At 36.6% G+C, this 226024-nt stretch overlaps 1 protein-coding gene and 1 non-coding gene across 2 annotated transcripts; one reads left to right on the top strand and one right to left on the bottom strand.

Moving 5' to 3' along the window:
• Positions 1-16822: 16822 nt before the first annotated feature.
• Positions 16823-225778, bottom strand: XPR1 (xenotropic and polytropic retrovirus receptor 1). The gene is made up of 15 exons (XM_004424971.2): positions 225557-225778; positions 202538-202589; positions 108437-108538; positions 97944-98167; positions 94477-94626; positions 94124-94207; positions 88522-88603; positions 80782-80972; positions 80383-80562; positions 73787-73958; positions 72439-72633; positions 30783-30949; positions 26605-26744; positions 20617-20838; positions 16823-17464 (listed from the first exon to the last, which is right to left on the bottom strand). The coding sequence occupies exons 1-15, from the start codon at positions 225623-225625 to the stop codon at positions 17404-17406; spliced, it is 2091 nt and encodes a 696-aa protein (XP_004425028.2). The 5' UTR covers positions 225626-225778; the 3' UTR covers positions 16823-17403.
• On the top strand, positions 32373-32479 carry LOC147917761 (U6 spliceosomal RNA). Its single transcript, XR_015549317.1, has one exon. It is a non-coding gene; the product is annotated as a U6 spliceosomal RNA (small nuclear RNA).
• Positions 225779-226024: the final 246 nt, after the last annotated feature.

The raw sequence follows: 226024 nt of genomic DNA, 5'->3' as shown, positions 1-226024 counted from the left end.
GTAATGAAAGGATCAGCTGGTAATGAAAAGATAAGGAGCTACTGACTCAAGCGGTTGGGTCCAAAACCACTTTAAAAGTGCTGTGGTGGAGAGTAAAGGGGTGGATGGGATCCGGGGGAGGTTAGGGTGTTCCAAGGGAAGATGCTGCCCCAAGGAGCCCCTGGGGGACATCTGGGGTTGTGTGCAGAAGCATGTGTCTAATGTGTAAAGCTGCTGTGACACAGTGGCCCTTGTCAGAGCACACTGCGGAAGGGTCTCAGTGGGCTGAGACACAGTGTAGAGCGCAGCCTTGACTGAGCTAAGGAGAGCAGAGCCCTCCGAGTCCCCAGGAGGCCAGTGGGCTCAGGGATCAGGCCAAAGTGGATTGTATACAACTTCTTAGAAAGCCTTCTGGGAATACCTGTTCTGAGGGTTTTCAAGCACTTGAAAGGTCTGATTTTTATATGTGCAAAGTCCTGCCCTATGGGGCCTCACGTCACCCCTTCATAAACTGCCACATCTGGAAAGGTTCTTTGTATTGTTCATGGCTGTTTACTTTTCCCTCCAACATTCCTTTCACCCAGAATTGCCTCTCTAATCTCCTACTCCCTTGCCCCACCTTGGGCCTGTGCCCCAACTTCCGGCTCCATTTGGGCAGCAGCATTGGGAACTGGGCCCTGCAGGCTTGTCTCTGCCCTCTAGGAGAGCAGTGGTGAAAACCACAGTTGGTAGATCCCTATACGTCACCAAAAAAAGTGGTTAGCTTTTTCTAATTCTTCAGTATGGAGCATCGAACACAAGAACATCTTTCTCTTGCTAATAATATCTTTTGCTAAGAGTTAGGCCAGCTCTACGAAGATTTAGAGGAAACAAGGTGGAAACGAGGTGGATTCCACCTGCCCCAGGACCTACACCAGGCTGCTGGCTTTAGCTAACTGGCTAAAGCTGAACAGGAATGTTCTCTAGGGTATTGAGAACAAAGCATTTCAGTGTGTGTGTGTGTGTTTAAATTATATCAAATGACCTAATAAATAAATGCCTAATTTAGGGTGAAGGAGTTAGCCATTAATTAAAGTGTAAGGGAAAACATGAAAGACTTTGAAATGGATCAAAAAGATTATTGGGTGTACTGTCTAGAGCATCCTTCCAGATTATCTGAGCTATTTTTACACTTCTATAAGTTGTAGAAAAACTAATAGTAATGCAAATGATTTTTGCATAGAAATGCCAATTGTAGGGGCTGGCCCCGTGGTGTAGTGGTTAAGTTCAGCATGCTCTGCTTTGGTGGCCCAGGTTCGCGGGTTTGGATCTCAGATGCAGACCTACACCACTCATCAGTCATGCTGTGGCAGCAACCCACATACAAAATAGAGGAAGATTGGCAGAGACGCTAGCTCAGAGCTAATATTCCTCAACAACAACAACAACAAAAAAAAGCCAATTGTATTTGGTGGAATTGCCCCATGAATATTGACCAGATTTGCTGATTTTGCATTTGCTTGTAAATTTTTCTCAGCATTCTGGATGTCTACATATTGGTCTGCGTTTTGGATTCTCTTTTGAACAGGTTGTAACATTTTGCTGGTTCTCTCATTAATTAGTGACTTAAATAAAATCTCTGACACGTTCATTTTATAGCTATAGGAGAGGCATGATTATGCCCTCTTTTAAAAATTATCTTTTGATGCATCCACAGAGAAAGGACCATGTGAGGACACAGCGAGAGGGCAGCCATCTGCAAGCCAAGGAGAGAGGCCTCAGGAGAAACCAAATCTGCTGACACCTTGATCTTGAACTACCAGCCTCCAGAACAATGAGAAACCAATTTCTGTTGTTTAAGCCACCCAGTGTGTGGTAGTTTGTTATTGTCGCCCTAGCTGACTAGACAATATACCCAATGTGTTTATCCATTCACCTGGTGATGGACATTTGATTGTTTTCAGTTGTTGGCAATTATGAATAAAGCTGCTATTAACATTCACATGCAAAAAATTATCTTTTAACTAATTTATTCATCTTATATTTCTTAGTGTACACCAGGCATTATAGTTGACACTGAGGATAGAAAAATAGTATCCTTGCCCTTGAGAACAGTCTAGAATGGAGGGTAAGATTTGGGGCAGAGGGTAGAGATTGACAAGTGACCAGAATTAATAAAGATAAGGAGTACTCCAGTGGGGGTACGGCAGAATATAAGAATGGTGGCATGTTAGTCTTCTTGAAGGAGTGAAGAAGTAGTGCTTGCTGGCACTGCCTAGACAGGTGAAGGGCAGGAGGGGAGAATTGTCTGGAGAATCAGCCTGATATACACGGAGGCAGAAAGACATGCCTTCTTGGAGGTTCCATTCTGAGGACGGATAGAGATGAGGGTGAGCTAGCAGACGGAGGTCAGGGCCTCCTGTCATACAGTATATAGGACAGATTGTAGGTGACATTTAAAATTATATAAGAGAGTAAAATTTTTGGCTTCTCATATCTCCTGGCACACCTGGGGAAACAAATACCCTGGTCTGAGAAGTGACTGATGATTTTGAGTCACTGATGAAATAACATGGTTGGATGTGTGTTTAAAAAACAAACAAACAAAACAAAGTTCTGGATTGCAGAAGGAAGATGGATTAGAAGCAAAGGGACTAGCGCCACAGGGTGGGTTCTCCAGCAGAAGGCAGTGAGAGGGAATTTGGGGTGTACAATGTTATTAGAGATCTAACCTGTGAAACTAAGGGGGAGAAGCAGGATGCGGTGGAGGGAGAAGTTGAACTGCAGTGAAGGGCTGACAAAACCTTGGCCAACTCAGCATGGAATATTGCCCCTCAGAGTTGTCATGTGTTGGGACAAGATGGTTGGGCCTTTATATGCTTGGTATAAAGTACAGTCACTCGATGTGGATTTGTCTAGTGACTGGATGTGGATTGCCCCAGCAAGGCCATGGTTTTTGGTGAGGTAGCTCTCCGCTGCTGCGGCAGACCCTGAAAGAGGTATCAGCTGGAGACGCTGCTCACAGCAGCCCCCACACCTGCGAAGAAGTCCTTCCTTGGAGAGAGAGCTGGGCAGTGCACTTCTGTGTCCACCATAGTCCACCCTGTATACCATTCGGCTCATTTTTCCACACATGTTCAGACAGCAGTTCCTCCAGGATTCTGGTGAGCCACTCTTCCGGAGGGGAAGCTCTGAAGAGGGAGGTTAGTAGGGTGAGCCAGCCCCCACTGGTGCAGTCAGTCTCTGGGCCACAATAGATACTCATCCATTCTAGATGCCTCTCATCATCAGTTACCAGCTTTCCTGGCTTCAGAGGCTAGTTTGATGGTGTGACCCAGACCTCATCCCCAAGGGGCCTGAGCTCTGGTGACCACATCCGTCTTGGGCTGAAGTTTCTGCATCTCTCCACTTACAGTCACAATTGGGCAAGGGAGTACTAAGGGTGCCCAAGACAACTGTGTTAAAAGATAATTTTCTTTTCAGAAAAAATACAAAATCATGACTCTCAAACAGATATAAAGATGAATGAGATATGTGAAAAGTTCAAGAAAGTCAAAAAAGCACAGATATATATGGCGAAAAGGAATGTTGGGATGAATTGCAAGCAGAGACAAAATTTTTTTCCCACAGTGAGAAGGAAGTCAATTATAATCACTACCAGAAAAGACAGAATTTACATATCACAACCTACAACTTACAAAGAGTTGCAAAATAGCTTGAAGTCAGGACTAGAATCTATAATCCGGAAGAGTATGCTATAAATGATGCATAGCATCCATTGAAACACAAACATATTTTCTACACCTGGGTGCCAAATATCTTCCTCCCTGCCCCCATGGTGTAACAGCAGCCCTTTCTCTTCGTGATGATCAGGGTCAATTACTCCGCCAAAAATGTGACTCCTTGTCTTGCCTGCTGGTGCCTGGACATAGGAAGCCCAAAGTGTCCTAGCTCAGAATTCAATGAGACCAGGACTTCCAATCCTGCAGAGCTCAGAGTTATGGGACAGAAAGCAGAAAGTGGATTAATGAGTGTGATGGTAAGCGGGGCTACTCCTGCTTCCACTTTTTTGTACTCAGACCCTTGTGGCCTTCCTTTTGGGGCATAGTACCACATACAGATTTTTGATTCAGTGTGTGTACTGAATCCTGGAGGATGACACCCACATGCACAGAGCAGTGCCTCTGATACGGCACTGTAGCTAGGTATTCAGTATCCCATTCCAGTGCTCTTTCAGGCGGGCAGCTTCTAGGTGTTGAATTACATGCTACAATAAAGTGAATCCCATGGTCATGAACTTACTTTCACACCTCCCATGCTGTAAAGTTGGTCCTCTGATCTGAGGTGATATTATATGGAATCTCATGCTAGTGGATCAAACTCTATAAGCCTTCAGATGGTGGTGCTAGTTGAGACTCTGTGGTCAGGAAAGGCAAACCCATAACCTGAATATGTGTCTATTCCTCTGAGAACAAAGAACAAACTTCTAGACCTTCCAGGATGGAAAGGGCCTAATGTAGTCGACTTACTACCAAATGGTTGGTTTTTCGCTTGACGAAGACCAACAAATATGGTGCCATATTAGAGACTCGGTGTTGGTCTCTGTTGCAAGCAGATGACTTTGGTGGCAGCAGTAACCAAATTACCTTTGGCTAAGTGAGAGTCCATGCTATTGGCCCATGAACAGCCTCCATCTGTGCCCCCACAGCCCCTTTGTTCATGCCTCCATTGTGCCAATGCTAGAGCAGCCAATGACAGAGACTGGCTGAGGTCAGTGGGCTGAGTCATCTGTCTACTTGGTTGTTTAGCTCTTCAGCAGTGGTGGATACTCTCTGGGGACGTTAACAGGTGATACAAAGATTTTCCCACTTCAAGCCCACTTCCATAAGTCCATCTACATGCCTCTACCCTAGACTCCTTATCCTTGATCTCCCTGTTTTTCCTGGCCAGCTGGCCAGGCCATTTGCCATTAAATAGTCTAGCCTTGGGTCATTTCTCTTTTCTACACCAAGTGGATGACCAAGTGCACTACTCAAAGCTCTGACCACTGGGAGGATTTTCCCTCACTATTGTCTTTCAAGGCTACTCCTATGTGAGGCTGCAGTGCAGCTGCCGTCCAATTTCAGCTTGCACCCACATATGGAACGGATCCATCTACGAAACAAGCTCAGGCTTTTTCCTCCTCTTTCAGTTGGTCTTATAGGATTCCCCATACAGCCATAGGTGTGCCCTGAGGGAGGAGCTCTGGGGCAATTTGGGTAATTTACAGGGGGGCTGGGTTACCTGCTTAAGTAGCCTGCTTGTGCCCTCTGATCTGGCTTGTGCTCAGTCCTGGAGATCCACTTCCACCTTATGGATTGTTGCTGGGCTAGTCTGACTCATTGGGTCTGATAGGATCCAGCATTTGATGGGGAGTTCTAGCCACAAGGTTACTTGGTGACCTATGGTTAGACATTCTTTCTCTACCAGGGCCCATTAGCAGGTTAGGATTTGTTTTTCAAAGGCATATTATTCTTCTCCACAGATGGCCTGGTCTTGCTCCAAAGCTCGGGGGGCTTGCATTGTGATTCTCTCACTGGAACTTGCCTCAAACTCCACATGGTATCTTTCCCCACTACTGATACCTCCAACCCCATAGGGTCTGTCAGACCATGTGGCCCAAGCAAAAGAATCTTACATTGCAGCCTGGGCTGGCTGCAGAGCCCTTTTCTGCTCTGGGACTCACTCAGAGTTGGCAGCCTTTCATGTTATCTGATACATGAGTCAGAGCAGTACGTCTAGGTGTAGAACATATTGACTCAAGAACTTGAAGAGGCTTACCAGGCACTATGTTTCCTTCATGGTAGAAGGTACAAGATGCAATAATTTGTCTTCAACTTTGGAGAAAGTGTCCTGGTTACTGGACCTGATTACTGGACTCCTGAAAATGTTACAGGATGCAGGCTCCTGAATTTTCTCAGGATTTAGCTCCAATCCTCTGGAACACATGTCTTACAAAGGTCTCCAGCATGCTAGCCACCTCTTGCTCATCTGACTCAATGAATATAATGTCATTGATGTAATGGATTAATGTGATGTTCTGTGGATGTCCAGCTATCTTTGGACTTAACATGGTCTTGGAGCAAAACTGTTTAAATGTATATTGTCACTTCCATGGAAATGTGAATTGTTTCTGATCCTCTGTTTTGACTGGAAGAGAAAAGAATGGCTTCACCAAATCAATGGCTATATACCATATACTTGAGGTGGTATTGACTGGTCTCATGAAGACATCACATCTGGCACTGTGCCTGCAACCGGGGCTATACTTGATTGAGCTTGTGATGGTCTACAGTGACCCTTCCTAAACCACCCAGTTTCTTCAGGGGCCAGATTGGTCAAACAAAAAATGAGGATGGAGAGGAGGAGTATGAGAATAGATGGGGTGATAATCTCTATTTCCCTCTCTCTCCACTATATGACTTTATATTCATTTATTTATGCCTGGGGGGAGGGTTAATTTGAGAGACATCCACTTGGCCTTTTCCAGTATGATAGCACTTATTTTGCAGAGCAAAGATGCAATGCGGGGGTTGGGTGACCTGCCAACTACGTCATCCCAGTTGAATATTTGAGGACTGGGTAACTGACCACTGGGTGGGTCCATGTATGCTGTGCATCTCTGTAAATTGGACATCAGTCAGGACTACATTATCTGGCCCCCACCGGACCCACTCTAACATGGGGGCCATGATGATTCAAGTCTTTGGGCATCAATGACAACTCGGGCCCTATGTCCAACAGTCCTCAAAATGTCTGGGTATTCCCTTTTCCCTAGTACATAGTTACCTGAGTAAATAGCCATAGGTCCCTTTGAGGACGATCTAGGGGAGTCATTAGTTTCTATTTGTCATGATATTGCAGTATCTTTACTCCTGCGGACCCAGCCACCTCTTCTGTCAATTGTTCTGGGTCTGAAAATTGGCTCAGGTTCAGAAATTGGGCAAGGGATTGTGACTTTTTTATTGGAGCAAGTGCCCTCAGCCTCCTGGTTGTCCATCTTTGATTTCTTCTGCTAGTATAAACCCAGTAATACAAGTTGGGTGACTGCCCATCTATTTCATCTCTAGGGACACTGTTCTAGTAACCCTTCTCAAAACTCTCTACGGTTCTGACCTTCTTGGCTGCTACTCTGACCTTGCCAGTCATTACAGTAATCGCGACCTCCTGGCTTTGGATGGTTTTGTGCTGCCACCTGGCCTCTATTGTTCAGATTCCTATCATCCCCACTGCTATCAGCCAACACAGTTCTGTAATGGTGTCTTCATAGAAGAGTCACCTCTGAACTTTTAGTCATGCTGGTGTACCTCTCTGACCAGTGCATTCCTCATGATCTTTGTCCATAATATGTCCTCTTCGCCTTCCAGCCATAGGGTACTCAGCATGCCTACTTCCCTGAACCTTTTAGCCCATTCCTCCACTGTTTGCTATGGCGATTCTGGAATTTTAACTTTGCTTAACATAGGCCATCACTTTCTCCATGTTTTTAGAAGCCAAGCTAGTAGCAAATTTGCACCAACTCCTGGAATCCTTGCTAGGGGGGTAAATTCTGTATCTTGGGAAACACTTCCAAGTCAAAAATTCTTCTCTATTCAACTTTATGTTCTGGCCTCCTTCTTCAAGCACCCTCATGATCTCCTCCAGCTCCTATCCTAAGATATGCTAACTGTATCTTATGGCTCCTTTAGCGTATAGTCTCTATCCTCCCTTAGCAGGCCCAGCATGTCCCCAGCTGACTCATGGAGGATCTTGAGGTGTGCACATGTTGTTTTGTACAAGAGAGGCCTCTTTAATGTCTCCCATCATGGGATGGGGATGGGGAGTGCTAGTGAGGATCATGGGGAGGTATATCTATAGGCTCAGACTATTCCAAGAGATGTGGGGAGTCAAAACCTTTAGGGAGGATCCAACCAGATGTTGCATCTGATGTGTCAGGTTTTCCCAATCAGGGCCCTGACCTTGCATAACAGACCTGCCTTGGTTGGGTGTTTAACTGTCCTTAAAGTTCTGCTACGCTATTAAGTCCTGGGTTTAGTCCTCGCTTTCTCTTCCTTTCCACTGTAGGAGATGAGAGCTTCTTTGTATGCAAACAAAGGGACCTTGTGGTTCCACTTCTGGCTTTCAATTGCCTGGTACTTGTCCTCAGCTGTTCATTACCCTTCTGTAGGCATCAACGGCACTTAGAAATAGCCATCCAATCTCATTCCCCTATAGCTACCGTCTCCTCCCTACATCTCAAACGGCTGATGCATTCCAAGGGCATGCCTTCCTCCAGTATACCATCCTAATTCACTACCGATGCAACTTTTAACAATTGAAGGAAGGAGAGGGAAGGAAGGTCGCTGGCTCAAGGGAGACGACTCCTGTGAGAAGCAGCTGGTTAGAGAGCTATATTTCTTGATAATGTTTAGTTACAAAAAAAAAAAAAATCCCAAGAGCTGTCTTCCCTGGAGGGGCAGAGGACTAATTCCCAGAAAGCAGCCATCAGTGGGAGCCAGCTTACTGAGGAACCTCTGGTTGTGTGTGTGTGTTTTGTGGGAGGCAGGAGGGTGTTCTTTGATGTTCTTTAAAATGGTTATATTCTGATCTGACCAGGTACAGCTTTTCAAAGAAGCAGTAATTCACAAGCTATTTCCTAGTTTTGGCTGCCAAGCAGGAAAATAAATTTTTTTTGTTTCTTTCTTTTTTCATTAAGGGAGAGAGAATGTGGGCTACAGAGCCAGTCAGATCTGAGTCCCATTCCCATGTACAGTAATTACTGCAGTGTTCAGAGCCAGCCACTGCACACTTTGGTTTTCTTCTCCAAAAGTTGTGCTAACACTATATGATATACACTGACGTGAGATGTGTCTACAGTGGGCAATGAGGGTCAGCCATGACTACTCTGCTCTTGAGGGACTTGGTATGTTCTCTGTGGGATAGAATAAAAAGTCCACAGGATGAAGAATCTGCTAATTATCGGTGAGGGAGCATGAGAATCAAGTTTTCACATAGCCTGATTTCACATAGGATCAAAGTGAGGAGACTGACCAGTTTGCCAGTGAGCAAGCATTCGTAAAAGGCACAGCTTCTGTAGCAGTGGATCAAAAACCCAGTTACCTCCTAAATTTCCTCAGCAGCTCACCTACTGATAGGCTCTAGAAGTTACCTTTCAGTTTAACAAATACATAGTAAGCCCCTACTATCTACTAGGCATTGAAAACATTTTAGTAAATATGATTTTGTGGGACCTCCTGGTGACAATAAAGCACACTTGGAAAAAGAATCTCCCTTCCCCTGAATGGTATCACCACTAGAGTTCCAGACTGGTCAAGAGTGGGGCACCGCCACAGAAGGAAACCAGGGTATGTACTCATGGACACTCACAATGGCTGGCAGCAGGGCACACGTGCTACTCAGCAAGTCTTTTAACTAGAGCTGCCAGGGAGGGGCTAAGAGTTTTCTAAAGAATAGATGGAAGTGCAGGAAAAAATGCCTAAATCCAATAGTTGATGGGAATAATCTTTGGCAAACTGTTTCTAAACTATCTTTGATATTTTTTATTTTATTGGCTCACCTAGTCAGGAGGCAGTGTTTGAGAAACCACAAATAAGCAAATTTCTGTTTAGTTCAACCACGTGACATATAGTAATTTTGAAATTTAGTAAAGTGCCAAACGATTTGGGAGTTAATATTATTAATATATCTCTTCTCGGTTCTCTTCTGTTACCTGCCTATTTCTCTTGAGTTACATGATTTTCTCCTTACCATAGAAACTTACCATTATGAAGTGAGTAGCATAGTAAATCTACTGCCCAAAATCATACATTGACTTTGGTTATTCTACTCACATATGTAGAAAAGAAGCCATAGGGCTGCCTTAGTTGGACAAGGTAGAATGTTCTAGAACTTGTCCTCATTCTCATCCATCTATGCAGTCAATATAAGGTTTATTAAAATTAGGGGAAAAACTTCATTTTATAAAGGTAAACATTGGTTGAACTTTGATGCTAACGTGCTACTTAATGATACCACTTAAATTTGTTTCCTGGGTGGGAAGCACACCCAGCCGTTAAAAATAAAAGTACATTCATTCAGATAAGACATTACTAAGTAAGTGAATCATAAGATGGATTAAAAGGACAGGTTTTTGGCAACAGAAAATTTTGAAGAAACAAATCTTGACAGATCGTATATTTTTATTTTTAAAAGGATGAATTAAAAAAACAGAATAACAGGCTTTGATGTCTGCCTGGGAAGGGGTGAAGAGGAATCGCTGATTTGAGATAGAAAATTCAGCTCACCCTGGGGTGCTGATATCTAGTAAAAGGACAGTCTGGCTTTGGCAGTGGTTTCAAATAAGTAGTTTAGAAATAATTTTATCATCTTTCCCTTCTTATCTCCATAAAACTAAAACGATAATGAAACCAACTCAACTAAGTATTAAAGGAATGCCTAGCACATCATAGGAGCTCAATAAACACATACTAAATCAATTTTTTAAAAATTCAAGAACTCAATTCTAAGTGAAAAGGTGGGAAACTAGAAAAAGAAGTGAATCAGAAAGTATAAAATTGATCATTATTATTCTCATAAACTTAGAAAAAAGATCTAATCAAAATCGTCCATAGAAAGATACAGGTTACCAAACAAAGTCCAAGGATTCTGGATATGTCTAAGATGGATAAAAGAGAGTAGCCTCCTCAAATCATCAGGGAATGTAGACCCACCTGCTCTAGGTCTGTCTCTTCATCTACCAATTGAGATGTTATATGTTTGAAAAATATAAAATACTATAGGCATACAAATGTTGAGTGTGTATTACTATTATCAGATTATATCAGGTATTGAGCAGCTAGTGATTCATATATATTCACAGTTTATCTTGACTTTAACCTGGAAACTCATATTATCATATTCTGGGTTAGCCTACACAGAAATATAGCAAGAATAGAGCTTCTGGGGTATTAAAATAAAATGAAAAAGCTTTTATGCTTTAGTCAACAGAATATTTTTCTCTTTGCATTTTGAGTATATTCATGTTAGAGTCAGTTAATTTTATAATTTTTCCTAGACAGTTATAAGGAGTAATAACTAATCCAGGAATTCTATAGAAAGTTGTTTTCCACACAGGGCATGGATATGTAGTGATAACAGGTGTCCAGTTCTCCAAAATACAACTGAACATATCATTTCACCTAACATTTGAGATTCTATGTGTGAGCAAAAAAAAGAAAAAATGATCTGTTGCATCAATCCCATTGCTTTAGAGGCACACTTCATGTATTACCTAAAGAAAAAAGGCCATTTAAGATAATTTTTTAATTTAGTAAAAGAGTTAAAAAAATTTTCACCCTTGAAATCTGTTTGCCCTAAACCCTTACACAAGTTAGTCCTAAGAGGAATCATGTTCAGGAATCCAAGAAACCCAGTGAGAAAAATACACAATCACACAAGCCATTCGCCAGTGACAAAGGAGTCAGCAAACTTGGAAAACAGAGAGAGCTTGTAATAATGAAAAAAGGACAGAGTTTTGTAACCAATCACTTATTTTCTTTTGAAAACACATAACCACATTAACTTTTTGCTTTATACAACCATCTAGAAACTATAAAACAGTAGCACATTGTGCATTTAACCTACTTATCAAGAAGGGAACTCCACACTTCATAAGAACTCTACCCATATAAGAAGGAAAAAGGAGACAGCTAATAGCATAGTCACAGATACAACATGAGTCCTAGCAAGCATCAATTCTTTGACGTCACCTTTTCCATTTACCAGAGTGGAGAGAGTAAGAAAGAAAGCAAGGGAGAAAAAAGAGGGAAAGAAGCACCCACAGAGGACTAATCACATTCCATAGTTACTTTTGACAACTATAGCTCAGGGTTTCATAGAACAGCATCATTTGACCAACACAATGTGGTAGGGGGTGAAGGAAACATGAGTGGAGGGAGAGGGTTTGAAAAGACAGATACATTTTACACCCTATTCCCCTCCTAAATACTCTTCATTGATACAAGCTTCTGTGCTAATCCGGGTAATACCAAGAAATTAATCACAATGCGATAAAGCTTAAGAGTTCTGCTCTTTTTGCACATGTGAGTGGTTCACAATTTTACTTTACAGTTCAAATGAATAACAATGTCATGACCAATTACTCTTTCAGGATTCCCCACAACCTTTCTCCCTGTTCCCACCATGCTGGTGTTGCTATAGCACAATTACGGAAGTGTGGGTAGGGACTTCAGAGATAATGATAAAGGGACAATGAGATGGAACCCTTGTTCTTTCTTAGAAGTCCACATCTTTCTGGTAGTAAGTCTTCCCTCTGATTTGTGGTTGTACAGAGGAAAGGGGATAGAAGAACTCAGGTAATACGGTAGAAGTTTAGTCAAGTAACTGGTTTGAAGGTATACAAGATGAGACTGTGTACTTAGCAGACACAATGAATCCAAGGCAAACAGTTGGTTATTTGATTGTCCTCCTTAGGTTGATGGCACCATAGAAAAAATTGAAGGTGGGTTTGATTTAATAATAACATTAATCAAAGGTCTGCTACAAGGAAACATACTTTAGATGAAAATTAGTATAATGATTCTCTTCATTTCAGAGAAACTCATACTGTCCCTCTCACTTCCTCTTCCACCATAAGTAAGCAAATACATTCTGGAAGGTTGTCTTTAAACGGCAACTCAATATCAGACTCTTGCCAGTTCATATAAGAAAGGCATTATGAGCCATACCAATCAGCAGGTTCCTCTCCACCAGGCAAACTTCTCATATTGATTAAATTAAGCACTTCCAAATCTAATGAGATGCTTTTACTTTTTCATATTTGGTGAGTAGAGTGTGGTTTAATGCTGGCTAAACCACTGGTTTGTAGCATTGACCAGCACAAATTTCTTACGCTCTAAAATAACTATCCCACATTACCGTGGTGCTCTGGCACTGTATAGATTGAAAATACAATGCAGAAAGTTAGCCTTTAAAATTTACTATCAAGACTAATACCCGAAATGCAGAAGTGTATGTGTGGTTAAGTAATTTATACAATCTCACTTTAACTCTCCTTGCTTCAGCTAATCATCACAAGCAAGAAATAAAATTTAGATGCACCATAAAAAGAAAATGAACTAAGCTGACAAATTTGATTTATTCTTTACTTTTTCCCAAAGTTCTACTAGGACTTTTATTATCTTAACCTAGTGACTACAGATTTTATCTGTAATGATATTGGCTTTTTAAATTAGACTTGAGAAACGTATGGTGATTTTGTAGTTGAGCAAGCCATAGATACAACATTATTTTTTAAATTTGAGAAGCTATCTTAATTTAAAGTATTTAAATATGTTATATAGCAAGAAGTACTTATTTTTTGAGAGTTAGGTAAATTTTACACAAACTATTAAAGAAAAATAATAATCTGAAATTTGTTTACCAAATAAAGTGCAATCACTTCAGAGAATCCTAAGTTTTTGAATAAAATAATGCCATGGATAGGGTTATTTTCTAAATTATTTTCCTTAGACTAAGAAATTTTTCTAGTCATTGCTTAGAAAATTGCATTTGGGCATAAAGAATTATTTCCTGAGTAAGGCAAAGTAATAGAGAAAAACAATAGGAAAATAAAGGCAGGTCTCTACCGGCAACGTAATCCACTGAAAGGAGAGACAGCTGGGCATCACCTCCATGCCATCAAGCTCACATACTTTCCTGACTGCCCTGACTTCTGCTGCCAAGGTCCAACATCCTCTTGCTCTTCTCTGCTATCTCCACAATTATTTTATTTCTCTTCAACTAAATGTCTGTTAATCTGTTAATTACTGTATGCCTCAGTAATAGGTTACTTTTTTCTATTCTTAACTTGCTTTAGTTCACCTGTTAAGAAAGAATGAACTGCTTTCTTTAGTTATCATGAACGTACTTGGGTCAAACCATGGTGGAAGGATATCATATATCAACAAGTTACTTCTAGTAAAATCTCAGTTAAAATCTTAGAACTCTCATGTTGAGAATATCAGGAAGTCATGGATCCTAGGGGCTGGGCTCCATTTTCCTTCTTTAAGGGTCTATACAGGTTACTGCTAAAGTGATTGGTGTTCTCTCACATGGTTGCTTCTGAATCTGAAGTTAAGCAGCTTTCTTAAGGAGAAAAATGGTAGATGCTGGAAAAGAAAGTTGCACACGGGTTTTCAACTTCTTCCCAATCCTAAAAATAATCATTATATCCTAATTAATGATGACAATCTTCGATCATTTTATTTTCTCTCTGTATGGTATGAAATGATCAATTATTCCATTTTAATGGTAGAGGCAGTCTTAAATACAGGCACATATTTGTGCACAGAAAATAAGCCACTTTTGTCTGCTAATTTTTCTACACACATCAATACTTTCCATACTATCTATCATAAAATGAAAAGTAAACTTTGTTTGTTTATATTTCCTTTTCATTCCTTTGGGGAGTATTTTAACTGATATCATAAATTGAATGATTCTCAAATAAAATAAAACTAGAATTTCTAAACCTAAAATCAGATGAAGTTTTACCTTTTTGCTAAATTGTCGTTCCTTTAAAATGACTCTGTGATATTCATTTCCTAAGAGTTCTATTGAGAGTTTCAGTGTACAGGAGTCTCCAATAAAAGCTTAGGTAGGGCATAGCATTCACAACTGCTGGGGCATATAAAATTTAGGAGAGAAAAATGCACACTGCCTTTTTTGGAGGAAAAAATTTAAATGTATACTCTGTCTCCCAAACTACTTACTCTTGATGAGAAAAAGCCCTCTTCTCTCTTTACAGCCTTAGGAGAAAGATAAAGCTGTGTGTTTCAATACGTATTTGAATATCTGTAAAGGTAAGCTGAAAGTTACATAAGCCTTACTCTTGAATGGACTACGCTAATAGGACAAACACAACAGAAAAGGAATACATTCTAACATTGTATTATCTATGAAACAATAATACTGATTACGGCCTAGAATCATAACAGTTGAAGAAACACTAAATTGGCCATAGGATATACTGAAGCAAAAACACTGGGGAGTTTAAATACTAGGAGCCAACTGTAAGATTTTATGTCATTATATAAATTTACTAACGGACAATGAAGTTGACAATTCAAACTGCTCTGGATACACACTGTACCACCAATTTTATTTGTACAAGAAATGACTGGTCCACTGGACTTATTGATATAACTCAGTAATAATTACTGCTATTTCTTAACAGACCAGTGATATTTCCCCCATAGTTTTAAAGTACAAAAACAGAATAGTTAAAAAAAAAAAAATCCCAAGTATAAATAATGCAACCTTTAATCTATTAAGGGTCACTAACTTGTTACCACTGATTATTATAAATGATTTAATTTATTTTAACTTAAAAAAAAGTAATTAAACTTTTTCTCTTCAGTTTTGGGCCAAAGAACACGCCTGGCAAAGCATAAAAAAGCAATAAAGCCACAAAGTTGTATGACTTTTCAGGGGAAAAAAAAAATCTCAGTTCAGAAAGGGAACAAATTTTGGAAGCTTGTCAAAATAAAGATGGAAGAAATTCCTTTAAAGAGAAACTATCAGTTAACTGATAGAATTTTGGTAGTAACAGTAACTTTAATATAATCTACTGGAATTATGACAGAGATGAGTAAAGACTTGTCATGCACAGAAGAGCTGATGACAAAAGGGGTATATTAAGGGGGCAGTAACCACATGTTTCTAAGACTAAGTCAGTGATGACAGCCGCCCTTCCACTCATTTGTTCCTCTAAAATTAAGCTGAAAACAACATAAGTAATTTACTTTCATGAAATCCACTAATGTTGACTTTGGAATCTTCATCTGGATTTGGGGGGGAAGGGAGGATTAAAACACACTTTACTTTTTACTAGTATTTATATTAATTTTGTTAGACAGTGAAATGCTAAATTTAATGCCAACCATATTCAAGGAAGTAAAATCCCTTACGGTTTTTGGGCTTATTTGGATGACTTAGGAACATAGGAAAGAAATTATACAAAGAAGTAAAAATGGGCATTGTGTACAGACCGTGATAGTCTGAAATGTCTAAGAAATATATTTTTTGTGTATGACCAAGTTTAGACCCAAAAAATCTTAAAAGCAGGTTTTCTATCATAGGATGGCATGAAATCCAATGTTCATCCTTTAAAACTGCTGGGAGAAATGGCTGCCAAGGTCTGTTTTATCAATGTAATGTGGAAGAGGAAGGATAATTTGTTCTATGCTCTCAAAAATATAGTTTCCCCAAGACAGACTTTTAATTTGATCAAATTCTGGCTAAAGTAAGTGAGCCCAGAAGAAAAACTATCCAATGGGGGTGTAGAGAGTCTCTGAAATAGCTTTGTCTTCTAATTTAGAGTAAGTAAAGGTTATTACTTCAATTACCCTACATGCTGAAGTTTAACAAGGCAAAACTTCAGTTGTTATGGTTGGAATATGGGCAAATGTATTCCATATCTGTTCTTTAAAACAAAATGCATCAGACCTCTTCAATAAATTTCCACCGGCTATATGGAAGTGTGTGGATGCTTTGTTAGGAAAGACATGCTCAGGATTTTAAAGCAGCAGCAACTTAAAAAGTCAGTAATAAAACTTTGGCTTAAAATTAAAAAGAAAGAAAAGAAAAAGTCAAACTGGTGCAAGTTGTCTCATGAAAGAGGTATTGTGGACTAAACCCTCATAAATGCTGTCCAATATTAGTTTCCCCTGTCTCCTTTCACTGTTATCACCTTCATTGCACAGGAGTTATATCATTCTTTTATGGTTAAGTTTCATAAATAATGAGAAAACTATATGTAACAAATACATCATATACCCCACCCACCCAGCAACCCTCCCCAAAATAAGAAAAGTTACATCAAATTAAAAAGTAGCTTCGTGAATGAAGGTACTGCTCTAAGGTGCACTTTCCCTGCAAGTGCAGCCAGTGCTTTTGCGCTGGGTATGAAGGAAAGGAAAAAATTCTCCACATAAACTGACAAAAAATTTAAAAACCAGTGTCCGGTTTCAACCAGTCAAAACCGGGCCAAGCGGAAGCCAAAGTATCTCGGTACTGTCCCATCAGAGGGTCCTTGCAATACCTGTTCTTCATCCTGATAGGTATCTGTGTCCTTGTGATTGTAAACAATCCCTAAGATACTATGTTTTTGTTCCTTAAAATGTCCTCTGATTGGCAAAACGAAGTAAATATTTGTTTTAAAAATAGAAAACGAAAATTAAACCAGAAGAAAAGAAAAGAAACACAGTGAGCTTGTTTGGAGTCCATAGGATCCGATCTGGAAGAGCTCGGAAAATGTGTTATGTGTCTTCTCCTGTTTTCGGTTGGAAAGGTACTAGAGGTTGCGTTGGTCGAGGAAAGAATTGTAGAGTAGAAAAACCAGGGATGTTAATCTAGATGTCAGAGGATTCAAGTGTTAGCTTCATCATCCGTGTCTTCTATCAATACCTTAGTGTCACGAGCCTTGGATCTAGCGGTAATAAGGGGAAAAAAGCACTTAGTCCATTACTAAAATAGAAACACATCCACAGTATTAGCTACATTTCCAATCTTACCACCATTAAAAATACATCCTAAACAGGCACTATATACTGCACCAGATGGACTATTCTTGGAGTTTCATATTGAATTTCAGGTATTATGGGAAAAACACTAAGAAACTAGATTGCAACCAGAGGAAGGTAACAAGAACAATGGCAGGTCATGTGCAACAGAGAGAGAGGTACTCTGGAATAAGAAGATCTGAGTTTGAGTACTGACTTTGATTTTATGACATATCTCTTTAACCTCTTTGAGTGCCAATTTTCATCTCCGTAAAGCAGGAATACTAATACCTATTTCACATAATACTACTTTCACCTCATGGAGGTAGTAGTGTGAATATCAAGTGAGAAAATGGATGTAAAAAGCATAGTAAAGCAGTAAAAATAAGGAATTAGGATAAGGATGATAGAAATAACGCTATTAGAGGTACATATGAAAAACCAGGAGAGTTAGCAGAAAACAAGACCTGAGAGGCTTGACAGTTGTCTTCAAAACAGTTGACAAATATGATGTAGAAGCAAAAATTAATTTAGAGAGCTCAACCAGGATCAACTGGTTGAAGTTACAGTGAAGCATATTTCAGCCCAACATAAGCTACCTACCATGATAACTACCCAACAATAAAATCAGGTGGCTTATATAGTTATAAACTTCATTATCACTGATGATTGTCAATCAGCATAAGATGACCATCTATTCAGCATGCTATAGAAGAGATTCCTGCACTGGATGAAAAATAGGATTAGATACTGTTAAAAGATATTGCAACTCATGAGCCTCAAAAGGTGAAAGCAGTACTTGGTTAAGTAGGTATTATTATTCCTATATGACAGAGGTGGAAATTCACATTCAAAAAGATTAAGGATGTGCTAAACGGTGCATGAGTCACGAAGTCAGTACTCAAATTCATATCTTCTTCTTTTAGATTCCCCGCTCTCTCCATTGCATACAACTTTCTCCATTGTTCTAAATGTCTTCCTCTGGTTGCAATCTAGTATCCCAGTGTTTTTCCACTGAACATCTGAAATTGAACATAATAATCTATTGCCAAAGAGCTTCTTTGTTTCTGAAGCAGAAATAGTGTATGTTTAGATTGCCCTCTGCTGGTAACTCACAAGGATTAGACTTTCAAATTTAGGAGCTCAATGAGACAACCACCTACAGCATTGTCTTCCAGCCTTTTGTGGCACTTACCTTGCTGACCCCACCAGCCCGGCACCCCCTACTCCTGCTTCTTCAAACGCTGCTTCCTTGCTACAGTCATGTGCCACATAACTACACCTTGGTCAACGATGGACCACATATACGACGGTGGTCCCCTAAGATTAGTACCATACAGCCTAGGTGTGTAGTAGGCTACATACCATCTGGGTTTGTGTTAGTTTACCCTGTGATGTTCGCACAGTGATGAAATAGCCTAATGACAGCTTCTCAGAACATATCCCTGTTGTTAAGCGACGTATGACTGTAACAGTATCATGCTTTGTTTTGATGTTCTTCCTACTGACCTCATCTCTCTGACCATTTCTTTCCCGCCCCTCTTGTTTATTCTTTTTTCTCTGGCCTGTGTTTGTTCCCTTAGACTCAGTTCCTTGCTCTCTGCTTTTCTTTTCTCTACCTTCTCCTCTTCAGAGCACTTCCAAATTCTCTCTAAAGCTTGGGCTATTTCCACTCTGCTCCCTTGTATCTATGGGTTACCATTACCACCTCCTATTTTTTTACTTCCTTTAAAACATCTCCTTACATTCTGTTTAGTAATACTGTAAGCATCCTAATCCAAGGCCTCAATGTCCCATACTTAAGAATACTGCAATGGCCTTCTGGCCTTCAGTTTTTCATTTCCCAATATATCTTGCACAGTGTCATTAAAACTTACGAAAATATGGGGCTGGACTGGTGGCACAAGTGGTTAAGTGTGTGCGCTCTGCTGCGGCGGCCGGGGGTTTGCCGGTTTGGATCCCAGGCATGCACCGACGCACTGCTTGTCAAACCATGCTGTGATGGTGTTCCATATAAAGTAGAGGAAGATGGGCATGGATGTTAGCCCAGGGCTAGTCTTCCTCAGCAAAAAAAAAAAAAAAAAAAAAGAGGAGGATTGGCAGATGTTAGCTCAGGGCCGATCTTCCTCACACACAAAAAAAACTTATGAAAATACTGCTTTCATAACGTCCTTATATGAAAAAATTCTCTGTGACTCCTTCCTGCCTACAAGAGCAAGCTTGCACTTTTCAGCCTTTTACAATCATATTTCATCTATTCAGCTAAATTTTCTTACTATAATTCTAGTCATATTGTTTTTCTTTCTGCCTCTCATTTCCATCTTTATGTCTTTACTGTGCTCTAAGCCTATTCAAACACTCCCTTATCCTTTAGAAAACTGCTCATGCTTGATTTAAAGCCTCCTCCTCCATTCCAAGCCACTGTGATGTCTACTGTCTCTAAACTTCAAATGCAGCCACAATATATCCTACTTTCATTGTTACTTTTAGGAACATAGAAAGTCAATGACTGATAAAAATACTGTTGTAGGTATTTAGTAAGAAAATAGAAATAATACCTTATATTTATTGAGCTCTTTCTGCGAGGAAACTGGTCTAAATAAATCCCATGTCGACACAAATTTAATCCACTTAATCACCCTATGAGCAGGGACCATATTTTCCCAATTTATAGATGAGGGATGATATAGAGAAATTAATAATTAGGCCAAGGTTACATAGATGGCAAACGGCAGAGCCAGGATTCCTAAAGTTTACAACTTGAAAATTATTTTTATATAAAACATACTGAAGAATCAAGCAAATTATTCTCCAACAAATTTTCCCCAGTGTACTTCTAATGCCAAATTAGTGGGCATTAATTAATTAATGCATTAATGACATTTTACTCAATGTGCTCATTAAGATATTCTATAGGTTGGATCAAATAAAACTGCTGTTATTGCTGTCTTCTGTAGGTGAAAAATGGTTGAATGCCAGCAATTTCATTTAGTTCAACCTGATAGCTTCTTAGCTTAAATGTTATTTAGTGCTAAAACCTGAAGGAAATTAGTCTCACTGAAGTGGAAGTCATACATACTGAGAAGCAAGGCGAGGCCGGCGCAAGGATATGCTCTGGCTATACTTCCATGGCCGGTTCTTCTGGCGGTTTCGTACCCCGTCATCCTGGTCCATCATCTGCTCTAGGAGTGTCTGATCATCTGCATTCAGAGGGGCCACAGAGATGTCCCGCACAGCACGGAATTCACCACAGTTATTCAGATGTTCATTCTCCAGGCGGAAGAAGTTCCACACAAATCGCCTTAGCAAAATGGGGTAGAGTAGGCAAATTACTTATAAAATTTGAACATATTTTGTAAACCTCTCAGTGTATCAAGTTTCCACTCACAGAAACAAAAACAAGGAATTAAGGGCTAGAATATTAAAATAAAATAGAAAAAGATGGCATGGTGAGGGGGAAAGGGAACAAAAATGGAGTAGGCAAAGGGAAGAGACTCATGGAATGCAGTTTCGGAGTACTCACTCTTTTACTTTATTGAATATATATTTATTGAGCGCCTACAATATGACAGGGAAAGGCACTGAATGAGACAGGCAAAGCCTCTGCCCTTATGGGGTGTAATTTCTAGTGGCAGAGAAAGATAATAAGCAAGTAAACAATCAGCTAATGGTAAGTTCTCTGAAGAAAATAAAGCAGGGCAAGGGAATAGAGCATGCTTCTCTGAAGAGACGGCATCTAGCAGAAACCTGAATGATACAAGGAAGTGAGTCATGTAAAATTCTGAAGAGAAGTGTCCTAGGCAGAGGAAATAGCAAGCATAAAAGGCCCTGAGTTGGAAAGGCTTTTGGTGTGTTGACACAACAGCAAGGAGGTCAGTGAGGCTAGAGTGGACCAGGGAGGTTAATATGGCAGGAGATGAAGATGGGGAGGCCTGACCCACAGAGGGCCTCATAAGCCACAGTAAAGAGTTCAGATTTTAACTGTGATGGAAAAGGTTCTGGGCAGGAGAATGATGTGATTTGTTTTAAAAAGATCATTCTATCTGCTGCACTGTGAACAGATCAAAGGGGGACAAGAACAGCTGAAGGAAGACCAATTAGAAGCTATTGCAAGTAGTCCAGGAAAGAGATGATGGAGATTACGATTAAGGTAGTAGTAAGAGAGGTGATGAGAAGCAGACAGACTAGGGATTTATTTATTAAGATGGAGCTGACAGGAATTACTGACATGGAATGTAAGTGGTCTCAGGTTTTTGGTTTCAGTGAATGGTGACACCATTTACTAGAGATTTGGGCTGTTCTATTAGGCTAGAGCCATTAGGTATCCAAGGGGAAAATTCAGTAGCTAGATGGACATGAGTCTGAAGTTCAAGGGAGAGTCTAGGGCTGGAGACAGTATAAGGACAGTATTTCAAGTCATAGGTTTAGGATTAATAAAAGTGGAGAAGAGAAGAGGGCAGAGGATTAACCCCTGGAGCTCTCCAACATTTATAATTTGGGAAAAAGAAGAAGAACCAGTAAAGGAATTGAGAAGGACTAACTAGTGAGACAGAAGAGTATAGTTTCTGAGAAATCAAGTGAAGAAAGTGCTTTGCTGAGAGGTACGGTAAGATAAGAACACAGAACCGACCACTGGATTTAGCAACATAGAAAGGCAGTATGATCTAAGAGCATAGATTCTGGGACACTGTCTAGATTCAAATCATGGCTCCACCACTTACTAGGTGTAATCACCTCGGATGAGTTACTTAACGTTTGCTTCAGTGTCATCAGTAAAATGGGACAGTAACAGTACCTATCTTATAAGATTGTTGTGAGGATTCAATAAGTTAATACATGTAAAGGGCTTAGAACAGTACCAGGTACACAGTAGGCAATACATAAATATTTGCTGCTGTTGTTATGATTATTAATAAAAGTGATTTAGTTTGAGTATTGGGAAAAAAGACTTGAGCTGAATTAAAGGAAGAAGGGGGGAGGAGTGAGAAAGTGGAGACAGCAAGTACAGATGTCTCTTGAAGAGTTTTGCTGTAAAGGAGAGCAGAAAAATGGGCAATAGTTGGAGCAGGAAAGTAGATTCAAAGGAGGCTTTTCGTTTTTGTTTTAAATGGATGATAGAATATCTGACTCTATTACTAAGGAAATAATTTTTTTAAAAATAAGCAAGAATAAAAAAGAAATTGAGCTTTTTTTTAATAGAAAAAATTTTTCTGAAAAATTTATAAAGCAGCATACACAAAAGAGAAAGAAGTGGGTGGGGGAGGTCCTGCTAGTGATGGAGAGTTGACAAATGGTTTGGAGAGAGCACTGACAGCAAGTACACTGTTTCTAGACCCAAGCTTTATCTTTCAGGTTTATCTTTATGTTTCCAGGTTCTATTTGATTTTTATCAGGCCATCTTGATAAATGTGCCTATGCTGACTCAGAGGAATGCTATCCACCTTTCCAAAAATATTTCATCTTCCTTCGTGAAAGATATTTTCACTGGGTAAAGAGTTCTAGGTAGGCAGTTATTTTCTTTCAGCACACTGAAGATATCATTGTAATGACTTCTGACTTTCATTGTTGCTGTTGACAAGAAAGCTGTCAATCTAACTGCCACTTCTTTGAAGATAATCTGCATTTTAATTCAAGATTAGATACGTCAAGTGTGCAAATCATAAGTGTGCAGCTTAATTATCATAAAGTGATCATATGTGTAATTACCACTCATAAATGAGAAATATTACCATCTGCCCAAAGCTGCCTTTATGGCTCCCTCCTATGTTATCTTCTACAGAGTTTACTGATTTACCTTTCATACTAGCTCTGCAATCCACCTGGAATTGATTTTGCATCAAGTACGCAATAGGAGTCGAGATTCATTTTTCTTCCCATTTTCTCCACTGTTATTTAGCTACCTTCTTCATACATCAGGTAGCGTCAATATACGTGTGGACATGTTTCTGGACTCCCTATTCTGTTTCAGTGGACTATTTCTCTATTCTTTCACCACCACCAGACATTGTCTTAATTATTGTAGCTATATAACAAGTCTTGATATTTGAGAGTGTAAGTCCTTTAACTTTGTTCTTTTCAGCATCGTCTTGGCTATTCTTGATCCTTACAGTTTCCATATAAATTATAGAACTGCCTTGTCAATTTTCACATACATACATCTTTCATTAAATTTATTCCTACGTATTTGATATACTGATGCTATTCAAAATGGTATGGTTTTTTAAAATGTCATTTTCTAGTTGTTTGTGACCTTTTTTTAAACAATAATTTATATTTATATTGACCTTGTATTCAGGGACACCGCTATATTCATTCTAATAGCTTATTTATAAATTTTTTGAATTATTTGCATACGCAGTCATGTCATTGGTGAATATTACAGTTTTATTTTTTCTTTTCCATTCCTTACACTCTTTTCCCCCTCCTTACACTAGCTATACTTACAGTATGACGTTAAATAGAAGTGGTGACAGCAGGCATACTTAACTTCTTTCCTGATCTCAAGGGAGAGCTTACACTGTTTTATCATTAAATATGATCTTATGTTTTGGTACATAATCTCTATTTTTTTCATGAACAGTTACTGACTTTTCACAATGGCATTTTCTACATATATTGAGGGTTTTTTCTTCCTTTATTCTATTAATGTGGTGAATTATACATATTGATTTTTAAATGTTAAATGATTTTTGAATATTAAATCTTACATTCCTAGAATGAATCTAATTTGGTTGTGATGTATTTATTATCCTTTTGAAATATTGCTGGATTCATTAGCTAATCTTTTGTTCACGATTTTTGCATCTGTATACACAAGACAAATTAGTCTTTCTTGGAATGTCCTTATAGGTTTAGATATCCAAGTCATGCTGACTGCACATAATGAACTGGGAAATGTTCCTTTTATTGCCTCTTTTCCCTGGAAGTCTTCTGTGTAAAACTTATAATATTTCCACCTTAGATATTTGGAAGAATTCCCTGGGCCTACAGTTTTCTTTGTGGGGAAGATTGTAATATGGATTTAATTTCTTTAATAGATATAAGCCTATGAGATTTTCTATATGTTCTTTAATAGTTTCAGTAAACTGTGCTCGTCCAGGAATTTGTCCATTTCATCTGAATTTTTAAATTTATTGGTCTAAAATTGCTCGAAATATCCTTACTCTTTTATAAAAAAATCTTTAGAATTTTTGATATTTGTAATTTGTGCCTTCTTTCCTTTTTTGCTTGATCAGTCCTGTTTAGACATCTTATCTATTTTATCAGTCTCTTTAAAGAACTAACTTCGGCTTTATTTTCTCTGCTGTATGTTTGTTTTCTATTCCATTAATTTCTGTTCTTTATATTTTCTTCCTTCTACTTTCTTTTTTTTAAGTGTTTATAAATAGTTCTTAATTACAGAACCATTTCTATATTCTTAATAAATTAGAAGTCTCCGAAAAAATTTGTTTTTTGTTGGTTTTTTTTGGTGAGGAAGATTGGCAACAGATGTTAGCTCAGGGCCAATCTTCCTCTCTTTGCTTGAGGAAGACTATTGCTGAGCTAACATCTGTGCCAATCCTTCTCTATTTTGTACATGAAATGTTGCCACACCATGGCTTGATGAGCGGTGTGTAGGTCCGTGCCAAGGATCTGAATCTGTGAACCCCAGGCCGCTGAAGCAGAGTGCGCAAACTTAACACTATACCACCGGGCCAGCCCTCTTTTGGGTTTGATTTGCTGTTTTTAAATTTTTCTAATTTCTTGAGCTGTATACTTTTCTAATGTATACATTTAGGGTTATACACTCCCCTCTAAGCATGGCTTTAGCTGCCTTTTTATATTTTCTTTTGTCACATTTTCAATTTCATTCTGCTCAAAATATTTTAAAATTTCCATTGCAATTTCTACTTTGACCCATGGGTTATTTAGACATGTACTGCTTAATTTCTAAATATTTGGGAATTTTCAGTTATCTTTTTGTGATTTTTAACCTTCTGAAATTTGTTGAGACTTCCTTTATGGCCCAGTATATGGTTAATTTTGCTAAATGTTCTACATGTATTTAAAAGAATATGTATTTAGTAGTTACTGTATGCAGTGCTCTACACGTGTCAATTAGGCCAAGTTCGTTAATTGACTACTTGTTTATTATTGAGAAAAGTATGTTAAAATCTTACTCTAAAATTGTAAATTCATCTACTACTTTTTACCAATGTCAACTTTCGCTTTACATATTTCAAGCTATGTTATTAGATACATACAAATCTGAATTGGTTATCACAACTGAATCTCAAAGTCTCTAGGTACAGCAAATTTCTTTAGTGCAAAATTGGCTTTAGTGCTCTGCTTATCTTGGGGTATCCGCTTTCACTTAGATTTTGGGCTATCTTGTCAGATCATGATGTTTTAAGGAAAACTTAAAAAACATTTATCTGCCATTTTTATTGTCTCCAGTGAGAAGGCTGGGCTGAATAATCCAGACTACCAAATTGCAAAAAATGACTCTCAAAAGATTTTAATTTTAATTTCTATTCTAAGACTTTTTACCTCCTAATTTTCACTAGTGACTCTTCCAATGGAGCCCAATTCTAAAAAAGCTTATAATAAGACATCATCAGGGGCTGGCCCCGCGGCTTAGCGGTTAAGGGCGTGCGCTCTGCTACTGGCTGGCGGCCCGGGTTCGGATCCCGGGCACGCACCAACGCACCGCGTGTCCGGCCATGCTGAGGCAGCATCCCACATACAGCAACTAGAAGGATGTGCAACTATGACATACAACTATCTACTGGGGCTTCAGGGAGAAGAAGAGAGAAAAAAGGAGGAGGATTGGCATGGATGTTAGCTCAGGGCTGATCTTCCTCACACACACACACACACAAAAGACATCATGAGTTGTTAAACTTTTTGAGAATTAATGTCTTAATCCTTCAAGTAGGATTTTCTAACTCTGAGGCTGATGAGAAGTTTGAGAAAAGTTGGAAAATCTAAGCTTTTCAAGTATAAGTTTTAAAACATTCTAATTTATAAATATCAGACATCTTTAGGTAAAAAGAATCTTTGATAAACTTTTTGGTAGTTTGCTTACCGGAAAACCTCAAGGGGAGCAAAGACAGTACAGATGATGTCCCCAGAATGAGCCAATGAAGTCATGGAGGTAATTGAGATTTGGATAGTCCAAGCAAAGCGTAGTATCACATCCTCTATAATGGCACAGTAGTAATAGGCCTGTGGAATAATAAGGAAATTGAGTACACTTATCATCATGTTTCTCACAAATAAGCACACTTATCACAGCAACAAAGACTCATACATGTCCCACCAACAAGCACAGGTTAAAGAGGAAAAAGAGTTTTATTTTCATTTTATTTTATATTTTAGAAAGATTTCACCAATTTCATTTTTTTCCTTAAATGATACAATATTTAAAATGAAGTTTTACTAAATCTCAGTAATCATTTAACAAATATATTTCATTCTCATATTGTATATCAGGCTCTCTTCTACCCCAGAAATACAAGCCAGATGAGATCCTTGATCTGACTGAGATTACATTCTAATATGTACGTGATATGCTAATGACTCAATAGCTAATATTAGAAAAGATTAGCATATTTATTAACTGTTATTTGCATTTTTATTCTCAAATTGCCTTAACCTGCATTTGAAGGAAGTTTTGCCTTGCTTTTTGATGTCAGTAAATGAAATTAAACTTGGATTTCACAAACATGGTTGAATTTAAGGAATGTTCCATTTTTACATGGGAAAGATGGCACTCAATGAATTCTTCCAGGTACTAGTACTCAGTATTTAGGAGTCCAGTTTCAGCTACCCAAAAGTCTTAAGTACATAAACTGCCAATAGACCAGAACCGTAATTCATGGATTTGCTTATTACTAATCTCTGAATAATTAGCTCTTTAAGTATGCGTACTTAAAGGTTGCGACATCTTATGGGAACTAGAACCGCTACATATTAAGCCAGAGCAGTTATTTTACTTTAAACAAAGGAATACTAGTCATATCATAATGAAGGCCATTAACAAAAAAACAGCAGTCCCTTTGCCACCTTCTCTTTCTATTCTCTAGAGACAACCATTTTCAAGACTTGTAGCTATTCCTCCTAGTATCTATCCTTCATATTTCTAAACAATGTGTGTATACTGCTATATCTTCATTAATCAGTTTTAGACATTATCATTGACTGATTATGATAGATTTTATGAAGATTTTAACACATTAACATACCTCCCCGTTCCCTCCCCCATCCATCCAATATAGTGATAATGCAATTTTTGGATAAATCCACATTGAGTGAACTCATTATCAGGCCTCAGCAAAGAAATGCAATTTCATGTGTCTTTAAGAGTCAGTCTTGGGGCCGGCCCCGTGGCTTAGCAGTTAAGTGCACGTGCTCCGTTACTGGTGGCCTGGGTTCGGATCCCAGGTGCGCACCGACGCACTGCTTCTCTGGCCATGCTGAGGCCGTGTCCCACATACAGCAACTAGAAGGATGTGCAACTATGACGTACAACTATCTACTGGGGCTTTGGGGGGGTGGGGGGAGGAGGAGGATTGGCAATAGATGTTAGCTCAGAGCCGGTCTTCCTCAGCAAAAAGGGGAGGATTAGCATGGATGTTAGCTCAGGGCTGATCTTCCTTACAAAAAAAAAAAAAGAGTCAGTCTTAAGTTGATCCAGGATGACTACATGGGAGCTGATGTTACCAAAAATATGAAAGTCTTTTGGGAGGAATACACTTAACTTGAGGTCAAGAGACAGATAAAAGTTAAATTTTAATATGGAGATAACAAAAATACTTCCTGGACCGAGGTGTGGTGCTCAATGTTATGCATTATTAATCCATACTAACTGATTTTCAGTTTCATATAGCTGTGTTCTTAATTTTTAAGTGAAGCTCCACTGGACTCCACAAATAATTTCTTTCCTTTTCATGTGGAATGAATTTTATTCCAATACTTGCCTTTTTAAAATTGAAAGGAATGTGGTGATCCAGCAGAACATTTTTCTTATAAATTTGCAAATTGTAGGAAAGCATATACTTTATTTTCTAGGGTCATGAAAATATATAATAATAAAGAAACTGATTGAAATATTCTATTCACTAATCTCAGGGCCGGCCCTGTGGCTTGGTGGTTAAGTGCGCGCGCTGCGATGCTGGTGGCCCGGGTTCGGATCCCGGGTGCGCATCGAGGCACCACTTCTCCGTTCATCCTGGGGCCGAGTCCCACATACAGCAACTAGAAGGATGTGCAGCTACGACACACAACTATCCGCTGGGGCTTTGGGGGGAAAAAATAAAATAAATAAAATCTTTAAAAAAAAAAAAAAAAAAAAAAAAACTAATCTCATTACATAGAAACCAATAAGTTAGAACTATCAGAAAGGAGAAATGGATTAACATTTATATAAAGATACAGACAGTGCATCTAAGCAATCAGCATAACAAGAAATAAATGTATTATATCTCTCAGTAAGGCAAGAATGGTATAAAGAGCAATAAGGCACATACATTTGGTGAGCACAAAAGGACCATCTTTACCTGAGTTCATGTCTGCTCTCTGAATTGTGCTCACCATTACTGATTTTCTTTTCAAACAAGATTTATAAAGATATGTCTAGTGTCTTGGTCATACAACCAAAATTTGCACATTGGGATTATGTTACAGCTTATGTAAAAAAAAGATCACTGTCAGGGCTGGCCCGGTGGCGCAAGCAGTTAAGTGCGCGCGCTCTGCTGCGGTGGCCCGGGGTTCGCCAGTTCTGATCCCGGGCGCACACTGATGCACTGCTTGGCAAGCCATGCTGTGGTGGCGTCGCATATAAAGTGGAGAAAGATGGGCACGGATGTTAGCCCAGGGCCAGTCTTCCTCAGCAAAAAAAGAGGATTGGCAGATGTTAGCACAGGGCTGATCTCCTCACCAAAAACAAACAAACAAAAAAAACAAACAAAAAAAGATCACTGTCAATGATACCCCCTTTTCTGCTTTCATTTGCTTATCTGGTCACTCTACATATCATTCTTGATATCCACTCTCCTATAATTTATCTTCCATTCTCACACTTGCAAACAGCCTGCCATACTCACCACTTGAATATTACATAATCATACATTTTTCAAAGTACAATTTTGAGGTACTCGTGACATTTTGACATAGTATAAAATATTAGTGACCCAATCTATACTCCTCTCCCTATCATAGAATTTTAGAACTTGGAAAGGATCAAGAGGTAATCTAGCATAACCCCCTACCTTATAGAAGAGAATATATGAATATACTGAAGTCTGGTTGCCCAAGTTACAAAGCTAGTTAGTGAGGGAACTGGGATTATAATTCACTTATCAGGAGTTTCAGTTCATTGTTTAATTTCTTTCAGTATCTGAGTAAAGATACTCCTGATCTTCTGACTTTTAAATTCAGCCTCTCTCGTCCTTTTATTCATATATAGATAAATCCTAAAATAATTCCTAAGGAATTATCCACATATTTTCAGCTTGAATTGGCACTTCAAACAAAAACTGGTTGAAATAAATGAAAGGAGAAGTATTTCTGATGCACCCAAGCAGAGTTAGGTGCTCCCTTTTCTTTGTGCTTTCATAGCACTGCTCAGTCAAGTGCTTATTCATTCATTCCACAAACATCAAATCTACTATATGCCAGGCACTATGCTGGGCTGTGAGGGATATGGATACCGAACCACATAATTAAAATACAATGTGATAATTGCTATAATGGAAGTTTGGGATTAGGACAAATGGCTAAATATGCTTGAAGAAATAAAGAAAGGCTTCTGAGAGAAAGGAACACTTAAACTGACTTTTAAAAAGAAGCAACAGGAGTTTGCAAGGCAGACAAAAGGGAGAGAGGGCACCTGAGATGAAGAGAATTGCATATTGAAAAATAAATCATAAATTATAATAAGTTATTTATTCCTCTATTCTAATCTTTAACACGTCGTATTGTAATCTGTTTACTTATCTGTTTAGAATATAGTTCATGGTCTCTCTGAGAACCAGAATTTTACTTTGTTTCCATTTTCTGTAGTGCCTAGCATATAATAAACACATGACACACTTTTGCTGACTGAATGAATTAATATTTTTTGGTAATTAGTTATTTTTTCTAATTATAATATTAGGTTGGGATTGGGTATGTGTATTGTAATAGGATTTACCTGTAATAGGATTTACTCAAGGTACACTTGAGTTTTTTTTTCTTTAACAAACACAAACACTTTGTACATACTTTTTGGGGGTATACAATCTCTTCCCGGAGGAAGGTGTTTTCTCCAGCATTCTTATCAAAGAGACCCCAGTCCATCTTCAGATCCCAGATGAGAGTATAGCAGGAGCTGATGATGCAGAAGACAATCCACAGGTAAAAGAACACCATGGTGTCTGAGTGATTCCATTCTGAAGAAAGAAAAGGGAAAGGGAAAAGAGAAAATTACTAGATTTAAGTAAAATGCTTCATTAAATAAAACTAATTAAAAAACAGATTCTTTATACACCTCCATAAAAAAAGATTTTAAACAAATCTCCCTAGTAGGATTATTGTCTAACAAAGTTTAAATAATAAATCTGATTCTCCTTCCAAAGTAATCATTAAACATTGAATACATAAAATCGGTACAAATGTGCATTTGGAGTCTTGGAGGCTCTATGCTGAACAAATAAAAATCCAAATAATTGCAATGGAAGTTTTGAATATTACAAAATGATGTCATTTTAAATTTTGCCATCAGGTGGCAGCTTAGGGTCAAAGATGAAAAAAAATGTATGAAACACCACTAACAAGGAATGTGCTGCATTCGTTTCAAGAAATTCTTGGATTGTTTTTACTTTAGAACATTTCCTGCATACACTAAGATCTTGTCAATACTTATTGTGAAGGCAACCAGATAATTTGAATTCTAGATAAAACACCAGAGAGCAACAGACAGAGGAGGAATTATTTTTAAGGATATATATAAAAGCAAATTTCTCTCAAATCACAAACCAAAGCATGATATTTTTGCTTCTTTTAGAGGTTGTTTATTGATACAAAGGCCTAATCCGACTTTATGCTGGGAATAATTTAAAGTAACTTTTAGCTTTATGTTGAGAACACTATAACGTGCACTAAATCAGAATAATAAAAAAATTTGCAAATGTAGTTACACAATTTAGTCTTTTTCACTCTTAAGTGCTTCATATATTCTCTAATGAAATTCTTTTTTGGTAAGTTTGAAAGTCATCAAGATGTTATTTGTGTTCTCTAGGTACAGAATATAGGTTTATAACTACTAATACGGTCCTGAATCATCAGGAAAAAATGGTACAAAACATCTAATTCAAAAAACGTTTGACTTTTGGTTAGTTTCCCAAAGGCACAGAGAGTAAAGAATGTATCATGTATTATCCATAATCCTTCCTATTAAAATAAACACGTGTTTATTAAGCATTTTTAGGTATTAAAGTGTTAAGTACCGTATGAGTCAAAGGCACCCTTTAGAAATGTATAATCTAGTAAGTGAAACAGCCATTTGTTCTTGATAAATTCGAGCTCAAAATAAAGTATAAACAAACTACTACAAGAACACCAAGGAGAATGGGAATGTTTCCAACAGTAGGAAATAAGAGGAAGTAGCATTTGAGTTATTTCTAGAAGGATAAATAAATAGCTTTGCAAAATCAGGCAGATGAGGCAAGGCCATTCAAGGCTGAAGGAAGATAATGAAAAGGTATGGGAGTGGGAAAGTGCAAGGTGTGTTTGAGAAGCTACAAGTAATCTAAATCTAGTGTGGGTGAAATATAGATGATGTAAAGATTTATGATGATTTAAAATGAGGCTTTTGTGCTCGCTTCGGCAGCACATATACTAAAATTGGAACGATTCAGAGAAGATTAGCATGGCCCCTGCGCAAGGATGACACGCAAATTCGTGAAGCGTTCCATATTTTTTAGTATTTTGGTGGTGAACGTGATGTAATCTATGCAGAAATAGAAGTATAATGATGTACACCTGAAATTTTTACAATGTTATAAACCAATGTTACTGCAATAAACAAAAAATTTAAAAAAATAAAATAAAATAAAATAAAATGAGGCTTTTGATGATTTGAAAAAGACATTTTGAGTCTAGCTGTGGAATGCCTTCTTGGGTCTTAGGATCAGATCTGTATTTTAGGAAAATAACTGGTCTGGTTGGCAGGTTGCTTGCATCAGAATTACTTAGTAGGTTAAAAAAATACAGATATATCAGAGTTACAGTGTTGTATCAGTGTCACTTCGAACAAGCTCATGAGAGCTGATAAATGTTCAGAAACTTTATAAGCTGGTTGTAAACACAGTCATTATTAAAAATTAAATTACATAAATTTACAATTAGTTATATTAAAAACAAAGGTAACAAAATCTCAAAATTCATGACTTCTCAATTATTTTACTAAATTTTGCCATTATCTCTTCTTTCAGGTTATTTATGTTTATCGTATCTGTATGATGGAAATACTATATAATGTTGTGCTACTGTACATCTTTTCCCAATACTCAATGTTATTATTTTAGTAGCCTGAACTTGGCTGGGTGGAAGTATTTACACCACGGAAATCAGCAAACACTGCAAATCAGTGCCTCCTAACCGCACCCCCCCGAGCTTGTTTATTAAACACACCAGCACACCACTGTCCAGCCTCTTCTCTTGGAAAGTCAGTGGCAGGGAAGAGAAACTAATATTTTTTAAATGGTCCAAAAGTGATTCTACTGAACAATCAAGCTTGGATATAAACACATTTTCAAGTTTAAACTATTTCCACAAAAACTTTTCTTCATCAAAAGCAAACTGAGTTGAATATTTATACTAAAACATTGTGCCATTTGAGTTACCAATTTAAAAGGTCTAACAAAATACGTATTATCTAGGTTTAGTTGGATGTGTTCTGATGTATCTGTTTATTTCATTCTATAGACAGATACAGGGTCTAGCTGAGTAATACTGTTCATTGTGCCAGGTGCTTTACATATATTTTCTCATTTAGTTTTTGCAACAATAAACAATCATTTTGTTTGCTAGTGAGAGTAACCAAATGAGAATAGAGTAATATTACATTTAGCAGGAGGCTACAAAATAAACTCAAGTGACTATAGGAAATATCAAGTCTTACTAGTGAAAGCTGATTTTCTTTCCTAATTATTGAAGAAATCACGGAATTCAAATTATTATATAAAAGAAGGCTGTGGGGGGAAAAGTAAAAAAAAAAAAAAAAAAAGGAGCTATAAGCCAATTTTCTTTTATTTTTTCTAGATTTTAAATACAAGTGCTATCCTTAGAACATAAATCTTAAAATGGTACAACGGGTCAAGTGCCTTCCTCCTTTCTAAGCCCTTAGTATGTCTATGAAATTTCTATGAAGCAAGCATACATGAGGACTGACTGACTTTTAAAAAACCAAATATCCAAATATTTTAACAGAATATTTTGGAATAAGAAATGTTTTATTGGGGGTCGGCCCAGTGGCGTAGTGGTTAAGTTCATGCGCTCCACTTCTGCGGCCCGGGGTTCAGAGGTTCGGATCCCAGGCACAGACCTACGCACTGCTCATCAAGCCACGCTGTGGCGGCAATCCCACATACAAAATAGAGGAAGATGGGCACAGATGTTCGCTCAGGGCCAATCTTCCTCACGAAAAAAAGAAAAAAAAAAGAAAAGTTTTATCTTATGGACTTCTTCAAACAATGATTAGTGTACATCTGGTCTACATATGCTACATTTTGGTCTCTTTTTAATTATTACCCTTATTTGATCCTTCCCATTCCCAAATGAGGAGTGATTCTCCCTGAACTCATCTGCTTTCATCAGTATTCAGGGGAAGTACTGGAAAGATATCATCACTTTAGGCAAGCAATTACATCTAATTCTCTCTTGGCTAACTGGTAGCCCACTTTAGTGATGTTCGGAATTACAGAAAATCAAGTCATTGCTATTCTACCCTAAGAGTCTATCTATTACACACCTGCCACATTAGACGCATAATTCATACTGGACATATTTATGGTAATGATATCTACTGAATCTAAAACAAATAAAAATAAGCTTCTTAGAGTTTTGTACCCATAGCCATTGTCAGAAGGATAAAGAAAAATAACATGTCAGGAAAAGTGCTAAGAGAGAAATGAGAAAAAGTACACATGGAAATCATTCTAAATCATATTCCAGGGAGGATATTTTAAAAATGAAAAAAGTGGCACCATGTGAAGAGAAAGTGAATGGTCTTCTTTTCAACTAAATATTTCTGCTCTGGTAATAGTTCACTAGCGTTTAACCTGAAATTAAATAAGAAAACAAATAAAATAGACTGGACATCTTTTCAAAGCCTAAACCTATATCAGTAAGCTGAGTTATGAATGAGTTTGGCATCTAGCAAATCCTAGTTCTATTCCTACAACCCAAAAAAATCAAACCACTGAATTATGAGCTTAATATGGCTCTGTGAAAAATTAATGGATATGGACACTTCCCTGATCTTTAATGTGCTTTAGTTAATATGTGAGGTCACATATATTACACCTCCTCAGGTGATTATCATATTTATCCTCAGGGCAGCCAAGACAGACATAATTATTCCCATTTTACAGTTAAGGAAGCTGAAGTTCAGAGAGACAGTAAGTGCAAAGATAACTGGATTTGAAGTTAGAAGATCTGTGTTTGAATCTAGACTCTGACTCTTTCCAACTTTGTTTTTTTTTTTATTTTTTATTTTTTAAAGATTTTATTTATTCATTTTTTTCCCCCCAAAGCCCCAGTAGATAGTTGTATGTCATAGGTTCACATCCTTCTAGTTGCTGTACGTGGGACTCGGCCTCGCGTTGGACGGAGAAGTGGTGCCTCGGGGCGCGCCCGGGATCCGAACCCGGGCCGCCAGCATCAGAGCGCGCGCACTTAACCGCTAAGCCACGGAGCCGGCCCACCAACTTTGTGATTAGAGAAAATTCACAACTTTAAAATGATGGAGACGAAAATGGAAATAATTAGGCCTATGGATAAATGAGGAAATTAGAAATAGGAATGTATCCCAAGAACTATTTGTACTAGACAGTGATGTTTCTCTAAGTCCATCTCACCTCAAAAAGGAAAAAACAGTTCTGCAAAACTATGAAGTAACATTAAAAACATTTCTAAGCTATGTATAAAATAGAATTTTAAAACTATACACATATTATTATTTCATACTCTAAAGAAAACTATGTTTATATAAAAGACAGACGTGGCTATCCCTGATGAAGGAAGTATAATTATTAGGGGACTCACTTTTAATTGTATGTATTTCTGTGTTACTTGAATTTCACTTATACAGTGATATATACATATCTAAGTTTTACTTGTATAATTAAAAATAAAAGAAAAAGACAAGAAAAAAGATACAAAAATTCGCAATGAAATATTAGCAAACCAAATTCAACAATACATTAAAAGGATACACCATGATCAAGTGGGATTTATTGCAGGGATGCAAAGATTGCTCTACATCCACAAATCAAGCATGATACACCACATTAACAAAATGAAGGATAAAAATCATATGATGATCTCAATAGATGCAGAAAAAGCATTTGACCAAATCCAACATCCATTAATGACAAAAACTCTCAACCAAGTGGGTATGGAGGGAACATACCTCAACATAATAAAGGCCATATATGATAAGCCCACAGCTGACATCATATTCAACAGTGAAAAGCTGAAAGCTTTTCCACTAAGATCAGGAACAAGACAAGAATATCCACTCTTACCACTTTTATTCAACAGAGTATTGGAAGTCCTAGCCAGAGCAATTAGGCAAGAAAAAGAAATAAAAGGCATCCAAATTGGAAAAGAAGAAGTAAAATTGTCAGTATTTGCAGATGACATACTATAAATAGAAAATCCTAAAGACTCCACTAAAAAACTATTACAACTAATAAATGGATTTAGCAGAGTTGCAGCATACAAAATCAATATACAGAAATCTGTTGCATTTCTATATGCTAATAATGAACTATCAAAAAGAGAAATTAAGAAAACAATCTCATTTACAATTACATCAAAAAGAATAAAATACCTAAGAATATATTTAACCAAGGAGGTGAAAGACCTGTACACTGAAAACTACAAGACACTGATGAAAGAAACTGAAAAACACACAAATAAATGGAAAGATATCCCATGTTCACGGGAAGATGTCCCATGCCCAGATTTAATATTGTTAAAATGTCCCTACTACCCAAAACAATCTACAGATTCAATGCAGTCCCTATTAAAATTCCAGTGGCATTTTTCACAGAGTTAGAACAATTATAAAATTTGTACAGACCCACAAAAGACTCCAAATAGCCAAAGCAATCTTGAGAAAAAAGAACAAAGCTGGAGACATCATGCTCCCTGATTTAAAACTATATTACAAAGCTTTGGTATTGGCATAAAAACAGACACATAGATCAATGGAACAGAATAGAGAGCCCAGAAATAAACCCATGCATATATGGTCAATTAATTTACAATAAAGGAGCCAAGAATATACAATGGAGAAAGGATAGTCTCTTCAATAAACAGTGGTGGGAAAACTGGACAGCAACATGCAAAAGAATGAAACTGGAACACTATCTTACACCATATACAAAAATTAACTCAAAATGGATTAAACACTTGAACATAAGACCTGAACCGATAAAATTTCTAGAAGAAAACACAGGTGGTAAGCCTCCTTGAAATTGGTCTTGGAGATGAATTTTTGGATTTGACACCAAAAACCAAGGCAACAAAAGCAAAATAAACAAATGGGATTACACCAAACTAAAAAGCTTCTGTACAGCAAAGGAAACCATCAACAAAATGAAAAGGCAACCTACTGAATGGGAGAAAATATCTGTAAATCATATATCTGATAAAGGGTTAATATCCAAAATACATAAAGAAATCATACAACTCAATTGCAAAAAAACAGTCCAATTAAAAATGGGCAGAGGATCTGAGTAGATATTTTTCCAAAGAAGACATACAGATGGCCAACAGACACATGAAAAGATTCTCAACATCACTAACCATCAGGAAAATGCAAAATAAAACCACAATGAGATATCACCTCACACCTGTTAGAATGGCTATTATCAAAAAGACAAGAAATAACCAGTGTTGGTGAGGATGTGGAGAAAAGGAAACCTTGTGTACTGTTGGTGAGAATGTAAACTGGTGCAGCCACTACAGAAAACAATATGGAGGTTCCTGAAAATATTTAAAAAAAGAACTACTATATGATCCAGCAATTCCTCTTCTGCGTATTTATTTGAAGATAATGAAAACACTAACTCAAAAAGATATATGTACCCCCATGTTCACTGCAGCATTATTTACAATAGCCAAGATATGGAAACAACCTAAGCGCCCAGTGATGGACGAATGGATAAAGGAAATGTGATATATACGTGTGTGTGTGTGTGTATGTATATATATATATATATATATATATATATATATATATATATATATATATATATATATTTCCCAATGGAATATTATTCAGCCATAAAAAAGAATGAAATCTTACCATCTGCGATAACATGGATGGACCTTGAGGGCATTATGTTAAGTGAAATAAATCAGAGAGAGAAAGACAAATACCGTATGATCTCACTTACATGTGGAAACTAAAACAAAACAAAACAAAACCAAGCTCATAGATTCAGAGAACAGATTGGTGGTTGCCAGAGGCAGAGGGTGGGGGAGTAGGCAAAATGAGTGAAGGGATTCAAAAGGTACGAACTTCCTGTTATAAAATAAATACATCATGGAGATGTAACATACAACATGGAGACTATAGTTAATAATAATGTATTGCATATTTGAAAGTTGCTAAGAGAGTAAATCTTAAAAGTCCTCATCACAAGAAAAAAAATTCTCTAACCATGGATGGTGACGGATGGTAACTAGACTTACTGTGGTGATCATTTCACAACATATACAAATATCAAATCATTATGTTGTACACCTGAATTTAATATAATGTTGTATGTCAATAATATCTCAATTAAAAAAGACAAAGAAAAAGACAGGAAGAAAATGGGCTAAGGAAAATAGTTGCTATTAGGGTGGTGATTTTATAAATGATTTAAACAAGCTTTTAATATTGCTATATTGTTTTTATAATTATAAAGAGAACAGATCAGTGGTTACCAGAGGGGAAGGGAGTTGGGGCGTGGCCAAAAGGGGTAAAGGGGCACATATATACGGTGACAGATAAAAATTAGACTATTGGTAATAAGCATGATGCAGTCTATACAGAAACTGATAAATAATAATGTACACCTGAAATTTCACAACGTTATAAACCATTATGACCTCGGTAAAATAATAATAATAATAAAAAGAAAAATAGTAAACAGGAATTCATTTATTCATTCAACAAACGTTTACTGAGTGTCTACTATAAGCTGCATTATTTATTATATAGTTATAATACTTAAGATTAACTCCAAAGAAAAATCTGCTTACTTCTATATTCAACAGACACATGTTGAACGTCTGTTAGGTAACCAGCTATATTTTAGAGAATGGGGATGTAGTGAAGAACTATTAGGGGCTAAGTGTAAAAGAAGAGAGATATAAAGTAAACAAAAACAAAATGTGTAAGTGCAATTGTAGACCTGTGCATAGAGGAGGAATCAATAAGCCAGGCTTTCAGAAGGGGGAAGAGCCAGGAAAGGCTTTGTGGAGGAGGTGCTACTTGAACTGAGTCTTGAAAGGACTTGGTTATGAGTTAAACAGGTTTATGAGGCAGAAAGAGCCATGTCAAATAGAGTAGACACCATTCATTCATTCATTCAATGAGTACCTACTATATGCCAGATACTATTCTAGGTACCAGGCACACAGTAGTGAATCTTATTCATTAATGGGCAAATTTCCTGCTGCAATGAAGCTTCCTACTTAGTAAGGGTAGATAATAATCAGATATACAAATAAACAAGAGGATTTCAGACAGTGAAAAGCACCATAAAGAAAACAGAACAGGGTGACATGACTGAGACTGGCAGAATTCCTCTAGATAGTATTCAGGCAGAGAAGGTTTCCAAGTTGAGACCTCAGTAATGAGAAGGAGCCACCCACATGGAAAGCTGAAGGAAGAGTTACATAAGTAATATTACATTCTCTAGTAACCACATTTAAAAAGAAACAGGTAAAATTAATATTAATAATATATTTTACTTTATCTAAAATGATACTTTAATATATAATCAATATAAAATTATTAATGAGATCTTTTACACTCTTTTTTTCATACTATGTCCTCAAAATCCAGTTTGTATTTTACACTCATAGGACATTTCAATTTAGACTAGGCACATTTCAAGTGCTCAACAGCTACATATAGCCAGTAGCCACATTACTGAATAGTGCAATGCTAGATATAACAGGGGAGATGAGTTTGAGGGGTGAAGACTGAAAGCACTGTACTAATGAGAAGGCTGCTGTAGTAGCCCAGTGAGAAATGATAAGGACTAGAATGGAGAAGAAGTACATGTATAGACAGGTCAGGCAAACACTGAGAAATATTTAGGAACTAAAATTGGCAGGAATTAGTGAACTGTGAAGGTAAGATAAAGAGTAGTCACTGATGACTCCTAGTTTTTAACCTGGGTGACTGGGTGGTTTAGCGCCATGAACTGAGATAGTAAACATGGGGCCTGAAGCAAACTTACGGAAAAAAACTTAGTTTAGTTTTGAATATGTTGACTTTGAGGTACCTATGAGACATCAAGATGGAAAATGCCCAGGAAACAACTGGAAATAAAAATAAGAAGCTTGAGATACAGATTTGAAAGTCATATATACGTAGACAACGGTTGAAACCATTTTGAAACCATCAAAATAACACAAGCCTCTTCTCTGAAAAGGGCAAGGATACAATCAGAAATAGAAGTTTTCCATCTACACTGCATTTGACTAAACTTGGTTGAGTTTATGCTCCCTGTATTTCTTTACACCGAAGATCCAAAGAGAGGAGAGCTCTTTCAAATGTTATAGAGCTTCTCCTTATCCATATCAAAATATAAATCCTAATCCTATATTTGTATACATTTCAAGGTTTGTAAAGATGTTTAAATATTATATAGAGTTATTGTGGCTATAGGAATAGAGACAGTGAGGATAGGCAGACTACTGTTTTGAGATGTAGGAATGAGAAAAGGAAAGAGACCAGATCAGATGGCTTAATGAGACAAGGGAAGTCTTCAGGGTGAGAGACTCTTAAGCATGTGTATAGGCTGAAAGGAAGGAGCCAGTAATGATGAAGAGATTGAATATTTAGGAAAGAAAAGGGATGACTGCCAGAGCAAGATCCCGAAAGACAAAGGAGAAAATGAGGTCAGAGTACATTAGGAGGGAAAACTTGTTACTCAAGACTGAGAAAAATATGGTGAGAAGGGGTTTGGATTAAGTAAGTATGTAGGTAGAAGGTAGCTGAAGGAAAATGATTCCTGATAGGTTCACTTTTCTCAAGGTAGCAGGAGACAAAGTTGTCTGTAAAAGTAAAAAAGTAAAGCAGAAAAGACTGAGTTAGAGGCTTGAGAAAAGCAATGAAGAATTATCATAAAAACCCCCTTTCAAGTTAACATTTCTGACATGAATAAAAATTTAATAATAAAAGTTAGCAAAGGACAAAATAAGACATGTAAGTTTAGAAAGAAGGTAATCTCTCCTTTCTATGATAGTCTTTTCATAAAACATTTTGTTTGTGCTTATATTCTGTCTTTTACAATGTATATACACGTACTTCTTTTCTCTTTCCTATAAGACTGTATCCTATCTAGCATTTTAAAAAGAATTTAACTTTACACTAGAGTGAATTGTATATATATTTGTCTTTTCCATTAAATTGTAATGTCTCTTAGGGAGAGACCTCATGTCTGCATTTTTCCAGGGCCTATGAACTACACCGCATGTAGTAGGAACTCAATTAATTTAACCTGCCAAATTGAATTTGGGGGAGGCAACATGGTTTCTAGGCAGCCTACACATGCAATGTGTCCCTGAAAACTTGTATAAAGCTGAATATGAAAAATTCAAGTAACAGATGTACATGTTATATGAGGATTTTATTTCCTGAGAGCTAAAAGTAAAGACAATAAAACCCCTTATGATACCTTCCTTGCCTTTTAGAGATAATCTTTAATGACATTATTCCCAACATCTTCCAGACATTCTTTGCGTTTACCCTTTACAACAGAACGCAGCTAATCTCTTCAAATCCAATGAGTGTTGCATTGATGCTTTAAAATTGTTGCTTTCTACATGCCGAATGATTTCCATCTTTGTTTTAATTGTATTCAACTTGAGACATTTCTTTTTAATAATGATGTGTACTATGTTTTATAATTCTCACCCATTTTAATAAAAATGCACAAAATACAATAAAATATTCAAATAATCACACAAATGCACTAGTATTGGTGACAAAGAAGGTGATGATGCCAAGGCTGTTAGTTGGCAGCTACTGCTACCATATAAAAGCAGCAAATGTTCTGAATCCAAAGGATAATAAAGGGTGTGTGTGTGTGTGTGTCTGCATATATCTCCAAAGTTTCATACCATAATACCCAAAATGTCCAGGTTTCAATCGAAAACCACTAGTCATACCAAGAACCAGGAAGATCTCAAACTAAATGCAAAAAAGACAATCAATGGATGCCAAAACTCAGATGACAGAGATGTTGGTATTATTTGACAAAGAATTTAAAGCAGTCATGATACAATTGCTTTAATGATGAATTATGAAACGCTCAAACCAATGAAAAAACAGAAAGCCTCAGCAAAGATACCAGAAAGTCTCAGAAAAGAAATAGAAGACATAAAGAAAAACCAAATGGAAATATTAGAATTGGAAAATACAATAACCCAAATAAAAAGCTCAGCAAATTGTGTTAGCAGAATAGACGAGACAGAGGAAGGAATCAGCAAACTGAAGACAGAACAATAGAAATTATCCAACCTGAACAACAGAGAGAAAGTAGACTGAAAAAAAAAATGAAGTGAGAGATTCAGGGACCTACGTGACCATAAGAAATGACCTAACATTTGGGTCATCAGAGCCCAGAAGGAGAGAAAAGGGGGAAGCTGAAAAAGTACTTGAAGAAAAAATGGCTGATAACTCCCCAAATTTGGTAAGAGACACAAACTGACAGATTCAAGAAATTGAGCAAACCTAAATAGAATAAATAAAGAAATAAATAGAATGACCTTAAATAGACCTTAAATAGAATAAATAAAGAAATCCATGTCAAAACACATTATTAGTAAGCTTCTGAAAACTGAAGACAAAGAAAAAAAATCTTGAAAGCAGGCAAGAAAAATCTGATACCTTAACCATCAGGGTTAAAACAATTTAAATGACAGCAGAGGGCCGGCCCAGTGGCGCAAGCGGTTAAGTGCTCGTGCTCCGCTCTGGCGGCCCAGGGTTTGCTGGTTCGGATCCCGGGCGTGCACCGACGCACTGTTTGTCAAGCCATGCTGTGGCAGCATCCCATATAAAGTAGAGGAAGATGGGCATGGATGTTAGCCCAGGGCCAGTCTTCTTCAGCAAAAAATGAGGAAGATTGGCAGATGTTAGCACAGGGCTGATCTTCCTCACAAAATAAATAAATAAATAAATAAATAAATGACAGCAGATTTCTCATCAGAAATTTTCTAGAAGCCAGAAGGAAGCAGCACAAAACTTATCAGGTGCTGAAAAAAAGAACTATAAACCCAGAATCTTTTTTTTTTTTTTTTTAAACCCAGAATCTTATACTCCATCAAAATATCTTTCAGGAAATGAAGGGGAAATCAAGCTATTCTCAGATAATTGAAAAGTAAGAGAATTTGTCAGCAAATCTACCCTAAAAGAATTGTTGAATTCTCTAAACAGAAAGAAAATAATAAAAGAAGAAACCTTAAAACTTCAAGAAAGAAGAAAGAATCCAGTAAGCAAAAATATGGGTAAACACAATAGGCTTTCCTTTTCCTTTTGAGTTTTCCAAATTAAGCTTGATAGCTGAAGCAAAAATTATAACACTGTCTGATGTGGTTCTAAATGTATGTCGAGGAAATATTTAAGACTTACATTACAATTATAATTGGGGGAGGGTAAAGAGATGTAAAGGGAAGTAAGGTTTCTATAAGTCACTCTGGTAAAATGACGACACTAGGATACTGGGATAAGTTATGTATATATAATGTAATACTTAGAACAATCACTAAAGAAGCTACACAGAGTTACACTAAAAAATGCTATAGACAAATCAAAATGGAACTTTAAAAATGTTCAAGTAAAAACAGAGAAATAAAAAGCAGAGAGAGCAGAAAACCAAAAAAAAAAGGCACACAAATTCTAACATATCAATAATTACATTACCTGTCAATGGTCTAAATATACCAATTAAAAAAGACTGGTAGAATGGATTAAAAACTATGACCCAACTATATCGTGTCTACAAGAAACTCATTTCAAATATAATTTATTAGTAGGTTGAAAGTAAAAGGATGAAAAAATATCATGTAAACATTAATCAAAAGAAAGCAGGGTGAATTCATTACTATCAAATAAAGCAGATTTCAGAGAAAAGAAAATTATTGGAGACAGAGGCATTATATAATGATAAAAGAGTCAATCTACCAAGAAGATGTCGCAATTCTAATTGTGTGTACATCAAACAACAGAGTAGCAGAATATGTGAAAGAAAAACTGATAAAATTGAAAGGAGAAATAGACAAATTCACAATTATAGTTGGAGATTTCAACTCTCCTCCTCAACAACTGATAGACCCAATAGATAGAAAATAAGCAAGGATAGAGAACTCAGCAACATCATCAACCAACAGGATCTAATAAACACTCCATCCAATAAAAGCACATTCTTTTCAAGTGCCCACTGAACATATACCAAGATGGGCCACAGAAAAATCTCCAAACACTTGGAAACTAAAAAACATATGACTAAATAATTCATGCATCAAAAAGAAAGTCTCAAGGGAAATTTAAAAATACATTAAACTAAATACAAACGAACATACAACATATCAAAATTTGTGGGACACGGCCAAAGCTGTGCTGAGAGGGAAATGCCTAGCATTAAACATATATTATACACACAATCACATATATTAGAAAAGAGAAAAAGTCTCAAATCTATAATCTAAACTCCCCCCTTAAGAATCTAGAGAAAGGAAAGCAAAATAAATCCAAAGCAAGCAGAAGGAAGGAAATAATAAAGATAAGAACAAAAATCAATAAAATTGAAAAGAAAAATCAATGAAACAAACAGCTGATTCTTTGAAAAGATTAATAAAATCAACAAACTTCTACTATGACTGACAAAGAAAAGAGAGAAGACACAGACTACCAATATTAGGAATGAAAGAGGGGAAGGGGATATCACTACCAACTCTGATGTCTAGGAATACTATAGAAAACTCTACACCCATAAATTTAGACAAGATAGATGAAATGGACCAAATTCCTCAAAAAACAGAGACTATCACAATTCACCAATTTGAAATAGATAACTTGAATAATCCTATAACTATTAAGGAAATTGCAACTGTAATTCGAAAACACCCCCAAAATAAATTTCCAGGCCCAGATGGTTTCACTGGAGACTTCTACCAAACTTTTAAAGAAGAACTCTTCCACAAATTAGAAGAGAGAAAACTTCCCACCTCATTTTATAAAATTAGTTTTACACCTTAAAGTTCTTAACAAAATAATAGCAAATAGAATTCAGCAACCATATAAAAAGAATTATATACCATGACCAAGTGGGGTTTATTCCAGAGATGCAAGGCTGGTTCATTATTCAAAAATCAATAATGTAATTTACCATATTAATGAGCTAAAGTTTAGAAGAAAAATCACAGGATCATATCAAATGATCCAGAAAAAGCATTTGAAAAAAATTTAACACCCAATCATGACAAAATAAATACTCAGAGAAACAGGAATAGAGGGGAACTTCCTTAACCTGATAAAGTGTCAAAAAAACCCTACAGCATTAGCTGAGGAAGTTTTATTTATTATATTTAGTGGTGGAAAACTGAATGCTTTTCCCCTAAGACTGGAAACAAGGCAAAGATATCTGCTCTCACCACTCTTACTCAACATTGTACTGGAAGCTCAAGCCAGAGCAATAAACTACAAATAAAAGGAAGTAAAGGCACAGAGATTGGAAAGGAAGAAACAAAACTGTCCCTATCTGTAGATGACATAATTGTCTATGTAGATAATCCCAAGGAATATACAAAAAAAATCCTCTTAGAATGAATGAATTCAGCATGGTCACAAGATATAAGATAAACATACAAAAATCAATTGTATTTCTACATACTAGCAACGAACACATGGACACCAAAATTTAAAAATACAATACCATCATTTATGATCACTGAAAAAAATATGTAACAGACTTGTACATTGAAAAATACAAAATGCTAATGAAAGAACTCAAAGAAGATCAAAATAAATGTAAAGAGATAACATGTTCATAGACTGGAAGACACAACATAGTAAAGACATCAGTTCTCCCCCAAATTGATATACAGGTTTAACACAATTCTTTTTTTTTTTTTTTGTGAGGAAGATCGGCCCTGAGCTAACATCTGCCAATCCTCCTCTTTTTTTGCTGAGGAACACTGGCCCTGGGCTAACATCCGTGCCCATCTTCCTCCGCTTTATATGGGACACCGCCACAGCATGGCTTGCCAAGTGGTGCGTCGGTGCGCGCCCGGGATCCAAACCGGTGAACCCCGGGCTGCCACAGCAGAGCGCGTGCACTTAACCACTTGCGCCACTGGGCCGGCCCTAACACAATTCTTATCAAAATTGCAGCAAGACTTTTTGTAGATATAGACAAGATTATTCTAAAATTTATAAAGAAAGGCAAAGGAACTAGAATAGCTAAAACAATTCTGAAAAAGAATAATAAAGTAGGAGGAATCAATCTACTCAGTGTTAAGACTTATTATATAGCTATACTAACCAAGATTGTGTGTACTGGCAGAGGGACAGATTCATAAATCAATGCAACAGAATAGAGAGCCCAGAAATAGACCAGAGCAATAAGCTCAACTGGTTTTTATGGAAGCACAAAAGCAATTTAAGAGAGGAAAGACAGCCCTTTAGACAAAAGATGCTGGAGCAATTGGACATCCATTGGCAAAAAAATGAACCTCAACCTGTCTCATGCCTTATACAAAAATTAACTCAAAATAGATCACAAATTTAAATGTGAGACATAAAACTCGTAGAAAAAAGACATAGAAAACCTTCAGGCTCTAGGGCTAGACAAAGAGTTCTTAGACTTGAAACCAAAAGCACGATCCATAAAAGGAAAAATTGGTAAGGTAGGCTTTACCAAAATTAAAAACTTTTGCTTTGCGAAAGGCCATGTTAAGAGGAGGAAAAGACAAGCTGCAGACTGGGGGGAAATATTTGCAAATATTATCTAATAACTTGTATCCAAAAATATACAAAGAACTCTTAAAACAACAATAATAAAACAAACAACCCAATTAGAAAATGGGCAAGAGGTCTGAACAGACACCCTACCAAAGAAGATATGCAGACAGCAAATAAGCATTTGAAAAGATGTTCAACATCACAAGTCATTAGGGAACTGCAAATTAAAACAGCAATGAGATACCACTACACAACTATTAGAGTGGCTAAAATTCAAAAAACTGACAATATCAAATGCTAACAAGCATGCAGAGCAACAACAACTTTCATTTATTGTTGATAGAAATGCAATAGGGTACAGCCACTTTAGAAGACAGTTTGGCAGTTTCTTATAAAGCTAAACATAGTCTTACCATATGATCCAGCAATCGTACTCCTAGGTTGAGTTGGGTTGAAAAGTTATGACCACACAAAAACCCGCACACAGATGTTTATAGCAGCTTTATTCATAATCGTCAAAAATTGGAAGTAACTAAGATGTGCTTCAGCAGGTGAATAGATGAATAAACTGGTACATCCATACAATGGAATATTACTCAGCTATAAAAAGAAATACACGTTCAACCCATGAAAAGACATTGGAAAAACCTTAAATGCCAATTGTTAAGTGAAAAAAGTCAGTCTGAAAAGACTACATAATGTATGGTTCCAACTATATGACATTTTGGAAAAGGCATACCTATAGAGAGAGTAAAAAGATCAGTGGTTTCTCAGGGAGAGGAAGGAGAAGGATGAATAGGTGAAGCACAGGGGATTTTTAGGGTATTCTGTATGAAATCGAAATGGTGGATACAGGTCATTATGCATTTGTCACAACCTACAGAACTGTACAACACAAAGAGTGAATCTTAATGTAAACTGTGGACTATAGTTAATAATAATCTATCAATATTGGTTCATTAATTGTAACAAATGGACCACACAAATGCAAGATGTTAATAATAGGGGAAACCATGTGAGAGTGGTGTGGGCTGGGGGTGAGGTGGGTATATGGAATTCTATGTACTATCTGCTCAATTATTCTGTAAATCTAAAACTGCATTAACAAATCAAGTCCAGGGGCCGGCCCCAGGGCTTAGTGGTTAAGTGCGGGAGCTCCGCTACTGATGGCCCGGGTTCGGATCCCGGGCGCACACCAACGTACCGCTTCTCTGGCCATGCTGAGGCGTCGTCCCACATACAGCAACTAGAAGGATGTGCAACTATGACATGCAACTGTGTGCTGGGGCTTTGGGGAGAAAAAGGGAAAAAAAACAAAGGGGGAGGATTGGCAGTAGATGTTAGCTCAGGGCTGGTCTTCCTCAGCAAAAAGAGGAGGATTGGCATGGATGTTAGCTCAGGGCTGACATTCCTCACACACACACACACACAAAAATCAAGTTCACTAATCATTCAAAAAAAAGACAAGCTGAAGACTGGGAGAAAATATTTGTAAATATTATCCAACAAAGGGCTAGTATCTAAAATATATAAAGAACTCTAAAAACTCAACAATAAAAAAAACAAACAAGCCAATTAGAAAATGGGCATAAGACACCAATAGACATTTCACTGAAGAGAATATACAGATGGCAAATAAGCATATGAAACGATGTTCAAAAAATTAAGATCACAATGAGATATTACTACACACCTATCTGAAGGGCTAAAATAAAAAAGAGTGACATCATCAAAAGCTGGTGAGGATGTGGAGAAATTGGATCACTCATACATTGCTAATGAGAATGTAACATGGTACAGTTACTCCGAAAATAGTTTGGCAGTTTTTTAAAAAAAACTAAACATGTAGCCAACATACTACCCAGCAATTGCATTCTTGAGCACTTGACCCAGAGAAATGACAATCTATATTCACCAAAAACCTGCACATAAATTTTTATAGCAGCTATAGTCATAAGGGTCTGAAACTGGAAACAACACAAATGTCATTCAGTGGCTTAATGGTTAAACTATGGTACATCCATATTGTGGAATATTACTCAGCAATAAAAATGAACAAACTATTGATTTATGCAACAACCTGGATGAATCCCCAGAGAATTATACTGAGAGAAAAAAATGTAGATCTCAAAGGGTTACAGAACTGTATGATCCCACTTATATAACACTCCTGAAATGGCAAAATTATAAAATGGAGAACGTATTAGTGGCCGCCAGGGGTTAGGGAGAAAGTGGGGGCAGGAGGAAGAGAGTGTGGTATATAAAAAGGTAACAAGAGATTATGGAAATGTTCTGTATCTTAACTGTATCAGTGTCAATAATCCTGGTTGTGATACTGTACTATACTTCTGTAATTTACCACTGGAGAAACTGTGTGAAGGGTATATGGAGTTTATCTGTATTATTTCTAACAACTGCACGTGAATCTACAATTATCTCAGAACAAAAAGGTTAATTAAAAAAACACTTGGCTCTTCCTCAAAACCCTCATTGAATTAACCACTCCCTCTTTCAAACCATCTCAGTATGCTACACAATACTGCTAATACAGTATTATTACATTTTTCATATTCTCTTGTAATGTTATTCTCCCTTACTAAACTGTGAGCTCCAAGAGGATGTCTTACAGACAAGGTATGTCGTGTTCATCTATGTATGCCTAGCATCTAGCAGTCTCTGATGTACTGTGAGTGTTTTGTAAATGTTAGTTGAATGAAATAGATGTGATGTAATCAAGAAGGTAATTCAATAATTAAATTGTAGTTATGTTCAATTTACTACTATTCATATAGATCCTCATTTACTGGCTCCTCAATAGCAAAATGATCTCTTCAGTGATTATTAAAGATTGATTTCTCTCATTCCCCACTCCTTTAGTAATATAACTAAATAACAATAATTCTGGAGTGGACAAAATTATGTTTGTGCCTTCTCCCCTGCAAAAGATACAATTTCATTTATTTAACTAAACAGAATGCTATCAACCACAATCACTTTACAAAGAAATATAAAAATCCTATAAATTGTTGACAATGTCTCAAGTGCTTACTTTATGAAATTGTAAGAAAGCTTCAGGTACTACACACATGGTTAGGAACTTTTTACTTAATTGAACTGACAAAAATTAAGTCATAAACACAAGTTAAAATTATAACCATTTAGGGGCTGGCCCAGTGGCATAGCAGTTAAGTATGTGTGCTCCGCTGCAGCAGCCTGGGGTTTGCAGGCTCGGATCCTGGGCCCGCACTGACGCACCGCTTGTCAAGCCATGCTGTGGTGGCGTCTCATAAAAAGTAGAGGAAGATGGGCACTGATGTCAGCCCAGGGCCAAGCTTCCTTGGCAAAATAGGAGGATTGGGATTGGATGTTAGCTCAGGGCTGATCTTCCTCACACACACACACACAAAAAATTATAACCATTTAAAAATGGAAATAAGATTGGAGTACATATTTAAGCAGCCATAATAGCAGGATACAGTAATTAGAGCTGAATAAAAAGCAAATATAGATCACAAAAAGTCATCTAGACGTATAAGAAACACTAACGATATTCCACATTTTGGTTAATTAACAGATCTAAAAAGAAGGGAGTCAGAGTATATATAATAGGTGGCATGCATAGAGAGAAAGAGAAGGAATGCCAAAATCTCTTCCACCATTTCCCACACAACCTGCCAATATTCTAGACTAGTATAACATATCAGATCTAAAAAAGCCATCTGAAACAATTCTTAATTTCAGAGTGAAACAGACCAAGACTGTGATGCCTTTTTATAGAAATCTTCATTTGATACTTTTTCTTTCAAATTGAATATTTTCAGAAGTAGAGTAAAATATGTATTATCCCAAACTTTACCAAAAGGATCAAAGCCAGTACTTCTGAAACATCTATTCAAATATTTCATCTAGGGACCATCTCCTCAATTGCAGTATCAGTCTTCTTTGAGATTTCATTAAAAACAAAAAGTTTAAATAGTCTCTAATGGTTTTAAGGAGATGGAGGAAAATCTAAAAGCCGATGGAGGAAATATAAATCTTTTTGTCAGTAAGGAACCCGTGGTTCCTCTCGATTTTTTTTTTGTGTTGAGACGTCTATTAGAGTAACATTTCTGGTCTGTCTCTGCGCTGTTCTCTCATTTCTCCCTAAAGAATTTTACACATATTTGCTTCTTATGAAGTGGGTACTACTGTAATCAGGTAACATGTGCAAGGTGCATATGATTCAAAGCTCATGCTCTCATCCAGTATGTTCTTTTGCCTCTCTACCATTCATTGCTTGACTGTCTAATAAGATCTCACAAATAGTACAGTAGGAGGAAGCAGTATTCAAACCCAGTTTTACTTGTCTCCCTATTGCTCAACGCTACATCCATTTACAACCTCTATTCTTTACATTCTACTAGTATTTACTAAAGTGTGGTCAATCACCTTTAGCAGAAGCACCATGACTGGCATGTTAAAAATGCAAATTTTTGGATCATCACTCTAATCCTATTGAATCAGATTGAAGGTGGGTGCAAGATTATGCATTTTTAAGTAAGCATCCAAGAGGATTCATATACATACCAAAGTTTGAGGATCACAGCATTACATAAGGCTGTCTTGTTGAAAACACCTCTTTAGAGTGTAAAAAGGAATGGATTCAGAGACTCAGAATTCTGTTTTTGCTACTTATTGCCATGTGACCTGGGGCAAGCAATTTAACTTTCCTGATTAAAAAAAAAAAAGAGGGAGAGAGAGAGAATAACATCTGTTCTACGTTGATATCAGGTTTAAAATAAAATGTGTGCCAAGGTGCTACATGTTGGGAAATAGCTCTATTAGAATAACAGAATATAAAGACCTGAAGGGGCCTTAGAAAGGAAGTCTAGGCCAATTCTTTAAAAAAATTTTTTTTTTTGGTGAGGAAGATCGGCCCTGAGCTAACATCTGCCAATCCTCCTCTTTTTGCAGAGGAAGACTGGCCCTGGGCTAACATCCATGCCCATCTTCCTCCACTTTATATGGGACACCACCACAGCACGGCTTGCCAAGTGTGCACGTCGGGGATCCGAACCAGCGAACCCCCGGCCGCCACAGCGGAGCATGTGCACTTAATCGCTTGTGTCACCAGGCCAGCCCCCCTTTTCAATTTTTTTTAATGAAAAATAACTTTCTTTCCCTGTTTATGAAAGAATTGCATCACTACAGAATAATTCATAAAAAGGCCAATAAAGTCAGAGTACTGGAAAACCATATTATCTATAAATGTTATTTTATTTTTATTCATCCTTTAAAAATTTTTAATAGTCTTACTTTCATTTTCTTGTATAACAGTAATGGTTAGAAGAATGTTAAATAGTGATGACTGTAGACATCCTCATGTTAGTCATTTGAATGTCTCTAATATTTCACCTCTAGTCATGATTCTACCCACTGGTCTAAGATATAGATCGATAGACGTGTGTATACAGTCGTCCCTCGGTATTCAAGGGGGATTGGTTCCAGGACTCCCACCCCCAACCCCACACCTGGCCACCTCGGATACCAAAATCCACAGTTGCTCAAGTCCCTTATATGAAATGGCATACTATTTGCATATAACCTATGCTTTAAATATACTTTACCATATACTTTAAATCATTTCTAGATTACTTATAATACCTAATACAATGTAAATGCTATGTAAATAGTTGTTATACTGTATTGTTTAGGGAATAATGACAAGAAAAAAAAGTCTTTACATGTTCAGTACAGAGGCAACCATCGTAGGCCTTTTGATCCAGTGCTGGTTGAATCAATGGATACGAAACTGCGGATACAGAGGACTGACTGCAGACACAGTATTTGCTATATTTAAGAAGCATTCTTACATTCTTTTTTTTTTTTTTTAATTAATGTCTCCTTGGCATCTATTGAGATGTTACATGGATTTTCTCCTTCAGTTTGGTGATACAGTAAAACATTCCTAAAGTATCTTAGTCATGGTAAATTATTCTTTCAATATACTGCTGGGTTCTAGCTTCTAATATTTTATTACAAATTTTTGTAGGTATATTCATAAGTAAGATTGGGCTATAGTTTTATTGAATGCTATCTTTTTTAGAATTATGCTGGTTTTATAGAGAAAAATAAGATGCTTTCTTCAAGGTTTGAAACAGTGTGAATAGCATAAACTGTCTGTTCCTTGAAGGTCTGAAAGGTTTCACAAGGCTTCACTTGCGAAAACATTTTGGCCTGACACTTTAAGGACAACTTTCCCTATTCTTTCGATAGTTGTTAGTCTATAATTTAGATTTTCTATGTCTTCTGGCATTTACTTTATTAACTTACAACTTGCCCAAAATAGTCCATTTTTATTCAGACATTTACTCATAATTATTTTTCATTCCTCCACAGCTATAGTTAAACCCCTTTCCTAATATTTTACATGTCAGTTTTTTTCACACTTTTATCACAAATCATGGAAGGATATCAACTACCACCAGTTATCGTGTGCTTATACAATTTAATCCTCACAACAAACTTATGAGGTAGGAATTTTTATCTCAATTTTACTAATCTTTAACTCAAACTTTTCTCAGGGTGACATAATTAGTTAAGTGGCTAAGTTAACCTAGTCTTAGTCTGCCTAGCTCCAAAGTCCATGTTTCTCTCTCTCTCAACATGCAATAGTGAGTGCCTTTCACTAAGATGATGCTTTTAAAATTCTTACTGGTAGAACACTTGATTAAATTGAGCAGAGATGGATCTGGCTCTCTAGAGGAAGACATCTCACTTTGTGCAAGAGAAGGTTTAATGATTTTTTAAATTGATTTAAAACATCAAAATTTTTCCAGTTCTTGAGGAAGGAAATAAACTTAGTCATGTGTTCATAAGTGAGAAGGAAGAGGAAGATTATACAACAGATTCTAGACTTTCAACTCATCTTTCTTCAGTGATTCAGTCTTTTCTACACCAGCTATAAAATGTTGTGTAGGGGCTGGCCCTGTGGCGAAGAGGTTAAGTGCGTGCACTCCGCTGCTGGCGGCCTGGGTTTGGATCCCGGGCACGCACCGACGCACTGCTTGTCAGGCCATGCTGTGGCAGTGCTGGAGGAAGATGGGCACGGATGTTAGCTCAGGGCCAGTCTTCCTCAGCAAAAAGAGGAGGATTGGAATGGATATTAGCTCAGGGCTGATTTAGCTCACAAAAAAAACAAAAATAAAAACAAACAAACAAATAAATAAAATAATATGTCTAATATGCTTCAAAAAAAATCTGCATGTTACTTCAAAATTATATTTTAAAATGCAGAGATTGAAGTTCAAGGACATTACTGAAGTTTTAGACGTTTTAAACCATCCAGTTCTTAACTATGTCCTTGCAATGTAGATCATCTGACCTTTTTTTGTTTGTTCCTTTCCACGTGATAAATGCTGAGCAGAATGCTAACATCCTTAGGCAAGGTCTTACTTTAAAAATGTATAGGAGCCTCTATGGAAAACGGTATGGAGATTCCTCAAAGAATTAAAAATAGAGATGCCCTATGATCCAGCTATCCCACTACTGGGAATCTATCAAACGAACCTGAAATCAACAACAAAGAGGCTTATGCACCCCTAGGTTCATTGCAGCATTATTCACTATAGCCAAGAAGTGGAAGCAACCTAAGTGTCCCTCGACTGACGACTGGATCAAGAAGATGTGGTATATATATACAATGGAATACTACTCAGCCATAGAAAAAGATAAAATCGTCCCATTTGCAACAACATGGATGGGCCTGGAGGGTATTATGTTAAGTGAAGTAAGCCATAAAGAGAAAGACAAACACTGTATGATCTCACTCATATGTGGAACATAAACCAACACATGGACAGAAAAAACTGTATTGTGGTTACCAGGGGCAATGGGCGTGAGGGGTGGGCACAAGGGGTGAAGGGAGACATATATATGGTGATAGACAAACAAAAATGTGCAACCCAAAATTTCACAATGTTATAAACTATTAAAACATCAATAAAAAAAATGTATAGGAAGTTGTTGCTGATAGAAGCTTTTGACGAGGCCAGAAAATAGAATTGACAACAGACAAACTATATATACAGGACTAATTACGTCAAACAGGGCACTTTATTAACCTTGCTGTTTTCTGTTTGAATTACTGTTGACTCATAAAAGAAGAACTGTGTACATGTAATTATTACTATATGTGAAAGTGATCTAAAAAAATAAAATAAATAAATAAAATGTTGTGTAGGCTTCAATATTCCACTTTGGTAGATGTTCATTTACTTTGAGAAAACTTCCTGGTAAGGATAAAATAGTTGCAAGCAGTACAATCCTGCCTTTAAAAGAAATATGCTCTAGGGTATTATTTAGAAGCACTAAAAAGTATTTACAGAGAGCCCTGAGAATCCCACATGAAAGAAAACAAAGAAGTGCAACACATCAATGTGATATTTAAACAGTAGGGAGATACTTTACTTTCCCTTCTATTAAGCAGCAGCACTTATTTTTTTTAATATGTGAAGAAAATACTGCTTTCAATATAGGAAAATTTCTTTACTCTAATAATTTCCAGGAAAACAATGTCTTATACCTCATTCAAAGTACCAACGAAACTAAGTATTAGCTTGCTCAGTGGATTTTCTTCTCATATTTTGTTCATTACATTCTGAGAAGCACGCTGGCAACATTCCTTGTTTATTAACAAAATATATTAAGAAAATAGTCAGCCAGTTTAACAAATACCTAATTATCTCTGGTATTTCTTGAGAAGAGAATTTTAAGACCCTAAAAAAGAATACAATTCTAAGCAAATTAATCATGTCAAACCATTCTCCCATCACTTGAAACACTAATATGCTAGTTTTTGTTTCCCTCTAATTCAAGAATGACTTTCAATATTCTGGCAGAGAGAAATTATTTACACATTTGGGCTCACTCTACATTGTTCCTACTAAAAAAGTGTGTGACTGTTAACGTGAAATAGTCAGTTCCTGGCAACGTCTTTGGTTTTCACGAATGTAGCCATAAGGACCAAAGAATCAGACAGCGGGCCTATCCCCTTACAAGTACAGTTTGAATTATTCTCCCGCAAAGTACCTTTCTGCTTTCTCAAACATAAATTTATTTGGCACTTGTACGGATAGCATGCTGCCCTATCTGATCTTTCTCTCTTTGTTTACCATGAGTTTAACATTTTACCTTCGGGATGAGCTCAAATCAAAGCATTCCATAAACTTAGAAGGCAGCATGGTAGAGTAAAAATAATCACAAGACCTGGGGGTGAATTCCAGCTTTGTCACCTATTTGCTACTTGATTTTGGAGCTACATGGTCTCTATTTCTAGCTTCTTCCTCTTCATAGCTGTTATGACTTTGGCAAGTAACTTAACCTCTCTGTTTTCAATTTCCTCACCCGTAAAATGACAATCAAGTGCTTACCTCTGACAGAGACTCTCTCCTTGAGCCTAGTCAGGCTCCTTTAAGCCCTCTAGACCTCAACCTTGGCGTCTGTCCTTGTCAAGCCTGCATCACTCAGTTATAGCAAGAATCTTGCTAAGTCAGTTTAGAGAGAACCCCCAACCCTTGGTATCTGACCACTCTCTATATCTCATCAAGTTCCTCATCCTCCACCTTTGGTATCTCATCATCCTGGTCTGCCTCCAGCAAGAATCCTGTCAAGCTGGTTTAGCCAGAAACCTCCCTTACCACTGATGTCTCTTTTTAGTAATTTTTTTATACACTGACCCTCACCCTGCTCCTTAACTATAAATCCCCTCTTGTCCATTCTGTATTCAGAACTGAGCCCAGTTTTATACTGAGATCTCTTTTCCCCTACTGCAATATTTCCTGAATAAAATTTGCTTTTGCCACTTTAACTATTGTCCAGCTCTGATTCTAACACCTCGAGGTGCTGTGAGGATTAACTGAGTTAATACATGTTAAATGCTTAAAATAGTGTTTGGCCCAGAAAAGTAGTCAATAAACATTAGCTATTAATAATATCATGATTGTTTATCTACTACTATTTATAGGAGCTTTGCATTACTTTTGATAAGCCACTGTATAATATTTCATGTATCAGTCACTATAATTATTCTATTGCTGGACATTTATTAGATTATTTCAGTTTTTTATTATATAATGCTGTGAAAACACATTCATTTTTACTCACTTCTCTAATTGCTTCCTTAGGGAAAAGTTACGGAAAGGGAGTTATTAGGTCAAAAGGTATGAATGATTTTAAGACTCTTGACAGAATTACCAAATTGCTTACCAATTTATACTCTATCATCAGAATGAGTGCTCATCTCTCCACATCCTTGCCAGCAATGAGCATCATCATCTTTTATTAAATATTATTTTAATTGGCATTTCTTTTGCTATTAGTGAAGGATAACATTTTTCATGTTTATCATGTTTATTAGCCATGTTTATTTATTCTGAAAAATTATCTGCTTATATCCTTTTACAATTAAAGAAAATCAGTTAAAATTGATTCTACTTTAGAAAATGACGGGGCCGGCCCAGTGGCATAGCGGTTAAGTGCGCGCGCTCTGCTGCGGGCAGCCGGGGTTCAGATCTCAGGTGCGCACCGACGCACCACTTGTCAGGCCATGCTATGGCGGCGTCCGACATAAAGTGGAGGAAGATTGGCACGGATGTTAGCTCAGGGTAGCCTTCCTCAGCAAAAAGAGGAAGATTGGCATGGAGGTTAGCTCAGGGCTGCTATTCTTCACACACACAAAAAAAAAAAGAAAGAAATTTTCTAAATTCATTTATTTAGATGAATAAAATTCATTTATTTAGATTATATATTTTCTATTGAATGTTTATATGCTATTATAAAGGATAAATTTTATGAGGGGGGAAGCTTAGAACTATTCTATTAAAAGAATTACATATTATTTAAGAAATATATATATTATTAAAAGAATAGAAGTTCTATAGAATTCTATGGAACTCTATTGCATTATCTATCGCAGTAGATTAGATTACAGTTCAAAAATATTCACTCCCTTCCCCTCAACCCTTCTTCCATGATTCTTACCCCATTGATGTTGGGTTTAATGATTTTGTTTGGCTTCAAGATGGGTAGATTTCCTTTGGGCCTGGTCATCTGACTTGCTTCAGCCAGTGGGAAGTTAGCAGATATGAAGCAAGCAGAGACTTAAAATGTGTTTGTGCAACAGGAATTGTTTCTGCGAAACAATTCGCAGAATTGTACCATGTGAAGAATTTTCCTTGGGTAATTGCTGCCTCTTCAGCTGGGGCCCCAGAATGAACACACATGTAACAGACCCAAACCCAACCTACAAGGAAGAGCCAAAAGCCCAGAGGGAACAGCAGCCTGAAGCAGTGCTATACAGCTGAGCCCAGCCTAGTTCCACCAATTCCCAGCTGACCCATAGATACACAAGCGAGAATAAATTACTGCTGTTTCAAGCTACTGAGTTTTAGGAGCGGTTTGTTACGTAGCAATAGCTGGATCAGTAGACTTCTTGTGTTATCCTATAAAACTCTGAAGGGCAGAGATCAAAAAGTTACCTGATACTTATGTTTCCTAAAGTAACACAGATAGACCTAGCTGGAACTCAAGGCTGCTCATCTTTTCTCTTTTCTTTTTGCTGAAAATACCTAGACACAATAACTCTCCTTGACTTTATACTTTTCACCAGTAGTATTCTCACATAAAATTATATATAATATAAAATAATAAATTAAAATGAAATTAAAAATTCTATTTTCAAGCAATTGTCTTTAAATTCCTTTCCTTTTTTTTTTTTATAATTTTTATTTATTTATTTTTACCCCCAAGGCCCCAGTAGATAGTTGTATGTCATAGCTGCACATCCTTCTAGTTGCTGTATGTGGGACACGGCCTCAGCATGGCCAGAGAAGCGGTGCATCAGTGCGTGCCCAGGATCCGAACCCAGGCCACCAGCAGCGGAGCACGTGCACTTAACTGCTAAGCCACGGGGCCAGCCCTAAATTCCTTTCCAATTAGACAAATTGTTCCATAAGTTGAATTCATAAATAATTTTCAACTTTTTCTTTCAAACATCACAGATCCTCTCCCAACTTCTAAGCAATAAAAAAGTACAGACTATTTTTAAACTTTAAATTTTTGTGCATGAGTGTTTCAAAAGCAACACAATTTATATAGAAATGCTAATAAACCATATCAGTTATAAGAGCAATTAAGAAAACAAAGGTGACTAGAGAAAAGACAACAAAAATGTTATCAGGGTATGAGCATATGGCTTATCTTGTAAAGCTTTCTTTTTTTAATGCAACAAAGAAGATACAAAGGAGAGTTAACTTATTCAAAGCTATAATTAATATTTTTAAAGCAATTTAAGGTGAAATATAAATGGGACTATTAGCGTAATATTTATAAAACCATTTAAAATTAGCACAATGCCAAGTACATAAAAGCTGCTCAGAAAATATTTGTTAAAGTCAAGTTAATAATTAGAAGCAAACAATATCTTAGACATTTGATTCTATAGCATCAACAGGATTTAAGCCAATATTGATAAATGATGAGTTCTAAAATAATCTATTTCTTGTCTGCATTATTAGTTAGGCTATAGAAATTAAAGCAGAATATATCAAATTTCAAAAGGGTTAAAGATTTGAACTACTTTCAATAGCAAGCCATAAATGAAAGCATTTATCCAAATGAGTTGTTTTAAAAAATCGTGTGTATGTCAAAAAAAAAAAAAGTTAATGGAACAAAAATTTCCCTAGGAAACTAAAAAAAAAAAACAACTAAGCATTTCTATTATAGTATAACAAGCCTAAAATTTGGAAATTCTGGCATAGGAGCCTGTTCTTCAGGGTAGAAACAGGGTAACAAACTGGCCATACCCCAGAGAGAAAGCACTTCAGGACTATGTGTGCTCACTCAAAACAATGAAATGACTATTTAAGCACTGAAGGCACTGAACTACTGCTGAGGAATCCTCATTAGGGGGCACAGCGCCCCTTAGAGAATGTTAAATAAGAAGGGATCTGGGCACTGGAAAACAACCAAGCAAATAAACATAAATGAACTCAGCTTTTAAGTGAGTAGAGAATATCTCTTTTTTTCCAAGTATTTTTAAAAGTCTAGTAGCAAATGCTTGTTGGCAAATGCTAACAAAAATGTCTAAAGTAAAATATGAAGTATTTTTAAAAGCAGTCTTTTTCTTCTATATATTCAGAGAATAGCAAAGAGCTAACTCCATAAGAATTTATTAATATTTTAGAATGTTAGAAACTGTAAATGAAGAACAGAAAATCTAAGGAAGTGCTCTCTCGCCATCAACGGGTTAGAAATAACAACACAATGGCTTTTTCTATTATTGCACCTCCCACAGACTTTTCCGTGCCAAAGCCAAGAAACCTCAAGGACACACAAAAACCATTTAAAATACCTTTCTGTCTCCTCCAGTGCCAATTCCAACAAAAAACTTGTAGGAGTTGGCTTCAAATTTAGCCTTGTAATGAAATGTGAATTCTTAAAATACAGAGATTGGCTGCTAGCAAAATTCCTTTGTTTCTAAAATCAACGATGGAAAATAAAATACACTGAAATGTTTAAAATGTGTTTCTTACTACAAGTGAGGGCTGGCTGCAACATTATTGTACTTAGTCTCCCTAAAATGAGTTGCCTAAACCACCTCCCTCGCCTTTAAAAAATGATTCTAGGTACAGTATTAACTCGTGCACCTCTCCATTTTTACAAATCATGCAGCATAACATAAGACATAACCTTTGGAACAATCTGGAAAATGCCCCCAATAATGCTGTTACTGTGGTAACTCTTGTAGGCTATTTCTCTGAAAAGACTCAGATCTCTTGAGTTTGAACAAGGCTACCTCACTATGTTCTATGCTTTCCCCCCTCATAAAATTTATCCTTTATAATAGCATATAAACATTCAATAGAAAAAGATCTACTCTATTAACCACATAGAATCTATTCTTTTGGCTCAATGATTATTGCTAAAGTCTATGTTTTCTGAGTTTTCTCTTAGATATTGCCCAAGAAAACAACAGAAATCAAATTCTACTTTTCATCATCATTCAATGTCCAATTTTCTGTCAGACTCCTCTGAGTTTTCTTTCCAATTTTTTCCCTCTGTTTTAGGCTTTCTGGTAAAAAATTCTAGTGATATAAATATTTAATATGTAGCAACTACAAAAAGTATTTTTTTTAACTTCAGGGATATGATTAAGATATATAATCAACTGTCCCTCTAAAAAATGCTTGTTTTTATAAAAATTTGACTGTGGGCAAAGTTCAGTGAGTTCAGTGAGTAAACAGCTGTGTTACTTGAACAAAAAGCCAAACACATCCCTAATTGATACTTGCCCCATACAACCCACCACCCAAGGTAATTATAAGAGTTTCTCTTAAAAAGACTTTCCCATAAAGGAAGACACACATATACCAGCTCTAGACAGCAAAGAGAACTATCTTTCATTTAATGATAAATTCCATTTGTGTAGCAAGTTAGTGTTTATAAGGCGATTTCACATGCACTACCTTATTTAATCCTTACAACAAATCTGTGAAGTAAACAGAATAGATACTATCATCTCCCCGTTCAAGGTGTGGTTTTGTCTGGGCGGGGAGAAAAGCCCTAGGCTGAAGATGAACAGAATTGAGAAAGAGTAACCCTCCCAACACTCACAAATTACATGGCCTTGGGCAAAACACATAATGGGATAACTGGAATCCTCCATAACTTAATACAGACAATAGGATATAGCCTAAATATCACCTCTGGGAAGTCTTCTCTACACTTCCCATCCTGAGGTCTAGAGGCTGGATTAGGGACTTGTGGTGTAGGCTGTTCCGGTACCCTGCTTATCTCTTTACCCTCTATTTTAATGTCTTTTTTTAAATTGTAGTAAAAAATACATAACATAAAATTTACCATCTTAACCATTTCCAAGTGTTTGGTTCGGAAGTTTTAAGTATATTCACATTGTTGTATAAGCAACTAATACCTTTTTACTTGTCTATTTCCTCTACCAGATTATAAATTCTTCAGGGCAAGAATTCTGTTTTGTTTGTTGCTCTATTTTTAGTATCTAGTACAGCCTGATACACAGAATATTCTCAATAATACTTACCGAACACATGCTTGCTCTGTCTGTCTATGTACTCACCTACTCATCTAACTCAGAATTAGGACTAAGAAGTGAAGTATTTACACAGGGGTATATATAAATATATAAATATATTAATTTCAGCCAATATTTTTCTGTTTTGGCTAACTAGCTTTCCAATTAGGGTAGGGTATGTGGCAAATATTCTCTATAAATTGGATGAGTGTAATCTGCAATTTCAAGATATTTTAAAAAATATACTTCAAGATAAAAGCATGTCATCAAAAAATACTGCACTGGCAGATGCTTATTTAAATCAACAATATTTTTATTTTTCTAATCGTTTCTTGAGTATGTTGGGCTAAACAAGCAGCCTCTAAAATTTAGTATCATATAATTGGTCCTACTCGAGCTTTTAGGTAGACTGTCCAGAAACAGAGAAAGTGAATGACTCTAGTTTCTAGTTAACAAATCCTTTTTCATTTAGTTTATGTTCAGTTCTTTTCTTTATTCAGTTTATTGTTGACTCTGCTTTCAACAAAGAAAACTTGATAAATCACTAAAAATAATTATTGATGACAGACTACTATGCAATTTTTTGGGCATATAAACTCAGAATTTGTCCAAAAAATTGATTGACATTGCAACAACAAAACTTTCATTCTCATGTATTTAGCTATGCTGCTAACTTATTAGTAATAAGTAATGTAAATTGATCTCGAGAGAGGAGTCAAGATGGCGCCATAGGCGGGCTCTGAACTCACCTCCTCCAACGGACACAGCAGACTTACAACTACTCTTGGAACAATTACCCCCCAGAGAGAACCAAAAAGCAGATGAGGAATCCCTGCAACAAACGACACTCTTGACTGAGGTGGAAAGAGGCAGAAATTCGCTTCTGGAGAGAGAAAATGCCACCCTCACAAGGTGCAGCACTTCACGGCCGTCCGGGAGCAATCCAAAGGTACGCTGCCTGGAGGAATGGGGACCTGAGCTAGGGAGTGCTGCCGCTATAAGAATTTTTTGGACCCAGCACAACAGAGATGAGTGTCATATCTGGCTTTGCTGGCTACTAACAACAATGGGGAATGCCCCCAGAAAAGCTGGGACAAAAGGAAATTAAAGCTGGTTCTTAAAGGGCCCACACACAAATTTACCAGTTTCGGAAAGCAACCTAAAATCAGCAGAAAGAAAGGTGCACAGCCCTTTGGTGAAAAGAGACTCACTTGGCAGGCTCTGGGTGCATCTCGGCGAGAGGTGAGACCTCTCCAAGGACTGAGACATTGGCGGCGGCCATTGTTGTGACCTGGTGCGGGCATGCTGACATAGACGCTGGCATACGCCATTGGAGTTCTCCCCCTGGCCTGCTCGCCCAGGGTCTGCCCCACCCATTAGAGCAACGATTTAATCCAGCTCAGCCAAGGCAAGCAGCCCACCCTAGGGACTGGCCCCACCCAATAAGCGCTCAGGCATCTTGTGGGTCTGCATAGGCTAGGCACCTGGATTCTCTGCAGCCTGGCGAGTGGGTCCACCTCCATGGGGCAGGGAGTGCACAAGGAGCAGGTGGAACGTGTGGGGCATTGGTGGAGTGTGGGGGCCCTCTGCTGTGGGGCAAGTGGGTCTGCTTCAGGGGGTCGGGCCACGTGCACGGGGCAGGACTGTGCTGACGGTGTGTGTGGCCCTGTGAGTGCTGGGGCTTGTCAGCTGCAGCAGATTTGTGCTTCTCAAACAGCTACATAGAGGATCGGCCCCACCTTCCAAAGCCTGAAACAATTGGCAGCTCCCATGCTGGGGGCCAGCCCCACTCAGCTGCAATCCTCAGAGAGCTGACAAGAGCCTTACAGGCAGAGGCCTATAGCAACTGTAATCCCCTGATCCTAACCACCAGCCACACAGGGAGCCTACGCACTTAACAGAAAAAATGCAACAGTAATGTGCTATTAAACCTTGCAGCCAACTGTGCTGGGGCTCTCTGCACCCAACAAAGAGACTGAAGGGTTCACAACAACCACACGCACCTGAGCATTACAACCAGCCGGCCAGGGGGACAGCTCAGCCTCCCTAGGCACGAACTGCAAGAGCAACCCTGCCACAACAGACGGACACATGTAGCCCACACAGGGGTCACTCCTGGAACATCTGGAACTGGTAATGAGAGGGAAGCACACTGCTGGACCTCAGAAGGCATCATTTACATAAGGTCACCTCTCCAAGATCAGGAGACACAGCTGACTTACCTAATACATAGATACAAGCAAAGAGAAAGAGGTAAAATGAGGAGGCAAAGGAATAGGTTCCAAATAAGGGAACAGGACAAAACCCCAGAAAAAGAACTAAATGAAACAGGAATGAGCAATCTACCTGACAAAGAGTCATATGTATGCTCAGTGATCTTGGGAGAAGCATGGATGAACTCAGTGAGAACATCAACAAAGAAAAGGAAGATATAAAAAAGAACCAATCAGAAATGAAGAATACAATACTGGAAATGAAAAATTCACTAGAGGGACTGAAAAGCAGAGTAGAGGATACAGAAGAATGGATCAGCAAGCTGGATCAAAGACTAGAGGAAATCACCTAAACTGAACAGATAAAAGAAAAAAGAATTAAAAAGAGTGAGGACAGTCTAAGGGACCTCTGGGACAACATCAAGCACACTAACATCCATGTTATAGGTGTCCCAGAAGGAGAAGAGAGAGACAAAGGGACAGAGAATCTATTTGAAGAAATAATAACTGAAAACTTCCCTAGCCTAAGGAACGAAACAGACACCCAGGTACAGGAAGCAGAGAGAGTACCAAAAGTTATAAACCCAAAGAGGCCCACACCAAGACACATCATACTTAAAATGTCCAGAATTAAAGACAGAGAGAGAATCCTAAAAGCAACAAGAGAAAGGCAACAAGTTACATGTAAAGGAAATCCCATAAGGCTATCAGCTGACTTCTCAGCAGAAACCTTACAGGCTAGAAGAGAGTGACACAATACATTTAAAGTGCTAAAAGGAAAAAACCTCCAGCCATGAATACTCTACCCGGCAAAGTTATCATTCAGAATGGAAGGAGAGATAAAGAGTTTCCTAGACATTGTCTATCATCAAGAAACCATTCCTACAAGAAAGGCTACAGGGACTTATTTAAGGGCGAAAGAGAAGACTACAAATAGGAAAAAATTATCTATTTCCATGATAAGATGGTAATGGATACAAATGCACAAAAAAGAGGTTCGATATCATATCAAAAACATAAAATGCAGGAGGAGGGGAGTAAAAGAGTAGAGCTTTTAGAAAAAGGTCAAACTAAAGAGACCATCAACTTAATATAGATTGCTACATATATAGGTTATTATATATGAAACTCATGGTAATCACAAACCAAAAACCTATAATAAATACACAAAAAACTGAGCGAAAGGAACCCAAACATAATACCAAAGAAAGCCATCAAACCACAAGGGAAGAGAGCAAGAGAAGAAGAAAGGAACAGAGAAGAACTACTAAAACACCCAGAAAAAAAGTAAAAAAATGGCAGTAAGTACACACTTATCAATAGCTACTTTAAATGTCAATGGACTAAACGCTCCAATCAAAAGGCATAGGGTGGCTGACTGGATAAAAAAACAAGACCCTGGGGCCGGCCCGGTGCTGCAAATGGCTGGGTGAGTGCGCTCTGCTGCGGTGGCCCGGGGTTCGCCGGTTCGGATCCTGGGCGTGCACCAATGCACTGCTTGGCAAGCCATGCTGTGGGGGCGTCCCATATAAAGTGAAGGAAGATGGGCATGGATGTTAGCCCAGGGCCAGTCTTCCTCAGCAAAAAGAGGAGGATTGGCAGATGTTAGCACAGAGCTGATCTCCTCACAAAAAAAAAAAACAAGACCCATATATATGCTGCATACAGGAGACACACTACAGACCCAAAGATACTCACAAACTAAAAGTGAAGGGATGGAAAAAGATACTCCATGCAAATGGCAATGAAAAGAAAGCTGGGGTAGCAATACTTATATCAGACAAAATAGACTTTAAAACAAAAACTGTTAACAAGAGACAAAGAAGGGCACTAGATAATGATCAAGGGAACAATCCAACAAGAGGATATAACACTTGTAAATATCTATGCACCCAACATAGAAGCACCTAAATATATAAAGCAATTATTAACAGACATAAAAGGAGAAACAGTAACACAATAATAGCAGGGGACTTGAACACTCCACTTATACCAATGGATAGATCATCCAAACAGAAGATCAATAAGAAAACATTGGCCTTGGGCCGGCCCCATGGCTTAGCGGTTAAGTGCGCCTGCTCCGCTGCTGGTGGCCCTGGTTCGGATCCCAGGCGCGCACCGACACAGCGCTTCTCCGGCCATGCTGAGGCCGTGTCCCACATACAGCAACTAGAAGGATGTGCAGCTATGACATACAACTATCTACTGGGGCTTTGGCGGAGGGGGGAAGAAAAGAAAACATTGGCCTTAAATGAGACACTAGAACAGATGGACTTAGTAGATACAAATAGAACATTGCATCCAAAAACCAAAGAATACACATTCTCTTCAAATGCACATGGAACACCCTCCAGGATTGATCACATATTAGGCCACAAAACAAGTCTCCATAAATTTAAGAAGACTGAAATAACACCAAGCATTCTTTCTGACCACAACAGTATGAAACTAGAAATCAATTATAGGAAGAAAATCAGAAAAGCCATAAATATGCGGCGATTAGACAAAATGCTACTGAACAACGACTGGGTCAATGAAGAAACCAAAGGAGAAATCGAAAAATACCTGGAGACAAATGAAAATGAAAACACAAAATGCCAGAATTTATGGGATACAGCAAAAGTGCTTCTAAGAGGGAAGTTTACAGCAATACATGCTTACCTTAACAAACAAGAAAAATCTCAGACAATCTAACAGTGAACTTAAAGTAACTGGAAAAAGAAGAACAAAGCCCAAAATCAGCAGAAGGAGGGAAATAATAAAAATCAGAGCAGAAATAAATGAAATAGAGACTAAAAAAAACAACAGAAAAAAATCAACGAAACCAAGAGGTAGTTCTTTGAAAAGATAGACCAAATTGACAAACCTTTAGCTAGACTCACCAAGAAAAAAGGAGAGAAGGCTCAAATAAAGTCAGAAATGAAAGAGGAGAAATTACAACGGACACTTCAGAAATAGAAAAGTTATAAGAAAATACTACAAAAAGCTATATGCCAACAAATTGGATAATATAGAAGAAATGGATAAATTCTTAGAATCATACAACCTTCCAAAACTGAATCAAGAAGAAATAGAGAATTTGAACAGACCAATCACCAGTAAGGAGATTGAAACAGTAATCAAAAATCTCCCAAAAAATAAAAGTCCAGGACCAGATGGCTTCCCTGGTGAATTCTACCAAACATTCAAAGAAGACTTAATACTTATCCTTCTAAAACTCTTACAAAAAATTGGAGAGGAAGGGAAGCTTCCTAACTCATTCTACAAAACCAACATTACCCTGATACTGAAACCAGACAAGGACAACAAAAAAAAGAAAATTACAGGTCAATATCACTGATGAACATCAATGCAAAAATCCTCAACAAAATACCAGCAAATCGAATACAAAAATACATTAAAAAGATCATACAACAGGGGTCAGCCTCGTGGCGTAGTGGTTAAGTACACATGCTCCGCTGCTGGTGGCCCGGGTTTGGATCCCGGGCGTGCAAACAGTGGACCACTTGTCAGGCCATGCTGTGGTGGCGTCCCACATAAAGTGGAGGAAGATCGGCCGGATGTTAGCTCAGGGCCAGTCTTCCTCAGCAAAAAGAGGAGGATTGGCATGGATGTTAGCTCACGGCTGATTTCCTCACAAAAAAAAAAAAAAAAGATCATACACCACGATCAAGTGGGATTTATTCCAGGGACAGAGGGCTGGTTCAACATCCACAAATCAATCAATGTGATACACCACATTAACAAAATGAAGAATAAAAATCACATGATCATCTCAATAGATACAGAGAAAGCATTTGACAAGATACAACAGCCATATATGATAAAAACTCTGAATAAAATGGGTATAGAAGGAAAGTACTTCAACATAATAAATGCCATATATGACAAACCCACAGCTAATATTCTCAATGGTGAAAAATTGAAAGCTATCCCTCTAAGAACAGCAACCAGACAAGGATACCCACTTTCACCATTCCTATTTAACACAGTATTGGAAGTCCTAGCCAGAGCAATCAGGCAAGAAAAAGAAATAAAAGGGATCCAAATTGGAAAGGAAGAAGTGAAACTGTCAGTACTTGCAGATGACATGATTTTATATATACAAAACCCTAAAGAATCCACCAAAAAACTTTTAGAAATAATAAATCAATTCAGTAAAGTTTCAGGATACAAAATCAACATACAAAATCATACTGTGTATGTAATATGCAATTGCAATAAAAAGAATAAAATACCCAGGAATAAACTTAACCAAAGAGGTGAAAGACCTGCACAGTGAAAACTATAAACCACTGTTGAAAGAAATTGAAGAAGACACAAAGAAATGGAAAGACATTTCATGCTCTTGGATTGGAAGAATTAACATAGTTAAAATGTCCATACTTCCTAAAGTAATCTACAGATTCAATGCAATCCCTATCAAAGTTCCAATAATATTTTTCACAGAAATAGAACAAAGAATCCTAAAATTTATATGGAACAACAAAAGACCCCGAATAGCCAAAGGAATCCTGAGAAGAAAGAACAAAGCTGGAGGTATCACACTCCCTGATTTCAAAATACACTACAAAGCTATAGCAACCAAAACAGCATGGTACTGGCACAAAAACACACACACAGATCAATGGAACAGAATTGAGAACCCAGAAATAAACCCACACATCCATAGACAGCTAATTTTCGACATACAACGGAGAAAGGAAGGTCTCTTCAATAAATGGTGCTGGGAAAACCAGACAGCCACATGCAAAAAAATGGAAGTAGACCATTATCTTACACCATACACAAAAATTAACTCAAAATGGATTAAAGACTTGAATGTAAGACCTGAAACCATGAAACTTCTAGAGGAAAACATAGGCAGCACGCTCTTCAATATCAGTCTTACTAACATATTTTCAAGCACCGTGTCTGACTCGGCAAGGGAAACAACAGAAAAAATAAACCAATGAGACTACATCAAACCAAAAAGCTTCTGCACAGCAAAGGAAACCATCAACAAAACGGAAAGACAACTTAACAATTGGGAGAAGATATTTGCAAACCATATATCTGATAAGGGGTTAATCTCCAAAATATATAAAGAACTCATACATCTCAACAAAAAAAAAACTAACAACCCAATTAAAAAACGGGCAAAAGACCTGAACAGACATTTCTCCAAAGAAGATATACAGATGGCCAACAGACACATGAAAAGATATTCAAAATCATTAACTATCAGGGAAATGCAAATCAAAACTACAATGACATATCACCTCATGCCCGTCAGAATGGCTATAATTAACAAGACAGGAAAAAACAATTGCTGGAGAGAATGTAGAGAGAAGGAACTCTCATACAATTCTGGTGGGAGTGCTAACCAGTGCAGCCACTATGGAAAACAGTATGGAGATTCCTCAAAAAATTAAGACTAGAACTACCATACGATCCAGCTATTCCACTGCTGGGTGTTTATCCAAAGAACATGAAAACATGCATGTGTAAAGATACACGCACCTTTGTGTTCATTGCAGCATTATTCACAACAGCCAAGACTTGGAAGCAACCTAAGTGCCCATCAAGGGAGGAATGGATAAAGAAGATGTGGTATATATACACAATGGAATACTACTCAGCCATAAGAAATGATGAAATCCAGCCATTTGTGACAACACAGATGAACATTGAGGGTATTATGCTAAGCGAAATAAGTCAGAGGGAGGTCACATATGGTATGATCTCACTCATAAGTAGATGATAAAAACAATAACAAACACATAGAGACAGAGATTGGATTGGTGGTTACCAGAGGGGAAAGGGGGTGGCAGGAGGGTGAAAGGGATGATTAGGCATATGTGTGTGGTGATAAAGTGTAATTCGTCTTTGGGTGGTGAACATGACATAATCTATGCAGAAATAGAAGTATAATGATATATACCTGAAATTTATATAATGTTATAAACCAATGTTACCGCAATAAAAAATATATATATAAATTGATCTCATTAAGAATTGTTTATGTGTAATAATTATTAAAATCTGTAATACTTTTGTAATGTTATTTTGATCAACTATAGATGATAATCAGGGTAATGATAATTACAACACAGAACGTGAAAAATTAATCTCTTAGCACCTTCTAGTAGCAGAAAATTAATAATTTAATTTCAATTTACATATATGGGTATCAGACAAGTTATTAAAACATAAAAATACATAACATTAAAATAAAGTTCAATGAGAAAGAGATGTAAAATTTCTGACTATTGTAGAACTGCTTCATTTTAAAAAAATAAATCATGGTGAGTATCATGCTTTTATATTTAGATTACCTGGATACATTTAGTAGAAACATTCAGCAGTTTTATTTTAAAAAGTGAACGTTTAAAATACACAGGACGGGCCGGCCCCGTGGCTTAGCGGTTAAGTGCTCGCGCTCCGCTGCTGGCGGCCCGGGTTCGGATCCCGGGCGCGCACCGACACACTGCTTCTCCGGCCATGCTGGGGCCAAGTCCCACGTACAGCAACTACAAGGATGTGAAACTATGATGTACAACTATCTACTGGGGCTTTGGGGGCGGAATAAAAAAAATACACAGGAAACTACATTATTTGTAATTATTTGAATTTAAGATGAAAAATTTCAGATGTAAACTTATAAATGTCTGAGAAGTAATATAGTTTAAATAATAGTTTAAAATAGTAAAATAAAAATGACAAAATAATTATTTTTTATATAATAAAAAATCATATGATAAAATAATATAGCTAAAAAAATTTTTTGAAGAGGTACATGAGCAAAAAAAAACCTCTGATGACTATCCAAACCACTGCTTCTAGCTTTAGGTTTCTAGAATTGGAGTGTTTGCAGATTGGATGAATTCAGATTTTCAGCTTCTTACTGAATGCTATCAGTACAGTTAAAGACATGTTATGTTCTAAAATATTGAACCAAAAAACAGTACTCATTTTTACACAGGATGAGGAAAAGCAAAGGGTTCTTGAGCCATAGGGTACCACGTATGAAATCAGTTGCCCAATTTATAAATTCTCTAGTAACAACCTTCTGAATCACGATGCATGCCAGGATTGAATAACCGCATTCCTCAGCAAGAGTTAAAATTATGGGAACTTTGAGGATCTGTTTCCTTCACTGCGGTACTTAGTTAAATTATATTATGTAACAAGAGTGCCTACACAGCGGTAAAATTATTGGCTGCATTATTAATATTACTGCAATCTCAGAATCTACTGCAAAAAGTGGAAGTATGTTATAAAGTGTTCTGCTGAACCAAATGCAAGACTTACAAAAAAAAAACACTGCCCTAATCTTTCAAGACCTTCAGACACACTTTAGACAAGTAGTAGTTCTAGAACATTAGCTACGGCTCCTAAAATACAGCATCTCAATTAAAAAAAAAAAAAATCACTGAAAAAAAATTTACCGAGGTATTTAAAAATAATTGTAATAATTTCAATTAGTAACATTTCTTTACCAGCACAGATGAGAGAGTTCAGTCTCTAAGATGTGGGCTGATATTGATTTAAACAGACAAAGAAGGAACGCATTTCAGTAAAAGGAAGCGAGATCCTTGATTGACAGTTCTTGGAAAAAGGTTAAAAATTCAAAAGGAGTGACTGCGTGTGGCTCAGCACCTAAAAGCTTTTTTCTCCTCCCAACAGAAGAGCAGTCTCAAGTAATAACTGGTTGCCATGGAGATAAGAAACTAGAGAGAGATCAGAGAACTCAATTTGCAGTTAAATGGGTTGGAAACAATCCTCACTACTTGGTGAAGGAAAGCGATTAAAAATATACATGATTGCCAGAGGGAATTTTTTTCACCTAGCATTTCCCAACCTCATTAGTGAACAAGAAGTCTAAAAAAAACAAATGAAAACCCAAGGTGTCCACAGATCGAGCCCATTAAATATAAGTCAGGATTTCAAACATTATTACAAATCCTTCCTATTCTTGATTCTTTTTAATGGTACTTGTTAGTAAATATTGGAATGAGATGAAAATTGTGTTCCAGAACAAATCAGTATAACTGACGGGCTAGAACTTCAGTGGAAAAAATGAGCAGGACAAATGGAAAAGTAACCAGAATAAGAAACAGATTCAAGTAGTGAAAATCTGGGTTTTGAAAAGTCTCTTCACAGTCAATCACAGAATACCTTTATGAGTGCTGTAAAGGGCTGCAAACGTCACCGTGAAGAAAGTTGTGGAGTATTTGCCAGCATTAACTAAATGAGGAAAGGCCCTTTTTGTGTCTCGGTATCGGCGCAGGCACTGGATGAAGCGAAGCCAAGCAGGAATGCACTGAATAATGGCCCGCACACCATATGAATATTTGTGGCAAATTTCTGGTTCTGTGAATATTTCAAAGAAGAAAAAATTACAATTTAAAAAAATAACTTGTTCACATCATTTAGTCATATATGGCAACCACTAGCAAGTCCACAAAAGCAAGGAGCCTGGGTTTCAGAATCACTTTCTTCTTTGCAACTATTATATTCTCAAACTTTTTAGTGGTAGATAAGCCAAGGAGAGAAGGTAAAATATAGAGGGGGGATCCAGTGGGAAAATTCACCCTCTCAGATTTCTGCCTCTGTCCTAGAATCACTTTCTTTGAAGAGTGGTAAAACTATAAGAAAACTAGAAGATGAGTAAACTAATCAAAGGGGAAAAAAAACTGGTTAGCTCTGTAACTTGAAACATCTGGAAAACCTACAAATACCACCAGTGACTCCAGCCAATTTGATGAACTCCAAACCACCATAACATACCCACTATAGGTTGTTCATGTTCTTGTGCTCCTTTTTTTTGTTTTTTAAGAGTGCAGTTTTTATTTTTAGATGGGAGAATGGAGTTGGTAAATCAATTTTTCTGCAAATTCTGGGAATGTATTATAGTCGGATCAACCTACAATAGAGTTGTGATCTGCTGGCAATCAATGAAAATGTGTTGCCACTGCCTTCATTAACTTTTGTTAGTCAGATGTCACATAATTTGTCTAAATTTGGTCTTTGTCATTAAGGCATAATTCCTTAATAACTTGAACTCCTGGCATAAACTAAGAGTGGGAAAAACCGTCAGAGGAAAAATAAGGTCCCCAATAAGAATTAAAAAACAATCTATAATGATTTTCTCAAAGCACTTGATCTAACTCTAAATAATCAGTGTTTTTGATCACCATAAAGCAGTACTGTGATGGCAATTGTTGGCACCAAAGCATGTGTGGTACAACTACCAATGTACTAGAACATTTTTTTAGTTTTAGAATTCTTTAAGTATAAGTTGTAAATCTCTTGGCAAATGGATGGCTAAAATCATAACACACAATTTAAGAGCCAAATTATATCAGATAAAGAGATTGCTAAATAAGTGCCAAGTACATTTAATTAATTTTATATTATTATTGGATGAGTTTTCACCATGATCTTAAATTTCTCAGTTATCATTCCCAATATTTCTTGGTTTACATTGGCAGTTTAGTAGCATGGATGCACATTCATACCCTACCTTTTGGATCATTTGGCAACAGGCCCCCACTTTCATCCCATTTGAGCTCAAAACTGTAGAAGCAGATCATATATTCCAGGTCCATCAGTATCACTGACAGGCTGTTCAGCTGATCGGCCAGCCAGAAATCAGCAAAGCCTACCTTATGGAAGGGGGCTGTAAATACTCGAAACTGGGAGAAAGAAAAAAACCAGAAAACATAGAAACAAGAAAATTCATATTAAATTTCTCTAATTCATGTCTGACCATGCAGCATGATTACTTTAGCTGATAAAATGAAAATCAGTGAACCACTCACAAACAGAGGAACCTGGCAACAGGGGCTAGGTTGAGAATTAGAAGTGAAGGGAATGAGCTGAATGGATAACTAAGAAAGAAAATAAAGGGAGGAAAAGGGCAGGAATAGCTACAGTTAGAAAACAGAAAGCAGAGCGGTGGGAAGAGTTGCAGTCAAAAAGCAGAGAGAGTGGCAGAAGCACTGACAGGACGTCTAGCATTAGGCTCTACCGTAAATTTTGCTAGAGACCCACGTGCCGTGATAATTTCCGAAACATTCTCTCACCTTAGCTGGGATAATAGCTTAGCTAATTGAATTCAAAGCTCTTCTTGCCTACAATGGGTAGGAAGGGAAGGATGGTACATCGTTTGAGGCATGCCTTATTCTCTAACCAAAGTCATTTTCATTTCACTAATGTGATGATTGTATTTTTCTTGAAATTATGCCACAAAAATCAGCCCACATCCCGCTGTTATGAAAACAATGATAAATGAATTCAGGCTAAATGTACTGAGCACTAATCCATGTTGTGTATTTTTCTCATAACACATTTCTCATAATCCATTAACTACAATTCTATGAGCTGGATACTATTCACATCCCCATTTCACAGAAGACCTACAACAAACTCATTCTGACCTATCTGTGGAAGCCTGTTCACCACTACAAAGGGAAATCCTGGCATTGCAGAGAGAGGAAGGATTAGATACTAATGCAAATCACCAGAAATAGACTCAAATTGCACAGAATGCCTCGAGAGGCCTTAAGTGAAGTAAAGATGGGATGAAGGCAGCTTTAACCCTCTTCCTGTCGGACCCTTTCTATCTTACACAGGCAAAAATGGACTCCTAAAACAAAGAATTCTGACTAAGCAGCAGTTTTGAGAAAATGAGTGTAAGTGTGTAGCTCTCCTGCCATCTAGCTATATTCATTTAGTAGACATATTCAGCCTGGGAGTCTATGGCTCTATCCCCTCAGGCTTGGCTCATTCTTTCTATTCTTTCTCTAAATATTCCCTTTTATTATTTCGGGAGCTAAACAGTTATATTACAAATCAATCCTGGGTGTCAACTATCTATGACAGATATTGCCTTGGAGCTTTGGAAGTCAGACCAGTGGTCTATTGGACACAATAGAGGCCTTGAGACATTATTTTCTGCAGCCAACATATTTTGAGTCCATGGCTTGGTCTCTTGATCACTCTTACTCTTTCAGTAAGTTGTGCAATAAGCCAGAGACACAAGCTATACCGTTTGCAACCATAAGCTCCAGATGCAGCTTTGCAGGGGAAGGGGTAAGAGGTTGAGATGTTAGCCATCTATGTACAAAGAGGTTTTGGTGCCAGTTTATACAGCACTTTAAGAAACTCTAAGGTGCAGAATAGACTTAAAGGATTCAAATAGATAGGAACAAGAGGATAACTGAGGCTAAAACACCAAAGGATCAGAAGTCTAACTCAATCTCTGGTCCTGGACTTTTGTGAAACTGGTAGTCTACGGCAAATTTCTTCTTTCTAACTGATGTGAAACAGACTACTGTTATTCTCACAATCTGCAAAAACCAGCCTCAAAACTTGGCTAATACGGAAAACCTCCATAAGAGCAGAAGAGGAGGAGAATGCATTAAATAAGAAACAAAGACATAGAGGGATAGGACTGGAAAAGGAAGGGAATGGGATAAAAACAAAAACTGGGAGGAAGGGAAAATATACAGAAGAGAGAAGTTGAAAAAAGGAAGAAAACAGGGAGTAGTAAATGTTGGTATAATACAACTAATGAAGGAAAGAATATAATTATAGTCATTCATGCATTTAACAAAGACTTATTAAGTATTTACTACATGTCTAGCATTGTGGAGGTACAGAGACAAATAAGACAGTCTCTACACTCAAAACCCTCAAACACCTACAGTTTGGTTGGGCAAATAAATACCTAAAGAAATAATGATAGCACCATATAGTAAGTTCTATTACAGATATACATACAAAATACCCTGGGAATATAAAGAAGAGAGCAAGCAGCTTGGTCAGAGGTATGGTGAGGGGGGGAGAAAATAAACAGATCATACTTAACTCCCTGGCATTTACACATAGTCAAATTCATCTCAGATTTATCTGAATTCACCTGTTCGTGTGAGAATTCTCCTTCTTCCCTTCTTATTCTGGCTAAGGCCTGTCATCTTTTACCTTTTTTGATTTTTATTAAAATGGTAACAATTCACTGAGTAATAGTATTCAGATAGCTAGAGACAACTACGGCTATCTGATGTTTTAACTACGTCCATAAAAAAGTCACTAATAAATTATTACAAAGAATATATGCTAACATCATCTTCTAAGTTAATACAGATAAATAGTTAAGGAGACAAAGTTTTAATTTCTACTTTTGAGAGGCTTGTAAATAATTAGATTCTTTCCAAATATGATTTTTATATTCCATTAGTTTGATCCACTAGATCAAAATTAAACATCTTAGATAAAGTGACTAACAGGTCTAACTATTAAATGTTAGTGTTTAGGAGTACAAATTACAGAGCCAGACTGCCTGGGCTCATATCCCATCTCCATTATTTACTGGCTATGTGACCTTATTTAACTTCTCTGAACTCAGGTTTCTTCATTTATAAAATGTAGATTAATAGCAGCTCCAACCTCATGGGTTATTAAAAGGATTAAATAAATTAATACATATAAAATGTCCAGAACAGTGCATCATGAAATGAGAACATCTCTCTATTCTTATAGTAGAGATATGTGTAAAAATTTTACTATACAATTAAAGAAAATATTGGAAAAACTGATTTGCAAATTACATAGCAAAGAATTCTAATTTAAAAACTTCAGGGGCTGGCCTGATGGTGTAGTGGTTAAGTTCATACACTGTTTCAGCGGCCTGGGGTTTGCGGGTTTGGATCCTGGGGGCAGACCTACACACTGCTCATCAAGCCATGCTGTGGCAGCGTCCCACATACAAAATAGAGGAAGACTGGGCCTGCCCCGTGGCTTAGCGGTTAAGTGCGCGCGCTCCGCTGCTGGCAGCCCAGGTTCGATCCCGGGCGCGCACCGACGCACCGCTTCTCCGGCCATGCTGAGGCCAAGTCCCACATACAACAACTAGAAGGATGTGCAGCTATGACATACAACTATCTACTGGGGCGTTGGGGGAAAAAAATAAATAAATAAAATTATACAAAATAGAGGAAGACTGGCACAGATGTTAGCTCAGGGACACTCTGCCTCAAGCAAAAAGAGGAAAATTGGTGACGGACGTTAGCTCAGGGCCAATCTTCCTCACCAAAAAAAACAACAACTTTATGTAACCTTCTATAAGAATAAGTTGATATTTTTGTTTAGAAAATTTGAGGCACTGGGCCGGCCCTGTGGCTTGGTGGTTAAGTGTGCGCGCTGCGATGCTGGTGGCCCGGGTTCGGATCCCGGGTGCGCATTGAGGCACCACTTCTCCGTTCATCCTGAGGCCGAGTCCCACATACAGCAACTAGAAGGATGTGCAGCTACGACATACAACTACCCACTGGGGCTTTGGGGGGAAAAAATAAAATAAATAAAATCTTTAAAAAAAAAAAAAGAAAATTTGAGGCACTGTTTCTGCTTCCTAATTGGATTTCTCATTAGGGCAAATATGGATCTGGGGAGAAGATGTATAACCTAATGAATGTAAATACACTATACTAATTTGACATATAACATTCATATCAAAATAAACCAATTTCTTATAAAAATTTTTTTAGCTTTTTTTGGGAGGAGGAGAATAGCATGTACCAATTCCACAGATTCAAATTTAAATATGGATATAAATGGCACCCAGTGCCTACCACTACAGCCAAGTACCATATGTTCTTTTCCCACTAAAAATTAAAATAAAGAAAGAAAAAAGGAAATGTAGTTTTACTTTAGGATGAGGTTTTAAAAAAAGCTACATCAGAGAATCACAACTAGGGTGGAAACATTCTTGTTAATTCACTAAAAACAAGTCTAAGGGTAAGTTTTCTCAGTAAGTTTTAAATTAAAATAAGTCAATAGGTCAATTACTATTAAAATGATCTATAGGGCCAGCCCCGTGGCTTAGCGGTTAAGTGCGTGCGCTCCGCTGCTGGCGGCCTGGATTCAGATTCCAGGCACGCACCAACGCACCGCTTCTCCGGCCATGCTGAGGCCGTGTCCCACATACAGCAACTAGAAGGCTGTGCAACTATGACATATAACTATCTACTGGGGCTTTGGGGGAAAAATAAATAAATAAATAAATAATAAAAAATAAAATAAAGTAAAATGATCTATAAATAACATTGTTCCTGTTTGCAATTACTAGTACAAACATAACACACCACAATGCTTCTTTCTGTATTTCACTGCTTCTGATAGTACATTTTATTATTCTTTATTATATCATTATTACCAACCTATTCCATCGACAAGTCCTCATTTATTAATACACAGCAGATGCACAGATAAACATCTACTCGGTGGGAAACGTTTTGCTAATAAGAATAACTGGTCATGCATGAATCATAGTTTACTATTTAAACAAAGAAGGATGCACTGGGGAAATGTTCACTTAGCACACAATGTACACAACTGTATTATCCTCTTATTGCAATGATGCAATCATATTAACACTTGAGTTTTCTGGGACTTTCAAACCTCATTTCAAAAGAACTTCATAGAGATTTCACAATAATTGAGGCAGGAAACAATAAATCTTTATAATCTTAAAGGTATTTCCTTGTAATCAGAAGAATACTACATTTTTAAAGCAAATAACACAGTTTAAAAACTCCACAAAATCCAGTAATAAAACGACAATCTCAAAATAAGAAAGGTAATCCAATATTGCTGTACAAACTGGAAATCATTTATTTTCAGTATAAATCTCAAGGGAGAAAAAAAGGCTCAAACTTTTCTTCTGTCTTAAAAAAAAAATCCTCTAAAAAGCATGTGTTCTAGAAGATGACAAAACATATTAAAGGTGATGGTATGCTTAGACTTATCAAAATACTGTTGTACATCTGAATTCCACACTCAAAATTCAAACCCAAAGTTAGGCCCAGAGGTGCTGCACTTAAAGGAAATGATTTGCTCTTTTATTTATTTATATTTAATGAAATTGGAGGAAAAGAGGAAGATTCTCAATGTGATAAAAATCCTAGTGGAAGAAATAAGAAATACAAATAAATAACAATCAACCTTGGAAAAAAAATAAATCAAGGAGATTTGGGTCATTTTCTTTTCCTGATTGCTATAAATACTTACCTATATTGGAATATAGATTGGTTTTTACTTGTTGAGTGCTTACTATATATTTTTTAATAGGAAAGCCATATTTTGTGTTTTCAGATTTAAAAAATTTAGTTAATGCTATACATAGGGAGTGTACCGTTAAGAACCAAAAAAATCTGCTAACCCTAAGGGGCATACAAAAGGAAGAAAGAAATAAAAACTACAGTTTTCAAGGTGGTATACTTTATAAGGTGATAAAAAAGTAAGGAAAATATGGGAATTTCGAAAGTTTGTGTAGAGATTGGTCAATTTAATTACTAATTTTCACTCTACTGTTCTTCATAATCTAAGAAATAACTATATTAAAGCATTCCCAACTGATTTTCAAAATAGAGCTAGTTTAATTTAGGGGTAAGTAGAAGTCCCTTCTCAGAGCTATCTTCACCCTATCACAAAAAATACAGCTACCATTTTCACAAGAAATTCTATATCCTAATGCTGAAACTGCATGATTTTGAGATCATTAAGAAATAGGTAAAGTGGAAGAAGAAATGGAATTTATTATAAACAAGAATCAAAGTCAGTTTCTTAAATTAAACTTGGTGATCTGGCAAGGTATTCCTACTACTTTTAGAGAACAGATCTTTCATAAAATAAAAATGCTTGGTTGACTACTTATATCAATTTAACAGGAAAATAACAGTTTTACCACTTTTAAAAAAAAGAAACATAAAGTTATATCTTATCACAGCTGATTAAATAATCTGTATAACGAAGCAATTAAATTCATCATGAACTGATTATTATTAATTTGCAAAATCATTTCAATATCTGGACACTTCATACTCCATTTTAGGAGGAAAAAAATGCATGAGTGCTTTTCCCAGGACCATTGTACTATGCAATGTCAGGGGAACCAGTCACACCATATTCTTTGCCCCTGGAGCTGGGACACCACTCACATAGACTACAATGTAAACTATGCCCTCTGAAGTTGTATAATAGAGCAGCCTTGGTTTCATCCTAAAGGAAGCCAATTACCAATATACACTCTAAAATCAGTACCCAAGTTTCTGGACTTACCAGCAGTTTAAGCAGCCAAAACCGGGATTTATAATAGAAAGTTTTGGTGGGGTTGATAAGAAAGAAAGCCATAAATCCATAAAGGACAAGTGGATACACATATGTGGGGACGACACTAATTGGAGCAAAGAAGCATGCCAGAAGGCTCAGGCACCACAATATCCCGAGGAATCCAGCAATCTGATAAAGGATGGGAAAGACAAAAAGAGAGAAAATTGTTATTTTTATCTTTACCATTACTCAGAAATATCTTTAATTTTTTAAACAAAGCTAAGAAAAATGTTTAGTTTTTAAGTCAATAATCCTCTTCAAGTAGAAGATGGATTTCAGTACTCATTAAAGCAGCTATATAGCTAATGCAAACTATATTCATGGGACTTTATGTCTTGCTTTGATTACCTCAAAGAGATGTTGATGAGACAAATTGCTTCTCGGATTAAGTTCAAAGATGAGCACATGGTTTACTCCAGCCTGTCTCCAACCATATGTGTTGATGCCCAGTAGAAAAAGGAATTCAATCAGAAGAAAGCCACCCCGATAGATTCTTATCAAGGGCCATATACTTCTATCTGTTTCAAGTTTAAATATAGCTGAAAGAATATTAATTAATTGGTTAGAAAATTCATAATGTCTCTTTTCATTGTCTTTTCTCTTAATTCTTAATGATATAGTCCTGGCATAGGAATTTTTCATAAATAAAATCTAAACCTAGATTATCTCAAGAGCCTGATAAACTTGCCTGCAGGTTCTTTCCCTTATTCATTTCACTCTGCAGATTTCCACCAGAATAATTTTCCTAAAATTTGACTTTTAGCATGTTGATCCATTACTCCATTAGTTTTTTAGATTACAGAGAATCATAGTGAAATAGTTTGAACCAATCATAAAATCAGTTATATCAGCTGGGGATTTCTGGTATGACACAACTTCTTTGGCTTTGTTTTGTCCATCATTAAACTGCACAAAGTAATACCTACCTCACAGAGTTGCTGTGAAAATTAAAAGAAATAGTACCCATGAAAGCAATGTGAAAACTGAAATGTCATACAAATGACAACAGGTGATATTTACAGAATGCTTACTGTGTGCTAAGGATTGTTCTCAATATTTTTATACATAATAATTTATCTAATCCTCACAATGGCTCTGTGAATTAAAAACTATTATCTCCATTTGACTGATGAGGAAACTAGAGCACAGAGAGATTAATTAATTTGCTCAGGATTACCAAGCTAGAATAGAGCAGAGCCGGGATTTTAACCTAGATGGTTTTCTCCAAAGCCCACATTCTTAACCACTACATTCTATTGCCCATATGCCCAAACAAATGTTCAGTATCATTATTATTCTATAGCTCTCCAATAATTATAATGTTCAAACATCCCAGCCTCACAATTCAAGTTCTTCACAATCTGATCTCCAAGTCACTTTTCCCAAACTTATCTCACACTGCCCCTAAACATAAATTCTTATCTTCTGATGAATTTTATTATCCTTTTAACAAGTTCGCCGTTTACATTTGCTTATGTTGTTCCCTGTACATAAAATGGCCTTGCTCTTTCCCTCCACCAATTCAAATTCTACTTATATTTAAGAGTCAGATCCTTATCTATTCATATATTTATTGAATTAATGTTTCATTTTGAGCCTACTATGTGCCAAACATTTCAATTTGGATAACGATTTCTCAATTTTCCAAATAACTACAAAATTTATTCTTAAATAATAAATAAAAATTTATTATTTATTATTTGAAATTTAATTATATACTACCTTATAGACTGACTTAATTTAAATAACCATTTATTATTTTTATCTCTGTAGTCTCTATAGTACATAGTTCATTCAATAACTTAAAAATAACAGAGTAGAGAAGCCTTTGGTTTGGAGTCAAATACTATAAACCAGATTTCAAATCTTAGCTATAAAAGGGCAAATTATTTAATTTTTCTAAGTCTCAGTTTCCTTATTGGTCAATGGGGATAATATCTATTCTTATAAGTTTGTTAAAAAGATTAAATGCAAACAACACATATTAAATGCCTAAAACAATGTTTGGCCCTTTATGAGTATTCAGTATATATCACCTTCTTTGTTCATTAATTTGAAAAATATTTATTACATGCCTATTACATGTGACACCATTCTGAGAGCTGGTGATTCAGTAATGAACAGACGAAACACCTGTCTTCAGGAAACTGAAGGATTGATTTTCAACAAGAGGGCCAAGACCATTCAGTGGAAAAGAATATTCTCTTCTACAAATGGTTTTGGGACAACTAGATATCCACATGCAAAAGGATGAAGTTGAACTCCTACCACACACCATACAAAAATTTAGTTCAAAATGGATCAATAACCTAAATATAAGAGCTAAAATTATAAAACTCTTAGAAACAAACATAAGGGAAAATCTTCATAACCTTGGATTTGGCAATGGATTCTTAGATATGACACCAAATCATGAGTAACAAAAGAAAAAAATAGATATACTGGACTTTGCCAAAATTAAAAACGTTTGTGCATCAAAGGACATTATCAAGAAAGTGAAAAGAAAATCTATAGAATGGGAGAAAATATTTGCAAATCATGTATCTTATAAGAGTCTACTATCCAGAATATATAAAGAACTATGTAGCTTAACAATAATACAGCTCAATTAAAAAATGGGCAAAGGACTTGGATAGACATTTTTCCCAAGAAAATATAGAAACAGCCAACAAGCACATGAAAAGACGCTCAATATCATTAGTCATGAGGGAAATGCAAATCAAAACCATAACAAGATACCACTTCATACTCACTAGGATGGCTATAATTTGAAAAAAAAGTAAAATCACACATGTAGGCGAGGATGTGGAGAAAATGGAACCCTCATAAATTGCTAGTGGGAATGGAAAATGGTGTAGCCTCTGTGGAAAACAACTGGTGGTACCTCAGAAAGTTAAACACAGAATTACCACATAACCGAGCAACTCCACTCCTAGGTATATATCCAAAAGAACTGAAAACAGGTACAAATCCATGTATACATATGTTCATAGCAGCGCAATTCACATTAGCCAAACAGCAGAAACAACCCAGTATAGTATATGTTTAGGTTGGGTAGATACTGCCAAATGGTTCTCCAAAGTGTTGTACCCATTTTCACTCATTCATTTTAAAATCTTCATAGTATTCCATGGTATAGGGGTAATATTATTTATTTACTTAGTTCCCAAATGATGGACATTTGAGTGGTTTCTAGGATTTTGCTATTGTAAACAAAACGGTCATGAATACCCTCCTTTCATATGAATCTTTGCACCCATTTACAACTATGTTGGTAGGATAAATTTCTAGAAATAAAATTGCTTAATCAAAGTGACTGTATTTAAAAATTTTTCCTATATTGCCCATTATTCTCTAAAGAGATCGCAATGATCAACTCTTACTATTAGTGTATGAGTGCCTGCTATTTCACACCCTTATACACACTTTGTGAAATATGGCATATTGTATCAAATTAAGTAAAGCTTACTAGGAATCTATGAGAGAACAAGGTTTTTGTTTTGTTTTGTTTTGTTTTGTGAGGAAGATCAGCTCTGAGCTAACATCCATGCCAATCGTCCTCTTTTTGCTGAGGAAGACTGGCCCTGGGCTAACATTTGTGCCCATCTTCCTCTACTTTATATGGGACGCCTCCACAGCATGGCCTGACAAGCGGTGCATCGGTGCGCGCCCGGGATCCGAAGCCGGGTGGCCAGCAGCGGAGCGCGTGCACTTAACCACTACGTCAAGGGCGCCGGCCCCAAGAGAACAAGTTTTAAAAAATCTAAACAGGCAACTTTTCATCTTCATGAATCTAAATATCTGGAATATGTGATTTTTAGATAAATTATTAAACACTAGGTCACGCTCCCTTGAGAAACTACAGCAATTATGCACATTATGTTTTGATGTGAATGCTTCAAAAAAAGAATCATGCTTGTACATGCATCACTACCACCATGTTTCTCTCTCAACTCTCAACACTGTTATCTTTTAAGCACCCTCTGGGAGATAAATAAGGATAGAGAGCTGGCTTTAACTATATTTACCCTTTCTCCCTTATACAAACACAAAGATCAAACAAAGAAGGGTTCTGAGGTGAAAGAATATAATGCATAACACTAAATGCATAAACCACACACATAAAACAAATCAGACTGTCTCAAAAAAAACAGTCTATATTTACAAAAGAAAAAACTTCAACTTGTCCTCGCTTTTTTGTTGTTGTTAGCTCAGGAAGATCAGCCCTGAGCTAACATCTGCCAATCCTCCTCTTTTTTTTTTTTGCTGAGGAAGACTGGCTCTGGGCTAACATCCATGCCCATCTTCCACTACTTTATATGAGATGGCGCCACACCACGGCTTGACAAGCGGTGCATCAGTGCGCACCCAGGATCTGAACTGGCAAACCCCGGGCTGCCACAGCAGAGAGCATGCACTTAACCACTTGCGCCACTGGGCCGGCCCTTGTCCTCATATTTAAAAAAACTTCTTTTCAATTCATTCACATAAAAAGAATGAAGAAATTTTCTTTTTCTTATGTCTTATTTAATGATGATGATGATGATACCACCATGCTCATCTTGGAAATGAAAGAAAAAATTTCACACAAACAACTACAGTTTTTCCTACAGAAAGAAACAACTCCCATCACACATACCATATACTTTATATTGGTGTAGTGCTTCACAACTATAAACATGTTTTACTTACATTTCTTAGATGATCTCTATGAACTGATCTCATGCTACCTTTTCACTCTTATCATCTAACACTCTCCTTCACCCTGGGTGAATTTATCACTTCTCTCCTTCATAATCCACTCCCCTCCCCTCCTCCTATGCCCCACCTCCTAACTATTCAACTAAATCTCTGCTCAACTGTTTCCTTTTCTTGGAATGCCTTTCATTCCATCAATGTCCAGCATAAATGTCATTTCTTCCATAAAGTCTTCCCTGATGCTCTCATTTAAAAGTAATCACTTGTTCCTTTGCTTAGAACATTTAACACTTTCCATCTTGTATTACTATTGTCTTAATCTCCCTGGCATAATAAGCTTCATAAGGAAAGGGATTCTCTTATCTATCTTATGACTCATGAGTATCAAGCATAACTGTGAGATGCTAAAATTTACTTGTTGAATGAAGGAATTCTAAAACAACTTTGTAAATTTAAGGTATTAAGCTCATTTAACAAATGAGAAAATTGTTTCAGAAAAGTTAAATGATGTCCTTAAAGCCAAAACAATTAACAAACAGTGGAGCTGGGACTGAAACCCAAGCAAGGCTCTTTGAATCCAAGTCAGTGTTGCTTCCACAATAGCTAGCTTGACAATCTAGGGCTAGGTTTTTTATGGTAGTATCTCCATGTATTCTATATAAATAGACTCCATTCACCTGAACAAATAGAATTAGACTAAAATATGATCATAAATTATACCAATATTAAATCATGAGCTTACAGTAGACCATAATTATCAAAGTTAATTTTTAGGAATTGGTGGGAAGGAGAACTCTAAAAATACAAATGAAAACACACTGTAATAGGTAAAGTTCATATGCTCTCTAAAAGCCATTACAACTTGGGTTATAATTTCATAACATATAATGGAGAATCTTAAGAATGTTTATGAGGAATAATGAGTTCAGTAAAGTATTTCTTGAACATCTGCTATATGTCTGGCGCTGTGTTAGGAACCTGAAATACAAAAAACGAAAAAGAGTACATAGTCCCTGCAATCGAGAATAAGCGTGACAGTGATACAAACCTTCCTTGTTCAGGCACTATTATGATTACTAAAAGTCCAAAACAGAATATAATGGATATTTATACAATAACATCTATTTCTAACTCATGTATTCTTTGCAGACTTTACAATCCTGTATTAATGATTCATAGTTATCATTAACAAGACTCTGGAGGTATACCAGGATTTTTGCCCTTAAATTAAAAGTCCTCTACTGCAAGAACCTTCGAGATTTGTGTCTGTCTTTTTGCTGTTTGTGTGTTTGTTTTTTCTATATATCATTTAATTTCATCTCTTTCCTTCTCTTCTATCCATTCAAACTTCCAACATATTTTGAACCCCTACTATGTCCCAGGCAGTATTCTAGGTGATGGAGACACAATGATGAACAAGAGAGCCAAAACCCAAGCGTCAAGAAGCTTAGGGGCCGGCCCCGTGGCTTAGCGGTTAAGTGCGTGCGCTCCACTACTGGCAGCCTGGGTTCGGATCCTGGGCGCACACTGACGCACCGCTTCTCTGGCCATGCTGAGGCCGCGTCCCACATACAGCAACTAGAAGGATGTGCAGCTGTGACATACAACATCTACTGGGGTTTTGGGGAAAATAAATAAATAAATAAAATTATAAAAAAAGAAACTTACATTCCAGTGGGAAAACAGGTAACAAGAAACGTAAATATGTAATATTATGTCATATAATTACAAGTGCTCTGAAGAAAACTAATGTAGGCTAAAGGGATAGAACAGGTTACGTTAGGGTAAGGGGATCAGGTAAGGCCTTACTGAGGAGGTGGCATTTGAATAGAGACTACATGAAGTGAGCGAGTAGGCCAGGTAGACATCTTGCGGAAGAGCCTTTTAGGCAAATGCAAGAGCTCATAGCTGGGAATGAGCCTGGTATGTTCAAGGAATAGTAACAACACAAGTGTGGATGGAAACAGAGTAAAACCAAGTGAAACTGAGTGTGGGGAGGATGCTAGGCTATAAAGTCAGAAAGGCTCAGAAGGGCAAGATCCTGGAGGGTCTCATAGGCCATGGTAAGAAGTTTGAATTTTACTGTAAGAGAAGTCATTTTTTTTAACTTCTGATTTTGATTTTGAAGAGAGTGACATGATCTAACTTACATTAAAAAAAAAAGACATTGGCGGCCGTCAGGAGGCAAGAGTGGCTGCAAGGAGACAAGTTCAGAAGGCTGTTGCAGTGTACTAAGCAAGAAATGGTTGCTTAGACAAGGATAACACTGGTGGAGGTGGTCAGATTCAGAATATATTTTGAAGACAGAGCAGCAGGATTTGCTGATGGATTGAAGATGAAGTATGAGGGAAGAGAGATGCTAAAGGTTTTTGGTCTGAGAAACTGAAAGGCTATGCCATATGGCAGAGAAAGCATATACGGGGGTGAAAAAAAATACGTCCATGTGAGTTTGAGAAGCCTATTAGATGTCCAAGTAGCCAATTAGACATCACTCAGAGGAGATAGCATATATACTTGGGGGTCATTAGTATATAGATGGTATTTATATAGGCTTGAATAAGACTGCCTGAGTGAGAAATGACTGCAAACATTCTCTACAGAGATTTGAGGATTGAGCCCAGTGGTACTCCCCAACATTTAGATGTCACAAAGAAAACAACAGCTAGCAAAAGAGACTGGGAAAGAAATGCCAGCGAAGTTTAATAGGAAAACCAGCAGAGTGTGGTTTCCTAGCAAAACCAAGTGAAGTAAGAATTTCAAGAAGAAGAGATCAACAATGTCAAATGCTGCTCAGGGGTATGTCAAATTCTGTTGGGAGGTTTAGTAAGATTATGCCTCCCTTGCTGTTACATTATTTCTTGACATTGGGAGTGCACTTGCTTCTAGCAATTCCTCCTACCTCTTTCTAATTTATAACTGCTATAGAATAGGAAATTATATAACCAAGCTTCTTAAAATTATATGCAAAGTAATTGTAAATAGGTTCTGGAAAGAATGTGAGTCTCCAAAAAGCAAAGTGAATGAGCTTTAGTATATAAATTTTGTAATATCTTATTTACTCTCATTTGTAACCAAAGGAGCTGAGGTTCTTGATAACTGAACTTTGAAAAAGTCTGAAGAAGTTGTACATAAAAACTGGAAAATGATGGAGAGTAAGAAGTCATAAACTAGCAATATTTTAAAGGATAACTATACCCAAAGGGAAAAACAAACCAAAACAAATGACCAAATCCCCCTCCCCCAATATACCATTTATAAGAACAAAAAACTTAGCCCTGACAGATCTCTTTCAGAGCTTTGGTACTTGCAAGCTTGATTTCTTACAGAGGAACACAATATGACATAGGCATATTAGTAAGAATAATTTAATTCAAAATTGAAACTACTTACCGGCAAGCACAAGGGTAACATTAAGTACAATGAATATTCCACAAAATAGGCCAACTCTAAAAGTAGTCCATGCTGGTGCAGGCTGTAGACAGAAAAACAGCATTTTGGGTATAGGGCAAAATACTGAATACATTCAGTATATGCTGCAATAAATTAGTAGTATGAGCCTCAAAGTTCTACCATGAAAACAAAAATATTTTATGATCTGAATTTTTATAAATCTGAACCAGAGAACATCCTTCATCATCCTATAACGAGTTGCCAGTTATTCGAATTATTTTACAGAAATCTGAGTCACTAAATAAACAAGATTATAATCTTAGGCATCAAATTATATATACACTGGGATTTTCTTATAGGAGAGATTTAACATGCAATTTCATTTTTACAATGTATACATCTTTAAATTTTGTAAGTCAGTATTACTCAGAGTTCACATATTTGGTATTATGAATAATAATTAGAGACAATGTAAAAATAAGAACAACTTATTTTCTGATAGTTCTTACACTATTATACTGGGGTAATTTAAAGTGAATTTTTTTTTTTTTTTTTTGGTGAGGAAGACTGGCCCTGAGCTAACATCCATGCCAATCTTCCTCCACTTTATGTGGGACGCTGCCACAGCATGGCCTGACAAGTGGTGCCTCAGTGCAATCCCGGGATCCGATCCCGGGATCCGAACCCGGGCCGCCAGCAGCAGAGTGCACGCATTTAACCGCTACGCCACGGGGCCAGCCCTAAAGTGAATTTTTAAAGATATACTAGAGAGTCTCAAGAGACTGGCATATCAGAATCTTCAGGGTGTGTAGCTTCAAAAAATATTTTTCTCTATTACAATGTAATTTTATATTTAGAAAATGATTTTAAAAATCTACTGTTTTCTAAAATAAATAAAAGAAAGTGTCTGATATTTTAAATGTAAAGGGATGAGAAACAGAGAGAGAGATAATCTTATGGATTTAAATATTTGCTATAGGGCCGGCCCCGTGGCTTAGCAGTTAAGTGCGCGTGCTCCGCTGCTGGCGGCCCGGGTTCGGATCCTGGGCGTGCACCGACGCACCGCTTCTCCGGCCATGCTGAGGCCACGTCCCACATACAGCAACTAGAAGGATGTGCAACTATGACATACAACTATCTACTGAGGCTTTGGGGGAAACGAAATAAATAAATAAAATTATAAATATTTGCTATAAATGTTATCAAAAACTTTTGTCGTTGTTAGAGGTGACATTACACTTAAGAAACTTTAAATGTTTTCTAAAAATCTTCAAACGAAAAAAAGCATTGCGACCCCCTCTGACTTATTTATCAGTAATAGATATCTGTATTGTTAGTTTAGGACTGAAAGCATCCAGAAGGAAGATGGTCATTTTCTTTTTCAAAAAGAATTTTCTTGGGCCGGCCCCGTGGCTTAGTGGTTAAGTGTGTGCACTCAGCTGCTGGCGGCCCGGGTTTGGATCCCAGGCGCGCACTGACGCGCCGGTTCTCCGACCATGCTGACACCGCGTCCCAAATACAGCAACTAGAAGGATGTGCAACTATGACATACAACTATCTACTGGGGCTTTGGGGGAAAAATAAATAAAGTTAAAAAAAAAAAAAAAAAAAGAATTTTCTTAGTTTTAAAAATTATGCGATTTTTGGGCTGGCCCACTGGCATAGTAGTTAAGTTTGGCACGCACCGCTCCGGTGGCCAGGGGATCATGGGTTCAGATCCCGGGTGCAGACTTACACACCACTCATCAAGCCATGCTGTGATGGGGTCCCACATACAAAATAGAGGAAGACTGGCAACAGATGTTAGCTCACGGACAATCTTCCTCATCAAAAAAAATAATACAATAAAAATTACGCAATTTATCATATGTACAAAAGAATACATATATTGATCTGGACTGTTTGGAATTGAGTAGTAAAGTATACCAAACCTATCACCCATCTTCAGAAACAGAACACTTTCACTATTGTTGAAGTTCCTATCCCTTCCAGATCCCAAAACCTTCCCTCCTCGCTAGAGATAACCATTTCCATGTTTTCTTTAGCTTTGCCACTTCTACATGCATTCCTAAACACCTTAATTTTTTAAAATTAATTTTATTTTTAACAGCTTTATTGAAATATAATTGACATACAATAAACTGCACATTTAAAGTATACAATTTGTGCCTTTTCTCTCTGGATGCTTAAAAAATTTTTGTCTTTATCTTCTATTTTCAAGCAGTTTGACTATGATATGCCTAGTTTTTTTTTTTTTCTTTTTTGCTGAGGAAGATTCACCCTGAGCTAACATCTGTGCCAATCTTCCTCTATTTTGTATGTGGGACCCTGCTACAGCATGGCTGACAAGTGGTGTAGGTCTGCGCCTGGGATCTGAACCAGTAAACCTGGGCTGCTGAAGCGGAGCGTGCCAAACTTAACCACTACACAGGGCCAGCTCTTGTCTATGTTTTTTTTTTTTAACTGCTTTATTGACTAATTGACATACAATAAACTGCACATATTTAAAGTGTAAAATTTGATAAGTTTTGATATATGTAAACACCTGTAAAACTATTACCATAATCAAGACAATGAACCTAACTACCACCTCAAGAGTTTTCTCATGCCCTTCTGTAATCCTTTTCCTCTTACCACACCCTACCCCAACCCCAGGCAATCACTGATCTGCTTTCTGTCACTATATACTAGCTTGCATTTTTCAGAGTCTTAGGTAAACAAAATCATACAGTACATACTCTTTCTCGGTCTGGCTTCTTTCTCTCAAGTATAATTATTTTAGATGCATTTATGTTGTTCCAGATATCAATATTTATTCCTTTTTGTTGCTGAGTAGTATTCCATTGTATAGATATACCATAAATTGTTTATCTATTCACCAGTTGATAGACATTTGGGTTGCTTCCAGTTTTAGGCTATTATGAATAAAGCTCCTATGAACATTTGTGTACAAATCTTTACAAGAACATATGCTTACATCTGTCTTAGGGTAAATATCTAGGAGTACAATGGCTGGATCATATGGTACGTGAATGTTTAACTTTGAGAGAAACTGCCAAACTGTTTTCCAAAGTGGTTATATCATCCCACCAGCAGCATATGAGATGTAAGAGTTCTTGTTCCTCCAATATTCAATGTCAATCTTTTTCATTTTAGTTGTTCTAATAGCTGTGTGTTATTTCATTGTGATTTTAATTTGCATTTCCCTACTGACTAATGATATTGAGCATCTATTCACATGCTTATTTGCCACCCATACATCTTTGATTAAGTGTCTGTTCAGATCTTTTGCCCATTTTTAAGTTGAGTTGTTTGTTTTCTTATTATTGAGTATTGGAGTTCTTTATATACTCTGGATACAAGTCTTTTATCAGATATATTTTGTAAATATTTTCTCCTAGTCTGTTGCTTTTCTTTTCATTCTCTTAACATTGTCTTTTGAAAAGCAGAAGTTTTTAATTTTGATGAAGGGTTTTTGGTGTCATTTCTTTCTTCTTTTTTTTTTTTTTTGTGAGGAAGATCAGCCCTGAGCTAACATCCATGCCAGTCATCCTCTTTTTGCTGAGGAAGACTGGGCCTGGGCTAACATCTGTGCCCATCTTCCTCCACTTTATACGGGACGCCGCCACAGCATGGCCTGACAAACGGTGCATCGGTGCATGCCCAGGATCCGAACCCAGGCCGCCAGCAACAGAGCGTGTGCACTTAACTGCTAAGCCACAGGGCCAGCCCCCTTTGGTGTCATTTCTAAGAAATCTTTGTGTAACCCAAAGTCACCGTGACTTCCTCCTATATTTTCTTCAAAAATCTGTAGTTTTAGGTTTTCATTTAGGTGTGTGGTACACTTAGAATTAATTTTTGTATACGGTGTGAAGTATGGATGGAGGTTCTTCTTTTTTTTTTTTGCATATGGAAGCCATTTGCTCCAGCACCATTTGTTGAAAAGACTATCCTTTCTCCACGAAAATGCCTTTACATCTTTATTGAAAATTAGTTGTCCATATATTTGTTGGTCTGTTTTTGGACTCTCTCTTCTATTCCATTAACCTATTTGCCTATCCTGACACAAATACCACACTATCTTGATTACTGATAGCTTTAATAATAAGTTTGATACCAGGTGCGTTAATCTTTCAACTTAGTTATTTCAAAGTTGTTTTGGCTCTTCTTGGTTGCTTGTATTTCCACATAAATTTTAAAATTTGCTTACCAATTACAAAAAAAAAATCCTGTTGAGATTTTGAGTTGGACTGTGTTATACCTATAGATCAATTTAGAAAGAAATGATATCTTAAAAATATTGGGTTTTATGGGGGCCGGCCCTGTGGCATAGTGGTTAAGTGCGCGTGCTCTGCTGCTGGCAGCCTAGGTTCGGATCCCGGCCACGCACTGACGCACCGCTTGTCAGGCCATGCTGTGGCGGCGTCCCATATAAAGTGGAGGAAGATGGGCACGGATGTTAGCCCAGGGCCAGTCTTCCTCAGCAAAAAGAGGAGGATTGGCTGATCTTCCTCACACATACACACAAAATTGGGTTTTCTAACTCATGAACATGGTATATCTCTCATATATCTTCTTTAATTTCTCTCAGCAGTGTTTTGTAGTTTTCAGTGTAAAGGTCTTGCACATCTTTTGTTCAGATATATCCCTAAATATTTCATATTTTGATTATACATAGCATTATTTATTAAAATTCTGATTCCCAATTGTTCTTGATGGTATACAGAAATATAATTGATTTTTGTATATCGATCTTGTATTCTGCAACCTTGCTAAACTCACGTATTGGTTCTAGTGGCAATTCTATAGATTCATGTGATTTTCTACACAGACCATCATGTCATCAGCAAAAAAACCCTCACCAGTTTTATTTCTTTCTTTCTAATCTGAACGCCTTTTATTTTTTTTTCTTACCTTACTACACTGGCTATAATTTCCAGCATAATGTTGCATAGAAGCAAAAAGAGTGAATATCCTTTTATGTCCCTAGTGCGGGAGAAAGCATTCAGTGTTTCACCATTAAGTATGGTATTAGTTGTAGATTTTTAATAAATGCCTTTTATTAGGTGAAGAAGCTGTGACTGTTATTGATTTCCATTCCATTGTGGTCAGAGAACATAACTTTCTATGATTTAAATCCTTTGTTTGAGACTTGTTTTATGATATCACTTAAATGTTTTTTGGTATAACTGCTGCGTAGATATCATTTGACAAATGCTTTTTTTGGTGTAACTACTATGTTTTGGATGAAATTATGTAGTAGTCTAGCACATTTGATCCACCCTCATATCATCAAATAAATATCTCATCTTAATCATTTGGTGAGACCAGGAACTTAGCATGTCAATAAGAATAAACGAGAAGGAGCACAGGATAAGAAGAGAAAAGTAGAAAGATATTACAACTCATCAGGAAGTGAGATTATGAAATTAGATCATCTAATTTTTTAAAACAACGATAACAATAGTAATTACTTATAAATTTTGGCTGAAACATTTTTTTTCAAATTAATGAAACTAGTATATTTTATCAGCTAAATAGATTGTGTTGATTATTAAATAGGCAAAACCAACCAACCAAACAACTGGAAGCAAATACTAACCTGAGCAGCTCCCAAAGGAGGGACACGTAAACGCTTCATAGCCTTTTGTCTGTCACCATCTTCAAGTTCGTTGGTCACTACAGCCTACAAAGACAACATTATTAAATTTTGACACAGGTTATACTAAACTTTAATGCATAAATAATTCTGAACCATTTAAATATATGTTATTCCGATAACCTCTTGGTGACCATATACTAATAAGGCAAAAGAAAAAAAAATCTTGGTAAAAATATATGTATTCAAAGCTAGCAACTAATTACAAAAGGAAAATAGAAATGAAGAATTATTTCACTAAAAATAAGACATGAATGTCATTAAAAATATGTGGTTTACAAGTGAGATTACTGTACCTCAGTTTCAGAGATGAGCTGGTTGATTTTTTTGCACGTGTAAAATGGGGCCACTTCTACCTGAGCCACTCGCCAATCTGCTCCACGAGATGTTTCCAGGATCTTGTCATGCTTTTTAAGGATTTTTCGAAACCCTGTAAAATTCAGATTCTACAGAGAGAAATGAAAAACACTACTATAAATTCCACCACCATAAAAGAAAATGAAAAATAATAAGCACTATGCATTGACAGAGGTGACTGGATGAAGATTGAGTACCAAGGAAAACAGCAATGCTTTCATAAAACCATTTACTACTAAAAGAATAAGACTCTTCTTTCTTATTTCATTCATTCATTTCAAGGTAGTATGTATCAGTAATACAAAGAACCCTGAACTATGAACCCTATTATTTTGATCTCAAGTAAATTAACGGAAGTCCTAAACTGAAAACATTTTTATTTCTGTTTTCCTATATACAATTGTTCTCAAAACGTTTATTTATATCTTTTTGCTTCTCTGATCAAAAGACTATTTTCAGAAAATATTTTGGATTTATCATGCACTGAATAAATTTATTAGTTCTTTGCTTTCTGAAGGACTGGCATAGCTATATGTTTCCCTCCTACTGTGCAAGCATGTAGGCATCAGCATGGAAAATGGAAGATCGTCCAGTTCTCTTAACTTTCATTTTGCTTCCATCCATTCTCAGTTTGGGGATGGGAGTGCAAAGAAGAGGCAGTAGAAAAGAAGTGATCATACTTACAAGGTTTTGCTGATAATGGGTAGGAGCTCGAATTTTTCCTCTATTCCTACAATATCAAAATACTACACTTTTCTACATTCTCAAATTCGGTTGTTCTTTGATAACATGCAAAAAAAGCAGGAAACTGGATTTGCAAGGTTCTTTATAATTTTATTTATTTATTTTTCCCCCCCAAAGCCCCAGTAGATAGTTGTATGTCATAGTTGCACATCCTTCTAGCTGTTGTATGTGGGACACAGCCTCAGCATGGCCAGAGAAGCGGTGCGTTGGTGCACGCCCGGGATCCGAACCCGGGCCGCCAGCAGCGGAGCGTGCGCACTTAACTACTAAGCCATGGGGCCGGCCCTGCAAGGTTCTTTAAACCAGAGCTCTCCCAGATTTGCTGATCACATATTCCCATCAATAAAAAAATTGACAGGGGCTGGGGGGTGGCGGGTGGGCACAAGAGGTGGAGGGTTACACTTATATGGTGACTGATAAACAATAATGTACAACAAAAATTTCACAATTAAAAAAAAAATTGAGCACTACTCCAAATTAGGCTTTGCTTGCTTGCTGGTTTGTTTATAATTTTTTTCTCATACTTGAATGGATCATCTTAAACTCTCCTTGGGTTGCATATACCATAACTTGGAGACTTCTTTCAATCAATTTCCTTTCTCCTCATTCTCAAAGTAAATATATTCTTACAGAATAGACAGGCTTAAAGAATAGAGGATAGATCAGAACTTTTATAATTAACAATTATTTTTGTTTTCCCAAGGAGCTTTCTATAATGACCCAAGACAAAAGCTTCTAGGAAAGTTAATAAACTTTAACAAGGGTTATTTCTGTGTAACAGGCAAGCACAATTAATGAGAAGTGTTAATGTTTTATAGCATTATAAAAAAGAAGAAATACACTTTTGCTCTTTTAAAAAATAAATTTTAGGGGCCTGCCTGGTGGAGCAGTCGTTAAGTGCACACGCTCCGCTTCGGCGGCCCGGGGTTCACAGGTTCGGATCCTGGGCACGCACCGACGCACCACTTGATAAGCCATGCTGTGGCAGTGTCCCATATAAAGTAGAGGAAGTTGGGCACGGATGTTAGCCCAGCGCCAATCTTCCTCAAGAAAAAAAAGGGGAGGATTGGCATCAGATGTTAGCTCAGGGCTAGTCCTCCTCACAAAAAAATAAATAAATAAATTATAAAGCTATGGATAAATTTCAAAGGAAAGGAATTTCCCAACATACATAATTACTTTTCTATTCTTTTTTTTTTTTTTTTAATTACTTTTCTATTCTTCTAAAATTATTTTCCACCTAGGCTCTTCTTTGAATGATAAAATATTAAATCACCAAAGAAGAAGGTAAATTTATGAAAGGGAGAGATGGAAATAAGTTCATGCATTAACAATTGAGATTACTACAGATATGAGACTATAATTACCTTTTATTTTAAAATTCCAATATTGGGGCCAGCCCCATGGCTTAGTGGCTAAGTGCGTGCGCTACGCTACTGGCGGCCTGGGCTCGGATCCCGGGCACGCACCAACACACTGCTTGTCAGGCCATGCTGAGGCGGCATCCCACATACAGCAACTAGAAGGATGTGCAACTATAACATACAACTATCTACTGGGGCTTTGGGGAAAAAAAGGAGGAGGATTGGCAACAGATGTTAGCTCAGGGCTGGTCTTCCTCAGCAAAAAGAGGAGGATTGGCATGGATGTTAGCTCAGGGCTGATCTTCCTCACAAAAAAAATAAAAAAATAAATTAAAAAATACAACAGACTTAAAAAAAAAATTCCAATATTTACCCATGGTAATACTATTGTTGTATAACCTATAGTTTTTATATAGTATATGATCCTGTGATGATCCTAATCACTGATTATAAGTAATAATCACAAGAGTAAATTGGGAAAAAATAGTGCATTATGTCTCTCTAAAATCAGGGAGATGCTTCTGCCTTAAATAAACATTTAAATGTTTATTATTGAACAAATAATCTGTTTTTCAATAAATTCTTTATAGATTTAACTATGTAAAGGACTATAAAGAATTATAAATAAATAAATGCCCTGTATTTCCACAATTTAACATATACAGTAGTTGAATTTTTCAGATTGGGTTTTAAAAATATTGAGTAATATATTTTCTACACACATTTGCTGTGATCTAATTTCTTTTGCAAATTTTTTTTTAATACAGTTATATTGCAGCCTCTGGATAATAAAATTGGAAGGATTCTTAGTGGCAAGTTGAAAAGTCAGTATCTTTTGTATTATTAGTGCTAGTTGAAGGAAAGTTAACTGTCCAAGTGCTTTTGCGGAAATTTTTCTATATAGGTTAGGAGGAATATAAAAGCTGTTACATAGCCAACAGTAGTTGGGTAGACATATATTACTCCTTATTTCTACTCACCACTACCAGAGATGCCTCTAAAAATAGGAAGCAAACTATCAGTCCTTGAGTCAAGGGCTACTCCTGAATATTGTAAAAAAAACTTTTAGAAAACTAATCTTCAAAAACAGAAGTCCTGTTAACACTATTTTACCAACTCTGATTCTTGATTTTTAGCCAATAAGAACATGTGAAATTCCAATAAGAACCTAAAGAATAATGACATACTAAGGATTTCCCTTTTTCGATTGGCCCAATAGTACAGCTCAAGCTAATTCCATTTACCATGATTTCTCAAATACGTAAAGGTTCATTCTCCAGGGTTAAGAATCTAAGTACCTGATAGTTCTGCAGCAGGATAAGACTGAGGTAGAACTCGCTGAAGGCCAGTTTAAGGTCTTTAATATTCCTATGTTGGACACGTTCCTCATGGGACAAGTGGAAGACTGGTTTTCTGCGTTGGCGAAGAGTAGTAACACCAGAGCTTTCTTTCTGTGCATCCAGTGATGACTGAAGCTCATTCTGAAGTGTAGCAAACCTACGCTGAGCCTCTGCGAGCTTTTCTACAAGAAATAGAACAGAATTATCAAATCATCAAGATAAAAAAGCTGGTAAAAGTTCTCACTGATTTCTGAATTTTTACCAATTATCCTAGTTTGTTTCCACAAAATTTCTAGGAAAAAATGTTACATGTAATATTTAGAACTGGATAGGAAAAAATGTTTTGGTGTAACACCCTCCTTTCATTCTACCCTACCCTTCCCTCCCTGCAAAACCTCAAGTGTACACTTTCTTTTTACAGATGATGACATAGAATTTAAAAAGCTACTAAGAGTGACAATGAAAATGGTACAGAGGCAGTTCTCAAAAGGTTAAACACAGTTACCTTATGATCCAGCAATTCCACTCATAGGTATATAAGCAAGAGAACTCAAACATATGTTCACACAAAATCTTGTACACATACACAAATTTATATTCTTAATAGTCAAAAAGTAGAAACCACCAAAATATCCATTAACTGATGAATGGATAAAAAAATGTGGTATATATGTACAATGGAATAAACCATAAAAAAGAATAAAGTACTGATTCATGCTACAACACAGATGAATCTTGAAGACCTCATGGTAAGTGAAATAAGCCAGACACAAAATGCCACATATTGTATAATTCCATTTATATGAAATGTCCAGAACAGGCAAACCCACAGAGACAGAAAGTAGATTAGTGGTGGCCAGGGTCTAGGGGGAGGGAGGAATGGGGAATGACTGACTGCTAATGGGTATGGAGTCTTTTGGAGTGATGAAAACATCCTGGAATTAGATAGTGGTGATGGTTGTACAACCATGTGAATATATTAAAAACCACTGAATTGTACATTTTAAAAGGGTGAATTTTATATGTGAATATCTCAATTTTTCAAAAAAGCTATTAATAAACTTTTACAGTTAGTGCAGAAACAGGATTAGAATTTGGGCTCTAGATTTCTAATCAGCTGCATTTCTCACTACATCTCATTACTTCTCCAAGACATGTGTTACAAGAAGAGACTAAGACTGGCAAATTATACATAAGAAAAAAAAATGTGGTATATCTGGCTGGATATATATATATCCATATATATAAATATCCATATATATATAAATATATATCCATACATATATCCATATATGGATATCCAATATATATATAAATATATCCAAAATATATATATGGATATGTATGTGTTGTACATACATCTAAAAATAATGCTCTGGTACTTTTCTTCCAAAGTCACAATTTAGTACATTGAAACCAGGCAAATTTGGTTCAAATCCTTACCTCACCATTAACTAGCTGTATGGTTTTAGTCAAGTTTGTTTTCGAAACTCTTCTAAGCCTTTCCTAGATGAAATAGAGACAGTACCAATATGAAATAGAGACACCACTTCATAAAGTGGTTGTAAAGATTAAATGAAATGAAGCATAGAACATCTAACATTGTTAGCGCTCAAATAATAATAATAATAATTATACAATAATAACAAAGTATCGTTTACAGTTAATTCTTTCTCAAAGTTTTCCCCTTCTTTGCTTTGTATACTGCTATATTATCTTGTCTTCCCCTAACCTTCAGTCTTTTTGTCTTTGCAGGCACTGCTTCTTCATGTTTCACTGCTCTTTCTTTTAGAGAAATTACGTCTAGAGGATGCTTCCAAGATTCATCTCTATCCTCAATTATTTACATGACTTTTCTTATCTTTGATAATCTACTTATTTTTTCTTGTATGTCCTGTGACTCCAAATTGTATTCAAAACCAAAACCATGATTCCATTCCTCTTTCCAAATAAATTTCATCCATCAATATCACTACCAACTACACCCCCTGAGGAGGCCCAGGAAATACTCCTTTTACTGAGGTGTAGAGAAATATATTAGTGAGGAGAGCACTTGCATTCTCAAAAAGCTCTGTGGTTGCTCTCCACTGTAGGCCAAGGATGACCATAGGAGATGTGTTCATTGACATAGGCTCCCTGATTTCAATGGAGATGACAGGATCCTGGAATAGAAGGGCCAGGTGGCAACACTTCACCATCAAAGACAAGGTGGGTACATTTACCATAAAAGGCAACAGGCAAATCAGTAATCAGAAGGTTTTAGCCCACAGAGATTTTGGCTGTGGTTAATCGATCATGGTTATCCTCAGGAATGAAACAGATAGACAACCTATTAGAATATTGCTTAATCAATATAACAGAAAAAACCTCCAAGTCTGGTAACCAAATACTTGATTTTAGTCACCACAATAGAGTCATGACCTCTCCCCTCGTTTCCAGACCTAAGCTAGCTCACAGACCCAAAGACTCTTGAGTGAATGGGATGCCAGGCTCCCTTTTGGATGGTTCCTGCAGCACTGCCGAAAGTATATACTGTAAATCTTCCTCCAAGCCTTCCTCAGAGGGGCTAGTGGCCATTTACTAGAGTGACTGTCCACTGGGGAAAAGGAAATATCCAGACTTTTCAAGGATTTCTACATACTGCCTTTTGTATTAGTTTTCTATTGCTGTATAACAAACTGCCACAAAATTAGCGGCCTAAACAAAACCCATTATTTAGCTCACAGTTTTGTAGGTCAGAAGTCCAAGCATGGGGGCTGGCCCCATGGCTTAGCGGTTAAGTGCATGCACTCCGCTACTGGTGGCCCGGGTTCGGATCCCGGGTGCACACCGACGCACTGCTTGCCCAGCCATGCTGAGACAGCGTCCCACATACAGCAACTAGAAGGATGTGTAACTATGACATACAACTATCTACTGGGGCTTTGGGGAGGAAAAAAAGGAAAAAAAAAAGAAGTCCAAGCATGATGTAACTAACTCCTGTCAGAGTCCATAAGGCTAAACTCAAGGTGTCAGCTGGGGTACTTTCACATCTGGAGCTTGGGTTTCTCTTTCAAGCTCACTTGGTTGTAGCAGAATTCACTTCTTTGCAGCTGTAGGACTGAAGTCTCCATTTCCTTGTTGGCTGTCACTTGGGATCTGCTTTTAGCTTCTAGAGAACACCTTTACTCCTCTCCATCTTTAAAGTCAGCAACAAAGAAACTTGCATGTCAAATCCCTCTCATGCTTTGAATTTTTCTCCTCAGGAATAGCTCAGTCCCTTTTAAGGGCTCACCTTAAGTAGGTCAGGTTCACGTGTGATAATCTCTCTTCCTTAAAGCCAACTGATTTGGGATCCACAAAATCCCCTCAAACTAGCACCTAGGTTAGTGTTTGATTGAATAATTGAGAGAAGTTATGTGTACATCATGGGGAAGGGGTCTTAGAGGCCACCTTAGAATTATGCCTACCATATCTCTGAACTAATGCAAATTTCTGGAGACTCCAAATGCCATTTGGTCCAGTAGTCAAGTGGAAATTTACAGTATTCAAGTGATAGATGGAATATTAGCTCAGTTTTAACTCAAAGTGGACCCAGTTGGTCCGCAGACTTACATTATGATTACTTTCCTAGTTCTAGAATATATAATTGGAAAAGAAATACCAGGCCATTCGTAGACTCTCCACATTGATTCTGACCCAGGGGTAAGGGCCATTATGGTAGGAAGAGCTAGTGGAAGTTCCTGGAACTTCTATCAATATAGTACCCCAGAAGCAAAAACACATCCCTAGGAGAACTTCAGAGGTTAGTGCCACCACCAGAGACTTGAAAGACACAGGGATGATGATATCTATCACATCCTCATTTAATTCATCTGCTAGCCTGTGCACAAGTTGGATGGATCTTGAAGAATGTGCGATTACTGTAAAATTAATCAGGTGGTCACTTTGATAGCAGCTGCTATTCTAGATGTGGTATCATCACTTCAGCAAATCAACCCAGCCTCTAGCACCTGGTATGCAGTTATGCACCTAATAATACAGCTACTCAACTGGCAGCAAAGACCAGCAATGAGCCCCAGATATTCCCCATTGGCAGTGGTCAGCCACCTATGAGCAGGCTGAGTGCACTGGATGCTGTCTATCACGCAGAGGGCAGAGATTTGTCCTCCCTAGAATAAAAGCATTCTTGATATGGCTGTGCCCTCCTTGCTCATAATGCTTCTGCTGGCGCTACTATCAACCGGAATGCCTTATAGACCTCAGTATTTATTCAAAACACAAAGTAAGTTTATAAGAATGTTGACCCATCGTAGATGATTCAGGTTAGTTAATCTTGTTTATTACATGCAACTCTTGTACTGCTTTCACCTGGAATTCTTTTTTCTCATTGAGGTATAATTTTTTTTTAAAGATTTTATTTATTTATTTATTTTTCCCCCCAAAGCCCCAGTAGATAGTTGTATGTCATAGCTGCACATCCTTCTAGTTGCAGTATGTGGGACGCAGCCTCAGCATGGCCAGAGAAGTGGTACGTCGTGCGCGCCCAGGATCTGAACCTGGGCCGCCAGCAGCGGAGCGCGCGCACTTAACCGCTAAGCCATGGGGCCAGCCCTCATTGAGGTATAATTGACATAACATTATATTAGTTTCAGGTGTACAACAAAAGGATTCAATATTTGTATATAAGGCAAAATGACCACCACAGTAAGTCCAGTTAACATCTATCACCATACACAGTCACAAATTTTTTTTTTCTTGTGCTGAGAACTTTCAAGATCCTGGAATTCTTATTACCTGAAATTGTTACACCTCTAATACTGAAGTGTGAAATCTCCATATTCTTCCATTTTTCTCTCTAATCTCAACTCATTTCTTATTCTCTTACAACTCCAGCCTCAGCAGACTATTTGTTATTCTCCTCACTCCCAGACATGTCATGTACTTTAATGCCACTATGCATTTGGATAGGTTTTTCCCTTGCCCTGGCACACTACACTCCAACTCCCTCCACCTCTATCCCCAAACACACTCCTCCAAGAGCATTTGGCAAATGCCCATGCATTTTCAAAGACCTAATATAAATCTTACTTCTTCTAGGAGCTTTTCCTCAACCCCTATCTTTTCCTCCAAGTCAAGTGAATGCTTCTTCATGTCAGTTTCCACAGTACTTTGCAAAACTCTAAAATACCAAGTATTAGATTGTACATAAACCTAAAAAATTAGATAATTGGTAAATAAACACATTAGATGTACTCTGATACTTTCTATTCTACTATATTTTATTCATATTTTTAGAAAATGCCTGTGATGACCCCAAGTATTTTAATTTCCTGACCCATTTATTGGGTCACAACCTACAGTTCAAAAGACTATTAATTTAGATGATAGTCTGTTTTTTTGTGAAAATGCCATCCTGAAATTGTTACCCCAGGACCATGGGCATTCCCCAATTCAGTCTTAGAAAGAAAGAAAAGACAGAAGGGAGGGAGGAGGAAAGAAAAAAGAAAAGAGAAAGAGAATGAAGTTGGTTTCACGTGGATTGTTTTTAATAGAAACCTTTCAATCACTTTTTTTTTTAACAAAATGAAGAAAGCAAAATTTATTGTTGCTAGTACATAAATAATTGTAATTTTAATTTTCATCAGATGTGTTAACAAGAAAGCAAGACAGATTGGTTGCTTTAATTCACTTCCTCCATACCCCTCATCCTTAACAGCTTTTAAGTAACTGATTCTGTTGTAATGAACTCAAGAGAATCATGATGTAGGAAGAAATGCTAAGACAACAGGAATTTAAAACAGTATTACAGACTATAATCACCTTAATTAAATAAATATATATTTAATCCACATTTTAACACACACATAAGCAAAGAGCAAAACCAGCCATTAAGTCATAGTTTAGATATATACGTACTAAATACATATAATCATTTGTAAGACGAACATTTTGCATTTCAGTGAAAGATTCTTATGTTTCACTATACACATTCAGTGGTATAACAATATATAGTGCATCAAATTCAATAAGAATAAAGAAAAATAATAAACATATAGCAAGACACTATAATAGCAATAGTTCTGAGTAATTATTATCCAATTGGTCTTGCATTTATACGAAGCCTGAAAGTATTTTACAACCAAGAAATAAATCTGTTTTTATTGCCATAATTTTCCTACTTATTTATAACATCACTGCAACTAACTTCCTTCCTTCCCTCCTTCTTTCCTTCCTTCCCTCTCTCCCTCCCTTCCTTCCTTCCATTTCCTGCCTGGTAAAGAAAGGAAAAGCACATAACATTGTTGTGATCTAATAAAGTAACTGAAGCCAAAAAATTAGGACAGGTCAGAAAGAACTGAAATTATTTAGAAACAAAGGAAAACACACTTAGCTATTTAAAACATTCCAAACACTAAAAAGGGCTTGCCTGTTTTAATTGTGAAATATTAAAAGCAACAGATATATTCTAAGGTGTTTTTTTTTAATGTAGGCACATAAAAACACTGCTTAAAAGCTAAGTATTTTGAATGGAGAGAGAAAGCAGACTGCTTCAAGAAATGAGAAAGATATAACATGAAGTGACTAGTATTACCATTGGAAGAGGATATTACTGGTCACCACAAAAAAGGTACCTAACACGACAGCCTTCAGGATTGATACCATTTTTAGTGCTAGAGGAGACCAGGGAGACGTCCAGGTAGATGATTAGCAATGCTATCGCCAAAAAGGACCTCTCCTTTAAAAAATTTCCCTCTCCTCCCATGGTCTTCAAATATTAAAAGATTTTGTCTATAAATCTAAATAAATGCCCATATCTTATTAAACAAAAATATGTAATAAAAAATAGAGAGCAATAAAGTAACTTACATCAGGTTTTCTAAAATACTGAAAATAGCTTCTGACTCCTCACGTGTGGAACCCTAAAGGTTGAGAATCAATTTGCTCATTTTACAAGCAAGTACGTGGAGGCCTAGGAAGGTTAAATGGTAAACTTATTCTAAAAAAACAATAAGGTCCAAAAATTCAAAACGTTAATTGGTAGGTAATACAATTGGTATGAAAATAAATATGCACATTTTGGTAGTATTCATTCTATGGTTTATTTGTTTGGTTTTTACAGCATTTTGTTTTAGTTATTGAAAGGTTTCAGTTAAGACTATATCACACTTTAAAAATCACCATTTTTAGCTATTAAATAGTTTGTGAGATGTAAGCGCGTGCAGGTGGGTTTATAAACCAAACTCTTGTATTATTTATTTACAGTTTTTCATGTACCCTAGTGTCTGAATATTGCAGTCTACAAGACAATCTGCCATGAAGAAGGCAGCTAAATAAGGAGAACAATGATACCGTTTAGGACAATTGCCAAATTCTATTTCTGTCAATCATGTCTTCGTATTACCCATCACTGACCTGACAAAAAGTCAGTCTGGGGACTATCAATTTGTACCTACTCTGTGATGACATCAAGAGACGCACCCTAATGTCCCTGCCAATACACAGAGAAAAAGAAAGTCATTAAATCATAACCCCCCCACACATTTTTTTTTGGGTGTGTGAGGAAGACCAGCCCTGAGCTAACATCCAATGCCAATCCTCCTCTTTTTTGCTGAGGAAGACTGGCCCTGGGCTAACATCCGTGCCCATCTTCCTCTACTTTATATGGGACAGACGCCATACCATGGCTTAACAAGCGGTGCATTGGTGTGCGTCGGGGTCCGAACCAGCAAATCCCGGGCCACCGAAGCGGAGCTTGCGCACTTAACCGCTTGCGCTACCAGGCCAGCCCCCGCCCCCACAACATTTTTAATACTAAAAAGGCTAACATTACTTTTGAAAAGTAACCCAAGTCTAAGATACCACTTTTCAAACTGAGGGTCGTAATTCAATATGGGATCATGAAAGCAATTTAGTAGATCATAAATCAGTATTTAAAAAATTAAATAGAGGGGCCAGCCCCATGGCCTAGTGGTTAAGTGCACACACTCTGCTGCTGGCGGCCCAGGTCCGGATCCCGGCCGCACCGATACACCGCTTGTTAGGCCATGCTGTGGCAGCGCCCACATAAAATGGAGGAAGATTGGCACAGATGTTAGCTCAGGGCCAGTCTTCCTCACCAAAAAGAGGAGGATTAGTGTGGATGTTAGCTCAGGGCTGATCCTCCTCACAAAAAATAAATAAATAAAAAATAAATAAGAAATTAAATAGAAATAATTAAGTATAGAAAATAGACTATATTACAAGTAGTAAGGATAAGTATTGTTTCGTGAAAAAAATTTAATTATTTAAATATATTGCATATACATTTATAAATGCAAACAAACATATAAAACATACATATCTGTATGTGTAATGGGTCATAATTTGTATGTAGTTTTTACTGTAACTCAAAATATAAAAAGTATGTATCTATTGTTAAGAGTAGCTATTTTTCTTGTAAACCAAGAGGTGTTATCCATTCTTTATGATCTAAATTATCCATTTAGAGTTGGGCTTGGACAAAACCCTTCCAAAAAAAATCATAGTAAAAGAAAAATGCTAATAAACTTGATCTTATATATTTTTCATTTACAGCCTTAGATCATATGTAACAGCCTTTTCACAGTTTAAACACTCTTTCCACTGAAAATGCCTTACTCTTTTAGTCTCCTCTTCCTCCTTCTGCATGGCTGTCTTCTTCTTCTCTGTCTATACTGCTAGTTCCTCTTTATCCTCCTACATCCTAATTGTGGAAATCATCTTTCTCCTTGAACATTGCAACTCCTTGTGTACATTTTTTCCTTGCTGAAAATCTATCCATTTGTATGGTTTCAAATAATATTGCTATTTTGTCTCTGCCTTCCAAGTGCTTGTAACATAGTGAAAAGGACATGCATATATGCCATGCCCTTTCAGGGCTCTGTATTTTTGCATAAACTGTTCCTTCTGCCTAGGAAAAAGTTCAGCCATAAACGAAAAATGAGGAGGAAGATATAAAGTAAAGATATTTGCTTCTTTTTGTTTATTTATTTTTTGTTTGAAAGGAGTGACTTGCTAAGGAGACTAAACCAGTAAAAAGGGAAGTTAAAGATGCATTTATTCAATAATTCTTAGAGGAAATAATTATTGGAGCAAGGTCTTGAGGAGCTGAAATTCAGTGAGTAGTTGTAGAGATTTGCAATAGACTGAAGAGGGATATCTTTTCTACAAAGATGGGAGGAAAATAAGTAAGGGTAAGAATGCCTGTAGGTATTTTCGGGGGAGGGATGGCATATATCTCCATAAGTATTATACACCAACAGGAGTCAAAGGCCTTGATTTTTATTTGTAAAGTAGGAGGTGTAATGAGCATGATGGGAAGATGGTGAGGTCAGAGAATTCAAGAGAATGATGTAGGGTTTAGAAAAGCACTCTGGAGCATGGAAAGGGGCAATGATGAGAACCCATAGGCAGCTTTGAGGACATAATTAAGAATGCAACGATAGTAGTTCAAATTCATTCTGCTATATGATTTTTTTTTCCCAGCTGTCCTAAGCAGCCTGAGGATAGGCATGAAGAAGGTAAAAGGCTGAACTGGTCCACAACTGGAGTTTCACTAGGCAGAAGCAATACAAGGAAATGAGGGTAAAGGGATTAAAAAGCAAGGGACAACGGGAGTTAAAATGATGAATGGAGAAGCAAGTAATTCCAGGAGAGCCCTAATCAACTGGAACAGAATGAGAGAATCAAGGAACTTGAGCTCTGTGAGACGGAAAAACAGATGTTTAACAGAGTAGGAGCGTAAACATATATAAAACACAAAATTTAGGGGGCCGGGCTGGTGGCATAGTGGCTAAGTTCGTGTGCTCTGCTTCGGCGCCCGGGGATTGCAGGTTCTGATCCCAGGCACAGACCTACGCACTGCTCGTCAAGCCAAGGTGTGGCGCCATCCAACATACAGAGTGGAGGATGGGCACAGATGTTGGCTAAGTGCCAATCTTCCTCAGCGGGAAAAAAAAAAATTTTAAAGGGTCAGACATAAATAAATAGGCATCGTAATATTTTCTTCTCAATTTCAACAGCATCTTGTAGATAACACTCTGGAGACTGTGCTCTAGAGAGAGAGATAGGAGTGTTCCATGCAATGGAAAGGCATAAAACCGACATAATTAATAAGCTGGAACTGTCTAATACAGCTCTGAGAGAAATATCAAATCAAGTTTCTGACTCTTTAAAGCTTTGCACTGGGCTACAGTGAAGCTCTATCAAGGTACTGCTTCACACTGAGGTCCTGCAAGGGAATCTAGGCAATGATAACATAAGGCTTGAATATCAAGATACCAGATGCATTCCTACCTCAGCTAAGAAAATACCGTTTAAGTGCAGTATAGCAAGGGAAACAAGCCCCAATTTTAAAATGATGATTAGAAGTTTAAACAGTGACACGGAAGAGTTTCTCCTACCTTAGCAGCAGAAACTGTCTCTTGTGTGTTGTACCAAAAAGTACTCACCTGAATAAAATGTGTTGATTTTGGCAAGTTCTTTTTCACAGGTTTGGAAAAATTTTTCTTCAAACTTGGCAAAATATCTCTTTACTGTGTCCTCATCTGTAACTGAAAGCAAAGAAAACAATAAATTTAACGTCCAAAGGCCAATTAGGAAAACTAGAAAAATAAAATTTAAAGATACTACTCTTAGTCTTCAAAATGACAAGAATATACGTATTTCTCTGAAAAAATGAATGGTGAGTCATATTAAGAAAAAGACTAATCAAAGGCCTCTTCACAGGAACATAATCATTTTGTAATTGAATGAGACTCTCTAAATCTCTACTATAATAAATCTATGGTGATGGAGAAAATAAGTGTTGTAAGACTTCAGAAAAGGAAGACACTACTGTAGACAGAGGTGATCAAGGAAGATTCAAGGTGTTGGGAGTTGAGGTGAGTAGGATACAGCAAGAGAGTAGATTAAATATTTCAGGGAGAAAAAAATGCAACATAAAATAAAGACATGAATATGTAATATGTTTCTGGAAAAATGAGTTGATTGTTCTAACTATATTAAATTGCTATCTATTCATTTTTACTTTAGCTGCATCAGACACAGACAAAAAGATACAGACTGATGATTATAAATTAGATATTCCAAACCTTCAATTGCTGGGTAGGAACATAAATGAGTTGAGCAAGTGGGTGATTGTGCAAGTGTAGTGATAAATGACAACTGACCCCTTCAGGGTAAGGAGTGGTATGGATTCTGGCAAACTGGAGAGCACATGCCCATCTAGTTTAGTTGCTGCCATGTGGTGATATGGAGCCCAGGTTGTCAGATCTTCCAATTTTTCAGAAGAAGCCATAAATCTAGATATTTTAAAAACACTATGTGAGCCAATCAATACATGTCTCTGCAGGTTAGTCCACTTTGTGAGTTCTGTCATGTAGCATACCGATTTACTGAATCCTATAAGTACAGATATATGTAGCTTCAGGAAGCCCCAAGCCTAAAAGGGTATGTAAAAGGGTATGTTTCTTGCCCAAGTGAGATATGACTAGATTCTAGGTGCTAATCATAATAGAGAACTATCCTATTTCTGGATCTCTGGAGCACTCTAAGCTTGAAATGTCTAGAAAAAGTATAGGTTCTTTTATGTCCCCTATAAGCTCCAAATCTTAGTGCAATCCCAGAAACCCTTAAATAATTCACCTGTCCAAGAATAAGTGAAATGGTATTTCCCTGAGTAATATGCAACACACACACACACACATACATTCATTCATAGTACCAAAAATATTTTAAAGAAAAACAAAAGCTTAAAATGAAGTTTTAAAAAGCATGTCAAATCTATTAAACAACACATATGTAAAAAAATTAGCACTACACAAACTCTTAACTTTTATTTATATATATCCACTTCCCTATCTCTTATGCTTTAGAACAGATAATGCAGGATTCTATTGATTTTGTAGTAAACAAGGGATGGCCACTTTAAGTCCCTCATGTAAGCTCAGCAATTTAGGTACAATAAAGGCTACAGCTGCCACAGGCCACTGAGAATTATTTTTTCACAGTGTAAAGCAGGTCAAAGCTTTTATTTAAGTTGACCTTGAGTTAAAGATGCCTCGTGGTAACAGATGCTGCTCTTATAATACCATCTAGCTATAGATGATTTAAAATAAGAGTAACATGTTATTCTACTAATTACCTACTTTTTAAATTTTTTTATTTTATTCTCTATTGTATTGTTAGGAGAGAAAACACAAAAGCAAAAAAGGGGTTTGGTCATATTTACTTTGCTTCTCCATTAACAGACAATTTTCATTAACATAAAGTGATGGAAAAAAACAAAGCTGTTCAGCAAAGTGATTTAAACATAGATTCTGTTTTAAAAATAATTTTAACATATATGAATACTTATATAGAGGTTCCATATTCAGCAACATGAACTATTTAAAATATTACTAAGCACACAGAAACAAAAAAGATCTAAGCCTCTCAGAAACTAAAACATATGTAATAAATTTTATGTATTAAAGCATGAACATTCTACCCATGAATCAATCTTGTATGAATTCTTCATTTTCTCGATTTAGAGAATGTTTTATCTAAAATACCAGCAATCTGTTATCTAGTTTTCTAGTTCACATGTAACTCAGCCACAAATCAGAAGAGGGTAGAGTAAGGTTATAGCAACACCAGGAAGTAACAGCAAACAGAGAGAAAAGAAGAAAAAAATTATAGATAAAAATAGCTGAGCCAGCCCAATGGCTTAGTGGTTAACTTCGCGCACTCTGCTTTGGCGGCCGGGGGTTCACAGGTGCAGATCTCAGGCAAGGACCTAGACATCGCTCATCAAGTCATCCTGTGGCGCCATCCCATATACAAAATAGAGGAAGATGGGCACAGATGTTAGCTCAGGGCTAATCTTCCTCAGTAAAAAGAGGAAGATTGGTAACAGATGTTAGCTCAGGGTCACTCTTCCTCACCAAAAAAAAAAAAAAAAAAAAAAAGTAAGAGTAGCTGTGTGAAATAAATGAAGGAAAATGTTCTTGTCATCTCAAATTTCAAAAGACATAGTAATCTACTGTAATCAGAAGTACCCTATTGGTAAAGGAATTAAAAAAAACACAACAAAAAGAACAGAATAGAAAGTTTAGAAATAGATCTACATATAGAGACTTAGATAAGATAAAGAGGGCTTCAAATCAGTGAGAAAGAATGGACTATATAACAAATAGGATTGAGTCAATTGGCCATCCATTTAAATAAGCTCCAAATGGTGTTAAAGAAACAATATTATAAAACATTACAAAAAAATTTAAGTAACTCTACCTGGGGACGGGCTTCCTAAACACTACACAAAACAGAGGCCATAAAGGAAATAACTGACAATCTCGCAAAATGAAAAATCTGCATTTCACAAGATACAATAAGCAAAGTTAAAAGACAAACAACAGACATGGAAAACATATCTGCAACATTTAAAATAAAAGACTCACATGCAAAATACGTTTTAAAAAATTCTAACAAATCAATATTAAAGATAGTCCATAAGAAAAATGGGCAAATTAGAGCAATTCATGGAAAAATACAAATGGCCAATGAACAAATGAAAGGATGCTCAACATCCCAGATATCAGATAAATGCTACTTTAAAATAACGGAATATAACTTTTCAACCATCAGATTGGAAGCAATTTTAAAATACTGATGTTATTTTGGGGATGGTGAAGGTAACTAAACACTCTCACTCCCTGCTGGTGGGAATATAAATTTTCCTTTTAGGAAGACAATCAGACAGTAGCTATCAAAATTTTCAGTGTATTCAATCCCACATGTAGGAAATATACTGTAAAGGAATCTCTGCATAAATGGATATATCTGCAAGGATGTGCATGCACCATTATTTTTAATAATGACAAAGAAAACAAAGTGCTGTCCAACAAAAGGAGAATAGTTAAATAAATTACTATAATATCATATAACACTATGCAGCCATTTAAAAAATGATATACATACATCCTGATATATATGAAAATCCCAAGACATATTGCTGAGGAAAAAGTTTAAATAACAGAATATGTACAGCATGATCTCATTTATGAAAAAATGTGTGCATAAATTAATATTCATATGTACATTCATAGAAAGAAGATTGGAACAATGCATGTTGAACTGTTAACTGTGGTTATCTCCTTTGAAAGAGGAGTAGGTATGAGAGGGATTCTCGCATTTTACTATCTACACTTATTGTATTGTTTGAATCCATTACCACGAAATGTATTCATGAAGGATAAATAAATTATATTGTATAAATAAAGGGTATTATTAACTGGAAGAAAGAAACATGTCACATCCAAATCTTTAAATTATACATAGTAAAACCTAACAAGCGTAGCTATTTGAAAAGAGTATCTATATCAGAATTTAGAGGTACACAGAATGATTAAGCCTTTCAACTTCAGTTATGAGTTGGTAGAATGCTGATTTACAAAACATCAATTTCTATTATAAGATGCTTCCTATAACCTATCTGATGAAACAGTAACTCTAAATTGGAGAAACAGAGAATTTCCGTGTTCAGAAATCAACTAGCCCAATTCCCTTGATTTATAGGTAAGGAAATACAGGTGTAGAGAGCCTAAATAACATGAGGGTTTTTTTACCCAGTAACAATGTAAGTTTTATAGAGACTCAACTGTATTTTCTTATTATAAAATAAAGAATATCAAAGTGACTATTATGTATTACACGGGTGTTATGGACTGAATTGTGCCCCCGCCCCCATCAAATTTATGTCTTGAATCTCTAAGCCCCAATGTGACTGTATTTGGAAATAGGGCCTTTGAGGAGGTAATGAAGGTTAAACGAGGTCATAAAGGTGAGGCCTTATTCCAATAAGACTGGTGTCCTTATTAGAAGAAGATGACCAAAATGACACCTCATGCCTATCAGAATGGCCACCATCAAAGAGACAAGAGATAACAAATGCTGGTGTGGATGCAGAAAAAAGGGAACACTGTGCACTGTTGGTGGGAATGTACTGTAAATTGGTGTAGCCACTATGGAAAACAGTATGGAGGTTACTCAAAAAATTAAAAATAAAACTACAAAATGATCCAGCAATTCCAATTCTGGGAATATATCCAAAGCAAATGAAAACACTAACTTGAAAAGATACCTGCACCCCCATGTTCACAGCAGCATTATTTACAATAGCCAAGACACGGAAACAACCTAAGTGTCCATTGATAAATGAATGGATACAGAAGTTGTGGCATATATACAATGGAATATTATTCAGCCATAAAAAATGAGGAAATCCTACTATTTATGACAACATGGATGGACTCTGAAGGTATTAAGTGAAATAAGTCAGACAGAGAAAGAAAATTACTGTGTTATGGGAGCTCAAAATTGGCCACTCAAATATATCTCTTTACTTTGATTATTTTCTCTGAAAGAAACTTTAATCTTCCCCCAAATTTAGGCCTAAAAGTGACAGACTGGGAGGGCTCTTGCTAAGCCCATTCTTTTCAAAATTCTGTTTACCAAAACATTTACATTTATAAGGGAAATCTCCATTTGTAAAGGTATCTCTCTGTACTGGGAAACTCTCTGAAAACTCTTTTCAGTATGGAAGGAGAGGACTTAAATCTACGTACTCTTGTTTACTGTGCTTTTCCGTAATCTCGCATAATTGACTTCCCCACCCCCAACATCCTCCTTTGTCTTTAGCTGAAGATAGTATTTAAGATGAGAACCTCTGCCATTTAGTTGAGAAACTCAGTTTCCCTGGTTTCTCCCATGTATACATGTTATTAAACTTTGATTTTCTCCTGCTAACCTGTCTTTTAATTATTTGGCCAGCCATAAGAACCTTAAGGGAAACGCAGATGGGGATTCTCCCTCTTCCCCAACAGTATGATCTCACTTATATGTGGAATCTAAAAAACAAAAAACAAACTCATAGAAAAGATCAGATTTGTGATTACCAGAGGCAGGGGGTGGGGGAAGGGGGAATTTAAGGAAGGTGATCAAAAGGTACAAACTTCCAGTTATAAGATAAATAAGTACTAGGGATCTAACGTACAACATGATGACTATAATTAACACTGCTGTATGATATATAGAAAAGTTGTTAAAAGAGTAGATCCTAAGAGTTCTCATCACAAGGAGAAATTCTTTTCTTTTTATTGTACCTATATGAAATGATGGATGTTAACTAAACCAACTAAACCTACTGTGGCAATCAGTTCATAATATATATAAATTAAATCATCATACTTTACACCTTAAACTTATACAGTGATGTATGCCAATTATTTCTCAATAGAAATGGAAAAAAAATATTTAAAAAAAGAAGAAGAAGAGGAGGAAGATACATCAGAAACACACCTCTCTTTCCCTCTCCCCCTCTCTCCTCCCGCACATACACACTCAGGAAAGGCCATGTTAGAAATAGCAAGAAGGCCCTCTGCAAGCCAGAAAGAGGGGCCTCACTAGAAAAGCCAGCACCTTGATTTTGCATTTAATGCTTCCAGAACTGTAAGAACATAAATTTTTATTGTTTAAGCCACCTAGTCTGCGGTATTGTTAGGGCAGCCCTAGCAAAATAATACAATGGACTTAAATTGTCATGAATTCAATAATTAGTCACAAATGACTAAGCCTAGTTCAAAGAAAGCTAGCATAAATAAGTGCAAATCTTAGCAAGATACATCAACAATTATAAGATCAGCATCAACAGAAAAGAAGGAAGACAAAGGGGTGAAAAAAATCCAGAATTGGTGAAGAATGACCCAGAGAACAGTGCTGGAGAGAACCCTTTGCTCTGAGTTAAATGAATATTAGTCAGTCATACTAAAGAGAGACAGACAGACAGAATGACGGAGAGATTTGTCATTTCTATTATGGTCTTATCTTTTATTTCACACTGGTTGATGACAGACAATTTCTTTTTCACCCACCCCCGCAAATTACTAAGTTACTAGCAAATGACTCTAAGATTACTAATCAAGGTAAAATATTCCTACTGCATAGCAACCACCAACAATTGCTTTTTACAGTAATTTTCAGGAATATTTTTATTTGATACCAAAAGTGTCATCTTACTTTCACAAGCAATCTCTCAAAACCCAACTCTTTAAAACCACTATTAACTCTTTCAAATATCTTTTATGTTCCATTCAAATGTTTATTACTACTTTCAATTTTCCTAATTTCCAGATCCGTGAGATATTGAAGGTAGACATTATATCATTGTTATCCTTATAGATCCTATGCTCAACATAATGTCTGATACACAGTATGTGCTCCATATATTATTTTTTTGAATTTTAAATGTTGAAACAATGTTAATAATTTTTATAAAAATTATGATACTTTAATAACATTTTCTTAAAAACTCCAACAAAAGGATATTCACTCACAAAAGAATGAAATTGCAACCCTACCTCACACCATATACAAAAATTGTCTAAATGGATCAAAGATTTAAATGTAAAAGCTAAAACTATAAAATTCTCAAAAGAAAACAAGCATAAATCACGATCTTAGATGAGGCAATGGTTTCTTAGATATGATACCAAAAGCATAAGTGATTTAAGAAAAACCTGATGAACTGGACTTCATCAAAATTAAAAACTTTTGTGTTTAAAAGGGCACTATTAAGAAAAAGACAACCATATAATGGGAGAAAATATCTGCAGACTATATATCAGATAAGGGTCTAGTATCTAGAATATATAACTTCTTAGAACTCAACAATAAAAAAGACAAATAACCCAACTAAAAAATGGGCAAAGAATCTTAATAGACACTTCTCCAAAAAAGAAACACAAATGGCCAATAAGCACATGAAAACATTTCAATATTATCAATCATTAGGGAAATGTAAATCAAAACCACAATGCCACTTCATACCCAGTAGGATAGCTATAATAAAAAAAAAGACAATAACAAGTGTCGGCAAGGATGAGAAACTGGAACTCTCATATACTGCTGGTGAGAACGTAAAATGGTGCAGGTACTCTGGAAAACTGTTTGGCAGTTCCTCAAAAAATTAAATAAAGAGTTACCATATGATCCAGCAATTCTACTTCTAGGTATATACCCAAGATAAGTGAAAACATATGTTTATACAAAAACTTATACACGAATGTCCATAGCAGCGTTATTAATAATAGCCCCAAAGTGGAAATAATCCAAGTGTCTATCAACTGATAAATGGACAAAACATATGAGAAGTATTATTACATGCTAAAGCATGAATGAACCTTGAAAACATTATGCAAAGAAGCCAGACACTAAAGACCACATATTGTATAATTCCCTTTATATAAAATATCCGGAACAGGCAAATCCATAGAGACAGAAAGTAGGTTAGTGATTGGCAGGGGCTGAGGGAAGGGGGAATGGGGAGTGACGAAAATGTTCTGGTATTAGATAATGGTGATTGTGGTACAACCTTGCAAATGTATTAGGAACCACTGAACTATACACTTTAAAAGGGTGAATTTTATGGTATCTGAATTATATCTCAATAAAAATATATATTTTAACACCAAGTTTAACCTTATAACAGAAACACTGATAAATTTTTTTTAAAGATTTTATTTATTTTTCCCCCCCCAAAGCCCCAGTAGATAGTTGTATGTCATAGCTGCACATCCTTCTAGTTGCTGTATGTGGGACGCGGCCTCAGCATGGCCGGAGAAGCGGTGCGTCGGTGTGCCCCCGGGATCCGAACCCGGTGTGCGCCCAGGATCCGAACCCGGGCCACCAGCAGGGGAGCACGCGCACTTAACCGCTAAGCCACGGGGCTGGCCCTGAAACACTGATAAATTAAAGCCTATTCATTTATTTATTCAACAAATAATTATTGTGACTATCAGATGTTAGGCTCTGTGCTAAATGCTGGGGATACAATGATGAATAAGATAAATGTGGCTTCTGCCCTCACAGAATTTGCATTCTAGTGATTGAGGCAGAAAGAAACCAACAGAAATAAACAAACAAAGAATTACAAACTGAAAGGTGTTGTGAAGGCAATCAACAGGGTACTGAGATAGAGGGTAGGTACTGGAATGATGACTATCCTTTTTGGCAGGGTAAGAGATGGTCAGAAAAGATCTCTCCTTAGGAGATGACATTTAATCTGAAACCTGAACCTAAAGGATAAGAAACAGCAAGTGCAAAATAATTCCCCACAGAGAGAACAGCAAATTAGGAAAGAAACTGGGGTGCCTGCGGATCTGAAAGCTGGTCACAATGAGACTGACAGCACGTAGTGATAGGAGTTAAGGTTAGGTAGGTAGGCAAATGCCTTTACAAATGGAAAGGCCCAGTTAAGGAGTTGGGATTTTATTCTAAGTACAACGGAAAGTACTGAAGAGTTTCAAGGAGGAGTCTAAAAAGTAGGGGGGAAAAGGTAGAACTAGAACCCTGCCCTGGTGGGCTAGTGGTTAAGTTCAGCACACTCTGCTTCTGTGGCCCGGGTTCAGTTCTTAGGCACAGACCTACACCACTCAGCAGCTATGCTGTGGCAGCAACACACAAACAAAATAACAGAAGACTGGAAAGGGGTGTTAGCTCAGGGTGAATCTTCCTCAGCAAAAAAAAAAAGTAGAATTAGTTTAGTTTTACTAAATGATAATTTAAAATAGCATTTCCTAGGACATTAGGTATGTGAATGAAGAAGAAGGAGAAGAATTCCAAGAAATTCAAATAAGTTTGGGAAATATGAGTATAAACAGAGTTAAACTGGTTTCTTTAAGGTAATAGTTCTCAATTAGGGCCAATTTTGCCTCCCAGGGGGCATATGACAATATCTGGAGGCATCTTTGGTTGTCACAACTGGGAAGGTATTACTGGAGTCTAATGGACAGAGGGCAGGGATGCTGCTAAACATCTTACAATGCCCAGGACATCCTCCTCTCTCTCTCCTCCACCTCAACAAAGAATTATCCAGTCTAAAATCTCAACAGTCCCAAGGTTGAAACTCTGCTTTAAGTCAAAAGCAGCTTTAATATGCTAATATACATTGCTATTATGAGAAGGAGATATAGTATTACTGTGTTTCCCAAAGTCATTTATAAGAATACAATCCTTCTTGGGGATAGAAGGGGAAATAGCAGGGGGAAGATGGAGAAGAGGGTAGTGAGTATTTATTAAAATTTCCAGGAACATTATTCTGTGGAACACTATTTTGAGAGGCACTAACTTTAATATCACCATCACGTGTTTCCATTTTTGCTATATTCCATATGCAATAGTTTCTATGACTTCTTAGTTTCTCAAAAAGTACTCATAAATCAGAGAGCTGATGAATAAAAATTAACATGTGACTAGGTTCCATCAAATAGAGGAAGACTATTTAGCACTATTAGTTTCATGCTTTTAGGAAAAAAAGGTGTTTTGGGTTTTTTTTTAACGTGTGATTTACAAATTAGGAATAAATAACTTGAAATTCTATTTCTTCCCAAATGCTACTTCATCAACAGATGGGCGAATTATATAAAGCATATGGCAAAGAAGATTTTAAACACAAAAAATGTTACTGTAAAATCACTGGTGTAGTAGAAATAGATCTAATCGGGAGTCATTCATTCAACAAATATTAAGTCCCTCCTATGCACCAGGCAGTGAGGCAGGTGCTAGGGATACAATGATAAAATACACATAAACTCTGCCCTCAGAGATCACACTCTACCTGAGGCAACAGATTTTAATCAAATAATTACACAAATATACAAACTGTAATATGGGTTTTGAAGAAAAAAGCAAAGATGAGAAAAAACAGCAATGGGACCTATCCAGTCTGCAAGGACTAGGGGGAGGGGAGGTGTGGGAGTCTTCATCAAAGTGTCACTTGAGATGAAATCTGAAGGATAAGTAGGCATTTGATAGAGCAGTAAAAGCGCTCCAAGCAGCAAGAATAGCATATAACAAGATGCTGTAGAAAGAAAGGAGCATGGTACATTTGAGAAACTGAAGAGGCCTGTGTGACTGAAATCCAGGGAGCAAGGGGGACAGTGGTGGCAGTTAAGACTACACAGGCAAGCAGAGGCCTGACCAGTTAGGGCCTTGGCAGAACAAAGGACTAGCTTTTTTTTCTATGATCAACGAGACATCGCTAAAGGATTTGCAGCAGAGGAATAATTGTGATCAGACATGCTTTGTAAATGAGGGGATGTGGGGAGACCAATCAGATGTAGTATAGTAGATATCAAGTGAGTGATCATGATAGCCTGAACTTGAGTGAAGGTATTGGAGACAGCGAAAGAAGGAAAGAAATCCAAGAGAGATTCTGGAGGCAAAATCAATAGATTTTAGTGACAGACCGGATATGGTTCTGTTGCCAACTACCTGTATCAGTTTGAGGAAGTGACTCTTGGGCTCTGTGTTTTCTCTTTGACAAATGAAGGCATTTCAACAGGAAATCTCTAAGTCTTCCTTTAGCTCCAAATTTCATATCCCATAATTAAAACTACTAATTTCTGCAAAATGATTCTGCATCCAACTAGGCCTAAGTGGTCCTAAATAAGATTTTCTGATCTATCTTGAGGTTTCATCATATGAGGTTTAACTAAATGTGCTTTTAAAATAGTCCTGGGAGAACAACAACAAAAAATTATTTTAATTCACAATAGAGACATGTAACTGAGACGAAGTTAATCTCACTGGAGCTAGCTCTGATACAACTGAAACTATTTATCACCCCAATGAATATTTACCTAATGTCTGCTAGGAAAAAATACCAATAAATGAAGTAGCAATAAATAATTCCAACAAGGGCAAAATTCAATAGGAAAACAAGAGGTATACACCAGTGTTTTCAAATGCTTTTGCTCTTGTAATCTCTGCAAGAATTTTGAAAAAGTAGCTTGCATATTTTTAAGTTATGACAAAAGATTTTGAATACATTTAAATAGTTATTATCAACGTAACTTCTGGTGCACTGTAATTATTTGCATTTTAAAACAAAACAACATTATTTTAACTGTAACTAGTGGAATTTAAATGTCATAGCAATATGATAACCACCATCATTCATTATCAAATACATAAATAAATTCTTCATTAATAGTCGGAAATTTCACAACATTTTGGTTTCTTCTTGAACTTGTATTTCCATGCTACATTACATTACATAATTTATTCTAATATACTTTTAGGTTTAAAAGTCATTTATTGATCATTCTATCATACTTCCTAGCCATTAAATGTATATAAACTAAAATTTAAATACAAAAACTTTCCTAACCATAAAGATCTGAATATTAAAATTGAGCTATCATTACAATTATTAGAACATACTACATCAATACAATATAAATATGCAATAAACTGTGATAAATAGTAAACATAAAAAGTAAAATATTATTGAGAATTTGAAAATAAATCTCATATTTAAATGGGTAGAGCTTTTTCTCCCAATTAGTTCATAATATCCATTGATAAATATTACATTACTGCTAGAATGATAAATATTACATTATTTGCTAGCATGATGAATGCTACATTATTTGCTAGAATATTATGAATATTGTAGAATGAGACAATTAAGAAGCATTGCTATCCCTATTTTTCATCTTATAGATATAAGTGCTAAGAAACCTTGTTCACATAAATAAGTAGATCAGAATGAAAGTTTGTTGTAGCAACGTCAATTCTTTGAACTCCTTCCAAGTGTTTTCCAAAAATTGCATAGTGATCTATTATTAAAAATTAGTTTTAATAAGACATAAGCTGACAATTAAGTCTTCCTTCAATTTCACTGAAAACAAACAACTGAAAACAATTTGACTTCAAAAGGATTTGTTACCCCATTAATCACTCCCTTTCTCAACATCTACACCAAGTATTTAATACTTCAGGCTGTTCCTTTGCTGGGGAGCCAGAGAGGCAATGTAGCATAACAAAATTCAGAATTAGTAAGAGAGAATGTTTTCTTTCATAAAATCAGGGGAAGGCCATTTGAAAGGAGACCACTTGACTGCTGGCGATTACTCAGGCAAATCAATTTCAGGAATTAGTATATATGAAAGATCTAGAAATGGATTGAAAGGACAATAAAAAAGGACTTTTTCCCAGTACTGTTCTTCATTTAACCAACATGACAAAATACTAATCTGTATACAGATAATATTTTCCAGAGAATTATCTATTCTTTACTGAAGGACTTCCATTCGTTAATTCTGTTAGTCTAATTATTTCATATAACTGGAAAGCGTATGCCATTATTTAAAGCCACTGTGCTAATCAAATCTATCTAGTTAGATCCACCTTTAGCTGAATTATTACTAATCATAGTTTTTTTCACTTCTGCAAAGCAACAGGTTATATATATTATTAACACTAGAGTTACTATAAACAAAGCAAATGCAAAATATCTGATGATTATCCAAGATGAATAATATTAGTTTAAATGAATTTTCAGTCTTTTTATGCAAAGATGAGTACAAGAATGAACCATAAGAATTACACCCACTCTGGTTACTTATTCCAGGAATAAAGCTTTCAAAGAACTAGTTACGTAACCATCTCATTTCTCTCTGAAGTGGTAGGCACGTAGCTCAAGACAGAATGCATTTATGATGAACATAACATCAATATTTCAGCCAAATATAAAAAGCTAAGAAACACAAGTTTCTAACAAAAAAGTACTGAAAAATCAAGGTATGTTTTACTCTGTACTAACTCTTTAAGACCCATAAACTACACCTTTGTTGAAAAATTTCCCCAATATTTCCAAATTTTATTCTGATTTCATAGCAACATACCGACTTAAAAAAAATTAAGTTCTTAGCTCAAATTCCCTCAAAGCCAGGGTTTTGTATGATTCTCTCCTCCTCTGTAATCTGGGACCATTCAGTATTCTTCAAATTAGACCAGAAAAGCAGACACTTATTTGTCTGATAAAGAGACTCTTCCAATGACTGGTAGAAAATTAACAAAATACATCCCAGAATCATACTGAGAAAGATAAGAGAACAAAGGAAAAGTATATAAAACAATGAAATTGAGGAAACAAAGAACTGACTACTAAAATACAATTTTTAAAAAAGCTTAGTGATTTTATATATTTAAACAGAAGATTTGGACAAGTGGTGAAGTTTCTATTTCCTTGAGGAAAAAAGAACATATCCAATTCAATTTAAAAAATATTAACTGGGCCAGCCCCACTGGCCTAGTGGTTAAGTTCAGCATGCTCCGCTTTGGTGAGCCAGATTCAGTTCCTGGTCATGGACCTACACCACTTGTCCATCAGTGGCCATGCTATGACAGCAGCTCACATACAAAATAGAGGAAGACTGGCAACAGATGTTAGCTCAGGGCGAATCTTCCTCAGCAAAAAGAAAAAACACATATATGTTAACTAATTTCTGATCCAAAAAATAGGTTTTGGCTCTTAATTACATATAGACTAATTTACCATCTAGGCAACTAAAGCATATTTTATAGCTGAACCTCTCTTAAAACAAAACATTGATTGGCGGTTCCAGTCCAAGACGGCGACACAGGAGGTCCCTGAATTCACCTCCTCCAACATACACACTGAATCTACAGCTACTCATGGATCAATTCCCTCTGAAAGAAATCCAGAAAGTAGCTGAGTGACTCCTACACATCAGGTGAATAAAATGCCCACATCACCCATATCAAAACAGGTGGGAGAGGCTGAGACATACTCTTGCCATAAATCCCATGCCTGGCAAACTGCCAGACAGTCAGGAAGGAAGTTTCAACTCCCAATTCTCAGCTTCTCCCAGAGGAGAGCAGGGATTGGACCCCACCACTAAGGGAGAAATAGACAGCAATACAATAATAGCAGGGGACTTCAATAACCCAGTTTCAACAACGCACAGATCATCCAGACAGAATTATCAATAAGGACACAGTGAACGTAAACTACAAGTTAGAATAGATGGACCTAACAGAGATTTACAGAACATTCCATCCAACAGCAGCAGAATACACATTCTTCTCAAGCACACATGGAATATTCTCCAGGATAGATCACATGTTAGGCCACAAAACAAGTCTTAAACTTAAGAAGGCTGAAATCATTGAGTATCTTTTGCAACCACGATGGTATGAAACTAGAAACTCTGTATCTTGACCTCTATAGTTATCCTGAACTATATTCAGTTCCCTGAACCAGCCATACTTTTCTTATCTCTGGACCTTAACACAAGCTGTTGCCTGAATATTTTCTCCTTAAGCACCCCAAAACCATCTCTTTCCCCAGCCCCAAAATTCACACTCATATTATCTCTCCTGTTCTGACACTTACCCTCTTAAATAACCCTTCTCAGAGACATTACTAACCGAACAACCCTGAGCATACTTAACACAGTAAATTATCAACTGTAAATAGTCTATATCTCTTGGGACAAGGAGTATCTGGTAAATTTCAGGCACAGAATAGGAGAAAAGGTACTAGGGAACTGTGCCCTGGGGAGCTAGAAAAGGGGGAAAGCTACAAGGAACCTTGTGTGTTGGAGTGGAATCAGATATATCAATGTGAACTCATAATTGTTAATATATACGTAGACACATACAGAAATATACATTGTGTATGTGCAAGGGTTAATACACACACACACACACACACACACACACACATTTCCTAGCTCTATCTGCTGTCAGAGTGCAGGGGCAATGATATTCTAATAACAATGAGGACACCTGGCACTCAAATCTTGATTTCTAAATACCATTCTCCAATAAAAGAAGTCAGGGCTCTTAGGAAAAGAGGTTGATTCCAGGAATGGACCAGGGAAAATACCAGATGAGCCTGGAATATCTTGTGATATCTGAAAATAAGAAATTCTCACAAAAGGATAGAGGCATGTCAAAATGACACAGAAGCCAGCCCGAAGAAGCTCCAAATGGCTAAAGCAATAAAATAAATGATAGTGTTGTATTATAATCCCAAACAAATATCCACAGGTCCATATTGATATAAATAAATAACTGAATAAGTAAAAAATTGTGGGGGAAAGGACAGTTCTCCCTTGTGGAGGGAATTCTCACTAACAAACTTAGAAGGAATGAGAGAAATACAACATCTCCATTAGGCAAACACCACAGTATTAAACTGTTGCAGGTAAGATCCACACATAGGTGCTAAAATCAGCAGGCAAAAGTTTGAGGAACAAGAAGATATTTACCAATACAAAGGGAAAAATAGTAACTACAGTGCAGAAACTGGGCGGACACCACTTGAAGCAAGTAATCAAGGTTAACAGCACCAATAAAATAAGACATAGCAACACCATGTTCCCCCTGAAATGATGCACTATGAAGGACACATCACTTCTGTGGTATTCTTGACAAAACGCATAACCTGAATCTATTAATGAAAAAACATCAGACAAAAATAAACTTAGAGATATTGTACAAAATAACTTATCAAGATATAGTATTTATCAAAGTCACGACTAAGGTTGTCACAGATTGAAGGAGGCTAAACCAACAAACAACTCAGTACAATGTGGAATCCTGAATTGGATCCTCGTACAGAAAAGAACAAAAGGAGAAAATCTGGTAAAATTCTAATAAGGTCTGTAGTTTAGTCAATAGTATTGTACCAATATGTTAATTTCCTGGTTTTGATAATTGACCTATGGTTAAGTAAACAGTCAACATTAGGGAAAACTAGGTGAAAAGTATACACGAAACCTCTATACTATTCTTGCAAATTTTCTATAAGTTCAAAATTATTTCAAAATACAGATCAATTCGAAATGTCTATGATTTGAAGGCAAACAAATTAAAAAATAAAAAACAATTCAAACCTAGTCAAGACAATGATTTAATTGTAATACCATTCCCCATGCTACTTAATTTATAATACAGTCTAATAACAAGTCTTAATTATCAATGTTATATATTCAACAGCAAATATTTTTTAAATGTGTACTATGTCCCAGGCACTGTGCTACTGACTATGAATATAGTGATCAAGAAGGCTAACACAGTCCCTGCCCTTTGAGAGAAAACAGATACTCAACAAGTAATTAGAAGAGCAACACATGTAATAAAAAGGACAGCACAGGACGCTAGGCGCAGCATGACAACAAGTACTAATAAGCCAGTGTAAAGTGGTCAAGCAAGTCCTCCTGAGGAAATGACACTTCAGTTGAGCTATTAAGAAGAAACTGAGGGACGTGGGGCAGAAAGAGGTAACGGTATGCGAGAAATGAGAGCATGGCTGACTGAGAAAAATATCCAATACTGCTGAACCATACCAAGTGAAAGAGAAAGTAATCTAAAATGAGGCTGAAGAGAGAGGCAGGAGGCACATGAAGGGGTTATGTAAGACTTGTAAAAGATAGTAAGCATGGAAGTAATATGGTCTGATGCACGTTTAACATGGTATTTTGAGTTGAGGGTGAAGAGACCGAGACTTTCATTTCTGAAAACAAAGCAAATTAGACACACTGAAGAACCTTCACAGTACAGAACACCTAAAAATGCTGAAAGAAATAAGACATCTGATTAGTAAGAGATATCTTCAAAGGCCAAAAACCTAAGAGAAAACAAATCCAAGAAGAAACAGAGCACTGAAGTGAAAGGCTACCGCAAGGACACCTGCAGAGATGTGCTGGCTAATGAAGTAATAAACTATCCAAATTAAACAGTATTTACATATAAACATAGTAATAAGCTCAAAACCAAAATAATTATTTAAAAGAAAGAATACTGAATTATAAAAACAAACAAATACAGATGTCCTTCATCAGATAATTTGACGGACATGCTCTAAAAGTAAGTCTATGGGCCCTACTGCTGGGAGCACCAAAGTTGACCGGGTTTTTTCATTCCAGTTGATCTAGCTACTATTCTTTCAATTCTATGTGCTGCCATAACATCCTTCAATAAATCCTCATTTTACTTAACCGTGCAACTTTGATCACTTGCAATGAAAGAACTTGTTACTGAACCAGGTTCATTTTGCCCACTGCCCAGAAAGCCAAACACCAAGACGACGAGATTGCAGCAGAGAGATGGTTTAATCACAAGGCAGCCAAGTGAGGAAACAGGAGAAGGAGTCACAAATCCGCTTCCCCGAAAATAGGGACTCAGGGATATTTATGGGGTAGGGGCAAGGTGGTCTGAAATGATTGGAGGTGAGGAGAGGTGAGGTAATTGATGATCCATGCAAGCATAGTCAGGCTTCGGCAAAGACACCCCTAAAACTGGCATTGTTACCCAGAAGTTCACAGATAAACTATAAGGAATTCCTTCTGAAACTAGATGTAAAATGTCAGAGATCCCAAAAGACATCTTTATTTTTCTTAAAAAACTTCACTGATTCATTCATTTATCTTAAAGAAAGTTAAGACCTACTGCTTCAGAATGCTAAAATCTCTAAAGTAAAGAGAAGGGGATACAATAGCACTTCCTCCCTGTTCCAGGACGCCTGGAACAAATTAGTTCAAGCAGACTGCAGTTGACTGACCTTATTGAATGTCAGCCAGTGAAAAGCATTGTTTTTTTCCTAAACTTGAAATCTTTAGTCATAGAATTTTTATTCACAGAAAGGGAAGTAAAGTTCTTTTCTTTGGGCAAAATTCTGATAATCATTATGAACAACCACAGCTTAGAGCCTTAAGGACTTGAGAAATGAGCTCTAGTTACTAAAGGAAGGAGTCTGAAATGTCTAATAGGGGGAATATAGTCACTGGAATAAGAAGCCTTTAAGTACTGTAGCAAAGTTTATGTACTCCTCAGGCTCACATTTAATATTTTCTATTTAGCTTTGTTAAAGGGTAGTATGCATAAATCCTGCCAAGTGAAATATCTGACGATTATTTCATTGTACAAAATCCTCTTCATCTTTTGTCCTTTTCAGAGTCACAAAGAATTGCATAAATGTAATCTTAGTCATGTCTCCAATCCAAACTCAGGTGGCATCCCCCAAAAGAAGGTTGTAATAGAATTATGGGGCTTGGGGGCTTCATACAGAAGTATCAGTTCTGGCCATTTATATTTGACACATAAAGTCCAGAAACAGACCTATAAATCTTCTATGAATGAAGTATATCTTCCTAGAAAGCTATGAACAGGAAATAATATACAGTCTCTAGTGTTTACACAGCACTCAAACTAAATAAAACCCCATAGTAAACCTTAGTTGTAGGCCAAACCTCTACTCAGTAAGTTTAAACGGAAATTAAAATTTAAAAAAAGTTTCTTGTGATAAGAGTCATAAATCTTCGTTATAAAAAAAATCATCAGTACTCCTACCACTCATGACAATCTCAGCCACCATTTTTCCAGTGAGCATACATGTATGTGTATGTGCTATATAGAACTGGGATCATTATCTGTATGTGTGTAGTTTATATCCTTTTAGGTAATATTATGTTAGGAGTACTTTCCCATGTTAGTATATAGCCTTTAACATCATGATTTTAAAGGCTTCATAATGTTCTCTCATGTGGATGTTCTAGAGTTTATTTCATTTTCATATTACTGGAATTTACATTATTTTTTCAAATTTTTGCTACTTTAAATCACGCTAGAATAAACAATTTTACCCTTGTATTTTTTGTTCATAAATCTGATTAAGATAAAGTCAAAGAGGATGAGAATATTTAGAAAATAGTTTTAAAAGAGAGACTCTCTTATTTTTTTGTGAGGAAGATTAGCTCTGGGCTAACATCTGTTGCCAATCCTCCTCTTTTTGCTGAGGAAGACCAGCCCTGGGCTAACATCCGTGCCCATCTTCCTCTACTTATAATATACGGGACGCCGCCACAGCACGGCTCCACGAGTGGTGCGTTGGTGCCCGCCTGAGATCCAAATCTGCGAACCCTCGGGCTGCCGAAGCAGAGCGTGCACACTTAACGACTGCGCCACCAGGCCGGCTCCCTCAAATAAATATACAGTGGTCCCCTCTTATCCACTGGGGATATGTTCCAAGACCCCTAGTGGATGCCTAAAACCACATACAGTACCAAACCCCATATATACTATGTTTTTTCCTATACACACACACTTATGGTAAAGTTTAATTTATAAATTAAGCACAGTAAGAGATTAACAATAATAACTAATAATAAAACAGAATTATAACAACATACTGTAATAAAAGTTACCGTAGATCTTAGCAATGTTAGCATACAATTTTTTTTCTTTCCTTATTAAGTCAAGAACTTCCACCTCTTCACTTAAAGGAAGCACTTTAAGGCTTCTCTTCTCACTCAGGGCATATCCGAATTGCCAGCATCACTACTCTTGAGCTTTGGGGCCATTATTAAGGAAAATAAGGATGCAATACCTTGACAGTGGACAAGATGGCTACTAAGTGAATAAAGGGTGGGTAGTGTCTACAGTGGATACTCTGGACAAAGGGATGATTCATGTCCCAGGTGGGATGGAACAAAACAGTGTGAGATTTCATCACGGTACTCAGAATGGCACACTATTTAAAATTTATAAATTGTTTATTTCTGGAATTTTCCATTTAGTATTTTCAGACTGTGGTTGACCACGGTAACTGAAATCACAGAAAGCAAAACCACGGATAAGAGGGAACTACTGTATACAATGAGAAGTCACAGGCAACTTTTACCTAGTTAATATTCTATAGGAATCCTGCAAAAAAGAGAAATGCACTAAGAATGATCAGTTAACATTTTTTTAATTCCTACATTATCAAAATGACTGAATAGAGCCATCTTTTAATAGTCTACTCTCTTCCGAAAACTACAATTAATTCCCGTTTCCATTTTAATAAACAAAATTTCAATTATTTTCTAACTAGTCATGCCTATGATATCTAAATTCAATTTCCTATTAAAATTCTTTTGTTTTGAAGGGAGTAGGTGAGAGTTTTTTCTTATTATTAAAGCTCTTCTAGTTATACTGCTTTTAAACTGTCAGCCATTCAATTTTTTAAATGCTGTATTTCAAAGTTTATTAGAAAGATATAAAAACTTTTTTCTTATTAAAAAACAACAAAGAGAAATTATCTGTTTGGAACTCAATGAGTAAGATTTCCCTCTCCCCTCTTAAATCCAAATATTCATTTGTATGCTCTAACAAGAATCTGGTCAAATGAGGATTGGAAAGAGAGAGAAAAGAAAGGAAAAGAGAAAGTTCTTTAGAATTTGCTTTTTTTTTCTTTTGAGTCGAGTATTTCTATGTTCAGCATTAAAAATTATATATAGCATCATGACTCTTTGGCCTCCATATATAGGGAACAAATTTATTTGTTAACAAATAAAACCTATATTAAACAGGGTTATGGAAAAAACTTTTCATAAATAGCCAATAAATTTGTAGGTCATTGCTCATTGCTTCATTTCTTTACCAAAATAAGAAATAAAAGGCATAAGATATAAACATGTTAATTTAGGGATACAAAACGAAACTTACTTAATGATGATTATTTCCCCCCCTAAAATCACTTCTTCCCTCCAGAATAAATGTGTTCTTAGTTTTAAGCCACCAGCAATGTAAAGCACAATTTATTTTCAAATTACAATTTCACCAAAAAGTTTTTTTAAAAAAAATGCTAGAAAGACTTCACAACAACTCACTTCTGAGTGTAATAACGATTTCTTTAAAATGTATTTTTTGAAATTATATTCCATATCCTTTAAGTTTACATCTCAAACCTGGGCCAGAAGCACGAAAGTTTATCTCCTACTTAGAACTATATTTAACAATTAAACATACCCCAAAAAAGTCTACTGCATGTTTATTATGCACCAGCTTCAGTGTTCCTTTACTTAATGATAGCATAATACACTGTGTGTGTCAGAAAACTAAAGTGATTTACACCAAAACTATCCTGATTCTTGCTAATTTTAATTGCAATCCTTCCCACTAGTACCAAACTGTACAGAAAACATCTGTTATGTACCTATATAGCATTTTCTAGAAATTAAGATAATTTTTGCCTTATTGTGATGCTGGCCCCCAATATCTGTTCCCCTACATTGAACCCAGCATATATGAGGTTAAAAACCAAAAGCACTTGGGGGCCAGCCCCCTGGCTTAGCAGTTAGGTGCGCTGCTCTGGGTTCGGATCCCAGGCACGCACCAGCTCACCGCTTGTCCGGCCATGCTGAGGTGGCGTCCCACATACAGAAACTAGAAGGATGTACAACTATGACATACAACTATCTAGTGGGGCTTTGGGGAGAAAAAGGGAAAAAAGAAAAAAAAAACAAAAGCACTCATTCCCTCTCCTTTTCCCTGCTTCTCTAAGTTACATTCAGATGTAGATATTGGTTGTTTTATCCTTTGTGCCCCTGAATTCCACAAGGCAAATGGAGGTAATAAATTGTTAGAAGCCCAGGTGGCTTCACACTGAGTTCTTGCTAATTACCGGTTCTTGAGGTTTGTTACAGGGAGACTGATATCTATTATCAAGAAGCTGAAGCTCCCCAACTCCTGATTCCTGGTGCCGAATCCACCATCCACCAGGGAGACGGTTAAAGGACATCCACCTGTGATTCCCTTATCTCACCCTCCTCCTCTGTGCCAGCAGCCTCACAAGGCCAAACACAGGCTGGTGGGACAGCGCTGACCAGCAAGGCCACAGGCTCCCTACAAACAGCTACATTCCTCACAACCTTTAAAACCCCAACTCCTAATGCCTCGGGAGGACTGTGGGTCTTGGAGTACAAGCCAACTGCAGCCTCATTTTGCTGGCAAAATTAAACCATTTTTCTTTTCCTCAATCCCTGGTCATCGTGTTCACTGATTCGGCTACAGTGACAGGGTTCCAGATTTTTCCGGCTACAACTGATCTCATAGCATTAGGGTATGTCTATAGTACCAACAAATGCAATCTTCCTAGATATTAAATAAGATAACAAACATTAAATTATAACCTACTAAATTGAGACACATAAGGGCATGATGAAAAGGACAGTGGACCAGGAGACAGGAAATTTAAGTTCTACTCTCAATTCAATTAGTGATAAAGCTATATAACCACAGTGAGTTAAGCTCTCTATATCTCAGGGGTCTTTTGTTTTTTCTTTTTCTTCTACTCTCTTTTATTTTTTATTTTTTTGTGTCTGTGTGTTAGGAAGATCAGCCCTGAGCTAACACCCATGCCAATCCTCCTCTTTTTGCTGAGGAAGACTGGCCCTGGGCTAACATCTGTGCCCATCTTCCTCCACTTTATATGGGACGCCGCCACAGCACGGCCTGACAAGCGGTACATCGGTGCACGCCCGGATCCAACACAGTGAACCCTGGGCCGCTGTGCACTTAACCACTATGCCATGTGGCCAGCCCCCTTCTACTCTCTTTTAGATTTCAAGAGTTTATTATCTCCTTGAAGACCATAAGTTAACAACATAAAGAAAACAAGAATGATGAAATGGTAAAACCCACGATACTATCAATACATTAAAAGTTCAGAAAATGGGGCATATATTTGAAAGTAGTTATCAGATGGAACTTGATCTGGATTTTTGAAGGCTGGAAGGATCTAGAAGTGAGAGACAATAGAAGAGATATAAATAGGGGAAACAGTCCGCATAAGGACCTGGAACTGAATACTGAAATCAGCACAGATACGTAAAAAGATTAGATTGGCTGAAGCTGGTGCAAATGTAAGGATCATTTAGAATTTAATGGACTTGTGGCTGCATAAAATGGCTCTGGAGCCAGACTGCCTAGGTTCAAATCCTAGCTCTGCCATTTACTAGCTGAGTGCTTGTAGAAGGCCTAATTCTTTTCACTATTCCTAGATAGCAGCAATATAGGAGTAGTGGGAGAGACAAAGGACTGTTTCAATGCAATGGATCTATTTATCTATTATCCTGAGTATGGTATGGATTCCAGTCATACGCATACAATCTCTCCCTAGACTGTACATTCTTTGGCTGGTTAAAACCTACCCATCCTTGAAAGCTCTTTCTCTACAAAGCATTTGGATACCACTGAAATAATTTTAGAGTTCAAAATACCTGAGATATTACCAGATATGAAACTCATTTTAGAGATGAAGATGCTAAAAACCTAGAAGAAATAGGAACATGGCCAATGACACGTTAATGCCATCTGATTCTCATTACAGCACTTAATATAAAGCACTCAGTCACTCACAAAGAAGTAGCTATTGAAACCGGCAAACAGTTAGCCATTGATAATTAAGCAGCTAGTAATTATGGGGGAATGGAATTTGCCACCTCAAAATATATCTCTGCCTGAATGACATTTTGACCCTACCCCCACTAACTAACCAAAGCAGTTTGGGTTGGGAGGGCTGCCCCCAGAACAGTCCATTACCGTAGACATCTCCGGTATCTGGGTGGGTCCTGCTAAGACCATTCTTAGTTCTGGTTACCCTTTATAAGAGACATTTACATTTGTAAAGAAAATCTCCATCTGTAAAGGTATCTTCTTCCCTGTACCAGGAAGATGGCCTTACCTAGAAACTTATCAGAACGGAAGGTGAGGACTTAAATCCGCATGATAAACTTACCCATTGTTAGCTGTGCTGTTTAAGCAATATGCTGTCTGAATCCCACTAGGTTCCTATAGGTAACATCCCCCTGGAGCCAGGGTCACCATGGTAATGGGTGTTTGAGGTATTTTTTTCAGGAACTGAACCCCTTGTCCACTTCAGGCCAGATTGAGACCACCAACCCATCAACTGGGCCCAGGCAGACAAGTGTCTGTGATAAGCGATCTTTCGACTGCAAGACCTTGGAACTCCACCTTCTAGGCATGCTAATACCGCCACTCTGTGAACACGCATCCTAGGAAGAGGCACGAACCCTGACTACGCTTGCACAGATCATTAATCACCTCATTTCTCCTCATCTCCAATCATTTCAGACCACCTTGCCCCCTACTCCATACATCCCTGAGTCCCTATTTTCGGGGAAGCGGATTTGAGATTCATTCTCCCGTTTGCATACGTGGCTGCCTTGTGATTAAACCCTCTCTCTGCTGCAATCTCGTCATCTTGGTGTTTGGCTTTCTGGGTGGCGGGCAAAAATGGACCTGGTGAGGTAACGCTATCAACAACAACAAAAAAGTATTTATGCTAAACAACCCTTTTTGCAACTTATAATAGTCATAGCCTAGATCAGTGGTCTCCAAAGTGGAGCAATTGAAATTGTCCAAGTAAATCACTTGGGGTGGACAAAAACATATTAGGATAATTTTTTGTATATTTTATTCAAAAAATAAGTTCAGCTTAACTAATATGTAAAATGCAGATAGATATTTACTGCCCTTATTTGGTCCATGTCTAATCGTCATGTCTATCTTCAATACATAAGGTATCCTAAGGGAAAAGTGGGAATTCTACAACACAGAGGATTTGACAAAAACACCCTGGCTAATTCATTCACGTCCATACTGAGGTTAGTAGATGCCTTAGTAAGTGGATTTGTGGACTGTATTATAAAATGTCAAACTAACTCTCACAAAATGGGTAACAGATTAAAAATATTCCTGCTAACATTTCAATCAAATAAAGTGAGTTACCATCTGGGAAAGAAAAAATAAGTTAGATCTCCCCCTCACACTTTACACCAATAGAAATTCTAAATGGATCAAAGAGCAACCATAAAAAGTGAAACTACAGAAGTTCTAGAAGAAAATAACCAAGAAGTTTTAATTGTCTCATAGAAATCATAAGACAAAAGTTTTCTAAATTCAACTACCTAAAAATAAAATCATTTTCTGAATGGCAAATAAAAAAAAAAAAATCACAACTCAAAAACTAAACCACAATCTAGGCAAAAAGAATATGCAACTCATACAACAAAGACCTAATTTCCTTAACTTAATATATGAAGAGCTTCTCTGAAAATCTATTTTAAAAAATCAATAATCCAATAGAAAAAAATTAGGTAGTGAATATAAAAAAGCAATTCAGAGAAAAAGAAATGTACATGGCTATTAAACATGCAAAGAGGGCCAGCCCCGTGGCTTAGTGGTTAAGTGCGCACACTCCGCTACCGGTGGCCCGGGTTCGATCCTGGGCGTGCACCGAAGCACCACTTCTCCGGCCATGCTGAGGCCACGTCCCACATACAGCAACTGGAAGGATGTGCAACTATGACATACAACTATCTACTGGGGCTTTGGGGAAAAAAAGGAGGAGGACTGGCAGTGGATGTTAGCTCAGAGCCATTCTTCCTCAGCAAAAAGAGGAGGATTAGCATGGATGTTAGCTCAGGGCTGATCTTCCTCACACACACACACAAAAAATGTGAAGATTATTCAGTTTCATTCACAATAAGAGAATGCAAATGAAAACACAATGATCCAGTTTTTATATATCTATTGAGCAAAGATAAAGTCTGACAGTATAATGTGTTAAGGAAGGAGTGAGGGAAAGAAGCACTCATACATTCCTGATAAGAGCATAAACAACTTATATGGATGGGAATTTAGCAATTTTCATTTCTAGCAAATTATCCTACAGGCATAGCTGCACAGGTATAAAACAACGTATGTAAAATAGTCAATACAGCATTGTTTACTAACAAAACATTGAAAACAGCCTAAATGTCGATTATAGTAAGACTAAACAAATAACAGGAAATTTTTACAATGAAATACTATACAGCATTTTTCAAAAGGGAGTTGTTTGTGTACTTATAGAAGAATCTCCAAAATATCATGAGTAGAAAAAATGAGGTGCAACATATTGTGTAAAACAAAAGAAAGAACTGTATAGAGAATATCTCAAAAAATACATAAGAAACTTGTAACAGTGCCTACTTTGTGGAGAACCGGGTAGCTAGGGAAAGGGATGGGAGGAAGACTTACTTTAAACTGCACACACTTTTGTATATTTTGCGTTTTTGTACCATCTACACATATTACCTATTGAAAAAATTAATTTAAATTACCAAAAAAAAAGTACTGCAGAAAAATAAAACAAAACCATGGATAGACTATCTTAATGTAAGCAACAAGCAAACAACATGAAGAGTGGAGCCAACACTTCTACTCCTAATACAAGGTCATAATCAGTCACATTATGAAGCTAAATTAGTAATTATCTAATCCAGACCTGACAAAGTTGACTAACGAAATTAAAAAATATCAAGAAAGCTATCTGAAATATGGGTTTACAGCCATTATCATCAACGACAAATTTTGTCCTAAGTATATAATGTGATATACATTTTCTAGCTAATTGAAGTATGAAGTTCTCAAGATTAACAGGGCATTTAACAACTATGTATCTAAAACACGCAGATAAACCTTTATCAATTTGTTAGCAATGCCTTCAAGTCACACGATATTCAAAGTACTTGACAAAACTGTAGAAAGCATAATGAAAAATATTTGGAAGCTACTTCTGCAGTTTCTTAAGAGTTACGAAGAATCACATACCACTGAAGAAACTGATTCCTCCTTCCATAGAAAGAAAAATGCTAAAATGATGCACAGAAAACATACGGAAATAAAAACACACTTATTTTTCAGTATATACTAGTGGAAAACACATAAAAAACATTGCTGAGGGCTTGAAGAAATAAAAAGAATAAATTATACAATGTTTGCTATTTTGTTGGATAAAAAATAGATTTTCTCATATGTCTCAGCTTATGAAATTGCCATATTTTATTTTAATAGTGAACTATAAGAAAAATTTTTTGGTAATATACTAAGGAAAGATGTATTAGAGAAGACAGTTTCTTAACAGTAAACAAACTTCCTTAATAAAAGCAATGTTTCATGAGAAAACATTTACATGTAGCTGAAGCAGGTTCTTTGACAGGAATTAAAATAAAACGAATTATAGGATTAAAGTGAGCAGAAGAGAAAGAAAAGAATTTCTGAAAATATTCCGTTGTATCATTATTAAGCAAGCTACTGCAATGAAGAAACTGAAGTCAGAGTGCCCAAGGTGCTACACAAACTCATCAAGGTCATTAGTTATTTTAATAAAGCAATACCTTTAAAATGTAGTGGGAGGGGCCGGCCTGGTGGCCGAAGCGGTTAAGTGTGTGCGCTCCGCTCTCGCGGCCCGGGGTTCGCCAATTCGGATCCTGGCGCGCAGTGACACACCACTTGTCAAGCCATGCTGTGGCCGCGTCCCATATAAAGTGGAGGAAGATGGGCATGGATGTTAGCCCAGGGACAGTCTTCCTCAGCAAAAAGAGGAGGATTGGCAGACGTTAGCTCAGGGCCGATCTTCCTCACAAAAAAATAAATAAAAATAAAAAATAAAATGTAGTGGGAAACAAAATGTAATGAAATCTTCATAGTAGTTTGTAATAAGATACAGTAACAGTAAAAGTCTTTTGTTGAACACAAAAATGTACTGGTCATCTCATGTCAAAGTACTTTTAAAAAGCTGTCACAAGCTTCAAACCAGAAAAAAAAAAAAATTCCATATTTGCTGAACGTTTTTGTACTAAGTGGCTGTCAGTAGTGTGCTATGTAGCAGATATTAAAATTAAAAAACATTTAATCTGTCCTTTCAAAGTAAAGGTGACATTGTAATAATAAGTAACAAAGTATGTGCTTTTCAAAAGTGATTTTCACTAATGGAGACAGCTTTTTGGAAAAGAGTATTTGGAAATTGGGTTTTTTTATTGTTGTTGCTGGAAAACACACAAACCCTCCTGTCTGCACACTAAAAATTTGGAAACGATTTTAGACTTACAAAAAGAATCACCCAAATGAAGAATGTGAATGGTCTTGAATTTATCTGGAAAAACTGAAGATGGAACTGATCCTATTGGTTTGTAACAGCAACTAGTGGATATCAAAGAAGTTGAAAATTTACTTGGCAATCGTAAAGAAAATTCTTTGAATTAATTAGTGGATGGGGTTTAAAGATTTTATTTATTCAGTGTTTTCCCCCCAAAGCCCCAGTAGACAGTTGTATGTCATAGATTCACATCCTTCTAGTTGCTGTACGTGGGACCCGGCCTCGCGTTGGACGGAGAAGTGGTGCCTCGGGGCGCTCCCGGGATCCGAACCCGGGTCGCCAGCATCAGAGCGCGCGCACTTAACCGCTAAGCCACAGAGCCGGCCCGTGGATGGGGTTTAAAAATAAATAATTTGAATTCACCGCAAATTTTTTCCATGTGGATCTACTCTTCTTTGTGAGATATCTTTTTCAAATATCACCGACACGAAAACAAAATTTGTTTCAAAACAAACAACTTATGAGACAAACTTTCAATATCTGTGTTAAAAACTAAGCATATTCCAAATGAAATTAAGAAATCAATTCCATTTACAAAAGCATTCAAAATAACAAAATATTTAGGAATAAATTTAACAGAAGTGTAAAACTTTTACTCTGAAAACTAAAAAACACTGTTAAAATAAATTAAAAATGATCTAATTAATTTCAAAGACATCCCATGTTCATGAATCAGAAGACTTAATACTGTTAGTATGGAAATATTTCCCATATTAACCTATGAATTCAGTACAATCCCCATCATAATCCCAGCCACTTTCTTTGCCAAAATGGACAAGCTGATCCTAAAATTCCTATGGAAACACAAGGAACCCAGAATAGCCAAAATAATCTTGAAAAAGAAAAGCAAAGCTGGAGAACTCACGCTTCTTGATTTCAAAACTTACTAAAAAGCTACAATACTCAAGACACTGTAGTACTGACATAAGAATACACATACACGCCACAAGCCATAAGACAAGGAAAAAAAAAAGAATACACATATAGATGCAATGGAATAGAACTGCGAGTTCAAAAATAAACCCTCACATTTATGGTTAGCTGATTTTCAGCAAAGGTGCCAAGACAATTCAATGGAGGAAAGAATAGACTTTTCAACAAATAATGATGAGATAACTGATTATCCATGCACAAAAGAATGGTGAAGGAGCCATTCTTTATGTTATACACAAAATTTAACCTAAAATGGATCAAAAATCTTCCTTTTTTTCCAGTATTCCATTTACATAACTAAGTGTCATAGAGGACAGTACACTGCTCTTAGAAAAAAACATAGGAAAATCTTTGTCACTATGGATTAGAACCCTCTTAAATATGACACCAAAAGCACAAACAATGAAAGAAAAAAAACAGATAAATTAGACTTTGGCAAAATTAAAACTTTTGTGATTCAAAGGACATCATCAAAAAAATGGAAGACAACCACAGAATGGGAGAAAATACTTGCAAGTTATATAACTGATAAGGGATTTGTATTTAGAATATATAAAGAACTCTAACAGCTCAATAATAAAAAGACAACCCAATTTAAAAATGGGCAAAGAATCTACACAGACTCCACCCCAAAGAAGATTTGTAATGACTAATAAGCACATGAAAAGATGCTCAGCATCATTAGCCAGAAGTGAAATGCAAATCAAAACCACAATGACATACTACTTCACATCCCTAGGATGGCTATAATCAAAAAATTGGAAAATAACAAGTGGTGAGGATATGAGAAATTGGAACCCTCATACACTGCTGATAGGAATGTAAAATGGTAAGGCCACTTAAATATAGTTACCATATGAACTAGAAATTCCACATCTAAGTATATACACAAGAGAACTGCAAACAAAAGGGCACACAAAAACTTGTATGAGAATGTTCATAGCAGCATTATTCATAATGCCCAAAAGGTGGAAGCAACCCAAATGTCCATCAATTGACAAATAGCTGAACAAAATGTGGCATATCCATATCATAGAACATTATTTGGTAATTAAAAGGAATGAAATACCGATACATGCTACAACATGGATGAACTATGAAAACATTTTGCTAAGTGAAAGAAGCCACAAAAGACCACATATGGTATGACTTCATTTAAGTAATCTTCCTCCACAACCAGCTTATCCAGACTTTCTCAAAATTCTTCAGCTGGCTTCACATCAGCACTCACAGACTCATCACTCACTTTCACATTTATGTAATGAACAATGATTCTTGAATTGTTTAAACCACTATGCTACGACCTTAGGATGGCTATGACGTCACTAGGCAACAGGAATTTTCCAGCTCCATTATAATCTTAGGAGATCACTATTGTATATGCGGTGCATCGCTGACTGAAATGTTATTCAGTGCATGACTGTAGTGTGACATATCAAAAAATATCTATGTGGTCTTTGCTCCTGGTTCCTGGCAGGAGCTTCTAAAACTCTGGGAATTTCCTGAGTAATAGGAATGTTTTTTGTTATTCAAAATAAGCCCCTTTAAACCATACCTGAGTTTATGCTAATGTGAGGTGACTGATGGTAGGCCCCCAGCTAGCTTCAAGATGAGGACTGGTCAGCAGAAAGAACACACTTGTGATTAGAGGGTTGGACCTTTAAGCTCCACTCTCTGACTTTCAGTAAGGGGAGAGGGGCTAGAGGCCAAGTTCAATCACCAATGGCCAATGATTTAATCAATTATACCTGTTACCGCACAAAGGGCACGATCTGCTTGCCGCAAGACAAAAGCCAATCATCAAGAGGCAAGACAGTGGAAAAGAAAGGGCAGTTTATTACAGCTTGCTAGCAAGGAGGAAGATGGCCAACTAATGTCTCAAAGAACCATCTTACACAACAAAGACTATAGGCTAGTTATATAGAGGGCTAGTCTCAGAGTGGGAGAGGCATCTGGTCCCAGGGTGCGGGTATCCATCTGATTACTGGGTGGAGGCATGTGGTTTCAGAGTGGGGGCATCCATCTGGTCTTAGTTCCTGGCAGTCTTTTGTTTTACTTGATCTGCATCAGAGACTGGAGTACCGCTCTCTACTCTGATCTTTCAGTTGTCATTGATGATGGCTATAGCTATCAGCATAGACTCTCTGCCCAGGGGTCATCACATTCCTAAGGAACTCAAAAGAACAAAGTTATCAACTTATAGCAGCTGGGAGGGGCCACAAAGTCCAGAGTTAGTCAGAGGTCATCCAAAGTTACAATATGGTCTCTTCTCCACAACATGGCTTCTCCCATGTCAACCCTGTATTGAGCCGGCATCATATCTATATAATGGAACCTCCATAAAAACTCCTAAACAACTGGGTTCAGAGGGCTTCTAGGTTGGTGAATATATCAATATTCACACCTGTAGAGGACATGGAAACTTTGCCCCAACCACCCCAGCCCTCAATACCTTCCCCTATGTATATCTTCCATTTGGCTGTTCCTGAATTGCATCCTTTACGATAAACCAGTAACAGTTAAGTAGAGCACTTTCCTGAGTTCTGTGAGTCATTCTAGCAAATTATCAAACCTGAGGAGGGCGGGGGTTGTGGAAACCCCTGAAATTGCAGTTGGCCAAGGAGAGGTACAGGTACCTGGGGACTCCACTTGCAGCTGGCATCTCAACTAGTCCTGTGGGACTGACCCTTAAACTTGTGTGATCTGTTGCTTATTCCAGGTAGACAGTGTCACAATTGAAGTGAATTGCTGGACAGTCAGTTGGAGTCAGAGAATTGGTTGTTGGTGTGGAAAAATAACACATCAGAAAAAAATATACAAGTAGAAGAAATCTTCTATTTCCCTGAACCATCTGTAACTAAGTTGCAAAATGATGACATCATCTTCAAATAATTTAAGGTATATTTCTACAAACAATGCCATTTCCTGTATACAATGTAACCAACAAAATCAAGAAATTAATATAGAAACATACCACCATTTAATCCTCAGACCCCATTCAAGTTTCTCCAAAAGTTCCAATAGTATGCTGACAAGAAATTCTCACATATTGAGGTATATGTGGGTAACTATTCCGGTTCAAAACTGATTTGGCTTGAATAAAAAAGCCTGACTTATGGCCTATCAACCATACATCGTACATCTGCTTAACCATTAAAGTAAATAATACACTCTCTTCAGATAAGAATACATACTTTCCCTCCTACACCCTATTGGTAACGCCCAGATTAGTCCCTTTCCTGACATCACAGTTACATTGACCTGCTAATTTGCAACTGGATACCTCTTTTAAACTTTGATGAAAACGTATCCTGGGTGTGTTTAATGTATGTTCTTTGTTCTAAAAAGATATAAGACTGTACTGAAAACCATGCTTCTCTGGAACGCTTTCTAAGGCCTTCCCGGGTTATAATCCTCACTCTGGCTCAAGTAAACTCACCTCATTTCTCTTATCTATAGAATGGTTATTGGTTATTTTGTGTCAACAATGCTTTATAGTAAAAGGATCCAGTTCAGAATTACATGTTACATTTGGCTGTCCCATCTCTTTAAATTCCTTTGATCTGAAACAGTTCTTCAATCTTTCCTGAACTTTAAGACCTTTATATTTTAGAAGATTAAAGGCAGTTATTTTATAAAATGTATCTCAATTTGGGTTTGCCTGATAATTCCTCATGATTAGATTCAGGTTATGTACGCATCTTTGGCTGGAATTTCACAGAAGTGATGCTGTGTTCTTATTGCATTTGATCTGATGACACATGACTTAGATTTGTCCAATTACTGGTAATGCTAACTTTGATTACTTGATTAAGGTGGTGCCTTAAGTGGTAGGCTTCTCCACTGTAAATTAATTCTTTTTCCCCTTTGTATTAATAAACATTTTGTGAAGCAGGTACTTTGAGACCATATTAACATCCTATTCCTAATCAAAATTTAAATGTATTCATTTATTTCATTTTTCCCCTTTGTAATTAAGAAGTATTTTGTGGAGAGGTAGTATGAGACCATGAAAATACCCTATTCCTCATCAGAATTAAATGTACTTATTTTTAAATTTATATCAGTATGGACTTATGGTATGGATCTCTAGCTGTTACTATCATTATTCACTTTGATGCCGAAAATGTCCTAGATTTGGCTAGTGGAAGCCTCTTCAAATAGGCTTCTCTGTCCCTTTTGACATGTCCTGACATGTCCCCATCATTCTTCAAGCACTTCCTTACTTTCTGGCACAACAAGATATTCCAGGTTCATCCAATATGCTCCCTCTCCCAGGCCCAGAATCAGCCACTTCTCCAAGGAATTCCGGTTTGTTTTAGTGAAGAAAGGCTCATCAGTTCTACAGAGTGACATACATGTTCCCCCAAATCACTGCACTACACAAAGTCATTCAATAAAAGCCATGAAGCTTACAGGTAAAATGGAGTTAGGAGCACAAAATACAAAATCAGGGCACGTTAAAAAAAAAAAAGAAGAACCTAATAAAATAAAACAGCATCACAGTTTTATATATGTTAAATAGCTAAGAAGTATATAAATGCCATAATAAACATAGCACTTTACCTTGAAAAAGATCTGAAGTTTGCTCATGGAAGTGGTTGTCTGAAGGGTTGTAGTTTGTGAATTATTCTGAGGTGGTGAAGAGGAGGAGGGCTAGCCATATAAAATCAGGGAAAGTTTATACCAGATGTGGATGGGTGTGGTGCATAACAAAAGCGGTAAAGTGAGGTAGCTGGTAAATGAGGTATGCACATGTGTGCATTTTGTGTATTTCTAAACAGCTTGGTTCAGATGGATGTAGTATTCTGAGTTCACCTAGTGTTCCTCAAGGGCTAAATAATACATAACTAACTGCAAAATTCAACAAATATAGTGTTCCACCTATTCTCGAATATATTAATTGCACTGGAACAAATTCATGTTTTCAAAACAAGCTTTAGAGCAGAACTAATTATATTTAGAAACTAACATCTGGACGCGCAGTGTGCTCATTGTTATTGGAGTGTTGATTCACAAGCCCTCTCAGAAGACAAAGCTAAGGTATATACGTATACACACCCACACACCATGTCTATCTATGTATGTTGAAAACCATGAGTTCATCATAATATCTCCAATGCCAACCCAACACCATAGGGTTCATTCTAGTTTTATCCTTCTCCATATCTGTAATTACCTTCCCTAAAAGTTAGGAATCTGGCTCCTATTACCTTCAACATATTTACTTATTTGGTCAATCCTCTATGTGTAATCAATATCCCATGGCTGCAGCAATCCACTCCCATGCAGGCTGGGAGGTGCCCTCATCATCTTATTCAGGCTCCAATACAATGCACTAGGCTTTTGGAGTAAAATGGGGTGGGGGGGGTGGGTGTTGGGAGGAAGAGAAAACCAGAGACTTTTTAAAGAAAAGGAAACCTGAAAAATTTTGAGGGAGGAGAAGAGCCCATTCTTACAAAGTTATTTTAAAATACAAGGAAGGAGAAGAGTACAGGACAAACTTGGGTTTCATATAATTAAATATTTTTCTGCAATATAAATTAGTTTTATCCTTTATAAAACTTTATATTGTGGAAAATTTCAAACATATAGAAATAAACTATATGTTTCTATATAGGACAGGACAGTAAAAGGAGCTCCCATATACCTATCAAATAGCAGAAATACAACAAATAGATTGGACACAGGCAAAGAAACTACTAGTCAAAAAAATGATATTAACTTTTCCACAAGGGGCCATTTACATAGTATAAGACATACCAGGGCCCTGCTCTTATGGAACTCATATTCTATAGGAAGGATAAACAAGTAATTAAATAAATTAACATACTTCCAGATTGCTATAATGGCCAAGAAGAAAATGAAACTGGGTGATATTTCAGGTGTAACAAGCACAGGGAGAGTGACTTTAGAATGGGTGCTCAGAGAACACCTCTCTGAAGAGGTGGCATTTGAGTTGAGATCTGAATGACAAGAAGGAGTTAGCCTTGCAAAGATGTGAGTACAAAGGAAACAGAATTATACAAAGGCTCTAAAGAAAGCCTGACGTGTTTGAGGACAGACAGGTTTCAGTGGTGGGAAATAGTACTGTAAGAGAACTATAGGAACAATAGTTGTGAAAGCTGAGGAAATAAAAGTGCAATTTAAAATACTCATTTGTCAACCACATATATGAACATATGTTTAGCACTGTGCTAGGACTATACTAAAAGTAGGAGGCATTTCTTTCTCTCAGCCAAAATACAATATGTTGATTATATACACATATATCAAATTGATAACTGTGGAAATTAACCAAAGAAACCTTAACTAAATTGGAGTCGGTAAGGCCTGTAGGGGGAGCCCTCACGTCCTATCATATGTGATGGATTACTCCAAACAGGAAGAGATGTATGCTTGCATCTCCAAAAGGAAGTCAACTACTTTACTACTGAAGGAAGATTTCTCTCTCCACCCTCTAACAGCCCAGCCAATTAGAAACACTGCAGCTCAGAGAATGAGAAGCCCGTTTGGCCCTGAACTGTTACTTTCCCCCAATCGACTTTCCTTTAGAACAGCCCCTCCCCCCTTTTCTCTATAAAAGCAAGCTCCCTTCTTTTTTCATATTTGCTTATGATTCGCCATAATATGTACACCCCTAATAGCAATTCTTTTGCAATAAACTCATTTTGAGGGTGACAGGTGAATTTACCTTTTAAGTTGACGTAACAATACAAGATGATATATAACTAAGTGATGAAATGAATACTGTATTACTACAAAAAAAATTAGTCTTCCTCAGCTTCTTTATGAGTAATGCAACTCAAGTGACAGCTCAAACATTTTCAACACTGCCTTTTTAATTTTATTTATTTATTTATTTTTTCCCCCAAAGCCTCAGTAGATACTTGTATGTCATAGCTGCACATCCTTCTAGTTGCCGTGTGTGGCCGGACAAGCGGTGCGTCGGTGCGCGCCCGGGATCCGAACCCGGGTCGCCAGCAGCGGAGCACGCACACTTAACCACTAAGCCACGGGACCGGCCCAACACTGCCTTTTTAAAGATGACTACCTTAACAAGTACTTTCTAATTGTTCTACTTTTTTTCAGAAGAGCTTCAACTATGATTTGTTGAGGGTCTACAATTATGCTAGGCCCTGTGCTAGGGCCTGCACACAACAATCTTGAATTGTTAGAACTCCAATTACCATTTTGTACAGAGCAAAGTTAGGCTCAAAGTGATCTGGAAAAGTCAACTAAGTGGCAGTCAGGATTCAAATTCAGATTCTGCTGCTAACGCCATGTTCTTTCTACATAATGGACAACTAAACTATCTTCTGATTTTGTGTGTGTGTGTGTGTGTGTGTGTGAGGAAGATTAGCTCTGAGCTAACGTCCATTGCCAAGCCTCCTCTTTTTGCTGAGGAAGATTGACCCTGGGCTAACATCCATGCCCATCTTCCTTTACTTCATTTGTTGGATGCCTGCCACAGTGTGGCTTGATGAGTGGTGCATGGGTCCACGCCCGGGATCCAAATCTGGAAACTCTGGGCCACCGAAGTGGGGCACACGTACTTAACCACTACGCCACTGGGCCAGCCCCCTGCTTTTGTTTTTTAAATCCTTTGAAGCAACTTTTAGACACCCGATACTTCTTTACTACCTGGTACTTCTATCAACTTCTAAGGCTTAATGTTTCAATACCAAATCGGAGAATTATTTTTTAGTCCTATGATTCACTGTGTCTATCTAAGATCATTATCAGTAACCTCACCTCTATATTTTTGAGTACTCTTTCAAAGTACATTGAAGGCCGGCCCGGGGGCTTAGCTGTTAAGTGCGCGCGCTCCGCTGCTGGCAGCCCAGGTTTGGATCCCGGGCGCGCACCGACGTACCGCTTCTCCGGCCATGCTGAGGCCGCGTCCCACATACAGCAACTAGAAGGATGTGCAACTATGAGATACAACTATCTAATGGGGCTTTGGGGGAAAAAATAAATAAATAAATAAATAAAATTATTAAAAGTACATTGATACTGCCTCTGATGATCTAGTGAAAAGCTAGAAGATGTGTGATTTGGGGATTGCTGTATTTCTAAAAAAGATAAAAATGTTCAATTTTACTGCACAATCAAGACATTTCAGAGGCACCGTTTATGGATGAGCATTCTTCCTCTGGGATCTGTTAAATCAAAATAAGTTTATTCTCAGTTAAAATTATAGTCAATCAAGCCTTTTCACCACAATTAAGTTGTTTAACCAAGGTGCACAGTTGAACAATGGGGAAATTCCTAAAAATCTCCAAAGAAACATGATAGGAACAGTTACACATAGAAGATGAAAATCAGCCAAGTTTCATATGCCAAAAATCAAGCTTATATGACTTTTGGTAATAAGGTGCTATTGCTAAAGCTTTGAGAAAAGATAAAGAATAGGGAGATACTAATATTGTCTAATGTTTTATGGTAAACTTTCATATCCAAATAATTTTAGCATCTACAATGAAATTATACCAAAGAGAACCAACAAATTTAGCCATATAATTACACAAAAAGAAAAGAATAATCCTTTTTAAAATGTAGTCATCTAAGCTAACCACTATGCTTTATTTTGTCACATTTCTTCTGTTCTTATTTATAACCAAAGTTCCTTTTCCATCCCATTGCATCTTCTGCCAGCCATGATTAGCATTCAAGTCTGCAAGTAAATGTTAACTAACGCCATAAACATTCAACTTTCACTTGAAGCTTCAATCTTATTTTCACTCATACTCATACTATCTCCTTCCTCTCTTCCATTACTAAGTGTCATAGATGATGTTATCATTACATTGCTTTCTATATTTATAAGAGTCTAAGCTCATATCCCCAGACTTATGGGCGACACATTTATTCCCCTTAGACATTAACTCTTCCTTTCTCCTTCCTCTTTGATGGAAACAATTTTCAATAGTCTATGTGAAGGATGAGCTCACTACCCCTTACACACTTAAAATTATAGACATGCTGGTGAGATTTATTTCAATGATTATTGCCATCTGCACTTTCTATTTTACAGGAAAGAGGGTCTGCCACCACAAATTGAACTATTGGTTCATTTAAATTATTCTACCTCTGAAAGTGACCTATATTTAATTTTCCAGGAAATGTATAAAACAGTAATGCTGTGACAATTATAGAACTATAGAAAGAAATTTTTAAAATAAAATCAGCAGGTTTGCCTTCCCTTTTATTGCTATTTTACTTATAAAACTAATGTTAAATGCTTACAAAGTAAATCTGCTAATATAAAATATCTATCTTAAATTTTTAAACAGTAACAGGTAAAAAGTACCTTAAAAAGAGATAGCTTAAGTTTGCAGTAAATTTTAGAAACCTCCATTTTCTAATAAATTCATTCCAAGTATTATTTATTAGGTACTGATTTGAAAGGCACGTTTTGAGTGATTGGTTTTATTAAAAGCTATATCGAAATGTTCTTCTATTTACTAACAGCAAGAAAATTTGGTCATCATAATCTCAATTTAAGGAAGTTACTAATGATCAGACAAAAGATACATAAATGAATAAGAAATGCCTTGTAGCTTGTAGGTTAACAATAACAAAAAATATAGGGCCTATGGATCAGAAACGAAAAACATCAAAACTGTTTTTATTCATAGACAATATAATGTGTATGTACCATAGCCTCAGAAAACTTCAAAAGCACCACTATAACTAATAAGTGAACTTAACTAGGTTTCAGATTATAAGGACAACATACAAAATTCAACAGTATTTCTATATATTAGCAACAAATGATTAGAAAATGAAATTTAAAAACATTACCATCTATGATAACATCAAAAATGTGAAATACTTAGGGATAAATTTAGCACAATATGTGCAAGATCTGTACATAAAAATGTAGAAAACTAAAACTACATGGAAAACTAAAAACAATGCAAAGACAAAGAAGACCTAAATAAGTGGAGAAATATATCATGTTCATGGATTACAATATTCAACATGTTAATATGTCAGTTCTCACCAAAATGATCTATAGATTCAATGCAATCCCAATCAAAATTCCAGCTGGCTTTTTCAAAAAGCTTGACAAGTAGATTTTAAAATTTATCTGGAAATACAAAAAAACCTAGAATAGCCAAACAATTTTGAAAATAAAAAACAAGATGGGAGATTTATACTGTTCAATTTCAAGACTTACTATGAAGCTATAGTAATGAAAACAAGTGTGACACTGGCATAAGGATAAACTATGGAATACAATAGAGAGCCCAGAAATAGACCCACGTACCTAATCTATGGTCAATTGGTTTTCTACAAAGACGCCAACATAATTCAAACCTTCCTGTATATATTTTCAAACATACGTGAGGAGGAAACATTATTGCTCCATGTTATTCTTTTGGAAGTAATAGGATTAAAACGTGTAAAGGCTTTCTTCTCCCTGATTAGTAACATATTAAATCCACACAGAAAGATATCTCAATGTTTCATCTTCTCTATGTTCAGCAATTAGTTCCTCTCCTTTGGGAGCTGAAAAGTAATCAGCTACGCACTACAGAAATACAGCTGCTTTTCCTTTATTTAAACTAGATTAAGGTAGGGGAAGTGCAAAGACTGACAATATGACTCCTACGATACAGTCTGAATGTGTAAGAAAAAAAAACCCTGTCAAACAGGAGCTTTAGAAAATGTTTTACTCCAGATTAAAAATGTAAAGAAAAATCATCATAATGATGGAAAATGTAATGTTGTCAGAGAATCCATAATGAATCTTTGGAATGACTGAAAAAGAAAATCAGCCTGTGACTGTACCCAATGTTGAAATGCTTTTCATAAAATCATTTTCTTATTAACACTGGAAGACGAACAAAGGAAAAAAAAAGAATGAAAAGTTTAAAAATTAAAACCAAAATTTAAATTACTCCCATTTCTTAGGGAAACATTTTCGAGAAAATGTTGATAAGTGCTATGATTTGTAGTTGTTTTTCAATATTCAATAAATATTATATTCTTTAAGTTTCTAATGTCCCTCTCTGAAATATAATGAAGCATTGGTAATTTTAGATCTGAAAGCTCCCAGCATATGGAATTTAAAAGACCACCATACTCCCATATACCTTCATTTGTCCTTTTAACTAAAGTATGTTCTTAATACTGGTGAAAGTGATAATACTAGAGGATATAATAGCCTTGAAGTTAAAGCCAGTGTTAAGATTTTCTTTCACCAACTCTGATTACACTAAGTATGGCAGATATTTTGATTCTGTTTGAAAAGGCCAAAGGGTAGAAAAGGAAAGGGGAAAGCGGTATTGAATGAATGCCTGCCCTGTGCTAGACACAGCAATGTGCTGATAAACGTTTAACAACCAGCCCTCAGTGTGTGTGTGTGTGTGTGTGTGTGTGTGTGTGTGTGTATGAAATGCATACGTGTGGCTTATAAATTTTACTGATATAAAAGATGTATAGGACACAACTAAAAAATTATAATAAAATATACAATATTCTTTATTGTAAATTTCATAGAGCCAATTGATTCTCACAGAATGCTCTTGCTGATTTTGCCAAAGTCATGAGAAGCCAACCTAGGGTTGCAACTGATGAATGAGTATAGTTAGAACCTTAACATTGTTTGATATTTTCACTTACATTAAAGAATAAGAGAAAGTGAAACAACAAAAATGTTATGTCATAACCTCACTTGTTAATCAATGACATGATCAACTTCCTTGCTGAATTAGATAATAGTTTAGAACATTTCCTCAATTTTTTGTGCTGCTCACAATAACAGGGCATGGACCTACACACTGCTTATCAAGCCATACTGTGGCAGGCATCCCACATATAAGCAGAAGAAGATGGGTACACATGTTAGCCCAGGGCCAACCTTCCTCAGCAAAAAGACGAGGATTGGCAACAGATGTTAGCTCAGGGCTTAACTTCCTCACCAAAAAAGAAAAAAAAGGAACATAAATTAAGTGTAAATAAACAAAAAAAAGTCAAGCAATCAAATAACAGTATCAATTTATATTATCACTATTGCAAGAGATCACTTCCCAGCAAAGACAGAAATGAAAGAGGAAGAAAATAGTTTGTCAAATCATTTGTTTTACAAAATGCTATATTAGGTAATATATAACCTGAATTTTCTCCAGCCTTGCCAACCTGTAGGTGTATTAGTGATAATTCCAATGTTTACCGCTTGTTGCCCTTACTTGCATAATGCTTCATAACTCCTTTTGGTCTCTACTCCCCACTCCAACCCCAATCCCAGTTATTTATGGGAGGCCACAGATGTCTCACGGGTGTTCTTACGTTCTTCACATCCTGTCCCTATTTTGATGATGTCTGATGCTTTTTTTTTTTTTTTTTTGGTGAAGACATCAGCTCTGTGCTAACATCTGCCAATCCTCCTCTTTTTTTGCTGAGGAAGACTGGCCCTGGGCTAACATCCGTGCCCATCTTCCTCCACTTTATATGAGACACCACCACAGCATAGCTTGACAAGCAGTGCGTCAGTGCACGCCCGGGATCCGAACCGGCGACCCCAGGCCGCCTCAGCAGAGCACGCGCACTTAACCGCTTCCACCACTGGGCCAGCCCCTGATGTCTGATTCTTATATAGTCACTTAAGGGAAGGGGCCAGCCCGGTGGCACAGCGGTTAAGTGCACGCACTCCGCTTCAGCAGTTCTCCCATGTATATGTGTTATAAAATTTTGTTTGATTTTCTCCTGTTATTCTGTATCATGTCAATTTAATTCTTAGACCAGCCAGAAGAACCCAGAAGGGTAAAGGAAAATTTCTTCCTCCTCTACGACTGGCTGCCGTATGCCTTGAGAGGTAATGATCTCCCTATTCCTGGAGGTATGAACAGAAGGCTGTATGACCATCTCAATAATAATGTAAAAGGGATTCATGCAAAGGATGGGAGCTGAAACTAGAGGACCTTCAAAATCCTCTGAAATATCTTATTATAATAATGTGAATTACAAAATTTCAAATAATTAGAATCCAATGGAACATATAAGAAAACTATTCTGAACATAATTTATTCTTTACTATCTTATTTACAAGTCAATTTTAAAAACTGTAGTGCCTCAGAGTTATTAAGAGTTAAGATAATTAATATAATTAATTATCATTGTATTGTAGATGAAGAAAGTCATTAACAGGGAGTTCAAGTTAAGAGAACGTCAGCTACCAGCTCTCACCATCTGATCAACCGATAAAACATTTAATGACCATACACAAATCAAATACTTCAAGTTCTGGTGTGACACTATTAGTTACTAATGTACTTAAAAGATGCTTGAAATAAAAATTCTGAACAATACTTAATTTAAAAATTAAATAATCAAGCTCAATCTCGTCCTCCCAACTGAATTAACAGATGTTGCCTGTTTTTGTTTGGAATACATGCCATTTCACGGAATTAATTATTTAGCTAATATTTTCTTTCTTATGAAATCTGGTGTTAATTGGAAACCAATTTTTCTTAAGTCTAAGCAAGTTAAATGTCTAGAAAGAGCCATAATGTAATACCCAAATCTGCTTAAAACCATTTAAAAAGATACTATTTGATCAGACAGTTTTCAAATAGACTTGGACTATTAAATAAAGAACAGACAGATTCTGTCTGACAATATGTATTTCTGAATTTAAGTGTGTTTCTGTACTTCAACAGGCATTAATCAATGAAGCCATAATAAAAACATATTAAAGATCAATTCTCCCTTATAAGTAGTCAAGGGAACTAAATTGTATCTCTGTCTTTCCTTACTGGCTCATTACAGACAAGGATCTCAAGATCCTTAACTAATTACATCTGCAAAAACTCTTATTTCCAAACAAGGTCACATTCTGAGGTAAATCTTCTTGTGTTCCAACTTCCCCTATCCTACAGAGAGGCAGTGCTGATTAAATAAAACTTTAACTTTTGCCATAGTCACCAATGACATCCTTGTTGCTGCTAAGGCAACAGATCCTTTTCAGTCCTTATCTTCTGAGACCCCTCTGCTGCATTTCACAATACCGACCATTATTAGTTCTTGACACTATCACTCCATCTTGGTTTCCAAGGTACCAATCTTCACAGTTGGTTCTTCCTACTAAAGACTACCACCTATATGAGGAAGACACCAAAATCTTTATCTCTAGCCCACATCACTACTTACAGACTTCCAGACTTATACACTATACTGAACATCTGCCATAGGCTATCCCACGAACACCTTAAACTCAACACGTCCAAAATTGAATTTAGCAACTTGGGTAGTGTAACGGTTAGGAGCAAAGGCCCTGGAATCAAGACTACCTGGGTTGAAATCCTGGCCCTGCCTCTTGCTTATTAAATGTCTGAGCCTGGAAAAGATACTCCAATCTTTCTTTGACTGTCTCTCTTATCTGTAAAATAGAAATAATAATTATAACTACTCTACACCTATACGTTATAGTTTATAATAGTGAATAAAAATCAAGGTCTTCAACAGTCAACTCTTGTTTCACCATGGAGGTTCATTCTACGTTGAGATGTGAGTTTTATGGCAATGGGTTTGTGAAACCAAAAAACTACAATGTTTCTTAGAATCAAAGATGTGTTTTCCACACCACCACATTTTAACCACATTTCTGTTATCAATGATGGGTACATCTTATAATTTTTTTTCTGAAAAGCTGATATTAAATTGATGATAACTGAGGAAATATTAAAGTTGATATTGCCTCTCAACATAATGACTATTTCACTGACTAAGAATGGCATCTTTATTTGGGGTTTAGCATATCAAGTGGTGTTTATTCTAGCTAAGTACTGTTTATTTCTCTAGTCATCATTGTGCTTTAACTAGGAGCAGCATGTGTGAGAGAAATCATATTTATTTAAGTTCCTTAAAGTGAATCTGTGGTTTAATTATTAATTTCTTACTCAAGATTTTGCCAATCTCAGCCCCTAGCACCCACAAACCCTTACTTTTACCCTTCAAGGTGGGCCGTATTACAACTTTTGCGAGTCTCAGGCACTTCTGCCTTGGTAAGCCACTATCTCCATTTTTAAAAATATTGAAAATTATATTTTACAACTGCATTAGTATAAAAATGATTATAATCCAGGCCGGATTCATTGTTATATATTCATTATTCTTACACTCATTTTTCTTCTGATTTTAAAATTGAAACATTTTTTGTGGGCTCCTAAGAGAACTGTGGGCCCCAGGCACTGTGCTTACAGTGCCTAATGGATAAGTTAGCCCTCCTTCAAGGCCCTGCTTAAATGTCACCTCTTCTAGATATTCTCTGATCTCCTCCCAAACTTGCCTCAAGGCAGAATGTCACCTTCTGACTCTCATAGCACTTGGTTCTCTTTTCTCTTACAATATTTACGTCATTGAATTAGACACTTAAGAATCTTCTCCTGTTTAAGGATCATGGCTTATTCATTTTTTTTGATCACCTGCCCTCACTCACCTCCAGGCTTTGGCATATGATTCTGGTTTTTTACTACACTAAGTGTGAACATATTCAGGAGAGAACCCACTCTTCTCTCCATTTTTCTTTGTAGAAGGAAGGGTAAAATAGGAACTATAAGAACAGAAAAGACTGATGAGCACTAACGGTCACACAATATTCAGCTACAGAGGTTTTTAACCATGTGATACAAGATCACGAAATAGCCAAATGTCTCAAGAGGCAAGCTAACTACTTCTAGTATATGAAGTATCGGCATGATCCTACAATAAGTTGTTAATTCAGTATAATGAAGAACAGAGAAAACTGAGGATGGCTTTGGATGACCAGGGCTTAATGGATACAGAACAAAGAGGAGGTTCCAGAAGGAGGCGAAGACAGGTAAGGGGAAGAAAAAAGGAAGAGACTATTTTACTATCAATATCTTTCTGAATGGGACTATATTATATCATCCAGTCTCTAAGCAGATGGGAGTAGGTTCTCAACATGCAGGGGCTCTCAGAAAGGAATAAAATGAAAGTAGTTCCTGCCTACTGCAACGAAGACGTAAAAGCAGTTCCTTATGTGGACTCTTGCTAGAGAAGACAGCTATCATATATAGGTTGACTGAAAGAATTTCATTTGGTGCCTTCTGTGGCAAAATGGCCCTAGCATAACAACTGGAGTATCAACTCTAAATTTACTTAAATAATTAACATAACAATGGTTTTAGAGCTGAAAAATATGTACACATGCTAAACTTCAGGAGTTTTTTAAGTTGTAAAGTTTTTATTATGCAGTATTGCCAACAGTTACTGTATGACTTTACTGCAATTTTGGAATTATATAATATGGAAAGCTTCAATAATTTACGAATGCTTTAGGTTCCTACAGGGTCTTCCTCCCTAAAAAACTCCTGTCAAATAGTACGCAGAAACTGGGAAAGGGGGCGAGATGTTTATAATTTGTATGCTCTCTAAAAAGATACAAAAACAGTCTTTAAAATTTTTCAGTGACAAAGCTATATGATTTACTAGTAACTCTATCACTCCAAAACTGTGAAAAATTCCTAATATACAGAGGACAACCGCTGTGTTAAAATATAAAATTAAAGAGAATATTTTTCATTCACCCAACATAACTATTTTGTTCTTTTAAATACAAAGAGTGATGATAAAATGAATGTATTCACATTAAAGGTCTTGGGGGACATTTGATAATTCCACTGATCTGTGTAAACACACCACCTGTCCAAAATACACTAGTCTATAAATAATCATAGCTCTTCCCATCCCAAAAATGGAAACATCATTTCAGGAGGAAAGCAAAGCAAGAGAGAGAACTGTGTCAAGTTGAAAAACAGTCTGAACTCTATTTTAGGATCAATGTTCTTCTGATGGTCAAGCACTTAGCTTTCTCAGGCAGGATTTTTCAAAACAACAGTCAAATCCCAGGTTAATAACCATAAATTAACTTATAAGTTAAAAAAAATAAAATTACATTTTTGTTCAACTAAGTTACATTATACATCAGATCATTTTACACCATCAGCCAATTTCTCAACTAATTTCTATAGCTTCATTTAGTCCTTTCCTAAAATGAGAGTTCTAAATAAAATTAAAACATATAACTGAAAGTATAAATTAATTTACAGTAACATTTTAAATGCTTCTTGTTTAAGGTTTAACTCTCTCCTCTAAACATTTCCGTTTAAATGCTCATTATATATAACAAAAATCTAAGCCCTAATACCGTGTCTTAGAAATACTGTGTCTTTTATCTGTATTACGACAATGACTTTCAAACTATGATCCACATAACCAATAGCAAAAAGATGGTTCCAATCCCTGCTCAAACCCAAGACAGGCACAAGTTCTTTCCTCACCTCTCTCAAAGACCTACTTTTGATACTATCCCAAGTGACATTCCAGACCAATTACTAACAACTACCGAAATCTACCCTCAGTCTGCCAAACTCAACACTCTCAGCCTTGTTGGCTAAATGTCAACAAATGGTACCAAAAAGAAAAAACAGGAAGATAAATTTATCTAAAATATTGAAATCATACAATCCAGATTTCTCCAGTGTCAGTATAGAACAGAGGAATTTCCTTCTAAATTCTGATGATATCTACCTGTTAACCACATGGTCTGATTTTACTCTCTGATCAATTCTACCTTTTAAACATTCTGATATGGATAGTATAATGGATTAAGGTACTCTATAAGGGCACAACTCTTGAAAAGAATAACATATATAAAATTTTATTTACTGGCTGCTACAAGTAAGGACAATACCATTCTAAGTCTGTGGTTTTTAAACCTTAGCATGCATCAGAATCCCGTGAGGAGCTTCTTAAATAAAACACAGAAGGCCAGGCCCCATCCCCTAAGATTCGGTAAGCCGGAGGTGAAGTCCAAGAATTCACATTTCTAACAAGTACCTAGGTGATACTGATACTACTGGTCCAGGGACCACACTTTGAAAATGACTGATCTAATAATGGTAAATTACAGTATGCATTTTCATGTGTCCTACACATGAAATCATACCTTAGATTGCTCTAATTCATCAATTTATAAATGTTACTTTTGCCAACAGCTTTCAAATTTCTTTTATTGGATGACAGATAATTACCGTGGCCTATTTCCTCAAGTCTTTTACATTATACCTTTACCAAAAAAGAAAAGCTTCCAAAAAAGCTAAGGGGCTGTCACATCACCTACTGCTTTAAGACAATGGAACTTGAAAGTCTTCAGAAATTCTATCCTATGTCACTATATAATTATATTTGCCATTCCTCATTAATCAGGTTTATTTTCTAAGACACTATGCTTTGGTTTGGTTTAGATAACTAAGTTTGTTTTCCTTTTAATATTTCTTGAAAGACAATCTAATAAACTTTATTACCATATAAAAAAGCAGCTCCTCTCTTATCCCCTAGCACTCTCTCCTCTCCTTTCTTCTGTCAGAACCACTTATCTTTTCATAAACCATACTTTGGCTCTATCGATCTCTAAGAAATAAAATGTTAAAAAGATGCTAAAACACATCAATATTTATTAAAAATCAAATTCAAACATTTCAATCCATTAGATAGAATTCTAACATATCTCTCCAACCTTATCTTTCACAATCTTACATAATCCCTGTTCTTGCAAGTCTATATGCTAACTTTCCACTAGATTTCATCCTGCTCAACTGTAAAGCTCTATGTTCTGCTCTTTCAGTTAATATCACCTTTAAAACTAGTTTGAACCAGGTATTAACTCACTTTTCCCCAACTGCACTCAATTCATTCTAATCATTTTTGATCTGCAAACATACACTATATTGTTTTGTACCTTTCAAAAACTGCTTTTTCGGTTGGGTGCTTGCGCTCTGCTGCTGGCGGCCCGGGGTTCGGATCCCGGGTGCACCCCGACACACTGCTTCTCCGGCCATGCTGAGGCCGCGTCCCGCGTACAGCGGCTGGAGGGATGTGTAGCTATGACGTACAGCTATGACGTACAACTATCTACTGGGGCTTTGGGGGGTAAAAATAAATAAATAAAAATTATAAAAAAAAAAACAAAACAGCTTTTTTTTTTTCAGTCATTCAGTGTGTATTTTCTTGTCCCAAAAAAACTGTGAAGTTCTTTGATTTCTTTTGATTCCTTCATTCATAGAAAACTATATTCTATATAAGATGGCATGCAATAAATGCTTACTGAATACTGCAACTTCTGACAAATAAATAAGTTTACTAAACATCAGTATGGAAGACAATGTTAGTGCTTACCAATATAATTGTATCTCCTCTTCTGCCTGGCACACAAATAAACAATATTTTCGAGTTCCTCTGCAATTAGGCGAGGCCACATGACAGAGTTCTGGCCAAGAGAACGCAGATGGGAGTGATATATTCCACTTCCAGGCCCCGGCAATTAAAATCTCCTGCACAATATCCTACACCGTCTTTCCGTTTCTGTGACCCTGACCCTGGAGGCCACAGGTTGCAAATGGTAGAAATACATGATGTAAGAAGATGGAATCCTCAATCACTTTTTGGAAGAAATTTGTCTAGGAAAATGTCCTGATCAGGCATATCCACATTGGACTTTGTGTGATGAGAATTAAACCTTTATTATGGTAAGCCACTGAAACTTGGGTGGATCTGTTACAAAACTAGCACTACTGATACTAGTATGGTCAATAATGTTCAGGAAATTGAAGAAATCCTTTTTTACAACTTCCAAGAGATTTAACTGGACGTTGTCTGAAGTACAATCTGAGAGTATTAATATGCTTTTTCATTCATCAATCAACATTCCTTTACTATGCTCACTATTACAGTAGATTATACCCAGTACAATGAAGTAGATGATAATAGTCTGACACTTACAATTTATTAGAAAATGATTTCCATACACAGTATTTATTACTAGAGCACTTATAATATTTTACTCAGATTAGAAACAGAACTACACTATATCCCAACTACACTATATCTCACTAGGGCTCTTCTTTATTTCTAAGACCTATGCAGACAAAGTAAATTTTTCAATAATAAAAGTGAGAAAAATAACTAATAACTAATACTGTGACCAGAATAGGTTGATTCCATTTAGTAGGGAACAAGTCTTAACTTTCAAGCCACATTACCTGCGTCGTCATATTCCATCATACTATCCTGATCCAAAATAAAGAGTCAAAACATTTTAAGTCATCAGATTACCACTGTCTTGTGGTGGTATGTGTGAGCACGTGCGTATGCGCGCGCGCGCCCACACACACACAGACACACACTCTAACCATTTGCTATAGAGAACAGAAAAAATGAACTAAGAACAATTCTAATTGTGTATTCTGATTCAAACCATCAAAACTATTCAATTTCTTGGTTAAAAAAAAACTTCCCCCAAAGGGAAAATAATTTTAAATGTACAAACCACATGGAGTAAAAAAATTAAAATATTAATTAAGATTTATAAGTATAAGCAAGAACATCAGGAAGATTTCCTAACACAGGATCTTATGTAAAGACCAAATTATTTTTACCATCATTACTTTCTGTTTAGTGTGCCTATTCTTTTATTTAAAAGAAAAAAATTTTTTTCCTAGTTTTCTGACTCTTCTTTTTTTGTTACAGCCCTCAGTTTTATTGGCTTCCTAGCCTTATAACTGATACCACCAAGATAAAATTTCCTAACAAAAACGTGCCTTTCTAAAGGTAAAGAAATTAAAAACTAACAGATCACCCCCCACTAGGAAACTATAAAACTCTATTAAACAGGTAGAACATGTCTCAAAATGGGCCTCATCTCCCCAAAACTTTTTCTCCCCCATAATCTGTTACATAATAATTAGTTAATACCAATACTGAGAGTAATAAAGATTTTAATGAAAACCATTACATTAGTGTTAATGAAGAAATCCAGAATGTATTCAGGAAATCTGTTAAGTCCTACCATCCACTTACTACAACCTAAGAAGTAGCCTTAGTGCAAAAGTTTATTGGGGATATTGCAATTCAGTTAGTTCTGGGTGACTGATTTAGGGGTGTTTATGGCAGATGAGGCATTATCTGAAACCTAAGAGAAAACTATTTTTAAAATAAATTTAGGAGAAAGAAATATGTAAATGGGGGGAGGATAAAAAAAAACAATAACTTTAACCAATCTTTACAGACCTGTCAGTCTTTTAAACCCTGGTATCTCATCTAATCAAAGGAGAGTATTTACAGTAGCTAACTCAAAGTGAGATGGAAAAACTAAAGTTTATACAAGCTAGAATTACTATTTATCTTATAATTTTCTCTAAATAATGGCTAATTTATATGGGCCATTTCTAAAATGTTACCAAGTCAGTCATGCCCCCATGTGTATTTGCTGGCACACTGCTAGCAGATGGCTAATCATTTTTAACAAGGGTCCTCATTATAATTACTATGGATTGAGAGATTCAAGGCTTATGGCTAGAACTGCATACTCACAACCCTCACAATTCTTCTAGTGGAAGAGTCAAAACATAAGATTTTGAAGCTGGAATTGACTTTATCAATCATATAATCCATTCCTCTTATTTTACAGATGAGACAACTGAGGCGCACAGATAGTCATTCAGCTAGTTCAAGACAAAGCCAAGATTAAACTAAGGGTTCTTTTGAACATACCGTAATTCTTGATTTATTGTCTTCAAACTAGCTAAACCTAACTAAGACAAAAACCCCTTACAGGATAAAATAAGAATAATAGCATCTCTGACATAAAAAGTAATAAGTGTCGGGCCGGCCCTGTGGCTTGGTGGTTAAGTGCGCGCGCTGCGATGCTGGCGGCCCGGGTTCGGATCCCGGGTGCGCATCGAGGCACCACTTCTCTGTCCATCCTGAGGCCGAGTCCCACATGCAGCAACTGGAAGGGTGTGCAGCTGTGGCATACAACTATCTACTGGGGCTTTGGGGGCAAAAAATAAATAAAATCTTTAAAAAAAAAAAAAAAGTAATAAGTGTTAATAGCTGATACTGATTTAATTTTTTATGACCTTTAAGAGGTGAGAGTAAAACCCCAGTTCTGCTATTAAGGCCAGAGAACGAACATGGGAATGCATCAAATTGCAAAACAGATTTAATACATTCATTTCCGATACAGGTTTAAGCTGTTTCCTGCAGTCCATGTATAAATATTGCGTGTTAACTCACAGAGCAAAAAGTGGTAATTAAATCACATTAGTAAAGAATCTGAAAAACCTAAGAAACAATTTCTGGTATGTCACTGAATGCACTACACCCCATGAGGAAAGTGTTGCAGTCACTGAGCTGGAAAAAAACATGTCTGTCCTATTCAATTCTTAGGTAATAAAAGTTGCAATGAGTTTTACAGAGCAAAGTACTTAAAATGAGAAAGAGTAAAACTTTTTCCCATTCTTACACATAATGTCCCTTCAGTTTTTCTGCTCTATAAAAAACGGATGATGATGATAGTGATAATAGGTAAAAATTTTAAAACAAAAGGTATCATTTCTTCCTTGTTTGCATTGCTTTATATCAATGCACTGCTTTTTTTTTTTTTTTTTTTTTTGTGAGGAAGATCAGCCCTGAGCTAACATCCATGCCGATCCTCCTCTTTTTGCTGAGGAAGACCGGCTCTGAGCTAACATCCATTGCCAGTCCTCCTCCATTTTTCCCCAAAGCCCCAGTAGATAGTTGTATGTCATAGTTGCACATCCTTCTAGCTGCTGTATGTGGGACGCGGCCTCAGCATGGCCGGAGAAGCGGTGCGTCGGTGCGCTCCCTGGATCCGAACCCAGGCCGCCAGCAGCGGAGCGCGCACACTTAACTGCCAAGCCACGGGGCCGGCCCCATATGCTTTTTAACGTATCTGATATGTTTAGCTAAAGAAATACGATAATCATAAAATACTTATTTTTTTTGCCATAATTTCTTTAGTCTCATTATGCCAAAAGAGGATAAGCCAGATTAAAAGTATTGATAATTTCTGGAAACGTGTTTGTAAAAAACAATACACAACTCTCGGTGAAATAATAATGTGCTGGTTTTATTCTTTCTATTGTACATTAAAATAACATATAAGTATTAAAACAGAAAATGTTTATTAAGTGCACTACTTAAAATAATCCTATCTGTTGTATACCTATCACATATTAGGAAACACTGCTCTAAAACGTAAATTAGGCTATGTGACAGGACAAAACTCAAAGCTACGTACCTAGACAGATAATGTTAAACTCATGATTTAAGAGGTTAAAAACAAAAAAAGAACTAACACCATACAAGCCTTGAAATTATTTACCAGACTTGAGAAAGGATATATAAACACCCTTTTATAGTAGCATAATTAACATAAAGTAATAAATATTTGTTTAGCACCTACTGTATACCTGCAGACTGTATTGACAAGAAGATGTACAAACCTATCCTTCCCTTAATATCTTATAAGCTATTAAAGATAATAAGACATATACACAGATAACTACAATACAAATTAGAATTTGGTCAGTGCCATGAGAGAAAAAGAAACTGCTAGGAGTATTAGGAAAATATTACTTCTGAATAAGAGTATTATAGAAGATTTTAGGGAAAATGTGACATTTAAATGAATCTATAAACTTGGACAAAATTTCTAGAGGAAGACAGCTACATTTCTATAAGGAAGAAGATACAGGCTAAGCAAAAATCAACTCACTAAAAAAATGTTGAGTTTTCAAGGAACAGCAAGTAATCTAGTTTAACTTCAGAGAATACTGAGAGGTATGGCTAAAAAGTTAACTTGGAGTAAACTCATTTGAAAGCTAAGTAAACAAGTATGAGTTTTATCTGATAGACAAAAAAAAGTTCTCGAGCAAGAGAATAAAAAGATTGGTTTCGGGGGTGCCGTAGTGGTTAAGTGCGCGCGCTCCGCTGCTGGCGGCATGGGTTCGGATCCCGGGCGTGCACCGATGCACTGCTTGTCAGGCCATGCTGTGGCAGCGTCCCATATAAAGTGGAGGAAGATGGGCACAGATGTTAGCCCAGGGCCAGTCTTTCTCAGCAAAAAAAAAAAAAAAAAAAGAGGAGGATTGGCGTGGATGTTAGCTCAGGGATGATCTTCCACACACACACACACACACACACACACACACACACACACGATTGGCTTCTGGAAGCATAATATGGCAGAGTTAGAAAATCCAATTAGGATACTACATTACATTGCCCAAGCCAGTGATTCTTAAATTCTTTGGTCTTCGGACCCTTTTACACTCTTAAAAACTATTTATGACCCCAAAGTGCTTCCTTCCGTTTATATGGATTATATCTATAGATATATATATACCATACTAAAAATTAAAACAGAAATTTGTAATATTTAGTTACTAATTCATTTAAAAATGGTGATGGATATTAACTAAACTTAATTTGGTAATCATTTCACAATATACACATATATCAAATCATTATATTATACACCTAAAACCAATACAAAGTTATATGTCAATTATACTTCAAGAAAAAAAAACCCCATTAACATATTGACATAAGTAACATGTTTTATGAAAAATAATTATATTTTCCAAAACAAAAGAAATTTAGTGAGAAGAGCAGCACTGTTCTACCTTTTTTCAAATCTCTTCAATGCCTCGCTTAAGAGAAGACAACTAGATGCTCCTATCTGCTTCTGCATGCAGTCTGTTGCAATATGTTGTGACTAAAGAAAATTAGGTCTCACACATACATAGTTGAAAAGGGAAAAGTATCTTAATATCCTTTTCAGATCATTGTGAATATTTTTTTTGACACAATACCAAAACTCAACAAGTGGTAGCTTCTTAAAGGTTAGTTGCAAGTGTATCTTTTTTCATACTGTTAACCTTAAAATCCATTCATCTATCCTACGCTTTGAATGAACCTTGTATCCATTCATAATTTTGTAATATCATGCACTGGTCATCTGGAAACTATTAGTTCACTAAGTTATACAGATTGTCCAAAAGTTGAGATATTTCATTATATAACATTTAAAAAGGACATCAGTTAATACTATCACTGGTCTCAAAAGAAAAGTGTTAAATATTGGGAAGCTGTCAAGCTTACAGTGGCAGATAAAGTTTTTCAAAATTCTAATTTTCACTTAAAAGCTCAAAATTTTTTATTGGCAGTGAATACTGTCAGTTGTGTTTCTTGAAATGATACTTACTTTGTTCATTTTTGAGAAAATGTCTATCAAAATATTCACATGTGAATAACCAAAGTCTGCCTCTCCGTTGTTCTTCTGAGAAAAAATGCACATAACTATTTATACGGGGGCCTGTCACTGAGAAAATCTGGTAACTATCAACACACGTTAAGTGAGATGGAAGAGCATCAAAAAAGTATTTGTAGGGGCCGCCCTGTGGCATAGTGGTTAAATGCACGCGCTCTGCTGCTGGTGGCCGGGTTTCGGATCCCAGCTGCGCACCGCCGCACCGCTTGTCAGGGCATGCTGTGGCGGCGTCCCATATAAAGTGGAGGAAGATGGGTACAGGTGTTAGCTCAGGGCCGGTCTTCCTCAGCAAAAAGAGGAGGATTGGCAGATGTTAGCTCAGGGCTGATCTTCCTCATAAAAAAAAAAAAAAAGTATTTGTAAGTTGAACAATCCAAGGCCATACCTTTTAGAAAACATAAAAATACCTTTCAAGAAAGATATTTTCAACTTTCCAAACTCTTATTATGGTCACTACTAAGCCATTTTCTTCTTGGGAGGTGGGGGATGGGGAAGCTGAATGGATAGTGATGATTTCAGCAATCAAAATTTTAGCCAATTTGATTCTGGGAACAGGGTAACCTGAATGCAAGCTTCCTTGTACTCCACTCGTAACTCCAAGCTATTTGACTTTCCTGAAACAAATGAGTGCTGTGACCCATGACCAAGTGAGTGTAACTGACAACTTGATACCTGTGAAGATCCTTGCAGAGATAACTGGTGGGTAGTCTTCTCCCACATGGGCTGGACAAGCAATTGTAGACAAGCACTGAAACTTAGGAAGAGGAAGAAAAACTAGGCCCCTCTGGGTAGCCCTTGGCATTCAGAATACTGTGGAATCCTGAGAGAAGATGGACATCAGCCTAGCATTAGTGGTCCACACCTCCCCAACGGCCCAAAAATAAATGGATGGATTGAGTCTCCCTACAGAGAGTACAGAAGGAATAGCAAAAAAAAGGATTCCTTTAGTTTCATCGGAAGGAAACTGACAACTTGCTGGTCTTTCCACTATAGACCTATGAGGATAGGAACTCCTTTGCTTGCAACCACAGGATTCCCACCAATTCATACTGTAAAACCTCCAGACCTAAATTCAAAAGGCCCAACAAACCCAAGGTGATCCAACAGACAGAGCAAATAACAAGTAGAATAATCAGAATACAGAATAACACAAAATACAGAATAATCAGAAAACTCAGTGAAATAAAATGCTGGAGGAGAGAGATGAAATAATAACATAGACAACAAACAATGAATAATATAATTAGAATAATATAATTAAAGTAAATTTGTATAAGAAACAAGAAATTTCAATTTCTTTCTTTTCTTTTTTTTGTAAGGAAGATCAGCCCTGAGCTAACATCCATGCTAATCCTCCTCTTTTTGCTGAGGAAGACGGGCTCTGAGCTAACATCTATTGCCAATCCTCCTCCTTTTTTTTCTCTCCCCAAAGCCCCAGTAGATAGTTGTATGTCATAGTTGCACATCCTTCTAGTTGCTGTATGTGGGACGCGGCCTCAGCGTGGCAGGAGAAGCGGTGTGTCGGTGCGCGCCAGGGATCCGAACCCCGCTGCCAGTAGCGGAGCACGCGCACTTAACCACTAAGCCACGGGGCCGGCCCAGAAATTTCAATTTCTAAACAAACATGATTTCCTGATTAATGATTCAGTAAATATTCACCACTCAAACCCAAATTTATAGCCTGCAAGAGACAGTGGAAGAAATATCTCTAAAAACAGAGCAAAAATATACAGAAAACATGAGAAAAAAGAGATTCGGAGGACAGATCCAAGAGACCTAAAACGCAAATGGTAGGTGTCTAAAAAGAGAGGCAATTTAAATAAGCTTAAGCAAATAATTACACACACACACACACTCACACACACATTATTTAAACAAATTACATAAAGACTTAGCTGTGCAGACCAAAAGAACTCACTATTAATGAGAAAAAATTCCTGTATATGGACATATCCTGTAAAATTCCTGCTCTCCAGTTAATAGACCAAAAGATAAACAAACAAATAAAATAGATGAAATATGCTTAAAGGAAATAAAAAATACAATTGTTAAATATAACTCAACAAATAGATACAAAGAGATTCTTACAATTTCAAACAGATTATCATAGAATCATGGAACATTCTCAAATCCTTAATAACTTTTAAAATCATAAATATTTAAATTCACATTCTCTAAACACAGTCCAATAAAATTGAAGGCAAATAATAAAAGTGATTTTTTAAAAATCCTAACTACTTAGAAATTTAAAAACATACTCTTAGGTAACCCTTGGATAAAAGAACATATTAAAAGGAAATTTCAAAATATTTAGAAAGCAATAAAAAGGAAAAGAGACTAACTTGGACCAAAACTTATTAAGCCCAAACAATAAATATAAAAGCTAAAATTAATGCAATAAAAACAAAAAAAGGGTGTGGGGGGTGTTAAATAAATCCCAAAGGCTAATTAGGAAAATAGGGAGAACAAAATAGATAAGCTAAAGAAGGAGAAAGGACATATATCCACAGATACAGGAGAGTTTAAAAGACATAAAAAAAGTATACCTCAAGCATGGCAATATTTGTAAACTTAAGGAATATTAATAATTTTCCAGCAAAATATGAATCACCAAAATGACTCAATAAGAGGTGGGAAATGCAAGTAGTCGAACTACTATAGAAATGATTGGAAAGTTACCATTCAAGATCAGATGGCCTTCACCATCTTATTCACCCTTCACTTAGGAAAAGAATGATGATTATGATAGCTAATACTTATCTAGAGCCTACTATGGGCCTGGCACTATTCTAAGTACTTCATATATTACCTCAATTAATCTTCATACAAGACTAGATATAGTAACTACTATTATCTATATTTTATAGGTGAAGAAACTGAGGTACAGAGAGCTTAAGCAACTTGGACACTACTTATATAATAGTAAGTAGCAAAACCCACATAAAATATAATCTAGCAATGTTCAAAAGAATAATTAATATACTACAACCAGGCATGGTTTATTCCAGAAATGTAAAGGGGGGGAGGGTGAAATATTAATCAATTTATCAATATAAACCATTATACTAACAAATTAAAAGAAAAAAACCATATGATCATATCAATAGATACTGAAAAGGCATCTGATCAAATTTAGCAGTCATTATTATAATATTATTATTATGTTACTGTGATATAGCTGAAAGAAGCAAAATGCATCCAAACTTACCTCACATAAAATGATCAGACCTAATTATAAACACAATGTTGTAGTAAAGGTAAACATGGCAATTAGAAGATGAATTTTGGGATGCTCACAGAAGAGAAGAATCACAATTATGGTTATAGTCACATACCACGAGGAATATTTGAAATTTTTCCACACAAAGAAAGAATATAGCAGAATAAAAAGAAATTTGTACAATTAGAATTCAAGAAAATGAACTGCTATCTCAAATCTGATCTAATCTTATTTGTCCATCCATGGTAATAGGTCCTCCAAGGGAGGGAACTACAATAACATGGACTGCCCAAGTGAGCATCTAATTACATAGCCTTATCTTCCTAAAGAAATAATCATATCCTTGAAGGCAGAATTCTGTATTCCCAAATGTCTGGCGTTCAACAAATACTTGTTGATTGATAGTAAACACTACCATCTATCTGTTAATGATGCATAAGGCCACTACTGTATATCAGTTAATTTTATGTTTGTCACTTGTATAATATATTTCTCTTATCTCTTCGTTTTTTTCGCATATTGGTTAACTATATATAAAATACTAATTTATTATACAATTCCTTAAGCAGTCATAAAAATCACATAAAGCATTAATGCTATTAAGCTTATATGTAGCCAACCTCAATGAAAAAAAAAACAAAGGAACCCACAAACTCCAATAGGACACAAGTTGAGGTAATTTACAAAGGCGGCAGAAACAAAGTCAGTATAAAAGTCAACAGAATTTGCACTAGAATGCTAACTGAACAGGTTAATCTTGATTTGCAAATGTTTACTTCATTATTTCTGCAGAAAATAATGGGAAAAGTTCATAGCTGCTTCATTTGCTAATCCAAAGAAAACAAAAAATTTAAGTAAATTTAATGATCTAAACATATTAGGCAAAGTTTCTACCAAAATAAAGCTAACCTCCAAAAGAATCTATGCTTATTTGGAAGGCTAATCAACTGATGGCTGCCAATATTAAAGTCTATTTGTGCAGATCCTAACAAATTTTAACTTTTGTAATAGATGGTATCAAATTTATAATATGCAATATGGTATTCGATAAATGAGTAAATTGCTAAAGCCAAATTTTCACAATATTTCCAGCTATTAAGGAATTCGTTGAACTTCTTTAAAAAAAAGTAAATTGTATGCCCCACAAGACTGCCTATTAAAATGATAATCATGTGATATAGTCTACATATGAAATGTACACATTTTTGTAGCATGTAAGAATAATGTAAATTGATTATTTGATTAAATTTCATAGCAGAGACTTCTGTGGAAGATGCCTAGATTGCACTCCCAGGCTTTCTCACCTTTGGGATATCTCTCTGGACCCAGTCCTACAATGTATAAAACCTTCCCAATTATACCCCTTGTCCAGTTAATTCCTCTACATCCCTCAAAGGTCACTTTCTCAAGGAAACCCTCTCAAAACTATTCACCCCGAACTCATCAAATTTCCCACTATATACTCACAAACAACCCTGTACCTCTTCAGATTTCTTATTACAAGCAAAGTTGAGTACCTGTATGAAGCTTCTGTATCATTAGACTATAAACTCCATAATCACAGGGACCATATCTGTCTTGCTTACAACTTGATCTCTTTGCATAGTACAAGTACTCAATATATACTGCTGAAAGAATGATAGAGTAATAAAATGGCTTACTATGAAGAAAGCAATAGTATTAAGAAAATATAATTTTCTGACCTTTCAGTCAGACCAGCCATATATACTGTTTCTCTCTACTACCTTCTCTATCAATAAATTTCCTTGTTGCACACCCTTTTCTCAAATGGCACTTAAAATATACTCAGTCCTAACCTTAAATCTCCCAATTAGAATATAACCATCTGGAGGACAGAAACTATGCCTTACTGGAACTTTTGATCCTCTAGAGTATTCTGACTTCAAAATCTTTAAAAATGTTTACTGTAACGACCACAGTCTTCAGCTCCCTCTTACGTGTCTTTTTCTCACCTTATCCGTCTGACAGCTCCTTTGCAGTACTTCTTATGTTACTTCTGCTGCTACCTTTTCCTACCAAAGTCACTTTTGCCATCACTAAACAGAAAAAATTTCCTTCAAAATATATTCTGTATCTGAAGGAATAAAAATGACTGGTGTCGTCAGAGTAAAGGTCAAAAATGTATGTGAGGACAGACAAATGGTTCTTCTAAATCATATTATATATGGGAAAAAAGCTTATATTTTCAAAAGTGGCTCTCATTACAGCATCTTTTTAATTTAAAAAAATGCTTACAGGGCCGGCCCTGTGGCTTGGTGGTTAAGTGCGTGCGCTGCAATGCTGGTGGCCCCGCGTTCGGATCCTGGGTGCGCATCGAGGCACCGCTTCTCCCTCCATCCTGAGGCCAAGTCCCACATACAGCAGCTGGAAGGATGTGCAGCTATGACATACAACTATCTACTGGGGCTTTCGGGGGAAAAAATAAAATAAATAAAATCTTTAAAAAAAAATAAAAAATAAAAAATAAAAAATAAAAATAAAAAAATGCTTACAGACTTCTACTTTTGAGAAGAATGTCGTAGGTCAAAGCAAACAACACTGCAACAACTAAAAAAGGCTGAATAAATTTAAAAATCTGATTTGTAGAAGTATCAGAGCTGTGGGAGCTGTAACAGAGAACTTCAGAGTAGAGGTGATGATCACCAATTGTTTCTTCGTTTCCAAATTGAGTCAATTTCTGATTCAAGGGCATGGGCTAAGGATTGGGCTTGGCCCAGACAGGGCTCTGATAGAGGTAAAAAGAAACCCACAAAGCTTTTAGTGGTTGTATTGGATCATAAACTTGAGCATATAGGACTTTAGGACACAAAAACCTGACAGAGAGAGGTCTTGCCTCAAGCACACAACTGATCAGTATGCTTGCTCCTCAAGACATCTGCCAGGTTTTGAAGGCACACGGGGCAGGTGGCTGGAGTGTGGGCTGAGAACCTCTGAAAAGTAGAGCTGACTTCCTGTAGCATTTCATGGCTGTGAAGACAAAGATATGCCAGGTTCTCAATCAAAAGCACCTGAAAGCCAGGACTTAGGAACAAGGGCAACCAGAGTTTTAATGAAACTACTAAAACTGTACCCAAGCCCAAACCTGGCTCAATCCCTGACTGGACTGAGGTACTCAGCCACTTATCTATCTGCCCAACAGAGAAAAAGGTGACATCATCTGAAGTCTCTAAGCTTCTTTTATATACAGGGTTCTGCATATAATAAAAATAGGCAAGAAAACATGATAACAAAGAGAAAAAAGCCAGACAATAGAGCAGACTCACAGATCATTGAGATACTGGATTTAGAAGTCAAAGACTTTAAAATATCTATGATTAATATTTCAAGAAAATATTGGGGGAAACACATAACATATGAAAGGATAAAAAAATCATCAGAAAAACAAAATATATAAAAACAAATGAAATGGATATTGTACAAGTGACAAATACAATATATGAAATTAATAATTCAATGGATGGGTTTAACAGCAGACTGGACATGGTGAAGCTAGGCCTGGTATACTAAAAATAGTTCAAAAGAAAACACTAAAGCATGTTAAAAAGAGAAAATGGAAAATACCCAAGAGTGTTAGAGATATGTGAGGTATGCAGATGGGCTAACATACACGAAGTCAGAGTCTCAGAAGGAGAAGAGGGAGAGAATGGGGTGAAGCAATATTTGAACAAGATAATGGCTGAGGAAGCTCCCCAAACTTATAAAAAAATACCAATCCACAGATTCAAGAAGTTCAGCAAACTCCAAGCTGAATAAACACAAAGAAAACAACATGTAGGCCCATTACAGTAAAACTACTGAAAACCAAAGACAGAGAAAAACACCTTAAAAGCATCCATAGGAAAAGAGGCATATTACCTTCAAAAAGGCAACAATAAGATGGGTAGCTGACTTTCTACCAGAAAAGAATAAAGCCAGAATATAAAGGAATGACATCTTTAAAGTGCTGAAAGAAAAACTGTCAAACTTGTATTACATTCCTGGTGAAAACGTCCTTGAAAAAGAATGGTGAAATAAAGTTTTTTTGACAAACAAAACTTGAGAGAATTTTCTGTCAGCAGATCTGCAGTTAAAGAAATACTAAACGCAGTTCTTTAAGAAAAAAGAAAATGATCTCAAATGGAAAAACGGAAACACAGAAAGGGATGAAGAATACCAGAAAGGGCAAATATGGGGTAAGTAAACATGGAGTAAATGACCATAACTGTAAAAAAAATTTGTAATGATTTGCAGAATTTAAAATATATGTAGAGCTAAAATGTGTAACAATAATATGTAAAAAGTGGAGGGTGAAAGATGAAGTTAAATGTTCTAAATTTCTATTGGGGAAGTGATAAAAGTAATAATTTGTATTAGAGTTAATAATTCAAGAAAGTATTTTGTAATCACCAGTGTTAAAACTTTAATATTTATTAGTTTCTAGAAAAATGCAAATGTTAAAGATCTGCCATCATAAAATCATAAATTATATAATTGGAAAGCAGCTCAGAGTTAATTATGATACATAAAGCACAATCTCAAAGCCAAACAAATGATTGTTGATGTGACTTTGCAAAAATTAACAAAACCTGATAGAGTAGAAATCCAGTAGAAACTTCTTATCCTGAGAGCAAGATTTCAGGTATAAAACTAAAGAAGCTGCTACAAATACAACACAGATATGCTCAGGCTAACATCCACAAAGGGAAAGAACATAAGTTGGTAAACTCATCTGAATAAAGACATTCTAATACTATAATCAAGAGGAAAGGACTGTGGTTAAGGCATACTTATTCCGCATTCACAGAGGCACTGGGACATCCCTAAATTTGGGCTCTGTGATTAGAGCTGATCCAAGGAGACCTACAGCTGAGGTTTGTATACCAGAACATTTACTGGGGAAAAGCGGCTGTAAGTCTTTGGGCATAGAGGGTAATAAATCACACACACAAAACAAAAAAAAAAAGATATACTCTAAGAACTAAGAGGGTCTAAAGTTCTACTCCAAATGAACAGGAAAATTTTAAGATGATACATTTAAGGAACTGTGAAATAACAGAAAATATATATATTGGTTTCTGTCCCTGGTTCCTGGCATAGAGCTCCTAAAATTCTTGTAATCTCCTAAGTGATAAGAGCACTAGGAGCATCTTTTGTTCTAATGTTTGGTCCTGGTCCTGACACAGGGCTCCTACATCCCTCGGAATTTCCTGAGTGTAGGAGCATCTTTTGTTCTAATGAGGCAACGCTTGGTGGGTTCCTGGATAGAGGCTGGTCACCAGAAAAACCAAGCCATGATTAGAAGCTTAGAACTTTCAGCCATATTCCCTATTCTTCAGGAAGGGGAGAGAGGCTGGAAATTGAGTTAATGATCGATCAGGCCCACATGATGAAGCCTCCATAAAAATCCCAAAGGTACAAGGTTCAGGGAGCTTCCGGGTTGCTGGGAGAATGGTATGCTTGGAGAGGGCATAGAAGCTCTGCACCCCTTCCCACATTCCTTGCCCTATGTCTCTCTTCCATCTGGGTGTTCATCTGCATCCTTTATCATATCCTTTTATAATAAACTGCTAAACATTAAGTGTTTCCTTGAATTCTGTGAGCCACTTTAGCAAATTATCAAATAGAAGGAGGGGGTCGTGGGAACCCTGATTTATAGCCGGTCAGTCAGAAGTACAAGTGATAACATAACGTGGGGCTTACAACTGGCATCTGAAGGAGTGATGGGGGGCCACTCTTGTGGGACTAGTCCTTAATTTGTGGGATCTGACACTAACTCCATATAGATGGTGTCGGAATTGAATGTCAGAGAGAATTGCGTGGAGGGGAGAAAACCCTACACATTTGGTGACCAGAAGTGTCAGAAATGAAGTGCTCTGAGTGAGCAGTCAAGCAGAGACACACAGAAGTGACTTTTTCCTACTCAGAAATTATGCTCAGGAATTATACTCACCTGTAACTTGAAGTGTTCCCCACACAAGGAATCTGTGCTTTGATCAAGTCCCCCATTGTAACCACATAATACGGGCCACATAATATACCTCAGTTTGTATCCACTTTGGGGACACAGTTTCAGAATCTACCTGAATCACACAATTTGTCCTAGTAATTTTTTCATGGTGACCCTAGGCCAAAGAAATACCTAATACTTCCATTTACTAAGTAATTAGGTCCAAATAACTTAATAAGTATTTATGTCATGTTGGGCACTGCACAACTTCTCAAACATGGAAATCACATTGGACACCACCATCCTCATTCTCTAATTTCAGTGGTTTTCACAGTACTTGCATTTTATCTCAAAAACCACTGAAATCTTTACAAATATATAACATCAAAAGGAAGGCAGTGAAATCTAACATTAAAATTGTGAACTACCTAGCACGTATAGTTTGAGCAGTTTCCGACAGATGTCAAGTAATGCTATATTGTGCTCAAAAATATAAAATATCCCATTGGTACTCCTCTGGCACCCAGGGCATCTCTGTGCAGTATGGGCACCTCAGGTACAGGAGATATCAGCAGTGACTCTATTCTGTAAAAGAATGAGTGAAAGGTTAGTAACAGAGACTGAACAAGTAACAGATAATGAGCAAGGGAGAGAAAGGGACAGGAGGTATGGGAAAGCAAGAGTGAGCAACAAAGAAAGCTTAGAACAGAACATAGCAGAGAGAACAATAAACAAAAAAAGACAAAGACAAGAACAGACAGAGAAAGATGGTCAGGGAGAGACAGATGCACAAAGAGAGAAAGAAAGACAAATAGGAGAGACAAAATAATGAACAAGGAGACAAATGGACAGACAGGGAGAGAGAGAGACTAAAAGGCAGACAGGGAGAGAAACAGACTAGCCTGTAGTCAAGAACAGGGAGATACTGATGGGGGCAAACAGAAACCAATAGACAGAAAAAGAGAGACAAATGAGGGGAGACAAAGGAGAGAGGATCAGACAAGGGTGAATCACACAGCATCAGAAAGACAGGGAGAGATAAAGGGTGAAAGAGTGAGTCAGAGAGACAAGGAGCAACTGTCAGGGAGAGAAAGACAGACAGGCAAGGACAGATACAGATCCCAGGACAGAGTAGGAGCAGGTGAAAGGGAAAAAGACTTAAGAAAGAGAGACAGAGCAGCAGTGGGCACACAGGAGACAAGGAAAAAGGAAAGCAGGCAGGAAGAAAGAAAGGAACTCAAGGAAGGTGGATGGGGAAGGAAAAAGAAGCTTCCCCTCACACCACCTCTACCCAAGGGAACAAGGATTGTATTCATCAATTTATTACTTAAAGGCATGATCCCTACAGTCCACTAGTGCATGAAAAAGAACCAGGAATTAGCACAATCATTAATGACACTGAGCTCTGCACACCAGGGGTTTTTCTGGCTATAGGGGGAACTCTCTTTCTCTCTCTGCATATTATTAGCAAATATAATTTATACTCTCTTACTTCAGATATTAATATTCTCACTGACAGAATTTCATGGAGTTTTGTGAGCTTCCAAGGGGCTCGAAGCATCCAATATAATGTACTAATAATTTCTTTTTCCTAGAAAGACTACAGCCATGTAAAACTACATAGGAACCAATTTTAAAACACGAAAATATTAAATTCTAATGCATTATGTTTTCAGGACATACCAGCTACACATTCCCTTTCAATGTGTAGTAAAACTAGCATTAGTTTGGGTTTTTTTTTTAAGCTATTATTGAAATTTCAAAATTAATAAAGCAGAAAGTAGAGAGAACATAAGCCCCAACACACCCTATGCCCAGCTTCAACAATTAGTAACATTTGCCAATATCATCATCACATTTTAACCATAAGAAATAAAACTGTAAATATATTCACAACCTTTTTATTATTTCATAATTTTTAGATGTATTTTGATTTAAACATATTGGACTTTAAATCAATTATTTTACGGCTAATCATTATGAAATTATCATACAGATGTTTAGTGTTTCCAGAATTAGAACCTTCTGTTCTTAGATTCAATAAATCTATGTCTATGCATTTCCTTGGTACCTATATATCCCAGGTCTCCTAAGTATTTTACAAATGTGGATGATTCAAAATCTGTTCCAGGAAAACAAAGTGTTACCATTCAATGGCCAGAATTATGTTGCAAAATTAAGTTGGAAAATAAATCATAGTTTATCTAATCCAGTGATTCTCACACTTGGCTGCACATTATAACGAGCTGAAGAGCTTTAAAATATACAGATGCCGGAGTCCCAAGATTCTGATTTAGTCAATTTAGGATGCAGCCTGTACATTGAGGTGTGTCTGTTTTTTTAATGTTCCCTAAGTGATTCTAATGTGCAACCATGGTTAAAATCAACTGATCTAGTCCAGCTTCCTATCAACTGCAAAAATGCCCTCCAATATCTGTTGTAGTAGCTACCTGACAACCAATTCCAAAACTCACTATATCTCAATCTGTTTAACTTTAGGGCAATTTTAATTATTTGAAAGTTCTAACAAGCAAAATTTGCCATTCCATACCCACCGATCCAAATCCTACCTTATCTAGTCATATAAAATAATTCTTATTCTTGTTCATCATCAGAGCTACGAAGTATCCTCTAAGTATGGTAAACTTTTCTTCAATCGTTCCCCTTATGACAATTTTCAAACTCATTCCCATACACTACTGGTTCATTTCTAGAAAAATTCAATATGCTTTCTAAAAACATGACACTTATAACCATTCACAATACTTCAGCACAAGATAGTCTGATTAGTACTTCACATAGTAGTATTATCACCTTTTTTGTTCTATACAACTTAATATAGAGCATTAACTTTTTTTGAAAGCTGTATCTTACTACTGGCTCATACGAAAGAAATAGGTAAATCTCCAAATATTTTTTATATTAACTGTAATTATGCTACCATTCTTCCATCCTACAGGTATTTTAAACTTCACATCTATCCCATCCTATTACAGTTAACTAGTAGTGTGCAGGTAAATGTTCTCCAAGGTGCTAGGCTGACCTGTAGCGTTTGCCAATTTCGGTAATGTAAAGACTTCCATCATGGCCAATTTCAAGCTACCAACACTGAATACAGAGCTGGGAAGAGATGCAAACAATCATCACAAGCCTAGATGAGAGGGCTCCAACACACCACTCATCATTCTTAACTGTTAAGTTTCCATCACAATCTTTAGAATCATGTTTTGAAAATATGTTTCCCCACCTACCCCACCCCGAAGATTCTCATGCAGTAAGTATAGACTGGAATCCCGGTATTGGTATATTTTTAACAATCTTCAGGTGGTTCTGAGGTACACATCCAGGTAAAAATCATTGTTTTAACTCATCAAGATCTTTTTTTAGGTTTCTTCTGTCAAGAGAAACACATTTTTTTAAGTGCTCCATGAAACAAAAATTTTAAACCACGCCTTGTTTTCATTAAAATAATTACTAAAAATATTAAACTAAAACTTTCCTTTTCGGCTGGCACAAATCTGTCAACATTCTTTGTTATAAATTGTTCAAATTGCTACAAATCCCCTTAACTATATTATCATTCATCTCACATTCTTCCATCCTGTCCGCAAGCACAGCATGACAGGTATAAAAACACTGTCTTCCTGAAATTTTATGCCTATGGCATTCTCCTATTCAATTAGAAGTACTAATTTCAAAAGAAAATTAGGTGAGTTGGGCATAACTTGCTTTTGTAAACCAATATGCACTCCTAGAAGATGAGCAAATTACTGAACACTCAAAACTAATCCACTTAACGAAGGTCCACCTCTGGGCAGGAAGGAGTAGCTGGAGGCCAACTAGCACCCACATGTTAACTAGAAAATTGAATAACATACATAAGTCATCTGTTTTACGGTAGCACATAGCTGCTGAAAGAGCAGAAACCAGAGGTAAAGGACCTAATTCCAAAGAGGGAAGAACCTTAGAGAGGTGAGCTGACCCTCTGCAGCCGCTGAGCCTTGCACATTTGCTATTTGATGCCTCGGCATGAAGCCAAGAACCTGGACTTTGCACATGCAGAGGACTGCTGCTGGGAGTCCTCTGTGTAAAATAAAGCTACAAAGTTTTTAGGAGAGACAGAAGCTTCCACTTTAAGAAATTAAGAAAAGACGAATAAGTTAAACTCAAAGAAGGAAGAAGGAAGGAAATAATAAAGAAAAGAGCAGAAATCAATAAAATACAAATCAGGGCCGGCCCAGTGGCTTAGCGGTTAAGTGCGCGCGCTCTGCTACTGGCGGCCGGGGTTCGGATCCCGGGCGCACACCCACGCACCGCTTCTCCGGCCATGCTGAGGCTGCGTCCCACATACAGCAACTAGAAGGATGTGCAACTATGACATACAACTATTTACTGGGGCTTTGGGGGGGAAAAAAAAAAAAAAAAAGAGGAGGATAGGCAATAGATGTTAGCTCAGAGCCAGTCTTCCTCAGCAAAAAGAGGAGGATTAGCACGGATGTTAGCTCAGGGCTGATCTTCCTCACAAAAACAATAAATAAATAAAATACAAATCAGCAAACAATAAAGAAAATCAATGAAACCAAAATGTGGTGCTTTAAAGAGATCAATAAAATTGATAAACCTTTATTCATACTGATCAGGAAAAAAGATAATATACAAATTTCCAATATCAAAATGAAAGACGAGCTCTAATTACAGATCCTGGAAACATTAAAAAGATAACATGGGAATACTATGAACACCTTTTGTAAATAAATCCAAGTTAGACATAATAGTCAAATTCCTTGAAAGACAAAAACTACCAAAGCTCCTCAAGAAGAAATATATCTGTAATACCTACTCAAGAAATTGAACTTACAGTAACAAAAGAAAAATCTTTTCACAAATAAAACTACAGGGCTAGATAGTTTCACTGGCAAATTTTACCAAACATTTAAGGAAAAAAATAATACCACTTCTATACAAACTCTTCTACAACATAAAAGAGGTGGAAACCGGTCTCAACTCATTTTATGAGGTCAACATTACCCAATTCCAAAACCAAAGACATTACAAAACAAGCTATAGACCAATATGCCTCATGAAAACAGACACAAAAATCTTTCACCAAATTTTAGCAAATCTAATTCAGAAATATATAAAAAAATATCATGACCAAGTGGGATTTAACCCAGGAATGCAAGGTTGGGTTTAACATTCAAAAGTAAATCAATGTAATTCACCATACTAACAAAATAAAGAAAAAATATACCATTATCTCAGTAGATGCAGAAAAACCATTTGACAAACTCCAACATTCATTGCTGATAAAATCTCTCAGTAAAATAGGAATAGAAGGCAACCTCCTCAATGTGATAAAGAGTATCAACAAACACCTACGGCTACCCATTCCACCAGTGTCTCCATACTCACTTCTAAGACTTTATTGAAAAGAAAAGAATTATCTGTTCAGAGTGATATTCAAGAGGTATACAACAATTTGAAAATGAGAACAACAGCAATAGTAATAACTATAACAACAGATTAGAACTGTACAGTTTTACTTTACAAACTGCATCACTACCTTATTTGTGGAGAAAGCTCATTATAAGGGTTTGATGACAGGTAAGCCTCCTTATAAATTTCTTCTGTTGCTCCTTATTGTCTCACATCTCTTTTTAAAGACATTCTGAGCTTCTGAGACTAAGGTGAGTCTGATTCCACTCTTAACAAAAAGTTTGGGAGGCCAAGTGTAATTATTAGCCTATGAGTAAAAGGTCTTCTAACTCCATCAGGTGCTTTGCTGATCAACAAAATTAATCAGTTGACATTTATTAAATCCTCAAAGCAAAGCAAAGGAGACATAATAAAGTTTAAGTTGCACTGCCGCCAGACTCAACATGCTAACCATCTATTTGGGGAGGCAAATAAACATTCAAATAAGCATGAGAATTTAAACTATTTTAAACGTTAAACAACAAATAAAGAACAATCAAAAGTTCAACCCAATCAATTATATACATGCTACACAAAGCCAAATTTATTATTTGACTTTTCTCAAAACTGGCTCACTCTCTTTATTCCTATTTCGTAGACAAAACTGCTTATACTGCTTATATCACTCGCTCCCTCCTACTACTCTCTCATCTACTAGTCTACAAATTTTCTCCATACTACTATTTTACCTTTTCCCATAATGTGGATTATGTTTATAAATTATGTGTACTCACATCTGCTCAAATCTCCCTACATCTTTCTCTATGTTTGTCTACCCTTGGCTGACAACTCACATCATCCTCTACATGTTTAAAGGCATACACATGAGGATATCCCTCGGGATTTTTGAAGACATAATCTAATCCAAAAATTCACGTAATGGTTTGCAGTTCTCCAGGCTTTGTCACTTTATTTAAGGATTAATCTAATTGGTTCAGCGAGCTGTGACCAAGTCAGCTGCCCAACAGTATCCTGCCATTTCACTCAACATTTTCTATAGTGGTCCATCTGCTATATATCAGAAAGCATATTACAAAGCAATATAAAGTTGAATAAAATAAAGCCCTACCTTTAAGGAATTCTAGATTAGAAGAAAATTTCAAGAAAAAAATTATTATAATGATATGATTGGTACTATAAGAAAATTATGCATAAAAGTTCATGAGAAGACAAATGAAGAAAGATCAGAAAAGAACGAGACGTTTAGCCAGCAGGGAGTAGGAATCTGTTAGTTACATTTCAAGAGAAAGGGCATTCCAAAACCACAAAACTAGGATTCACAAAATCAAAAAGGCAAAAGTAACTGGTTTGTCCAGAGATCAACCTCCCTATTCTTATCTCTGAAAATAAAGTTTCTGACACAGAATTATGTCTCAGGTAAAAACAATCGCTATATATAAATATTAGTGAATTTGTTAGGTCAGAATGAAACTGTTTCAGATAAAATGCTTTTAGCTGCAAATAACATAAGACCTAAATAAAAATGGCTTAAACAAGAAAGAAACGTATTATCTCACAGAAGAAGCCTGGAAGTAGGGCATTTCCAGGGTTGGTTAGTTTCCGGTCAATATCATCATCAAGGATTCAGATTCTTTCCATCTTTTTGCCCAGCCACCATCAGCATGCCAGCTGTTCGCCTCATAGTCAGAAGATGGCTGCAGCAGTTCCAGGCATAATATAACCACACAACAGATGTCTATGCAAGAAAATATTTCTTCTCTTGTGTCTCTTTTTATAAAAGCAAGGAAACCTACACAGAAATCAATACTGTAGAAATCCTCACCTCAGGTTTTATTTGTCCAAACAGTCACAAGCTCATTCCTAAACCAAACAGTGGCTTAGACCAGTAATTTTAAAACTTTTTAGTCTCATGACTTCCTACAGACTCTTAAATATTATTAAAGACTCCCAAAAAGCTTAGTTTATATGAATAATATCTATCACTACTTACCATAATAGAAATAAAATTTGAGAAATGTTTATGATATGTATTTATCAATTCACTTAAAACAACAAATAACATAACGATGAAAAATAAGTGTTTTCCAAAATGAAAAAAATTAATGGAAAGAATGACAAAGTATGACATTTTTGTAAATCTCTCTAATATCTGGCTTCTCGTATCTATTGGGTATCACACATCACGTAGCCTCTGGAAAACTCCACTATGCACTCAAGATAGAATGAGATTTTTTTTTAAATAAGTAACATCTTATTTTAAATAAGTAAATCTTTACTTAAATAAGGAACATCATATTATGAAAATAATTTATACCTCACATACTCCCAGAGAAAGTCTCCAAGACCCCCTAGGGTGCACATGTTAAGAACCTTTGGCTTAGACCAAACGAGATTCATCCCAAGACTGAGAAGGGCTCAACCTCCCCCAAACTATATAAATAAAGTAGCTTAAAACCTGAAGAAAACTGGAATGTAATTACCAAGTAAGAAGGGTAAAGAAAGGGAATGGCTGTTTAAAAGACATACAATAGCAACCAACAGCAGACATGTAAAGCTGAGAAGGTAAAATTAAAAAGTCTTAGACAGTAAAAATGGTCATAAAATCAATGCTATAGAGCAAAATAAGGTTTAATTTGACAAAACTACTAAGAAATCACTTGTAACAGAAAATCTGTGCTACACAGAATATTTATCCAAATCTTACAACCACTATGAACCATTTATGCAATTAAACAAACCTAATCTGGATGCCTACTCTATAACCCTGTGGTGTCGACTACATTCACAGTCTATATCAGCAAGATAGAAGCCATGGATTGAAGTATGCTAAAAGTACAGTTATTTTTATATAAACACAAACATGCTTTAACAAAGTATAAAAGCACAACTGACAAAAGGTTAATTTGTAACATAACAAAATCAGTTAACAAGTTCTGCAAAATGTTGCAAATTCATTTAATTCCATTTAATTTATCAGTAGAGAGCTTTTATTTATAGTTATGGAACAAAGCGTTTTATTAATAGTTGTTAACCCATTAATAGCACTAGCAATAGTGCCTCAAAATTTAAATTAATCTCATTTTCTTCCGAGCTTGGGCTTACTATTCACCAATATCCTATGAATTTGACACCATTCACTGAACTACCTAACTCATGTTTATTGTTACTTAAATTCCCACGCAAACCAACAAATGCATAGAGGCCAAAGATACCAAGAAACAACTATTATCGAGCAACATCCGATGCACTCCAAATTTTAATTACTTGTCAAAGACCTAATTAAATTAAAAAGTAACCACAATAGGCGTTTGAGCCTACCCAATGTTCCACAGTTATAAAATTAGAACTGTCTCAGGGCCGGCCCCGTGGCTTAGCGATTAAGCGCGCGTGCTCCGCTGCTGGCGGCCCGGGTTTGGATCCCGGGCGTGCACCGACGCACCGCTTCTCCGGCCATGCAGAAGCCGAGTCCCACATACAGCAACTAGAAGGATGTGCATCTATGACGTACAACTATCTACTGGGGCTTTGGGGGAAAAATAAATAAATAAAAAATTATATAAAAAAAAAAAAAAAAAAAAAAGAACTGTCTCTTAAGCAGATGTAGATACCTATATTTCACTATAAAGTCAAAACTAAACAAGTTATGGGCCGGCCCTGTGGCTTGGTGGTTAAGTGCGCGCGCTGCAATGCTGGCGGCCCGGGTTCGGATCCCGGGTGCGCATCGAGGCGCCACTTCTCCGTCCATCCTGAGGCCGAGTCCCACATGCCGCAACTAGAAGGATGTGCAGCTATGACATACAACTATCTGCTGGGGCTTTGGGGGGAAAAAATAAAATAAATAAAATCTTTAAAAAAAAAAAAAAAAAAACTAAACAAGTTAAATTTAGAATACCCAGAAAATAAAAATGTTTTCAATAATTCATATTGAAAATATTTTTACATACATCAATATTACTATCTTAGTAAAACAAAATACATTTGATTTCTGCTTTCTCAACGAAAATGGCAAAGAGAGAAAACAGCCTCCCAAAGTAACTAACTTTAAACAGGGCTACATTCATGTCAGTTAGGTCCACCCTCCACTCCAACCTTAACTCCTCAAAGCAACCCGCGCTCCCAAATTACTTCATATTCCTACTTAACTTAGCAACCAACCAAAACTTCCATATTTAGTCACTACATTAGATGTCAGAATGAAAGTAACCTTAGAGTCATTGTTAGAAATTAAAGAAAATACTAAAAATTATTCACACACATTTGAAGATTTCTACAATGTTGAGGATATTTTTTAAAAATTGAACAATGGAGACTGCTTTTGAAAAACACAATATATTTAGGTTTCAACCAACAAAAATGAAAGCTTGGGCCGGCCTGGTGGCGTAGAGGGTAAGTTCGTGCACTCCACTTCAGCAGCCCGGGGTTCGCAGGTTCAGATCCCGGGGCGGACCTACACACCGCTTATCAAGCCATGCTGTGGCAGGCGTCCCACATATCAAGTAGAGGAAGATGGGCATGGATGTTAGCCCAGGGCCAATGGCAAAAAGAGGAGGACTGGCAACAGATGTTAGCTCAGGGCTAATCTTTCTCACAAAAAAAAAAAAAAAAAAAAAGAAAGCTTAATTCTAAGAGAAAACAAATGATTTGGGAAGCCATATAAAACCACAATTTAGTCATGTAAGGGAATGAGAGAGGACTGACAAGCGAGCAAAAAAGTAGGCAAGAGGGGAAAAGAGCAGGTAAGAGGTAAGGAAAAAGAGTAATTGAATGAGAAATATGTCAAATATAAAAAGAAGGTACACTATCTTTTAGTTGCAAGAGCACTGACATTGACCAGAAGAACTGTGATTTCTTACTCAATCACTAACTAGTGACCTTGGGCAATATGGTTCACCTCTAAGTTACTTCATCTTCTAAATTAAGGGGAATGGACAAGGTCAGCTTTTCCCAAAGTGACTCAAGGACAGCTTTTCACAGAATTTTAGTCCCTAAAAAGAAAAAAAGGTTCCATGGTCAAATAAATTTGGGAAACATTAAATACTATATCTCCTTCTGTTTGAGATTCACAATGTATACTAAAGAGGAAAGGCCTTAAAAGTTCCTAGAATTAATAATAATAATATTAATAAACAACAGTAAAAAATCCTATTTTTGTTTTACTAAATATTTCCCAAATTTATTTAGCCACAGAGCACTTTCTGTTCATAAATCATTCAACATATCAGAGAACACTCTTTATGAAACACAGACCAAATAATCTCTAAAATCTCCTATTACTTACATCTATGAGTCTAAGTTTCTATTTGTCATATATGTCACTAGACATGTCATCATTAGAAAGTACCCATTTTAGCATTCAAATACATGAAGAGCAATGAAATTGAGGCTCCAACTTGGGAAACAGGGCTGAGTTCAGAAGCACAAATGCCCTAGAAGAAAAGAAATTATCTTCTAAACAAAGCAGAGACAAAAACCTGCTTCTTCTCATAAACTAGAAGTAACGAAACTGCCCAAAGATCCTGCCTAACATTCATATAAAAAGAGAAGAAAATGACCCTCATGTGGGCAGGAAGAGGTAATTTTGCCTTACAAGTGAAAAGAGTGCCTGTCTTTCACAAGTCACTCCTGGGAATTCCAAGCCGGTGGCAGTACTACTTTAGTACTGGGGGAAATGGCAGCAGCATGAACGCTCATAATGGTGACTACGGCAACTATCAAAAGAAGAAAGACTCAGAAGAAAGAATTCTACAGCTGATAAAGCCCAAAGTTTATCTGATACCGGAATCTATCTACAACATTCCACCTTAGGGATTGTCCAGTTCAGTCTCTCACTGACTACCTACCTCCAGGAACTGGGAACCACATGGACAGCTCAATCTTTTGGTAAGAGTAAAACAATTTTGCTGTAACATTTTATTATTGACCATTGATCTTTCTCATACAGATGATTTCAAGACCTCTCACATGCCTCTTCTGAACCATATTTTGATGACAAGATGGTTCAGTGGAAAGAATGCTGAAATGATCTCCAGAAACTGAAAACTCAATCTTCAACACTTGCCACTGATTTTGGGGGTAACACTAAGTAAATCAATAGACAGCTCCTGGCTTTGGTTTCCTAAACTGAAAAATAAGGCAATCTCTAAGATCCATAAACACTCTAACATCCTATGATTCCAAGATTCATCATGGCATGGTTTGTCTACTTAGAAATCTGCTTACTCTGGCCAAGAGTTCTAGAGTGTCTAAACCCTTTAGTGTGGCGCTCAGAATTAAATAAGAGATTCTAGAAAAGGTCTATTCAGTAAAGAAGAATGGGATTATTACCTTCCTTTTTCTAAACACCGTATTTACATTAATAAAACTTTTATCAAATTAGATTTTTTGAGGTCAAATTATATTCAAATAACCATACCTGGTATCCAGGCACTGTGGATCCTACTGACTACTCTTAACCAATACTGCACTAATGTTGGTCTCACTTATCCCATACTTTCCAAACTGATTTTCTGGTACTGAATATATGATTTGAGATTTTTCTTAATTAGTCTGCATCTTAATATGTTTAGGCCACCATCTTAGCCTTCTGGATTCGAGCTGATACTCCAGAATATTAGTTATTCTTTCCAACTCACGAAGTAGTTGATTCTGAATATCATACTACTATCAACATTCTCGACAAAGACACTGATTAAAATGCTAACTAGAATGTGCAATCAACAGAAAAGGATAACATTGGAAATAAAGCTTCCACCTTAAAAACTAGAAAAAGAAAATCAAATTAAACTCAAAGTAAGCAGAAAAAAGGAAATAATAAAGATCAAAGAGGAAATCAATGAAATAGAAAACAGAAAAAAAGAGAAAAATCAATGAAACCAAAAGCTGGTTCTTTGAGGACAGAATTGATAATCCTCTAGCCAGACTGATCAGTTAAGAAAAAGAAGACAAAAATAGCCAATATCAGGAATGAGGAAGGTAATATAGCTACAGATTCTACAGCTAGTAAAAGAATAATAAGAGAATATTATGCACAACTTTATGCCAATAAATTCAACAATTTAGACTAAATGTACAAACTCCTTGAAAGACATCAACTAGCAAAGTTCACTCAAGAAGAAATGGATAATCTAAATACCCCTATTTAAACCTCCCCACAGAGAAAGCTTCAGGCCCAGATGACTTCATTACTGAATTCTATCAAACATTTAAGGAAGAATAATACCAATTCAATACAAACTCTTCTAGAAAATTGAAGAGGAAAGAATTTTTCCCAACTCATTCTATGAGGCCAACATTACTCTGCTGCCAAAGCAAGACAAAGACATCTATAGACAAATATCCTGTTTGAATATAGATGTAAAAATTCTAATGAAATTTTAGTGAATCTAACTCAGCAAAACATAAAAAAGGTATGCAATGACAAAGTGGGGTGCTATAGACTGAATACTTGTATCTCCTCAAAATGCATATGAATCCTAACGCCCAATGTGATGGTATCAGGAGGTGGGGCCTTTGGGAGGTGCCTAGGTCCTGAGGGTTGCTCCCTCATGAACAGGATTAGTAATCTGAAAAAAGAGACTCCACAGAGATCCTTCAAGCCTGCCACCATGGGAGGTTACAGTGAGAAGATGGTTGTCAATGAGGAAGTGGGCTCTCAACAGACACCAAATCTGCCAGCACGTTGATCTTGGACTTCCCAGCCTCTACAACCGTGAGAAATAAATATTTGTTTGTTTATAATCCACTCAGTTTATAGTACTTTGGAATAGCAGCCCAAACAGACTAAGACATGGGGCTTATCCCAGGAATGCAGGGTTGATTTAACATTTGAAAATCAATCAACGTTAATTCACCAAATAAACAAAGAAAAGAAAAACTATATGATCATCTCAATAGATGTGGGAAAAGCCCTTGACAAAGTCCAACATCACTTACTCCTGATAAAAACTCTCAGCAAATGAGGAGTAGAAGGGATGTCCACTCTCACCACTTCTATCCAACATTATATTAGAGATTCTGCCCAGTGTAATCAGGAAAGAAAAAGAAATAAAAGACATCTGAATTGGAAAGGTAGAGGTAAAACTGTCTTTATTAACAGATAACATGACGGTCTGTATAGAAAATCTGATAGAATCTACAAAAAAGCTACCAGAACGAAGAAGTGAGTTTAGCAAAGTCGCAGGATACAAGATCAATATACAAAAATCAGTTACATTCTTTCCTGACCTTGGCTGGAGCAGCACTGCTCCATAGGCTCCCAAGTCCACCTCCAGACAGGGCACAGGGTGGCAGGAGAGCAGTACATCCACAGAGGTTCCCCAGGCTATCATGAGGTAATTTTATTTCTTTCCATTTTAGGTAAAAATAAGTAAATACAAGATAATCTTAATAAAGGTAAAAAAACATCAAAAAATCAATTGTACTTATATATACTAACAATGAGTAACTGGAAATCGAAATGGAAAGACAATACCATTATAACAGCATCAAAAAATGTGAAATACTTAGAGATAAATCTGACTAAAGATATGAAAAACCTGTATATTGAAAACTGCAAAATACTGTTGAAAGAAATTAAAGAATACCTAAATGAAGAGATATACCTTATTCATAGGTTGGATAATTAAAGAGAACTGACATCGTACAGTTAAGATGTCGATTCTCCCCAAATTTATCTAAAGATTCAACACAATCCCAATCAAAACCTTAGCAGGCTTTTTTGTAGAAATGGACACCTCACTCTAAAATTCATATGAAAATGCAAAAGACCTAGAATACCCAAAACACTCTGGAAAAGAAGAAGAAAGCTGGAAGACTAACACTACCTGATTTCAAGACTTATTAAAGCTACAGTAATCAAGAAATAGACCCACACATATACAGACAACTGATTTTTGACAAATATGCAAAGACAAAGCAGTGAAGAAAATGATAGTCTTTTCGATAAATGGTGTTGGAACAACTGATATCTATATGCAAAAAATTAATTTTGTTCCATATGTCACATTATATACAGAAAATTAATTCAAAACGGACCATAGACCTAAATGCAAAACCTAAAACTATAAAGTTTTTAGATGAAAACATAGAAGAAAATCTGTGTGACCCTGCGTCTTAGTCAGTTCAGACTGCTATAACACGGACCGGTGGCTTAAGCAACACAAATTTATTTCTCACAGTTCTGGAGGTTGGGAAGTCTGAGATCAGGGTGCCCCATGGTCAGGTTCCAGTGAGACCCTCTTTCTGGCTTGCATTCGGCTCCCTTCTTGTGGTATTTTCACATGGCAGAGAACAAAGAGGAAGCAAGCTTTCTGTGCCTCTTCTTATAAGGGCACTAATCCCATTCATGAGGGCTCTACTCTCATGACCTAATACCTCCCAAAGGCCTCACCTCCAAATGCCATCGCATTAAGGATTAGGCTTCAACATATGAATTTGGAGGGAATACATTCCGTTCAAAGCACCATGAATTAAGCAAAGAATTCTTAGATTTGACCAAAAGCTTGACCCATAAAAGAACAAAAGGACAAACTGGACTACATCAAAATTTTAAAACTTCCACTCTTGAGAAGACACTTTTAAGAACATGAAAAGACAAGCCATAAACTGGGAGAAAATCTTTGCAAAGCCTACATCTGATAAAGGTCTGGTATCCAGAATATAAAAGAATTCTCAAAACTCAAGAAAATGAAAACAGACAACCTAATTTTTAAAATGGGCAAAAGAATTGAACAGACATTTCACCAAAGAAGATATACAAATGGCAAATAAGCACAAGTAAAATGCTCAATATCATTAGTCATTAGAGAAATGCAAATTAAAACCATGAGACACTACTATGTTCCTATTAAAACAGCTAACATTAAATAGACTGACAATACCAAGTATTGGTGAGGACATGGCAAAAACAGAATGTTCACACACTGCAAGTGGGAATGTAAAATGAAACAACCACTTCAGATATCAAAATAATTAGGCTGAATCAAAGAAGCCAGACAAACAAGAGTACATACTCTATAAACAAAACATTTACATCAACTCTAGAAAATGCAAACTCATCAACAGTGAAAGAAAGCAGATCAGTGGTTGACTGAAGGGTAGGATGGGATGGGGTGGAAAAGACGGATTATGAAAAGGGATGAGAAAATTTGGGGAAGTGATGGATATGTTCACTATCTTTTTTTTTTTTAATAATTTTATTTATTTATTTTTTTCCCCCAAAACCCCAGTAGATAGTTGTATGTCATAGCTGCACATCCTTCTAGTTGCTGTTTGTGGGACACAGCCTCAGCATGGCCAGAGAAGCGGTGCATCGGTGCGCGCTGCACATCCTTCTAGTTGCTGTATGTGGGACGCAGCCTCAGCACGGCCGGAGAAGCAGTGCATCGGTGCGCGCCCGGGATCCGAACCCGGCCGCCAGCAGCGGAGCGCACACACTTAACCGCTAAGCCACAGGGCCAGCCCCGTTCACTATCTTGATTATAGCGATGGTTTCATCAGTGTATACAAATGCCATCACATCAAATTGTACACTTTAAATGTACAAGTATACAGTTTCTTAAATATCAATTATCCCTCAATAAAGCTGTTAAAAATATATATTAGCCAGGAAAAAGAGAGAAAGACTGACTGCTTTTTTTGTCTCTTTACCTGCTTGAAAGACTACAGGTATTTGAAGATTATCTTTTTAAAAATGCAAATTAGAATTCATTTCACTTGGGGGAAAATTTTTTGTATAAAAAGAAAATGTTTAATTTTACAACACAGAAAATTAACTGTTATCTTTATGAAATAGTTTGTAATTTTGAATTGCATGATATTTTAAATAATACATTCACAAAAAACATTTAAGAAAAGTCATAACCAGATTTCATTTTCCTGTTCTTTTGAATACTTAGGGCTAAATGTAGGAGTCAGTTATGCCAGGAGTATAGGATTAAAAATCACTCTATAATAACATCTCCACTAAAAAATTTTATAACTACAAAGAAATCATTCCAGAAATATTTATTTACTGATAAGATTTTTCTTCCTTTTTTTTAAATTGTGGTAAAATTACATAACATAAAATTTACCATTTTAACCAGTTTTAAGTGTACAATTCAGTGGTATTAAGTACATTCACAATATTGTGCAACCATCACCACTGACTATTTCCAAACTTTTTCATTACCTCAAATGCACACAGGAGATAATCACTAAGTGTTTGTTAAATAAAACAAAAGCAGGAAATTAAAGATACTTCTTTAGAACCAGTCTTGTAAATCACAGATGTTGTGAAAGTCAGATGCTACTATCCACAAGAACAGTAGGCAAAAACTATTGGCTAGTCATTAAATCCATCACTTCTGAAAATTCGTATTTGTAATATATGTTCAATTAAACTGTGTTTTTATTTATTAATCTAAAAACAGTATCATATTGACTGAATATAGTGCCTTAAATAGTCTACTTAGCTTTCCTAAATTAATTTGACCTAACTGTTTTATTCTAATTTCTCACTAGAGGTTCTAAAAGACCTAAATAAGAAACGCTAATTGGAAATACCACTGCCATCCTCCTCATGTTACTGCTTCAGCACCAACATCACCACCTCCACAGAGAGAACAAGCGACAATGAGAAAAAATTAGTACATAGATTGAAGATATCCAGGAGCAAAATGAGAACCCCAAGAGATCTCTTCTTAGTAAAAAATAAAAGTTAAAATCTTTCTAAAATATTTTGCACAAATGCCCAGAATTTATGCTTACAACAATCAACACTTTGCTTCTACTGGGATGTCCCAAATAAACATGTAGATTTTTTGGAGAGTTGGGGTGAAAAAAAAACAGAAAACTAAAATCGGGAAGCACAACCTTCACCCATCTAGCTCCATAACACACAACCTATAAATAGGAACAGTGGAGAAGGAGGTCCTCCTATATTTCACAGCCCTATTCAGATAGCGTTGCGCAAGTACTTTAAAAAGGTAGAAGCTCGCAAATCCAAAAGCCACCATGGACAGCTCTAATTTGAAAACCAATTCTACTATTCAATAAATTAAACTACTGCATTCTATTCAAAAGTGAACAAAAAAATCTATTCAGGTTTTCTGAGCTTGTTGCTTATTTTTCTAATTATTATCAAAACAAGAAAAATTCTATTCTGACAGTTATTTTTTTGATTCCCCAAAATTATATATCTTAAATATGAATACAAGGAAGGATCAAAAAAGAAATATATTTCTACCACTGATATAGACTGGCTGAAAAATTAGCTAGCAAAAACATATGTCAACATTACTTTATCGTAAATCTTGTTTTCAATTTAAGTAAATTCCATTTAAGAATGCTCTGTGTCTTGATAAAGGTGATGGTTGCACAACACTGTGAACGTACTAAATGCCACTGAATTTCAGTACACTTTAATTAAAATGGTTAATTTTGTAATATGTCAATTTCACCTCAAAAAAGAAAAGAATCCTTCTGTGCATATTCTGGGTTCATGTAGCTAGTTAAAAATTATGACTCTGGGCCGGTCCCGTGGCTTAGCAGTTAAGTGTGTGCGCCCTGCTACTGGCGGCCCGGGTTCGGATCCCGGGCGTGCACCGACGCACCGCTTCTCCGGCCATGCTGAGGCCGCGTCCCACATACAGCAACTAGAAGGATGTGCAACTATGACACAAAATTATCTACTGGGGCTTTGGGGGAAAAAAAAAAAAGGAGGAGGATTGGCAATAGATGTTAGCTCAGAGCCACTCTTCCTCAGCAAAAAGAGGAGGATTAGCATGGATGTTAGCTCAGGGCTGATCTTCCTCACAAAAAAAAAAAAAATTATGACTCTGCTTTTTCCAATACTCTTGAAGAAGGGAGTATGTGGCTCTAATTATTGCTGGACCCCCAACATGGAAGAGGACACAACTGTAAGAATCAAAAAAATAGGAGAGCTGAGAGCTGGAGACTGGACAGTACCATACCTAAAGCCTGAATTCTTCTGGACTTCTAATTGTGAAATCAGTTAAAAACAGCACCAAGACTATCTATTTTGGGATACTGCTGAACTAGAACAAAGAACTCACAACCATCTCTAAATTCTAATTTACATTAGACTAATGGCCCTAAATGTTGGAGTATACTGGTCTGTCTACCAAATAAAGTCCAACTTCTAAAAAAATTTAAGCCCCTTGGAAATCTGGCCTCATCCTTATAGTTCACTATTCTCCTGTAATGACCCTCTGCTTCACTTAAAGTGCTCTACTGAATCTTCCCTGAATGTCCTATGTCTGTACTTGCACCCCTTTGGTTTTGTACTGTTGCTTCTCTGTGCCTAGAAGGCCCTCTCCTACAGCTTTAATTATGCTTCAAGACCCAATTCAAATCCCATCTCCCCCATTAATCATTCTTTCACTACTTCATTTATGAAGATTCTTTTATGGTCATTGTGGATAAACTACTCCTAATATATTGTGTTATTCCGGTATTGTGAAAAATCCCTCTCTGCTGTAAATACCCCTAACTTATTTATCATGTCATGAGTGAACCACATATTTTTCCTTAAGTAGAAAGACTAGTTGTAGTCTTTTAAAAAGATAACAACCCATTGTTCTACTAAGATGACAGAGATCTCATACAGAAAAAATAAGAGTATGAAAATAATAAATTTTGCAATATAAATTACCTTATTCTATTCCATCCTTTGTAAAAGGTATGCACCAATTTAGCTATTTCATTTTCTCATTATAACGACCAAAAGATTCCTTTGTGAACAGCCTAATAAGAACATATTTTGGAATTGCACAGCAATTGTGCAACAGAAACTTTTAAATATATTTAATCACACTAGATTTGCAATGCCCTGATTCAAAGAATAGATATTTCAACCTCAAATAAGATTCATGTGCCTCGGGTGTATAGGCAAAACTAATTGCATGTGATAACACACCAATATAAATTCAATTTCCTTTTCCAATCTCACTGATTGCACCTCTTGTAACAAGCTGATCAATTTCTCATCAGGAAACACAAATTGGCACTCAGTCTCGTAGGTGATAAAATGTTTCACCTCTCAACCTTCAGTGAAGAAAATGGAAATTTAATCGGTATAGGTAGGTTCCCTACCCCCAACACTAATCTCAAAGAGCTGTACTTGTGGTTACCATGCCAAAGAGTATTATTTAATCCTAAAAATCACCACAGTTCACCTTTGCAGCTAGAGCAGACACTTTCAAGTCCAAAGCATACTAAGAATCTAAGCTTTAAAGAACAAGATATTTTATCTTTAAAAAAAAAACATATATATATATATTTATAAGTGTGTGTATGTGCATGCACATGTGGGTATATATTACATATTTCTATCAGCTGGAACAAAAAGCCTAAAACTCAGTAGCAACGACACTTTGAAAGAAATGCCCAATATCTGGCTTCTAAAGGAATTAAGACTCACTGGGTATCACTAAAAGAACCAAGACTCCTTGGCAAATGGTTGATCCCAGGTCGCAGGCTGGAAACATAAGATTCTGGAAAATTCTGTCATATTAGATAGAAAAGAAGTTATCAGAGACTATGAGGGTCATATTATAAGGAACAAGGAAATCACCTGAAGAGGCTCCCACTAGGCCAAAGTTGAAAATTTGATCATTAATAAGGATAAAAACTACACTGGACCTAAATATACCAAATGTTTTTAAATATATTAATTCATTATGAAACAAACAAAAAAAAATTTCACTGGTCATCTCTGGAAAATGTCACAGAACCAATATTATTTTGAAAACTAGAAAACAAAGGGAAAGAGTTAAGCAATTGTCCTACTCTTCCTATACAATCTGTAGCTAAGAGTAACCAATTGATGAAGGGAAGTTTCTCTTTATAGAATTCTGGCTAACAAAACACAGGAACATTAGTATATCACCACTTTGTAAACCTTAATGAATTCATGGCCAGGCAATGATCACCAATAGCTAGTAACATTACAAAGAGAGAAATAATCTGATATTATATATCCCTCCTAACAGAAGTACACACTAGCACCTACAAAGTGTTCTTGGGAAAATATATATATACATAATATTTAATCTGAATTAGATCAAGCCTCTAGATTTAACCACAAATTTACAGGAAATACAGAGAACAGAAACCATGTTAAGGTACACCACAGGAGTACAATCAGTAAAATCCAGACTCTGGGAGACAAAAAAACCAAACAAGTCAGTTTGTTCCACCAAATAACAACGATAATAAAATTTTAAAAAGGAAAATAGAAAATGCAAGAAAAATAAAAGAGTTGGAGGAGAAACCTATACAGCAACTCTGATCAACAGAACTTTCTTTGACAAGAGAAATACCCTGTGCTATCCAATATGTTAGCCCCTAACTTCAAGCGGCTACTGAGCAATTGATATATAGGTAGTGTGACTAAGGATCAGAATATTTCATTTTAATTTTAATTAATTTAAATTTAAATAGTTACCTATGGCTAGTGGCTACAGTACTGGATGGTGCCACCATAGATCAATGGAGAATTAAGAGACTTATTAATCAATCACAATATATCATATGACGGGTCTTATTTGAGTCTTTATTCAAACTAATAAATCTTTCCAAAAAAAGCATAAAACAATTAGAGAAATGTAAACCTTGTCAGATATTTAATATTAAGAAATTACTATTAATATTTTAATGTGTGATAATTGTATTTTGGCAATGGCAGCAGAGACTGTCCTTCAGAAATATTTACAGATAAAATGATATAATTTCTGGAACTTGCTTCAAAATAATCGATGGGGATGAAACAAGATTAGGCATTGTACTGATAATGACTGAAGCTGGGTGATGGGGTAAATGGGATTTTGTATACATTCTCTCCACTTCTGTATGTTTTTGAAAATTTCCACAATACAAATTTGGAGTGGAGGAGGGGACATTTAATGTGTGTGCTATAAATAGGTTTGCTTTTTTTGTTTCCCTAAAAAAGAATACTGGAAATACAAAAGAAATTCTTAAGAGGGATGGTTTGGAATATTTTGCAGGTAACTCCAGTTAGAGGCAGATAAACTGTCCTTTACTATATTTTATACACTCAAGTCTGACTAACTATTAGCCAGTTTTTCATTTCTGGGGGTCATACCTGAATTCTTCTTTGACACCATTTGACTACTCCTTTCAAAGTGGGTAGATTACAATGTGAAAGCAAATGCCTCATTTGGAACTCCAGCTCTGGGTTCACAATTTGAACAAAGAACATTACAATGAATTTTTGTCAATTGAGATTTAGGAATACGGTAGGCTGAAAATACCCCCCCTCCCAAAGATATCCATGTCAAATCCCTGGAATCTGTGATGCTACTCTATTTGGGAAAAGGATCTTTGCAATGTAAGTATGGATCCTGAGATGAAATCATCCTCAATTTTTTCCTGGGTGGCCTTAAATCCAATGACAAATGTCCTCAGATACACAAAAAAGGGGCCGGCCCAGTGGTGTAGCGGTTAAGCGCATGCGCTCCGCTTTGGCGGCCCGGGGTTCATAGGTTTGGATCCCGGGCGTGCACTGACACACCGCTTGTCAAGCCATGCTGTGGCAGCGTCCCATATAAAACAGAGGAAGATGGGCACGGATGTTAGCCCAGGGCCAATCTTCCTCAGCAAAAGAGGAGGATTGACATCAGATGTTAGCTCAGGGCTAATCTACCTAAAAAAAAAAAAGATACACAGAAAAGAACAGAGAGATGGAGAAGAAGGCAAGGTAAAGAGGCAGAGATTGGAATTAAGCGGCCACAAGCCAAGGAAGCCAGCAACCACCAGAGGCTGGAAGAGGCAAATTCTCCTCCCAAAATTCTAGGAGTGCAGTCCCGTCAACACCTTGATTTCAGACGCCGGCCTCCAGAACTGTGAAAGTATAAATTTCTCTTATTTTAAGCCACTGTCCAGCTAAAAACATAGCCAATTAGATATAGCTCTCCCTATTATAAATATCACATGGTTTTATTTCTAGGTCAGAAAAGTCATGTAAATAATTTTTTAAAGAGATGATACAGGATAACGAAATGGAAAACTGGGAGAAGTGGAGACAGGAGACTATGAATAACATGAGAAAAGTAATGTATTATGAATGCATAGATTTGATAGTAAGCCTATGTATGCAAAAACTACTTCATGAATTTTAGAAATCCAATTCAGTCTTCCATTCTCTAGAACTAAAAAGCAAGCTCACATCTGTTAAAACAACAAAGACCTAGGAACAGAGGTGAGGTAGAAGAAGATGCCTGAAGTGGACTCTGTCCATTCAGGAGTATAATCAGAATGAATAATTTACAAGCATACTTTCATCTTCAATGCCACTAAGAGCTGAATTCTAAGGAGCTCAGGGAGACTGTAACACACCTGCTAAGCAAGTTGAATAAGCAGAGGGAACCTAAGCAAAAATTATCCAACAAAACTTGTTCACAAAATTGGGAAGGGGGTGGGGGAATTAAAGAAGAAATGGCAGAAAAAAGCAGAGACTAGTGCAGTAGTCATCAGTGACTTATGTCCTTAACTGTATCTATTCATTCCATTTCAGAAAGTCAGATCGCTGTATTAAGCTAACTCAATCAGAGACCTGTATTAGGCTAACATTAGCTGTGTATACTCCCCAGCAAAAGGAATACTTTATAAGATAACAAGGGAGGCAAAATGTGAAAGGGAAACAATCAAAGCATCAGTAGGTTTTTCCATTTTAATTCAAATAATCTAAAAACTACATTCCACTGAGTAGACACATATGAAAAAAAAATCTCCAACAACTCACATATGATTTTTCAACTCTATGCCTATTTCATGTATCTTTGAAAGGAGGCATACCAAACATCTAAAATCATGAAAAGTAGTGGTTTAGTGTCTTACAAAAAAAATATAGTTACTTAATAGCTTATAAAATATGATTTCTCAGCAATCAAAGGAAACTCTATGTTTGGCATCAAAACAACACAATGCCACAAAAACACAAAATCTTTAAACTAGGGATCTCATATCATCTGCTTCTCATATCATCACTGGTTTTAAAAAAATGCTACATGGGTCACCTCAGAGCATACCTGATGAAATTACAGTGTCAGCAGTATAAAACAACAACAATAAACAATATGCTTAGCAATCTAACTAGCAAGTAAAATTCTATACCTAAAGATCAAGAGAAGTTAAAAATTAAAAATCAAAAAATAAAAACAAAGAAGCAAGCTAAGCTTAATTTACTTTTTTTTCATAAATAGTACTTTGGCTTCAAGGAAGATTGAGGGAAAGGATTCATTTTTATTCCTACACATTGATGTGCTCAGTAAATATTTTAGATACTAGGTATACAATAGTAAAAAAAAGGAAAAAAAAGACAAAATTTCTGGTCTCAAGGGACTTACACTGGTTCAAGAGAATTAACAAATCAATGAAAAAACACAAGATATCAGAAATTGACAAATGCTAAGCAAAGAAATAAATAAAATAGGATGATGTAATATAAAGTAACTGAGTGGCTATGTAAGATGGGATATTCAGAAGGCCTCTCGAAGGACACAGCCATGGAATGATCTAACGATTCTCAATAGAGCGCAAGAGTTAATGTCCTATCATAAGAGGAAGTTTGGCCTGATTTAGGTACAGAAAGAAAGGCAATGTGACTGGAGCATAGTGAACAGGGGGGAAAATGGCAGAAGCTGAGGTCACAGACAGGACCAGATTATTTAGGGCCTTGTAGGTCAGAATAATAAATTTTTACATTACACCCTTAGACTATAAGAAGTAGCCTTATGAAACTCACTGTCATGCTTTTTGTAGAACTGTTGTTGGGGATACATACCAAACAAAACACTCTTCATGAAGGTCCAAAGGAAGAATTTCTCTCAAATCTCATGTTCAGTAAAAGCTGATCTTTTTCTGAGGAACTGGTACAAATTTACCTAATGTGAATTCTGAAATTAATCATGCTCTTCTCTATCTTCTAAACTCCAGAAAATTCAGAGTTGAATTTACAATTAGCTTCTGGCAACTGCATACAACCTAATGGCATCTATTTTTTTTTTAATCAGCTTTTTATTTTAGAATAGTTTTTAATTTACAGAAAAGTTGCAAAGGTAGTCCAGAGAGTTCCCATATACCCCCAAGCCAGTTTCCCCTCTCATTAACATCTTATATGAGTAGGGTACGTTTGTCACAATTAATAAACCAATAATGATACATTATTATTAACTAAAGTTATAATTTACTCAGATTTCCTTAATTTTTACCTGAAGTTCTTTTTCTGTTCCAGGATCTTTAAGGTATCTATTCTACGTACTAAATTTACTGGAGCTTTATCTCACTATTCTATCTTCATATTCCCCTTATTCTAACCACTGTAACTACTGTTATCTAATATATTTTATCTAAGTCTATAAACCTTCCCCAATACTTCTGGGAACTACGTGGAGTAATAAAAGAAATTAGTAGAGAGAGATTTCTTGAAAGAAATCAAATACAATTAGCTTGTATCTTTCAAGATACAAGTCAAATTGTTCAGTATTATTCAAAGTAATGCTTCATAAATCTTGTAAAAATACAGAGACCTAAGGATATGTCCAATTATAAATTTTATTTAAAGCTATCATTTGGATAAAAATGCAAAATCAATATAAAAAAGTCTTTTTATGTTTCAATATTAGTTTACTCTCTGGGATTCTCCTTCTGTTGTCACATCCAGCATTAGTAATCCTGACTGCCCTTACTGAGCCATGCAACCTCAGCTTGGTCTCGGATCACACAAATCTAAAATGAGGGTTAAGCAAAATGATCTTTTAAAGTCCCTTTCAATTAGAAATGTCGATGGGCCAGCCCCGTGGCTTAGCGGTTAAGTGTGCGCGCTCCGCTGCTGGCAGCCCGGGTTCGGATCCCGGGCGCGCACCGACGCACCGCTTCTCTGGCCATGTTGAGGCTGTGTCCCACATACAGCAACTAGAAGGATGTGCAACTATGATTCTAGTTGCAACTATGACATACAACTATCTACTGGGGCTTTGGGGGAAAATAAATAAATAAAATTAAAAAAAGAAATGTCGATGATCTCTTAATTCTGTGACCTAGGTTGACTGTCAGATTCTCATATTTTTCCATTGTAAGTAAAGAGTGGAAAACAATGCTTCTAAACAAAAGATACTACATTTTAAAAAGAGGACATCAAAATAAAGTTTGAAGCTTTATTTGAAATTAATCCAGAGTAAAAGCTAAAATAATTAATATGGTGTATAAATTATATGACTAATGTATAAATTTATATGTACATAAATTATATGTATCAGAAGTATCCTGGGGAAGGGAGAGGCTTCCCCCCAAAAAAGTGTGAATATTTATCCAAGTAGATTAATTCCATAAAGTGACTGAGACATCAAATGGGGGGAAAAAAGCACGAGAGAAAAGGTGAAAAATATAGCAATTTATATTTTCCACTGTTCTCTATCACTGAAAATTTGACATAGTCTATGAAAATTTGACATAGTCTATAGAAAATCTGACTACGTCAAATGAGTACTGTGATTAGTTCTCTTTTCATATCTACAATAAATTGTCTTGCCTCGAAACAATCCTGATTATTAAGGTGTGACTGATTCACTGAGGGAACCTCTAGTTTACAGCTTAATTTAATCTGTCCCAAATACCCGAATAGCAAATACCTCATTGATAGCAGGAATTGGAAAAACACAATATAGTTTTAAGGCTTTTAGCATCATTTTCCAAAAATTCCTCAAAACAGTACTCCACAAAAGACTGACTCCAAGGACTCTAAGTGTGTGTCCGCCCCTTCACATGAAAAAAAAAAATCTACTATTCTAGTCATTTTAATGCCCTTATTGTACTGTCATGTATGCTGTTCTACAAGTCTTTCTGCAGAAAATGATAAAATAAATAGTAAAATATTTGATTATTTATACCATTATTTAAAAATCAGGGCCGGCCCCGTGGCTTAGCGGTTAAGTGCGTGCGCTCCGCTGCTGGCGGCCTGGGTTTGGATCCCGGGCGTGCACCGACGCACCGCTTCTCCAGCCATGCTGAGGCCGAGTCCCACATACAGCAACTAGAAGGATATGCAACTATGACTTACAACTATCTACTGGGGCTTTGGGGAAAAAAATAAAAAATAAATAATAAAAAATAAATAAAAATCAATACATTGTATAAGCTTTAACATAAAATTTTAAGTTATCTTCTCAGTCATATAATATTCCCAAATGTAAATGGCTACCAAAAATAATAGACATTACACAGAAGAGTAGGTAATGATATATATCAAAGGAGATTAGATATAAAGTGATAAGGAATGCCTCAATAAGTCTTTAAGCATTCTTCATCTTATATAAGCGCTAATATATTCTTATATATTATTTCAGAACGTGAGCACTTCCTAGTTACAATCATAAGACATTTATTTTAAATAAAAATAGACACTATTTTTCATGAATCAATGTAAAAACAAACGATCATGAAATTCACTCGAAAGATGAATGAAGCAAAATAACTGAATCTGAATGTTTAAGTATAACTTTAAGTAAACACTCCTTGATTTCTTTTTTTTTATTTTTTTTTCCCCCCAAAGCCCCAGTAGATAGCTGTATGTCACAGCTGCACATCCTTCTAGCTGCTGTATGTGGAACACAGCCTCAGCATGGCCGGAGAAGTGGTGCGTCGGTGCGCGCCCGGGATCTGAACCCAGGCCGCCAGCAGCAGAGTGCGCGCACTCAACCGCTAAGCCACGGGGCCGGCCCTCCTTGATTTCTTAATACACTGAAATTCTTTTATTCGATTGGTTTTCTTTTAAATGGGAAAAAAGCCCACTTTATCAATGAAGAGTAAAGGCACTGTCTTGAAATGTGCTACCAAATTAGAGGAAAATAATTCACTAGTATAAAAAATAGTGTCTGTGGTCAACTTCTTATCAACAAAAACTTTCATATACTACGCCTTTTATCTAATACACTTTTATCAAACAAACCGATCTTTACTCTCCATCTTAAACAAAAGTAGTGTGAAATATGAGGAAGCTACTCATTTTAGTATCTCAAGTACAAATCAGCAAAAATGTTTTTTAATTCTAATAATGATGTTAAGTTATAACCATTAACATATGTAAATAATCAGTACAGCTATTACTTAGATTCAATTCAATACAAATAAACATTGTAAAAATAAACATCTTCTAGATGCTATAAACAAACAAAAAAATACTTCCATATGCTAATAGAAAAATCAAACTACCAATGAACTTAAGAAGCCTATAAACCCACTGGCTAATTATCGTGTAAAAGTTGTTAGCATTAACCATACTGATCTAAAATTATTTTAAGATTTATGGCAGGAGTTGTCAACTTTGGCTTTTTTTTTTTTATAATTTTATTTATTTATTTATTTTTTCCCCCTCAAAGCCCCAGAAGATAGTTGTATGTCATAGCTGCACATCCTTCTAGTCGCTGTATGTGGGACGCGGCCTCAACATGGCCGGAGAAGCCATGCGTTGGTGTGCGCCCGGCATCCAAACCCGGACCGCCAGCAGCGGAGTGCGCGCACTTAACCCCTAAGCCACGGGGCTGGCCCCAAACTTTGGCTTTAATATTAGAATCACCTGAGGAGACTATAAAACGACCAATACGAGGGTTCCATCCCTGGATCCTATTTTAATTGGCCTGAACTGAGGACCAAGTATCAACATTTGTAAAACAAACAAATAAAATCACAGGTAAATTGAGTTAAATGTGCAGCAGATTTGAGAACCATCAATTTATGGTATACTACAGTTTTAAGACTAAAAAAAAAATTGCTCACTGGCACCAAAGGTTTTAAGTCTACTAAAACCTAAGGTGTAGAAAAAATGAGAGTGAAGAAAAGAGAGAAAGACAATATTCAAAAAAATAATCAAGGCCTATGGAACTTTATTTTACTTTAAAAATGTTAAAAGTTTCAAGTCTTATCTTGGACTTTGCTGATAAATCTGCTCATGTTGCATTATTTTATAGATAACTGCTAAATAAAAGCCTAGAGATACAAACTCAACAGCCAGAATATAACAATGAGAGAGATGATTACCACTTAAATTTAACACTATATAAAGGATGGTAAATTAATTTAGTATCACAACGCAAATGAGACAAAATTATAGTCTTTTTAATAACTTTTTCTAATCTCAATACTACATAGAATAATGTTTCTTTAAAACACTTTCCAATATCTTCAATTCTCCAGTATCTCAAAAGAGAAAACTTTAAGAAGATAAAAACTACATGGCTTTCATCTGATTATCTGAGAGCAGAAAGAACGAACAAGTGCAGAATGTTTCCCTTAAGAAAGCAGCACATACTTCTGCATGATCAGCCTACAATACTCCCTATTTCTAACGGGGTCCAAAGAAGTTAATGTCTCTGGGCAATGAGATAAAGGAAAAGGTCTTAACACAAATATTTGTTATTTTAGCATACTTTCAGAGAACTCAGTTTTTCTCTAGTAACAGCTAAAAGTATATGAAAATTACTAGTAACATAATCTAGCATGGAGGGATGAATAAAGATCATCATAACTTACAACATATCTCAGAGTATCTTTGTTACAAACCAGATGGTGAAACTTAAAAAAATTAAGGATAAGTAGCCCAACCTTGAGAATAAAACTAAAAGAAATAATACTAAAGCAAGTTAAACAGGGTGAGGGAATCAGTTTAACTTCCATGTAATTTCCCTTTTCTTACATTCTTAAATTTTTTTGTGTGTGTGAGGAAGATCAGCCTTGAGCTAACATCTGCCAATCCTCTTTTTTTTTTTTTTTTTTTGCTGAGGAAGACTGGCCCTGGGCTAACATCCATGCCCATCTTCCTCTACTTTATATGGGATGGCGCCACAGCATGGCTTGTCAAGTGGTGCGTTGGTGCACACCCGGGATCCAAACCAGCGAACCCGGGGCTGCCGCAGCAGAGCATGCACACTTAAACATTTGCGCCACCGGGCCAGCCCCTCATTCTTAAAATATTTTGAGGAGGTAGTCTTTAGAACACATAAAATAAGAGATAATAACCCAATAAAGAACTAAACATTTTGATAAATCTTAAGTGTCTTCATTTATAAATTAGAAAATTTAATATATTGTAACTCATTCAGTGACATATTATAACACTAATACCTAAGTGCCAATACCCTGGTAAAGATTTTGAGATTTTGAAAGAAGCACATTTTGAATTCAGAATGGTTAGAGTTGAAAGATGTATATTTCTATGTTATTAAAGACAATGAGATTTTTAATTACAGATATATAGTTTCATTAAACAACTTCAGCATCTGTTATACACCATAAAAATAAGCCTTCAAAAGCCTATCACTACAATGATTTCATAGAAATCCAGTTTGGTATCTCATAAAGATATTAATCTGTACACACTATCTATTATATTTTTGGCATATACTTTTTCACATTCATCTCTCCTTAAAAAAATGTGATGCAAAATATTAAAAGAATATCCAGCCTCAGAAAGTACACTCCCTCAAGAAATAGTTGTTCAATCAGCTCCTAATTATTTACTGACATAAGAACTCCTACAACTTGAATGTACAATTCTCCAAACCTATCAAAGGTTTAAACCCACAAAGAATGAGCTGGTGAGCAGAAGCTGAGGTAAGAGAAAAGAAAGGATCAATAAAGATAATTGGAGAGAGAACCACTGTCTTTAGGTCAGTCATTTTATGACTGCCAAACTGTGCACAAGCATACATATACATGCTTATAAAACACACACACACAGTAAACATGCTCCATTGTTTTACTAGTCCCAGTTTAAAGACATGACATAAACAGAAAGGAAAAACTGTGTTGCCCAGACTAATTATGGACTACGGATTCACTGAATGATGGAAGGATAGATGGATGGATGGATGGATGGATGGATGGATGGATGGATGGATGGATAGAGAAATGGATATTAAAATACACTGTGGGGAGGATGGGGCATGACACAGATAAGAACTTTGACTCTAAACCAATATCTGTGATTCACAATGCTAAGGTGATGTAAGGATATAATAAGAGATCCATCAGACGCTAAATGTAAACAAAAAAGAATTTTAATTGAAATACAAAGTAATCATAATATATATTATAAAAAGCAAAAAAAGATCTATATAATAGGGCTGCTTATACTAGTTTTATACTGTGCAGTTTAAAATATCTTTCCTTAAAAAGAGGTTTTATGTGACTAAACGTACGGGTTAATGCACCTTACCTTCCACAGAAGGTGCCTGGTCCTGAGCTGAATACAGCATATCCTTGAAAGCCTATTAGATAAAGAAAGAAAAGACATGAAATCATGAATAACCTTTACACTAAGAGCATCTGAAGCTTCTTTTCTTTTGAATTACTTTTCAATATATAGACAATGACTACATATGGTTCCCTAAATTGAGAATTTACTATACTTTCCTATCAATCCAGTACTGTCCAATCTTTAAGACTAAGGCTAATTTGTGTGCTTTAAAAATTAAGAGGCATTTGGAAAAAAATGAAAAATCACCTGAGAGATCATAAACTCTCTTGACTAAAAGAAAATAGTGATAGAAGCTGAGAACAATGGTCCTAGAGGAATACAATGGAACACTCCTTAAGAAAATATGAAACACTGGAAAAAAAATTTTTTAATTGTGGTAACATAAAAATCACCATCTTAACCATTTCAGTTCAGTAGTGTTAAGTATATTCACACTGTTGTGTAAACAATCTCCAGAATTCTTTTCATTTTGAATACAAATACTTTTCAATGGAGTTCTGGAAAGTCCTCCATAAGAGTTCAGGACTATAAAGATAGTACAGGTTTTTGGGGTTTTTTTCCCCCAAACTAGCAAATTAACCAACAATCATATTTCGGAAATTTGGATGGTTGCAGTTTGGTCTCTCAATAAGCGGTTTTGAGACAGGAATGAAAAGCATTTCTCCATATCTATCAAAATGGTAGCATCAATTAAGTGGATAAGGCTCCAGAGCTGAAGAGCTGGTCATAAGCTTAGGTGACTTTATCCAGTCCCATAGCTTCAAAGCTTTAAATACCATCTAACCACTGGTGATTCCCAAATTGGCCTTCCTCATCCTCAGTACAATTGACATTTGGGGCTAGATAATTCTTTGTTGTCAGGGGCTGTTTGGTGCATAACAGGACTTTTAGTAGCATCCTCGGCATCTAGAGACCCACCAGAGACCGGCAGAAACAGCACCCCCCTCCTCAAAGTTGTGACAACCAAAAATGTCTCCAGACACTGCCAAATGTCTCCTGGGGGACAAAATCAGCCTTCCTCAGAACCACTAGCCTAGAGTCATTCAAGCATATAAAAACCAAAAAAGAAGAAATAAACCTCCAGGGTAACCCACTCTGTATTCAAGTCTAGTAAATCATATTCTTCCCAAGTGAATTTACCATTTGCTTTAGATTAGTGACCAACCTGTTAGTTCCACGACTAACCAAGTCTGACAATACACAGTAAAAAAGATTTCCAATGAAACAAGGAAAATTAAAATTTTTAAATCCATGCATTTTTGTTAATTTTAACCCATGTTTTACAAAAATTTTTGTAGGAAAATTAGGTATACATATAAATTTTAATGTCATACATGCTTAAATCCAAAAATATTCAGTAAGATTCACTATTTATATAGAATTTGAGACAATACAGTAATACAGTTGTAGTACAATAAAAAACATTTGCTCCGTTTCAGGTTCCTGGCACAAAGCTCCGAAAACCTTTGGGTCTTACTGTCTTTTGATTACTAATGAGATGGCTCATGGATGGGGGGCGCCTACATAGCTTCAGCATGGCGGTTGGTTCCCAGAAAAACCAACCACCTGATTACGGTGATTAGAGGGTTGAAACTCTCAGCCCCATCCCTAGACCTCTGAGGATGGGAGAGTGGCTAAAGATTGAGTTGAATCACCAATGGCCAAAAATTTAATCAATTACACCTATGTAACCTCCATAAAAGCTCCAAAAAAGTTCAGGGTTCAGAGAGCTTCCTGGTTGATGAACACACTGATGTCCTGGGAGAGGGCATGGAAGCTCTGTGCTACCTCTGTCCCCATACCACGCCCTATGAATCTCTTCCATTTGCCTGTTAAGTTGTATTCTTTACAATAAATCCGTAACAGTAAGTATAGCAGTTACATGAGTCCTGTGAGTCATTCTAGCAAATTATCGAACGGGGAGGGGGGCGGGCGTGGGAACCCTCAAATTCGTAGTCAGCCAGGGAGAAGTGTGGGTAGCCTGGGTACCCCATTTGCAGCTGGCATCTTAAGTGGGGGCAGTCTTGTGGGACTAAGCCCTTAACCCGTGGAATCTGTACTAACTCCAGAGAGTTAGTGTCAGAATTGAACTGAATTGTTAGACACCCAGTTGGTGTTGGAGAAATGGCTGTTGGTGTCAGTATAAAGAACTACATTTGGTGTCAGAACTGGTGACAAAATACACAAACAGAAATCTTTTTGGAAAATCTTTATTAGTCAGCCACAGCTTTTCTAAGATTACATCTGAAGCTCACTCTCCTGCTTATTGACCATTAATTCTTAAATTTATTTATGTACAAAAGCCCTAAGTTCCATACAAAGGTATGGAACTTCTTTTAAGAAAAATGTATATATGCTCACTATTTTTTTGTGTGTGTATGAGGAAGATCAGCCCTGAGCTAACATCCAATGCCAATCCTCCTCTTTTTGCTGAGGAAGATTGGCCCTGGGCTAACATCTGTGCCCATCTTCCTCTACTTTATACGGGACGCCGCCACAGCATGGCTTGACAAGCGGTGTGTCAGTGCGCGCCTGGGATCTGAACCTGTGAACCCCCGGCTGCCGAAGCAGAGCGTGCACACTTAACCGTTATGCCACCAGGTGGGCCCCATATGCTATTTTCTTTATAATTTCAGATGTCTCAGAGACCACTAACTTCTAGTTTAAAAAAAGTCCAGAAGATCTTATCAAACATCAGAAAGTCTTTATTTCAGTTTACAGATTGGAATTTTACATTAAAGTCCTATACAAGTGTAGAGTGGTGGTTATGTTACAGTTCTTCCACAGGATATTTTAAAAGGGTAAATGAATAGATTGCTTACAGCAGAGTAGATCTCTAGAAGTAGAAAAATATAAGAAGGAACAAATAAATCCAGCCAGAGAATATTTATAGAAATCAATCAATCATGAGAACAGATAATATCAGAGACTCAAATGTCTGAATGAAGTTTTTCTAATTCTGGAGTATAACAGGTATGTGTACCAAAATTAAATGATGCTATCAATGACTAGCAGAGCAGCTTGTACACAGTAAGAGCTCAATAAATAGTTCCTGAATTCGAAAGGGTTTCTTCTTCGGAAAAAATTACTTCAAAGATGATTAACAAAGCACACTGAGAAAGCACACTAACTAGAATCTCTGACATGTAAGGAAAATGAGTTAAATTTGCAAAAGGAAAGCTTACCAAATTAAGTTTTAAAAAGATGATTAAAATTTTACAAAGAGAAAAATGATGATAGTCTTCATTTTGATTAAAAACTGTCTCATAATTTCATTTAAATCAGGACAACTCGCAGCGACATCAGGGACAACTTTTTGCTTCTTCTTACTTCAGTCTTCCTCTGAATAAGAGACCCTCTATGTTTTTTATACTAATAGTTGCTAAAGAACTCCATCAATAGAATACCATTCTATGCCTGTAACAAGAGAATAGCCCTCAATTGGGAACTAGCAGAGGGAAAAAAGCCTACAAAGTATTGTTTATATTAGTACCTATGGATTGTTTGTCTATAATATGAGTCACCCAGAGCACCTGCCTGGGTTGGGAGCAGTACATCCAAATACACAAAACAACAAATTCTAAGAGCTTCCTTGATTCATGCTGTTCACTTTAAAGAAATCAATAGTTTATAGAAAACTCTGAATTTGTATAATAAATGAAATCAGTATGTATTCATGTGCATTACAAAAGATTTCTTTGATTTCCAAAGGATTCAAAGCAATCCTTTACATCAGCATCTCTACACTGTAATCTCTGAGTGTTAAATTATTTTTGTTATGATATTGAAATATATATAAACTAGAACAAAACTCTTAGTGCTTATAACAACTCATATAACAGTAAAATCTTATAAATTAAATCCAAACACAACCACAAAACCAGTACTGTTCAACCAACGACATTAACATGACAGGAAAAAAGATGTTTGCTGAAACAAAATCTCAACTGGTTATATGACTACAATGCTGACTGCCAATATACCTGTTCTTCTGAGTTTGGAATGCCAACATGACTTTGCGTCAGATGTGATGTTATTCTCCTAGTACCTCTCTCTTCTAGGAGGCAGCATAGTAGAGTGGCTAGGAGCTATGGATCAGACAATGTGTATGAAAACCAACTCTACCACTTACTAGCTGTGTAATCTTAAGAAAATTAACTTCTCTGTACTTCAGTGTCCTCATCTGTAAAACAGGAATAGTGATCACACGTACCTCACAGGTCTGTTGTAAGAATTAAAAACTCTTAAAACACAGATCCTTATATTAATTATGATTTATAATTATACATGAAGAATACTCAGAACAGTACCTAGAACACAGAAGACGCTCAAAGAATATCAGCTAATAGAATGTGAACTGCCACAAAACTTATGTCATACAATTGGATAAAATTCACTTCAGACTTTTTTGTTGTTGTTGTTGTTGAGGAAGATCAGCCCTGAGCTAACATCCATGCCAATCCTCCTCTTTTTGCTGAGGAAGACTGGCCCTGAGCTAAGATCCGTGCCCATCTTTCTCCACTTTATGTGGGACGCTGCCACAACATGGCCAGACAAGTGGTGCATCAGTGCGCGCCCGGGATCCGAACCCAGGCCGCCAGCAGCAGCGCACGCGCACTTACCCACTATGCCACGGGGCCAGTCCCACACATCAGATATTTTTATCTGAAAACTTTCCCAAATGGAACTCTTGAATAATAAAATTTTGATATATTCTTAAAAATACATACATCATGTGCTGATCTACAGCACCCCAGAAACATTCTCCCATTATCTCTTTTTCAGTTTCTACTTCCTCTTTTTGCATTCCCTTCTTAATTTTTTTCACCAGAAATACTGGATAGTCTGTGAATAATACGCAAGTCAGTTACATGTGACCTGGTTCCTTGTCTCATTATCTAGAAATCAGTCATGTTTTCCTGATACTAAAATGTTAAGGACAGTTCTGTAAATCAAATTATAAACCTCAAAAGAGGGCATCTAGTATTCTCATGTGTCCTGTACAAAGAATCACCAACTAATCAATCTTCATTTCTTTGCTCACACAGAAATAAACTAACCTAGCTCTATTTTTGATGATAGAAATAATCTGTAAAGTCAATAAAAACTCTTACACAAATTCTTATAATACATTAAAATTAAAAATTAATGTACTCTCATACATATTTAACAATTCAAAGCCTATAGTATATTAAAATGATTATGCATGACTGAAAATTTTCATGGAATTTAAAAGTATCCCATCAGCAAAAGCCAATTCAATATGCAAAAGTTGTTACATTAAATTATTATTGAATTTATTAGATGTACATTAAATGTATAAAATATATATATTTATAATAGGAAGAACTAATTTGGAATACGTCATGTTATAGTCACATTTATAAATTTCTACACTAACATACTCTGACATTCACTGACATGGCTTCTACTATTTCTATGTGGATATCTCCCAAATCTATATTCTCAGCCACATGTCTGCTAATACAAACTCAGAATGTCCAAAATTGAATTCATTTTCTTCCCAAAGACTGCTCTTCTCACGTTCTTTATTTCTGTTAATGTCATTGCCAGTATCCAAATCACACAGATTCACAATCTCCATTATCACTGACTCACTGATTCAACAAATATTTATTGAGTATCTGCTGTATGCCAGGCACTGTTCTAGGCACCTGGATACATCATGAGGAAAATAAAAATCCCTATCCTAGTGTTATTAACATTCTTACATTCTCTCTGGTTCAGTCAATGCCACTACCACAACCTCTTACATTCATTCTCTCTTATACTTTCACCTGAACTATTTGAAAGGACTCTTAACTGGTTTACCAACCTGTATGTTTTCATCTCTATAACACATCTTACAAACTGCTGCCATATCAATCTTCCCAAAGCATCAGTCTAATTCTCCTGCTTAAAAACTTACAAAGAGATTTCCCAATGGCCACAAAATAAAGCCCTCACTCCTCTGCTGGCCTCTAAGGCACCAAGAATGGCCCAATCTATCTTTCTAGGCTTATCTTCCAAACTGGAGAAAACTAATTTCATTTTCAAACCTGACCCTCAAGCCAAAATGAATTACTTATTGCTTATTTTAGAGACTTCAATATTTCCTCCATCTTTGCCTTTGTTTACAACTATTGCCTCTACCTAGAATCCCCTACCCCTGCCCCCATCTTTTAAATCTAATTTCCAAATCTTAACCATCCTTCAAGGTCCAGATCAAATTTAACCTCTTTTATGCTTTGTCCTGATTCCTCTAGCTGGAAGTCATCACTCCTTCCTCTGAAATCCTGAAGTACTCTATTTGAAACCATTACTAGCACTTAATATCTCCACCTTACGTTTTAATCTGTGTCACGTGTTCCCCATTTGACTGTAAAGTCAGAGTTTTAGCCACCTAGCTTGTACCTGTATAAAAGAAGCACATCATAAATATTTCTAGATTATCTAATATCATCATTAAGGAAGTTACAAAGCTTTATTCATTCAATGAACATTACTGGATATCTACTCTGAGCATGATGCCAGGGTCTAAAGAAATAATGATGAATCAAACAAGGAGAAGACAGACATATAAATAAATTATAATACAATATCTTGAATACTAAAAAAAAAAGCATATTGAAGGCCTAACTAAGGTAGTAGCAATGGAAAATAAGCAGGTGAAATATGGGAAAGAGGGGAGATACCAAGAAGCATAATAGAAAGATTAGGTAAACAACTAAACATGAACTAAGGGAATTAAAGATCTCCAAGATATTGCACCCAGGTGAAAAGAAGGATGATTAGTGATACTATTAACTAAGCTGAAAAAACACCAGAGAAAAAACTTGGGCACAGAAAAGACAGGAGTTTGGGTTGACAAACCATTTTAGGTTATCCACAGGACAAGTGAGATGGTCAAAAGACAGCTGAAAATAGAGATCTACAATTTGGAAGATAGATCAGAGCGGTTACGAGTTGGAAATCATCTATATAAAGATGATTTGAAACCACAACAGCTCTAGATAAATGAAATTTCTCAGAAAGTGAGAAGTGGACCAAGGACAGAATCTTTTGGAATAGAAAGTAGCAGAAAAGATAATAAGGAAACAATCAGATGTACACAGTGCCAGAGAAATTAAAGGAGCATTTCAAGAAGGAAGAGAGATTTAAAAAAATCAAATCCTGCTTAGGGAAGAGATATCTACACCCCCATGACCACTGCAGCATTATTCACAATAGCTAAGACATGGAAACAACCTAAGTGTCTATCAACCCACAAATGGATAAAGAAAATGTGGTATATATATATAGATATATATAGATATATACACACACACACAACAGAATACTATTCAGCCATGAGAAAGAAGGAAATCCTGCCATTTGCAACAACTTGTATAAACCTTGAGGGGATTATGCTAAGTGAAATAAGTCACAGAAAGACAAATACTGTATGATATCACTTATATGTGGAATCTAAAAAAACCAAACTCAGAGAAACAGAGTGGTGGTTACCAGAGGTTTGGGGGTGGGAGAAAAGAAGAGATAATTGGTCAAAGGGTACAAACTTCCAGTTATAAGGTTAACAGGTTCTGAGGATCTAATGCACAACATGGTGATTATAGTAATAATACTATACTATATACCTGAAAGTTGCAAAGAGACTAGATCTTACATGTTCTCATCACAAAAAAGAAATGGTAATTACGTGACAAGATAGAGGTGTTACCTAATGCTCTGGTGACAATCATTTTGCAATATATAAATGTATCAAATCAACAAGTTGTACACCTTAAATTTACACAGTTATACCTCAATTATATCTCAATAAAGCTGGAACAGAAATTTAAAGAAAACTGAGAACATCTGAGTTAAATAAAACAACAATCAAGGAAGGGTTCATTATACTAATAATTGTTCTATTTCTTGAGCTGGATGGCCTATTCTACCTATCCATCTGTCTGTCTGTCTGTCTGCCTATCTATCTATCTATCTATCTAATTGGAATGCTGCAACTGAATTATAATGAAAGAAAAATAGCTAACATTAGAATGCCTAGACTCTGACTTTCTACTTTAGAGCCTATAAAACTATCAATATGTTAGATTAATAAAATACAACCTTAAGTTAAAGGAAAGAAAAATAAGAAGCTGTTTAGAGATCAAGGAAGAGACTAAGAAGAGGTAATTAGATCTGAGGATCAGAAGCTCACTGGTGACCATCAAAAATGGTTTCAGTAGAGTGATGGGGCAGAAGCTAGATTAGATTGGGTTGAGTAAACATGAGAGCTGAGGATATGATGCCCAGAAATACTGATCTATAATAAAAGTAATAATAGTTATTTACTGAATGCCTACCATCAGATATTCTTTTGAATATTTTAAATGCACTACTTTAACAGAGGCCCACAACTCATTAAAATGATTCTCATTTTACCACTGAAGATCTGAGACTCAGAAAGGTTATTCAAGTATCTTGCCCAAGTACTGCTTATTCTATAATCCATGCCTCTTTGAGGAAAAGACACGTAGCTCACTATCTTGAGTGAAATCTTATTGTCTAAGATTTACCTCTAATTTTGGCCCCTCAATTTTCTGATCCTCTCCCTTTTATTTCCAACACTTTTCTAAACCATTAGATTTTTACATCAGGTGTGGTAACTAGCCTCTGAGATGACCCCCAATGATTCTTGCCTCCTAGTAGTAATTCTCTTGTGCAATCCCTTTCCACACCAAATAGGGCTGACCTGTATAACCAATAGAAGATCGCATAAATGACCGAGTACTACTTCCGAGGCTGGGTCATAAAAGACACTGGGTTTTCATCTTGCTCTCTCTTGGATCACCAACTTTGGGAGAAGCCAGCCAGGAAAAAGTTGAAGCAGCCCTACAGAGAGGTCCAAGTGGTGATGAACTGAGGCCTTCTGAAAAAAGCCAGCACAAATTTGCAAACCATTTGAGTGAGCCATCCTAGAATCACATTCTCCAGCCCCAGTCAAACCTTGAGATAACTGCAGCCCCAGCTGACATCTTGACTGCATCCTCACAAAACGGCCTGAGCCAGAATCACATAGTTAAGTTGCTTCCAAACTCCTGACACACACAAAGAGTATAAGATAATAAATGTTCATTATTGTTTTAAGCCACTAAGTTTTGGGCTAATTTGTTATACAGCAATAGATAATTAATAGATGAATCTAAATTTGAAAAATGTTTTTATTTCATAGAATGTACATGTTATTAGATCATAATCAACATCTTTGGCTTGTCTTGTCAAAGTGGCTAAAATTTGTATTCCTATAAAGATACAAAATTATGGAAAGGAAAACTATGACAATTCCAAGTAAGTGATTTATTTAGCAATAATACACAAAATTTCATTTCCCTATGTCAAAGCCACCAACATTATAATTTAACTTATACTGAATGCCCTTGAGAAGTCATATAGCCATACTTCTGAGCTGGAGCAGGTCTGATCAGAAGAATAAATCAGCATCTTCTTTGTCTAAGGATCCTGTTCTGACGATAAAATTAGGTGATAACAAATGCGCTCTCTTCTAACTAATTAAATCTATATGGCTCATTCTTACATTTGTGATAACAGCTGTAAATTCTGAGAGCAGAGAGCAATCTCACTTCAATTTTTATAGGCCACAGCATCTAGCACAGTACCAGTTCAAAATATGCATATAAACTGCACAGACTTCGTAATGCAAAACCTAAATGTCCAAAATCAGCACATCAGTTAATTTTTTTAGGTGTTAGCTATTATTATTTTTATTGAATTATTTTATAGCATTTCCAGTTTCATTAAATATCAAAATGCAAACTCCTTTGTTATTTTTCCCAATTTTCATTATCTTTTATTTCTACACAAAATTGAAACCTCTCTCACTTACTAATCACAAGAAAAGTTCTTAGTGCTTTTGGCTTCCAGCCCTTTTTTAAAATATAACTTTTATACAGGTTAGTAAAACACATTAGATTTTGCTCAAACATAATAGTTATCACAACATAAAACTCTCACTCCTGCTCTTAGTTTGCCAGTTTATTTGAAAAAAAACAAAAAGCAACCCAAAGGTTCAGCAATGCTGTTTCCTGTACACCTATAAAAATGGTTTCTAATCCATGGGTCTCAGATCACTTCACGGCTTCAATTTTAATACTGCAAAACATTAATAAACTAGGTATTTTCTGTAGGCTAAATAAGGTTTCCCACAAATATACTACTACTTGTCAAAATATCTGAAGATATTTGTACTTAATAAAATACTACCATATTTCACCAAGTCTAAGATACTATCAATTGCTAAGATGCACCATTATTTTATGTACCATTAAGAAAGAAAAACATTACCAATTAAACCCTGACATCTGTAAGATGAATTCCAATTTCAAAGATGTTGGAATGTGGAACAGGGGAATGTGTACCTTAGAATCTATGAAATACAGTGGATTCATTTTGTCAGAATGTAATTTCTCAAGCAATGGATTCTAAACATCCAGCTACCATCATTTGGTTTCCAAGAAATTGCATGACACTGAAAGAGGGTCTTGTTATACTAAAGACTGAGTACCAACACCCTAAAATAAATGTCTGTTGAATAAATGAATAAAAGGTACTCCTGTGGCTTACTTTTAATGCTGATAGAAACTAACAGCTATACTCTATTGAAAAGTATCTTCTAGGGCCGGCCCCGTGGCTTAGCGGTTAAGTGCGCACATTCCGCTGCTGGCGGCCCGGGTTCGGATCCCGGGCATGCACCGTCGCACCGCTTCTCCGGCCATGCTGAGGCCGCGTCCCACATACAGCAACTAGAAGGATGTGCAACTACGACATACAACTATCTACTGAGGCTTGGGGGCAAAATAAAAATAAATCAATAAATGAAAAGTATCTTGTATAGGTCAGGTCCTTATGGCACTTTCATATATTATTATATCTAACTCTCACAATAACCTTGAAAGGTAAATATTATCTCCATTTTACAAACAAGAGAACTGAGGTTCATAGAAATAACTTTTTAGAGGTCTCACAGCCAATAAATGAGGGAAATGCAATTAAAGCAAAAAATTTAGATTAAACCTTTCTCTACTGCCTTCATATATGAATAGATCTCATATAGCCTCAAAAAACCTTTTGCTTTATCTTACTCGTTCCTAAAGGTTCTATCCTGTTTCCCTCACTCTGTTAATAGCCAGATTTCTCAAATGAAAAGTACACATTTTCTCAAAGACTTTAACCTCTTAAAATCTGGAAGAAAGTTAGGAAAAGATAATTTATGTTCAGAATTCACCAATGACCTCCTTTTGCTATGTCCAAAGGCCTATCCTTAATCCTCCTTCTCACTGACCTGTTATGTCACTGCTGATAATCCATTTACCCTTAAGACCCTTGACTCCTGTGACAATGTATTTTCTAAGATTTCCTCTATTTGCATCTCAATTTTTCTGCCTTACACACTTTCCCTTAGTGAATTAATTCTTTAATTACTACCTCAACTATAATAAACCTTATCTATTCAACAATTTTTTAAAATCCAGTTACTTATCTCTACATATAGACATTTTACACCTGAAATCAGTATATTTAAGACCTAATTTCATAAGTTTACCACCCTAAAAGTAGCTATTCTGTACTAGTTTCTCTAGGTTTAAACCATTATATTGAATTGTTCCCTCCTTCACTCCCTATATCTGGTTATTCATCCAAATTCTGTTATTTAATGCATAAATACTGAAGCACCTACATAAATCACTGTGCTGAGCACTAGAAAGTGATACATTAAAAAATGCTTAATAGTATTTATCAGTCATATTTTTATTTAATTTCAAATACTAATGAGAATAAAAAGATCTAACTACTAAAATATTGTGTATATTTGCAAATTACACAATTTGGAATGGAGATGTTACTTTAATAGGATATTTTGTGTTTAACGGTAGGTTCACAAAATATGCATTAAACTATTATTAATTATTGATATAGTGTTAAAAATTTTAAATCATCATAATTAAAGTTGGCTAAACATGATTTAATAAATGCTCCTTACATAAAACCTACCATATTAAGTAATACTGTCTCTAAAATGAAAGTAAGGGGCCGGCCCTGTGGCCTAGTGGTTAAGTTCGGCGCACTCCGCTTCGGCGGCCCAGGTTCAGTTCCTGGGCACAGATCTACACCACTTGTCAGTGGCCATGCTGGGGCAGTGACCCACATACAACAAAGAGGAAGACTGGCACAGCCATTAGCTCACGGCGAATCTTCCTCAGCAGAAAAAAAAGAAACTTTATCATAGGTATACATGTATAGGAAAAAATATAGTATATATAGGGTTTGGTACTATTTACAGTTTCAGGCATCCACAGGGGGTCTTGGAACATATCCTCCATGGATAAGGGGGGGACTACTGTACCTAGTTCAAATATCACCTCTGAGAAACTTTCCAAGATAAATACCTTTGATCTCCAGAGCAAAATCAATTGGCCATTCCTCTGTAACATAAGCACAGTATACTATGATTAGGAGACCACCCAAGTTTGAGCTCCTCTAGGGCAGGGACTTACTTATCTTTACATCTCCATGCATATCCTGAGAGTGTAACTCTAGGCTCTGAAATAAGACACACCTGTGTTTGACTTCGGGGGTGGGGGAGGGGGGACGGGGGTGGGGTTTGCCACTCACTGACTGTGTAACCTTGGGCAACCTACTCAATCTAAGACTCAGTGTCTTCTCAAAACAGGGATACCAAAATCTAACTCAGAGGGTAAGGATTAAATGTAAAATACCTGGCACACCACAAACACTCAATAAACGTTAGCTGTTGTTATCATCGTTATTGTTTTATTATTTAAAAAGAAAAAGGAAGGGGATACTCATGAATACTAAATGAATTGGTTTAATACGTATTCTGATTTTTCTCTAGTCGTATTACCCTGACTTTGGCTTGGTAATGTGTTATAAGCAGTGGGGGGGTGTACTCTTCATGTACAGGTAACACATGTAACCTGTGTTAACATTCAAACACAGATATGTTACAGAGGAATGGCCAAATGATTGTTCAACTTTCCTGAGTCTTGCTCTCATCTTTACCTAACCCCTCAAGCCTTACCATAATTCCTCAGTCCTGTCTCCTTACCGAAGATGGGTTTCTATCTAGACAATGGCTAATTTTCTATAGTTGAGTAAACAATAATATTTTTAAGGTTTGAGCCTCATAATTTACTCAGTCTTTTAACTGACAAATGCAAGAACTATTTTAAATGTGATCTAATGGATTAGACTCAGATAAACGTATGAATACAGAGTATATGAGTAATCATTAACAAGAACATCTAAATTCATATTGATTCTTACAAAGAAAATTCATTCTGGGGCTGGCCCAGAGGCACAGTTGTTAAGTTTTCGTGCTCTGCTTTGGCGGCCCAGGGCTCACAGGTTCGGATCCTGGGCGTGGACCCACACACCACACATCAAGCCATGCTGTGGTGGTGTCCCATATACAAAACAGAGGAAGACTGGCACAGATGTTAGCTCAGGGACAATCTCCCTCACAAAAAAAAAAAAAAAAAAAAATTCCTTCTTAAAATTTAAAAGCAAAGAAATGTTTATATGGCAGTGATAAGCCTTAGCAAGGTACAGCAGTGAGCAGAGGGTCAATGTTCTTATTTTAGGCAGCTGGTTGTAAGATTCTGACCACATACCTTGGCCTCTCTGCCCTCAATTTACTCATCTGTAAAACAGAGCGGTTGAGATGTTCTTTTTCAACTCTAAAACTAGTTTTAATATTAAAAACTAAACTTTCATTAGATAATTGAAAAGAACTAAAATTAGATATCTACTAACAACGCAAGCAACTTACTTAAGCTATTTAGACATACTTAAGAATATACATGTGAATTTCAAAAAAAAAAAATCACTTATTCTTTAAAAGAAAAAGAATACAGGGGCCAGCCCAGTGGTGCAAGCAGTTAAGTGCGCGCGCTCCACTCTGGCGGCCCAGGGTTCGCCGGTTCGGATCCCCGGCGTGCACCGACGCATTGCTTGGCAAGCCATGCTGTGGCGGCATCCCACATAAAGTGGAGGAAGACTGGCACGGATGTTAGCCCAGGGCCAGTCTTCCTCAGCAAAAAAAAAAAAAGAGGAAGATTGGCAGACGTTAGCACAGGGCTGATCTCCTCACAAAAAAAAAAAAAAAAGAATACAGAGTTTATATGTAACTGAAATGAATACAAGTTACAAGTGACCAGAGAGAACTAATTTATTTCAAAACCACATAATTGTTCCCACCTAGTTTTCTTACTATGTATTAAAAGGTTAAGGACAATTTACTAATATAAATATCACAGATTAACAAGAGTAATAGCTAAAATCAACAAAGCCATTTTCCAAGAAAACCTGAACACTGTACAAGCCCAAAGGGACAGAGTTTGAGGCTCGGTTTCCCTCACAAAGATTCGGTTAACCTAACATTGCCTAATACTGTTGAGCTCTGCAGGAGAAATAATTTTAATGGCAAATATATAGCTCTTACTAAGTGCCAGGCATTGTTCTAAGCACTTTTCATATTTAATCCTCACAAAAGTCCTATGACTACTATTATTATCCCCATTTTATAGATGAAGAAATTGAAGCATAGAGAGGTTAAGTGACTTGCCTCAAGTCACTCAGCTAGTAAATCGTGGAGGTGGAATATGGACCTAGGCAGTCTGGGTTTAGAGTTTGTTCTCTGTATACATTATTAACATACTAGAATATGATGTAAAATAATAAGCAATAAAATGAATCAGCGTGATTGTGTTAACTCAGCCACTAACCAAGCCATGTGACCTTGAATCACTTAAGCTCTCTGGACCTCATTTCCCATTTCAGTAAAAAAGGGAATTGGGCTAAATAATCTCTGAAATTCCTTACAGGTCTAACATTCCACGACCTACGATTGAGAAGCAAAAAGCCACAACTGTGGCATAGCAACAACTATGTCCACTTTTCTTTAGCTTCCTCTTTTTACCCTTATCACTATATCTCATTATCTTTTTCTTATGGCTCATCTTCATAAGGTCCTCTATTTACCAGCTGCCTATCTAACAATAGTTACACTGATAATCTTGAGGAAAATATAAATTAACACAAGTGAACTCTGACCTCCAGACCACACTCTGCTACTTCCAAACCATGCAGACTGAGACCTGGGACTAAAAATAGACCAGCCATTACTTCAGCAGGTGCTCAAAAACAGGTCAGCCCACCTAAATGTATGTATGTATAAATGGACGAATTTATTTTTTATTTTATGCAAAGCAATATGATGTAGGAATTAAGAGCAGGGGCTCTTACAACCTCATCTCTGCTACCCACAATTAGCAGTATCACCATAATCAGTTACTTAATGGCTCTACGACTCAGTTTCCCCAATCTATAAACAGAGCTAACAATCTACCTAAACAGCTTGCCATGAAGAGAAAATGTTTTTAAAGCACTTATTGCAGTGCCTGACACAATAGGCACTCAAAAAACAACAGCTGTTGTTACTGCCACTGCCACCACCACTGCTGTTATTTACAATTCCCATAGAAAAGCAAGAGCTCCAACACACGACAGATTTGATTTCAAATTCCGGCTCTACTACTTACTAGGTGTGCAGCCAGGAACAAGTTGATTAATCTCTCTAAGCCTGGGTTTCCTCATCAGTAAAATAAATCATCTATTCTGCAAAACTGTTATGAAGATTAAATGAGATAGCATATGTAAAGCAGCTGACACCTGGTTCCTAACTGCTAAATAAATGTTAATTCCTTTCTCCTTAATGACAAGCTGATCACATTTCCATTAATTCAATTCAAAGAAAAGAGAATGGAACTGGAAATCCCAGGGAAGCCAACTTTCTTTTCTCTATGTCCTTTGCAGTGGGAGAGATATCAGAGAATCCTCACCCATTGGATTCCCTTATCCTCTTATGTGCTTCCTAAGACTAGAGAGCTTTTTCTCAGGCCATCTCCAAACTTTCTGAAAGGAGTCCTGTGCTCTAACGCAACAACACTCAGAAACGCTTTCAGGGAATGCAAAAGGTCAAAACTATTTTCATAATAACTTCTTTTGCTTTTTTCACCCTCATTCTTTTACAAGTACACAGTGGAGTTTTCCAGAGGCTACATGAAGTGTGAAGCCATGTCTCACGGCTAGTAGAAGGTGTGCTTGTATACTCTCGTGTTTTAAACGTTTCTCAGTTTTAATTTCTAATATAGCACATATCAGTAGACACTGGAATCCTCAATAAAGATTTTAGGAGTTTCAAGCGGTCCCAAGAACAAAAAGTTTAAGAACCACTGCTCTAAGAAACAGAAGAAGCCCACAAAACAGCTGGATTACTCTGTGAATTACAACTTTACCAATTTAGCTGAAATAAGTAATTCACACAATAATCTAAAAACTTCCCACTTTCCTGTATGATTATACTTCAGCCCTTCAACCTTCAAAAAAAATCACAAAAATCACTTGTTCACTAATCATTTATGAATAGTCAGTGACAGAACTGGGTCTAAGGACTTATATCTCTTTATTCCTGGTCTACAGTATTTCTAAACACTGCAGGGTCATCCTCAATAAATAACAGATGACTATGTTTTCTTAATCAACATACTGTCCCTCTTTTTATAGAGAATATAAAAATTGTAAGTTACGCTTACAGCAAGTTAATTGTATTTTTCTCTGACCTCTAATAAATAAACAGCTTTTAAGGATGTTCTGATTAGCCCCTATAGATACTACACCTGCTTGGTGATGGGAAGAAACAGTAACTGAATTTCCTCCTACAAACAAATTAGAGTTAAAGATGCATGACACAAAAAGCTTGAAAAGCTAAGGAAACAATATTTCGTATCATTTACACAAGTGATCCAAACTTATAACCATGTTCTAAAAAACATTATTCTTTGTTTCTTCTATTTTTAAGATAATGAAAGAGGTGGAATTTCATGACTAATTTATCAGCCTACAGCAAACAGTAGAACCCCTATACATATTTGTTGAATGAATGAATAATTTTTTAAGGCATTTGTTCATGAGCTTTGCCTAGGCAGCTTCTTTTAGCATTTACAAGGTAAGGGGAAGACCTACAAAGGCAAATACAACTGGGCAAGAACCCTAGTGAATTCTGACACTCTCTCAATCCCAAAGGCCAGTTCAATACCAGGCAACCCACAAAGCAGCTTTGGTTAAACTGTACAACCTGAGCAAAGTCTTCCAAACTCTTTTACGTCATATCTCTATCAAAAAAACAAAACAAAAGGTTTACTATGCCCAGCCAATATATGTATGTTTATTTATAAATTAGATTCTTCTACAATTGTATAAACTAAAACAAAATCTTTTCAAATAGAAGTTTTTAAAAGATGAGACAATGATAAAATAATTTTTACCCTTCATTTATGAAGAGTACAAAATATTTTTAATCTAAGAAATCATCATCAATAACAATACTTTTAGAGAACAACATAACTGAAAAGCTTCATTACTTTTTAATTTTTTTTTTAATTTATTTTTCTCCCCCCAAAGCCCCAGTAGATAGTTGTATGTCATAGGAAGTTGTCAAGGAAGTTGCACATCCTTCTAGCTGCTGTATGTGGGACGCGGCCTCAGCATGGCCGGACAAGCGGTGCGTCGGTGCACGTCCAGGATCCGAACCCCGGCCGCCAGCAGCGGAGCGCGCGCACTCAACCACTAAGCCACGGGGCCGGCCCGCTTCATTACTTTTTAAAATATTAGTTTTACATTTTGTAATATAGTATTTCAAAGGTCTAGTTCAAACTTCAGTTAATTTTGAAACTTTATTATAACAGCTATAAGCTAAAGCAGACCTCATAAAGGCAGAATACTCAATACATGATATATATTTATGAAGTTCATTGTACATGACAGTGGATGTAAAATCTTATTTCAAAGAATTGTCTTAATTATTTTGAAATTTTTTGGAAAACTTCTTGTCAAGTCTATTAAAGTGTCACTGTTTTCTTCTGTAATTTGGCTGACAAAAAGCTAGTACTAGAAGTAGAATTGTCAGCTCTGCCATTTTCTTGCTGTTCACGTGTGCTTGCATTATTGGTATTATTTTTCAGGCTTCTTTATAGGAGTCTTTTTAAGTCACATCCATTTTATAAGGATTAGTTTAGTCAAAATCTTATAATATCCATAAATTCATTTAACCATAAACTGGATTAACTGTTTTTGCTGAAAGTGAACAAGTGAGGAAACTATTAGCAATCCTTCTTTCTCCTTCCCTCAGAATACCTCCTAAACAAGGTCACCGCATCAATCCATTTATTCAATATTAGTAAAATTCTATTTCTTCCTCGTCTTATGCTTAAAAATAAACATAACTAACAGTTCTAATACTATCTTCTCTTACTCCATGGGAGTTTTGGGTACTCCCCTTTGGGGGCTATGACACAAATATACTTGAAATCCCTAGCCAGCACAACTCAGTCAGTCTCTCAAATGCTTTCCAGATTAGTACTGGATTTGAAGCCAGGACTAATTTTCCATAGTCACCCCAGGCCAAATAAGATTCTTAAGGTTCTTACGATCTGGGCCTTCACCCAAAAGCTGATCCAAAACCAACCTTCAGGGATGCATGGATGAGTATAATCTTTGCAAGATACTCACCCTAACACACCTTACTGCACAAAGATAATAAAGAACAGTAATAGCTTCCTGTCTTATACAACATTCATTCACTCACTTAAGAAACATTTGTAAATGCCAGGCATCTTACTGACAATCATTTCCAAGTGTTATCTTAAATGTCCTATACTGTACTTTCATTTACAGAAGTGCCTGAAAGAAAAAGTGTGGTTTGTGCCCCATCGGGTGGCCAAACTGGAAATTTCAAACAAGTTCCAGCAAGGCAAGTTAACCCTAACTGATCAACATAATACCTTTGGGAAATTGAAGCCTGCAACACAAGTGTTCTCACGGGAGAGTTCTATAAATGAAAATCACAATAATGTTATGGCAATGTTTCCTTACACTTGAAAATAAAGGATGTACAGTTTATGCAGCATCTGTTCTTTCCCAAATCCTGCAACAAAAAACTAATCCATGACTATCACTTTCTACTGATTTAAGTCACATAAAAGAGTTTCATTGGGTTAGCTTTCCATGCACAGATTAAAATTTCATCAAAATTTTGAAAAGGACACTACTAATTTAAAAGGATGCTATTAATAATAGTCTTTTAAGTTCTGTTCTTCTCATATATCCAACATAATTAAACCATAAAAACGCATGGAAATTTAGAGCTGAAAGAGTCCACAAAAAATATAGGCCTGCAAGCTTAGAAACCATCAAGTCCAGTTCTCTCATTTTACAGATGAAGAACCTAAAGCACAGAAAGAGGAAGTGATTTCATCAGGGTCACACAGCCAGGCTGACCTGACTACCAATGCTTATGCATCTGTGCTCAAGAAACGAGCTATCTATATATGATCCCAGACAACCAACTTAACCTCTTTGGAACCTTAGTTTCCTTGCTTGAAGAAAACAAGAAGATAGATAATCTCTAAATTCCCTTTAAACTCTAAAATCCTGAAATTAAGATACCTCATTATTTTAGTATCTTACAAAACTACAATATACACTGAAAAAACCATGCCTGGTTCCCGAGAAACCAAAGCAGCACAGGACCCTAGGGAAGAAAACACAAGTCAGCAGCCTAAGGCACCAAATATATTTGCTTCTTTTGCTAATAATCTGTAAAATATTAACATGGTCATACTAGTTTATTTGGTTGCAACTGGTCTAAGTTAATTTTGATTAATCAATTACAGAGCTCTAAAATATACAATCACTGGTTCTAAATCAAAAAAGCGTTCTTATAAAAATTTATTAATATTCTATTTAATATGCCAAGATTTACACTCAAATAGATTACTCGACACAGGGATAGTCTCTGCTCATTTGTGTTTGTTCTTCATAAAAACTATTCACAAATGGATCAAATAGCTTTTCTTTATACAGTTTCTCCAAGTTGCTCTATTCTTTTCTGCTTCATTATTCTGCCTATGAAGACTAAGTCTATGAACTCCATAATTCATTTTTAAATTAGAAACTCTAATAACTTTCAGGACACTGATGGGTCACTAACATTCATAATTTTAGCAATCCAAGGAATAAAAACCATTAAAAGTTAAATCAAAAACCTATGAACTACAATGGACCTTGAAAAGCTCTAGCCCTATATTCTTATTTTATGCAAGAGGAAAGAGCCCTGGAAAGGCAAAAAGATTGTCCCCAGGGGCTCATAGCTAACATACAAGAACTAACACTTACTGTGTGACCACGTATACATAATACATGTAATTATAGATGTAAAACAAAAATTTTCAGCTTCTATCTAATGCTCTGCTTATTTCAACTAAAATTTAACATAGCGAAATGACATAAAAACCAAAGAAGCTGAACAGTTTATAGTAGTTCACAGCACTAGAAAGCACCCTAGGCTAGAAATCAAGAGTAATACACAAAAATTTCACCACGAGTGCTTGAAAAACAAATTCAAGTGCGTTCTACTAACAGTGTTTCAAAAGCATCATCTTCACATATGAGAAACTACATGTTACCACATTATGAGAAGCTTCTTTTCTCTAGCAAAGGCTAAGGTCTTTTATGATGTCCCTTTTTCCCCAAAGTTTTTAAGCTGCCAAAATTCCTGGACTCTAAATACTCTTATTGATGCCTAAGTATTTTTAAAGGAACCGAACTAGCTCTTGAGAAACAATTTACAACACACAGATCCCAACCCTATAAAAAATGTCTTTAATGGCTCCAATTCACAAAGAAAAGTGTCCTTTATTTAATTTTGCCTACCAAACAATGAGCTTATCCAAGACAAGAGTCACATAGTAGGGACTCTCTGCAGAACAAAATTTCAATTATCCACAATAAATGAATTTCTCAAAAAATAATTTATAATTGGCCCAGGAAAGATAAGTCAGTCACACATATGCTCAGGAATTTTGTCCCTCTGTGACCAACCTAAAGTAACCATTTAGGACTAGTATCCAAATGGAGTCTAAGAATGAGGAGTCCCAGAATTACTGTGGTTACTACAGTCACAAAGCTGACACTACAAATCAAAAGGTAATTGCATTTTCAAACTAAATCTTATGCTTCCCCTTCCAGCCCCAGATATTCCAAATTAATACAATTCTATGAAACAGTTAAGTGCTGTAATACTTAAAATGAATCATAGCATACAACCAGCCACTATTACTTCTGCCCAAATCAAAGCATTCCATACTATATAACAGGTGTAAGATGTTGCTTCAGCATGCTGTATTCTATGCCTCTATGAAGAACTGGCAGTGGTGCTGAAAATTACTACTAAAAATATGAAAGACCAATACCCTCCTTGCAATAAAAACCATCATCTGGACTGTAGCCAAGGTTTTAAAACTGACCAAATGTTATTAGAAACAATAAATCAAAAATTCTACAGGCTGAAAAGCTAGTCTCTCATTTCATTCTTACAAAACGTAGCCACAAAACACTCTAAGAAAATTAAGTGACAAGAAAGCATTAATAATTCTAGGCCTTTCATTTCTGGCAATAATCAAATTCTGTATGTTACAGGGTGAATTTATTTTACAATATTCAAGGTTCTCTGTTTCACCCATCTACACCCCTTTCCCTGTCTTCTTCAATTATTACAACAGCTATATGAATAAACTCATGCTATTGCCTAAACATCCTATCACTGAACTTAACTAGAAATTAAAAAGAGAACTAAAATATTTTAATTCATAAAATCTAGCTAGCATATTTGTGTTCATATTGATTTTATACTCTTTGTTCCTGCACATAAAATAGATGTGAATTCCTGGAGGTTACAGATAAGTCTTTCTTTCTCTATCCAGGAGCTGAACTGCCAGCTACTGAGAATAACCTATTGCAATGCTTAAAGCCCCTTAGGTATCCTGCCTTCTGAATATATAAATGGGTTATCTTTACTTTTCTCTGTATTAATGTAAGGTTCCTTATCGCTATCTATTAAATACCCTCCAGGAGCTATTATCACAGAAATTAGGAGGGGGGGGCAAAATTTCTATAATACACAGCTATGTTTTAAAAGTACACTGTTTACAATATAGTACTTTTCTCCCTAAAAGAAGACCTGAAATTTTTAAAAGAAAACCTGAAAATTTTAATAATTCTCTTCTCTTTCCTCCTTTCTCTTCCCCATTCACTCCATACCAAAACAAGAGAAGAGCCCAAACCAAAGATGTCATTACTTTGTATACTTCATGCAATCAGTAAAAAGACGAATCACCGTCTTATTACCAAAACAGAATAGTTAATTACAATATGTTTGCCTACTGTAACCACTGCATAAGTGACAGACGTTTAAATCAAGTTTCAACACTGTTACAAAGCCTTTGTCAACAGTGGGCAAGTGGGGGAAAGCCGAAGGGCTCTTTGGAATGAAGGAAATCACTGGAGGGGCTTATCTCGGAAGGGAAGGTACCTCGGAAGAAAAGGATTCCTTGATGAGAGGTGAGCGAAGAGAAACAAGACCTAACCTTGGCGAGGGGGCGCTAGCCCAGGGTGGGGACGCGAGGTCAGGGTGTGTGGGGAGGAGGGGATTAGCACGGACCCGCCGCGACCCCGGGCTGCCCTCGCACCCCGACTCCCCCACCTGCGGCTCGCCCTCCACCACCATTCCCCAGCCCGGGCCGGGCTGTGCCCTCCCTCCCGGCCCGCCGCCCGCATATCCGTTACCCCGGCGGCAGCGGGGCTGCGGGGGAGGGGAAGGTCAGCGGGGCCCGGAGGGGGCCGGCCGCGGCGGGGATGCCGCAGTGGCTCCCCGCGGCACCGGGGCAAAGTCCGCCGGGGCGCGGGGCGGTAGCAGGAGCGGAAGGTGGTGGTGGAGGTCGGGACTGGAGACAGAGTGGCCCCTCCGAGCTCTCCCAACACCCTGGCCGCCACCGGTACCTCATACTGGATGTACTGCTTCCTCCACTCGGGAGTGATGTGCGCGGAGAGGTGCTCGGCGAACTTCATCCTGCCGTTTCCTCCTCACTCCCACTCGGGTCCAGCAGTTACAGGCGGCGGCGGCGGCGGCAACAGCGACTCCGACTCCTCCCCACATGGGCCCCGGCGCGGCGCGGCGCTGCGCTTCTCTCCTCCTCCGCCGCCGCCGAGGTCTCCTCAGAGCCGCCCTCCCGCCATCTTCCTCCTCCTCTCCATAGCCCCGCCCCGCCCCGCCCTCTAGACGTAATCGCCATGGTAACCGCCTACGCCGCACCGACGAAAGGGGCGGAGTAAGGGGGGGTGGGATTTGGGTTCCTTCCTTAAGGCCCCGCCCCTTCTGGGCCGGACGTGCTGGAGGCACCTCCCCTGACCTCTTCCGTCTGGCTCCTGTTGGCCTTCCAGCTGGTCTCTACCGCCTGCCTGGGAAAC

This window comes from Ceratotherium simum, chromosome 2 (genome assembly GCF_057802395.1).
Source record: "Ceratotherium simum simum isolate JZ-2026a chromosome 2, ASM5780239v1, whole genome shotgun sequence".
In the NCBI taxonomy this organism is placed as follows: Eukaryota; Metazoa; Chordata; class Mammalia; order Perissodactyla; family Rhinocerotidae; genus Ceratotherium; species Ceratotherium simum.
The sequence above is the reverse complement of the archived record's forward strand: the minus strand, read 5'-3'. Positions and strand labels throughout refer to the sequence as shown.

Excerpts from the sequence above, each read along its gene's own strand:
- XPR1 (XM_004424971.2), bottom strand. The coding sequence starts at position 225,625 with ATGAAGTTCGCCGAGCACCTCTCCGCGCACATCACTCCCGAGTGGAGG. Across the intron at positions 88,604-94,123 it reads CTCCTTTGGGAGCTGCTCAG|CCTGCACCAGCATGGACTAC; the intron begins GTTAGTATTTGC and ends TTCTGTCTACAG. Across the intron at positions 17,465-20,616 it reads CGGCCTCGCCTTGCTTCTCA|ATCCAAGGCTCGTGACACTA; the intron begins GTATGTATGACT and ends TATTACCGCTAG.